This window comes from Capricornis sumatraensis, chromosome 8, assembly GCF_032405125.1.
Source record: "Capricornis sumatraensis isolate serow.1 chromosome 8, serow.2, whole genome shotgun sequence".
NCBI lineage: Eukaryota > Metazoa > Chordata > Mammalia > Artiodactyla > Bovidae > Capricornis > Capricornis sumatraensis.
Genome location: NC_091076.1, coordinates 55475172 through 55763529, shown reverse-complemented (window position 1 = coordinate 55763529; position 288358 = coordinate 55475172). Strand labels below are relative to the sequence as shown.

Below are 288358 nucleotides of genomic sequence, written 5' to 3'. Positions count from 1 at the left end.
ATCTAGTGACAGGACTATTTGTAGAACATTCTTTACTCATTAATCCATTCATCCATCAAACAATTATTGAGTTTTCCCAACAATACAAGAGACAACTCTACATGTGACATCACCAACTGAAACCAGATTGATTATATTCTTAGTAGCCAAAGATGGAGAAGCTGTATACAGTCAGCAAAAACAAGACTGGGAGCTGACTGTGGCTCAGATCATGAGCTCTTTATTGCAAAATTCATGCTTAAATTGAAGAAAGTAGAGAAAATTACTAGATCACTCAGGTATGACCTAAATAAAATCACTTATGATTTTACAGTGGAGGTGACAAATAGATTCAAGGGATTAGATCTGGTAGACAAAGTGCCTGAAGAATTATGGATAGAAGTCTGTAACATTCTACAGGAAGCAGTGACCAAAACCATCCCAGACAAAAAGAAATGTAAGAAGGCAAAGCGGTTGTCTGAGGAGGTCTTACAAATAGCTGAGAAAAGAAGAGACATGAAAGGCAAGGGGAAAAGGAAAAGATAAATCCAACTGAAAGCAGAGTTCCAGAGAATAGCAGGGAGAGATAAGAGAGCCTTCTTAATGCAATGCAAAGAAATAGAGGAAAATAATAGAATGGGAAAGACTAGAGATCTCTTAAAGAAAATTGGAGATAACAAGGGGATATTTCACTCAAAGATGGGCTCAATAAGGACAGAAATGGTAATGGACCTAAGAGAAGCAGAAAAGATTAAGAAGATATGGAAAGAATACACAGAAGAACTGTACAAAAAAGATCTTCAGGACCCAGATAACCATGATGGTGTTGTCACTCACCTAGACCCAGACACCCTGGAGTGTGAAGTCAAGTGGGATTTAGGAAGCATTACTATGAAAAAAGCTAGTGGAGGTGATGGAATTCCAGCTGAGCTAGTTCAAATCCTAAAAGATGATGCTGTGAAAGTGATGCACTCAATATGCCAGCAAATTTGGAAAACTCAGCAGTGGCCACAGGACTGGAAGAGGTCAGTTTTCATTCCAATCTCAAAGAAGAGCAATGCCAAAGAAGGTTCAAACTACTGTACAGTTGCGCTCATTTCACAAGCTAGCAAGGTAATGCTCAAAATCCTTCAAGCTAGGCTTCAACAGTGTGTGAACCAAAAATTTCCAGATGTACAAGGTGGATTTAGGAAAGGCTAAGGAACCAGAGTTCAAATTGCCAATATCTGTTGGATCATAGAAAAAACAAGGGAATTCCAGAAAAATATCTACTTCTACTTCATTGACTATGCTAAACCCTTTGACTGTGTGGATCACAACAAACTGAAAATTCTTAAAGAGATGGGAATATCTTACCTGCCTCCTGAGAAACCTGTATACAGGTCAAGAAGCAACAGTTAGAACTGGAAATGAAACAATGGACTGGTTCCAAATTGGGAAAGCAGTATGTCAAAGCTGTATATTGTCACCCTGCTTATTTAACTTGTATACAGATGTATACAGAGTATACCATGTGAAATGGCAGGCTGGATGAATCACAAGCTGGAAACAAGTTTGCCAAGAGAAGTATCAATAACCTCAGATATGCAGATGATGCCACTCTAATGTCAGAAAGTGAAGTGAAACTAAAGAGCTTCTTGATGAGAGTGAAAGAGGAGAGTGAAAAGGCTGACTAAAACTCAACATTCAAATATCTTGGCATTTGGTTCCATCACTTCATGGCAAATAGAAGGGGGAAAAGTGGAAGTAGTGACAGATTTTACTTTCTTGCACTCCAAAATCACTGCAGATGGTGACTGCATCCATAAAATTAAAGACTCTCGCTCCTTGGAAGAAAAGCTATGACAAACCTAGACAACATATTAAAAAGTAGAGACATCACTTTGCCAACAAAGGTCTGTATAGTCACAGCTACGGTTTTCCCAGCAGTCATGTACAGATGTGAGAACTGGGCCATAAACAAAGCTGACTGATGAAGAATTGATGCTTTTGAATGCGGTGCTGGAGAAGACTCTTGAGAGTTCCTTGGACTGCAAGGAGATCAACCAGTTGATCCTAAAGGGAAATCAACCCTGAATACTCATTGGAAGGACTGATGCTGAAGCTGAAACTCCAATACTTTGGCCACCTGATGTGAAGAACTGACTCATTTGAAAAGATCCTGATGGTGAGGAAGATTGAGGGCAGGTGGAGAAAGGGAAAAGAGAGGATGAGATGGTTGGATGGCATCACCAATTCAGTGGACATGAGTTTGAGCAAACTCTGGGAGATGTTGAAGGACAGGGAAGCCTGGTATGCTGCAGTCCATGGGGTCACAAAGAGTCGGACATGACTTAGCAACTGAACAAAAACTACCTCTTTGTCAGGAATGGAGATAGGTGCTGGGGAGATATATATCTCAAAGGAGTTCACAGTTTAGATGAGAAGGACATATGTGCAAACAAATTGATGTAATATGATGTCATAAAAATCCTATATGGGAGCAGGGGACACAAGGAAAATCACAAAAGAATGCCTGATAACTTCTTAAGGTGAATAAAGGAATATAACCATCTTTCTTATTGGTAAATTCCCCATCCAAGGATTCAGCCAGCTGCAAGTATAAATTTAAAACACATAAAACTGGAGCCGATTATACAGAGTGAAGTAAGCCAGAAAGAAAAACACCAATACAGTATACTAACACATATATATGGAATTTAGAAAGATGGCAATGACGACCCTGTATGCAAGACAGGAAAAAAGTCACAGCTGTGTATAATGGACTTTTGGACTCAGAGGGAGAGGGAGAGGGAGAGGGAGAGGGTGGGATGATTTGGGAGAATGGCATTCTATCATGTATACTATCATGTAAGAATTGAACTGCCAGTCTATGTCTGATGCAGGATACAGCATGCTTGGGGCTGGTGCATGGGGATGACCCACAGAGATGTTATGGGGAGGGAGGTGGGAGGGGGGTTCATGTTTGGGAACACATGTAAGAATTAAAGATTTTAAAATTAAAAAAAAACAAAAACAAAAAAACAAACAAAAAAAACACATATACAAATTTTGCAGAAGCCTATGGGATTTGAAAGTCCTCAGATCTTGGTATTCAAGGAGGGTCCTGGAACCAATCCCCTGCAGGTGCTTAGGGACAACTGTGTATTTATTGGGAAAAAAATCATATATAAGTGAACTTGGGCAGTTCTAATCCCTGCCCTTCAAGGATCAGCCATACATAAAAGTAAAATAGAAAAGTTAAACTAGGTGAATGGAAGCTCAACTAGTAGTTGTGGTATAGGGTTGTATAGCAAATTCTAGGCAAGGAGAAGATGTTGAGTGAAGCCATGAAAATTCTAAACAGCAGTGTATGTATGTGAGCTGAATATAATTTAGTGGAGTTGGCTGGAGTACGGGATATGCAATGGGGAATAGTACATGGTAGGCAGGGACTGATCATAGAAGGCCTCGTATGCCATCCTTAGGCATAAACATTTTGATCTATAGGCAATGGAGCACTGTTGAAGAGAAGGAAGAAGCAGATGAGTCATGTACCATCTTACAAAATGCAGGTCACCATGACCGACCGTTCATCCAAAAACAAACAGCTACAACATCCACAGGCCAACTCTTAGTAGGGGTCTCAAGTAGGAGATGAACTACTTTAAAAAAATACAAACCATCCATTCATCTGTTTCTTCTCTGAGCAGACATTTATTGTACACCTACCATGTGTGAAGCACTAGGGATACAGAAAGATTTCTCAACCTTGGCATTGTTGACATTTTGGCCACACGGGACATTTGTGTAGTTGAGGGGGTGGTGGCTGTCCTGTGCATTGTAGGAAGTTTACCAGCATCTTTGGCCTCTGCTAGATGTCCGCCCCCCCCCCACCCCCCGCACCAGCCCAGCCCAACTTGTGACAATCAAAAATTGCCACTGAATGAGAACCACTGGGATCCAAGGACAAATAAGGCATCCAATCCAACAAAGAGGAGTATCATAAATGAGATACAAGCTGTTATGAGGGCTTATATAGAAGGGAAACAATTTAGAGTAAGCAGGGAAGTCTTCACAGGAGTGAAGAGGCTTCTGTCTTGGACCTTAATGAGGTCTGGATGCTTGAACTCTAAAGACAGAAGTTCAGAACACCCCTCAGCTCCGTAGTCCCATCTAAGGTACTCTTTCTGCATAGGTCATCTGTGTATTTTTATGTTCAGTTGTGTCTGACTCTTTGCAACCCCATGGACTATAGCCTGCCAGGCTTCTCTGGCCATGGAATTCTCCATGCAAGGATACTGGAGTGGGTTGTCATTCCCTTCTCCAGGGGATCTTCCTAACCCAAGGATCGAACCCCAGTCTCCCTCATTGCAGGCAGATTCTTTACCATCTAAGCCACCAGGGAAGCCCATTGACAAATTTGGACCTTGCTTATTGGACCAATCACCACTGTACAGACTGACTGTACAGACTGTTGACGCTGAAGGTGGTATGTCAAAAGTGCTCTTCTCTTGTGCTTTCCACTAGATTTTAACTATTCTCAGCAATTTTCCCCTCCTGGTTGGTTTAAAGGTATGTCCGCTTAATATCCAGGTCCCACTTTTGTTGGTTAATACTTGAACTGTACAGATCATTGCATATTATGAGCATGCCCTTGACTCTTCCACCTTAGGCATCATTCAGGTGCCCGTAGAATTGTGCACATCACCCTGCTTCTACCTGTCTCTACCAGCTACATGTAAGGCAGAATAAAGGGGGAAAGTCTGACATTTCCTCACCACACAGGTTTCTTGTACAGCTAAACCTCCTGTCTCAGTCAGTTCAATTGCACAGTGATTTCCAACTCATTGCAACCCCCTGGACTGCAGCATGCCTGTAGTTCATCAGCAACCCCTGGAGCTTGCTCAAACTCATGTTCATTGAGTTGGTGATGCCATCCAACCATCTAATCTTCTGTCATCCCCTTCTCCTCCTGCCCTCAATCTTTCCCAGCATCAGGATTGTTTCCAATGAGTCAGTTCTTTGAATCAGGTGGCCAAAGTATTGGAGTTTCAGCTTCAGCATCAGTCCTTCCAAAGAACACCCAGGACTGATCTCCTTTAGGGTGGACTGGTTGGATCTCCTTGCAGTTCAAGGGATTCTCAAGAGTCTTCTCCAACACCACAGTTCAAAAACATCTGTTCTTCGGTGCTCAGGTTTCTTTATAGTCCAAATCTCACATCCATTATAGACTACTGGAAAAACCGTAGCTTTGATAAGATGAACCTTTGTTGGTAAAGTTATGTCTCTGCTTTTTAATATGCTCTCTAGTTTGGTCATAACTTTTCTTCCAAGGATCAAGCGTCTTTTAATTTCATGGCTAGAGTCACCATCTGCAGTGACTTTGGAGCTGAAGAAAATAAAGTCTGTCACTGTTTCCATTGTTCCCCCATCTATTTGCCATGAAGTAATGGGATTGGATGCCATGATTTTAGTTTTCTGAATATTGAGTTTTAAGCCAACTTTTTCCACTCTCCTCTTTTGCTTTCATCAAGAGGCTTTTTAGTTCTTTACTTTCTGCCATAAGGGTGGTGTCATCTGCATATCTGAGGTTATTGATATTTCTCCTGGCAACCTTGATTCCAGCTTGTGCTTCATCCAGCCCAGCATTTCACATGATGTACTCTGCATATAGGTTAAATAATCAGGGTGACAATATACAGCCTTGATGTACTCCTTTTCCGGTTTGGAACCAGTCTGTTGTTCCATGTCCAGTTCTAATTGTTGATTCTTGACCTGCATACAGATTTCTCAGGAGGCAGATTAGGTGGTCTGGTGTTCCCATCTCTTTAAAAATTTTCCATAGTTTGTTGTGATCCATACAGTCAAAGGTTTTGGCATAGTCAATAAAGCAGAAATAGATGTTTTTCTGGAACTCTCTTGGTATTTTGATGATCCAGTGGATGTTGGCAATTTGATCTCTGGTTCCTCTGCCTTTTCTAAATCCAGCTTGAACATCTGGAAGTTCACGGGCCACATTCTGTTGAAGCGTGGCTTGGAGAATTTTGAGCATTACTTTGCCAGAGTGTTAGATGAGTGACATGAGTGCAATTGTGTGCTACTTTGAATATTCTTTGGCCTTGCCTTTCTCTGGGATTGTAATGAAAACTAACCTTTTCCAGTCCTGTGGCCACTGCTGAGTTTTCCAAATTTGTTGGCATATTGAGTGCAGCACTTTCACATCATCATTTTTTGGATTTGAAATAGCTCCACTGGAATTCCATCCCCTCCACTAGCTTTGTTCATAGTGATGTCTTGTCTCTTGTCTCTGGTTCTCTTAATCTCTGATCTGTCTGAATCTGTGATGAGTGATCCTACTCCTGTCTGTATCTGCATTGGTAGTTCATCGATTTAGTTCAGCGAGGAAGCTGGAAGAGTTCAGTGTTTTCCAATCTAGTCATTAGCAGAGGCCTATCAATAAAGCTGGTATTTCAATCTCTGATTTTCCTTGTGTACATTCTTTAACACTTAGAAGAGTAAGAGGTTCTCAAAAATATACAAGCAACTTATGCAGCTCAATTCCAGAAAAATAAACGACCCAATCAAAAAATGGGCCAAAGAACTAAATAGACATTTCTCCAAAGAAGACATACAGATGGCTAACAAACACATGAAAAGATGCTCAACATCACTCATTATCAGAGAAATGCAAATCAAAACCACAATGAGGTACCACTTCACACCAGTCAGAATGGCTGCGATCCAAAAATCTGCAAGCAATAAATGCTGGAGAGGGTGTGGAGAAAAGGGAACCCTCCTACACTGTTGGTGGGAATGCAAACTAGTACAGCCACTATGGAGAACAGTGTGGAGATTCCTTAAAAAATTGCAAATAGAACTACCTTATGACCCAGCAATCCCACTGCTGGGTATACACACCGAGGAAACCAGAATTGAAAGAGACACATGTACCCCAATGTTCATCGCAGCACTGTTTATAATAGCCAGGACATGGAAACAACCTAGATGTCCATCAGCAGATGAATGGATAAGAAAGCTTTGGTACATGTACACAATGGAGTATTACTCAGCCGTTAAAAAGAATTCATTTGAATCAGTTCTGATGAGATGGATGAAACTGGAGCCGATTATACAGAGTGAAGTAAGCCAGAAAGAAAACACCAATACAGTATACTAACACATATATATGGAATTTAGAAAGATGGCAATGACGACCCTGTATGCAAGACAGGAAAAAAGACACAGCTGTGTATAACGGACTTTTGGACTCAGAGAGAGAGGGAGAGGGCGGGATGATTTGGGAGAATGGCATTCTATCATGTATACTATCATGTAAGAATTGAATCGCCAGTCTATGTCTGACGCAGGATACAGCATGCTTGGGGCTGGTGCATGGGGATCACCCACAGAGATGTTATGGGGAGGGAGGTGGGAGGGGGTTTCATGTTTGGGAACACATGTAAGAATTAAAGATTTTAAAATTTAATAAAAAAAAAAAAAAAAAAAAAAAGAAGAGTAAGAGGTGAAAGGAATGAGCTGCTTCACACTGCAGTTGTGTTCTGATTGCATTTCCATAGACAACCTAATGTCCGTGGAAGCAACGGGGGGGACAAGAGAGGCTCCAGATTCCTGACTCTCACTGTGTTCCTTTGACCTGAAATTAAAGTGAAAGTGAAAGCTGCTCAGTCGTGTCCAACTCTTTGTGACCCCATGAACTATTCTCCCCCTGGAGAAGTCCATGGAATTCTCCAGGCCAGAATACTATAGTAGGTAGCCTTTCCCTTCTCCAGGGGATCTTCCCAACCCAGAGATTGAACTGGGGTCTGCTGCATTGCAGGTGGATTCTTTACAGCTGAGCTATCAGGAAGCCCTGGAATAGTTCAGCTCTTTTCTTCCTATCTATCTATCTGTCTACCATCTCTCTGCCCATCTCCTGAGGAAGATTTAACTAGGAATAAACAAATAAGAATTTTACTAGTTAAAAAGTTTCAGAAGTGCTGATGTGATGGTTTGCTCATATTGCCCCAACTTCTCATTTTTGTCATTAGAACTAATCCTCTAAAAGCCACCTTGCTGGTTCAGACCCAGCTCTGCCCCTTCTTAATGCTGTGACTTGGGGCACTTTGTGCAGCCTCTCTGTGCCTCACTGCTCGTCTCTCAAATGAGGATTACAGTGCCAGCCTTGCAGGGCTGCTGTTAGGGCTGAACATGGGCAAGCATGTCAGCACTGAGAAGGGCCCTAGGGCACCAGGGGAGCCACGAGGCGGGGAGCACTGACGCGACACCGGCTCCCAAGCATAGTGAGTCCTCCTTTCCCCTCAGATTCCTCCTCTGCCAGCTGCTTCTGCCTGCATTTCTCTAACTGAGATAATTTTAAAATCCTTCATCTCCAAGGTCAATGTTTTTTCTTTTTCTCCTGAGAATACTGTTGTCTTAGTTCTGGCCTGTCATACAAGCCTTGGTGGGATTAATAAGGCCCTTTCCCGAGCTCAGGTCTTGGTTAAGGTGACAACAGGGGCCCAGGAACAGAAGACCAGATTTCCAAAGCCGAATTTTTATTTCTCCAATTTCTTCAAATGATATTTTCAAATCCCTTAGTTTCTAAACCAATATAAGTTTTCACTTTTCCCCTCCGATGCCTCCCTGAGTCATTCCTGCCACCAAATTGCAGGTGTCTCTCAGTTACCACTTCTTTCCGTGGGTTTCGTTACCTCTCCAGTGGGGTTGTAGTGCCTCGTTCAGTCTCTCATCACCTTCCTTTTGGACTGAGGTCCCCACTAGGGTCTCGCAAGGTCTCTTCAATTCCTTCCCATCCTCCTCCATGATGAGAACCCACTAGGGTCTCTCAAGATATCGTCAATTCCATCCCGTCCTCCTCCACGATGAGAACCCACTAGGGGTTAGCAAGGTCTCTTCAATTCCATCTCATCCTCCTCCATGATGAGGATCACTGACAGGCTTGTGTGGCAGGTTGTTCCCTCAAACTGTGCTCAAGGATCTTATACCCTAAACTTGTTTGCTTGGTTTAAAATCCTGTAATTTGGATTTTGTCTATTTGATTTCCTCATCTATCTTTTTGATCCCCTCACACGTGGTCCTTTGATCTAATGCTCTTGGAGCTCTGTCCTCTCCTCACCCCACCTCCTCAATCTCTGCTTCTTCATCTTCCTCATAGATGCAGTGTTTTCTAAGCTCACTTTTACCCAGCCACCTAGGATTCATGCTGGTCTCAGACTGAAACGCCTTCCTCAAAACATACCCCATGTGCGTGTGTGTGTTTAGTCATGTCCAAATTTTTGCAACATTATGGACTGTAGCCTCCCAGGCTCCTCTGTCCATGGGAGTTTTCAGGCAAGAATACTGAAGCAGGTTGCTATTTCCTTCTCCAAAATATATCCAACCTACCTTTTAATATCCAGGTCCTAACACCAGCCATCTATATAGTTTGTGTGAGAGCAAAGTGCAAGTTGCTCAGTTGTGTCCGACTGTTTGTGACCCCATGGACTACACAGTCCATGGACTTCTCCAGGCCAGAACACTGGAGCGGGTAACTGTTCCCTTCTCCAGGGGATCTTCCCGATCCAGGAATCGAACCAGGGTTTCCTGCATTGCAGGCAGATTCTTTACCAACTGAGCTATCAGGGAAGCCCTGTTTGTGTGAGTGCTCCAGACTAAATTCCTGTTTCTTTTGTGAGTGCCTCTTGGTACTCAAACTTTTCTGACTATTTTGCGCATTTATATAATGGCTAAGTACATGCTGTTTGCTGTCAGATCTAATTGCGGGTTTGAAATCTCGCTCAACCAATTACTATCTCAGTGGGCTAACTTCTCTTGGTGTCAGTTTCCTCCTTGAACAGGCTCTTCTGGGACAGTGACATAAGACACAAAATTGGGTCAACACTGCTTGGGTTGGAAGCCTGGCTTTATCCCACACTAGCTGGGTCTCCTGGGAAGTTAGTTAATCTCTCTAAACCTGAGTATCTTCATCTGTAAGATGACCATGCTTTTAGTAAATACTTAGGAGAGTAATTGTGAGGATGAAACAACATAATCCATACACAATGTTTAGCAAATTCCTGGAAATAGGATTAACAACAAGAGCTAACTGATCTTGGGAAGAGTGATTCTCCCCTTCTCCAGGTATTTCCTTCCTTGCAGAAGGAGCTAAGTTGTTATAAAAGCCCTAATGCCTTTCCTCAGAGAAGGCAATGGCAACCCACTCCAGTACTGTTGCCTGGAAAATCCCATGGATGGAGGAGCCTGGTAGGCTGCAGGCCACAGTATCGCTAGGAGTTGGACACGACTGAGCGACTTCACTTTCACTTTTCACTTTCATGCATTGGAGAAGGAAATGGCAACCCACTCCAGTGTTCTTGCCTGGAGAATCCCAGGGACAGGGGAGCCTGGTGGGCTGCCATCTATGGGGTTGCACAGAGTCAGACACAACTGAAGTGACTTAGCAGCAGCAATGCCTTTCTTCCCTTTTACTTAGTGCAATGTAAAGAAGACAAGTAGAGGAGAGTAACTGACTTGACTGGTAAATTCAGGAAGAACAAATTGATCATTCTTGGCTCCTCCATTCCTTTTTCTTGAGAGTGAGTGACCACATGAGGAATCTTCCTTTTCTGTTGCTTCATGACAGATGTTCTGTAGAAGACTGCCTCTGCATTAGGAGGTCTGCCCTGACACAGGGCACCTGTGTGAGTTTTTTCACTTCTGGGCTATAGTATTGGAAAATCCATTCATCTGAAAATATATGCTCTATCAGTAATAAAAATGATATGTTTGGGACCTTTGTCTTTTTTTCCATTCAGAATTCAGACAAAGAGAGAATATGCCTATCGGACTCAACAGCACTGAAGTCTTTTGATTTTGGAGATGATTAAAGTAAATGTGCATAAAAGCACACAACACAGAACCTAACCAAAAATAGGTGGTTTTGAATTAGAATTCTTTGACTTAAACAACTCTCTGGCCAACTTACATAGACTAGGCAACTATTGGAAGGCCACGGGACTGCTCAAATAATAAAAAGAAAAGCTGATGAATAACACTCAGAGGACAGGAGATAAAGAAGCTCTCACAAGAACTGGTGGGGAATTCTTGGGGCACTTCCATCCAGGGTATCAGCTCAAACTACTTTCTTGTCACTCTGCTCAAAATTCAAATTCTAGGGAGAGAGTCTTTGATTCCCTTGGCTGAGGTCACAGAGTCACCCCTTACCAGATGAAACCAAGGTCACCTGGGAGCCTCCTCAGACGGTGACCAAAGAGGGAAACGTGGCCCCTCTCTGTTTTGTCACACAATGCTGGATTGCAAAACTGAACAAATATACTAATAACTATCCTCTACCATCAAGCTGGTGATGGACAGGGAGGCCTGGCGTGCTGCAGTCCATGGGGTCGCAAAGGGTTGGACAAGACTGAGCAACTGAACTGAACTGAACCATCAATAAAAATGAGTGTAATTATTCTCATCATAAATTCCACAACTAGATTTAAAGCATCTTAGAAAGAAATAGGGCTTCCAGGTGGCACTAGTGGTAAATAACCCATCTGCCAATGCAGGTTTGACATAAGAGACTCAGGCTTGATCCCTGGGGTGGGAAGACCCCCTGGAGGAGGGCACAGCAACCCACTCCAGTATTCTAGCCTAGAGAATCCCGTGGACAGAGGAGCCTGTTGGGCTGTGGTCCGTAGGGTCTCAAAGTGTCAGACACGACTGAAGTGACGAGAAATAACTATGTCTTATGCTTTCCCCCCATATTTTATAGCATTGAACATATTTTCTTTCTATTCTTACTTCCAGGAACACAGTTTGATCCCCTTAACAGATAAGTATCCCCTTATCTTATTCCTGATGCCATGTTATCCTTGTCCTAAACCATCTTGCATCTCATCTCTAGGCAGGTCATTTTGAAGTATAGTATGTCCGAGTACCTTGGGGCAGTTAGTGAACAGGTATTGATTGATTAATTATGAGGATGATTGTCATTGTTAATTATACTGAATATTTTCTTATGTCAATTTTGAGGGAAATCAATTCTGAATACTCATTGGAAAAACTGATGCTGAAGCTGAAGTTCCAGTATTTTGGTCATCTGATGCAAACAGCCAACTCATTGGAAAAGTCTCTGATCTGGAAAGATTGATGGCAGAGGAGAAGAGGGCATCAGAGGATGAGACACATGGCTGGCATCACTGAGGCAATAGACACGAACTTGGTGAGGGACAGGGAGGCCTGGTATGCTGCAGCCCCTGGAGTCGCAAATAGTCAGACATGACTGGGCAACTGAACAACTACAACGACAACATTATACTGAAAGGCAGCAGAGTGAATTAGCCTTTGTTTAGAAGGCAGGACACAATGGAGATGTGAGCCATTACTTGTTACTGTAATTCAAGAATATGGATTGATGGTCAAGCAAGAGAGAGAGGGTACTATATAGTCCGAGACTGAGATAGACCCAGCAAGAGACTAGAAGAGACCCAGTTCAGTTTAGTTCAGTTCAGTCGCTCAGTCGTGTCCAACTCTTTGCGACCCCATGAATCGCAGCACGCCAGGACTCCCTGTCCATCACCAACTCCCGGAGTTCACTCAGACTCACGTCCATCGAGTCGGTGATGCCATCCAGCCATCTCATCCTCTGTCGTCCCCTTCTCCTCCTGCCCCAGATCCCTCCCAGCATCAGAGTCTTTTCCAATGAGTTAACTCTTCGCATGAGGTGGCTGAAGTACTGGAGTTTCAGCTTTAGCATCATTCCTTCCAAAGAAATCCCAGGGCTGATCTCCTTCAGAATGGACTGGTTGGCTCTCCTTGCAGTCCAAGGGACTCTCAAGAGTCTTCTCCAACACCACAGTTCAAAAGTATCAATTCTTCAGTCCTCAGCTTTCTTCACAGTCCAACTCTCACATCCATACATGACCACGGGAAAAACTATAGCCTTGATTAGACAGACCTTAGTCGGCAAAGTAGTGTCTCTGCTTTTGAATATACTATCTAGGTTGGTCATAACTTTTCTTCCAAGAAGTAAGCATCTTTTAATTTCATGGCTGCAATCACAATCTGCAGTGATTTGGGAGCCCAAAAAAATAAAGTCTGACACTGTTTCCACTGTTTCCCCATCTATTTTCCATGAAGTGATGGGACCAGATGCCATGATCTCCTCTTTCACTTTCATCAAGAGGCTTTTTAGTTGCTCTTCACTTTCTGCCATAAGGGTGGTGTCATCTGCATATCTGAAGTTATTGATATTTCTCCCAGCAATCTTGATTCCATCTTGTGTTTCTTCCAGTCCAGCGTTTCTCATGATGTACTCTGCATATAAGTTAAATAAGCAGGGTGATAATATACAGCCTTGATGGACTCCTTTTCCTATTTGGAACCAGTCTGATGTTCCATGTCCAGTTCTAACTGTTGCTTCCTGACCTGCATACAGATTTCTCAAGAGGCAGGTTAGGTGGTCTGGTATTCCCATCTCTTTCAGAATTTTCCACAGTTTATTGTGATCCACACAGTCAAAGGCTTTAGCATAGTCAATAAAGCAGAAATAGATGTTTTTCTGGAACTCTCTTGCTTTTTCCATGGTCCAGTGGATGTTGGCAATTTGATCTCTGGTTCCTCTGCCTTTTCTAAAATCGGCTTGAACATCAGGGAGTTCATGGTTCACGTATTGCTGAAGCCTGGCTTGGAGAATTTTGAGCATTACTTTACTAGTATGTGAGATGAGTGCAATTGTGCGGTAGTTTGAGCATTCTTTGGCATTGCCTTTCTTTGGGATTGGAATGAAAACTGACCTTTTCCAGACCCAGACAAGGGTGAAAAGTGAGATAGATGTACTTTAACAGGAGTCTTCCCATGACCCACGAACATCAAAGGGAAACAGTTGACACAGGTAAAAATTGCTGAGAGACTGCTACTTGGTATTTTGAAAAAGTAAGAAGGATCACCCACTGTCATAAGCATTTGAAATAATTTCTTCTGGGAAACACAGCTATGACTATCGTTTCTTGTGAAGAGTGTCTTTCTCTAGCAGCAGCAGCAGCAGCATGAAGTCCACTGGAAATATAGACTCTCAAGCCTCGCCCCACTTATGACTCCAACTCTGCCTTTGTGACTCCCACGTGGCTCATGTGCACTTACAGTTGAGAACTGCCTGAGGATATCCAAAGATCAGGAAGGGAAAATCAGAAGCCTTGAGTGCTGACATTCCCTTTCCCCTTTCTGGCATGTGACTCTAGAAATGGCTTCTTCTGAGTCTCAGCTTCCCCATATGTATAGTGGGAATGACACATCCCACTCTTTGTTTTCAGGACTTGTTGGGCAGAACCAATAAAATCTGAATATAAAGATATTTTGAAAACTGCAAAGGACCCCCAAAAGTAAGCTTTTCCATTACTTAGCACATGAGGCTGGGGAAGAAACACTGATGCTTCCCCTGGCTATCACTCGTGGGTCGAATTTAGCTTTTGCAGTCTTTATTTCTAGCCCTGAGTAAACTTCACCCTGTGTGAAGGAGATGTGAACAAGTCAGCAGATGATGCATTTGTTTTTGAACACATTAATTTCTTTATCAGCTCTATTTATTCTCCGAGAGCATCACTGTATTACATTAATGCCTCAAATTGTTAACAATACCAGCTGGCACTGCAGACATCACTTATCCTTATAGTGCAAAAGCTCAGAGGGTAGAATAGAAATTGCCAGTCAAAGCCCAATGCTGGATCTCCTTCTTGGTAGGCTTTTAATCTTCCCTTGGGAACAGATCTACCATTCTCCGCTATGTTTCCAAAGCCTTTGATTAATGATATCAATTGGCATCTCTGCCATTTTTTTTCCCTCTGATAGCTTTTGAGGTTTGAGGGAGCAGAGACTGTTCACAGCTTCTTTTTTATTTCTGTCTCCTTGGGGTTTAGCACATAGTAGGAATGCAAGAAATATCTAGGTTATGTGAGTGGTGGAGGAAAATAAAAAAGTCTACCAATTTGTCTTTATTCATTGATTTACTCTCAGTATCAATGGGATTTTTATATAAGCTTGATGGTTTAGACCAGACCCTGTGCTCCTGTGGCTCACACAGTAAAGAATTTGCCTACAGTGCAGGAGACTTGGGTTCAATCCCTGGCTTGGAAAGATCTCCTAGAGAAGGGAATGCAGCCCACACCAGTATTCTTGCGTGGAGAATTCCCTGGCAGGCTATGGTCCATGGGATCACAAAGAATTGGACATGACTGAGTGGCTAACACTGTGCTCCCCTAACACCCTTTCAAAAGGCTTATCACACATGTACCTTTTTACTTTTATTTTCAAGTTTAATGTATTTTGGGGCTGTGCTGTGCAGCATGTGGGATCTTAGTTCCCCAACCAGGGATCGAACCCATACCCCCTGAACTAGAAGAGCAGTCTTAACCAGTGGACTGCCAGGAAAGTCCCTCATAAGTGTGTACCTCTTGGACAAGTATCTTTCCTGATAGCTTATGTCTTCCCTGGTGGCTCAGACGGTAAGGCATCTGCCTACAATGCAGGAGACCTGGGTTCGATTCCTGGGTTGGGAAGATCCCCTGGAGGAGGAAATGGCAACAGACTCCGGTACTCTTGCTTGGAAAATCCCATGGATGGAGGAGCCTGGTGGGCTACAGACCATGGGGTCACAAAGAGTCAGACAAGACTGAACGACTTCACTTTCACTTTTTCACTTTCACTATGTGACCTCTGACAGCAAGTATTGTCTCTCCTATCCTCCCCATATCCTCAGGGCTCAGAACAATATCTGTCAAATAGTAGATCTGCAACAAAATATCTATGGAATTAAAGTGAGTGATTTGACATAGATGCTAATTTTTGGCATAAAAAGAGGATTCCCACTTTTCATGATCCTTTTTACAATCAGCTTATTTCAACAGTGCATGTTCCCCAGTTGGAAATTTGGGCAATTACTCCCCAGTTTAGGAAGTTTCCCTCTCAGTTCTTTTTCTCTAGTGGCCAATTACCTGGAGAGAAGGAAAGTAATATTTATTAAATGCCTACTTTCAACAACATGTAATGATAAGTGGTATTATCTCTACTGACAAAAATAATGCTCAGAGGGTAAGTGGTATGACCAAGGTTATAGAGCTAAATTTGCAGTCAGTCTTGTAACGAATCACGTTGCCTACATAGAACTGCCTCAAGGCAGCAGCTTTGCCTGAATAGGGGCTACAGGTCTCATCAATGTTTGAGAAGAGAGATATTCTGAATTTAATTCCTTGTATAGATTTATTTTCAGAACCACTTCAATAACTCAGCCTTCACTCTTCCACATTAAGCTTTCTCCTTCCAGCTGGGACCTGTAACTTGACCATGGACTTGTTCTATCTTTTTCAGATCTAAGGCAGTGATGGTCAGCCTGCCTCTTATAGATGCTTGTTGGTGATCCTTTCTTCCAGTGATAGGAATGGGGTTTAGGTCCAGAGTAAGCTCTGATGTAAATGTGTTTGGATTTTTAAGACCTACATCTTCCTCTCTCCCAGATAAATGATCTGTCTTTCATTTCTACTTACACCAGGTCTATTCAAGTCACATAGCTCATAAAGTCTCTATAAAAAGGAAAAATGATCAGTAATATAATTATTGCTTAGCTGTAGACCCATTCATAAGCATTATCATATTCTTAACACACATTCACATATATCCTCATAACACATATATTCTTGTAATTGCATTTTGCTTAATATATTACTTACTATTTTAATTGATTTTTTTGAAGTATCCTTTTAAGATTCATTCACCAAATAACAGTTGGCCTTCAAACAACAAGGTTTGAACTGCATAGATCCACTTGAATGTGAATTTTTTTCAACAGTAATTACTACGCTACTACACACCTGCAGTTGGATGACTTCTTGGCTGGCCAACTGTGGATACAGAGAATTGACTCTAGGTATATGCAGATTTTTGACTGCATGGAGGGTTGGCACCCCAACCTGCTACATTGTTCAAGGGTCAACTGAACAGTTGTCCCTTGATATCCACAAGGGATTGATTCCAGGAGACCATGTGGGCACCCAAATCCATTCAAGTTCCTTATACAAAATGGCATGCTATTGCACATGAACTATGCACTTACTCTTATAAATCTGATGAGATTTTTAGATTTAAATTAATTTATAGATTACTTATAATACCTAATACAATGTAAATGCTATGTAAATAGTTGTAAATACAATGAAAATGCTTTGTAAATAGTTATCAGTATGAAGCAAATTGAACTTTTACTTTGTGGAACTTTCTAGAACTTTTTATTCCAAATATTTTTAATCAATGGCTTTTTGAATCATGAATGTGGACCCAACAAATATAGAGGGAGAGCTGACTGTGCTTACCTGACTGTGTGGATGCCTGCCTTACCTCAGGTACTTTGCTAGGTGAGAATGCCAAAAGGAGACATCATAAGCCCTGGCATCAGGTGTAGTTTATTCCTAAAAAACATGTCCATGTCTACCTGGCAGACTCAAGAAAGGCTTTCTGGAGGAGGAGACCTTGATGGAGACTGGATAGAGGAGAAGAATGAACACATCTAGAAGCAGACGAGTGGTAGCTGAGAAAAGGATGTGTTATAGTAAGGTCAGGATGCTGAAGGACAAATATAAAAACGATCAACTTTTTCAGGTCTAATAAATTCTGTCCATGCATTATTGTTTACTGCATTAACAACCACACACACACACACACACACACACACACACAAGGAATTTTAAAGGAAAGTAAAGCAGCTGCTAAAAATGTTCAAGGCCAAACTTTTGCTCTGAGCACATTCAAATAGGTTTTTCCTGCCCTTGTGTTGTCATTTTGGTAGAAAAAACCCTACATTTCAGTTGCCAGGAAAGAGTCATTGGGTTGAGCAAAGAGAGAAGCGCTTCATGGGGTCCTTTCAAATCTTGACTGAGACAATTGGGACAATCTGGTCACTGAGAATGAAGTGACAGCTATGACAAACGACCCGTTAGTTAATGGCAGTACCCTCTGCAACCAAGCCACAGGGTGCTCTAGAAAGATGTGTGTGTTTTCCAGTCCCCATGCATTTTTTTTTTTTCTCTTGGGAAAGAGAAGCAATTTCATATAGCTGAACGGACTTGGGTTAAAGTTACATTGAGGGTTCTAGTTTACTCTAGATGGATAGTTTTGTTTAAATGTTGGCATGTCATATGACTCATTAACCATATTGTATAACCTAGAGAGCATCTAGTCTAAACTTCTCTTTTTAGATGGGGAAAACGTGGCCCAGAGAAGTCAAGTAATTTTCACAAAGACACACAGGAGATTGGTGCCAGATCTGTGTTAATCCAGTGCAGACTTTGTAATGTGCTGTGTTTCGTTGCTCAGTCGTGTCCGACTCTGCTATTCCATGGACTGCAGCCTGCCAGGTTCCTCTGTCCATGGGGATTCTCCAGGCAAGAATAATGGAGTGGGTTGCCATACCCTTCTCCAGGGGATCTTCCCAACCCAGGGATCGAACCTAGGTGTCCTGCATTGCAGGGAGAGACTTTACGATCTGAGCCACCAGGGAATCTTTATTACAAAGACTTTATAATACTATTCAGTTGAATTCAGTCACTCAGTCATGTCCAGCTCTTTTCAACCCCATGGAATGCAGCACGCCAGGCTTCCCTGTCCATCACCAACTCCCAGAGTTTGCTCAAACTCATGACCATTGAGTTGGTGATGCCATCCAGCCATCTCATCCTCTGTCGTCCCCTTCTCCTCCCACCTTCAACCTTTCCCAGCATCAGGGTCTTTTCTAATCAGTCAGTTCTTTGCATCAGGTGGCCAAAGTATTGGAATTTCAGCTTTAGCATCAGTCCTTCCAATGAATATTCAGGACTGATTTCCTTTAAGATTGACTGGCTGGATCTCCTTGCAGTCCAAGGGACTCCCAAGAGTCTTCTCCAACACCAAACACAGTTCAAAAGCATCAGTTCTTCAGTGCTCAGTTTTCTTTATAGTCCAACTCTCACATCCATACAGGACTACTAGAAAAACCATAGCTTTGGCAAGATGGACATTTGTTGGCAAAATACTGTCTCTGCTTTTTAGTATGCTGTCTAGGTTTGGGAATAACACCACCTGACTTGCCTCTTGAGAAACCCATAAGCAACATTTAGAACTGGACATGGAACAACAGACTGGTTCCAAATAGGAAAAGGAGAACGTCAAGGCTGTATATTGTCACCCTGCTTATTTAACTTCTATGCAGAGAATATCATGAGAAACGCTGGGCTGGAAGAAGCACAAGCTGGAATCAAGATTGCTGGGATAAATATAAATAACCTCAGATATGCAGATGACACCACACTTATGGCAGAAAGTGAAGAGGAACTAAAAAGTCTCTTGATGAAAGTGAAAGAGGAGAGTGAAAAAGTTGGCTTAAAGCTCAACATTCAGAAAACGAAGATCATGACATCCGGTCCCATCACTTCATGGGAAATAGATGGGAAACAGTGGAAACAGTGTCAGACTTTATTTTTTGGGGCTCCAAAATCACTGCAGATGGTGACTGCAGCCATGAAATTAAAAGACGCTTACTCCTTGGAAGGAAAGTTATGATCAACCTAGACAGCATATTAAAAAGCAGAGACATTACCTTGCCAACAAAGGTTCGTGTAGTCAGTTCAGTTCAGTTCAGTCGCTCAGTTGTGTCTGACTCTTTGCAACCCCATGAATCGCAGTACGCCAGGCCTCCCTGTCCACCACCATCTCCCGGAGTTTACTCAGACTCATGTCCATCGAGTCCGTGTTGCCATCCAGCCATCTTATCCTCGGTCATCCCCTTCTCCTCCTGCCCCCAATCCCTCCCAGCATCAGAGTCTTTTCCAATGAGTCAACTCTTCACATGAGGTGGCCAAAGTACTGGAGTTTCAGCTTTAGCATCATTCCTTCCAAAGAAATCCCAGGGCTGATCTCCTTCAGAATGGACTGGTTGGATCTCCTTGCAGTCCAAGGGACTCTCAAGAGTCTTCTCCAACACCACAGTTCAAAAGCATCAATTCTTCGGCGCTCAGCCTTCTTCACAGTCCGACTCTCACATCCATACATGACCACAGGAAAAACCATAGCCTTGACTAGACGGAACTTAGTCAGCAAAGTAATGTCTCTGTTTTGAATATACTATCTAGGTTGGTCATAACTTTTCTTCCAAGAAGTAAGCGTCTTTTAATTTCATGGCTGCAGTCACCATCTGCAGTGATTTTGGAGCCCCCCCAAATAAAGTCTGACACTGTTTCCACTGTTTTGCCATCTATTTCCCGTGAAGTGATGGGACCAGATGCCATGATCTTCGTTTTCTGAATGTTGAGCTTAAGGCCAACTTTTTCTCTCTCCTCTTTCACTTTCATCAAGAGGCTTTTTAGTTGCTCTTCACTTTCTGCCATAAGGGTGGTGTCATCTGCATATCTGAGGTTATTGATATTTATCCCGGCAATCTTGATTCCAGCTTGTGTAGTCAAGGCTATGTTTTTTCCAGTAATCATGTATGGATGTGAGAGTTGGGCTGTGAAGAAAGCTGAGTGCCAAAGTATTGATGCTTTTGAACTGTGGTGTTGGAGAAGACTTTTGAGAGTCCCTTGAACTGCAAGGAGATCCAACCAGTCCATCCTAAAGGAGATCAGTCCTGGGTATTCTTTGGAAAGACTGATGCTAAAGATGAAACTCCAATACTTTGGTCACCTCATGTGAAGAGCTGACTCATTGGAAAAGACTCTGTTGCTGGGAGGGACTGGGGACAGGAGGAGAAGGGAATGACAGAGGATGAGATGGCTGGATGGCATCATCAACTTGATGGACATGAGTTTGGGTGAACTCTGGGAGTTGGTGGACAGAGAGGCCTGGAGTGCTGTGATCCATGGGGTCACAAAGAGTCAGACGCGACTGAGAGACTGAACTGAACTGAACTGGGTTGGTCACAGGTTTTCTTCCAAGGAGCAAGCATGTTTTAATTTCACAGCTGCCATCACCATCTGCAGTGACTTTGGAGCCCAAGCAAATAGTCTCTCACTGTTTCCATTGTTTCCCCATCTATTTGCCAAGGAGTGATGGGACCGGATGCCATGTTCTTAGCCTTTAAGCCTTTCACTTTTATCAAGAGGCTCTTCAGTTCCTCTTCACTTTCTACCATAAGGGTGGGGTCATCTGCATATCTGAGATTATTGATATTTCTCCTGGAAAATGTAATAATAATAACATTAGTTAATTATTTCAATAAAAAGTGTTTATTGAATTGTTACAGTGTTGCTGAAGTCAGATTCAGCTGTTTGCTGCTTGAAAGCCAATACCTGAGAGATAAGTGTTGACTGGAAAAGAAAGGTTGCTTTATTCAGAAGGCTGGCAATCTGGAGAGAAGGTGGACTCATGTCAAAAGCCAACTCCAAAGATTCTGCTTGGCCATGAAAGTTTTTAAAGGGACAGTCATTCTAGGAGGGAATCAGTGTTCATTATCTTTCACTGTGTGGAGATTTTCTTCTGATTGGGTGGTGGTGAGGTACCAGGGCCGTGTTCCAGGAACTGCACACTTAGCTTGGAGTTACCATTTTGTACCTCAGTGCCAGCCTTAGTTCCTGCTGAAGAACTCAAAGATATCGCTGTTCTGTTCCCTGAGGAGGAACCAGGGCCCTGCCCAATTCTGCACTATTGTTTCTTGACTGTCCCTCCCTTGTTTCTGCATTCCCTCCCTTCCCTGGTAAATAGCTGCTTGAATTTACCATTTGAAACTCAGGGAATGAAGTCTATTTCTTACAAACAAGAAATGGGGGGACATGGAAAGAATTTGTACCCAGGAGGGCCTCACAGGGCCCTCTCCATTTTTGGTGTGCTAAGTGCTTTGTTAGGATTATTTTTGCCGTAGATTATTTTCAGTGGAGAGGCAGTATTCAGTTACAAAGTTCCAGTGCTCACTGCTATTGGGTGTGGGGCTTGTTGCATAGCCCCGCTAAGCCTCACTTCTCTATCTATAAAATGGAGGAGATAAGACTCCTTGTTGCAGGGAAATCATGAAGATTAAATGAGATAATGCACGTAAAGCTCAGTACAGCATCTGGCACACTTAATACCCAGGTTGCTAGGATTTAATCCTTCTGGGCTTTCTATCTGAGCAAAGATCAGTGCTCTGTAATTCTTCTGTCTGTATGCCCTAAAGATAATCATGAAAGGTTTCTTTCTTTGAGTGCTTTCATTCTCTCTGCATGTGTGTGTGCGTGCTAAGTCACTTCAGTCGTGTCTGACTCTTTGTGACCCCATGGACTGCAGTCCACCAGGCTCCTCTGTCCATGGGATTTTCCAGGCAAGGATACTGGAGTGGGTTGCCCTACCCTCCTCCAGGGGATCTTCTCGACCCAGGAATCAAGCCAGCCTCTCTTATGTCTCTTGCATTGTCAGGTGAGCTTTTTACCACCAGGGTCACCTGGGAAGCCCTTCATTCTCTTCAGGTCCCCTTGCAACAGGGAATTGACATGTCTGGAGGGCTAGAGCTTGTCTCCCTCACAGTCATCTCCTTTCTCTAGATCCTTCTTTCCCTCCTTCAGGTTCTTGGCCGCCTCCCCTGGAGGGAATTAAAATATGTTTTTATTAGAGCCTCATAACTTTGGGAGGGAGCTTCATCAATGGTGTGCCTGCATCTCCTGCTCCATTCAGAGTGGAACATGGACCAGCCTTCAGATGGCATGTCATCCATTTCTGAGCCCAGTCAGGTTTAGTTTGGCTCACAAGTTCTGGGACTTGTAATAATCTTTGGCATTCTAAGAATGGATTCTATAGAGCCCTGGAGTTAAAAAAAGAACAAAAAAAAAGCCAATATAATCAGCAACACAGCACATCAGCCCTTTGGACAAGATCCATGGGAAGAGCTGTTCAGCACATATGTGGCTGTCCACGTTCATAAGAGCATAATAGAGTTCTCTTGGTTCCTTCTGAAGCTTGATCACTTCTAAAGTAATGAGTCATCTTCTGCACAAGGTTTTTGCTGATGCACAAACCTCTCTGCTCTTCTTCTGCAAACCATCCTACGACTGAGTACACAATCCACTTTTGTGCACAACTAGTTGGCGGGCAAGTTGGTTATTCAACATACTTATGAAGGCAATGCATTCTGGAGGGAAGCTTCAGCAGAGGTCTGGAAAAGATTTGCAAAATACTCTGTCTGCACAAGACAGCTCTAGCCAACAGTGCATTTCTTAGCTCCACAGCCTCTGAGGCTCATTGGAGTGATTACCTTTTGTGGTTTCTTTGTCCCTTTTGATTTGAGGAATCAGCCATTTCTATTTTGGATATGGAGAATCTTGTCTTGCTCTTTGTCACTTGTGAAAATAAAGATGCAGCTTTGAAGTGGGGCCAGAGGAATGAATGGAGAACTTTTTGTGCGGGGAGGACTCACATGAAAGTATACCCATTTGTCATTTAACGTTCGTGGCAACTGGCCCTCAGGGAGGTTAATTGGTTGGCAGGAGCTCACAAGGAACTTTTAAATTTCTCCCTAGGTTTGTTGGCCTCCAAAGACCATGCATACAACATAGATAAAATGATTTTGTCATTTTACTACCTCTTCTCCAGGTCGTTTTTTTTTTTTTTAAGTTCATTTTTTTAATCCTGAAATTCAACTCCTCGCACTTGTGTGTTCTTTTGACCTAAACATCATGTGTCCTTAGGATCTGGGGCACTGCATATTTTTCCCATATGGATTCCAATACTTATTTCCTTTGGAGAAGGAAATGGCAACCCACTCCAGTGTTCTTGCTGGGAAAATCCCATGGACAGAAGAGCCTGGTGGGCCACAGTCCATGGGATCGCAGAGTCGGACACAACTGAGCGTGCACGCACTTATTTCCTTGCGTACTTATTCTTTTATAATACTACATGTACGAAACCACCCAAGTTTCTTCTAATTTGACTAGTGTTAGAAGTATTAATATATAGTCCAGCTATTAATTCTTAAAGCCTCTTTTCTTTTTATGTTAGCTTGAAATACAGCTAGTGCTTTTCTTTCCATATACTGTTTTTAATCCTAAAACTTCATGGCATTCAGTATTTAAAGTTATTTATTCCAAACTACTTGGTTAATTCATATTTTTATTCAAAAATTCATTTGTTTTCATGTCAGCCAGAATTTGAGAGATACTTGTAGACAAGCAATTTTATAATGGCAGCAGGATCTCTGTTTAATAGGAAATTTGTGATATGAAGTCGGCCTACATCACTTTTCAGTTTGAGAAGCTGCAAATGGTTGCCTATGGCTGGGACCCAGGTTTTAAGCGTGGAGCCAGCAGACCACAAAGCAGCCTGGACTCATCCTGAAAGTGATGGTGTATCATAGGACATTTAACCCCTAAGTATGGTTTCTGTGTGGATTTTAAAAATAGATATCCTGTATAATATCAAGAAATTTTCTATTTTGAGATTCGCTATGAAATTCTTAAATCATAAAATGGAGATGACTTCTGTTAAATGCTTTTTCTGCACTGAGAGGACAATATGATAATTAGCCTTTATTTTGTTAATGTAGTGAGTTAATTGTTCCATTTTTTGACAGTTGTGAAATCAGTCTTGCTTTCCTGGACTAGATGTTTCTTGGTTAAAATGCATTAACCTTTTCAACATTGCTGGAGTTTGTTTGCTAACATATTGTTTATACCTCTTGCATCTTCATGACTGAAATCATCTTGTAATTTTCACTTCCTGTAATGTTCTTGTCAGAATTTTGCATAAAGATTTTGCTGATCTCATAAGCAAGTTTGAGAGTATCCCTTTTTATTCTCTGAAACAGTTTGTGTATAGTTAGCTATGTCTTCCATAAATGTTCTAGAATACATTGGTGAAACTATTTGGTACTGGGTTTTCTTTGTGGAGAGTTTAAGATTATAGATTCAATTTATTTGATGTTATAAGATGATTCAGATATTCTATTTTTTCTTGTGTTAGTTTTACAAATTGTATTTTTAAATGAAATTGCTTTCTGCTTCTATCAAACTTTAAAATTTAATGACCTAAAATTGCTTAGAGTATTCTCTTGCTATCTTTTAACATCTATAAGATCTTTAATAATTTTCCTTTTTTGTTACCTAATGTTGGTTCTTTTTCTTTTTCTCTTTTTTCTTGATTATCCTTACTAATTATTATTTTCATTAAGCTTACCAGAAGTTTCTTTGGTCTTTGTTGATTTCTCTCTATTGTAAATTTGTTCTCTTTCCTTAACTTCTGTTTCTACTATTTTTCTTCTTTATTCCATTTTTTTTGCTTGTAATTTGCTTTTCTATTGCTAAATTGTTGAGATGACTACTTAATTCACCACTTTTTAGTCCTTCTTCTTTTAGAACGCATACAGTAAAAGTAGTAACTTCCTGTAAGATGTATACTTCAAGTGTTTTTGTACAGTTTCTTTTACCTTTTAGATCTTTCATTGAAAACATAATTTAAAATTTTGATTTTTCCTCCTTTGAATAATGTATTATTTAGAAAGCTATTTCTTAGTTTTCAAACACATGGAAATTTTTAATTTTGGGGTCCTTGATTCTTAGCTTAATTAAGTACTGTATTTAAAAATATATTCTGTATGCTTTTAGTCCTTTGACATTGGTTGAGACTTGTTTTTTGCTTTTGATCAAGGATATAGTTAAGTTTTATAATTATTTCATATGTGTTTGGGAAAAATGTGTATGCTACAATTATTAAGTAGAATATTCATACATGGCAATTAGGTTACATTCACCAATGTGTTGTTCAGATTGTCTTTATCTTCATTGACTGTTTTTTTTATTACTACATATACTGTTACTGAAAGAAGTATGATAAAACCTTCACTAAGATGCTGGATTAGTCTATTTCTCCTCTTCCATCAGTTATTGTTTTGTGTATTTTGGCCTATGTTCCTTGGTACATATAAATGTATAATTGCCATATCTACCTGAGAAACCTGTATGTGAATCAAGAGCAACAGTTAGAGCTTTACATGGAACAACTGGCTGGTTTAGAATTGGGAAAGGAGTATGAAAAAGCTGTATATTGTCACCTTGTTTATTTGACTTGTATGCAGAGTATACCATGTGAAATGCTGGGCTGGATGAATCACAAGCTGGAATCAAGATTGCTGGGAGAAATATCAATGATCTCAGATATGCAGATGATACCCCTCCAGTGGCAGAAAGCGAAGAGTCTCTTGATGAAAGTGAAAAAGGAGAGTAAAAAAGCTGGCTTAAAACTCAACATTCATAAAACAAAGATCATCACATCCAGTCTCATCATTTCATGGCAAGGAGAAGGGGAAACAGATTTTACTTTCTGGGCTCCAAAATCACTGTAGACAGTGACTGTAGCCATGCAATTAATACACTTGCTCCTTGGAAGAAAAGCTATGGCAAACCTAGACAGTGTATTAAAAAGCAAAAACATCACTTTGCTGACAAAGGTCTATCTAGTCAAGGCTATGATTTTTCCAGTAGTCATTATGGGTGTGAGAGTTGGAGCATAAAGAAAACTGAGCACTGAAGAATTGATGCCTTTGAACTGTGGTGTTGGAGAAGACTCTTGAGAGTCCCTTGGACAGCAAGGGGATCAAACCAGTCAATCCTAAAGGAAATCAACCCTGAATATTCACTGGAAGGACTGACACTGAAGCTGAAGCTCCAATAATTGGCCACCTGATGTGAAGAGTTGACTTGTTGGAAAAGACCCTGATGCTAGGAGAGATTGATGGCAAAAGGAGAATAGGGCAGCAGAGGTTGAGATGGACAGAAAGCATCACTGACTCAATGAACAAAAATCTGAGCAAACTCTGGGAGACAGTGAAGGACAGGGAATCCTGGTGTGCTGCAGCCCATGGGGTCTCAAAGAGTCAGACACAATTTAGTGACTGAACAACAACATCTAGTAAATAAAAGATCTTTAAATTATAGAATATATATTTTTTCCTTTATAATACTTTGACAAAATGCATTTTTCTGATATTAATTTAGCAATACTAGCTTTTTCCAGTTATTCTTTGCATAGTATATCTTTTTCATACTTTTACTTTTATATACTTTTATAATATCTCTATATTTTAGATTATTCTTGTGAGTAGTTGATAGCTGAACTTTGTTTTGTTATAAAGCCTGGGATCTTTGTCTTTAATTGGAAAGTTAGGTCCAATTTATGCACAATTTATTACTGATATATTTGGTTTGGATCTCTCATTTCACTGTTAGCCTTCTGTTTTTGTCAACCAATCTGCACTCCTATATTTCTCGTTTCTTGTCAGAAGACAAGAATATAAAAGAATTTGTAATGTTTGAATTTTTTCATCATTTCATTTCCCTCTTCAATTTGCTTGATGGTTATACTTTTATTAGTGTTTTGGTGATGTCTTATTTAATTTGGGCTGTATATTAAAAAAAAAAACTGGGTGGCTCATCAAAAACAGAAATATATTTCTCATGTTTCTGGAAGCTAGAGGTCCAAGATCATGGTGCCAGCATACTTGGGTTCTAATGAGAGTCCTCTTCTGGGTCACAGATGGCAAGTTTCTCCTTGCATCCTTACATGGTGGAAAGAGGGAGGAAACAAGCTCTCCTCTGACTCTTAGAAAAGCACTGGCCTCATTCATGATGGCTTCTTAGCTTACCATTCCAGAAACTATTTAATTAAATTAGCTTAAAATGAAATTGCCCTCTCTCTGTGCTGCCTAAAGGAACCAAAGAGCGGAATCAGATCCAAGCTTGCGCAGTGGGTTTTAAGGTAAATGGAACATTCTCCAGTACCTGGGAAAGATAGTGGCAAAAAGAATTATGAGAGCCCTCCAGAGAGAAGGTGAAATTTAAGAAGGAAAAATTCAGAACCACTGCTCTAAGTTCTCATTTCATATTTCTCAGAATATAATTTACTTTCAGGTTTTGCATAAATTTTTTGTATCTAGCAACAACTATATTCTAAAAGATGTGGCCAGTAAAAGCATGAAGATTTTCAAATCTGTTAAATACCTTGATAGATCTGGACAATCAAAGAGGGGAGAAAAATGAATAACTACAGGAAAGGATAAGAATTTGGCATTTTGTGTGGCAATCATAGATGGAGGAGGTGAAAGGAGACAAAAGGAAGGTTAACACAGACAGATGCCGGCAGAGGAGAGGCTGTGAGCTCAGCAGGGCCGCACCTCACCTGCCCTTCCACCCCCCGCAATCTTCAGTGAGATCGAATGAATTCAGCCTTTTTAGTAGAAAGCAAAACATGGCTTATTCTGGGTAGCTGACATGGTATAGGGTGGAGTCTTGGAATAGAAACCTAGAAAGGGGTTTGGTTTGGACTTCTGTAGGCTGTATGGGGTGTCCATCATGACTCAAGGCTACAACTAAAGCTTCTCTCTCCCATCCAGAGTCTTTTCCTGGGACACTCCCCTCAGTGTAAACCTGGGCCCTGTGAGAACAGAGGCTGTCTTTCCACACCATATTACCATTCCCACGTCAGTCACAGAGAGGTGTTATAGCTTAAGATGACAGCACAGTGAGCCAGGAGTCCACGAATCTGTGTTCTAAGACTGTGTCTCATATGGTTGTAGGGGTGCTGCCTTACCTTCTTTATCTCTAAAATGGATTTACAATAGATTAGGGGTTTGTGATTGTCCTCTGAGGAATCTTTTGTTAAAATGAAGTCTTAAATGGAAGCAGGCACGCACAAAGTAAAATGAACTCTAGTTGAAGTGGAAGGCTGGGTAGGGTGAGACTCTTACCCACGTATTCCTCACCCATGACCCTTAAGAAGGCTCAGTAGAATAACCTGTGGAATTTATGTTTCTTTAATTTCTAGCTATTTCCTTATACAGAGAAGAATGAATACCACCTTTCAGTCATTTAAAAATAACAGTACTTTAAGAAAAGCTTACTTTCCCCCTTATTGAGGTGGGAGGTGGAGAGTGGAAAGAAAGCTCACATTTATGGAGGTCTTATTAAGTGCCAGACACACTAAGCACTCTCCTCAACCTTCCAATGGGTATTTTGGAGTTTATGACAGTGGAGGGACCTCTGAAACTCAAAGACGAATATTTGGCTCACGGTAACATGTCTAGAATATGGCAGGGCTGCATTCCAAGTTCATAACTTTTTGACCTGACCATTAGACATGAAGGTGATGTGTAAGTAATGGGCCCCTCAGCAAATGAAACACAGGTTCGGGTGCAGAAAAATGCCATAGGCTATTTTCTACAATGGATTTGTATACATACACATATACACATATATATGGGCTTCCCAGGTGGTGCAGTGGTAAAGAATCTCCCTGCAGGAAGCACAAGAGACACACGTTCAATCCCTGGGTCAGGAAGATCCCCTAGAGGAGGAAATGGCAACCACTCTAGGTTTCTTGCCTGGAAAATTCCATGGACAGAGGAGCTTAGTGAGCTACAGTCCATGGGGCCACAAAGAGTCAGACATCATTGAGTGACTAAGTCCACACACACACATGTTGCGTGCTTGCCTTCAGGTTTAAACTAATTTTTTCCTTCTTATTTAGTGTGATACGGGAGCATCTAATGAGATGCCTCAGCCCAAGGATGCACGTTCTTTTAATTCTTGGTTTAAACTTTTCCTTACTTGGTTATCTACACTCACAGCCTTAGCCTAGAAGGTTGGCAAGCTGTTAATTAGGCCTTTTATTTCCCCTTAGTGCTCTAGGGTTCAATATGTGGCATTCTCCCATTTCTGAATCACTAATATGACTTCTCACCTTTTCCCAAGAGTTTTAGGGAAAACAGCCCTGGTGGTTAGAATCTTTGCCATGAATTAAACATGTCAGATGTCAAAAAATTTCCTGAGGGAAGGAAAAACTGTATGTGGCTTTTGACTTTATTATCATTATATTAGTGGCTCTTTTTGGTTTTGAGGCAAAGTGAAACAAGTGGCTAGACAGACTGCCAAATCTATAGTAATAACAATAGCAATAATATTGCTAGCAAAACACCATTCAGTAAGTGCCATAGTTCATTTTATGTGTCAGCTTGACTGGATCACAGAGTAGTCAGATATTTGTTTAGACATTATTTCTGGGCATGTCTGTGGTGGTATTTCTGGGTATGATTAACACTTGAATTGGTAGACTGAGTAAAACAGATTGACCTTTACAACGTGGGTTGGCTCATCCGATCCACTGAAGACCTGAATAGTATAAAAGGTTGATAAGAATTCCCTCTCTTTACCAGTTTTCTAGCCTATTCATGGGTTTTCCTCTTGCACTCGGAGTGGAACTTGGCTCTCTTTGGTTCTCAGGCCTTTGGACTCACACTGGATCGATATTTATGGCTCTCCTGAATGTCTAGACTGCAAATGGCGGGACTTCTCAGCCTCCATAATTACATAAAGTCAATCCCTTATTATATGATATGTAATAAATTTTGTTTATTATATAATATTATATGATTTATAAATGTATATTAATAATGTCACATAATTTAATATATAACACTGGTGCTGTTTCTCTGGAGAACCCTGACTAACGCAGTAAGTGATTACTGTGTAGCAGGCACAGCAGTAAAGCGGTGCACATAGCATCTCATTTAATATGATCCTCTACATCCTAATGAATTTAGTATTTTGTTATTTCTGTTCCACAGATGAGGTTTAGAGGAGAAAAGTAACTCTGCCAAGGCCATAGAGCTTAAGTGTGGGGACATTCACACATCCGCAAGTCATGTGATTTTGAGTAGGTCAATGAGTTTATTTGTACTTATGTGTTAAATGGAGATGATAATGCCTACCTTGAGGGATTGAGGTGATAGGTGTGACTTACTTGGATAGGGTAGAAAGGGTGGCACAAAATCAGAAACAGTAGCTTTTGCAGTTTTATTACTTATTGTGCTACAAAGTTCAGAGGATTTACAGCTTGTGAAATAGATGTAATTTCTCCAATGTAATATATCAGTAACATCTGAATTTAATCATTTATTCATCTCCATTAAGCTCCAATGATATTTCATGTTATCCTGGGGAAAAATGTGATTACCGTGACATTTAAAATTCTGTGCAACCCAGGAAAAGGGAAGAGGCACACTCCTGGAAACAGGAGGAAATCCTGGTTAGACTGCCATGAGACTCCAGGGTGCTGTGCTTCAGGAAGCTGAACATCTGCAAAGGTCATCAGGAGGTGCTCTGTTTCCCAAAAGGTGTTTGGTATTTACTTTCACTCAAGCATGTTCCTTCTGCTCTGATAACCATTGTCATCTTCCATTACAATAAAAGATGTCAGAGGCATTTTTACAGGCATATGGCATTAATTTAGTTTTCCCTCTGTGGTCATAAGAGAGTTTGCAAAAATGAAAACAAGCAAAAACAAACCCCCACTCAGCCATTCATCAATTCATATTTATGGGACAATGATCATGAGCCACACGATGTGGGTAGGGGGGCAGGAAATGGGGTCTCCATTTCAGAATCCGTGGCAGGCTCACGCTCTTCACTGCTGGCTCTGGGCCTGCTTCATCCTCAGTTTCCTCTTTGGTCTTTCGGAAATGGGTCAGAGGACCATGCAGATTTCCTTGGGAAATATTTATAATGATCTCAGCCACATTCTCGTTTCCTCACAGCACTGGTGGGAGTTCTAACTGCACTTTATGGTTGCCAGAGCCTGTTCATGTTCCTCTGATTCTTGCCCCAATCAGCGAGGTCGACTGGTTGAGGCTGATTATTTTTGTCATGTGAGTGAGGAAATTGAAGCTCAGTGTTGTTGAGAGACTTGGTCAGGGTCTCAGACAGAGAAAGGGCCATACTGTGAAACTCCTTCCCCTCTTGTTCCTTGCCCATCTATCCTTCACACCTTGGAGAGCCTTGAGAAATATCTGATTACGCCATTGCCTTGCTTATAACCTTTCCATTCATCACCCTTATTCTTAGAATAATGTCCACATTTCTTAGCATGCTTACAGGGTCTTTTGCTATCTGGCCCTGCTCACCTCTCTAAACTTCCCCCAGGCTGTTCTCACCACCTACTCCCCAGACTATGCTCTGGCTGTTCTGAATCGCACTGTATCATCCTCCTTCTCACCTCTCTGCCATCTCACCCCTCTACTCCTACTGGGAGGCCCTCTCTACTTACTATTTAAATCTCTATTTAGGCATAACTTCCTCCAAGAAGTTCTCCCTGATCTCTCTCTCTCTTTTAAATTAATTCATTTCTGTTTGGCTGCTCTGAGTGTTCGTTGCTGCATGGAGGGTTCTTCTAGTTGCAGTGAACAAGGGCTACTCTTGGCTGTGGTGGGCGGGCTTCTCACTGCAGTGGCTTCTCTGTGTGGAGCATGGGCTCTGGTGCACGGGCTCCAGGAGCTGCACTCAGGGGCTCAGTTGCCTTGCAGCACGTGGAATTGTTCCAGACCAGGGATCAAACCCGTGTCCCCTGCATTGGCAGGTGGATGCTTAACCCCTGGACTACCAGAGAGGTCTTCTCCCTGATCTCTTACACTAGGTTAGCTGCCTCTCCTCTGAGCCACTGCCACACTCTCAGGTGGGTCTATCGGACTGTCTCTCTCCCCCTGGGCAGTAAGTGTGCGCATGAGGACCATGTGCATCTCGTTGATGGGCAGCACTGGTGTACCTAGAAGGCTGGCAGGAATCATCCATCAAGGAGTGAGTCCGTTTATGCCTTCTGATGAAATTTCTTAGATAGCAGATCTTTTCTTTCACACAGATCAGGAGTGCTTGGCTGACTCCTTATGCTGGTTATCCTCCACCTGCTCTCTTAGCCTCGGAAAGAAGAGGAGCCCTCAGCTCTTCTGCTGCGTGTTTTGAACTGATTTCATCCCAGCAGTGGGAAGTAACCACAGGAGAAGGGAGCATGGGAGGAAAGCAAGGTAAGGACAGTCCTTTCTGCCCCCTTCTTGCTTTGACACCATGTTCTGAGAGCAGCTGCATCCCTCCAGCAAGGAACCTTCTCCTCCGTCATCCAGTGCCCAGTCCATGAAACCTTACATCTTCCTCTACCTCTTAGCCCTAGAAGTAGAAATGGTTTCTAACTACTGTTAGTTTCTGGGTGTTTCACCATCAACTGCTTCCTCCCTGAACCCTCACATGTCTCTATAAGTAACATCTTCATTTGGACCACTTGTGGTGGTTTCTATTTCCTGCCACGTTTCTGACAAATTACTCTACTTGGTACAGGTAAGATTAGGATTTTCAAATTCTCTGGAATGGTTTCTAGCAACTTTAGATTCTTGGAGGTAATTCTTAAGACAGCTCCAGATTGCTGCCTTATTGTACAGATGTAGATAAGAATTTCCAGAAGGCTAGAAATATCATTTCCTCCCTCTGCTTACTTTTCAGTGATTCATCTATGAGCATCACCAGGTGTGATATATCTCAGAAATCATATTGTTCTAAGAAGATTTGGTATCTATATATCTATTCAATTCAGTGTTAAGGAAAATCTCTCACCCCTGCTTAAGAATGGTTCTTCAATACACAAAAAATTCCTTCTAGTTCATTTTTACTTCCTATCATTTGACCTCCCCCATGGTTCCTTGTGAAGGCCACATACACACTCATGTGAAATAAGTTGTAGATGTCATGAGGTTAGGCATCAGGGTTCCCCTTTAAGATCTTGTAATCTTATAACAGTTTTAATAGACCAAAAGTTGTATTCTCCTAATGGAATATAGGGACAGATTAATTGCCCACATAAGTGGAGGTTCATTTCTGGGCTCTTGACTGTGTTCCATTGATCTATGTGTCTGTTTTTGTGCCAGTACCTTACTGTTTTGGTTATAGTAGCTCTGTAGTAGAATTTAAAATCAGGAAGCATGATACCTCTAGCTTCATTCATTTTTCCCCCCAAGATTGTTTGGCTATTCTGGGTCTTTTGTATTTCCATATGAATTTTAGAGATATTTGTCCTAGTTCTATGAAAAATACCTTTGGTATTTTGATAAGGATTGCATTGAATCTGTAGGTTGCCTGGGTGTAGTATGGTCGTTTTAACAACATTAATTCTTTTAATCCATGAACATGGTATATCTTGTCATCTCTTTGTGTCATTTTCAGTTTCTTTCATTAGTGTCTTAATAGTTTTCTGAGTACAGGTCTTTTGCCTCCTTGGTTAGATTTATTCCTAGGTAGTTAATTCTTTTTGATGCAATTGTAAATGGTATTTTCCCTTAACTTCTCTTTCTGATATTTCATTGTTAGTGTATAAAAATGCCACAAGACTGGTAAAGGTCAGTTTTCATTTCAATCACAAAGAAGGTCAATGCCAATGAGTGTTTAAACTCCCCTACAATTGCACTCATTTCACAAGCTAGCAAGTTATGCTCAAAATCCGTCAGGCTAGGCTTCAACGGCATGTGAAACAAGAGCTTCTGATACATCAGCTGAATTTATAAAGGGCAGAGGAATCAAAGATCAAATTGTCAACATCCACTGGATCATAGAAAAAGCAATTGAATTCTAGAAAAAAAATCTACTTCTGCTTCATTTACAACACTAAAACTTTGGACTGTGTGGATCACAACTGGAAAATTCTTAAATAAGTGGGAATACCAGAACACCTTTACTGTCTCCGAAAAGATGTGTACGAAGGTTGAGAAGCAACAATTAGAACCAAATGTGAAACAACGGACTGGTTCAAAATTGAGAAAGGCATATGTCAAAGATGTATATTGTCACCCTGCTTATTTCACTTATGTGCAGAGTACATCATGTGAAATTCTGGGCTGGATGAATCACACACAAGCTGGAATCAAGATTGCCAGGAGAGATATCAACAACCTCAGATATGCAGATGATAGCATTCTAATGGCAGAAAGCAAAGAGGAACTAAAGAGCCTCTTGATGAGGGTGAAAGAGGAAAGTGAAAAAGCTGGTTTAAAACTCAACATTCAAAAAATGAAGATCATGGCACACAGTCCCATCACTTCAAAGGCAAATGGGGAAAAACCAGAAATAGTGGCGGATTTTATTTTCTTGGGCTCCAAAAACACTGCAGATGGTGACTACAGCCATAAAATTAAAAGACACTTGGCTCCATAAGCTTTCATCTTGGGGGCTTGTCCGGGATCTTCAGGACAAGATGGAGAGGACAAGTCTTCAGGACAGTCTTGAGGCTACTGTAAAAATAAGACTGAAAACCAGAAGCAGGAGGCTTAAGTCCAAATCCTGAGAACACCAGAGAACTCCTGACTCCAGGGAACATTAATTGACAGAAGCTCATCAAATGCCTCCATACCTACACTGAAACCAAGCCCCACCCAAGGGCCAACAAGTTCCAGAGCAAGATATACCATGCAATTTCTCCAGCAACACAGGAACACAGCCCTGAGCTTCAATATACAGGCTGCCCAAAGTCACTCCAAGCCCACTGACATCTCATAACGCATTACTGGACACTTCATTACACTTCAGAGATAAGAAATCCAGCTCCAGCCACCAGAACACCAACACAAGCTTCCCTAACCAGGAAACCTTGACAAGCCACCTGTACAACACCATCCACAGTGAGGAAACGCCACAATAAAGAGAACTCCACAAACTGCCAGAATACAGAAAGGCCACCCCAAACACAGAAATATAAACAAGATGAAGGGACAGAGGTATACCCAGCAGGTAAAGGAACAGGATAAATGCCCACCAAATCAAACAAAAGAGGAAGAGATAGGGAATCTACCTGAGAAAGAATTCCGAATATTGATAGTGAAAATGATGCAAAATCTTGAAGTCAAAATGGAATCACAGATAAATAGCCTGGAGACAAGGATTGAGAAGATGCAAGAAAGGTTTAACAAGGACCTAGAAGAAATAAAAAAGAGTCAATATATGATGAATACTGCAATAAATGAGATCAAAAACACTCTGGAGGGAACAAATAGTAGAATAACGGAGGCAGAAGATAGGATTAGTGAGGTAGAAGACAATAGTAGAAATAAAAGAATCAGAGAGGAAAAAAGAAAAAGGAATTAAAAGACATGAGGACAATCTCAGAGATCTCTGGGACAATGTTAAACGCCCCAACATTCTAATCATAGGAGTCCCAGAAGAAGAAGACATAAAGAAAGACCATAGGAAAATACTTGAGGAGATAATAGTTGAAAACTTCCCTAAAATGGGGAAGGAAATCATCACCCACATCCAAGAAACCTACAGAGTCCCAAATAAGATAAACTCAAGGTAAAACATCCCAAGACACATATTAATCAAATTAACAAAGATCAAACACAAAGAAGAAACATTAAAAGCAGCAAGGGAAAAACAACAAATAACACACAAGAGGATTCCCATAAGGATAACAGCTGATCTTTCAATAGAAACTCTTCAGGCCAGGAAGGAATGGCAGGACATACTTAGAGTGATGAAAGAAAATAACCTACAGCCCAGATTACTGTACCCAGCAAGGATCTCATTCAAATATGAAGGAGAAATCAAAAGCTTTACAGACAAGCAAAAGCTGAGAGAATTCAGCACCACCAAACCAGATTTCCAACAAGTGCTAAAGGATCTTCTTTAGGCAGGAAACAGAAAAAAGGTATATAAGCTTGAACCCAAAACAATAAAGGAAATGGCAATGGGGTCATACTTATCAATAATTACCTTAAATGTAAATGGGTTGAATGCCCCAACCAAAAGACAAAGACTGGCTGAATAGATACAAAAAGAAGACCCCTATATATGTTGTCCACAAGAGACCCACTTGAAAACAGGGGATACATACAGACTGAAAGTGAAGGGCTGGAAAAAGATATTCCACACAAACAGAGACCAAAAGAAAGCAGGAGTAGCAATACTTATATCAGATAAAATAGACTTTAAAACAAAGGCTGTGTAAAGAGACAAAGAAGGACACTACATAATGATCAAAGGATCAATCCAAGAAGAAGATATAACAATCATAAATATATATGCACCCAACACAGGAACACTGCAATATGTAAGACAAATGCTAACAAGTATGAAAGGGGAAATTAACAATAACATAATAATAGTGGGAGACTCGAATACCCCACTCACACCTATGGATAGATCAACTAAACAGAAAATTAACAAGGAAACACAAACTTTAAATGATACAATAGACCAGTCAGATCTAATTTATATCTATAGGACATTTCACCCCAAAACTATGAATTTCACCTTTTTCTCAAGTGCACACGGAACCTTCTTCAGGATAGATCACATCCTCAGCCATAAATCTAGCCTTGGTAAATTAAAAAAAAATTGAAATCATTCCAAGCATCTTTTCTGACCACAATGGAGTAAGATTAGATCTCAATTACAGGAGAAAAACTATTAAAAATTCCAACATATGGAGGCTGAACAACACGCTGCTGAATAACCAACAAATCACAGAAGAAATCAAAAAAGAAATCAAAATATACATAGAAATGAGTGAAAATGAAAACACAACAACCCCAAACCTGTGGGACACTGTACTCAAGAAACAATAAAAAAGTCAAATAAATAACCTAATTCTACACCTAAAGCAACTAGAAAAGGAAGAAATGAAGAACCCCAGGGTTAGTAGAAGGAAAGAAATCTTAAAAATTAGGGCAGAAATAAATGCAAAAGAAACAAAAGAAACCATAGCAAAAATCAACAAAGCCAAAAGCTGGTTTTTTGAAAAGATAAATAAAATTGACAAACCATTAGTCAGACTCATCACAAAACAAAGGGAGAAAAATCAAATCAATAAAATTAGAAATGAAAATGGAGAGATCACAACAGACAACACAGAAATACAAAGGATCATAAGAGACTACTATCAGCAATTACATGCTGATAAAATGTAACTGAACTGAATGAACTGAATGAACTGAATCAGGAAGAAATGGAAAATCTTAACAGACCCATCACAAGCACGGACATTGAAACTGTAATCAGAAATCTTCCAGCAAACAAAAGCCAGGTCCAGATGGCTTCAAAGCTGAATTCTACCAAAAATTTAGAGAAGAGCTAACACCTATCCTACTCAAACTCTTCCAGAAAATTGCAGAGAAAGGTAAACTTCCAAACTCATTCTATGAGGTCACCATAACCCTAATACCAAAACCTGCAAAAGATGCCACACAAAAAAAGAAAACTACAGGCCAATATCACTGATGAACATAGATACAAAAATCCTTAACAAAATTCTAGCAATCAGAATCCAACAACACATTTAAAAGATCATACATCATGACCAAGTGGGCTTTATCCCAGGGATGCAAGGATTCTTCAATATCTGCAAATCAATCAATGTAATACACCACATTAACAAATTGAAAAATAAAAGCCATAAGATCATCTCAATAGATGCAGAGAAAGCCTTTGACAAAATGCAACATCCATTTATGATAAAAACTCTCCAGAAAGCAGGAATAGAAGGAACATACCTCAACATAATAAAAGCTATATATGACAATCCCACAGCAAACATTATCCTCAGTGGTGAAAAATTGAAAGCATTTCCCCTAAAGTCAGGAACAAGACAAGAGTACCCACTTTCACCACTACTATTCAACATAGTTCTGGAAGTTTTGGCCACAGCAATCAGAGTAAAAAAGAAATAAAAGGAATCCAAACCGGAAAAGAAGTAAAACTCTCACCATTTGCAGATGACATGATCCTCTACACAGAAAACCCTAAAGATTCCACCAGAAAATTAGCTAATCAATGAAAATAGTAAAGTTGCAGGATATAAAATCAACACACAGAAATCCCTTGCATTCCTATACACTAATAATGGGAAGATAGAAAGAGAAATTAAGGAAATAATTCCATTCACCATTGCAACGAAAAGAATAAAATACTTAGGAATATATCTACCTAAAGAAACTAAAGACCTATATATAGAAAACTATAAAACACTGGTGAAAGAAATCAAAGAGGACACTAATAGATGGAGAAATATACTGTATTCATAGACCGGAAGAATCAATATAGCAAAAATGAATATACTACCCAAAGCAATCTATAGATTCAATGCAATCCCTATCAAGCTACCAATGGTATTTTTCACAGAGCAAGAACAAATAATTTCACAATTTGTATGGAAATACAAAAAACCTCGAATAGCCAAAGCAATCTTGAGAAAGAAGAATGGAACTGGAAGAATCAATCTGCCTGACTTCAGGCTCTACTACAAAGCCATAGTCATCAAGACCGTATGGCACTGGCACAAAGACAGAAATATAGATCAATGGAACAAAATAGAAAGCCCAGAGATAAATCCATGCACCTATGGACATCTTATTTTTGACAAAGGAGGCAAGAATATACAATGGAGAAAAGACAATCTCTTTAACAAGTGGTGCTGGGAAAACTGGTCAACCACTTGTAGAAGAATGAAACTAGAACACTTTCTAACACCATACACAAAAATAAACTCAAAATGGATTAAAGATCTAAATGTAAGACCAGAAACTATAAAACTCTTAGAGGAGAACATAAGCAAAACACTCTCTGACATAAATCACAGCAGGATCCTCTATGACCCACCTCCCAGAATATTGGAAATAAAAGCAAAAATAAACAAATGGGACCTAATTAAAATTAAAAGCTTCTGCACAACAAAGGAAACTATAAGCAAGGTGAAAAGACAGCCCTCTGAATGGGAGAAAATAATAGCAAATGAAGCAACTGACAAAGACTTAATCTCAAAAATATACAAGCAACTCCACAGCTCTATTCCAGAAAAAATAAATGACCCAATCAAAAAATGGGCCAAAGGCTTAAACAGACATTTCTCCAAAGAAGACATACAGATGGCTAACAAACACATAAAAAGATGCCCAACATCACTCATTATCAGAGAAATGCAAATCAAAACCACAATGAGGTACCATTTCACGCCAGTCAGAATGGCTGCTATTCAAAAATCTACAAGCAATAAATGCTGGAGAGGGTGTGGAGAAAAGGGAACCCTCTTATACTGTTGGTGGGAATGCAAACTAGTACAAACACTATGGAGAACAGTGTGGAGATTCGTTTAAAAACTGGAAATAGAACTGCCATATGACCCAGCAATCCTATTACTGGGCATACACACCGAGGAAACCAGAATTGAAAGAGACACATGTACCCCAATGTTCATCACAGCACTGTTTATAATAGCCAGGACATGGAAGCAACCTAGATGTCCATTAGCAGATGAATGGATAAGAAAGCTGTGGTACATATACACAATGGAGTATTACTCAGCCATTAAAAAGAATGCATTTGAATCAGTTCTAATGAGGTGGATGAAACTGGAGCCTATTTTACAGAGTGAAGTAAGCCAGAAAGAAAAACACCAATACAGTATACTAACGCATATATATGGAATTTAAAAAGATGGTAACAATAACCCTGTATGCAAGACAGCAAAAGAGACACAGATGTATAGAAGTCTTTTGGGCTCTGTGGGAGAGGGCGAGGGTGGGATGATCTGGGAGAATGGCATTGAAACATGTATAATATCATATGTATAACAAATCGCTAGTCCAAGTTTGATGCATGATACAGGATGCTTAGAGCTGGTGCAGTGGGATAACCCAGAGGGATGGGATGGGGAGGGAGGAGGAGGAGGGTTCACGATGGGGAACACGTGTGCACCTGTTGCGGATTCTTGTTGATGTATGGCAAAACCAATACAATATTGTAAAGTAATTAGCCTCCAATTAAAATAACCAAATTTATATTTAAAAAAAAGATACTTGTTCTTTGGAAGAAAAGCTATAGCAAACATAGATAGCTAATTAAAAAGCAGAGACATCACTTTGCTGACAAAGTTCCATAGAGTCAAGGCTATGGTTTTTACCAGTAGTTGTGTATAGATGTGAGATTTGCACCATAAAGAAGGTTGAGTGTGGAAGAACTGATGCTGTGGAACTGTGGTGCTGGAGAAGACTCTTAAGGGTCCTTTGGACTACATGAAGATCAAACCAGTCAATCTGAAAGGAAAAGCGAAAGTGAAACTCGCTCAGTCGTGTCCGACTCTTTGCAATCCCATGGGCTATATAGTCCATGGAAGTCTCCAGGCAGAATACTGGAGTAGGTAGCCTTTCCCTTCTCCAGGGGATCTTCCCAACCCAAGGATTGAACCCAGGTCTCCCACATGGCAGGCAGATTCTTTACTAGCTGAGGCATAAGGGAAGCCCAAGAATACTGGAGTGGGTAGCCTATCCCTTCTCCAGTGGATCTTCCCAACCCAGGAATCAAACCGGGGTCTCCTGCAATGCAGGCAGATTCTTTATCAACTATCAACTATCAGCTATCAGGGAATCAACCCTGAATATTCACTGAAGGACTAATGCTGAAGCTCCAATACTTTGGCCACCTGATGTGAGGAGTCCACTCATTGGAAAATACCTTAATGCTGAGAAAGACTGAAGGAGAAGGGGGTGCCAGAGAACTGGATGATTGGATGGCATCATTGAGTCAATGGATATGAGTTTGAGCACACTCAGGGAGATAGTGAAGGACAGGGAAGCCTGGTGTGCTGCAGTCCATGGAGTTGCAAAGAGTTTGAAATGATTTAGTGACTGAACAGCACAAAACAACAACAGCAAAAGATGCAACATATTTCAGTTCAGTTCAGTTCAGTTCAGTTCAGTCGCTCAGTCGTGTCTGACTCTTTGCGACCCCAGGAATCGCAGCACACCAGGCCTCCCTGTTCATCACCATCTCCCAGAGTTCACTCAGACTCACGTCCATCGAGTCAGTGATGCCATCCAGCCTTCTCATCCTCTGTCGTCCCCTTCTCCTCCTGCCCCCAATCCCTTCCAGCATCACAGTCTTTCCCAATGAGTCAACTCTTCGCATGAGGTGGCCAAAGTACTGGAGCTTCAGCTTTAGCATCATTCCTTCCAAAGAAACCCCAGGGTTGATCTCCTTCAGAATGGACTGGTTGGATCTCCTTGCAGTCCACGGGACCCTCAAGAGTCTTCTCCAACACCACAGTTCAAAAGCATCAATTCTTTGGCGCTCAGCCTTCTTCACAGTCCAACTCTCACATCCATACGTGACCACAGGAAAAACCATAGCCTTGACTAGATGGGCCTTAGTTGGCAAAGTAATATCTCTGCTTTTGAATATGCTATCTAGGTTGGTCATAACTTTTCTTCCAAGGAGTAAGTGTCTTTTAATTTCATGGCTGCAATCACCATCTGCAGTAATTTGGGAACCCCCCAAAATAAAGTCTGACACTGTTTCCACTGTTTCCCCATCTGTTTCCCATGAAGTGATGGGACCAGATGCCATGATCTTCGTTTTCTGAATGTTGAGATTTAAGCCAACCTTTTCTCTCTCCTCTTTCACTTTCATCAAGAGTCTTTTTAGCTCCTCTTCACTTTCTGCCATAAGGGTGGTGTCATCTGCATATCTGTGGTGATTGATATTTCTCCCGGCAATCTTGATTCCAACTTGTGTTTCTTCCAGTCCAGCATTTCTCATGATGTACTCTGCATAGAAGTTAAATAAGCAGGGTGACAATATACAGCCTTGACGGACTCCTTTTCCTATTTGGAACCAGTCTGTTGTTCCATGTCCAGTTCTAACTGTTGCTTCCTGACCTGCATACAGATTTCTCTAGAGGCAGGTCAGGTGGTCTGGTATTCCCATCTCTTTTCGAATTTTCCACAGTTTATTGTGATCCACACAGTCAAAGGCTTTGGCATAGTCAATAAAGCAGAAATAGATGTTTTTCTGGAACTCTCTTGCTTTTTCCGTGATCTAGCGGATGTTGGACATATTTCTATATATTAATTTTCCATCTGCAAGTTTACCAAATTAATTGATGAGTTCTAATAGTTTTTTTGTCGTGTCTTTATGATTTTCTAAAGTATCTTGTCATCTGCAAAGAATGACTATTTTACTTTCTCCTTCCCAACATATATTCTTGTTATTTCTTTTTCTTGTCTGACTGCTGTGGCTAGAACTTCCAGTGAAAGTGAAAGTGAAGTGAAGTTGCTCAGTCGTGTCTGACTCTTCACGACTCCATGGACTGCAGCCTACCAGATTCCTCCATCCATGGGATTTTCCAGGCAAGAGGACTGGAGTGGGTTGCCATTGCCTTCTCCAAGAACTTCCAATACTATGTTAAATAAAAGTGGAGAGACTGGTCCTCCTAGTCTTGTTTCTAATCATAGAGGAAATGCTTTCAGCTTTTCACCGTTGAGTCTGATGTTACCTGTGGGCTTGTCATTATTACGTTTAGGTACATTCCATCTATATCTACTTTGCTGAGAGTTCTTATCATAAATGGATGTTGAATTTTGTTAAAAGTTTTTCTGAATATATTGAGATGATTGTATGGCTTTTAGAGTTAAAATCATCACATTATTTATTGATAGAATGATTTATTCTCAGTTCCTTTTATTATTTATTTAAAAATGTTGATTATAGTTGATTTACAATACTGTGTTAGTTTTAGCTGTACAGTGAATTCATTCAGTTATACACATCAGTTCAGTTCAGTTGCTCAGTCATGTCCGACTCTTTGTGACCCCATGAACCGCAGCATGCCAGGCCTCCCTGTCCATCACCAACTCCCAGAGTTCACCCAAACCATGTCCATTGAGTCGGTGATGCCATCCAACCATCTCATCCTCTGTCGTCACCTTCTCCTCCTGCCCTCAGTCCTTCCCAGCATCAGGGTCTTTTTCAGTGAGTCAGCTCCTCACATCAGGTGGCCAAAGTATTGGAGTTTCAGCTTTAACATCAGTCCTCCCAGTGAATATTCAGGACTGATTTCCTTTAGGATCACATGTTATACACATACATATATTCAATCTTTATCAATTTTTTTTCACATATCACATATCACAGAATATTGAGTGGAGTTTCCTGTTCTATGTTGTAGATACTTGTTGGTTATCTATTTTTTATACAGTAGTGTGTGTTTGTTAATTCCAAGCTCCTTATTTAACCCTTCCCCTGACAACATTTCTCCTTTGGTAACTATATACAGTCAGCAAAAACAAGACTGGGAGCTGACTGTAGCCCAGATCATGAACTCCTTATTGCCAAATTCAGACGTAAATTGAAGAAAGTAGGGAAAACGACTAGGCCATTCAGGTATGACCTAAATCCAATCCCTTATGATTATACAGTGGAAGTGAGAAAAATAGATTCAAGGGATTAGATCGGATAGACAGAGTGCCTGAAGAATTATGAATGGAGGTTCATGACAATGTACAGGAGTCTGGGATCAAGACCATACCCAAGAAAAAGGAATGCAAAAAGGCAAAATGGTTGTCTGAGGAGGGCTTACAAATAGCAGAGAAAAGAAGAGAAGTGAAATGCAAAGGAGAAAAGGAAAGATATACCCATTTGAATGCAGAGTTCAAAGAATAGCACGGAGAGATAAGAAAGCCTTCCTCAGTGATTAATGCAAAGAAATAGGGGAAAACAGTAGAATGGGAAAGACTGGAGATCTACTCAAGAAAATCAGAGATACCAAGGGAACTTTTCATGCAAAGATAGGCACAATAAAGGACAGAAATGGTATGGACCTAACAGAAGCAGAAGATATTAAGAAGAGGTGGCAAGAATATACAGAACTATACAAAAAAGATCTTCATGACCCAGATAACCACAATGGTGTGATCACTCACCTAGAGCCAGACATCCTGGAATGTGAAGTCAAGTGGGCTTTAGCAAGCATCACTGCAAACAAAGCTAGTGGAGGTGATGGAATTCCAGTGGAGCTATTTCAAATCCTAAAAGATGATGCTGTGAAAGTGCTGTACTCAATATGCCAGCAAATTTGGAAAACTCAGCAGTGGCCACAGGACTGGAAAAGGTCAGTATTCGTTCCAATCCCAAACAAAGACAATGCCACATGAATGTTCAAACTACTGCAAAACTGCACTCATCTCACACGCTAGCAAAGTAATGCTCAAAGTCCTTCAAGCCAGGCTTCAACAGTATGTGAACCATGACGTTCCAGATGTTCACGCTGGATTTAGAAAAGACAGAGGAACTAGAGATCAAATTGCCAACATCTGTTGGATTATCAAAAAAAGCAAGAGAGTTCCAGAAAAACATTTACTTCTGCTTTATTGACTATGCCAAAGCCTTTCTTAAAGAATGGGACCACCTGACCATCTGACCTGCCTCCTGAAAAATCTGTATGCAGGTCAAGAAACTACAGTTAGAACTAGACGTGGAACAACAGACTAATTCCAAATCAGGAAAGGAATACATTAAGGCTGTATACTGTCACCCTGCTTATTTAACTTATATGCAGAGTACAGCATGAGAAAATCTGGACTGTATGAAGCACGAGCTGGAATCAAGATTGCCAGGAGAAATATCAATAACCTCAGATATGCAGATGACACCACCCTTAGGGCAGAAAGTGAAGAAGAACTAAAGAGACTCTTGATGAAAGTGAAAGAGGAGAGTGGAAAAAGTTGGCTTAAAACTCAGCATTCAAAAAACTAAGATCATGGCACCTGGTCCCACCACTTCATGGCAAATAGATGGGGAAGAAATGGAAACAGTGACAGACTTTATTTTTTGGTCTCCAAAATCACTGCAGATGTTGACTGTAGCAATGAAATTAAAGGACACATGCTCCTTGGAAGAAAAGTTATGACCAACCCAGACAGCATATTGAAAAGCAGACACCTTACTTTGCCAACAAAGGTCTGTCTAGTCAAAGCTATGGTTTTTCCAGTAGTCATGTATGGATGTGAAATTTGGACTATAAAGAAAGCTGAGCACCAAAGAATTGATGGTTTTGAACTGTGGTGTTGGAGAAGACTCTTGAGAGTCCCTTGGACAGCAAGGAGATCCAACCAGTCCATCCTAAAATCAGTCCTGAATATTCATTGGAAGGACTGATGCTGAAGCTGAAACTCCAATACTTTGGCCATCTGATGCAAAGAACTGACTCATTTGAAAAGTTCCTGATGCTGGGAAAGATTGAAGGCAGGAGCAGGAGGTGAAGACAGAAGATGACTGGTTGGTTGGCATCATCGACTCAATGGACATGAATTTGAGTAAGCTCTGGGAGCTGGTGATGGATAGAGAAGCCTGGTGTGCTGCTGTCCATGGGGTTGCAGGGAGTCAGACACAACTGAGCAACTGAATTGAATTATAATTTTGTTTTCATTATCTGTAAGTCTGTTTCTGTTTTGTAAATAAGTTCATTTGTAATACTTAAAAAAAATTAGATTCCACGTATAAGTGTATTGTATGATGTCTTTTTTTGTTTCGTCTGACTTACCTCACCTAGTGTGATAGTCTCTATGTCCATCCATGTTGTTATCAATGGCTTTATTTTGTTCTTTTTTATGGCTGAGTAGTATTCCATTGTATACATATACCACACTTTATTTATTCATTCTTCTGTTGATGGACATTTAGGTTGCTTCCATCTCTTGTTTACTGTGAACAGAGATGCAGTGAACATGGTTTTTTCTGGGTATATGCCCTGGAGTGGTATTGCTGGATCTATAGCTCTATTTTTAGTTTTTTAAAGAAAACTGTTCCATATAATGGCTCTACCCACTTATAGTCCCCTGAGCACTGTAGGAGGAGTCCCTTTTCTCTACACCCTCTCCAGCATGTATTTTTGTAGACCTTTTTGATGATAGCCATTCTGATTTGTGTGATGTGGTCATTGTGCTAACAGTTTTAATTTGCACTTTTCTGATAATTAGTGATGGTGAGCATATTTTCGCATGCTTTTTGGCCATCTGTATGTCTTCTTTGAAGAAATGTGTGTTTATATCTGCTGCCCATTTTTTGATTAGGTTGTTTGTTTCTTTGATATTGAGTTTTATGAGCTTTTTCTATATATTGAAATTAATCTCTTATCAGTCATGTAATTTGCAAATATTTTCTCCCATTCTGTGTGCTGTCTTTTATTTTTTTATGGTGTCCTTTACCATGCAGAGGATTTTAAGTTTAATTAGGTTTCACTTGTTTAGTTTTGCTTTTATTTTCATTACTTGAGAATGTAGATTTCTTAAACATAACATTGCTTTTTTTTTTTTTTTTTACTGTTTTTATCATGCTTTTTAATTTTTGCTATTTTAATTACTGTGTGTCTTGGTATGGTCCTTTTTGAGTTGATCCTATTTGGTACTCTCTGTGGTTTTTGGACCAGGATGTCTGTTTCCTTTCCCAGGTTAGGGAAGCTTTCAGCTATTAAGTCTCCAAATATGTTCTCTGCCCCCTGCAGTCTCCCTTCTCCTTTTGGGACCCCTGTACTGTGACTGTTAGTATGGTCAATGTTGGTCTCTTAAATCATCTTCATTTCTTTTTATTCTTTTTCCTTTTTCTGTTCCACTTCAGTGACTTCCTGTGGCTCAGACGGTAAAGTGTCTATCTGCAATGCAGGAGACCTGAGTTCAATCCCTGGGTCAGGAAAATCCCCTGGAAAAGGAAATGGCAACCCACTCCAGTACCCTTGCCTGGAAAATCCCATGGATGGAGGAGACTGGTGGGCTACAGTCCATTGGGTGGAAAGAGTTGGACACGACTGAGTGACTTCACTTTTCAGTGACTTCCATTACTGTATCTTCCAGCTCACTCATCTGTTCCTCTGTATCATCTAATCTACTGTCTGTTGCTTCTAGTGGATTTTTTCATTGCAATTATTGTATTCTTTATCTCTGATTATTATTTATATTTTCTAACTCTTTGTTAAAAAATTCTATCATCTCACTCTGTTCATCCAAACTTCTTGTGAGTTACTTTGAATATCTTCATGATCATTACCTTGATTACTTTATCAGGTAGATTGCCTAACTCCAGTTCACTTAGTTCTTGTTCTATGGTTTTATCTTGTTCCTTCATTTACATATTTCTCTGTTGCTTCTGGTTGCTTAATTTGTTATTTTTATATCTATTTACTTGAGAAGTTGATTGCATTTCCCAACTTTGGAGAAATGGTCTTTTGTAGGAGACATCATATGCATCCCACTCTGGTCACCAGAGCTATATGCTCTAAGGGTGCATTTTGTGGGGGCTGTATGGGTCCTTCTGTTGTGATGGGCTGACTACTCTGCGTGGTCTAGTAGGTGTGGCTGGTCCCCAGTCTGGTTGCTTGCTAGGACCTGCCTTGTGTGAAAGCTTCTGGCCACTGATGGGTGGGATTGGGCCTCAAGCTGCTGACTTTAGGTCCCAGGGAGCCCTGGGGCTAGTGATGGCCCTCTGGTGCACAGAATCCTGTTATGAAGTGGGTGCTTGTGGGGCTAGGGGTCCTGGACCTAGTGTTGACCTGATAGTGAGTGGGACCAGTTCCTGACATGGCTAGCTGTGGAGTCTGGGGTGTCCTAAAACTAGTGTGCATCTGCTGGTAAGTGGGGATGGACTCTGGAGTGACTAAGGATTCCAATGTGTCTCAAACTGCTGGTAGGTGGGGCTGGGGCCAAAGGGGTCTTGGGGCTAGTGGTGGCTTGGTGTTGGGTGGGTTGCGTCCCATCCGTCAGGATGTGGGGACGTGGTGGCCCTGGGACTGGTGTCCACCTGCTGGTGGGTGAGGCCAAATCCTGGGATGAACTCCTGCCCTGTGGCAGGTGGAACCAGGCCCTGGGTCTAGGGCTGCAGGACTCAAGGGCCCCAGAGTAGGTGTTTTCAGCCCCAGTGGGCAGAGCTGGGGCCTAGGGGTTTCTAGGTCTGGGGCCTACCTGTCAGTGGGTGAGGCTGGTCCGAGGGCTACTGCCAGCCAACTGCTGGGCAGAGACAGTCCCAGAGTCTCTTGCTGCAGGCATGGGGGGTTCAGGGCACAGTGAGAGAGCACAGGTGTCTGGGCCCTCTGGTCAACAAGGCCAGATCTGGGGCAGCCATGGGCTCAGGGAGTGTTAAGACAGCAGGAGTGCTGGTTGGTGGGGTTGTATCATTTGTCCAGCTAGTTGCTTGGCCTGAGGTGTCCCAACACTGGTGCCAACAGTCTAGTGGGAGAGTCTGGGTCTCAGAGTTAATAAGCTAGAGGGAGGATTCCAAAATGGCAATCACCAACACCAGTGTCCATGTGGTAGAACAGGTTCTCCAAAATGATTTCCACCACTGTCTATGTCCCAGGGTGAACTTTGGTTGCCTTCTGCCTCTTGGGAGGCTCTCCAGGATAAGCAGGTGAGTCTGACCTATGCTCCTTTCAAATTACTGCTCCTGCCCTGGGTCCTGGAGTATGTGAGACTTTGTGTCGAGTAAAGCCTCTGACTCTCACAATGCTCTAGGTCACCCGTAGGCATCAAAGCTGACTGGTGCAGTATCCCTGAGCTGAGGAGCCCAATGTGGGACTTCAGCCCCTTGCTTCTTAGGGGGAATCTCTGCAACTATAATCATCCTCTCATCTGTGGCTTGCCCAACAGGGGTATGGTCTTGACTACTCCTCATCTCCACCCCTCTTTCCCGTCTTGTTGTGTTTCCTTCTTTATATCTTCAGTTGTAGGTCTTTCCTGCAAGTCTTCTAGTTTTTCCTCATCAATAAACTGCTACATATATAGTTCTAATTTTGATGTGTCTGTGGGAGGAAGTGAGCTGTCTTCCTATACTGCCATCTCAGCCACTCTCCAGGGTATGGTCTTTGAAATGGTGATGCTATCTTGGGTTATCTGGGTGTTGGAGAAGACTTCTGAGAGTCCCTTGGACAGCAAGGAGATCCAACCAGTCAATCCTAAAGGAAATCAGTCCTGAATATTCGTTGGAAGAACTGATGCTGAAACTGCAATACTTTGGCCACCTGATGTAAAGAACTGAATCATTGGAAGGATCATTGACCCTGATGCTGGGAAAGATTGAAGGCGGGAGGAGAAGGGGACAACAGAGGATGAGAAGGTTGGACGGCATCACTAACTTGATGGACATGAGTTTGAGCAAGCTCTAGGAATTGGTGATGGGCAGGGAAGTTTGGTGTGCTGTAGTCCATGGGGTCACAAAGAGTCAGACACAACTGAGTGACTGAACTGAACTGAACTGAATCTACTCAAACCACCTGAGTCCTTAAAAGCAGAGAATTTTTCTTGGCTGGGTCAGATAGAGATGTGATGTGAATGGCTTTGAGAGTGCAGCAAGGGGACCATGAGCCAAAGAAGGAAAGAGTGTTCTTAGTTCACTAACTGACTTCCATCAGTAACTGAATGAGCAAGAAAGTGGGTTCCTTTCTAGAGCTTCCAGAAAGGAATGCAACCTGCTAACAGCTTGGATATAGCCTGCTAAGACCCATTTTAGGCCTCTGATCTATGGAATGGTGAGATGATAATAAATTTGTATTGTTTAATCTACAAAGTTTGTGGTAATTTGCTACAGCAGCAATAAAAAAATGAACACCACGCATGCTCAAGCACTCTTGCTTCCAGGTATTTCCCCTGGAGGAGTGAACACATGTTTATACAAAAGCCAGCACACAAATTTTATGTTATGTGGCATTTTAAAAAGCAAAATTGAAAAACAAACACTAAGACATGAATGTTTATAACTGCTCAATTCATAATCACCAAAACCTGGAAACAACCCTACGTGTTTCAGTAGGTGAATGGAGGAACAAGCTGGGGTCCACCCATGTAATGGAATACTCCTCAGTAACAAAAATGAACAAACTTGGTACACCCAGAGACCTGGATGCGTCTCAGAGGCATGCTGAGTGAAAGAAGCCAGTCTCAGGAGTTTACACACCCTATATATTCTCAAAAAGACAAAACTGTAGTTATGGAGAATAGAACAGTGATTGGCAGAATTTGGGGATGGGACTGAGTATGTCATACAAGGAGGGTAGAAGGGAGCTTGTGGGGTGATAAAACTGTTCTATTTCTTCATTAAGGTGGTGGTCAAATGTGTCTATGCATGCTGCATTTAAAATTCATAGAATTTTTACACCCCCTAAGAAATTCAGTTTTCTGTACGATTATTTTAAAAATATTAAAGCAAAATTATAATAACCCAACAATAATAAAACAGAAACAGAGACAAACCAGACACAACTTTCTGCTCTGTGGTCTGGGAATTTCAAGTCCTAGGGAATGTTCTATGAATACAATTGGGGGTGGAGACCCATCACTTTTCTTTCTTCTCGCCCTGGCAGGCCAGCTACATTGATCTCACATGTTCTGGAGACTCGCCCAGATCTTTTCTTCTCCCTGAAAAAAGGAGGGGCTGGCTTACACAAGCTCTACAGCCCTTCAGAACAGATACCTGGGACCCTTGCTGTAGGTGCAGAGTGACCCACCACTCTGGCTGGCCAAGGGCTGAGAGGGCTCCTGACATGTGGGATCTCTACTTTTAAAACCAGGAAAGTCCCAGGGAAATTGTGAATATGATTACAGTTGGTAACCGTAACATGGCTTGAGAAATTCACATAACTTATCTGAGCCTCAATTTTCTCATATGCAAAGCAGAAAGAATGCTTGCCCTGACTGCTTCACTTGGTTATCATGAGATACAAACTTTAAATGGTAAATTCTGTAAAAATGTGAGTTGTGGCATTATTGTTGACATTTTAAATAAATAAACAGGATTTAGGGGCAGTCTTTAAATGTGCAAAATGGGGAAGTGTTATCAGAGGAAGTCACGCAACTGGAGAGTAGGTGTGTGCATATCTGATTGTAAGCTTTGTTGAGGTTGCAGTTTCAATTTTGTGACTGTAAGAATATATGCACAAGACTGTAACTATTGTTTTCCGCAGCCTGCTTCTTGGGAAGTTTTAGTTACCTGGACTCCAAGATAGTCTAGGGAAATGATTCTTAACCTTGGATACACACTGTAATCACGAGGATCTTTAACGCACAGGTACCTGGGTCCAACTCCCAGAGATTAGTTTTAATTGGCCTGGAGTCTGACTAAGCCTCATGATTTTAAAAATCTCTCCAGATGGTTTTACCTGAACATCCCCTTTGGGTGACTTTCCTAATCATCATCCAAATGACCCCTGGGAGGCTTGTTCTTACTGCTACCCCCGATGGTGGTCTGTCTAGTGAGCTCACATCACAAGGAAAGAGGCTGCAGTGTGCCTCCAGGAGAGCTGACTTCTGATCTCAATAGAACAAGAACTCACTTCTACAGAGAATGACCAACAATGATATCAGGCACTCAGGTAGCTATTACTGTGATGCTTGAAAAGGCTTCTTTCATTGGAAAGATGGTTGACTAGAGGGACTCTAAGATTTTTGTGCTTCCTATTATTGTTGTTCAGTCACTAAGTTGTGTCCGACTCTTTGCAACTTCATGGACTACAGCATTGTAGGCTTCTCTATCTACTATCTCCTGGAGTTTGCTCAAACTCATGTCCTTTGAGTCAGTGATGCTATTCTACCGGCACATTCTCTGTCGCCCCCTTCTCCTCACACCTTCAACTTTTGTTAGCATCTTTTTCAAGGTCTTTTGCAGGTCTTTTCCAAGGAGTCAGTTCTTCCCATCAGGTGCCCAAAGTATTGGAGTTTCAGCTTCAACATCAGTCCTTCCAATGAACATTCAGGACTGATTTCCTTTAGGATGGACTGGTTTGATCTCCTTGCAGTCCAAGGGACTCTCATGAGTCTTCTCCAACACCACAGTTCAAAACCATCAATTTTTCTGCTCTCAGCTTTGTTTATAGTCCAACTCTCACATCCATACATGACTACTGGAAAAAACCATACCTTTGACTAGACAGACCTTTGCCAGCAATTTGTCTGCTTTTTAATATGCTGTCTAGTTTGGTCATAGCTTTTCTTTCAAGGAGAAAGCATCTTTTAATTTCATGGCTGCAGTCACTATCTGCTCCAAAAAAAATAAAGTCTGTCATCTATTTGCCATGAAGTGATGGGACCAGATGCCATGATCTTAGTTTTTTGAATGTTGAGTTTTAAGCCAACTTTTTCACTCTCCTCTTTCACTTTCGTCAAGAGGCTCTTCAGTTCTTCTTTGCTTTCTGCCATAAGGGTGGTGCCGTCTCTGAATCTAAGGTTATTGATATTTCTCCCGGCTATCTTGATTTCAGCTTGTGCTTCATCCAGCCCAGCATTTCTTTTGCATGGTGTTCTCTGCATATAAGTTAAATCAGCAGGGTGACAATATACAGCCTTGATGTGCTCCTTTCCCAATTTGGAACCAGTCTGTTGTTCCACGTGTAGTTCTAACTGTTGCTTCTTGACCTGCATACAGATTTCTCAGGAGGTTGGTGAGGTGGTCTAGTATTCCCATCTCTTTAAGAATGTTCCAGTTTTTTATGATCCACGCAGTCAAAAGCTTTTGGCTTTCCAGCATCAAGGTCTTTCCTAATGAGTCAGCTTCACATCAGGTGGCCAAAGTATTGCAGCTTCAGTTTCAGCATCAGTCCTTCCAATGTTCAGGGTTGATTTCCTTTATGATTGACTGGCTTGATCTCCTTGCAGTCCAAGGGACTCTCTAGAGTCTTCTCCAACACCACAGTTCAAAAGCATAAATTCTTCGGTGTTTAGCCTTCTTTATGATGCATTTCTCACATCTGTACATGACTACTGGAAAAACCATAGCTTTGGCTAGACGGACTTTGTCAGCAAAGTAATGTCTCTGTTTTATAATAACTGTCTAGGTTTTCATAGCTTTTCTTCCAAGGAGCAACCATCTTTTAACTTCATGGCCGCAGTCACTGTTCAGTGATTTTGGAGTCCAAGAAAATAAAATCTGTCACGGTTTCCATTATTTGCCATGAAGTGATTGGACTGGATGTCATCATATTAGTTTTTTGAATGTTGAATTTTAAGCCAGCTTTTTCACTCTCCTTTTTCACTCTCATCAAGAGGCTGTTTAGTTCTTCTTTGCTTTTTGCATGAGGGTGGTGTCATCTGCATATCTGAGGTTGTTGATATTTCTCCTGGCAATCTTGATTCTAGCTTGAGCTTCATCCAACTTGGCATTTCATGTGATGTACTGTGCTGTAAGTTAAATAAGCAGGGTGACAATATGTAGCCTTCAGTTCAGTTCAGTTCAGTTCAGTTGCTCAGTTGTGTCCAACTCTTTGTGACCCCATGAATTGCAGCACACCAGGCCTCCCTGTCCATCACCAACTCCCGGAGTTCACTCAGACTCACGTCCATCAAGTCCGTGATGCCATCCAGCCATCTCATCCTCGGTCGTCCCCTTCTCCTCCTGCCCCCAATCCCTCCCAGCATCACAGTCTTTCCCAATGAATCAATTCTTCGCATGAGGTGGCCAAAGTACTGGAGTTTCAGCTTTAGCATCATTCCTTCCAAAGAAATCCCAGGGTTGATCTCCTTCAGAATGGACTGGTTGGATCTCCTTGCAGTCCAAGGGACTCTCAAGAGTCTTCTCCAACACCACAGTTCAAAAGCATCAATTCTTCGGCGCTCAGCCTTCTTCACAGTCCGACTCTCACATCCATACATGACCACAGGAAAAACCATAGCCTTGACTAGATGGACCTTAGTCGGCAAAGTAATGTCTCTGCTTTTGAATATACTATCTAGGTTGGTTATAACTTTTCTTCCAAGGAGTAAGCGTCTTTTAATTTCATGGCTGCAGTGACCATCTGCAGTGATTAATGTACCCCTTTCCCAAGTTTGAGCCAATTTGTTGTTTTATGTCCAGTTCTACCTGTTGTTTCTTGACCGCCATACATGTTTCTCAGGAGGCAGGTATGGTGGTCTGATATTCCCATCTCTGTGCTTCCTGAGAAGACATTATTCAGAGGCTCACCTAGTTCAGGGCAGAGCCCATCACCAGCCACTGTGTCCAAAGGAGGAATACTTCAGACTTGGCTCTAAGTGTAAAGAATTAATGTGAAAAACCTAATAACACATCAACTTTGCTAAAATCCCCTGCTATTTTAACGGCTTAAATGTTTTCAGTGGGGAGAAAACAGGTCCAGGATCTTTGAAAAAGGCAAGATATAGACGGAAAACTTGGGTAACCTGCAGGATGTTTTCTCAATGATATTGTTCAGGAATATTTAAATTGCCATCCATAATAGCGATGAAAGCCTCAGTCTTTATGTTACCATCCAACTAGAGAGTGAAAAAGGGAATATCACATCTGTGACAATCTTATTTTTGTATCAAGAGAAAAATTCTGAATAAGAGTTAAAGGCAATGAATCTGGCCACACAAGAGGTGTAAAGAATATTAAATGCAATTGCCGGAAGCCAGTGTGAGGAATCCCGCCCGCGACAAGGTCATGAGGAAGGAAGCTGACATACTCAAGGCATGATCAGACTTCAGGGACCCGCAACCCCCCCCCCCCCCCGAAATTCCTAACCATGTACCCCAACAAAAAATCTGCCGGCTTTTGTGCTCTGCTTTTCCACTTTTCTGATATTCTCTGGAAAAAAGACAATTCAGGGCTTTAGTCTTCTGCATTTGAAAGGGATGTTTCAGTTAAACCCCCTCTGATTGCTCTCTAGCTTGCCTAACAGGTTCCCCAGACCTCTTACAGCTTGTGAATTGCTTACAGCCCCCCAACCTCGAGAGGCACAAAGCTTAAAAGCATCTTAAAGATACAGAGCCTTTTCTAAAGAGTTAAAAATCATACTGGTGATGGGTTTTCACTGTTGAGTCAATGACTGTTGCCAGGCCTCCATATTCTTTATCTTTTAACACCTGAAGGATATTAATCAATGTAATTGGGATATAGGAAAAAGAATATAGTAGTTTTAATGTTAGCAACACTAGACTTTTGAGTTAATTACTTTTCCTTTGTTATAAATCACTGTACTCCTTTCACTTGTTATAAACTGCTGTATCTTTGCTATGTAACAATGTAACTTTATTTAGTGCTTTCTGAGATTGGCACCAGACTTTGGGAAGATCAACACAAATAAGTCTTCTAGTTAACAAACCCTTATCAGAAAAAAGGCTGTAAAATGCTAATTGGCCCTTCTTAGCCAGAAGATGATGTAAATCACCTAAGACTTGTGTGTGCAATTAGGTATGCAGAGAGAGAAGCCTGGTTTTGATAAGAGTCTGGACTGCTAACGCTGCACACCTTTGTGTTACCCATTGATCCCCATGTTTAATCAAAAATATAAAAAGCCTTCTGAACAATAAAGGATGGGACCAGTTTCTCAGACTAGTCTCTCGGCCTGGTTTCTTGGGAATCTGGCTCCCCCCATGTCTCTTTCTCTCTCCTTTTCTCCCTTTCCCTCCCTCTGCTCTTTACTCTAATTTCAGGCTGAATTCCCATCTGGGGTGCGGAGGCTTGCCAAGTCTACTTACTTGCCCTGGCTGTTAACAGTGTGGAGATTCCTTAAAAAATTGCAAATAGAACTACCTTATGACCCAGCAATCCCACTGCTGGGCATACACACCGAGGAAACCAGAATTGAAAGAGACACATGTACCCCAATGTTCATCACAGCACTGTTTATAATAGCCAGGACATGGAAGCAACCTAGATGTCCATCAGCAGATGAATGGATAAGAAAGCTGTGGTACATATACACAATGGAGTATTTCTCAGCCGTTAAAAAGAATACATTTGAATCAGTTCTGATGAGATGGATGAAACTGGAGCCGATTATACAGAGTGAAGTAAGCCAGAAAGAAAAACACCAATACAGTATACTAACACATATATATGGAATTTAGAAGGATGGCAATGACGACTCTGTATGCACGACAGCAAAAAAGACACAGATGTGTATAACGGACTTTTGGACTCAGAGGGAGAGGGAGAGGGTGGGATGATTTGGGAATGGCATTGTAACATGTATACTATCGTGTAAGAATCGAATCGCCAGTCTATGTCTGACGCAGGATACAGCATGCTTGGGGCTGGTGCACGGTGATGACCCAGAGAGATGTTATGGGGAGGGAGGTGAGAGGGGGGTTCAAGTTTGGGAATGCATGTACACCCGTGGTGGATTCATGTCAATGTATGGCAAAACCAATACAATATTGTAAAGCAAAATAAAGTAAAAATAAAAATTAAAAAAAAAAAAAAAAGACCCGTGGGAAAGGGAGCCTAAGGCGAGGCACCCTTAGATATTCAAGCAAGCGCCAGTGGCCCAACATAGATGGTGCAAATTCCTTGTCTGGAATTTTATTGGTCTTCCGTGTAATCCAAGTTATTCAGCCCTCTTCCTCGACTTGATTTTCCTACTACACTGTTGTTTCTTAATCTAATCTTATATCAATCAATAAATAAGTCTTTCCTCGCCAATGCCGTCCACGCGTCGAATTCCCTGGATCCACTGGGGCTGGACCCCGGCATGCAATATTTAATGCAAATATTCTTTTTTCCACAATAATCAACTTAAGTGTTAAGAATACAGACGAGGCCTCATTCATACCCACAGCCCAATCATTCCTCTTTTCAGCCCTAATGTTATAGCATTAAAAACTTTTACCAGAGTGTACACAGAGTTCTAAAGCAAAACTCTCCTAGGAAATAACAAGGAAACAAAAACTATCATCAGCTCACATATATTTTTTTCCATAAAATTTATTTTTATGGAAAATTTTTCCATGTAAAATTTTTTTCTTATAAATTTACCACTTATTTTTTCTTATAAATTCCTTACCATAGAGAATTTTTAAAATGTAGAAAAATATAACAAATAAAATAAATACTATTGATAATTTCATCTAATATTTTTTTCAAGCTCTTCTATAGTATTTATATATAAAATACAGTTGATATCATACTGTAAACAGACACTTGTTTTCTTTTATTTCCACAGTGTTATAGTGTGCTATTTTCCCTGGGCCTTTAAATATTATTAAGTATTTACCATCATGTTAGATATATATTACTCAGATATTCTCCTGGTTTGAGGCCTATCAGTTTAGTTCAGTTCAGTCGCTCAGTTGTGTCTGACTCTTTGCGACCTCATGAATTGCAGCACGCCAGGCCTCCCTGTCCATCACCAACTCCCTGAGTTCACTCAGACTCACGTCCATCGAGTCAGTGATGCCATCCAGCCATCTCATCCTCTGTCATCCCCTTCTCCTCCTGCCCCCAATCCCTCCCAGAACAGAGTTTTTTCCAATGAGTCAACTCTTTGCATGAGGTGGCCAAAGTACTGGAGTTTCAGCTTTAGCATCATTCCTTCCAAAGAACACCCAGGGCAGATATCCTTTAGAATGGACTGGTTGGATCTCCTCGCAGTCCAAGGGACTCTCAAGAGTCTTCTCCAACACCACAGTTCAAAAGCATCAATTCTTTGGTGCTTAGCTTTCTTCACAGCCCAACGCTCACATCCATACATGACCACTGGAAAAACCATAGCCTTGACTAGATGGACCTTTGTTGGCAAAGTAATGTCTCTGCTTTTGAATATGCTATCTAGGTTGGTCATAACTTTCCTTCCAAGCAGTAAGCGTCTTTTAATTTCATGGCTGCAATCACCATCTGTGGTGATTTGGGCACCCCAAAATAAAGTCTGACACTGTTTTCACTGTTTCCCCATCTATTTCCCATGAAGCAATAGGACCAGATGCCATGATCTTAGTTTTCTGAATGTTGAGCTTTAAGCCAACTTTTTCACTCTCCTCTTTCACTTTCATCAAGAGGCTCTTTAGTTCCTCTTCACTTTCTGCCATAAGGTTGGTGTCATCTGCATATCTATTATTGTACAATTTCATTTATTTATTTATTAGCCACTCTGGGTCTTTGTTGCTGAGCAGGCTTTCTTTACCTGCAGAGGGCGGGGGCTACTCTTCATTGTGATGTGAGGGCTTCTTCTTGAGGTGGCTTCTCTTGTGATGGAGCACGGGCTCTAGTGTGTGTGGGCTTCAGTAGTTGAGGCCCATGGGCTTCGCTGCACTGCAGCATGTGGAATCCTCCCAGACCAGGAGTCAAACCCATGTATCCTGCATTGGCAGGCAGATTCTTAACCACTGGACCACAAGGGAAGTCCAAGGCCTATAGAGGACTTTTTTATTTTAAATAGTGCTTCAGAAATCCTTTTCAATATATTTTCTTAAAAGCTAAAGTTGTAGTCACTTGTGAGGATAAACTTCCCAGGTGGCTCTAGTGGTAAAGAACCCACTTGCCAAGGCAGGAAACATAAGAGACACGGGTTCACATCATATGACCCAGCAATCCCACTAGACATATAGCCTGAGGAAACCAACATTGAAAAAGACACATGTATCTCAATGTTCACTCCAGGACTATATACAATAGCTAGAACATGGAAGCAACCTAGATGTCCATTGATAGGTGAATGGATAAAGAAGCTGTGGTACCCATATACAGTGGAGTATTACTCAGTCATATAAAGGAACACATTGGAGTCAGTTCTAATGATGTGGATGAACCTAGAGCCTATTATACAGAGTGAAGTGAGTCAGAAAGAGAAAAACAAATATATACTAACAAATATACATGGAATCTAGAAAGATGGTACTGATGAAATTATTTGCTGGGCAGCAATGGAGACACAGTTATGGACATGGGGGCAGGGGGTGGGAGGAGAAGCAAGGAGAAGGTGGACTATATGGAGGGAGTAACATGGAAACTTACATTACCATGTGGAAAACAGACAGCCAATAGGTTTTGCTGTATGACTCAGGAAACTCAAACCAGCGCGTTGTAACAACCTAGAGAGGTAGGATGGGGAAGGAGGTGGGAGGGAGGCTCAAGAGGAGGGGGCATATGTATTCCTATGGCTGATTCATGTTAATGTTTGGCAGAAACCCATATAATTCTGTACAACAATTATCTTTCAATTAAATAAATTAATAAATTTTATAAAGAGAGAAGCCCAGGTTCGATTCCTGGGTTGGGAAGATGCCCTGGAGGAGGACATGGCAACCCACTCCAGCACTGTTGCCTGGAGAATCCCATGGACAGTGGAGCCTAGCAAGCTATGGTCCATAGAGTTACAAAGAGTCAGACACAACTAACGTGACTTAGCATGCACGCATGTGAGAATAAATTCACAGTACTAGAACTATAGGTCAAAAAGTTTAAATATTTTTAAGGTTTTTGATAGGTGTTCCAAGACTGCTTTCCAGAAAGTTTATAGTGATTTATCAATGCCCGCAAAATATCTTAGGCTATGGATGCAACCAACATAGAGTATTATTGTGTTTTTAAAATGTTTTGTTTTTTTAAATCATATGTTAGGTAACTCATCAATAATTCTAGGGAAACCTCATATCACAGAAGGGGGAAGCTTGTTTCTAATTTCTTTGAAATTGGCAGGAAAAGGCACTGGTATGGGTTATTGAAGGAATTTGCATTGTTTACAGACTTAAGGATTGACTTCACAACAGATAGATAATACAGTTAATCTGTCCTAGTTTAGGCATTCAATTCCTGTCAATGGAGGGACATGAATTGCTTGCTCTCTTCCAAGTATTTTCTGTTAGGATTTTTAGGAATAGCCTTTAAAGTACCTTTGATTGAATTAAATGCTATTTTAGAAAGGCCATTCTGTTTTGATTTGTTAAGACATTTCATCTTTAACTCAATTTTAAGGTTACTGAGTCAGGAAAAAGGAAATTTGACCCTCTGTCCCATATTCCTTCAGCTCTAAGACACACATCTTTCAAATTTAAATGTGTTTGAACTCGGGACATGTAACAGACACGGTCAGCGCTCTCAGATCCCACCACCCTCGTGAACATGAGCTCTGTGTGCTCTTACTCCCAACATTTGGCCCCGCTTCTCTTTGCTATAGGGCTGTGGAGCCCACCTTGTCTACACAGAGGTTGAAGGACCTAGAAATTCACATCTTCCTGCCAGGCTTCCTATGCTTAACCAATGACAGTGGGGTGGGGGGAGCCTCAGCTTGGACAACGGACATGGGTAGAACTTACACTGTCTCCAGAGCTCCCTTGTGGGACTGACCCAAAATGCCATCCCCTCTGCATGCCCTCTGATGGATGGGCTTTGCTTGACATCATACCCCTATGTGGGCTTTTCCCTCCTCCCTTTGCGTTAGTCCTCATTTTCTATTTCCTATCTTTTCCCTCCTAATTCAAAAATTTTCTCACCTCAGGGAACTGAACACACTACAAGGTGTGTCTTACAACCCATGATATCTTGCACGTGCTGTTGGCCAGGAAAGCAGGTGGACTCACCCCTGTGCCACCAGTGCTGCCAAAGGCAACCAACACAATTGCCTTTGCCCATGCATGCATGATTTTGGCCGTTTTTCTTGAGATGTGAATGGACTGTTACTCCTTTACTTTTCAGGAGATAAAGTATTTAAGGACTGTTTGAGGAAGGAATATAAATCCTGATTAGTCTAAAAGCTCTTCTATTAAACCCTTTTGAAAAGATCAAAAAAGTACCAGCATCAAACTTCAGAACAGATGTTAAAGCCCAGGAAGAAACCCCTAGGGATGGTAGTAGAACATTCCTTTAAGAAAAGCTTCACTTTGATGGCAGATAGGATGTTATTATGAAAAATGTGGATGAAAACTGTGGATTTAAAAGAGAGATTCAGAAGAGTCCCACTCTGAATATATAGAAGTTTTAGGAAAATCAAAATTTACTTGTATTTAATTTTCCTTTATACATACACATGATAAACACTATGTTAAAATAGCTCTTAGATATAATTAAAAAGCGTAAGACAAAATTCAAACTACCATGTCATAGTTTAGATTCTTTTTATCATTTTTGGTTTTACATAAAATAGTGGTGTGTCTTATAATTGATGGCTTTAAAAAAAATCTTGTTTCTTTGGCTTTATAGTCATTTATTTATTGTTGGTTGTGCTGGGTCTTCGTTGCTGCATGTGGGCTGCTTGTTGTGGTGGTTTCTCTTGTTGTGAATCTCAGGCTGCACATGTGCAGGCTCAGCAGCTGTGGCAGACTGGCTTGGTTGCCTTATGGTTCGTGGAATCCTCCCACACCAGGGATTGAACCCATGTCCCCTGCATTGGCAGGCAGATTCTTAATCACTGGACCACCAGGGAAGAGTGATGAGTCTTAAATTTGGTGAAATACTTGGTTGGCCAAAAAGTTTGTTTGGGTTTTCCATAACATTTTATAGAAAAACTTGAACGAATTTTTTGGCCAACCCAATAGTAATGATGTCCATGGGGTTGAAAAGAGTTGGACATGACTGAGTGACTGAACTGAACTGAACTAAATACTAATCAAGTATATGCTACTCAGAGACAGAAAGAATATAATCAATGAACAGTCTTAGCAACGTTTGAAAACCCAAGATAACTTCATAGACTTTTCACCTTATATGAGTCATATTAAGGGTTATATTTGTGAGTGATGGGCCACTATTTCATCATATTCTTAAAATTCTGTAGACTTTAGTCTATTAAATATTTATTCTTCTAAAGTGTGTATATGTGTGTACATATACACAAATAAATGTATGTTTATACATTTATACATTGTATATATATATACTTGTATATATATAAAATGTATATACATATGTTTATACATTACTCAGAGAAGTAATCAATGCATTTAATTTTGTGCCAGCTTTTTATTTTTTAATGGTGATCACAGAACTATACTGGCTTCCCTAATGTCTCAGTGGGTAAAGAATCTGCCTGCAATGCAGGAGACAAAGGAGACCTGAATTCAATCCCTGGGTTGGGAAGATCCCCTGGAGAAGGGAATGGCAACCCACTCCAGAATTCTGGCCTGGAAAATCCCATGGAAAGAAGAACCTTATGGTCTACAGGATGTAGAATCATAGAGTCAGACACGACTGAGCAACTAATACACACAGAGACCTATATATAACCCATGTGATCACTACACAAAAATGAAAAGCTGGTATTAGATTAAAGGTGTGGATTACTGCCCTCAATGATAAAGTTCAGTTCAGTTGCTCAGTCGTGTCTGACTCTTTGTGACCCCGTGAATTGCAGCATGCCAGGCCCCCGTGTCCATCACCACCTCCTGGAGTTCACTCAGACTCACGTCCATCGAGTCAGTGATGCCATCCAGCCATCTCATCCTCTGTTGTCTCCTTCTCCTCCTGCCCTCAATCCCTCCCAGCACAGAGTTTTTTCCCAATGAGTCAACTCTTTGCATGAGGTGGCCAAAATACTGGAGTTTCAGCTTTAGCATCATTCCTTCCAAAGAATACCCAGGGCAGATCTCCTTCAGAATGGACTGGTTGGATCTCCCTGCAGTCCAAGGGACTCTCAAGAGTCTTCTCCAACACCACAGTTCAAAAGCATCAATTCTTCGGTGCTCAGCTTTCTTCACAGTCCAACTCTCACATCCATACATGACCACAGGAAAAACCACAGCCTTGATTAGACAGATGTTTGTTGGCAAAGTAATGTCTCTGCTTTTGAATATGCTATCTAGGTTGGTCATAACTTTTCTTCCAAGGAGTAAGTGTCTTTTAATTTCATGGCTGCAATCACCATCTGCAGTGATTTGGGAGCCCAAAAAATAAAGTCTGACACTGTTTCCACTGTTTCCCCATCTATTTCCCATGAAGTGATGGGACCAGATGCCATGATCTTCATTTTCTGAATGTTGAGCTTTAAGTCAACTTTTTCACTCTCCTCTTTCACTTTCATCAAGAGGCTTTTTAGCTCCTCTTCACTTTCTGCCGTAAAGGTGGTGTCATCTGCATATCTGAGGTTATTGATATTTCTCCCGGCAATCTTGATTCCAGCTTGTGCTTCTTCCAGCCCAGCGTTTCTCATGATGTACTCTGCATAGAAGTTAAATAAGCAGGGTGACAATATACAGCCTTGATGTACTCCTCTTCCTATTTGGAACCAGTCTGTTGTTCCATGTCCAGTTCTAACTGTTGCTTCCTGACCTGCATATAGGTTTCTCAAGAGGCAGGTCAGGTGGTCTGGTATTCCCATCTCTCTCAGAATTTTCCACAGTTTATTGTGATCCACACAGTCAAAGGCTTTGGCATAGTCAATAAAGCAGAAATAGATGTTTCTCTGGAACTCTCTTGCTTTTTCGATGATCCAGCGGATGTTGGCAATTTGATCTCTGGTTCCTCTGCCTTTTGTCAATAAAGCTTGCACATCTGGAAGTTCACAGTTCATGTACTGCTGAAGCCTGGCTTGGAGAATTTTGAGCATTACTTTACTAGCGTGTGAGATGAGTGCAATTGTGTGGTAGTTTGAGCATTCTTTAGCATTGCCTTTCTCTGGGATTGGAATGAAAACTGACCTTTTCCAGTCCTGTGGCCACTGGTGAGTTTTCCAAATTTGCTGGCATATTGAGTGCAGCACTTTCACAGCATCATCTTTCAGGATTTGAAATAGCTCCACTGGAATTCCATCACCTCCACTAGCTTTGTTCGTAGTGATGCTTTCTAAGGCCCACTTGACTTCACATTCCAGGATGTCTGGCTCTAGGTGAGTGATCACACCATCGTGATTATCTGGGTTGTGAATCTCTGTTTTTACAGTTCTCCTGTGTATTCTTGCCACCTCTTAATATCTTTTGCTTCTGTTAGGTCCATACCATTTCTGTCCTTTATCGAGCCCATCTTTGCATGAAATGTTTTCTTGGTATCTCTAATTTCCTTGAAGAGATCTCTAGTCTTTCCCATTCTGCTGTTTTCGTCTATTTCTTCGCACCGATAGCTGAGGAAGGCTTTCTTACCTCTTCTTCCTATTCTTTGGAACTCTGCATTCAGAGGCTTATATCTTTCCTTTACTCATATGCTTTTCACTTCTCTTCTGTTCACAGTTATTTGTAAGGTCTCCCCAGACAGCCATTTTGCTAAATGATAAAACTACTCAGCATATAGAAATATTAATAGGATCTGCCCATAAACATCTTTTCATTTTCCATTTCAGAGAAATGCCTCACTTGAACTGTCTATATGCCAAGGTACCTTTATATCCACCCAATTTGTTTTGTCTTCCTGTTTTCTCACCCCGTAGTTTGCTGATGAATGATGAATTTCTTTATTGTGAAACAGCACACACAAGCAATTCCAATAGGCTTAGTTATATATGGGATAATTTCTGCACCTTCAGAGTACCGTGGTAATATATAACTCCTTTGTGCCAAATCAATTCTTCAGCAACATGATTAATTAACTGGTAAGAACAGAAGTTTAACACTGTTGCATTGAAAAGCACAGTTATTTTGCTTATGGGCTTTACCTACCCTTCCATACCAAAGTCATCCTGTTGTGTTTTTTCAAAATCTTGGAAAAAAGTCAAGGTTTTTTGCAGGACTTTGCAGGACTTTTGTATGTATGCAAAAATCAACAAAGTGTGTGTATATGCTTAACAATACTTCTGTAATTACAGTTAGTTTTATGGTCAAACGCTGCCTTCTTCAGCAAAATCCATCACATCATTTCAAGTTTAGTAGAACTAGTTGGTGTCGATGTGCTAAACTCCCATCTCATTTTCTTTTTCATTCACTTTGTTTTTCCCTGCCAGACACAGGAACCAGTGAAAGAGCTTTTGAAAGCAGTAATTCACTTTACAATGTATTCTGTAAACACTCACTGAACATCACTGTGCCATGTCCAATGAGAGGGATGAAGAATAACAATGGACCCTTAAAGGACTCAGAATCTGTAGGAGAGACACATGCTTCCCTTTCGTGCCAAAAATAATTGCAAACACAGTGTGATAGAGGATTTAGTAAGAGGTTTGCAGTGATGGGGGGTGATATAGGATTTTACAGCACATCTCCACTCAGCTAACCCTCTCAGCCTCCGGGTTCTAGGTAAAAACACCCTCCTGCCACAAGGACAAGTAAGAAACAACAGGCTGAGCCACCTTTCTGTCTTCCCAACCCCCCCAGCTCTCCCTAAAGTGTTCTCCTCTCTGGGATGCTGGGTGGGACAGCTGCGGTGAGAGACTAGTTAGCTTTAACGAGAGCTTGTTACCACGTTCAGAGGAAACACAAAAGAGCACATAGGGTCAGCCTTGAAGTCTCAGAAACCCAGCTCGCTAGGCAGAAATAAACTAGTGAATGACTGTAGTGTTCCAATGGCTACCTGGACAAGCAGGTCAGCAACTCCTCTGGTGGTGGAAGTTCTTTCTTCAATGCCCTCGAGTGGCGAGAGGGGCTGGACAGGTGTGAACAAATGCAGAGGTGGTGCCTGCTAGTGGTGGGAGAGGGACGGAGCACGTCAGCATCTTCAGAGAAGAGCTGGGCCGAGTGGTGTCTAAAGAAGGAGGAATCTGCTGAGCAAACGAGGCGGGAGTTCCCTATACAGTCTGTCTGAATGACTGTGGGGCCTGAGAAATGAGGCTGGAGAAAAAGAGAAAGGGCAGATAATGGAAGGTGCTGAGGACTGAAGACCAGCAAGGGAGCAACAGAGTCAAATGTGTGTTTCAGGAAAAGAATTCTGACCGAAATGTGGTGGGGAGGTTGATGCAGACAGGTGTGGTAGAGAGGAAGAAAGACATATTGTCTCTGTGGCCATTATCCAGGTAATAAAGAGGAAAGCCAAACTAATTGGCAGTGTTGGCATGGATCAAAGAAAGGAGAACATATTAACAAACGTTAATATGTACAGTACACGTCTTTTTCTTTACCTGAAAGTCACCAAGCAAGTCAGCTCTTACCTGAGAGTGAGGAGGCAGACAGGCCAGCTCAGTTGAGTTACTCAGTTGTTGTTCAGTTGCTCAGTCGTGTTTGACTCTTTGCAACACTATGGACTGCAGCTCACCAGGCTTCCCTGTCCTTCACCATCTCTGGAACTTGCTCAAATTCATGCTCATTGAGTTGGTGATGCCATCTAACCATCTCATCCTCTGTCATCCCCTTCTCCTTCCTTCAATCTTTCCCAGCATCAGGGTCTTTCCCAATGAATATTCAGGATTAATTTCCTTTAGGATGGACTGGTTTGATCTCCTTGCAGTCCAAGGGACTCTCAAGAGTCTTCTCCAACATCACAGTTCAAAAGCACTAATTCTTTGGTGCTCAGCTTTCTTTATACTCCAACTCTCACATCCATACATGCCTACAGGAAAAACCATAGCTTTGACTAGATGGACCTTTGTCGGCAAAGTAATGTCTCTGCTTTTTACTGTGCTGTCTAGGTTGGTCATAGCTTTTCTTCCAAGGAACAAGAGCCTTTTAATTTCATGGCTACAGTCATCATCTGCAGTGATTTTGGAGTGCCAAAAAATAAAGTCTGTCACTGTTTCCATTGTTTCTCCAACTATTTGCCATGAAGCGATGGGACTGGATGCCATGATCTTTGTTTTTTGAATGCTGAGTTTTAAGCCAGTTTTTTTACTCTCCTCTTTCACTTTCATCTAGAGGCTCTTTAGTGCCATAAGGATAGTGTCATCTGAGGTTACTGATATTTCTCCCAGCAATTTTGATACCAGTTAGTGCTTCATCCAGCCTGGCATTTTGCATGATGTATTCTGCAGATAAGTTAAATAAGCAGGATGACAATATACAGCCTTGAAGTACTCCTTTCCCAATTTGGAACCAGTCTGATGTTCCATGTCCAGTTCTAACTGTTGACCTGCATACAGGTTTTTCAGGAGGCAGGAGAGATGGCCTCATATTCCCATCTCTTGAAGAATTTTCCACAGTTTGTTGTGATCCACACAGTCAAAGGTTTTAGCATAGTCAATGAAGCAGATGTTTTTCTGGAACTCTCTTTCTTTTTCTATGATCCGGCAGATTTTGGCAATGTGATCTCTGGTTCCTCTGTCTTTTCTAAATCCAGCTTGAACATCTGAAAGTTCTTGGTTCAGGTACTGCTGAAGCCTTGCTAGGAATATGTTGAGCATTACTTTGCTAGCCTGAGATGAGTGAAATTTGTGGTAGTTTGAATATTCTTTGGCATTGCCTTTCTTTGGGATTGGAATGAAAAACTGATCTTTTCCAGTCCTATTGCCACGGGCGAGTTTTCCAGATTTGCTACATATTGTGTGCAGCTGATGTTGAAGCTGAAGCTCCAATACTTTGGCCACCTGATGCAAAGAGCTGACTCAGTGGAAAAGACCCTGACGCTGGGAAAGATTGAGGGTGGGAGGAGAAGGGGATGACAGAGGATGAGATGGTTGGATGGCATCACTGACTCAATGGACATGAGTTCGAGTAAGCTCCAGAGTTTGTGATGGACAGGGAGGCCTGGCGTGCTGCAGTCCATGGGGTGCAGAGTTGGACATGACTGAGTGACTGAACTGAACTGAGTGCAGCACTTTAACAGCATCATCTTTTAAGATTTGAAAGAGCTCAGCTGGAATTCCATCACCTACATTAGCTTTGTTTGTAGTGATGCTTCCTAAGGCCCACTTGACTTCTTCGCACTCCAGGAGTCTGGCTCTCTGTGAGTGATCACACCATCGTGGTTATCTAGAGGTTTTCCTCTGGAGGAAGGGAACATTACGAGCAGGGTATAAGTGATCTCAACTGATACTATTCTCAGCCCACCTTGTAGTTCCCTCCATTCTTCAGTCATTACTAAACTCTGAGAGACTTACTAAGTGCCAGGGCACTCTGGGTTTGGATGGTGTGATGTCATTGTCCAAATTGGGTTTCACTGAGAGGCTTCAAAGGAAAAAAATCCTCATTAAATGGATGAAATGGAAAAAAAAAAATCTTTTAGGTCTGGTGGGGGTGTGGGAGGGTCTTCCCATTTCTGTGATCCTTTGGGGTTCATGGAAATCCATTTGGTCTTTCAGTTTGAATCACACTGGGCTGGAGGAAGCTCACTGATGTTGTCCAAGGCTCTATCTGCCTGTACACAGCTTGCAATTACTTCCATCCTGGGGCACAATGAGGAATGGGTTTCCTCTGCTCAACACTAACATATATCACCAGGTTTTACTGCTCCCGGGAAAGTGGTCCAGGAGGTGGGACCCAGCCCATTTCTCTGAGCCCCTCCAACAGTTTTGTTATTTGTCCTCTCCCACAGCCAGGGGAATTATAACTAGAGTGGGAGTAGGAAAACCTTACTCTTTTGCATCACACATGCTTTCAAATCTTTGTTCTAAATCATGAATCCTTTCTAGTTCCCTAAGGAGTCAGACTTTTGAAACTCAAAAGAGCAAGTGTTCCTCTGCTTTCTGATGTCACATACCTTTCTCGAGGCAATGACATTAAATGGCCTAGAAATTCAGCTATGGAATAAATAAGGGGAATAAAGAAAATAAATGGAAAAAGCTTTGGTTAATTTCAGTTGAATGTTCTTTGCATGAAATATAAATCACATAAGAGTTAAGACTAGATCTGGTTTGAATTGAATTCTAGGCCTTTGCAGTGTTTGGCATCTGTAGCAGTAAGTAATTGTATAAGTGAGTAAATGAATACAAGGGCATGAGAGTTAAAGTGGGAAATAAGTCTTACTTATGGACAGCTCATTACACATTCAATTTGGCAAGGATGCATTGAACACCTACTGTGTTCAGGCACTGTGTTAGCTCCTCCTCCATGGTGCTAGACCTTTCCTACAATGGTGAATGAGGCAGATAAATCCCTGCCATCATGGAACACACTCTCATTCTTATTCTCTTTATTAAGAAAGATAATAAACAAATATATCATTACAAATTGATAAATAATGTAAAAGAAATAAACAGGGTAAAATGACAGAAAATATTTTGGTGATGGGGGAACAGGAATGAGGAGGGGGTCAGAACTATTAATCTGATTGCACTGTTCCTCAGACCACCCCTGTACCCTGACAGTGAAATTCAAACAAAATTAACAAAAGAAGTATTAGTTAAATGTAATAAGTCATATGAAGAAAGCAAACACAGAATTGCATTTAATATTCACATAACCATCATGCAGGTCCAGTGATATTATATGTGGTTAGCTGTGGTTAAAACATCTTGGGATTTTATTTCTAAAGTTAATTTTCATGGGTGTATTCTACTTAAAGTTCTTTTCATCCTCTCAAAATTTACATGCTATGTAAGTTGTTTTCATTAGGTTAGCTCCTCTTGTTCTGTATATTGTAAAAATTCAAGTGTGTTGACTTTTGAAAGAGTTGTATTTTATTTAGCAAAGAAAATAAAATGTCCATTTACCCCAGAAAAAGGATAATATTTTCTAATTTTGCAAACGCTTTATGAAAGTACTATTTGACTCCTTATTTTTATAGCTGCTTAGCATTTATTATTGGAGAGGCCCTTCATACAGTATGATCCTTTCATTTCTAGTCAAGGGGTGTTAATATTATTTTGGAATTATTCAAATTTGAGAGTGATAAAGGGCCTCTCTTCAGGGGTTCTTACTAACCAGATCCCTAACTTCTTACTCCTTTAAGGAAAAATAAAATGTTTCTGAGAAAAAAGGAAGGAAAGGGAAAAGGTTTCAGACTATGAGCTTCTTGATTTGGGAATCAGAACTATCCAGTGTGGGGTCTTCAAGCCCTTGTGTCTTGTCTGGCGTCTCGCAGGTGCTCAGGAAGTAGCTATTGAGTTGAATGGTTTCCGGACCATCAGAGGATGACTATTCCCTCACAGACAGGGAAACCAGGGCTCAAAGTGCGTTTGTATTGTGCTTTGTACTTTACCAAGGCCTCTCACCCAAGTTAGCTCATTTAAAAGTTGGTTCTCACCATCATTATACATAAAGTAGGAAAGACCAATACTTGCAAGTAAAAAGATGACAGTAATGATGTGCTTGACATACAGTGAATTGGTCACTGCTAGACTCCCCCCCACATTAAGTGAGTCAGTCAGCCTCTGCTGCCAAGGGACAGCCAAAACCCAGTGATGGAGAAATTCAGGTCCTTATACAATGATGGAAAGAAGATTACTTTTCTAAGGACAAAAACAATCAGAAATGTTATTGGCAATCTTTGGACTAAAAAAAAGTGTCCTATAACACATAGAAGAAAAGCTCTCACACATTAGTGCTGGCAGTCCTTTTTTTACACAGGAAAACTTGTGTATATCAAAATTAAAGTGAACATGACTTTGATGTAGTGATTTACTTTTAAAAATTAATTAGTTTTAATTTTTGGCTGTGCTGGGTCTTTGTTGCTGTACATGGTCTCCCTAGTTGCAGCAAGGGGGACAACACTTCGTTGTGGTGTGGGGCTTCTCACTGCGGTGGTTTCTCTTGCTGGGGAGCATGGGCTCAATAAAGGCGGTGTGCGGGCTTAGTGGCCCTGAGGCATGCGGAATCTTCTCGGACCTGGGATTGAACTCGTGTCCCCTGCACTGACAGATTGCTAACTACTGGGCCACCAGGAAAGCCTGCGATTTACTTTTAAGGGTGTATTCTCACTATAGACATACTGGCACAAGAGTGCACAGATATGTGAGGAAAAGGATTTAATGAATATGAGAATGTTCACTGGGGCATTGTTAGTAACAAAAGACTTTTAAAAATACTTTTATGTACTGTATGCCAATTAGATTTCAAAAAAACTGGAGAAAAAAACAATCATGGAGGACATAACACATGCATAAATTCTAAGGACAAGGAGAATAAAAAACAGCCCCCCCCCCAGAACTCACAAACTATCAAAAGAGAACAATAAATAAATCCTGTACAACACAATAAACACTAGCATAAAATCAAACACAAGGACAATAAGGATCATAAAGGAAAATCGACTATACTTCAATAAAATTAAAAAATTTTAAGAAATGGAGCATAAAGGAAATTTTTAACCTGGCTCAGAGGGAAGTGGGGGGGTGGTTCATGGACAGAGTAGATTGTATTTTATAGTACATATGACCTTTTAATAAATTCTGATGTCTATGTCTTGAAATGATAAAATTAAGAGCAATTATATTATCTAGATCAGTACAGTATCAGAATACAACTTAAATTAACCTAAGAGTTCATCAATAGATTGTTGGCTACAGAAATTAGGAGTTATCTGGGTAGTGATATTTTATAGAGCCATTTGAAATATAACATTAATCTGTGTATGTATCACCGTGAAAATAACTACAATATATTAATTCAAAGATACTTAACAGTATAACTTCCTTTTAGTAAAAATACCCATTGAAGTATCAGTGATGGCTACCTCGAGAAAGTGAGATTTTTTTAACTTCATTCAATTCCCTACTTCTTGATTTTTTAAAAATGGAAATAGATTATTTTAAAAATCAAAATTAAAGAAAAGCTATTCAATTCTGACTACCTGGAAGCTTTCCACGTTTTAACCAGCAGTAAGTAGACCCCAGGAGTGGTTGGCCATTGCCCTACTGCCCCCCAGTGCCTAGTACCGTGCTTGGCATCGTGGTGGTGCTTGGTCAATAAGCCAGGTCACTCTTTAGTAAAGTGAGGTGGAAGCACGTAACAAAATTGGGCTTTTTTAATCCTAAAATCTGAGTCAGTCAGTCAAAGGAGAAGAATTTGAAAGATGGGCTATATAAATGTCAACTCACTCCAAATTAACTGGGGGGGCTCTACCTGTGTTGAATAAGGATTCTTAATGAGTCCCTGCCTTATGTTTCTTTGGGCGTCTCTTGGGGCATTTCTCTGTTGGTTTAGAGGTCACAGAGGCATATGGAGGAATGCTCAGGTCCAGGCAGAGAACCCTGAACCTCCTCAGCAATGGTCTCATAATAAGGAGTTCAGACTGATGGAACTCTTCCTGGAACATAGCTTCCATTTCCTCCTGGGGAATTCTGTCCTGATGGATCCTAACTACCAGAAAGCTCCTTATCGAACTGAGCTGGAATCTGTTTCTTTGTAACATTGACCCGTGGATCCCAGCTCTGCCCTCCAGTGTCACATACAATGGTTCTTAGTGGTGCAGTGGTTTACCAGAACAGGCCCTGGGAAATCTGCCTTGAGACCCAGCTTCCACTCTTGGGTGCTGTGTGGACCTTGAAGCAAAGACTAGCAATTCTCTCTAATTGTAAACTTCTTTACAAAATGGGGATGATCAGAGATAGTTTCTACCTCATGGGGCTGTTTTAAGAAGATAATGAAATAATATTTGCAAATTGCCATCACAAACATATGGCAATATGCTCAATAAGTAATATTAAATTTTATTTTTAGATATTATTTATTTTTTGGCTGTGTCCTGTGTGCCGTGTGGGATCTTAGTTCCCTGACCAGGGATCAAACCTGTGCCCTCTAAAGTGGGAGCTCAGAGTCTTAACCACTGGACTGCCAGGAAGTCCCTGATATTACAATTTTTATAGGCCTTTTCCATTAGATGTTCAATTAGGAGTCAGTGAGGAAAGTGCCACCAAATAGCAAAGTCAACATATGAGGCCTCCACCAGTGAAATGTGCCCTGAGAACCTTGATGCCAAGTGATTTGAGCGTCCCGTTTTCCTCACTAGAAACTAATTAGAAAAACACTCCCAAGAAGGGGAGGGACATTTCATACCATTAATTCGGCAACAACAAATACTCTGTACTTTCACGATTATAGATACTAACATATAAAAGTAACTTGGGGTGTTTGAGAACCTCACTCATCTCTAGGGGACGTAAGGCAAGAGCTCCCTCAGGGCCTTCTCTAAAAACATGTCTCCCTGCAGCTTCCCGATATTTAAAGAGCTGTCAGAGGAAACTCAGGTCTTCTGCAGCCATTCTGAAGCTTTTCTCAGGGCTAATGACTACCTATCACCCTGGATTTGACTTATGTTATCATTCAAGACAGAATTATAAACCCTACATTTATTCAGGGATGTGTGAGCACATGTACACATGTATTTATAGCATAGGTCTATATAACATACCATATTGAAGGATAGCAGACTCGGAGACTCAGGATCTAGGTCTAAGTTTGACTTACTGTGTGAACTCTCAAGAGCTCAGTTTACGCATCTACAAAATGGTTATAATCGATAATTCTGACAGTATATATCCTAAGGAGTTTTAGGTTTGCTGTTTTAATTGAGCTCCAAGCCTCCATCTTTTAAGTAAGACAGTATATTTAAAAAAAAGATCCATTACAAGTATTGAGATTCTACATAAGAACTCATTTGAAAAATGAGTCTTTTTCATCAAAAGATGTTTAATGATTCTTGCTGACTTTCCTCCTATTACCTAACAATATTAACAACACTGGGTAAGGATAAGTCCTTTTTTATTATTCAGTTGGTACTTAATGCCCAGAGCATTTAAAATGACTTCCTCCCAACTCCATTCCTTCCCCTACCCTCATTTCCCAGCTTCAGGTTTAAATCATTAAACGGAGAGAAAATCTTTAGCACTGCAAGTCAATGGCTCATTCCTTCCAGAAACTCTCCTTACAATAAAATGAAAATAAGATCAAAAGCATAATCAGTCTGGAGGCCGACAGATGTCTCTTTCGACACAGATTCTGGATGCCCCTCTATTCTCTGTTCATTGGCCCCTCTCAAACCCCTTCTCCGGCAAGCATAACCCAAGCTGGGCAAATCCCTGATGGGAGCCAGTCATTTGACTTTAGAAAAATGTGAGCTGTTGAAAAGAAGCCGTTTGTAACAGCATCACAAAGCCCTGCCTCTGCCAGTTGAGGGTGTGGGGGAACGGCTTATAAAGAAGTGTGGACCCATTAAACGTGGGAGCTAGGTTTAAATGCAGACATGCCCCCTGAGTCTCTGTGGCTCCTGGGCTGTGCAGTGGTGAAGCTCAGCTGTATCAACAGAGCCCCACGGCCCCGCGTGTCGGGTGACCTGCCTCTGCAGGGACAGCGGAATGTGGGGCAAAGGGGCCTGGGTGTGGAACTGGAAGACAATTGTGTGAGCCTCAGCTCCAGGAGAGGGGCTTTGTTTCTCCGAATGTTATTTTCCTAACTATAAAATACCCACTGGAGCTGCCTCACAAGCACATTGTATGCTTTACATAAGACAGGGTCTGAAAAGCATTTTGTAAATTAGAAAGCATCATCAAGATATAAGCTGTATCCAGTGGCTTGTGAGATAGTTGTCTAAATGTGATCCATAAGAACTCCCCAAAGCTTGCTTAAAGCTTCCTATGCTATGCATATAAAAGATTAGTGAATTATCAAATAAACGAAGTGTTTCACTATGTTCACATAATTTTTCAGTCTTAATTATAAAAACCACTGTCTGATATTCAATAAAGAACTAAATATAAAATTACAAAGATCTAATTACATATGAAAAATTATACATATTATAAAATCTAATTACATATGATTAAAAAATAGGGCTCGATTATTCTTAAAGAACTACTATAGTGGCAATCAATTTTGCAAATGTATACAGTTATATCCAAAAGTTTTACAAAAACAGCTTAAATCCAGAGTCTCCATTTCACAACTTCACTAACTAGTGTGTGTTTTACTCCTCGTTTCGATTTTGTATCTCAGAGTTATCTGCATAGATGGAGCCGCTGGAAGACCATGGAGCACAGCTTCCCACAGAAAATCATCAGTTCCTCTGGTCAGGAGGTTCTCTGGAACAATCCTCTTCATTCTCCTCTGAGCAGGACAAGTTCAGTGCGCTCATCACGGGGTGCATCCAGGACGTAGTCTGTGTTACGTGACTTGGGAAGAGGAACAAGAAGAGACACAATCACGACTGGAGAGACTACCCTTCTACCCACTACGCAAGCAGTGGTCCTGGGGACACTTCTTCCACCCTACTGCAGTCCCCTGAATTACAAAGCAGTTGGAACAGGATCCGGTAGTTTTTAAAAGTCTTTAGATACGTTTTCTAGGTTCAACAAAACCCATTTCTTTATTTTTGGTAAAACAAAAACAACAATAACAAAACAAGGCAGGAGAATGCATTACCTTCAACTACTCACTCTGCCTCACCCATCGGCAAGTCCTGTGACTGTCATGCTGTAACATTTCTGGAATCTTTTCCTTCTTCTTCTTTTCCAACACTACAGACTAGGGTCACTGAAACAGCTTGCTTCTCTGCCTCTGTTCTGGTTTTTTTAATTCATTCCCCACTCTAGACAAGAGATCTTTCTAAATGACAAACCATACACTGTTGCTCACCTGTTAAAAATTCAGTGCCAATTAATGCTTTCTGGATTAAATACACACTCCACAGTATGAAACACCTTGCTTTTTACCTGCCTCCACACTTTCTTCTCTGCTACAATACTCCTCCTTCCCATCTGGTTTATCCAGCTAACTCTAAATCTAAAGAATCAAATACCCCTCAAGATTCCTCCAATCTGTGCCAATGGCCTTATCGCTCACACAATATTACAAGTGACTATTCCTAGTCCTTCTCACTGCATGTGAGGGCAGGAACTGGGTTTCCCCACTTTGAATCTATGGGACCTAACATATTTTCATAACAAATAACTAGGCATTTCAGGGAAGAACACAAGCAGAGGTAAGCAAGAGTGTGCAAAGACACGGTGCATTTTCAGGGGGTGGTCAAACATCACTGCATGTGCCCCTACTGAGGGATGGTGTTTCTCAGAACTCGTATCCAATCCCAGCCTTCAGCTGGATGTCTCGCCTAAATCCTCTCTACCTGGAGAGATAGCTTTTGGAACAGGCTGACTTGCTCCTTCTCCTGAGATCCTCATTCGAGCCCTGGTTTACCCTGCTGCACCACCCATCCTGGATCCACTTCCTGTGTCCCATCCTACCCAGACTCAACCTCAGAGCAGCATCATGTCTTAGACCAAGTGCGCCCGAGGGCTGGCCCTTATGAAGATCAAATAAGACTGTGGATCTGAAAGAATCTCCTACTTCCTAAAATATCACAGAATAACATTTCCAAAGTGTCTAATAAGGCTTTTTAAATACACATTTTATGTATAGACCTTCTCCATCTTCAGCTGCAAAGAATATAATCAATCTGATTTCAGTATTGGCCATCTGGTGATGCCCATGTATAGAGTCATCTCTTACGTTGTTGGAAGAGGATGTTGGCTATGACCAGTGTAAAGCTCTGTATAGTCAGCAAAAGCTCTATACATTCAGTAAGCTCTATATAGTCTATAGAGAAGACTGTATACAGTCAGCAAAAATAAGAAGCTCTATACAGTCAGCAAAAACAAGACCTGGAGCTGACTGTAGCTCAGATCATGAACTTAGTATTGCAAAATTCAGACTTAAATTGAAGAAAGTAGGGAAAACGACTAGACCATTCAGGTGTGAGCAAATCAAATCCCTTATGATTATACAGTGGAAGTGACAAATAGATTCAAGGGACTTAAATCTGATAGACAGAGTGCCTGAAGAACTATAGACAGAGGTTCATAACACTGTACAGGCTGCGGTGATCAAAACTATCCCAAAGAAGAAATCCAAAGAGGCAAAATGGTTGTCTGAGGAGGCCTTACAAATAGCTGAGAAAAGAAGAGAAGCAAAAGACAAAGGAGAAAAGGGAAGATACATCCATCTGAAAGGAGAGTTCCAAAGAATAGCAAGGAGAGATAAGAAAGCCTTCCTCAGTGATCAGTGCAAGGAAATAGAGGAAAACAATAAAATGGGAAAGACTAGAGATCTCTTCAAGAAAATTACAGACACCAGGGGAATATTTCATGCAAAGATGGGCTCAATAAAGGACAGAAATGGTATGGACCTAACAGAAGCAGAAGATATTAAGAAGAGGTGGCAAGAATACACAGAAGAACTGTACAAAAAAGATCTTCATGACCCAGATAACCATGATGGTGTGATCACTCACCTAGAGCCAGACATCCTGGAGTGAGAAGTCAAGTGGGTCTTAGGAAGCATCACTATGAACAAAGCTAGTGGAGGTGATGGCATTCCAGTGGAGCTATTTCAAATCCTGAAAGATGATGCTGTGAAAGTGCTGCACTCAATATGCCAGCAGATTTGGAAAACTCAGCAGCGGCCACAAGACTGGAAAAGGTCAGTTTTCATTCCAGTCCCAAAGAAAGGCAATGCCAAAGAATGCTCAAACTACTGCACAATTGTACTCATCTCACATGCTAGCAAAGTAATGCTCAACATTCTCCAAGCCAGCCTTCAACAGTACAGAACCGAGAACTTCTAGCTGTTCAAGTTGGATTTAGAAAAGGCAGAGGAACCAGAGATCAAATTGCCAAAATCTGCTGGATCATAGAAAAAGCAAAAGAGTTCAGATAAACATCTACTTCTGCTTCACTGACTATACTAAACCCTTTGTGTAAATCACAACAAACTGTGGAAAATTCTTCAAGAGATGGACTACCAGAACACCTTACCTGCCTCCTGAGAAATCTGTATGCAGGTCAGGAAGCAACAGTTAGAACTGGACATGGAACAACAGACTGGTTCTAAATAGGAAAAGGAGTCCATCAAGGCTGTATATTGTCACCCTGTTTATTTAACTTCTATGCAGAGTACATCATGAGAAACGCTGGGCTGGAAGAAGCACAAGCTGGAATCAAGATTGCAGAGAGAAATATTAATAACCTCAGATACGCAAATGACACCACCCTTATGGCAGAAAGCAAACAGGCACTAAAGGGCCTCTTGATGAAAGTGAAAGAGGAGAGTGAGAAAGTTGGCTTAAAGCTCAACACTCAGAAAACTAAGATCATGGCATCCAGTCCTATCAGTTTGTGGCAAATAGATGGGGAAACAATGGAAACAGTGACAGACTTTACTTTCTTGGGCTCCAAAATCACTGCAGATGGTGACTGCAGCCATGAAATTAAAAGATGTTTGCTCCTTGGAAGAAAAGCTACGGCCAACCTAGACAGCATATTAAAAAGCAGAGACATTACTTTGCTGACAATTGTCTGTCTAGTCAAATCTATGGTTTTCCCAGTAGTCATGTATGGATGTGAGGGTTGGACCTGAAAGAAAGCTGAGCACTCAAGAATTAATGCTTTCAAACTGTGGTGCTGGAGAAGACTTGAGAGTCCCTTGGACTGCAAGGAGGTCAGAAGGGGATGACAGAGGATGAGATGGCTGGATGGCATCACCAAGTTGATGGACATGAGTTTCAGCAAGTTCTGGGAGTGGGTGATGGCCAGGGAGGCCTGGCGTGCTGTAGTCCACGGGGTCACAAAGAGTTAGGCACGACTGAGTGACTGAAGAGTTGTAATAATACTTAACCTACCGTGGCCTGTTAGCACACACGGGACAAGTGTGCCATTGAGCACAGTTTGGGCTTGACTGCAAACAGGCACTTACTATATTGGCTGTTGATGACAATAACTGAAATGATGGACTTAATACCAATGGTCAGGCTCACTGCCATTACTGGATTTGTTTTGTTTTCAATCCTTTACTCTAAATTCCATCCATATCCCCCAATACAAATTGTTCAATTCCTCTGTTTAGATATTGAAAATGCAGCTTTCTATGCAAGATCACTTATAGTTTCATGATAGACTAAAAGTACTTAAATTGTTTAAGAATAAGGTGGAAGTGGCAAGCAAGGCCAGATATTTTCATAGTTCTAAAACCTCAGAGTGTGGCTAAGTGACACAAAGAAATATTATTCTCTTGACAATAATCCATATTACTATGAACTCTTTAAAATGGTTTAGCACAGTTTCTTATTATGGAGGCTAAACCTACAAAGCATGTGATTTTGCACAGGTTAACTTCATTTCGAGGGTTTTTTAAAGCTGGAAAGCTGCCTAAATTGAAAGTGATTTTAAGGAATTACCAGTGAGTGTTAACACAGAGGGCTAGAATACTACTGCAAGGGGAAATGAGGACACACCATCCTGTGCAAAGTACCCGTTTAAAGCTGAAAGGAAAGTTTGATGGGATAGTTTTGCTAATTTTAATATCTTAGTGTATTTACTTTACTCTTTATCAGCACATTTGTAATAGGTTAGTCCAAAGATGAGACTTAATAAATTATTGTGAATCCTTCCTCCCCTACAATAATGCCTCCTAACTGGGGAGGCTGGAAAGGAAGAGAACCAGGCACAGTTACCCGAGGGGTGAGTGCAGGTGCAGGCTTTCTTAGATGACTTAAAAATACAGTATACTAACGCATATATATGGAATTTAGAAAGATGGTAACGATAACCCTGTATGCGAGACAGCAAAAGAGACATAGATGTATAGAACAGTCTTTGGACTCTGTGGGAGAGGGAGAGGGTGGGATGGTTTGGGAGAATGGCACTGAAACACGTATATTATCATATGTGAGACGAATCGCCAGTCCAGGTTCGATGTATGATACAGGGTGCTCAGGGCTGGTGCACTGGGATGACCCAGAGGGATGGTACGGGAAGAGAGGTGGGAGGGGGGTTCAGGATGGGTAACATGTGTACACCCGTGGTGGATTAATGTTGATGTATGGCAAAACCAATACAATATTGTAAAGTAATTAACCTCCAATTAAAATAAATAAATTTATATTAAAAAACAAATTCTCATGCTTGAAATATTATTGCTGCCCATATATGGACATTCCACTGAATTGATAACATAAAATAAGCAAAAGTAAAATGTTCAAGAAGATGTGGTTATAGACTCTGAACAATCAGTATTAGAAAGGTCCACCACCAGAAGGTCATCCTTGACAGTAAGCTGCATTAGGCACTTTATAGCAACAAATCAATATCTGATCTTTCTCCAAATACAAAATAATGCCATAAAACATTGATTCTCTTATGTTCACAATATACTTCTCTTCACAACTGGAAAACACATCCTTAGCACCAAACATGCAAACACAATAGAAAAATTAAAACTGAAGCCAAGAGGGTTAGTTTCTATGCTTCAAGTACATATTTCACACCTGGCTTTTTTGTAAAACCACCCAGAACCAATGCTTCTAAAATGCAAAAAGTGCCTGGCAAAAAGTAAGTATTCAATAAAGATCATGGCTGTTGTTGTTTGTTTGTTTTTTCTGCCTTTAAAAATTTTTTTTAATAATCAGGGCTTTCTGAATACTGTAAGAAAAACTTGGAATTCTTCCTGTGATGCTGGAATGGGACCATTTGTGTGTGTACCATTCAATTTTATGTCCTAGTGAGCATGGTGACTGAAGAGCTTTGACATAATCAGTATGATAAGATAATCCCAGATTTACAGGCTAGGCGAACATTCTATATTAGAAATATTTCCTCTCTGATTTGTGTGCTTGGTAATTGAGCTGAGAAGAGAGAGGATAAATCAGCCCTGTTGACTCTGTTTAATTAATAAAGACTCCATAGTTCACAAAGTGAGATGCTGCTATTTACTGTGAAAAATTTAGAGGTCTGGAAAATAAATGAGGCTGACTATGAAACACAAAAATCTTCCATTTGAACATAGAGTACCTCTGGCAACTCTTCCTGCATAGAGTGCCTCTGACCTGATTTGGGGAGCAATCAACAGCAGTTCAGATATATCTGAAAATCTAAAAAGCCTAATACTACTTGCCTCTGAATGACTGCCAAGTCTACTGTTGAAAACAAGAATATTTGAGCCAGGAAGATGACAGTGTTGTATGTTTCCTTTTGTAATATTAGTAATTTGAAAGACATATTTTAGAGCTTATTAAAAAAACCCCAAGAGAACATGCTTTATTTACTGGCAAAGAAATATAAGTGAATTATTTAACTCCCATTATAATTACCCTCCTTATGTTTCTTACCTCCTAGCATGCAAAATGCTTTCTTTCAAAATAAAAATTTAGGACAGCTTATTAAAAGTGGTTTAAAGATAAAAAAGTGCACTAGTTTTGTAGAAATTCATTTTTATAATAGTCTGTGATGATGAAAGAGGTTCTTTTGTTAATCTTTCATTGTAAATGATACTACTTATATGTCATTGTGAGTTTAACACGATCACATGCATTATTTTATCTATTTAAGATAAACCTGAAGAATAATAAGTCAAAATAATTATGATTTTTTATGAAGGGCAAAGTAATATTATATATACAATATTTGTATGAATCAGAAAATAAAAACAAATAAGTATGTTAATCCAAAATATTTCTGGCACCAGTATCTTGGAATCACTGAAAACTTAAGTAGTAATGAAAAATTTAAAAAGTTAATAAAAAATATTCCCAATTGAAAACAAATCAAAAGGCAGGAACAAAAAGTGAACCATGTCAATAAACACATAAAAAAGTCACCGAACCTTGGTGATGCAGCATGTAATCTTGTCAGACACTGTTTATGAGAATGACTACATATTAGTAATAGAAAGTATCCATTCTAAAACATGTTTAAGAGAAAACTGCAAGCAGTTTGTTCCCACTGATACACAGTATAAAGAGTTCCCTCTTACATAATTTTGGAAATATACCCCTAAAATCAAAATTGAATATTTCTCATTAATGAACTCTGTAAATATCACAGAATACTTTGGGAATTTTGCAAGTAGGCATTTGGAAATCCGGTGAGGCTCTGATCAAATATTAGCAGGATCCCAAATCTCTATGGTTCTGAAGACAAGTTTTATTTCTATTCTATATTTATGGCATTCTCTATAAAAAATACATAAGATATATTTTAAAATTAAAAAATCCAATTAATGAAAAGATCTTTAGGCCTATGTATTACATTACATACAAGAATCTAAAGCTACAGTAATATATTACTTATGCATAGTATTGGAAAAAATTACTATGCCACTAGACTTACAAAAAATGAATATTGAAAAGCCCTGAAAAAGTATTAAAAGTATGAATTATATTTTTTCAAGTAATACACACAGGCTTAGATTGCTGTCAATTATCGTATAGCCAAAAACATCCCAAGTCTAAAGCTGATACAATAAATTTTTCAGAAAGAGAAGCTGTTTTATGGTCTCAGATGACAGCTTTGGGTAACTTTCAAAAACTGATGCAGTTTTTGATGGTGATAGGAAAAAAATTTCAGAAGACCTCTAAGAACATGTCCAACTGACACTGGTACCTAGACACTGAACTATTAGATACTAATAAGCAATTTTATAGACTGTTATAGCTGGTGTATTTGTACGTTCTAACGTGCCCTTTGGCAGTGTCCCCCTAAGTTTATGTTCTCCGTCCCACACTGTAGAGTTGTCACCAGGAGGCAGCTCCCAGGCAGAGACTACATTTCTCAGCTCCGCCTACATCCTCATGTGAGCTAGTGTTACTTTGAAGGACTACAAGAGAGTATTTCAAGATGAGGCCATGACTATTACTTTCCCAGTAAATATATGTACAAATTTTTATAAGCCAAACAGCTTGTCTTTCTAAAATACAAAAAACAGGCAATAAATACATATTTTCGAGCTACTCTACATATGTCAGTAATTAAAAGACTTTGTCAGACTATAGATTAATGGAAACTAAATTTAATTAGAAGTAAGTCTGTAAGACCATTGCCAAAGTTTCCATATTAAATTATGACTTATGAGTAGAAGTAGATGAAACATAGAAGTTACTTTAATTTTTAATGTTATTATAATAAAATGGTAAGAATTATAATACAAGTTGCAAGGCTTTCATTTAATTTATCCAATAAAATAAGTTTAATAAATTTCTGACTGTATTTTTTAATTATGAAATTTCAAATCTTAAAAAAACTAAAATTATTTGAAATATATAGTTTCAACTAATTTCATACTAACCCTAATATTATTTTTCTACCAAAGTTAAGCTGACTACACTAAGAAATAAAGCTATAAATACACATATTATGTTAAAGAAGAACAGCATCACAAAACTGGAAACTTTGAGGGGTCCCATATGAGACCATCTCTACACTCTTGAGGTATTTTATCAGTGTTATGGAATCCATAATCCTAAGTGCAAAAGGTACTTGAGAGTGAGTGCTATAAAACAGAAACCTGCAATTATAGTGAAAAGTTATGGGATAAAAATCAAATATGCCTCCAGCCATTACCATTTTCTCATGAACTTTACATACTGATGGTTTCTAATGGTACCACCTTGGCTTTGTGAATAAACAGGCTTAACTGTTTTTTAGAATCATGTTTTATGCTTATATTTTATAAATATTATAGATACTGATTTATATATTTACATATTTATATTTTATATATGGGCTTCCCAGGTGGTGCTAGTGGTAAAGAACCTGCCTGGCAATGCAGGAGACATGAGTCATGGGTTTGATCCCTGGGTCAGGAAGATCCCCTAGAGGAGGGCATGGCAACCCACTTCAGTATTCTTGCCTGGAGAATCCCATGGACAGAGGAGCCAGGTGGGATATATATTTATATTGTAAAGGAGAGAGAGTTACATTTATTATCCTCATTTTAGATATGAAGAAGCTAAAATATATGAGAGGTGAAATACATTATCCCAGGTAATAAAACTAGTAAATGTTAGAGCCAGGATCTGGATCCAAATCTGACTCCTGAGAATTTTACCACTTGGTTATATTCCTTTCTGAGGCTCTGTTGTATGGGTTGGTTTCAACAACAATATATATGGAGGCTCTGGGATGGATTAAATGACATCACTTGGAAAGAGCTTTTTAGCTTTACAAGATGCAATGTATTGACTGATTGGAGAAGGAAATGGCAACCCACTCCAGGATTCTTGTCTGGAGAATTCCATGGACAGAAGAGCTTGATGGGCTACAGTCCATGGGGTCATGACTTGAGTGTAATTCATATGACTGATTAATTCAGTGATCACAGACTATATCTCTAAAGCATTTTAAAAGCATTTATCACAACATTCATAAAAACTTCATTCAGTATAAATAAAAATTATGTGTGATGCCTGCTTCCCAAGCAGACTTAAACTTTTCACATCATGTGGCAACTGAAGGAACTGAAGCTGAGAGAGTCCCAGTGCCCTGCCACACAGTAGTAGAGCAGACCATGCAGACCTGGTCTGAAATCGTGTATTGCCCAGACAGCAGGGGATGACGACAGAGGATGAGATGGCTGGATGGCATCACTCACTCAATGGACACGAGTTTAAGCAAGGTCCAGGAGATGGTGAAGGACAGGGAAGCCCGGCATGCTGCAGTCCATGGGGCCACAAAGAGTCGGACGTGACTGAGTGACTGAAAAACAGGCACTCGCTGGATTACTTGTATGTCCCAGGGAAACTTACTTAAACTTTGAGTCTCAGTTTCCCAATCTAGAAAACATAAGAACTGTCTTAACAGTGTTAATACATATAGAGAAAACATATAAATTCCCTAGTTTCATGCCTGACACATAATAGGTCCATCATAAGCATCACTCTTGCTTCTCCACTTCTGATTTTCTGTATTAGTTTTCTCTTGGTGCAGTAACACGTGGCCTCAAACACAGTGCTTAAAAAAATGCTAACTTACTGACTAATGGTTCTGTAGCTCAGAAGTCCAACATGGTTCTTCTTACTGAGCTCAAGTCAAGGTGTTGGCAAGGCTAAATTTCTTTCTGGAGGCTTTAGGACAGAATTCACCTCCTTTCCTTTCTAGCTTTTAAATGCCACCCACATTCCATGACCTGCAGCTTCCATCTTCAAAGTCAGCCACACAGTATATCTCTGGTTGTCATATCTTTTCCTTTGGGCTCATTCCTTTGGCCTCTCTTTTCCACTGTTGAGGACTCATGTGATTAGTTTGGTCACACATGGAAAATCCAGGATAACCTCCTTATTTTAAAGTCAGCTGATTAGCAACCTTAATTCCACCTACAGCTTTAAGGCCCCTTTGCCGTGGAACCTGATATACTCAAATATTCTGGGGATTAGCTCATTAATATTATTGGGGAGCTGTTATTCCACTTACCACATCCCGGTGCCCCATCAGCTACTTCTCTCACTGAAGACTGCGTCTTGAGGGAAGGGGCACTGGGTGTGTATCAATTCTTGCAATTTGCATGAAACTCAGCAAATACACAGCAAGAAAGATTATATGCTATATTGTGTTGGAGATTATTGGCTGAAGAAAAAGGAACTAGAGATCTCTGGAAAGTAATTTAAGGGAGAAACAACTGTTATGGAATGAATTGGGTCCTCCGCTCCTCCCAGCTCTATGTTGCAGCCCTAAACCCTAATGTGGGTCTGTTGGAGAATGTGGCCTTTGTGGAGATGATTAAGATTAAGTGAGATCATGGGGGTGAGACCCTGATCCAGTGAGATTAGTGTCCTCGTAAGAAAAGGAAGACACTCTAGACCTTTCTTTCCATGCACAGAGAAGAGGCCATGTGAGGGCACAGCGAGAAGGCAGTTGTCTACACCCAGAAGAGGGTCCTCGCAAGATGTGAATCCCGACGGCATCTTGATCTTGGGCTTCTAGCCTCCAGAACTGTGAGAAAGAAGTTCTGACCCAGTTTAAGCCACCCAGTCTGTGGTATTTTGTTATGCAAGCCCTAGCAGACTAATACAGTAACCAAATTTGGAAGGGAAAGTGACAAAAAAGTTAGTATTTATTGAGCAACTTAAATAAAGGGTCTTGGAGGCAGAGAAGATTACACATTTGGCTAAATGAAAGTATTTAATATAACCCTACAAATACCATAAATAATATAAAACAAATAAGGCTCATTCACTAATCAAGATATTCATGGTTAAATCAATACTGAATGAGAAAAGCACCTTGTAAGATGATAGATACAAAAAAATATGTAGGGTAAACTGTCCCTCTTGTACTTTTAAAATACACTCATATGTCCTCTGCACATAAAAAGTATTAAAAATATTTTAAGAATATATCTTAAATTCATAATAGCAATTGTCCCCAGGGATGGGATAAGACAGAGAATGGAGAACAAAGGGGATTTCAGTTTGATCTAAAATGTCCTATTTTTTAATTAAAAAATTCTAAAAGAAAATATAATAAAATGTTAGTGGGCACTGGATAATATTTTATTATTTTTCATACTTTCTGTATTTTTAGAATTTCCAAAATTAAAAACAATTAAACAAAATATAAATGAAGAAAAAAGTATAACCCTGGAAAGGTAATGAATTTCTAAAGTACTTCACACAATCTCTAAAGATTTTTTTTATATCTTTCTGATAAAAAGCTAAAAAAAAACCATGCTTCCTGCCTCAGTCATACCTGTCATTGGTTAAATGTGGGGGGCGGGGGGGGAAGCGCGGGGGAAAGTGTTTGAGGTTGTCTGTTTGGATCTGGATGTTTTATTCATTTCAGTGGGCTCTGGCATTCTGAGCAACCTTGGACAGCTGGCTGGCCTTCTGTCTGAATGACAGTTGCTCATCCCAGGCTTCATGCGGCTACGCCCCGTGTCGTATTTATAGAATGTCCAGTGCAGGCGTCTCAGGCTCCTGAGCACCGCCATCTCTCTGCTCCGGTCACACAGCTCTGCCTGGCTGGGGAGGGGTATGGGGTAGGTTTGGCTGTTGGTTTCTATTTGCAACTGTGCAAATGCTGTCATTTAAAACTCCTCCAATGGCAAAGAGCAGTAGAATAATGTAAGGGGAGCTAGGGGAAACCAACATCTGTTATGCCCTCACCTTGTGGCAGGTGAGTTATTTTGTTCAACTCTCAAACTGGATAAACTGCTATCTTTGTTTTCCGATGAGAAATGGGAGTACAGACAACTGAAATAATATCAATTACACCAAGTTTACACCAAAAAATGGTGGCATAAACATTAGATACTAGGTCTGGGAAATTCCCTGGTGGTCCAGGAATTAGGTTTGATTCCTGGTCGGGGAACTAAGATCCCACAAGCCACACATGCACCAAAACAAAAAAACAAAACCAGCTCTTTCTGATATGAAGGGCCATATTTTCCCCCCCAAAACTGCTTCCTTAAAGACAGTATTCACTCATTTGATAAATATTAATATTTATTTAGTCAGTACACCTACCAGGCACTGTACTAGTTACTGGATATTCTAAACCAGTTATCACATAGATGTGTACATCCAAACCTGGTTTCAATACCTTACAATTTACTCATAGCTAAGAAATGTTTGGAGACAAACCATTAAAAAGCTCCATATTCCCTTCCTCAAGTCCTCTGCTGGTTTCTTCATTACAGTTTTATTAAGAATGAAATGCTCAGGATTGAAGAGCCTACCCCATTGCTCCTTACTGATGCTGAAGTTAGGAGCATAGAAATTGCCCTAACAGTTCATCAAGCAAGACTTAAACTTTAGAGGTCTGTCTGTGGGTTTTTCTTAACTCATTCAAAATTAATCAAAGCAGCCAAATTAATGACGTCTTCAGAGGGAGGGCTCCTGACAGTATCTCCTAAAGTGGAGTTCAAATCATCTGCCAAGCAGCAAGGGAGAACAGACATAGAGAACAGAGTATGGACACGGGACGGGGGACAGACTGGGTAGAATGAATACAGAGAGTGTCATGGAAATAGATACACTACCGTCCGCAAAGTGGATAGCCAGTGGGAATTTGCTGTATGACCCAGGGGACTCAAACTGGGGCTCCGTGACAACCTAGAGGGGTGGGAGAGGGTGAGAGGGAGGTTCCAAAGGGAGGGGACATATGTATACCTATGGCTGCTTCATGCCAACGTGTGTGTGTGCTTAGTGTCTCAGTCGTGTGCGACTCCTTGCAAAACGAATACAATATTGTCAAGCAATTATCCTTTAGTTAAAAATAAATAAATTAAAAAAAATCATCTGCCAAGGATTTAGGAAAACTTAAAAGTAGTAGCTTTTTATTTCCAATCCAGAAAACATCCCTTGCTCTCCACCCTCCCTTCTCTAATTTCCCTAATTTCTAGTCACGTTAGAATTACTATATGCATTATTTTATAAATGAGATGATGAATGTAACTTAAGCCTTTAATTAATACAGCAGGCTGACAATGACAAATTTCATTCATATACAGGTTATGATCTACATTTTTTCCTGCCTGGAAACAACCTAATATGATATTCTACCCCAAGCTGGGCATCCCTGGTGGCTCAGATGGTAAAGAATCTGCCTGCAATGCAGGAGACCTGGGTTTGATCCCTGGGTTGGGAAGATCCTCTGGAGAAGGGAATGTCTACCCACTCCAGTACTCCTGCCTGGAGAATCTCATGGACAGAGGAGCCTGGTGGGCTACAGTCCACGAGGTCACAAAAAATTAGACATGACTGACCACCACTTTAACAACCCAAATTCAGACTATCATTTAGGGTAGCTAATGAACTCGGACTAGAAAGATATGAGAAAAACAGGCCCATTGGAAATCAGTTTTCCTTTGAAGTCATACAGGCAAAGCTCTTATGTACTGTACTTGTTTTGGGAGGAGGCATCACTGTTTAACTTTTCATTCCAAACTACAGTCTGCATTATTACTGCTTATCCCACAGAGTTCTATGTTGGCAACATGCTCTGGAAGACCAGAGACCACAAGATGTGGCACGTGTCCCACACGTCTCTTCCCCTGGCACCCACAGCAGACACTTCTGATGGGTCAAGACACACGTCAGTGACGTTGAATGTGGCCTCAGAATTCTTCATAAGCAACACTTGAGAAAGTGAGTTGAAATCTATTTGCCTTCCCTGCTGTAAGACAGAAACTTCTGTTTGATGCAGAAATCACAGACTGCTCAGGTTTTACTGATATGCAGTGGTAATGCTGGAAGTTAATATCTCCTATGTAATGGAGAACAGGTTTTATAATATGTGGAGTGCTAGCTCAGGTTTCAGGATCTGATATAAAGGTGTATCAGCAAAAAGGAACCATAAGTCAAGTATGAGTCACTTTTAAAAACCAATGATTATACCTACTTGAAAAAATCAGCAACAGTACAACTTAATCTTTCAAGCAAGAATATGATATTGAGATTTTTGTGTTGTTTGTACAGATGTATAGATTATATTATGATTTAATTATTAATATATTACACATACTACACTGTGAAACAGCACTGTCCTCTAGGACAGCTCCTTACCTTCTGGCATGGACACTCTTACATAGCTGCCTCCTAGACTGTACCGGGGTCTGTGTGAATAGTAGCACACGGCAGAAAGGAAGTCGCTCACTTCTGAGCTTGGTTATAGAACCCACTGCAGCTCTTGTTTTGGTGTTTCTCTTTCTCTCACTGTGTCTTTTGTTCCTTGCTCCGAGGAAGCCAGCTGCCATGTTTGTGCAGCCCTATGACCCTATCAATGGAGAGAGGTCCAGGTACGGTGAGGAACCGAAACCTCTCGTGTGAGCTTGGAACAAATATTCCAGCCCCACTAAGCTACTCTTCAATTCCCAGACCTTGCTAAGAGCTTGATTACAACTTCATGAGAAACCCAGACAGAGAGAGAATCAGAATGAGCTAGCAAAAGCACTTCTGGTTCTTGACCCTCTGAAACTTGGGTAAGAATATAAATGTTTACTGTTTAAGGCAGCAAAATTTGTGGGAATTTATTAAGCAGCAATAGAGAATTAATACATGAAATCAAGGCTATTGATCACAGTGAATCTCTATTTTTTTTCAACAGAAAAAAGAGTTCAATGAAAGCAATGTAGCAGCTATTCTAGTTTGTAATATTTAAGTTCATTTTTTACTATTAAACATAGATCTTATAATAATTTTGTTAAATTATAACATGCAAAGTATATGAACTTTTAAAGTGAAATGATGTCAAAAAACTACTGTAAATATGTAATAGTATATAACTACAAATGGAAGATAAGAAGTTGGGTGGTAAGATGGTCAGATTCACTAGATAGTTTCATTACAGCAACATCAAGATAACTGGCATTTTGTCATTGAATAGAAGAATGCGACAGCTCTTTCTCTAATGAGAAAATAAGAAAAATTTCCCTTGAATGCATTGACATATATAGCAAGTGAGTAAGCTCTGCCTATTGGCATATGCGAATACAAATATTTGTATATACACATATGCATATATAGAAGTTTGTTAATTCCGTGAAACGCTGGCTCTAACAATGCCAGCATTTTGACTGTACTTGTTTACACCAGGTAAAATGCTTTCTTCTCTTGTGTCAGAATGTAAGCAGATGACTGACTACAAAGTGTTAATGCATGTGCAATGGACGTGTGGGTGGATCGGAATATTCAGTGAGGACCGTCTTCATCTAGGTGTTCTCGGGCAGCACTGACAGTTATTCCTTCGCCCGAGGCTAGGCTTCCACCAGATGGAATCATTCAATTTCTGGGAAGACACTGACAGGTGTCAATCTCAGGGAAGAGACTGTATGTACACAGACTATCATCTACTTCAGTGTTCTGGAAAGGTGATTTCAGTCACTGTTCTTTCTAAGTAAAGGTGATAGAGGCAATGACCTGAGTTCATTACTTGCTATTCTTACCTCCAAACTATGATTCACATGGTAAATGAACTGCTGCTGCTGCTAAGTCGCTTCAGTCGTGTCTGACTCTGTGCGACCCCATAGATGGCAGCCCAGTAGGCTCCTCAGTCCTTGGGATTCTCCAGGCAAGAACACTGGAGTGGGCTGCCATTTCCTTCTCCAATGAATGAAAGTGAAAAGTGAACGTGAAGTCGCTCAGTCGTGTCTGAAACTTAGCGACCCCATGGACTGCAGCCCACCAGGCTGCTCCATCCATGGGATTTTCTAGGCAAGAGTACTGGAGTGGGGTGCCATTGCCTTCTCCGGGTAAATGAACTACTCCTACTCAAAAGGAACACAGTCTATCCAGGCTCAAAATTTTGGTTGGGAGAGTAGAAAGATGAAAAAATAAAAGTCTAAATAGTTTCAAGGAAGACATAAAGTCGATGCTTGCTTATTCGGACATTACTTATTTAGCAACCCATATGATGCAGCTAGGAGCTGAGATGAAACCCTCACGGAGATGGCAGTGAGGAGGGAGTGAAGAGGCCTAACACTTGACTCAAAGTGTATGCTCTGGGTCAGGTGTCATGATATGTTCTTTACATACGTAAACTCATTCATTCTGTGAGGAGTTCACTCTCTGAGGGTAATTGTCTTTCCATTTTATAAATGTAGACATTAAAGCACAAAGAGGTTAAGCACACAGGCCGAGGCTGTTCAGCAATTCTATGCAGCCACCAGCATTTGAACTCAACTTGCTGCAAATTCAAAGCCCATGCTCTTTTCCCTACACCAGAAGGCCTTTCTCAAACAAATGCACCAGCATTAGACCTTACACATTTGATTCGCATACAATCCCCTGGAGACTCACACTTCAGGACTGGTGATGGTTTAGTCACTAAGTTGTATCAGACTCTGGTGACTCCATGGATGGCAGCCCACCGGGATCCTCTGTCCATGAGATTATCCTGGCAAAAAACTGGAGTGGGTTGCCATCTCCTCCTCCAGGGGATCTTCCTGACCCAGGAATTGAACTCAGGTTTCCTGCATTGCAAGCGTGTTCTTTTATGCCATCAGGCACTCAAGGACTACTTACAAGCAATTCAAATTAGTCTGATTATTTGGCATCCTGTCTTCCTCAAATAAGAAACTCCTGGGGAAGATGGTAGTGTGTAGAGGATAAAAAAGGGGAATGGAGATAAGGAGATGGCCAGGCATGTTGAGAGCAGGGGGAGATGACAGCTCTGTCTCTATTCCAGCTTATACTGCTTAATATTCCCCTGCAGAACTGACTGAATTGTGTATAAGACAGATGTTCATAATGATTTTGTTCACTGGCCTTGGTATAAGAAGGTAGGCAAGCATGCAGTACTTTTAGAATAAGACCTCCATTAAGAATAGTTAAAGTAAAATAAATGTTGGTGCTGGATGGTAAGCACCCCATTCTTCCATGAGACAAGTATAGAAATCTAACTGAATCAAGATCTGTTTATAAATTTTTCTGGTCACATGTAAACACACCATGTTAAAATAAGGAGATGGAGAGGTGCCGCATGGGGGCGTGTTTTGGGGGGATGGCTTGGACTCAGACAACCCTGGATCTGTATCTTGACTCTGAAATTTTACTACTGCATGACCGTTTCTCCAGTGGTAATGGAGAGACAAGGATAGCCACCACTATGCTTTAAAAAATCTTATCTCTCTTGTGCTTTTGGTAGGAGTCAAGATTAAGGTCAAGGAGGAGAACTCCCTAAGGAATGTGTTTTTTTATGACTGGAGTGGACTATACAAATGCAGTGTCTCTCTCTATTTCTTCACAGAGACTGAGCTAGATCTCAAGGCAGTTAAAGGGCTTGCTTACCTCTCTTCCCTCCTCTCCTTGGATGCTATTCTCCTCCGTAGCAGAAGCCCAGCCCGAGGCTACTGTTCTAGCCCACAAAGGACAGTGGCTTAAACCTCTGGGTCCCAGGCGATGGGGCACACTCACTCTGACCCTCTCACATGTCTCTCTCCCCCTCATTTTCTTTGGTGGTAGGTGATGGTGCCGTTAGTATCCTTCCCTCACAGGGCACTGGGTAGGCTCTGACACAGCTGCGTGTCAGGATACTGACAGATGGCTAAGGCACAGCTGGGGTGAAGAAGTTCCCCACTGGGTCCAGACCCCTTTACTAACATTTTTCAAAGGCCTCTGAATTAAGAACCCTGGTTTACAGTGAAGGCTAATTCACCTTCCTTTGATGGAGCACTTCTTTGGGGGATCTTCTAGGAGACAGGCATGGCTGAGAGCAGGATGCAGCTCACCACCATCATATCATCCTATTAAGAGCTGAGCAATGCCCACTTTCCACATTGTTAGGAAGATTACATGATATAATGCATAAAAAAAAAACCAACACCTAACAGATGCCTGGTTGCTAAGCATCATCCCCCATCCCTACATTTATTCCCGTATGCATCACAAAATGAACATAAGAAAGAAAAGTGAAGTGAAACTTGCTCAGTCGTGTCCGACTCTTTGTGACCCCTTGGACATTCTCCAGGCCAGAATACCGGAGTGGGTAGCCTTTCCTTTCCCTTCTCCAGGGGATCTTCCCAACCCAGGAATCGAACACAGGTCTCCCGCATTGCAGGTGGATTCTCTACCAGCTGAGCCACCAGGGAAGCCCAAGAATACTGGAGTGGGTAGCCTATCCCTTCTCCATGGGATCTTTCCAATCCGGGTCAAACTGGGGTCTCTGGCATTGCAGGCAGATTCTTTACCAACTGACATAAATTTGAATGTGATTTTTCATTTTCTTGCCATCCCTATACAATAGTGATTCAAGTCTTTCAGGAATAAACATACTTAAAACAGCATATTGAAGCAAAATGTTCCTTCTGGAGGAGTTACGATTTGGGAAGTGACCCTAAACATAATCTGTACATGGAATTCCTGAGTTCTTTGCTCCCAAAGTCCCTTTCTCCTTCATGTGTTATAAGCTACACCTTTGCTTTGTTAATTACTTTTTGCTAGAGACCAAAAGACAAATAAATCAAGAAAATACTTTGCCAGCTTTACCCCTAGCTTTCCCTTAAATGTTTTTAAAATATGAAGCTTTTGAATTTTCAGTGTTTTAAATGTCATACAATTTTTCCTGCTCTTTTTTCCACCATGATGTTTTCTCCATATTGTAAATTAATGACGACTGTCTTATTAGGCATCTATTGTGTTCAAAATTTTACGGTAGGTGCTTAACTTTTAACAAGTCTACAAAGCACGTAAAATCCCCCGTATTTTTTGATGAGAAAACTGAGATGAAGAGAGATGTGGGAATCTATGTAAAATCACAGAAGTTAAAAATTCAAAATGTGGATATTGCTTAGAAAAATACTTGTACGTTTGAAAGAGCAGCAAGGACACATCTCTCTTTTCCTCGCCACGTGTACATCAAGGATCATTTGCTTAAAAAAGGCCATGTAAGAAAGTCTCTTGAGATCTGAAGAGTCAGTTGGGAGTCCCGTTTGTGTTCTCCTAACTCCAACTCTGACATGAGAAGAGTTACCCAGAGCACAGTGCCCAGCAGCTAGAAAACGCATTTCTGCCAAGACTTTAAAAGAAAGGTCTCTGTCAGTGACAGTCTAGTACAGCAGAAAGAATCCTGGTGGCAGAAGACTTGGATTCTCTTCTGGTTGGGTGATTTAGTTAGCTGTGGATTTTTGGGCAACTACTCTAGTACTTATTTTCTTCATCTATACATGAAGGATGTTCTGAGAATCCAGTGAGATGGGATCTGTTCTTATACTGTCTCTTTTATCTGTTCTGTTATATATTGAATGTTTTTCTTCCCTATTAAGTAAATTCCCTAATATCAGAGAAACAGTCTATACATTTCACTATAGTATGGAATATAGCCTGCCACACAGCAAATGCTCAAAGAATCTTCGCAGAATGAATGAACTGTGTATACTGTAAAGCATGAAAAATGTTGATTGTTATTAGTATTATTGTTAATAAGTTTTAAGACACAAAACAGATTTTTTCAACAGATATTAACTTTGCATAAATATTAATACTTTTAGCCAGAAATGAATTAAGGTAGTAACATTTAGGTTTAAATGACAGTCTTGTTCCAATTTTTTGATGTTTCCCTTGAATTAATTATTAGGTTTTTCCTCCCTAAATGATATTAACATTTAAATCACATGAGATGAAAATGGTAAACTTTCATTTCTTGATACTAATTTTTGTAACCTCCAAGAGGGCTTCTTGGTTTTACTGATTATTCTGCAACTTCCAGGTTCTCTCCAGATGTGAAGAAAACTGCTTCCTTGGTTGGGATGCTTGTACTTACTTGATGAAATACTTGATTCCATCTGCTGTGTAAGCTTCCTCCCACCCGTAAGGTAGACCTACAGTGAAAGGAAACCAAAAATACATTTAATAAGATGATAAAGATAACTTTATTTCCTGGGCACAGAATTCCCACCACTTTACAATCATTTGAGTATGTTTCTTGTACAAAATAATTGTCTAGAAAGGAGGAATTAAAACAATTCAGATGAGCTTTCATATTCAGCATCTTAGAACACAATAAATAAGTCTTCAGTTAACAATCTGCTTTAGTTGCATTAAATGGATTATGACTTGTCATTTACATGTGGTGAGCGTTTTTGTCAGCAGGATTCACGCCGAAACTTGTGGTGCAGCGGATGGTTTTTGCCTGGAGGTAGAAGGATGGACAAGATGGCCTCCGCTTATCTATTTGGGCTTAAAGTTTCTTTAATTGGCTCCCTTTACATTCTTTTGCTCAGTTCTACAGGGAACTGCTATATGAGTGCCAGATCAGCAGGGGTTTGCAAGTAGATCTTGCACAAGACAAAATACCTTATGAAGTTTGAAAGCTTAGCAAAGTGATTTACCTTGGATTGTGGTATTTTATTTCATTAATTAAGAATTTTGTGCACTAAACATAAATGGCCAAATAATTTGCTAAACTTAGCTTCCAGCTCTGTAGTGGGGTTGAGAATAATTAGTCAGATGTAAAAAAATGCAGATTGAAGTAAGCAAGCAATTATTTCACCATATTTCTGTAAATGAGTACATTTTTATCCTCATCATGCCAACAAAACAGGTTCAGGTTGAGGCAGCCCATTCTCTTATATTCCAGTTATGGGTAGGTTGGCCTTCCCAGGTGCCACCAGTGGTAAAGAATCTGCCTGCCAATATAAAAGGTCCAAGACACATTTGATCTCTTTCTGGGTCAGAAAGATCCCCAGGAGAAGGAAATGGCAACCCGCTCCAGTATTCTTGCCTAGAAAATTCCATGGACACAGGGGTTGCAAAGAGTTTACTGCTCATACATGGGTGGTACTCCTTTAGAAGACAGGGTTTCCATCTCTTGGCTCCACCCCTGAGTACTATTAAGGGTTGTAATTGGATCAGTCTTTGGTACTGACTTATCAAGTCTCCTTTGAAGTCTCCTCTGCCAAAGAACAGACTCATGGCACAGGTAGCTTACTTCTTTAGAAAGTAATTACGCTATAACAACAAACCATTGACTTCACTTTCAAAGTCTCAGCAAGCAGCAGAGCAAAAATCAGGAAGAGCAACTATGAATGAAATAAAACCTTACTCGATCACCATTTACTTTGCATTCTTTGAGAACAGCTCTAAGTATGCTGTTTTTATAACTAAGAAAAACACTTTTTATATTTACCTCCAATATTTTAACACAAGTTGTACAAAATAAGACCTTGGCCCAAAACTATAATTATTTCCTCTGCAGATTAACATAGGCCACCTAGGAGTTTCTCTTACTTCTTAATGAATAAATCTTTCTATTTTAAGCAGAAAAGAAGCATTTCTGGGGACTCATCATAAGCAAATGACTAGTTTCTTAAAAGCCCCTGAAGTGACACTGTATACATCTCTGCTAGTATTCATGGCCAGCACGCATTCAGTCAGGCCGTGATCAACCGCTGCTGCTGCTTCAGTTCGTATAGATTTATCTTCTTTACGCTTTCTGCATCTTTGTACAGATCACTTCATTCTTCACTGACAAGTCTCTCACTTGAAGGGAAGAATCTGATGACTATACACAAAAACCATGCTTTTATGACAAAAATGTTCAGAAATGCCAGGAATGCTAATCAATAAGGCAAAGACATGCTAAAAGTAGAAAGACATTCTAATGGGACCAAGATTTTTCTTTAAATGACTTGTCTGTCAAGTGCAGTTACAGTCATATTTCTAATCTTAATTCACAGGTCTTTTTTTTTTTAATGAGGAGAAAAAAATATGCATTTTTAAAGATAGTATCTTTTAATCCATAGGATCCTTTGAAATTTGAGATTGACATTGGGATACCACATCCCCATGCCATCTAAATAAAGTTTCTGTCTGATTATTTTCTTACAATTATTACCAGGACTATACCTTCACAACAGACTTATTAAAGGTACCAGTTTATATCTATATAAGTCAAAATGATTATCAATGACTGTAGCCATCAAGATATTCCTGTGAATTAAATAGTATTTTAGAATAAATTATCTGTTCTGAAAAAACAGTATTTCCTTTTAGGAAACAGGGTAGTTTCTTCTTTTTCATGCAGGTAATACAGTCTGAAAAAACAGCTTGGGGATTAACATGATAGTGGCTATATTTCAATAAGAGTTCATTGATGGAAAACACAATCACTGTCCATTTATAAACTAAAAACCACAATATACTGATAAACCAAATATCCTACTTTATAGAGAAAGGGCACTTTTGATTTCTACAAGCTTGTATAACTATGATAGATTCAATTTTCCCATAGTAAAGGTTTTCATCACTTCATAGTAAGTGATTTGGGTATAAATACAACATATTATCTAAATACTTTTTGATAATTGTTATATTAGTAATAGACTCAAGGCATTAAAATTTTTCTACCTTCTCCACATCTTTATACTTGCAAATACATAATGCTCTTATTTTCCTTTTCTTTTTATATTTGCTTTAAAACTGTTATGACAACTATTGTTTCTGACCGCAAGTATTTGTTTATGAACCCTCACATAACATTCTTTCCATCACAGATCATTTGTTCCAGTGGACTCTTCATGAGTACTTTGCCAAAGTAGGAGTTTCCTGCAAATTCAGCTTAGAATACTGGCTGTCACCTACACTGTGTATCCAAAACCAAACTCCGCACGCGTCCATACAAAATAGCTCCCTTCCATTTCCCCAGTCTACTTATGTATTAAAGTTCTCTTTGTCATATTTGGCCCATTCATTAAATATTTATTGATCATTTTTTGTAGTTGACTAATTTTATATGTTCAGCATTTTACTTGGTGTTCGACAGATAATGAATAACAAATAAACTTGGACCTTGGTCTTATGGAACATTAAAAAAGTAATCATAATTAAAGACATCATCAAAAATAAGAATAAGAACTAGGAAAAAAAAGTATTGAATACTCTGAAAGAGTAATTCATAGCACAGACAAAAATTAAACTCCTTAATACATAAATAACTTCTACAAATCAGTAAAAGAAAAGAAATGACAAATAGGAGTCTGTAGAACATTCAAGACATGAACATACTTAAAATATGAAAATAAGCTTAATTTCACTCTTCACAAGAAAAATACAAATTAAACTACTATGAGAGGCCATATTCATCATGTTAGTGAAGGGTAAAAAGTAGTTTAATAAGACATTGTGTTGAGGCTATGAAGAGGCAATATTCTCATATTGATGGGCATATAAATATGATCACATATGTAAGGGAGAACCTTGTCAAGATCCACCTAAACTTTAAATGCCAATAACAATAGTTCACAATAATGGAGTGGCATATATTGGACACTTGTTACACATGTACCGACTTTCTCACATCTCACAACAATTTTAATGGTCCTGTTATTACCCTCATTTTACAAATGAGGAAACAGGCATGGACAGCTTCCATCACCGGCCCAAGGTTACACAGCTGGCAGATAGTAGAGGCCAAAGTATTAACCACTTAGGTTGAAAAATGTTAGCTGCTCAGTCGTGTCTGATGCTTTGTGACCCCACGGACTATAGCCCATCAGATTCTTCTGTCCATGGGATTCTCCAGGCAAGAATATAGGAGTGGGTTGTCACTGTGAATTCACATAGTGAATCTAGGAGATCTTCCTGACCCAGGAATTGAAGACGAATCTCCCACACTGCAGGCAGATTCTTTACCATCTGAGCCACCAGGGAAACCCCTGAACTGGCTCCATATGATCCAGCAGTTCTTCTAAGAATTTATCTTACAGATAACCTTTATGTACAAGGTAATTAATTATAAAAATAAAAGATTGAAAATCTAAATAACCTCCTTGTGGGCTGATTAAAGACAACATGTCAGATACGGGGATACTGTCCAGCTGTGAGGAAGAACAAGAAAGTGTTTTATGCACAGTTTGGAGAAAGGGATGAAGGAGGAAGGAAGAATCTCTGGAATTGCTGGAGTCACCCGGGTAAGATGTGGGCAAGAACGCTCTAGGCTGCAGTGACAGCAAGTGCAAAGGCTCTGGGAGGGGGAAGGGCTTGGCACACCTGAGGGACTGAGGCAGCACTGGAAGGTGGTGAGCAAGGGCGAAGGGGAGTGACAGGAGAATGGGTGGGGAGACAGGGTTTGCAGGGCCTGTGAAAACTGTTTGAAAGTTTCTTAAAAGGGAAGCAGGAGACTTGCTGCTGCTTAAGATGAGGAAAGCTGCGAGAGAATGTTGCTCTGACCTTATACGGGGAGAGCCGCACAGCTCCGAGACTGGCTCCTCACTGAGCCGGCCCTCAGCTGACCTGGATTCCAAAGGGTGGTAAGCCCCCGTGAGAGAAGACGGGCCATGTGAACTCAATCTCTCTTGGCAGAGCACAGGATGAAGTGCTGCCATAAAAGTAGGCAAGAAGAAGACCGCTAAAGCTGTGATCAACCTGTAAAGCCTGCTTATCGGCTCGCAAGGGAGTTTGGTGTCCCCAGAGCCCTAGATGCAAGAGAGCCTGCTTTCTCTTATGAGGGAGACTGAGGGTGGGCAGGAGACCTCAGAGAGTCTCTGGGTGGTGCGGGTGCACACAGGACCCACACAGGTTCAAGGGTGCAGCAGGCGGATCATCCACGCCCTGGATCCTCCTCTGACACGAAGTAATAGTGGCTGCAGCTGGAGAAGCAAGGGCCACCATGGACAGGACTTTGTGTGACACAAGGCTGCTCATCTGTTCCTGGGGGTGGGGCAAGGAACTGTCACAGCCCCCGTCCCTCCCAGACTGCAGGAAACAGCCTTTGCCCTGGGGGTGGGGTGGGCAGAAAAGCTGATGTCTTCACCCTGCGCTGACACTAGTCGACGGAGAGGGGAGGGCAGGAGGCCGTCCACATCTGGAGTCCTGCACTGACCTCCACAAGGCGGGGGCAGGAGGCCCACCTGAGCACTTAGCAGCTTGCTAACAGGGCAGGAAGGCTGTGAATGCCCTGCCCCTGAGACTCGGGCATAGGGCCTGCCTAAAACCCTAAAAGACTGCAGTAGGAAAGCCAAGAGCCCCTCCCACAGCCCCTATTCCCCCCATCCACCACTCACCTGGCACCGAGCTGCCTGCTCTGGGGGAAGGCGAGAGAGCAGACAGGAAATATGTGCTGAGTTGGCAGCAGGTATCCTGAGGGCCCCCACCCCCAGCACCCCAGACCTCACTGAAGCACAAGAGGACAGCAGACAAGCACTGGAGGAATGAGAAGCCTGTGGCAAACTTAGCACAAGCCTAGAAACAAAATGCAAAACCAGCCTGCCTACAAATGAGGGTGAATAACCCTCCCCACACTAAAGGCCTGACAGAAAAGACAGACCCACATCTGAGTTTAAATAACACTTGCCTCAGTCCCTATAGTTTTGTACCTTCAGTGAATGACAATAAAAATTATGAGACACAGAAAAGCAAGAGGAAATAAAAAGATCCATTGCCAAAAGATAAAATCGCAAACAGAACCAGATCCAGAGACAATGCTGAGCTTTAAGATAACTACACACTAAAAGATCTAGGGAATATAGTGAATTATGGTTGTGTGACTGCAGGCTTGCTCATTACATGGGTATATTATGCAGAAGGTAGAGACTGAGCTTGTTGAGGCCCAGAGTCTTGTTAAATGATGGGATGGAAGGAGAGAGAACCAGGTGAGCTGAGGGACTGTGTAAGAATGATTGGAACAATGGGCCCCAGACTTTAAGCTGAATAAGAAGATGAGAGTAACAGTGGAAGCTGAAGGACAGAGAAAGCAGATCTCACTGAAGACGGTAAACCATGTTTTGAGCTGGAAAGCTGGGAGGCTGGAGTGGGAGAGTCAGGAGTCTGAACCACTGTCTGTTGGTGCCAAGGACTGTGGTGGGAATGGAAGACCACAGTAATCTGGGGAAAAACGGGCGTTGGACAAAATGAACTGGAAAGTAGGGGTGGTGGACTCACACAGATGATGGCAGGAGCTGGGATGGGGAAAAATGATGGAGAATGAGAATTCTAAAAATACAACAAAGACAATAGCATCAGTCTCAGAGAGCTCAAATAACCAAATCTATCTGAGAAAACTTTTGCTAGTGTAACTGTTATAAAAACTCAAACACATTTGACTTTTAGCATCTGATATCTTGAGAAAGGGCTTCCCAGATGGCACTAGTGGTAAAGAACCTGCCTGCCAATGAAGGAGATGTGAGACCTGGGTTCGGTCTCTGGGTCAGGAAGATTCCCTGCAGGAGGGCACGGCAACCCACTCCAGTGTTCTTGCCTGGAGAATCCCATGGCAGGCTACAGTCCATAGGGTTGCAAAGAGTTGGACATGATTGAAGTGACTTAGCATGCATGCACCATCTTGAGAAAAAGAGAAAGGAGAGGGCAAAAGGTTGGAGAAAGCTGGCTATGAGAAAAAGAGAAAGTCTCTAACTCACATTTAATGAAGCTTCACTAAAGAATGTAACATTCATCACATAGTGAAACTTTTTTTTTGCAGTCACAAAATCTGAATCTATATGTAATATTCCTCAACTATAAACTGAAAAACCAAGGGAAAGTAATAATCTTGTGGAGTCTGTATGACAGTAAGGATAGCAGTCATCTTGCCTAGCTGACAGGGTTATCATGAGGCTCTTATCAAAGAATATATAACTACGCAATGATATACAAAAGGAGACTGCTGTTACTCAGAGTAAGAAAAATAATAGCTCCGTCTTCATCTTTTATGGTTCTACAGACATAGAGTATTCTGGATGTTTAATACAGGAAAGGTGTTTATCTACAGGGGAAATCTCTACTAATATGCTGGGATATTTTTTTACAATCTTCTCTTAATACAGGAAATCATATCATCTCTATTTCACTCATGCTAACATTTAGTAAAAGAATAACAGAAACCAGTGGGACAATCTGACACTCACTGAGTGGTGTGATGATAAATGTATAACAATGAGCTTTTGGGGGCAGAAGGAGCCCTAATTTACAGTATTTACTGATTTCTGTGGTGTAAGCACTCCTACCAATGACTGATTTCAAGCTACTTATGTGATGTCAATGAACTATAGAGTTGGGAAGAAATGAGTAGCAGTATTCTACGATGTAGATTTCCCAGACATAAGAGACATAAATAACCTCAATGACAAAGATAAGAAAAAGAATTAGGAAGTGCTAAGTTTTGAGCATTTATGTTTCTTTTTTAAAAAATATTTAAATTGAAAATTTAATGTAATTTTTAATTGTTAACAATGGTTATGTTTCACAATTAGCTCACAAAATTCTTATAAGACGCTACTAGCCAGCTTCAGTTTAACCACTGTGGAAGAGATCTCTTATTTCCCTGGTCCTAATAGAAAATTCCAAAATTCAAGTAGAATAGATGGAAAATACTGTTTTGTCCAAAAGATGATTACATAAAATCAATGAGTCTCTAATAATGTGGAGAATCACTATCCTAACAATAAACTATGTATTTATCAAATGTTTTACAAATTTATAAAAATATTTAATAAATATTAACTCAGTTTAACAATCATTTGAGATAGGTGCTATTATTAACCTCATCCTACTGAGAAGAAACTGAAGGAATAAAGAGGTTTAAGAACTTGCCCCTTGTCATACTGTTAATAATGGTACAGTCACAATTTGAATCCAAGCAAAGTGGTGCTAGCCTATGCTTTTAACTATTGTCATACTGCTTCCATTTCCTTAACTTTTGTTAGCATTGCTAACAATCAATATTTTTAAATGGTCCCAAAGTATTTTGATTAATTTTTTGAAGAACTGAAAAAAAAACCCCCAAAACTCTCAACATCTCAAATTCTGCATTATCACCTAGAAAAATGCTCTTTTGAAAGAAACTGAAATAATTTATAGGCTTTAACACAAAGCAGTCTATTTTAGAGAAATTCTAATGTTAGATTTATAATTGCACAAGTTAATTTGTAGGTATGACTTGCAGTGCCAATTTTAAAAGAAGTACTAGCTAATTTTCCTATGAAAAAGGAATCTATTATACTGAGAGATGGTTGTAACCTATAAATAACCAAATAATATAGTATTTTAAGTATAAAAACCTTCTAAGGAAATAATTTATTAAAAAACTATATAGATTTCCTGAATTGTGCTTTAAACAGTCCTTAACAGACTGGCATAAACTCTATATTCACAGACAATTTTGGATTTGTGACTGATTTTTTACACATGGTCACATACATCGTCAGAAAGCGAAGAGGAACTAAAGAGCCAAAGCTATGGTTTTTCCAGTAGTTATGTACAAACATGAGAGCTGAACAAAGAAGGCTGAGCAGCAAAGAATTGATGCTTTTGAAATGTGATGCTGGAGAAGACTCTTGAGAGTCCCCTGGATAGCAAGCAGCTCAAATCAGTTAATCCTTTGGCCCTCTGATGTGAAGAGCTGACTCATTGGAAAAGACCCTGATTCTGGGAAAAATTGAGGACAGGAGGAGAAGTGTGGGTGACAGAGGATGAGATGGTTGGATGGCATCATCAACTCAATGGACATGAGTTTGAGAGCAAACTCCAGGAGACAGTGAAGGACAGGGTAGCCTGGTGTTGCTGCAGTCCATGGCGTCACAAAAAGTTGGACATGACTTAGTGACTGAATAGCAACAATACACATTATCATTTAACCAAACAAAAAAGCAAATGACTATATAATATAGGAAGATTTTATGTTTTTATATTTGTATGTCTCAAATTCAGGAGTTTAAATGTTAACATAATTAGACAAGTTTTTTTCCAATTAGAGGTTACTCATTGAGCAGGTTAAAAGCTATAATACATTAAAGGAACAAAATGGTAAAAATATTCCCAGAAGTTATCTGGTGTTTCATAGTCTTCTTTATCATATCACTCTTTCTGGGCAACTATTACCCTAATATCCACTTAGGAAGATGGAAAAAGCTAACATTTATTTTCTACATTTCTTTTCCCAACAGATGCAAAAGGCAGTTATTTTTACAGTTAAAACTAAGGGGTGATTTCCCTTAACTCTGATATGCACACATTCGAGAAGCCAGCTGAAATGTTCTTTCCTATGTAGCTAGCTTTCATCCCATGACCCAGACTGAAGGCAAGAATGCGGGATTTCGCTGGGTATTGTCTCTGGGCATTCAGACAATGCTGGGGGAATGATCTGGTTTAGGTTTGTTTGGCTTAAAATCAATAACATAGAGTAGACTTCATTTTGTGCACTAATAGGACTTGGCATAAAACATACTGAGACTTTCTTCACTAGAGATGTCTCTCTGCATCAGTCAGTCAGTCAGTTCAGTCACTCAGTCGTGTCCGACTCTTTGCGACCCCATGAATCGCAGCACACCAGACCTGCCTATCTATCACTAACTCCCGGAGATTACTCAAACTCATGTCCATCGAGTTGGTGATGCCATCCAGCCATCTCATCCTCTGTCGTCCCCTTCTTTTCCTGCCCCCAATCTCTCCCAGCATCAGAGTCTTTACCAATGAGTCAACTTTTTGCATCAGGTGGCCAAAGTATTGGAGTTTCAGCTTTAGCATCAGTCCTTCCAAAGAACACCCAGGACTGATCTCTTTTAGAATGGACTGGTTGGATGTCCTTGCAGTCCAAGGGACTTTCAAGAATCTTCTCCAACACCACAGTTCAAAAGCATCAATTCCTTGGCATTCAGCTTTCTTCACAGTCCAAATCTCACATCCATACATGACCACTGGAAAAACCATAGCCTTGACTAGACGGACCTTTGTTGGCAAAGAAATGTCTCTGCTTTTTAATATGCTATCTAGGTTGGTCATAATTTTCCTTCCAAGGAGTAAGCGTCTTTTAATGTCATGGCTGCAATCACCATAGGTAGTGATTTTGGAGCCCCCCAAATTACAGTCTGCCACTGTTTCCCCATCTATTTCCCATGAAGTGATGGGACCAGATGCCATGATCTTCGTTTTTTGAATGTTGAGCTTTAAGCCAACTTTTTTACTCTCCTCTTTCACTTCCATTAAAAAGCTTTTGAGTTCCTCTTCACTTTCTGCCATAAGGGTGGTGTCATCTGCATATCTGAGGTTACTGATATTTCTCCCGGCAATCTTGATTCCAGCTTGTGATTCTTCCAGCCCAGCGCTTCTCATGATGTACTCTGCATAGAAGTTTAATAAGCAGGGTGACAATATTCAGCCTTGACGTATTCCTTTTCCTATTTGGAACCAGTCTGTTGTTCCATGTCCAGTTCTATATGTTTGTTCCTGACCTGCATATAGGTTTCTCAAGAGGCAGGTCAGGTGGTTTGGTATTCCTATCTCTTTCAGAATTTTCCACAGTTTATTGTGATCTAATAGTCAAAGGCTTTGGCATAGTCAATAAAGCAGAAATAGATGTTTTTTGGAACTCTCTTGCTTTTTTGATGATCCAGCAGATGTTGGCAATTTGATCTCTGGTTCCTCTGCCTGTTCTAAAACCAGCTTGAACATCTGGAAGTTCACGGTTCACATATTGCTGAAGCCTGGCTTGGAGAATTTTGAGCATTACTTTAGCCTAAATGTGTGTGTGTGTTCCTAATTACTTTTAAGTGTACAAAGATAAACAGGATTTCTTTAAAGCACTGCCACTGTTACAATAATAAAGGTATTAAGAGGTCAGTGGCTGCTGAACATGAATTAATCCACATATTAGAAGGGAAAATGAACTGCATCTTCTTTCTTCTCCATTCAGCAAGACTGAATTCAGTAACTAAGTGTGGCAAAGCTGCTGTCAAGTATCTTGATTTCCTCTGGTTAATGACAACATATTATCAGCAATATGTTAGGCAGTCTGAACTGGACACTACTATTTGTTTGCAACTAAGAGTCAACTGACAGTAATAGGTAGACAAACTTGATGTAGGAAAATAGAAACAGAAAAAGGGAGAGGGAGAGAAAACATAAAAGGGTACTCCTTAAATTCAGGCACAGTAAACTTGGGCAGAAAAAGTGAGCTTAGAGACAGTGGACTGAAATTTCTAGATTCTGTCTCTCAATCTGATTTGGAATCTCATCAAACTCTCCCTGGTCAAAATCTCCTCATGCTTGTCCAGCAGGGTAATCTCCCGAACATTCTCAGCAGTACCTTGGGCTCTTTATCTACCTAGGGCCTTGGATCTCTTGGAAACTTCACTCAACAATTTTTCTACTCACATTTGTTTAGTGGCTACTATTCAAGGACTGGTAAATGGTGACCAGATTCAGAACAGCCCGGGCACTCAAGAAATACTGTTGACTGACTGCAGAAATTTGACACCTGTGAAGGCTGATGTTTCAGGGAACCCAGCACATATTTGAAATTTTATCATTGTTATTAAGGCCTTTGTACTCACCAGGAGATTTTCACACAAATATTTGCACAACTGTTACTTGTGGATTTTGACAACAGGATAGTAGAGGACCAACAGACATGCAATTTTAGAAACACTATCACAGAGCAGATGAAATTAAATCAAGATCATTTATGTTTCTACCCAGAGGGCAAATAATGGAACTCTAAGCATCACTAGTACCTAATCATGTAGCATTTTGCTTTTAACATCCTTGTTTTAAAATTTTTTAAAAATCATAAAAACAAAACCTCTTTTGGAGGTTTGCACGTGTGCGAGCATGTGTGTTAAATCTTTTGTCAGTTGTGTCCGACTCTTTGCGACGCTATGCCCGCCAGGCTCCTCTGTCCATGGGATTCTCCATGGCAAAAATACTGGAGTGGGCTGTCATGCCCTCCCTCCAGGGATCTTCCCAATCCAAGGAGCAAACCGCGTCTCTTATGTCTCTTGAACTGGCAGGCAAGTTCTTTACCACTAGTGCCACTTGGGAAGTCCCTCTTTTGGGTATTCACCTTTAAAGAGATGATATGGGGTGGGAGGTGGGAGGGGGATTCAGGATTGGGAGCTAGTATACACCCGTGGTGGATTCATGTCAATGTATGGCAAAACCAATACAGTAAAGTAAAATAAAGTAAAAATAAGATTTACAAAAAAAAAAAAAAAAAGATTTGCTTACATTTTTATCAAATATATTTTTAAAAAGATGCAAAGACAAGCAATAAAAACACTTTAGCAGAGCAAATAAAATTTTTAAGCAATAGCTTTCATGCAGTCAGATAAACTCAATACTGATTACATTAAAGAGTTATAAACTCAAATAAAAGAACTTTGCTTTTTCTCCTCTTTCTCCTCAAAGAATATTAGTGCTCACAGAATAGTTGACTACCACTTAAAAAAGTAAAATATCTGTAGTGTGGCATTTAAAATCTTTTCAAAACACATATCCACAGAAAGACATGCTTGAATCTTCACTGAAGCTTTGTTCATAATAGCCCCAAATGAAAAGAATTCAAATGCCCCATCAAGTGGTGACTGGATAAATTGTGGAATATCAATCAATCAACACTGCTGAACAACACTGATACAATTGATGCACACACCATAGATGAATCTCAAAAGCACTATACTAAGTGGAAGATGCCACATACTATTTATATGAAATTTTCAAAAAGGCAAAACTATAAGTGACAGAAGGCAGATCAGTGGCTGCCTGGCTCCAGGGCTAACGGACTGACCACACAGGGGCACATGAACAAGTTCTGAGGTGATGGAAAGGTTCTCTAATGTGATTATGATGGCATTACGTAATTATATATATTTATCAAAACTCAGTGAATTGCACACTTATTTTTATTATATATAAATTATTCCTTTATAATTAAAAATAACAGGGAACTCTCTAAAGACAGCAATATAAACAACCTCATTAAAAAACGCTTTTTAAATATAGCTTCAATCTTTTATTTTTTTATTTTCATGTCCTAGTAATCTTACTTATTGTCTAGTCTCCTACAAGTATTGATGTCTTCCTTTCTATGGTTCTTCAGATACTGTTCTTTCTACCTGGAAAGTTCACCACTGTGGAATATATTCACTCAATAACCACTTTTGAATGAACTTCAAAGACAACAGTCATATACCAGAGTGTCTTTGTCAGGATGTAGGCAATTCTCTGATTTAGGGCCTTTTTCATTTGGGAAGTATATCTAGAATTTTTTCTTTGATATGTAATTTACATACAATAAAATGCACAAGCCTTAAGTGTACATTCACTGATTTTTGACAAATGCTTACACCTGTGTAATCCAAAATACCATCAAACAGAATATTACCATCACCCCAGAAAGATACCATTCCTGATGATTTTTACCACCATTCCGCAGACTACCATAATTTTTAGAAACATTATGCTTTTTACTTTTAGAAATTCCAATTAGTTTAATAAAGGATTTCTATTTATCTGCTGATATATCTTATCTTTGCATTCATTGTGAATATATTTTCCTTTACTTCCTTGAACATAGTTTTAAAAAGCACTTTCTTATTCTTTTCCAGCATCTGGATCCTTTGGGAGTCTATCTCTGCTCTTTGTCCTTTTGGTTAAGAATGTCATACTTTCCTGTTTCTTTTTACATTGAGTAATTGTGTTTTATATTCTGGACATTATGAATGTTATATGGTAGAAACTCTGAATTTCACTATAATTACTCTGAAGAGTGTTGATATTTCCAGTTTTGCAGGAGATTTACTTGGTCAGACTCAAGCTATAGGCTCTATCTACCTCTTGGGCAATGACTGAAATCTCAGTTCAGTTTTCTATACCCCCTTGGCTGGGCTGTTGCAATCTCTTCTGAGCTTGGTTGGGGTCAGTCACAGAGCTGAGTGGAATTTATACACAGAATCTGGGGGCCTTGTATTTGGCTGTCTCCTCTCTAGACTTTTCTTCCCTCACTTTGCATCAGTAAAGTTCGCTTCAAACTTCATATTCTAGTTCTATGTCATAGAGACTCCAGGTTATCAAAAGTTTTACTGCTCCATGGGTCCTGTTAGGCCTTGGAGTAGAGCGAGGCAAGCAAGGTGTCCATGGTTCAAAATTTAAGAAGGTGCTCACCCTCAGGCTCATTCATGTAAGTGAAGAGTCAGTGCCCAAGAGTGAGTGCTCCCCTTAACAGGGTTCTTCTTGCCTCACTCTAGTCCCAGCCCTGGGTCCTGCCCTCAATCTGAAAGCGGAACAAACAAGAAACTTATCCCCGGTTCGTTCTTTCTTCCACTTTTTGACTATTGTCCAGAATCTGCCTGATTTTACTCTCTAGAGGCTTCAAGTGGTTGTTTTTCAGATTTTTCCCAGAGTTTATAATTGAGTTTTGAAAGACAGTTAGTCTGTCAGGAGATTATTCAGTCATACTGAAAGCAGAACTCTCAGAATCAAAGAATTTTTGAGTAGAAAGAAATTTTAGAAATTCTTGATTCACTTGTCTAATGCTATAAATTGGAGACTGATGCCAAAATAGGTTAAGAAGCTTTATCATAGAGTCAATTATATGGAAGGTCAGTAATTTAACTTCTGATCTAGACATCATCCAGTATGTTGCTCTGTAATAATGCAACTTATATGCAGAGCAAAAAAAGTTGCACTCAGACTTCTCTTTCAAATGTAAACAGTATATTAATTTTCAATTATTAGCTACTGCCTGCTTAACAGTTTTGCTGTTGTTATGGACTGAGTGTGTGTGTTCCTGCAAAATTCGTAATTTGAAGCCCCAATCCCCAGTGTGGCTGTGTATAGCGACAGGGGCATCTAAGAAAGTAATTAATGACAAATGGTGTCATAGAGGTGGGGCTTTGACCTGATAAAACTACTGTCTTATAAAAAGAGATTCTGACTCCTCTCTCCCTACTCACGTGTGAATAAAGAAGAGATCATGTGAGCACTCAGAAAGATGGTAGCTGCCTACAAGTCAAAAGAAGGGGCCTCAGAATAAAACCTACATTCCCAGTTCCTCGACCTTGGACTTTGTAGCCCCCGGAACTGTGACAAAACAGTTTCTGTTGTTACTCAGGCTGCAGTATTTGGTCATGGCAGCCTGAGTTAGCTAACACAGCTATAAAAACGGGTCTAAATTTTGCACACTGGTAAATCAGCTTACTTGACCGAAATTAGATTGACCACACTGACATAAATTCATACTCTTCTTTAAAAGAGGTTGAACTCATTTAAAAGTAAAATCTGCTAATCACTACAATAAAAATAAATTTCTTTTGAGTGCTAAACCCATCACTTTAGGTAAATCTTCTGTGAGATGGGAGAGCAAAAAGTGTTTCTAAGACAATTTATTCTATTGTTTTTCCTATCTTCTTTTTTAAATGCATCTATATCTATCTATTAAAATGAGTCAGAGTCTATTCTGTAAATGCCTTATAGAGTCATACTTTCTAAAACAGCATGTAAACAGGTGCCATGTAAAAAGTAAGGCCTGAACACATACTCCTTATTTGCATCTTTCAATCTAACAGCACTGAGTAAAGATCAATATCATAAGAAGCTAAGAAATATGAGAGTTATCTCTCATTTGACCAGTGATGATGATAATTTCTGATAATTCAGTATAAAAACACCTTCAATTATAAACAGTCGATTTTTATTTCTATATATTGATTTGGTTTGACTGATATAGACAACAATACCCAGTAAATCAGGTATCAATTCTGCAAGTCTCCCCTTAGCTTTATATCAACATATCCAGCTTTAGGCCCCCAAGTATTCCTTTCCCCTTCATTTAACTATACTAAATTACTGAACAAAAAGAAAAGCTGTTATATTTGGGGATCCTGATAACGAATGTCCTTCGGTTGGAGATTTGCCAAACAGTATGTTGGAATCTGGGGTTTTAGGACTGGAGCTTCAGCAAACCTTTCTAAAACTATGTATCTGTTTTAATTAATAACAGAAAAGAAGATGGATAACAAACTCAAGGAATTAAAAACTCTCAAATGTGAATGAAAAAAGGAGGGACTAGTGAAATCTCTCAAAGAGATTTTCTAATTAAGAAAATTTATTTTCCCACTTTCATTTACACTTTGATTTGAGATAATGATCTTTAATGATGTATTTTAATGATTGTTTGTAATACCTTTAACTAAAAATGTTAAGTATTTATAACAAAAATAAGTACTTCAAAAGTGTTTAAATGTTGCTTCTACTTTAGGCAATCTCTTCCTAATCTTAATATTTTAATTTCCTTAGAAAGTGATACACCAACACATACATCTAAATATGTGAATTTACAATCTAGAGAGAAATTTTTGACCAGCTCATGTTTTCATAAATTCAAAGTAGACAGAATTTAAATTAACTACCTTCTATTAATTATACAAGTAGCTTCATAGAGTTTAATTCTATTTTCATTTTTAAATAGAGTCTTTCACAAAAAAAAAAAGCCAAAATGTTCCAACCACTCTCAACATTTTGCTTTTCCTCAATACATGTCATGTTCTTTCAACTCCTCACTGCATTTGCACAAGCTATCAACTCTGCTTAAAATTACTAACATTTTCCTTTCTTTTCTGCCTTGTAAACTTCTGCTCATCAAGCTGGAACCAACCTGAGTGGTACTGCCTCTGCACCCTCCCCTAGTTTCCCTGGCAGAATTCATCTCTCCCTCTTCTGCGGTACTTCTGTGGTCTGTACTAGCTTCTGTCATAGCACTTATCACTCTTCCATGGCAAACATGAGTTCCTTGAGGGCACTGGCTATGTTTTAAATCTCTGTATCGCTTTCTAGTATACAGTATAGTCTTTGGTACATGGTAAGTGTTCAACAATATTTTGTTGAGTATTCACATCCCCAGAAGGAAGATTATCTTCAGATTTGTAAAAGCAAGACTGCCTGAAGGGATTCAGGAAAAAAGTGGCACATTAGTAGGAATGCTTTCAGGTGAAAGTGACAGACCACCCAACTACGGGGGCAAACAAACAGGAGTTACGCAGCCTAGAGTGTGCCCAATAATAGCATCAAGGTCTCAGTTTCTATATTTCTACTCCAGTGCAACCTTGTAGTTGCAAGGCCTCCAAAGCTATAGACATGTCTATATTGAAGACAGGAAGAAAGGAAAAAAAGTGGTCTGAGCTCCATCTGTCCTTATCTCATTAATCAAAAGCTTTACAAAAGTTCCTAAGCAGATTTTCGTTCATATGTCATTGGCCAGGAATGGGCTACCCTCAGAAGCAGGAGGTTCAAAAAGCAAGTACTTGGCTTTACAGTTTCTGCTGTGACACACCTGGTAGGACAATCAGTCTGCCATAGATGACAAAAACAAAAAACAACAAGAGAGTGGATTAAGGTTAGTTAAGATAGCAAGGTCTGTCAGACTGAGTGTGCCTGAGCCCTTGGGGACCTTAGGCTATCAGGGCAAATAGTTAATAAGCCATGTTGCAATATTTTCTCAAGACTGTGTTGCTTATAGTAGAATAAATAATGAGATATCTGTTTCAACCTTGTATCTCAAAGTTTTTTCAGTGCTTTTAAATTATGACAGTTTTTCTTTTATCTTCCAGTCACTACAATTCCCTTTTGGTTCCATTGCTGCCATTCAAAATTCCTCAGAGCCAAATCTTAAGTGTTTCATTCCTTGTAAATGCTTGCCTGATTTTAAAACAATTTCCCTCATTGTTCTTTTGAGCTACTGGCACTTTTTACCATTCATAAAATAGTTAATATCTTCAATTTAGCATTATGATAATTTGCATAGTTATTTTGTTCCCCTCCTTCCATATACTGCTAGCTCCTTGAGGGGACTGAGTCCTACTCAAACATATTTGGTTCCAAAAAATTTATTTTCTGAGTTGAATATTTAATTCATTTCCTTTCATTTGCTTAGTCAGACACTTAGTGTTGGTGGGAAGGAAAAACAAGGCCCCTTCTAGCCTATGGTGACATTAAAAAGAACAAAGAAAAAGTCCCATTATGGGTTGGAAATGTTCAAGTGCTAGAAAACAGCACCTCCTCTGAGTTGATGCAACGCAGGTATGGAGATTGGAAGGCTGGTGGCCTTGTGAAAATCATAAAATGGCACCTCTTCCCCTAGGAGATGTAGTGCTCTACCTCAAAATCCAGGCAGGCAAACACAGCAAGGATGGTATTTTAGCCCCCCGGAACCCCTCGATCTTTGCTGACTACACAAAATGCTCATGTTTTGTGGCAGACATACAGAGGGGCTTCAGCAGTTTCATTTTCGCTAATGTATCTATAAGTTTTATATGATTTCTCCAGGCTCTGTAGTGATGGGACACACAGGATAGTTCTGATTGTCCAAAGATCTTCTTCAGAATTGAGCCCAAGTTCGTCTTCTTGTTGTGCTTCTATCTGATAGCCCAAAGACTTAACTTCTGATGCTATATAATACTTACATCTCAAAGCACCATACATGTCTCTGGAAGGAAGCTACTTGGTCAGCAATACAAAACTAACAGAATGATGTGAAACTATTTACAGCTAGGGATCACAGACATTGTATTTATTAGACATCTGTGCATATGTACAAAAAAACAGTATTTAAAAATCCAATAAATAAAATCTACTTTAAGAATATAATTTATGGAGACTTGCCTGATGGTCTAGTGGTTAAGAATCTGCATTGCAATTCGGGGGATACAGGTTTGATTCCTGGTTGAGGAACTAAGATACCACAGGCCATGTAGCAACTAAGCCCATACGCTGCAACTACTAAAGCCCATGTACTCTGGAGCCACCTGCCATGACTAGAGTTTGTGCCACAGGCGAAGATTCTGCGTGACACGATGAAGATTCTGCATGTTGCAACCAAGACCTGATGCAGCCAACTAAATCAATAAATATTTATTAAAGTAAAACCTAATTTATAAATTCTGGGAGTCTTCATCTCTATTTCCCCCACTGGATCACTATCCTTTATTATACTCTATTTTACTACCTCCTCAGTTTAAGCACTTGCCATCCCACACTGTTCACAATTTGACTATTAAATATGGAATTTTAATTTGAAAATATTATTCCGTTCAGTTCAGTCTCTCAGTCGTGTCTGACTCTTTGTGACCCCATGAATCGCAGCACACCAGACCTGCCTGTCCATCACAAACTCCCGGAGATCACTCAAACTCATGTCCATCGAGTTGGTGATGCCATCCAGCCATCTCATCCTCTGTTGTCCCCTTTTCCTCCTGCCCCAATCCCTCCCAGCATCAGGGTCTTTTCCAATGAGTCAACTCTTTGCATCAGGTGGCCAAAGTACTGGAGTTTCAGCTTTAGCATCAGTCCTTCCAAAGAACACCCAGGACTGATCTCCTTTAGAATGGACTGGTTGGATCTCCTTGCAGTCCAAGGGACTCTCAAGAGTCTTCTCCAACACCACAGTTCAAAAGTATCAATTCTTCAGCGTTCAGCTTTCTTCACAGTCCAACTCTCACATCCATCCATGACCACTGGAAAAACCACAGCCTGACTAGACGGACCTTTGTTGACAAAGTAATGTCTCTGCTTTTGAATATGCTGTCTAGGTTGGTCAAAACTTTCCTTCCAAGGAATAAGCGTGTTTTAATTTCATGGCTGCAGTCACCATCTGCAGTGATTTTGGAGCCCCAGAAATAAAGTCTGACACTGTTTCCACTGTTTCTCCATCTATTTGCCATGAAGTGATGGGACCAGATGCCATGATCTTCGTTTTTGGAATGTTGAGCTTTACGCCAACTTTTTCACTGTCCTCTTTCACTTTCATCAAGAGGCTTTTTAGTTCCTCTTCACTTTCTGCCATAAGGGTGGTGTCATCTGCATATCTGAGGTTACTGGTATTTCTCCCAGCAATCTTGATTCCAGCTTGTGCTTCTTCCAGCCCAGCGTTTCTCATGATGTACTCTGCATAGAAGTTAAATAAGCAGGGTGACAATATACAGCCTTGATGGACTCCTTTTCCTATTTGGAACCAGTCTGTTGTTCTATGTCCAGTTCTAACTGTTGCTTCCTGACCTGCACATAGGTTTCTCAAGATGCAGGTCAGCTGGTCTGGTATTTCCATTTCTTTCATAATTTTCCACAGTTTATTGTGATCTACACAGTCAAAGGCTTTGGCATAGTCAATAAAGCAATTATTATTACTGATAATTAAATACTTGCAGCTAAATTTATAGAACAGTAGAAACTGATATTTAACATGTAGCAATATTAAAAACTATTATTCCTTGTGTCTTCTAAGTATTTTGAGTAAGGTTTGGAACTAACTGTAAAGAGAATTTAAGAAAATAAGAATTGAACCCTTATAATTTATATAATTTTCTACTTGAGAAGTATATTTTATTAACCTTAACTGAGGTTATATTTGACAATAAAAGTGAGGTAACAATGTTGGTTTAAATTAATACATAATTGTATTCTGAAAGTTACCAATATGATTATTATACGGTCTTCTCTGATGGCTCAGATGGTAACAGATCTGCCTGCAATGTGGGAGACCCACGTTTGATCCCTGGGTTGGAGAGATCCCCTGGAGAAGGAATGGCTCCAGTATTCTTGCCTGGTGAATTCAATGGACAGAGGAGCCTGGTGGGCTACAGTCCATGGGGTCATAAAGACACAACTGAGTGACTCATATTTTCATTTTTGTTTCATGATTATTATAGCAAAGAAACAAAGGCTGGGTGTAAAAACACAATATGCTTAGAAAAACACATATGGTTAGAAAGTTCAACACATTCACAGAGTCATTTTCCTTGTTTGAAGTATCTAAATATCAAAATCATGAAGGAAAAGGATTAAACTTTTATTGTAAGGTTCCATTTATCCAATGATAAGTTTGTGAATGCATTCTGGTAATCAACTTAGGCTGAGTTAAAGTTTACCTTTGTTTTGGCTACAGAAGAAGACTAACCATAGGTTAGTTAAGGTATCATATATATATGTGGATATATTATTTTATGCTTATATATTTTATTTTAAATCAAAACACATAAATAACACATCCAGTTGCCAGTCTTTATTAGGCTAGTCTTTTGTTTATTGATCACTGCTTTGATAGGGGTCTGTGTTGTTTTTATCATAGAAACCACACTCAAAATGCATCAGCTCTCATTTCCAGTTTCAGGTTCTTCAAAGTAGATTGAGGATTAAGAACAGTTATGAAGCAACTGAAGAGCAAAAGAATCCTTCTAGACTTTTATAATTTTCCTTCAATCTTTTACAAATGACTCTTACATCTGTGCTGTGTGCTCAGTCACTAAGTTGTAGACAACTCTCTGCGACCCCATGGACTGTAGGCTACCAGGTTTCTCTGTCCATAGGATTTTCCAGGCAAGATTACTGAGTGGGTTGCCATCTCCTCCTCCATGGGATCTTCCTGACCCAGGGATCAAACCTGTATCCCCTGCATTGGCAGAAAGATTCTTTATGCCACTGAGCTACCTGGTAAGCCCTTCTTACATCTAATCAATAACAATATTAATTCACCATTATCAAATCTCTAAAGTATTCAACTTAGTTTTTATAAAATCAACTTTTGATTTCTACATTCACATTTCATCAAATTACAAAAATTACAATTAATTTACAGTGGCAAGTACAATTGGCATTAATTGTTTTGGGAACAATCAACTCTGATATACATTTTAACTGGTAGCAGTTTAAGTTCATGGTAGTACTAGAGAGGGACCTATTAAGGTTGGTTAAGATAGTTTCTACATTGAAGAAAGTGGTTCTAAAAATATATATATATAAAATATGTTCTATTTAAAAATATATATTGTTTCTATATTTAGAACTATACTTACAATTCTATAAAGTGGTTCTGTAATAGATATATAAAAACATATATTATATATCATATACTATAAAATATGGGGTTTCCCAGGTGATGCTAGTGGTAAAGAATCTGCCTGCCAATGCAGGAGATGCAAAAGCTATGGCTTCAGTCCCTGGACTGGGAAGGCCCCTTATGGTAGGAAGGGGCAACCCACTTCAGTATTCTACCTGGAAAACTCCATGGACAGAGGAGCCTAGCAGGCTACAGTCCATGGGATCACGGAGTCAGAGATGACTGAGCTACTGAGCACAGCACTATATAATGTAAAAGAAATATATAAAACAGAAAAATATATACATTAATGATTATGCAGTCTTTTACAATTTGCTGAGAATAATTTTTAAAAATTTATCTACCAGGATAATTACCTCGAGTATATGCTTTTTTGGAAGCAACCTAAATGTTCATTGACAGAGGAATGGATAAAGAAGAAGTGGTACAACATATAAAATGAAATATTACTCAGCCATTAAAAGGAATGAAATAACGCCATTTGTAGCAACATGGATGAGAGTGTCATACTGAGTAAGTCAGACAGACAAGAAAAGATATGATATGATATCCCTTATATGGGGAATCTAAAAAAAATGAAACAAATGAACTTACTCACAAACAGAAAGAAACTCATAGACAAAGAAAAGGAACTTACAGTGGCTGGAGGGGAAGGGATAGTTAGGGAGTTTGGGATGGTCATATACATACAGATCAGTTCACTTGCTCAGTCGTGTCTGACTCTGCGACTCCACGGACTGCAGCACGCCAGGCTTCCCCGTCCATCATCAACTCCCAGAGCTTACTCAAACTCATGTCCATTGAGTCAGTGATGCCATCCAACCATCTCATTCTCTGTCGTTGCCTTCTCCTCCCACCTTTAATCTTTCCCAGCATTAGGGTCTTTATAAATGAGGCAGTTCTTCATATCAGGTGGCTCAAGTATTGGAGTTTCAGCATCAGTCATTCCAATGAATATTCAGGACTGATTTCCTTTAGGATGGACTGGTTGGATCTCCTTGCAGTCCAAGCGACTCTCAAGTCTTCTTCAAAAACACACTTCAAAAGCATCAATTCTTTGGCACTCAGCTTTCTTTATAGTCCAATTCTCACATCCATACATGACTACTGGAAAAACCATAGCTTTGACTAGACAGACCTTTGTTGGCAAAGTAATGTTTCTGCTTTTTAATATGCTGTCTAAGTTGGTCATAGCTTTTCTTCCAAGGAACAAGAGTCTTTTAATTTCATGGCTGCAATCACCATCTGCAGTGATTGTGGAGCCCCCCAAAATAAAGTCTGTCACTGTTTCCCCATCTATTTGCCATGAAGTGATGGGACCGGATGCCCTGATCTTAGTTTTCTGAAAGTTGAGTTTTAAGCCAACTTTTTCACTCTCATCAAGAGGCTCTTTAGTTCTTCTTCACTTTCTGCCATAAGGATGGTGCTATCTGTGAATCTGAGGTTATTGGTATTTCTCCCGGCAATCTTGATTCCAGCTTGTGCTTCATCCAGCCTGGCATTTCATATGGTGTACTCTGCATAGAAGTTAAATAAGTAGGGTGACAATATGCTGCCTTGAGGTACTCCTTTCCCGATTTGGAACCAGTCTGCTGTTCTATGTCCAGTTCTAATGGTTGCTTCCTGACCTGCATACAGATTTCATAGGAGGCAGGTCAGGTGGTCTGGTATTCCCATTTCTTGAAGAATTTTCCACAGTGTGTTGTGATCCACACTGTCAAGGCTTTGGCATAGTCAACAAAGTCGAAGCAGATGCTTTTCTGGAACTCTCTTGCTTTTTCAATGATCCAGCGGATGTTGGCAATTTGATCTCTGGTTCCTCTGCCTTTTCTAAATCCAGCTTGAACATCTGGAAGTTCATAGTTCATGTACTGTTGAAGCCTGACTTGGAGAATTTTGAGCATTACTTTACTAGTGTGTGAGATGAGTGCAATTGTGTGGTAGTTTGAGCATTCTTTGGCATTGCCTTTCTTTGGGATTGGAATGAAAACTGACCTTTTCCAGTCCTGTGGCCACTGGTGAGTTTTCCAAATTTGCTGGCATATTGAGTGCAGCACGTTCACAGCATCATCTTTTAGGACTTGTAATAGCTCCACTGGAATTCCATCACCTCCACTAGCTTTGTTCGTAGCGATGCTTCCTAAGGGCCACTTGATTTCGCATTCCACGATGTCTGGCTCTAGCTGAGTGATCACATCATTGTGATTACCTGGGTTGTGAAGATCTTTTTTGTATAGTTCTTCTGTGTATTCTTGCTACCTCTTCTTAATATCTTCAGATTCTGTTAGGTCCCTACTGTTTCTGTCTTTTATTGTGCCTATCTTTGCATGAAATATTCTCTTGGTATATCTAATTTTCTTGAAGAGATCTCTAGTCTTTCCCATTCTATTGTTTTCCTCTATTTTTTTGCATGATTACTGAGGAAGGCTTTCTTATCTCTCCTTGCTGTTCTTTGGAATTTTGCATTCAAATAGGTATATCTTTCCTTTTCTCCTTTGCTTTTTGCTTCTCTTCTTTTCACAGCTATTTGTAAGGCCTACTCAGATAACCATTTTGCCTTTTTGCATTTTTTTTTCTTGGGGATGGTCTTGATCCCTGCCTCCTCTACAATGTCATGAACCCCAGTGCATAGTTCTTCATGTACATATTGCTATATTTAAAATGGACAGCCAACAAGGATCTATTGTATAGAACATGGAACTCTGTTCAATGCTATGTGGCAGCCTGGATGGGAGGGGGATTTAGGGGAGAATGGATCTATGCATGCATATGGGTAAGTCCCTTCACTGCTCACCTGAAACTATCACAATGTTGTTAATTAGCTATATCCCAATATAAAATAAGAAGTTAAAAAATAGTATATGCTGTTAAAAGCTTTCAGTTTTTCCTGGTTTCCACAATACTATACACACACAGTCTTGTACCTAAATTTAGAAAATGAAAAATGTCATCTAAATTTTTAAAAGATCATTCCTTTTTAGTTCAGTTTCTTCTTTCTCTGTAGCCATGTAAATGTTCCTAGGGTTCAGTCTTGCATCCCCTTCTTTTCCCTACCATATTCTCATCCCAGGTGATCTTACCACTTTCATAGCTTTAAAAATTCTATACATGCTGGTGACTCTTACATTTATTTCTCCAGTCCAGCCTTTCTTCTTACCTTAGGCTAGTATAAGCAATTTCCCAATAATATTTCCACTACATGCTTCACAGGAAAATTACATACAATTTTTCTAAAATTAAGTTTTATTTTTCAAAAGCTGACCCGACTTAACTGTCCCCGTCTCACTAAATGAACCTATCCTAGTCTCCTTTCATTCCTTTGTGTAGGCAGCTCTTTGCCTCAGCCTAGAATGCTCTCTCCTTAGGTTGTTAAGACAGGTGACTCTTAGTTGTCTTTCAAGTTTCTACTTGAATCTTACCACAAAGACAGTCCACTCTTCCTTTCCCAGTTTCCTCCATGAGGGTAGGGATCACTTTGTTTCATTCATTCCTAGCAAAACGCCTGACACATCGTTGATCCTCAGAAATGTTTGCTGAAGAAATAAATGATACTATGTTTGTATTAAGCTTCCCTGGTGGCTCAGATGGTAAAGTGTCTGTCTACAATGTGGGAGACCCGGGTTCAATCCCTGGGTCGGGAAGATCCCCTGAGAAGGAAATGGCAACCCACTCCAGTACTATTGCCTGGAAAATCCCATGGACAGAGGAGCCTGGTAGGCTACAGTCCATGGGGTCGCAGAGAGTCGGACACGACTGAGCGAATTCACTTTCACTTTCACTTTGTATTCTTTAGGACGTTTACCATAATTTGTAAGTATATAATTAAACTTTAAAAACTATCCAATTGCTCTCTACATGGTTCCAGTAAGGCTATGTCTCCCGTCCCCACTCAACATACAGTGTGGGTTCTCAATCAGAATTTGGTGAAGGAAAGGAAAGGATGGGAAAGAAGGAAAAGGAGTGGAGATGCGATTAAGGGAGAGAATAGAGCCTGAAGGAGAATGCTGCACAGCGGCGCTCTGGGCCTATGCTGAGAGTCAGACACAGGCTCTGGTCACTCAATTCATCACCCAGTTGTTCTGCCCACATAAATGTATATGTCTATACCTAGATGAGCCAGTATTTCATTGGTAATACAGATGTTTGATATTATTTAGATATAGCTGCAACTATCATTCTATTCCATTAGTACAGCCAATTTGGATAGACCTACATTTCTTTGCTATGCATAATATTTAAAATCTGCTGTGCTATTTAGTCAAGACTGGAGTGTTGGGAAGCCTTGACCACGTGATGCATGTGCAATCAATTTATCTGGTTTCCTAGCAGTAATATTATAGCACAATGGCTGTTATTTCACAACTAGCCTTTTTTATACTAAGGGCTGAGCCAAGAGGAAAGGCTATATATAGCTGAAATCTGCCAATGTCACTTCACATAGGACAGAACTGAATAGGCATTTCCAGGGTGTAAATGCTCATTTAGAAAAATGAAATTATAATAGTAGATTGCAATAACAAAAATTCTTTGAAGAGAACAGGTTAAAAAATATTTGTTCAGTACAAATAAAGGTCACAAATTCTGCCTACTAAGAATTTCAAGGTTACACCAGACTAAGAAATAAGAAAATTCTTTATGTATATAAAAAAGGATATTATTTTAAAAAAATTTGGGAGAATGGCACTGTAACATGTATACTATCATGTAAGAAACGAATCGCCAGTCTATGTTCTATACAGGATACAGGAGGCTTGGGGCTGGTGCACAGGGATGATCCAGAGAGTTGATATGGGGTGGGAGGTGGGAGGGGGGTTCAGGATTGGGAACTCATGTACACCCGTGGTGGATTCATGTCAATGTATGGCAAAACCAATACAGTATTGTAAAGCAAAATAAAGTAAAAATAAAAATAAAAAAAAGAAATAAAAAAAAAATTTAAGGAGTGTATCTTTAAATATCTCCCAAGAAATTTCCTCCTAGAAAGATTCTTAATTATACCTAACTTATTAGCTCATCTGGAATATAAATAGCACTATGTACTTTTTCTTTATTAACAAAGGTTTTGATTAAAAAGAAACCTTCCACAGATAGTGTCTCTACATAGCTGACTCATATTTTATTATTGTGGTAGGTGCACAGAGAGGGACTACACTAGTTTTATACAGGAAATACTACAGAGATTTGAAATCTAGGTCACATAACAGAGCACTGCTATGACAAGATCATAAAAGCTCAGTGTTTTGTCAACTTCCACTCAAGTAAATCATGTTTAAACAAAAGTTGACTAAATAGAAAAGAGCATACTTGCTGGCCTGTGCATTCCAATAGACTGGCTTGCATTCATGGTTTTCTGAATGTGATATTATGGCAAACAACCTCTGTGCTGCCACTTAGGCACAATGGCCTTTGGAAACAATAAAATACCACAAACTGCATTGACAATAAAATATTTCAGTTATACTCTCAAATGCAAACATTCCAAAGTAATGTTTTGAGTACACTTATCAGGTCTTTGGGAAATAGCAATATCTCCTTTAGGCATTAAAAAAATATGTTTATAAATGTGTATGTTTCAGTAAGGGATTCCCTTGTGGCTCAGCTGGTAAAGAATCCACCTACAATGCGAGAGAGCTGGGTTCGATCCCTGGGTTGGGAAGATTCCCCTGGAGAAGGGAATGGTTGGCTACTTACTCCAGTATTCTTGCCTGGGAAATCTCACAGACAGAGGAGCCTGGTGTGCTACAGTCCATGGGGTCACAAAGAGTTGAACACAACTGCCTGACTAACATATACACACACAACGAAACACACAAAAGAACTAGGAAATTGACAGCTATGCTGGATTAAGAACATCGACGATTTTTGTTATTCAGATCTCTAGGCAGTCATATTACAAATTGATATATTTTTCTTATTTTTGGATTAGGAAAAAGAACTAGATGATTTAAGAAGTATGTTTAATATATTGCATTTATATTTTTAAAAAGCACCAATCTGTTTCCTAAGGAAGTCTTTGAAGGTTGATTTACTGCAAGATACTTAGAAAAACCTGCAGCAGCCTGTTTCCTTAAGTTAGTCAATTCACCACCATCTCAAGCAACAAAACAATAGCATTTTGTTGTTTATAAAAACTTTACAACCCATAGCATAGTAACACATTTCACAGAACTTGTCAGTAACCTTATCAATAAAGACAGATCCACTTTTGGATAACAACGTACCTTACGTTACTAGAACATAGAAAAGAGTAAGATCGATAAAAACCTTGCTCACAAAGAAAGAACATTACAGACACTTCAACTATTTTATTCTGAGTCCTAAGCAGGAGAGTAATTGAAAGGGTGCCCAAACACTCAAAATCAAGGTTGGTTCTGGAAATATGACTGTAACTGTCACACCCAAATGACCCACTGAATTTGACTGGGAGAACTAGGGGCTTAGTTTTGTTTTCAATCATGAAGTCCTGAGACAGGTGTTACATCTATTATATCTGTGTTCTTCTGCCTTGATGCTATTTGACCAATTATTTTAATAAAGGGCTAACATGACCATTTTTCTTAACCTCCCCTTTCTTTAAAGATAACCTTGAAATAATTTCAAATACTTTCCTGAAGTAAACAAAAGAAAAAACTGTTTTCCCTTGAAGTCTCTATTACTTAAATAGTCCACATTTAACCTAGTCTTAGAAACATTTCTGTCACAACAGTCTCCACATAACACAACTGTGATGTGGTGCCCAAAGGGACATATTACTGTTAACGGCCCATCCAGTCATTTGATTACCACTGTATGGTAAATGGCTTCAGAATAATAACTTTGATACAGACAATCAAATGCTTTAATTAGTTTATTATCCTTTTTTATTTCAGAGCAGAGTCAGGCCATATTTGACTTTAACATGGGGGTGCAGTGAAACTTTAAGGCCGTTGTAGACAACTATAATCCTCAACTGGTTTCCTCAGTTTCTCATATTAGCTTAGTATCCAGAAGAGGTGGCTCCCAACCTAGATTTTATTTGGAAACAGTATTTGCACCTTAAAACTAAGGACAAAAGTACAAAACATCAGAAAGTGATGAAAAGTCTTGCAATGAGTGCCAGTGGAGGGGGAAAATGCAACAAGTAAGTCTGGAAAGAAAGGTGGAAAGAGTATGGGATCAACTCTGTTTTATATGGCAGGTATCAGGACAAATTGGCTTATAAAGGAATTATTTGTTCCTGTACTTTATAGGTGAAGAGATTGAGGTGCAGACTGGTTATGAAACTCATCAAGATCATGTTGCTGAAAAGAGGCAGAGATGGGATTTGAACCCAAGTAATCTGATTCTCAAGCTCCTGCTTTTAGCTACTATATTCCTCCTTTTATATAAGAAACAACACAAAAGTGTTAGAAGTTTTAAAAAGCTGAATAAAAGACTGAAAGTGAAACTGTAAACAATGATGGCCTCTTGGTGGTGGATTATGAGCAATTTCTCCTGCTTATTCAGTCTTTCCATATCTTTTCAAAACAACAAAAGTAAAAGTTCAACACATTTTTATGTCAGCAGACAATAACATAAAAATATTGCTGTCCTAACTAACATTTTCCCTTTGATCTTAGCACTTTGTAATGTAAAAAACTGCACATGCTAAACTGACACTTTGTTGACAGCGAACAGAGCACACTACATCCCTCACTAGAAAGTCACAGAAACCTGGGCACAGGTGGGAATGTGTTTAAATTATGTAACTTCTACCAAATGTTGTAGGATCAGTATAGATTAATTTCAATTTCCTATACCTTTTCCCCTTAATCCAACATCTTTTTAACTACAGAGTTACATAATTGATATTTACAAAATGACCAAGAGGTCCTTAGAGATGCTGAAATGCCTTATGAATCACAGAGGAAAGATTAAACTGACATTCAAGACAGTGTTGGTGTAAAATGTATTCCTGCCCTCACCAATCTAGTGAGGCTTCTCTCTTAAAGGTCACAAATGCTTACCATCATAGCCAATCTATTTTTCACATGTTCCCCTCCTGTTATCAGCATTTAGAACTGTTAAACACTCCCTTCTTGAAACTCTCTTTTCCCGGAGCTTTCTTTAAGTCCTGCCTGACTGCCCCATCTGGACCCTCTCCTGAGCTTGTCACAGAAGGGCTTTTCCTTCTTCTATTACATCCTTTTGCTGCAACCTTAGGGCTTCAACGATCAGGAAGACAATCAATTATTCCTTACATAGCATCTCCGATCATGACCTGTTCTCCCATCTCCCTCTCGATGCCTACTACCATTTCTAATGTCTCATACAGAACTGGTCTTACTTCTTTCCCAATTTGTCTTTCCTTCCGAGTTCCTTGTGACTTTTAATGGTTCTACCAACCTCCAATAATCCAGGTGTGAAAATTCATGTTGGTTTTACTTTACTTTCTTATTTCTCTCTTCAACTGCTGTTTAGTTCTACACAGGGTGCCTCTAGGATTCTATTCATTTATTTACTTAACACATATTGAATAACCGCTGTAGTAGATTCAGGGGCTACAGTGGTGAACAACACGAGAGAGGACCCTATCTTCCTGAAGTGCATGTGCTGAGGGGCAGACACAATTTCAGATGGCAAAGCAGTGCTACTAAAAAAACATGGGTAGAGATGGATTGTGAGTGATTGGTAGTGATGATGGGGGCTAGCATTTTAAGAGTGGCCAGGAAAAGCCTCTTTCAAAAGAAGGCATGAGAGCACGGACCTGAACAAAATGAAGGAGTAAGTCTTGTGAAGATCTAAATGGAGAGGATTCTCGGAGTTGGAAAAGCCAGTGCAAAGGCACTGGCATAGAAATGAGCTTGGCATGTCTGAAGAACTATAAAAAGACCAAAGAGACTCATGTAACATAAGCAGAAGAAGGGTAGTAGACAGCTAGTCAGGGCCAGAGATGAAGGGTCTTGTAAACCATGGTAAGGTGTTTGGATCTTATTCTAAGTGTGATGGGAAGTCATTGGAGAGTTCTGACTTGGAGAGTGATGTGGCATGATTTATGTATTAAAGACCAGGAGAGAACAGACTGCAGAGGAAAAATAATACATTGCTTATTAAATTAAAAAAAAATTAACCATGTTCTTAGGCAATACACATGCCCCTGAACATTTATCAATTCATCTTTGTTTTTTTTTTTAAAAAAAGGCTTCAATATAACAGATATGTAATTTCCTAATTCATATAATAACATTATGAGTTGCAATACTTTCACTTCTTTAGTTTAGATTAAAAATTACCATGCTTCTGATATGGACAGTAAAAGCAATGAAGTATATATATTTTGTTCATTTTATATTTACATGTTATACAAATGAAAACAAAACCTTGAAGCATTTGTCATCAGCAATGTCCAACAAAGCAATTAAGAATTAATTAATGAGAGTATGTATAAAGGATTCACAAATTCTTAGTAATGAGGTACAATGTACCAGGCCTTCAATGTACCAAACAGGAATGAATAATGTTAAAATTATGTTTCTACTAGAAGTCTACAAAGAGGGAAGCTGACAATAAAGTGAATAAAAGATAAAGGCATTCCCATTATTGTCAGGTTATAAAAGGCTTGTACTTTTATGTGATGTGAAGATAGAAAATGGAGACATAACAAATGAGTCCATTATGTCAGTATCATTTGAAATCAGACAGTTAAGCTTTTGGCATTTATCAACACTGAAGAGGACGCATATTAAATTAAACATGTCAATTATACCTCAAAAAAAAAAAAACAAACCAAAAACTAAATACAACTCTGTAGACTGAGAAGGAAAAAAGAATTATAGAATTATTTGTATTCATGTTAGGCTTTACAGATTCCTTTTATGAACAAAGAGCAATTCACTCATCTCTGGACTCTCAGTACTCATTTGCTTTCCTGTACCCAAATGAGTGTCATGATCACCTTTTCATTCCAAAAATCTAGGAAGGAAAACGACCACAGTAAGGAGGGATAATGACTTTTCTTCTTTCTCACTGGATTTATAGGTGAGGTATGTTACCAAGGAATATTCATCAGTCACTGAGCATCAGCTATGTGTCAAGCACTGGGATCGGTACCGGGAAAGTGACGTGCAAATGAGACATCGCCCTGGGAGGAGGAAGAGCTGTTTCTCCCAGGAAGATTCACGACACCACCTCTAATGTAGCAGCTGTGTGCTTCTAGAGGCTCTTGTCTTCATTACAGTTGTAAAGGGGCATCCTTCAGTTCCCCTCGAACTTCCTTCGATTGGATAGAAAAGAGTTAAAGAAATAGGGGAGACAGAAAAGAGTCACCCCATGAGGAGTCTGAAAGTTGATTCAAAACTCTACAAATGTAACCTGTATCTCTTACTTTAATAGACGGAAATATTTTTATTCCAGAGAAAATTCCAGCATTGCAGCTTTGACAGTCATTTTCCCAACTAGGAAGGTAGAAGCAAATGGCACTAGTATATGATATTAATGTTCTATTGCTGTTAAACTGCTGCATACTTGGCAACTTAGAATAATATATATAATTTTAATCTCACAGTTTCTGCAGGTTGGGAATCTGAGTGAGGCTTAGCTGAGTCCTCTGCTTTGGGTCTGGTAAGACTGTGGTCTCATCTGAGGCTTAACTGGGAAGGCTTTGGTATCATTAACAGAATTCAGTTCCTTGTGGTTATAGGATTGAACCAGGTCGGTAGGTGCCCAGTATGCTACTGGAGAAGAGTGGAGAAATAACTCCAGAAAGAATGAAGAGACGGAGTAAAGGTGAAAACAACTCCCAGTTGTGGATGTCACTCATGTTGGAAGTAAAGTCTGATGCTGTAAAGAGCAATACTGCATTGGAACCTGGAATGTTAGCTCCATGAATCAAGGTAAATTGGAAGTGGTCAAACAGGAGATGGCAAGAATGAACATCGACAGTTTAGGAATCCGTGAACTAAAATGGACTGGAATGGGGGAATTTAACTCAGATGACCATTATACCTACTACTGTGGGCAAGAATCCCATAGAAGAAATGGAGTAGCCCTCACAGTCAACGAGAGTCCAAAATCCAGTACTCATTTTGGGGGTGATCTCAAAAATGACAGAAATGATCTCTGTTCGTCACCAAGGCAAATAATTCAATATCACAGTACTCTAAGTCTATGCCCTAAGCACTAATGCCAAAGAAGCTGAAGTTGAATGGTTCTGTGAAGACCTACAAGACCTTCTAAAACTAACACCAAAAAAAGATGTCCTTTTCATGATAGGGGACTGGAACGCAAACGCAGGAAGTCAAGAGATACCTGGAGTAAGAGGCAAGTTTGGCCTTGGAGTACAAAATGAAGTAGGGCAAAGGCTAACAGAGTTTTGCCAAGAGAACACACTGGTCATAGCAAACACCCTCTTCCAACAACATAAGTCATGACTCTACACATGGACATCACCAGATGGTCAGCACCAAAATCAGAATGATAGTATTTTTTGCAGCCGAAGATGGAGAAGCTCTATACAGTCAGCAAAAACAAGACCGAGAGCTGACTGTGGCTCAGGTCATGAACTCCTTATTGCCAAATTCAGACATAAAATGAAGAAAGTAGGGAAAACCACTAGACCTTTCAGGTATGACCTAAATCAAATCCCTTAGGATTACACAGTGTGGAAGTGATAAACAGATGCAACAGATTACATCTGGTAGACATAGTGCCTGAAGAACTATGGATGGAGGTTCATGACACTGTACAGGAGGCAGGGATCAAGACCATCCCCAAGAAAAAGAAATGAAAAATTGTCTAAGGAGGCCTTACAAATAGCAGAGAAGACAAGAGACGCTAAAGGCAAAGGAGAAAAGGAAAGATACACCCATCTGAATGCAGAGTTCCACAATAGCAAGGAGAGATAAGAAAGCCTTCCTCAGTGATCAATGCAAAGAAATAGAGGAAAACAATAGAATGGGAAAGACTAGAGATCTCATCAAGAAAATTAGAGATACCAAGGGAACATTTTGTGCAAAGATGGGCACAATAAAGGACAAAAATGGTATAGACCTAACAGAAGTAGAAGAAATTAAGAGGTGGCAAGAATACATAGAAATACACACAAAAATATTTTAATGATCTGGATAACCATGATGGTGTGATCACTCACCTGGAGTCAGACATCCTGGAATGCGAAGTCAGGTGCACCTTAGGAAGCATCACTACAAACAAAGCTAGTGGAGGTGATGGAATTCCAGCTGAGCTATTTCAAGTCCTAAAAGATGATGCTGTGAAAGTCCTAAAACTTGATGCACCCAATATGCCAGCAAATTTGGAAAACTCAGCAGCGGCCACAGGACTGGAAAAGGTCAGTTTTCATTCCAATCCCAAAGAAAGTAAATGCCAAAGGATGTTCAAAATACTGTATAATTGTACTTATTTCACACACTAGATAAGCAACGCTCAAAATTCTCCAAGTGAGGCTTCAACAGTACATGAACCAAGAACTTCCAGATGTTTAAGCTGGATTTAGAAAAGGCACAGGAACCAGAGATCAAATTGCCAACATACATTGGATCATAGAAAAAGCAAGAGAGTTCCAGAAAAACATCTACTTCTGCTTTATTGACTACACCAAAGCCTTTGATTGTGTGGATCACAACAAATGGTGGAAAATTCTTCAAGAGATGGGAATACCAGAACATCTTACCTGCCACCTGAGAAATCTGTATGCAGGTCAAGAAGCAACAGTTAGAATGGGTCATGGAACAATGGATTGGTTCCAAACTGGGAAAGAGTATGCCAAGGCTGTATATTGTCACCCTGCTTATTTAACTTATATGCAGAGTACATCATGTGAAATGCTGCGATGGATGAAGCACAAGCTGGAGTCAAGATTGCCAGGAGAAATATCGATAACCTCAGATATGCAGATGCTACCAACTTTATGGCAGAAACGAAGAGGAATTAAACAGCCTTGATGAAAGTGAAAGGAGAGTGGAAAACCTGGCTCAAAATTCAATATTCAAAACACAAAAATCATGGCATCTGGTCCCATCACCCCACCTAGGTTCTACAGGTACAAGAGAGAAGAAGTGATTCTGGGGCTCCTCACGTTTCACCTGCTTCTCGAACATCCTCAATGTGAGCAGACCCAGCCTCTGTTCTCAATGCCCGATACACATTTACTCAATGAATATTTGTGGAAAGAACTATCTGACATCTATGTGCATATACAATGGATATTTGTGTTTGTTAGATTCATGCATATGAATGGGAATTAATTTCCATAAGAGATCCTAGAAATGAAACTAAAGGGTCCAGGAACATGTACATTTTAGGTTCCTAGAGACACAGACATCTGCTCTCCAAAATTGTGTGAGTGTGCTGGTTTTCACGGGTACTCACTAACACTGAAGACTGAGTGAGGGACACTGCTAATAACAGCCCTCTGCTGAACAGAAGTGGGGCCTCATTAGTTTAAGCTCATACCAAAGTAAGTGATATTGAAACATATATAGTAAATATATTCATTAAACAGATACTATCATAATGAAATACGACTATTTCATGATCACCTACCATGTGCCAGGTACTGTTTTAGGCATTACCTAAATTGCAGTGAACAAGATATCCAAGATCCCTGTTCTCAGGGCATCTCATATTTTAATGGAGGAGACAGAAAGTTAAAAAGAAAATAGAAAAACAGTCTGCTGTCCTAAGGACAGAATAAAATAGGGGAGTGTAACAGAGCTTGGAGGGAGACAGAAGGCTCAAATTAAATGGGTAGTTAGGAAAGACCTTTTTGAGAAGCAGACAATCAGCTGAGGACTGACGATGCAATGAGCTGGATATCCCTCTGTTCAGATGTCTTCTTTGTCTTGTTTAAATATACAAGACCCCCTCCTATCTCAGGCCTTTGCAATTGCTGTCTGGAACACTCTTGCACCAGATATCTATATGGCTTACTTCTCCCTCACAGTGGTGAAATGTCTGTCAAAGTCTTGCAGAGAACTAGTTATACCAATCCATGGGCAATTTCAGTATTTCTATTTTCTATACAAGGTTAGCAAGACCTCCCTTTCCACATACAATGCTGTGTAAAATCTGAGTGCCCTTGAAGCTACTGCTGCTGCTGCTGCTGGTAAGTCGCTTCAGTCGTGTCCGACTCTGTGGGACCCCATAGACGGCAGCCCAACAGGCTCCCCCGTCCCTGGGATTCTCCAGGCAAGAACACTGGAGTGGGTTGCCATTTCTTTTTCCAATGCATGAAAGTGAAAAGTGAAAGGGAAGTCGGTCAGTCGTGTCTGACTCTTTGCGACCCCATGGACTGCAGCCCACCAAGCTACTAGTTAGACATAAATTTCTTTATTATTTCAAGCTTTATATCCATGAAAAAAACTGAGTTGAAGTTTGGTTTCCTATTCAAATTTTACTGTTGAATTAAAGAGTGAAATGTTACTTTTGAATTGTTTTCAGAGGTTTTGGCACATTGTTTTTACACGTTCTCAGTGACTTAATAATGATAAATTACATAAATCTATATCAATAGAAATCTTTCACCACCTTCCAAGGTTTCCAGCTTCCCCTCACCTAAAAATAGAGGGAAGAAGAGAACAGTTGATCATATCAGAGTAGGCTGCTTCTTTTACATAATGACAATGAATGATGAAGATTATAATGACAATGATAATAATGGTGATGTATACTGAGTACCTACCAGATATGAGCCACTTTATAAACATTAACTTTAATCAGCTAGTTAATTCAGTTACATTTTCTGCAATCCTCCCAACAACCTCATGAGCTGATGACATCTCCATTTTCATAGGTGAAGAAATTCAGACTCAGAGAGCGTACAGAACCCCTTTTGGGACTTCTCTGCACAAATATTAGGTCGTAAAGCTGGAATCTGAATTCAAGATATGATCTCCTCAGTATACTATTCTGCCTTATACTAGGAAAAATGAATCCAATGAATCTACAAAGATAGCATTTAGGGTGCAAACAACTAATTTCTAAGTAAAAGCTAATTTCACAATGTTATTTCATTTTATCCTGTAATAAATGAGCTATGATGCTCATCTTTCCATTTTATAAATGGAGCAAAAGTGAAGTTGAGGAATTTACCTAAGATCTTGTCCAAGAAGTAGGCATCTCACGTCAAGTGCTGTATCTACGTTGAGTTTAAGTTTCTTTAGCATTTGGGGGTTATTATAAAAGAAATGAGAAGCACCAGTAGTATTGTATAGTCCCAAACTCTAATCACTTTAATTAGTAAACTTGGTTGGATGAGTTTAGAAGGTCGCAAATTTGTGAAAAATATTATTAAAGATTTTAAGTTTTTTTCTTAGGTACATTTATTATTCCCTCTTTATACAATATTTTCTAAACGGTTCCAAAGAGAGCTTTTAATTTTTACTCTGAGGTTTCCATGGTGCTTAAACATTTATTGTACTTAAGGATGCTTTAATTTTAGAAGTAACAAATGTTTGCTCTAAAAAACAAACAAACAAACAAACGATATAGATGTTTTTAATTAAAAGAAAAAGAAAATAGATGCTCTCCCATTCTGACCTGAGAAAATAACTATATCAACGAGTCAGGTATTCTTCTATGCATGACTGAAAATTATTAAAGCTTCCTGAATCAATGTAATCTGTTGCTTTATTCTGAATATTTGTTACATCATGAAAATTGGTCAATGATTCTAATTAAAATTTAAAAAATGGACTCTAAAACATAATCTCATATTTACAAAGTGCTTTATATTTAAAGGGCTTCCCTGGTGGCTCAGATAGTAAAGAATTTGCCTGCAAAGCAGGAGATCTGAGTTGGATCCCTGGGTTGGGAAGATCCCCTGGAGAAGGGAATGCCAACTCACTCTAGTATTCTTGCCTGGAGGATCCCATGGACAGAGGAGCCTGGTGGGCTACAGTCTATGGGGTTGCAAAGAGTCCAACATGACTCAGCCACTAACACCAACACACTTCTTATATTTTAAAAAGTGCTTCTGTACTAGTACATTTAATATTTGAAATAACCTTATGAAGACTGTATCCCAATTTAGAGACAGAAAGCCAAGACTCCAAGAGGTCATCATAATTTTATCTTACTTAGGACGATACTGGATATAGGGTACCTTGCTATTTTATATACTCTCAAGAGAAAAAAAATCCACCAGGTAATTGTGATGTAATGACTTAACTACACCCCTGTGAGACTCATAGGACTTAATATTAGTAGAAGACCTAGGTTAGGGTTCTGGCATTGTACTTTCCAAGTATGTGGCTTAAGAAAATTATTTCAGTTCTCTGAGCCTTACTCTTTTCATATCTTTTAAAGTAGAAATAACAATGACTATCTCAAAGGGTTGTATGAGGACATAGGGATGTAAAATAGTTCTTTTAAACTGTAAAACTGATAGAATTTAAAAAACCTTCTATATCTTTGGTATTATTATTTTAAAATATTTTATCTGTAACAGTAATATTAATAGTCTGTTGTTGAAGGAAGGAACTTCTGGATCTAAAATGAACTATTTTATCATATTAAATAATTATTAAAGCTGTAACTGCACACAACTGCTACTGCTGCTGTCTTTCCTGAGATGAGCTGTTAATACTTTGTCCTCATATGAACTCTGGAGAACATCTATCCCATTAATCTGAAAGAACGCATTCAGTTTGAATGAGGACATTTTCAGGCCTTGAGGGAAAATATTTTTTTCTGCCATCATCTACATTTTGTTTGTCCAGTTATAGGATAGAAATATGAACTACACTTTAGACATTCTGTTATTATAGTCAGGTCTAACTGTGCCAGGAATTACAGACCTTCATTTCTTGGAAGAGAGCTAATTCTCTACACTCTACCATCTATGTCTTCTGTAATTTATGAACTATTCCTCTATTTTTTCTGCTTTTGTATGGGAAATCATTTTAAGTTATAGTCTGTTCACCATGTTAATGCTGAGGTATACAGACATTTACTTAATTAAATCCTATATATTGTGCATTCTGTTATCCCCTTGACAACTTATTCCTGTCTTGTGGGAGAAATTAGGTCTTGCTTGTCTGGTCTTCCCTGGTGGCTCAGATCATAAAGAATCTGCCTGCAATACAAGAGACTCAGGTTTGATCCCTGGGTCAGGAAGTTCGCCTGGAGAAGGGAACAGCTACCTACTTCAGTATTCTTGTCTGGAGAATTTCATGGACGGAAGAGACTGGCGGGCTACAGTCTAGCCATGCTTTTATGTCTACATCTGCTGGTAGTATATGTGATTAAAGTATATTTCTGAAATACTGTCCTGGAAATGATTGTCTATGAAGACAAATACCATGTGGAAGCTCTGGGATTGATTTACTGAATATCTGTTCATGTATGCTGAATACAGGAAACAGAGTGGCATCCTGATTTTTAAGACTAACAAACTATACTATGTTTCTTTCCTATGTACCAAACAAGAATAGTTGATAGTTACTACAGATTCAAGAAGATCCCGTGAAGATAGAAATGACAACCCACTCCAGTATTCTTGTCTGGGAAATCCCATGGACAGAGGAGCTGGCGGGCTAGAGTCCAAGGGGCTGCAAAGAGTTGGACATGACTTGGCGAGTAAACAATAACAACAACTATGGATTTGGTATTACTAAATTATCTCAGGACTTCAATTCTCAGAAATTTATTTAACAAAAAGGGCAAATACCCAACAGTTCATTAATGTGCAGAAGGAGCAGTAGGGAAACATGAGATAGTTTAAGATCCAAAGTAATGACAGGCAACTGCTTTGGGCTTGTGAACTTTTGGTTACTTATTGACCCAATATCCAACAAATATCAAGTTTAAACATTAATATCAAATTTCAAATGTTCCAAAAAATTATACACACTGACCAACTTCTCTTTTTAAAAGTGAATATTTGTTTCTTGGCCCATGGTACTGCCATCACCTATGTCAATGTGTAATAGCCAACTAGCCTTCCTGCTTTCTTCACTCTTGGTTACGCTTACAGTCCAGTTTCAAACAACTGCCTGGGTGATTTTTTTTTCAAATGTAGACCAGAAAATGTTATTCCTTCCTGCTTAAAACCATTAATGGCTCCTATGATACTCAAAATAACATCCAAACTCCTTTTATGGTGTTCAAAGTCCCATATGATCTGGCTTCTTTCTGCATCTCCACCCTTACCTCCTGGCTACTCTTAGGCTTTCTCATATATATCAGATACCCCAGGATTTTTTTTTTTTTTAAATTATTTCTCTCAAATACGTCAAGATTGCTCTTACCTCAAGGCTTTTGTACTTAGTCTAAAAAGCTCTTCCCATACAGGTTTCCTGTTGGCTGGATCTCAGTTCAAATATCATCTCTTCAAAAAGAGCAGCATCACCACATACTCACATTTCCTTACACAACTGGCTTATTATATGCCTAACAGTCATCACTATCTGAAATTGTCATGTACTTATTTGCTAACTTGTTTGTCCATCTCTGCCCTTACAGTTTCTTTAAACAGTTTGAGAGCAAGGACTTTGTTTATGTTGCTATCAAAGGCCTAGGTCAGGGTCGTGCCCATTGAAGATACCCAATAAATAGTTAATGAAAGAATGAAGTAAAAAAGTCTAAGTGAATCTAAATGATTACCTTCTCTTAAATGATCTATTTTTCTCTCACCTTATTTTTGGAAGTTGTACTAGGAAAAAAATTACTTATTTTTCTTGAGGCTAATAATAATTTGCCTTCTTAAAACAAAACTGAATAACTCAAGCATAGTTGATTTTCCAGAAATCACTCAAGATTAAATTTGATATATTCTCTTAATGGAACATTATAGCAGCAACCTACTTTCTTCACTCTGCAACAATACAAGAGAATATGTAAGTTTACCATATTCCTTGAACGGTAAAACACCATGAATATTTACAGTGGTTATTATCTGATTCTGAATAACCAAGTCATTAGAGAATAGGTCAGCCTTAAAAAAAAAAGTGAAACTGTCTCTGAAATGGCATCAGAATCATGTAACCTATTTGCTATACATAAAACATTTCCCTCAATTCTAGGAGAAGAAAGATATATTAATAGTATGATTATTTTAGGTGGAAGTAAATACCGTAATGCTCATTCTAAAAAGTATGGCTGATCTTCACCAAATAAGGTGTATATATATATACATCACTTTTCCTTTGATAAATTCTTGTTGGTTAATAAAAAATATGTTTTGAAGGAAATAAGGAAAGCAAAGATGAGAGTTTGAGACCCAGAATAAGTAGAATGAGAAGATGAAGATGTTATATCAAGTGTGAGTTTTAGATTTAAAAGAAAAATCATGAAGGGTTTTAAATATTATAGTACCACATTTCCCTTTTTCTCAAAAAGCCTTTTCCCATGTCTAAATAACTTCTAGTTAGCATCAGAATATAAAGACAAAAAGCAGCCATTACTGACATTCTAATTTTAAAAGTCAGAATACTGCTAATTTCAGACAGAAATACCTAAATCGAGTCAGGAGTCTTACATAAACAAATATGTGTTGTTAGATGGTCATTGCTTGTTGGGGAAAATTCATCCTTATTTTCAATGGGTTGAGTAAAAACTATGTAATTATTCAACAGTTGAACATCCATATTTCTGCTGTTATAAGAAATCCCATGATGAAAGTACTTGTATACACATTTTTATGCACATCACTCATTATTTTCTTTGCAAAAATACCAACAGGTGGAATTATTGGGTTAAATTATATGATCATTAAAACATTTTTGTTTATCTTCAAAAAATTTTTTCAAATAGACATTTTAAAAGGTCTTAATATATACTACAAAACTGACTCCCAAAATGTTATGTGAAGTTATATTCCCATCTATAGTGGATGAGAATATTTACTTTCAACTTCAACTGGTAGCAGGCCCAGGTGGCTCCTAAATTGAAAAGATTAAAAAAAAAAGCCTAATATGTGAGTGACTTGAAAAAAGAAGTGTATTTTCTACAGAAATGTTCCTGTACCTTGCTTCATTTTCTCTGGCATCGCTTGGGTTCTCAGGGGTGTTTGTACCTTTGCTCTATCTGCCCATATTAATCTTATTGGTCTCAGAAGCCTAAGACTCCAGTTATGATTATAGCTTTACCTTCTGTTTTTTGGTGCAGGGAGGCATTCATTTCTTGGTTTTTATCTTTTGAACACACACAATTTTAAGCATCATTTCTAAGTGTAGGAACAGAAAGGGGAGGTTTTCGAATGAGACTACCCTACCATCTTGAATCTCAACAGCTATCTCTTATTTTCTTGACAGTGGACTTTTTCATAATCAAATATTTATATGTATACATATACATACTATTCAACTGTTTATGGGGTTCTCAAGGCAAGAATGATGAAGTGGTTTGTTGTTCCCTTCTCCAGTGGAGCACATTTTGTCAGAACTCTCCACCATGATTTGTCCATCTTGGGTGGCTCTACACAGTGTGCTTCATAGTTTCATTGAGTCAGACAAAGCTGTGGCTCATGTGATAAGTTTGATTAGCTTTCTGTGATTGTGGTTTTCATTCTGTCTGCCTTCTGATGGAGAAGGATTAAGAGGTTTATGGAAGCTTTCTGATGGGAGAGACTGACTGTGGGAGAAACAGATCAAATTGCCAACATCCATCAGATCATTGAAAAAGCAAGAGTTCCAGAAAAACATCTATTTCTGCTTTATTGATTATGCCAAAGCCTTTGACTATGTGTATCACAACAAAGAGCGGAAAATTCTTCAAGAGATGGGAATACCAGAACACCTGACCTGCCTCCTGAGAAATCTGTATGCAGGTCAGAAGCAACAGTTAGAACTGGACATGGAACAACAGGCTGGTTCCAAATAGGAAAAGGAGTACGTCAAGGCTGTATATTGTCACCCTGCTTATTTAACTTCTATGCAGAGTACATCATGAGAAATGCTGGGCTGAATGAAGCACAAGCTGGAATCAAGATTGTTGGGAGAAATATCAATAACCTCAGATATGCAGATGACATCACCTTTATGGCAGAAAATGAAGAACTAAAGAGCTTCTTGATGAAAGTGAAAGAGGAGAGTGAAAAAATTGGCTTAAAGCTCAACATTCAGAAAACAAAGATCATGGCATCCGGTCCCATCACTTCATGGCAAATAGACGGGGAAACAATGGAAACAGTGACAGACTTTATTTTCTTGGGTTTCAAAATCACTGCAGATGGTGACTGCAGCCATGAAATTAGAAGACACTTGCTCCTTGGAAGAAAAGCTATGATGAACCTAGACAGCATATTAAAAAGCAGAGACATTACTTTACCAACAAAAGTCCATCTAGTCAAAGCTATGGTTTTTCCAGTATTATGTATGGATGTGACAGTTGGACTATAAAGAAAGCTGAGCACTGAAGAACTGATGCTTTTGAACAGTGTTTTTGGAGAAGACTCTTGAGAATCCCTTGGACTGCAAGGAGATCAAACCAGTCCATCCTAAAGGAAATCAGTCCTGAACATTCATTGGAAGGAGTGATGCTGAAACTCTAATACTTTGGCCACCTGATGCGAAGAACTGACTCACTGGAAAAGACCCCGATGCTGGGAAAGACTGCAGGCAGGAGGAGAAGGGGACAACAGAGGATGAGATGGTTGGATGGCATCACCGACTTGATGGACATGAGTTTGAGTAAACTCCAGGAGTTGGTGATGGACAGTGAGGTCTGGAGTCCATGGGGTCACAAAGAGTCAGACACGACTGAGTGACTAAACTGAACTGATACATATACATATTTGTTTACAAGAACTTGAATGAACTGAATGAACGAGTGTCTCTTTATAAAAGTCTTGAATGTACAGAGCTCTTTACTCAGAATTGGTTTTTGCCCTGTTCAAGAAGGTGTGGACCCTTGGCTGCTCTGACACGTGACCGAGCTGTTGAAGCTGTGAGCTAAGCTCGGGCTGGAGGCTGGCCCGTGTGCACTTGCACTGCGGGTACGAGGACAATGCAGCAGTCTGAGGCGAGTGAGTCACGAGCCAGGACCAGAGACGGCTGTGCAGAGCACTGTGGCCGGTGGGGTCAGGTTCCCTTTACATTTATTTCTTTACATACATCTCTTGTGTGACCCAGAGTGTGTCAGGTCTAACATGTACCTAGGCTGCCTAACGGACCAAGCCCCACTGACCTTCTGCTTGACCCGGAATCCACATAGACCCTGAGGATTTCACCAAATGACACTGACTCACCAAAATATTAGAGTGAAAACAGTCTGTCTACCTCTAGCTAGTCTCTGTATTCACTACCCCTTCAGATTAGCATGCATTAAGGAGTGTCCTCCGGCCAGGGTTCCCTCCAGTTACTCCCAAAATTGCAACTGTTATTCAGCAGAGAGGGTAACAAGACAGACCTTCGTTCTTCTCTTCTCTGTAGTTCTAGTTGTCCTATACTGACAAGCTTTTGGGATTTGCCTGTACCTGCTAGTGCTTTTGAAGATTCCCCCGTTTTTACATTCCGTTTACCATTTCCATGGGAAGGAAGGTAGAAGCCTGTGCTTATGCTGTTGCTTTACCAGGAAGTCAACAACTTCTCTTTTTATAAAAGACCTTCTATTGGATACCCAGCCAGATACTGCTTTAATGTGCATTTTTCTTAACTAGAACTGCCTCTTCCTGCTTTTGTTATAAAATTTTGCTAACCTAAATGTCAATCAAACAAAGATTACACTTTAAAAGATGTAGTTATTTCAAATAAAGACTACACTAAAGCATCACAGCACTGATCATGTAGATATTGACGGAGATCAATGTAAAGACCTCCAGGTGTTCCAGTACTGACTGAAAATGTTTATTAGGTCTTCATGCTGTTTCACTGAAGGTGAACAGAACAGAGCCGACCTAAGTTTCCTTATAGTTAGCAATAAACAACTGAAAGATAAGATGCCGGTTCAGACATGTAACCGCAGTTTCCTGTGATGATTACATTCTAACTGAAAATCAATAATAACTTTAAATGTCATATATTAAGCAAAGCTCTCATTTATCACATTTTCAAATGCATCCAAGTTGAATGAAGCTTTAGAAAATTACTTAATTACCATAAAGTATTAATTATTTAAATTAATTACTTTAAATAATAATGTACCAGTGGTACATTATTAATAATGTAAGTGGTACCAGTGGCAGTAACACCAATTTATGGAACATCTTATACTATCAGGTCCTTGACATGTATCTTGTGTAATCCTTCGATCCTGCCCCTTGAGACATTATGATCTCTGCCTTTCACATGAGGAAACAGGCGAGAGCTTAGGTAACTTGCCTTCTGAGGTTAGCTGACCGACTTGACAGGCTCTCTGAGGCACCTCAAGGATACACCGAGATTCTGAGGTGCACTGTTTATGTGGATTCCAAGTGCTACTGAACTCTTGGCTGCCTCTATGATGCACAGACTTCTCCACTGCTAGAGGTATTTTTTGGAGAGATGGATGGCCATGTTTGCAATGCTCTAGAAAGCATTGGTGTTCCCTGTAATTCTACATCAGGGGTTCTTAAGTTGGGATTCATAAACACTCTGATAATGGATGAAAAAATGTGTTCAATTGCACATTTCTGGGAAGAGGACTTTCATCAAATTTCAGTGGCATACAAGATCCAAAAATGGTTTGGAACTGTCCTCTAGACCTCCCTTAGAGACTGCTTTTAAAGTTATAAGACCTAAGAAATCTTAACTTAATTTCTAAGGAAATTCCATAGTATAACTTCCTGGAGTGTACTTAACAAGAAAGTGGAGATAATTACCCAAATGGAAACTTCAAACTGTAACTTGAAATAATCAGATAGCCAGGTCAAAGGAAATGAAGTGGAGGAGCTGAATTATCTACCTCCTGATAGTGATTTTCTCCTTCGCATTACAGATAGAAAAAGCTACCGCTTAAAGAGAAAGAAAAATGAGCTGAGTTTATCTGAATTATCACACTTAAAAGATACGTTATATGTAATTACAAAAGTGCTGGGAAATATGCAAACATTAGCAACTGTATTTCTAAATAAGAAGACAACATAGAAACTATTTACTAGTTTTAAACAGCTGAGTAGGTATAATTCTATTAACAGATAAAAAGTGTAGATGTAATTCTTTACTTTTCATCCAAAGAAGTGCTGAACTTCAAAAAATTTCTTTGAATAATCATGTTTGACAAATATAAAGGTTAATGGTAGCAAGCTATTAAAATGAATGGTTGTAATGTCCACAGGGCTATGTCTGTGCAGGTGTTTCTCTGCTGTTGCCACCCTCACTTAAAAATGTCTGACATAAAATTCTGATCATACACATAATACACTAGTAGTGGTTATTTTCATCCCCCCTAAAAACACAGAATTTCTCCACATAAAGAGTTCTTATAGGGTTTCTGAAATACGTTTAATTAAAAAAAATGTAGTAGTTTAATCAAAATTATAAAAAAACGCTCACTACAAAAATTTAGCAGATACTCTTAGAAGCATGGATTCTAATCCTCTATAGCATTGTTTTAAAGTCAAATGTTACTTTGAAGGAAGAGTCTTGAATATTACCTAATTACTAAATCGAAGTCCTGGCTAGTAGATGACTTACTACATTAATATTTGGTTTACTTACTATTTTAATACTTGATTAAAACAGACTTTTTCTTTTGTAAATTTTTGTAATTCTTTAGTATATTAACATAGACTTTTGCTACGTGTGTGTGTGTATCTGGTCCCTAGCATAGAGATTACGAGTACAAAGTAGAGGAACAGTGGAATGTAAAAGGCCAATACAAAGACAACTGGCAGACAGACTGAAACCAAGGAAAGAGACAGAGAACAAACAATAAACAGGAAGTTCAAATATATGTTGGGGAAAAAAGTGCCTGGAGATAGGAAGAGGGAAGGATGGCAATGTCCAATACTGAGGCTTTCCCCAAGGATCTCCCTGTCAGCGGGGAGGTCACGAGAGCAATGGAGGCATCCAGCGACAGAACATGCAGCTCCTTGAGAGAGTGTTCCCTCAGCTCTGAAGAGCAGGGAACTGCTTCAGCTCTTCTGCAGCCCTGTAACTAATTACCCTGCTGACTGCCCCAGGGTTTGCTCCCAATTTTCTCTGGTTGTGATCCGGGGGTTTTTCATAGTTACATTTAATGTTTCAGCAGCTTTGTCATTCATCTTCATTGTGTTCTAGGGTCTTTTGCTCAGTTGGGCCTTACCTTCAATCTTATTCCATCTGTTCTATACTATTAAAAAAATCCCTCAAGGTTGATTCCACCCTTCCAGGTCTCCAGTGCTGCTGTAGATTTATTTTTGTAATTTATTATACCATTTCAAAGAGACTTTAAATGGAAGTAGAGGTAAAAAAAAAAAAGTGTTACTCATCTATCTTCTGCTGGAAGTCATTTTGAGTACTTAAAATAAAACAAATATTCTCCTCCTACAACTGGTTGCATTAAACCTTTTAAGGTTTTTATCAAAGAGCTATCAATTTCACCATAGGCAAACCAATACATTTCACAAGAGTAAAGGACCAAATGTGAAATTTTCTTCTTTTGTTTAGCTAAATAAGTGATTTTTAAAAGAGTGAAAACGTATAGAAAACTTACAATCCATATCAAGTATGGCACGGACAGATTTAACAAGTTCCTTAGACTCAAGTGCCAGTGTTGCTGGGATGTTGTGTCCATTCTTTCCCAATGGTGTGAGGGATGTCTGGGAAGCTAGGAGAGCTCTTCTTTCACTATGGGGGCAAGAAAATAAAGCTGAACTTATTACATAATGAAGAATATCTATCTTTGCTAAAGCTGAATTCTTATTAGTTATAAAATTGAACAAAATTTCTGATTTCTGAGAACGCTGTATTCTTTTTTATTTTTTAATATAAATTTATTTATTTTAATTGAAGGTTAATTACTTTACAATATTGTATTGGTTTTGCCATACATCAACATGAATCCACCACAGGTATAACGTGTTCCCCATCCTAAACTCCCCTCCCTCCTCCCTCCCCGTCCATCCCTCTGGGCTGTATTCTTATAGTCATAAACTGAAATGATGTTCATAAAATAATATTTGTTTTCAACTCTTCAATACATAATAAATAGGGATATTTAAAATATTAGGTTGACCTTATGTATAAGGAGAAGGAATAGAAGGACAGCTCCTTCTAAATCATTGTTTGGCTTACATGATGTAGCCTTTTATTAAGTCTTGTAGACATTTAAATTAAACACTTAAACATAAATTCATTAAACAGACATTTACTACTCCCTTGACTTACTGGAAAAGACCCTGATGCTGGGAGGGACTGGGGGCAGGAGAAGAAGGGGACAACAGAGGATGAGATGGCTGGATGGCATCACCGACTCTGGGATGCCATGATGTCGTGAACTCCGGGAGCTGTGATGGACAGGGAGGCCTGGCGTGCTATGACTTATGGGGTCACAAAGAGTTGGACACGACTGAGCGACTGAGCTGAACTGAACTGAACTAGTAATATTAAATATAAATTCTACTACTAAATTTGCTACTGATATTATCTCTTAAATTATCTCTTCCGTTTGCTGTCCCTAAATCTAAAACAGCCTAGAACATTTATACCACTATTAAAAAATGCAAATTTCACCTGAAATGCATGCATTCTGATACAATTAAAATGCAAGGTTTTATTTTTAACATTATGTTAAAACTTTTACTTGAAAAGAGACAATTTTAAACTGACGACAAAGGCATCATTACTTATAATCCATCTTCCTAGGCAAGACAGCATTAATTCACAAGGAAAAACTAAAGCATTAATTCTCAAATTCAAATACAGAGCCTTTCTGTGTAGAATACCAAGGCCAATATCCACTACAGAAGATACAGTGTATTAAATAGACTGAGCCAAATTTTACCCCTGTTTAACTTTTCAAGCTTAAAAAGCTGCTTAAGGTTTTTTTTTTTTAATTGATATAAAGTTGATTTACAATACTGAATAACTTCCAAGTGTAAAGCAAAGTGATTCAGTTATATATATATTAATGTTGCTTTTTAAAGTTACCTTTGTTCCATGAATCTGCAAGAGCAGACTCTGGCTTTTAAAAGGTCATTTTTAATACCAAAACTTTTGAATTATTATTCAAGGCCACAATGAAACCTTGGGTGGTAGAAGTCGGGGTCATGTCTAAACCATAAAAGGAGAATTAATTGCTGAATATTTTAACATCTTTACTGAAAATAACCATCATGTAATTCACATAATTATCTTATATCATAAGCAGCATGTTGCTATTGTTGTTGTTTGGTCACTAAGTTGTGTCCACCTCTTTTGTGACCCCATGGACTGTAGCCTGTCAGGCTCCTCTGTCCACAGGATCCTCAGGCAAGAATACTGGAGCGGGTTGCTATTTTCTTCTCCAGGGGATCTTCCTGACCCAGGGATTGAACTCGAGTCTTCTGCATTGGCAGGTGGATTCTTTAAAGCTGAGCCACCTGGGAAGCCCCATAAGCAGCACCATAAGCAGTGAAATCCAATGACAACAGATAACAACAAAAACATCAGATTTCACTTGAAGAAATATTATAGTAAAATCAGTTAAAAGGTATACCACCATAGGCGATTTTCTAAATTCAAAAATGCTATGTGGAAACCTAAAATACAATGAATCATCTTTATTTACTGAACCGCTACTTTAACAGTGAAGGGTGGAGTTTTCCTATGTTTCTTCAAGCACATATTGCTAGAAGTAGAAGTATATTGCTACTAGCATCCTTTATAGAAGGGAAAAATTGCTTTGACTATCTCAAGGCTATAAGAGATTTTTAGCATTTTAGCCACAAGTATCAGATGAAAGCACTTCAATTTTCTTACCTTAAATTTGACAAAGGTGCAGAATTATCAGAAAATACATCTTGAATAGCCTAGAGACAAACAAAACAGTAAAGGCAATATGTAAATTTGATAGCTTTTTAAAATGTTTTTTCTTGTTTAAATAATATTTATCTTACATATTATTAGAAAGGTATTTTTGTTATATGTAGAAAAACCAGTTACATTAACATACAATTCTCAGAATTATAATACATAGACCTATTTCTGTAAGGGGATTTATCAACTAATGTTTACTTAGTATCAAAAGTTTTAAGAAAGTTTTCATTAAAACATAGCATATATTAAGGATCATATAACTCTATCTCAATCATTTCTCTTAATCTGTATGTAGTTAGTCTTTTCATTATCTAAGCAATTTAAAATCTTGAGAGTCCCTTGGACTGCAAGGAGATCAAACCAGTCAATTCTAAAGGAAATCAGTCCTGAATATTCATTAGAAGGACTGATGCTGAAGCTGAAACTCCAATACTTTGGCCACTTGATGTGAAGAACTGACTCACTGGAAAAGACCCTGATGCTGGGAAAGACTGAAGGTAGGAGGAGAAGGGGACAACAGAGGATGAGATGGTTGGATGACATCATCGACTCAATGGACATGAGTTTGAGTAAGCTCCAGAAGTTGGTTATGGACAGGGAGGCCTGGTGTGCAGCTGTCCTTGGGGTCACAAAGAGTCAGACACGACTGAGTGACTGAAGTGAACTGAAGTCAGCATTGCTATTTTGAGCCCAGGGAAGGTTTCACTAGCCAACAAACACCATGACATTTATCTATATGTCAGTTGTCTACACATTTCTTAAAAATGGACATAAAGTGATGTAACAGGAAAATTTACCTCTACAAAATGGAGAAGCTTTTCAGTGGATGCCTCAAAAGTTTTCCGAGCCATTTCTGATTTTCGCAATTGGCAGTCCAGTACTGTGATTCTCTTTCTTAACTCCTGAACACTTTCCTGGAGAGAAATATCAAAAGGGATTTTCTCTTATTGTATATATCTTTTGATTTGGAGGGGGACTTAACTAATTGCAATATTTTTAAAAGTTAAACTGCACAGGGATGCTGCAAATTTTATAATATAAGCTACATATAACTTTACTGACAAAGCTTAACATTGTACCAGCTGTCAGGGTTCCAATTCAGTTTCTTCAGAGCAAGCATTGAAGCAAATTTGAAGTTGAAGGAAACTACATTGATAAATGGCACACTAGAAAAGTATAAAATTGATTATATATTACTCCTTCCACACAGGGGGGAGTAAGTACTACTTTATTAGTCTTTTTGTAAAAAGAAAATATTAATAATAAATATAAATATTAATAATAAAGCAGGAAAAGCATATGAATCAATTGCTTTCAGATTTTGGGCAACAGGCAGTGAAAGATCAGGATTCTGGAGAGATTAAAAACACAAAAGTTAAGCTCCATGACTGGCCTTTTGTCTAAAGTCTGCAAAACATGGCATAGGGAAAGAGGGTCTAAAAAGAAGATAGGGTTTTACTGACCTGAGGAAATAAAAATTGAAATTTAGAGATGGCTAAACCTGTGGGGCATAGTAGAAGAGAAGAGGAAGCTACACAAAATAAAAGCTGCGAAACTACACCTAAGTATCTCTTGGTCTTCAGCAGGATTCGAAGCTCTGCATAGGCACAGCCAGGCATTAAAAGGCTGGCCCACTATGGTGGAATATAAGCTAAACAGAGGTTCTGAAGTTTACATTTGGCTGTAAGTCATTGGTGTTTGACCAATTAGAGAAGAGAAGTTTAACTGAACACCCTGGGTCCTCAATTGAGACCACAGTAAGACCACACCTTAGGAATAGAGCTATGCTAACCCTAAAGGGGCTTTCCACGTGGGGCTAGGGTTGAGGAATCTGCCTGCCAATACAAGAGGTACAAGAGACGCGGGTTTGATCCCTGGGTTGGAAGATCCCCTGGAGTAGGGAATGGCAACCCACTACAGTATCCTTGCCTGGAAAATTCATGGACAGAGGACCCCGGCAGGCCACAGTCCATGGGGCTGCAAAGAGTTGGATATGACTGAGCATACACATAACTCTATTGACTGCTACAGTAAAATCATTTTAGTTAGCTTATGGTGGCTTTTTCTGGACAACATGGCTTACCAGATGCTGACAGAAACCCCTGTTAGTGTGGCACAATCCAACATGCTGAAGATACACATACATATTTAATATAGCATAACTGAATTCGAAGCTGAGCTGGCGGAGAAGTAAAAGAATGCTGTGAACAGTAAAGGAATTTCATGAAGACGTGCAACAGCATTGCTGCCTGAATCCACTCAAGTGAGAGTACAGCAGAGCACAACTTTATTTCAGGGTATTTGCTGATGATTGGCGGCCTCTAGTTTGGGGTTTCATCAGGCACAAACAGGAGAACTTTAATGGGTAAATTAGGGAGAAACAAACCTCTTGATTTTGGCTCTGGTGAAAGGTAGACCTCAGTGCATCACTCACACAGGTTAGAGATCAGGACTTATATTACTTATGTGGTCTGTACATTCATAAGCTGAAAATATAGTTTAAAGTAGTCCCTGACTGGTAAAAGCAAACACAAACTTTCTTTAGTGGGTTAATTTCTAAATTTAGATATCAAAAATTGCTATATTGAATGTATCAAAAGATCATGGCCTCAGTAAATAAGCTACTATGGATAAAAAGTCAGCTGAAGGAGACAAATTATACGATCAGACCTACAGAGAAGGCAGATACTGAAGTGACTGAATACAGAATATAGTTAGACTTGGACTATAAAGAAAGCTGAGCGCAGAAGAATTGATACTTTTGAACTGTGTTGTTGGAGAAGACTCTTGAGAATCCCTTGGACAGCAAGGAGATCCAACCACTCCATCCTAAAGGAAATCAATCCTGGATGTTCATTGGAAGGACTGATGTTGAAGCTGAAACTCCAATATTTTGGTCACCTGATGCGAAGAGCTGACTCATTTGAAAAGACCCTGATGTTCAGAAAGACTGAAGGCAGGAGGAGAAGGGGACGACAGATGAGATGGTTGGATGGCATCACCGACTCAATAGACACGAGTTTCGGTAAACTCCGGTTTTGGTGATAGACAGGGAGGCCTGGAGTGCTGCAGTCCATGGGGTCACAAAGAATCAGACATGACTGAGCGACTGGACTGAACTGATTGTTCAATATGTTTTAAAAACTAAGAAAGAATTTAAAGCATAATAAAGAGACAAGATACTATCAAAATAGATCCAGATGAAGTAAAAAAATCAAACTTAGAAATAAAAATGCAGCACTTACTTAGGCAGCACATATACTAAAATTGGAACAATACAGAGATTAGCATGGCCCCTGCATAAGAATGATACATGAATTTATGAAGCATTCCATATTTTTCACTCTTTGACATAAATCACAGCAAGATCACCTTTGACTCACCTCCTAGAGTAATGGAAATAAAAACAAAAATAAACAAATGGGACCTAATTAAACTTAAAAGCTTTTGCATAGCAAAGGAAATAATAAATAAGATTAAAAGACAAGCCTCAGAATGGGAAAATAATTGCAAACAAAGCTACTGACAAAGGATTAATCTCCAAAATATACAAGCAGCTCATACAGCTCAATATCAGAAAAATAAACAACCCAATCAAAAAACTGACAAGAGGCCTAAACAGACATTTCTCCAAAGAAGACATACAGATGGCCAATAAATACATGAAAAGATGCTCAACACTGCACATTATTAGAGAAATGCAAAACAAAAATACAATATCACTTCACACCAGTCAGAATCATCGTCAGTTCAGTTGCTCAGTCGTGTCTGACTCTTTGTGACCCCATGGACCATAGCATGCCAGGCCTCCCTGTCCATCACCAACTCCCAGTGCTTACTCAAACTCATGTTGGTGATGACATCCAACCATCTCATTCTCTGTCGTCCCCTTCTCCTCCTGCCCTCCATCTTTCCCAGCATCAGGGTCTTTTCAAAAGAGTCAGCTCTTCACATCAGATGGCCAAAGTATTACAGCTGCAGCTTTAGCATCACTCCTTCCAGTGAATATTCAGGACTGATTTCCTTTAGGGTGGACTGGTTGCATCTCCTTGCAGTCCAAGGGATTCTCAAGAGTCTTCTCCAACACCACAGTTCAAAAGCATCAATTCTTTGGCTCTCAGCTTTCTGTATAGTTCAACTCTCACATCCATACACGACTACTGGAAAAACCATAGCTTTGACTGGACAGACCTTTGTTGGCAAATGTCTCTGCTTTTTAATATGCTGTCTAGGTTGGTCATAGCTTTTCTTCCAAGGAGCAAGCAGTGTCTTTTAATCAGAATAGCCATCAACAAAAAAATTACAAACAATAAATACTGGAAGTGATGTGGAGAAAAGAGAACCTTATTGCACTGTTGGTGGGAATTTAAATTGATACGGCCACTATGGAGAATAGTATGGAGATTTAACAAACTAGGAATAAAATTACCATACGACCCACCAATCTCACTACTGAGCATAAATCCTGAGAAAACTACAGTTCAAAAAGACACATGCACCAACGTTAACTGCAGCACTATTGACAATAGCCAGGACATGGAAGCAACCTAGATGTCCATCAACAGAAAAATGGGTAAAGAAGTTGTATGTATGTATATATATAAATATATGTACATGTATATAGACATATACAATGGAATATTACTCGGCCATAAAAAGGAATGAATTTGAGTCAGCTGTAGTGAGACTGATGAACCTAGAGCCTGTTATACAGTTTGAAGTCACAAAAAGAAAAACAAATATCGTATATTAATGCATGTATGTGGAATCTAGAAAAATGGTACTGAAGATGTTTAGAGAGGAGAAATGGAGGTAAACGTAGGGGACGGCCTGGTGGACACAGCAGGGGAAGGAGTGGGCAGGGCGAGCCGAGCGCGCAGCACTGACTCGCGTGCACTGTCAGGTGTGAAGCGGATAAGCAGCAGGACGCTGCTGGGCAGCACAGGGAGCAAGCCTGGTGCTCTGCAATGACCTACAGGGGTGGAACGGTGGGGGAAGGAGGCTTAGGAGGGAAGGACCACAGGTATAACTGCAACCGATTTGTGCTAACGTACGGCAGAGACCACCACAGCATTGTAAAGCAAGTATCCTTCAACTTACAAAAAGGCAGTAATAATCAGAAACTCAGCTAATGTGTTTACTATCCAACACATTAAGATAAGTTGAAAAGAGAACAGGTGAACTAGAAGAGAGAGGTAAATAAACTTCTTATGATAGAGCAGAAAAATAAAAATGGAAAATATGAAAAGAGAAGAGGTAAGGAAAAAATAACCAGAAGATCTAGCATATATCCAATATAAATTAGATAGGAGAGACAAGAAATAATGAAAGAGAAATAGGTCAGGATAACAGCTTAAGGTTTTGCAGAAACAGTGAAAGACACTGTTACTCAGATCAGGAAGCTCATTCCTTGAATCGCAAGCATATAATTAAAGATAGCTCAATACATGGCTGACCATAGTCAAACTTCTGACCACTTAAGATAAAACCACCTAAAAAGAAACAACACACTGCAAACAAATAACAGACTGAAATCTGCTATCACAAGCATGGAACAAAAACATTAAAGAAACTCAGTGCCAGTTTAACATCTGAAATGCTACACTTCAAGAACAAGAGTTAATAAATATGTTTCTAAACAAACAAAAATAAATTTCATTACAACAGAGCCTATCTTTGAAAGATGAATTTCTAAATGCTGTACTTCAGGAAAAAAGAAAGCAATTCAAGCAAGTTCTGAAATGCAAGAATGTTGAACAAAGAAAATGATAAACTTGGAGGTCTATCTAAACAAAGATTCACAGCACAAAAGAAATTGTAATAATATCTAAATTATGATGTTAAAAGTCAAGAAATAACTAAAATACTTACAAAATATTAAATAGCAAGACTATTGGATTTGTAGTAAAGTTATTACAGTATTTACAAGTAGAATGATAGTGATTACTTTTATAATTTAAGTTAAAATAGAACACTAACATTGCTATTACAAGATAATCATTAAAATTCGAAACCAAGCGTCTTAACTTCGAAACCAGCATGAAAGTGAAAGTTGCTTAGTTGTGTCCAACTCTTGAGACTCCATGGACCACAGCCTGCCAGGCTCCTCTGTCCATGGAATTCTAAAGGCCAGAATATTGGCATGGGTAGCCATTCCCTTCGCCAGGGGATCGTCCCAACCCAGGGATCGAACCCTGGTCTCCCACATTGCAGGCGGATTCTTTATCATCTGAGCCACCTGCAAGTGAAAGCAGCATAGTAAAATAAATTAAATGGGAGTGGGGGAACATAGGAAAACTCTGACCCAGTCCAAACAAAAGGGGCGAGAGGGAGGTAAGAAATGACAAACAACTAGAAAACATGGGACAAATAAAATGCAGAAGATAAAAGGGCAGAAGTTAAGCCAAGTGCATTAGTGAATAAGAAGGTAAATGGAAAGATCTTTCCCATTAAAGGTCAAAAATTAGTAAAATGGGAAAAAAACCTAATTACCGGTTGTTTACCTGTTGTTTATATTTTATTTTACAATTAAAATATAAGGACAGGGACTTCCCTGGTGGTCCAATGGTTAAAATCAGCCTCGCAGTGCAGGAGGTGCAGGTTTGATCCCTTGGAGAACTAAGATCCCATATACTATGCGGTAACTAAGCCCATGCTCCACAACGAAAAGCCTGTATGCTGCAATTACTGAAGCCCCTGTGCCGAAACTACTGAGCCTGTGTGCCCCAACTACAGAGTGCATGCACCACAATGAAAGCTTCTGCATGACACAACTAGGACCTGATGCAGCCAATCTAATAAATGGATCATATAAGGACTAATAGAGTTTTTGCCAAGAGAACACACTGGTCATAACAAACACCCTCTTCCAACAACGCAAGAGAAGACTCTACAGATGGATATCACTGGATGGTCAATATTGAAATCAGACTGATTATATTCTTTGCAGCCAAAGATGGAGAAGCTCTATACAGTCAACAAAAACAAGACCAGGAGCTGACTGTGGCTCAGATCATGAACTCCTTAGTCAAATTCAGGCTTAAATTGAAGAAAGTAGGGAAAACCACTAGAACTTTCAAGTATGACCTAAATCAAATCCTTTACGATTATACTGTGGAAGTGAGAAATAGATTCAAGGGATTATATCTGATAGACAGGGTGCCTGAAGAACTATGGATGGAGGTTCATGACATTGTACAGGAGACAGGGATCAAGATCATCCTAGGAAAAAGAAATGAAAAAAAGCAAAATGGTTATTTGAGGTGGCCTTGCAAATAGCTGTGAAAAGAAGAGAAGCCAAAAGCGAAGGAGAAAAGGAAAGATATAGGCATCTGAATGCAGACTTCCAGAGAACAGCAAGGAGAGATAAGAAAGCCTTCCTCAGCCATCAATGCAAAGAAACAGAGGTAAACAATACAATGGGAAAGACTAGAGATCTCTTCAAGAAATTAGAGATACCAAGGGAATATTTCATGCAAAGCTGGGCTCAATGAAGGACAGAAATGGTATGGACTGAACAGAAGCAGAAGATATTAAGAAGAGGTGGCAAGAATACCCAGAAGAAGTGTACAAAAAAGATCTTCACAACCCACATAATCACAATGGTGTGATCACTCACCTAGAGCCAGACATCCTGGAATGTGAAGTCAAGCGGGCCTTAGAAAGCATCACTACGAATAAAGCTAGTGGAGGTGATAGAATTCCAGTTAAGCTATTTCAAATCCTAAAAGATGATGCTATGAAAGTGGTGCATTTAATATGCCAGCAAATTTGGAAAACTCAGCAGTGGCCACCAGACTGGAAAAGGTCAGTTCTCATTACAATTCCAAAGAAAGGGAATGCCAAAGAATGTTCAAACTATCCACAATTGCACTCATCTCACATGCTAGCAAAGTAATGCTCAAAATTCTCCAAGTCAGGCTTCAACAGTATGTGAACTGTGAACTTCCAGATGTTCAAGCTGGATTTAGAAAAGGCAGAGGAAACAGAGAACAAATTGCCAACATCCGTTGGATCATCGAGAAACCAAGAGAGTTCCAGAAAAACATCTGCTCCTGCTTCATTGACTATACTGAAGTCTTTGTGTAGATCACAACAAACTGTGGAAAATTCTTAAAGAAATGTGTATACCAGACCACCTGACCTGCCTCCTGAGAAATCTGTATGCAGGTCCAGAAGCAACAGTTAGAAATGGACATGGAATGACAGACTGGTTCTAAATCAGGAAAGGAGTACATCAAGCCTGTATATTGTCACCCTGCTTATTTAACTTATATGTGGAGTACATCATGAGAAACGCTGGGCTGGATGAAGCACAGGTGGAATCAAGATTGCCGGGAGAAATATCAATAATGTCAGATATGCAGATGACACCACCCTTGATGAAAGGGTGCCTCTTGATGAAAGTGAAGGAGGAGAGTGAAAAAGTTGGCTGAAAGCTCAACATTCAGAAAACGAAGATCATGGCATCTGGTCCCATCACTTCATGGCAAATACATGGGGAAACAGTGGAAATAGCGGCTGACTTTATTTTTCTGGGCTCCAAAATCACTGCAGATGGTGATTACAGCCATGAAATTAAAAGACGCTTACTCCTTGGAAGGAAAGTTATGACCAACCTAGACAGCATATTAAAAATGACCACCTGATGAGAAGAGCTGATTCATTTGAAAAGACCCTGATGCTGGGAAAGATTGAGGGCAGGAGGAGAAGGGGACGACAGAGGATAAGATGGTTGGATGGCATCACCGACTCACTGCATATGGGTTTGAGTGGATTCCGGGAGTTGGTGATGGACAGGGAGGCCTGGCATGCTGCAGTTCATGGGGTCGCACAGAGTCGGACACGAGTGAGCAACTAAACTGAACTGAACTCATAATCTGAGTCTAAAATACACATAAAAGATCAAAGGATTATGTAGCCACCACACATGTAAAGAAAAAGAACTAGACAGGGTCATCAGATCAAGATTTAGAGTAAAAGAGGCTTTTGAATTGAAAGGGACCGGGATAGTTTATCATTCATTTAGAAAAAGAAAGAAAGAATGGAATGGACCCCTATCTCATACAATGACATAAAACCATGACAGAAGGATCAAATTTTAAAAACTTTTAGAGACAAATATAAAAACAGTTTTGAGAATGGAGGGACTTCTAGAAAGACACATGGAGGAAAAGACCGATTAATTGGATTATATGAAAATAACTGGTTCATTTCACCTTAGGGTGCAAAGGCAAGGATAAATTCAGGAGAAGATTTTTACAACATGAAAAATAAGAAACATTTCACATAGAAACACAAATGCCTAATAAAAGCATAAATATTAGCTCAACTGGCTATCTAGGACAAGAGGCAAAGCCCTGGTTTACTGCATTTGGTGGTGTAAATAATCTTACCATGGCTCATTTCAAGCTAACCACCTGATGTCATTGAACACAGAGTTAAGATAAGTTTAAATACTTTCAAACACAATCGGCATTGCCTAATTGTAATTAGTAAAGCTGATCATACAATCATCACTCAACCTACCAATTCCACTCTAGTATGAACAAAAGAGAACTGCTACACATGTGGAATAGGATATATATACAAAACTTTTTAGCAACATTGTTCATAAAAGAAGAAAACTGAAACAGTTGTACTGTCTATCAAATACAGTATGGACAAATACACTGTAGTATATCCACTCAATGGAATACAAAAAAGCAATGAAAAGACATGAACTAGCTATAAACTTCAAATAAATAAATCTCAAATACAACATTTTGAGTGAAAAAAACACAAGTCGGAATAATAAAAGTAGTATGTTTTCTACTCATATGAAGTTGACAAACAGGTAAAATTCAACAATACGTTGTTAAGGGATATGTGCATGCATGCTTAAGTGCTCAGTCATGTCCAACTCTTTGTAACCCCATGGACTGTGTTCCACCCGGCTCCTCTGTCCTTGGGATTCCCCAGGCAAGAATACTGGAGTAGGTAGCCATTCTCTTCTGCTGGGGACCTTCCTGACCCAGGGATCAAACCCAGGTCTCCTGCATTGTGGGTGGATTCCTTATTGTCTGAGCCACCAGTGAAGACTAAGGGATATATATACACGGGTAGTAAAATAATCAAGAAAATGGTTAAGATTAAATCTAGGAAAGTGGTTTTATGGGATGAAACTGGAAAGGGACATTGTGGGTCGTCAAATATATTAGTAAATTTTTATTTCTTAAGCTGAAGGAAAAAATAAATAAAAAGGGAGCTAAGTAAGCACAGAGATAATAAAAGGGAAAACTTGTAAGAAAAATATTTATTGTTATAAAAATAATGTTTTAAAAATGAATATCTGAATTCTGTAATATTTTGGCCAGTATCTCTTCAAGCAATCTCAAACAATTAAAAAAAAGTTTCCTTCTCTTTCTCCACTGGTATTGGGGTTGGAAAATGTTGAGATGTTCATCTCTAACATCTCTTGGAAAAAAAAAAAAAGATTACTTTCAGACATGGGCTAATGGCTTAGTTTAGGATTTTGTTCTCTTAACAAAATTTTGTTCCTCGGAATGGCATGAGACACCATTATGCTAAAAAAGAGAACTGAATTAATTATATTACCACAAAACTTAGGACAAAAATGTTCTTCAGCTAGGAGCTGAAATAGAGAATAGCAAATAACCTATGCTTTAAAAAATTGAATAATTTCATATGAATTCCTTAAATGTTATATTATTTAAAAAGAAAGTATTTTTAAAGACTTGATTATCCCTCAAAAAATAAATCAAGTTATTATTTAAAAAGTACTTTTAATATTTTGATAATCCCACCAATATTTTCAGAATCATGCTAAGTTACTCACATGAAATAAGCATGTATCTCTGATTTCAGAACATAAACCTAGGTCAAGAATAATAAATATATGCAACATTCCTTAGTATTTCTGCCATCTAAAGTATTGCTCCCCCTTGGCCTTATGGTATTATCAATGGGTGACAGGAACATCAGACTTCTTCTGGAACTCATTTAAATGGCAAATGTGAAAAATGTATCTCTTAGATAATCAAAGAAAATTTCAGATTTTCTTCTGTATCTTGCTTTTCTAAAACTAGTTTCATTTCCACTTGGTATATTTAAAGTATTTAACTCTTATGTTTAAATAACTAAATGTAAAATTTTCAAATTTGTTTTATGTTCTTTTGAAAGATGACTGGATTAGAGACATAAATACTATTATGGTTAGAAATAAATTCTAGGATGTTATAAAATATCTATTTCAATTTATTTAATTTTCTACTTTATTTTAGTGAAAAAAAGTATATATGTCTATTACAGTTTTTAAAGACCATTCAATGAATATAGTATATATAATGTTTTACAAAATCACATAATAAAAAAATTCACATGAAAAGAAAGGTCACATTGTCTTCTGAAAAGCATTCAGTATTTTGCTACTGAAATTGAAGACTGCTTAACTCAAACTCAAGTTTCTTTCTCTTAATTAACTTAGGCCTCTGGCAAAAAATTATTTAACTTTCACACTTCCTCAAGTGCTCTAAACAAAGAGTAAAACAGAATTAAAAGACAAATTAGCAAGTTTAGGGAAAAAGGAGGAAACCAATGTAATGGGATTTAATGCTTGAGTTGTACAATGTTGACCAGTGACCCAAATAAATTTGGGGCACATACTTTTCCATCCCAAAGCTATCTGGATAAAGGGAGGCTCATAACCTTCACATTACCCCCACCATGACACATCATCCTACCACTGAATAACAGAAGACAAACACTGACCTAGTTTAGAAGTGCAGACGAAAAAAAAAATGAAAACAGGATACATAGCTATGGCAAGGAAACCATGGTAACCAGAAGAGAGAACTGTTTTGCTTACTTTATTTTGGTCAGAATAATCAGCAAGCTGAACCTTCAGCTCTGCAATCTCAGCCTCTAACAGACGGATCACTTCCTCGTAATCCATTTCTATTCCCTGTGCCTGTCTCTGTGCAGCTTCGGCAAGATGAAGCCGACTTCGCAGGGCTCTTGTTTCTTCGACCACAGCTTTGGCTTCCTAAATAGTAAAAAATAATAATGTCATTGAAGAAAAGAATGTAAAAATAGTAGCGGTTTAAACAAAATATTTTCTTCCTTCTAGAAATTATAATTCAAAAAATGAATCAATATACTTATATTTTTCACATCTCAATTTGAAAACTAATATTCATGTTATTTAATTAAGGTCATGCGTGACCTTACTTTTCCTTGATTTCTTGGATAACTTTCAGTATGGACTCTCCAACTTCACAGATTTAGGAGAGACTTTTGAAAATAAGAGAAGCAGAAGAAAATTGAAAGTGCAAAATAGAATAAGAATTGGCTCAAAAGATAAAAAGAGCAGACTTCTACAAAAGTCAAGCAGGTGGTAGGGCTCATGTTCTATGAAGGTTTTTGCAGCTTCATCAGATCCTGCTGAGAGATTTATAGTGTTAAGGGCTTCTCGGTGGTCCAAGCCCCAGGAGCGAAATCTTATTCCTAGACATCAGTCTAAGAGCTATCTCCCCATTTTGATTTAAGCCAAAAGGCAGAATTCAGTAGCAAAATATACAGCCATTTCTATAGGATGCAATGCTCACCACATTTAGAACAACACTGAGGGAAAGGCATTACTAAAAACCATTTTATACATAATCAACAGAGGCTCAGAGAGGTAACATAACATATGCAAGGGCAGATGCCAGTGCCAGAATTTAAACCCAGCTTTACCTGACTCCAACATCAATGCTCTTCTCACCATTTTACTCCACCACTAGATGACAAAAACAAAAACAAAACTATACACTCATTGTATTTTTCACCTTAGGAAGTGGATGGTGTGGCCCAAAGCATTTGCACTCTCAAAAATGTGCCTTGGTGCTGGCTCAATAACAGTTCCCAGGACACCAATATAATTTAATATTGCACTTGCTATAATGTAAACCATTTCTTTCTTTTTTTTTTATTTGATGCAGAAATTGTTTTTCTCTGCAATGGAACTTTCTGCTCCAATTGCCGTGGCTAATATTCAGCCGTGGCTAATATTCAACTATGGCTATTTTAATTTTCTGGAAGCTTTTACAGGACACTTGCTTTTGTTTGAGCCTAGGGGAGGGTTAGAAATATTTTTACTACAGGACATATTTTAAGGGTCAATTTTTCATTCACACATTCAGTAACTATTAAGTACTTACTGTGTGTCAGTTTCTGTCTCAGGTACTGAAGATGGAGCACCTAACACAATACAAAGTCCTCCTTTTGTCCCCTGATATTTATAATCTAGTTTGAGGAGATGGCAAACTAGAGATAGTCAATGAAGAGCTCACTTAGAAGACTTTTAATCAGAGAACAGCAGAAAGGATGGAGCCATGCAGATTTCTGAGAGAAGGAGCTTTCTGGGCAGAGAGAACAGTTTGTGCAAAGGAACTGAGATAGCATTGTGCATCCACAGCATTCTGCATCTTCAGAGAACAGCAAGGAACCCAGGGCGGCCAAAGTAGACAGGAGGAGAGGACAGGAAGAAGGGAGTGCGGGACGTGGGGGTAAAGTGCTCACAGGTCTCTGGGCAGGGATGGTGCTGGCATGGAGTGGCAGATCTCGAGAGCTTTTGTAGGCCATTGTAAGGACTTTAGTTTTACTCACAGCCAGAGGGAAAGCAACCGGAGAGTGCTGAGCAGAGACACGGTAAAAGGACACCTATCTAACTAACACATCAGCCAGTTCATCCCAGGCAATCAAGGGTTATCAGTGTCACCAGTGGATCAACCTCACAGAAGACTGCATGAGTGGGAGGCAACGGCCTAGTGTGTGTCAGTAGGGCTCTAAATATTTTGGATCGATCACCTCAAATAATCTCCCCAGTGCTGTGAGAGCTATGTCCATTTTTACCCTCATTTAATAGACAGGAAACTGGAAAGTTAAGTAGTTTGCTCAGAATCACAAACTTAGTAAGTGACAGAGCTGGGATTTGAACCCAGGCCGTCTAGTTACAAAGTCCACGGTCTTGGCTATAGAATATGCTAAAAAACCAAATATCTTGTAGATGACAACATCATTGGTGCCCAGCCCTGCATGAGCTTAGGATGTGGCCATTACAACACACTCAAACACATTTGAGGCTGCTACACCGTTCCCCATTTTCCATTCAATCAGGCTAGGAAAAAAATAATATTGTCACTGAAGAGAAAGGGAGGGGCAGAGAATTCACCATAGCAGCAATGAAGAATAACTAATTCGATGATTTGTCTCCTTCACATTTGCTTCATGCAGCCTTTATTCCTCTATAAAAACAGCACTTTTATTTTTGTTCAAAGAACGCTAGTTAATTAAATGAAGAATCTGAATGGAATTTATATAGCCATTATAGTGCACTGATGGTTAATACGGTGTGGAATGCAGTGGGGTGGTAAGAGATGCAGAGGTTTTGATGCTGAATAAATTCATGCCATTTCTTTTGTAATTGTATAACTGTCAGGCTGGTAAATGTGACCCCTTAGCAAAGTTCTAGCCCAATTCCCACTGAATGGCTGTTTAAAAGATTAGTGCATTGAAATGACGACTCTTAGAGGAAGCAGTAAAGAAAAGATAGCAGCAGTGTGCCACATTTAGCAATACAGGATCACATAAATCCATTTTTTCTTTTCCTCCTGGGCTGTTTTCTAATAACTGTAAAGCCTCCTATGTCAGTAATAATTGAGCCAGAATTTCCCTAGTACCTCACCATGAGCCTGAAATCCAATCAGGCGAAATGTGGCAGCCAGTTCACTGATTTACTCTGTGTTAGGTACAGATTAATTCAGTTTAAAAGTTAGGAAACGTTGGATCATAAAATAGCAAGGGAATTCCAAACAAGCATCTACTTCTTCTTCACTGACTATACTAAAGCCTTTGACTGTGTGGATCATAACAATCTGTGGAAAATTCTTAAAGAAATGGGAACACCAGACCACCTTACTTGTCTCCTGAGAAACCTGTATGCAGGGCAAGAAGCAACAGTTAGAAAAAGACATGGAATAATGGACTGGCTCAAAATTGGGAAAGGTATACATCAAGGCCATATATTGTTACCCCGCTTACTTAACTTATATGGAGAGTACATTATGAGAAATGCCAGGCTGAAAGACTCACAAGCTGGAATCAAGATTGCTGGGAGAAATATCAACAACCTCGGATATGCAAGTGATACCACTCTAATGGCAGAAAGCAAAGAGGAACTAAAGAGTCTCTTGATGAATGCGAAAGAGGAGAGTGAAAAAGCTGGCTTAAAACTCAGCATTCAAAAAACTTAAGATCCTGGCACCTGGTCCCATCACTTCATGGCAAATAGATGTGGAAAAAGTAGAAACTGACAAGTTTGACTTTCTTTGGCTCCAAGATCACTGTGGGTGGTGAGTACAGCCACAAAATTAAAAGACGCTTGTTCCTTGGAAGAAAAGCTATAACAAACCTAGACAGTGTATGAAAAAGCAGAGACATCACTTTGCCAACAAATGACCATATAGTCAAAGCTATGGTTTTTCCAGTAGTCATGTACAGATGTGAGAGCTGGACCATAAAGAAGGCTGAGCGCCAAAGAATTGATGCACTCGAACTGTGGTGCTGGAGAAGACTGTTCAGAGTCCCTTGGTCAGCAAGGAGATCAAATCTGTCAATCCTAAAAGAAATCAACTGTGAATATTCATTGGAAAGACTGATGCTGAAGCTGAAGCTTCAATACTTTAGCCACCTGATGCAAAGAGCCAACTCACTGGAAAAGATCCTGATGCTTGGAAAGACTAAGGGCAGTAGAAGAGGGTGACAGAGGATGAGATGGTTGGATGGCATCATGGACTCAAAGGACATGAGTTTGAGCAAATTCTGGGAGATGGTGAAGGACAGGGAAGCCTGTTGTGCTGCTGTCCAAAGGGTCACAAAGAGTCAGATAGAACTTAGCAACTGAACAACAAAGATGTAATAGCAAATCAGAAAAATCAACAAAAGTATTACACATTTTAATATTAAGCAGTACAAAGAAATGCACTAAAAGGGAATCCTAAATTATGAAGGCGTATCTCTGACTTAACATTTTTTTTAGTGACATTGAGAAAATGACTTCAACTTACACTGTCTGGTTGTTAAATCAGGATTTCCCACCTTAGAATTTCACAATGAACCTTCAGGGAAGAACAGACCAAATTCTTTGAAAATATACTTCACACTAATGAAAATCTTTGTAGGCTACAAGAACTTTGCTACGTGATTGTGTTGAGACAAAGGGCTGCATAAACTCAGACAAAGGGCAGCATAAGCTCAAAGGACAAAATATCATGTTTTTCCATATACGGCACTTTTCTCCCTTTAAGGCACTGTTGTTGCTCAGTCACTAAGCAGTGTCCGACTCTTTGTGATCCCATGGACTGAGCATACCAGGCTTCCCTGTCCATCACCAACTCTTGGAGTTTACCTAAACTCATGTCCATTGAGTCTGTGATGCCATCCAAACATCTCATCCCCTGTTGCCTGCTTCTTCTCCTGCCCTCAGTCATTTCCAGTATCAGGGTCTTTTCCAGTGAGTCAGCTCTTTGTATCAGGTGGATAAAGTACTGGAGTTTCAGCTTGAGTGCTTCCAATGAATATTATGTTGATTTCCTTTAGGATTGACTGTTTTTATCTCCTTGCTGTCCAAGGAACTCTCGAGTCTTCTCCAGTACCATGAGTTGACAGGCTACTTTATGGTCCAACTCTCACATCTGTACATGACTACTAGAAAAACTATAGCTTTGGCTAGAGACCTTTGTTGGCAAAGTGATGTCTCTGCTTTTTCATATGGAGGCTATGTTTGCCATAGCTTTTCTTCCAAGGAATAAACATCTTTTAATTCTGTCGCTGGAGTCACTGTCCACAGTGATTTTGGAGCCCAAGAAAATAAAATCTGCCACTGTTTCATGAACATATTGAATAAAAAATATGGGCATTAGATATACTTTAGAATCTTAGATACGATTTTTTTTTTTCTTTCATTTTCTGGCTCTGTAATTCTCCAAGACTCAGGTTTTTCATTTGTATAAGGATAAATAACAGCATCCACTTTATAAGCTCAAAACAACTCTCACAATAAGGGTTAAAGAACTACAGCTCTTGGTACACTTTATCCCTGTTCCTCTTCATTGTTTTCAAATAGACACATAATCACCAGTGTGAGGAGAGAGCTAGACTGGATGAAATGACTGAGGCACTCAAGTAGTTCTGTGGAAGTAAAACGTGCACATGTCTTTTTTAACGTTAGCAACAGTTATGTAAAACCTTCCCTTCTCTAGTTGTGAGTTTTAACGGCTCCCCAAAGTAGAAGGAAAAAGCACTAACTGCAGTTGCTCATTTGTAATTAGGTAGCACATCCACATCACTAAACTGAGAAGTTCTGTAATTTTTAAGCTAATCAGTAAATCTTTCACAATGTCAGCTGCTGACAGGAGAAAAAAGAGGCCTCCAAGAGATATATGTTTTAGTGTACTGTAACTTATGCTACCAAGCCAAAAGAATACTTCTCTTATCAGCTTCCTACATCCACTCATTGGAAAACCCTTCTTGGTCTTGGTCCCATTACAGCCTGTGAAAAAGACTAAGGGTTACTGCAGGAAGGGGGATGTTGAAGGAAAAATATTTAAAAGCAAGCTATATTTAGTTTCCTTAAGTATTGATTTTATTAAAATATGCTTAATGTTCCTCTCAAGGGATGGTATCAAATAATTTGCTAGTGGTTCATAAGTGGAATCTACAACTCATCCCTTTACCACGACATTCTTGGAGGAGAAAATGAATTCACAGAACTTTATGTAAGTCTCCGACATGTGTTCTTTCCTTTCATTTTGCCTTCTCTGGGTGTACATCCATCCCTCTCTTCCGCCTCCATACCTAACCAGTTATCAGGCACTGTGAATTCTTCACTGGTGATGTGTCTGCACCATTCCTTAATATCCATTCTTACCATCAAACTATTATTCATGTCTTTAACATCTCACACATAGGTGCATACTGCATACTCTGTTCTTCACTATAATGTACTCTGCATACTTCTGAAGGATCAATTTTCCTGAAATATTGCCTAGGAAACAAACCTAGATAAAATGCTGTAAGTACATGGTACATGATAAATATATTCTCAATCTCTATACTTCAAGGTTCTCCACTATTTGTTCCAAATCAGTCTTTCCAGTTTTAGTACACTGACTCTCTTATGGATTAACATATCCAAGTGGGTTCACTTATCAATTTCCCAGACTAAACTCTCTCACCTCCAAAATACTTTTGAGCACAATATTCCTTCCACTAGGTGAATATATATTTTCCTCTTTTTTTCCTTCATCTAGCTGCCATCTGTTCTTCAAAATCTACTTTAGATTTTCTCTCTTCTCCTCTTTCCAGACCACTTAAGCTTAAAATGGTCTTGGCTGTGGATCGGGTTCTTCTCTAGCTGCAGCAGAGCGGGCTGCTCCCCAGGTGTGGTGCACGGGTTCTCCTCGTGCAGTGGGCGCTCTCGGTGCGGAGCACGGGCTCTAGGGCGTGCAGGCCTCAGAAGCTGTACTACGTGGGCTCAGTAGTTGTGGCTCCCAGGCCTCACTGCTCCACGGCATGTGAAAACTTCCTGGAGCAGGGATCAAACCCGTATCTGCTGCATTGGCAGGCAGACTCTTTACCTCTGAGTCACCAGGGAAGTCCTCCCGTCCTTTTATCCTTAATAATATCTGTGGTCTATAATTACTCCATAGGCTACTTGGCATTTCCTACTGCTCTGTTAAACTGTCTTGAAAATAATATTTTACTCTCAAACTTTCTAACGTCAAAAGATCTTGACTGACGAAAGTAGAGCACAAGTTGTCTGAGAGTAAAACCCCTATTTAATATTAATAGGTCCTCCATTCAACATAAATATGACATGTAACTGAGTCGACAAATAGTGAAAAAGACTTTTTTGTTTTTCATATATAATTGCCTTATAGAATTTTGTTAGGTATAAAGCTTTCATATGAAGGTTTCAATTTTACAGCAATATTAGTAGAATTGTGTTTCATTTAAATAATTACAATAACAACCATAAGTCATGCTATGAAAAATAGCACATAATGAAAAGCAAATCATTTCATCACGCTCTCTTTATACATGAATTCAAACAAATATAGTATTTATCAAGTAAATGAAATTCTACTAAACCATGTGGAATGAATACCAAGGTCAAAAAAGGACAGAGAGCTACAATTTTATTGTTTGGTTTCTCATTAAATAGATTTAAAAATTATGTATACCAAGTTTATATTTCCCTAAAATTTATAATTTTCCATCATAAGTTAATATAATGAATATATACTCTCAAGGACTATATAATCTTGAAAGTCCTGTCCAATCATACCCAAATCCTTGATTCCATGATTCATGTGGTGACACTCCTTTGTAAGTGTGAAAAATGATAGATATTTGTAAGCCCAACAAATTCTTTAGTTTGTATGAAAAAGAAAAATCCTCACTTTGCAAAGGAAGACTTGGTTAAACTTTCTGGAGAAAAAGCAGGTCAATCAAATTATAATTAGCTCTAATTAAACCTCCCAAGAGCTGTCAACTTCTTTACCTGCAGCTGCCTCATCTTCCAAAAGCTGCAAAATTGAATTCTGCCTCTGAACATCAAAGAAAATCAAAGAAACAATGTTTAATCTCTGTTTATAAACAGAAGTCCCTAATCAAAGACAGACACACAAGTACATCTATCTAATAAATTTTACCCTGTGAACTCTGCTCACAATGTAAATATTAGTTAAAACCTTGTTTTGACAATATACTTAACCCTGAACATGTATTTTCTGGTTTAGTGAGATTTGACATAAAAGAAAACTATTTTCCTATTTCTCCAGTCCTGGTTACAAGTGTACCAAAAGAAGATAGTATTGGAAACTTCTTTAATAATCAGAATTTAAATCCTGTTCAGTGACACCTAGTATCACTCAGAGGCTACTTTTCCAGTTGTCAAATATTTAAAATTCATCTGAAGTTTGGGGTTTAAGAACAGAAATAAATTAACCTTTAGAGAATTCAGTTAGGATCAAAATTTTATTAAATTTTGTTTGTTTTGATGGAACCTGACCAAGAATTTCAAATTTGAATCTAGCTATAATAAGGTCTGGGATTCCTTGGTAGCTCGGCTGGTAAAAAATCCACCTGCAATGCAGGAGACCGTGGTTCAATTCCTGGGTCAGGAAGATCCCCTGGAGAAGGGATAGGCTGCCCACTCTAGTATTCATAGGCTTCCCTGGTGGCTCAGATGGTAAAGAATCTGCCTGCAATGCAGGAGACCTGAGTTAGATCCCTGGGTTGGGAAGATTTGCTGGAGGAGGGGATGGCAACCCAATCTAGTATTCTTGCTTGGAGAATCCCCATGGATAAAGGAACCTAGCAAGGCTACAGTCCTAGGGGTCACAAAGAGTCAGATACCACTGAGTGACTAAGCATAGCACAGCCCATAATAAAATCTAGATAATAAACAAGATTCTTAAATTCATTAAGAAGAAAAAAGTCAGTGAGAACTGATAAGCAAATACTGAAAAAACAACAACAGTAAGACGGAAAAACAGAAAACAAACGAACAAATAAGATGGGAAATGGCCTAAGAATTTAAGGTATATATAAAATATAAAAATTGGTACTAGCCAAAGAAGAGTCAGATGAAACATTCATCCACCCAATATTTATTGACAAAGCTACTGGAAAAATTAAATTGCCTCAAACTGACCCCTAGATTATATGAGAATTTAATTTATGGTAGTAGAAAGTGAAAGTATTAGTTGCTCAGTCGTGTCCGACTCTTTGTGACTCAATGGACTGTAACTCGCCTGGCTTCTCTGTCCATGGGATTTTCCAGGCAAGAATACTGGATTGGGTTGCCATTTCCTTCTCTAGGGGATCTTCCTGACCCAGGGATCAAACCTGAGTCTCCTGCATCACAGGCAGATTCTTTACCATCTGAGCCACCAGGGATGCCCAATGGTAGTGGAGATACCACATAAAAATAAATGGTGTGACAAAAAGCTATTTGGAAAAGAAAGTATAAAGTGTAGCTTCTCATCTCATACCCTATACAACACAGAATAATTTCTTATTCTGTGAGCTAAACAAAGACAGAAATAGGAAGAAAACTAGGCAAATAGGTATCCAAAATTGCTAGGAATAAAATTTTTAAGTAGTCACATATGGATGTGAGAGTTGGACTATAAGGAAAGCTGAGCACCAAAGAATTGATGCTTTTGAACTGTGGTGTTGGAGAAGACTCTTGAGAGTCCCTTGGACTGCAAGGAGATCCACCCAGTCTATCCTAAAGGAGATCAGTCCTGGACGTTCATTGGAAGCACTGATGTTGAAGCTGAAACTCCAATACGTTGGCCACCTGATGTGAAGAGCTGACTCATTGGAAAAGACCCTGATGCTGGGAAATCTTGAGGGCAGGAGGAGAAGGGGACGACAGAGGATAAGATGGTTGGATGGCATCACCGACTCAACAGACATGGGTTTGGGTGGACTCCGAGAGTTAATGATGGACAGGGAGGCCGGGTGTGCTGTGGTCCATGGAGTCACAAAGAGTCGGACACAACTGAGCAACTGAACTGAACTGAAAATTTTTTAAAGTTAAAAGAAAATGGAGAACTCACAAAGAAACAGAGACTTGACAACACATAACCACCTATGTTTAAAAACTTTAAAAAAATTAGAAAGACAATTTGTATATAGAGGAAAACAAGTGAAATGAGATTGAGAGTTAAAATGTTTTAATTCATAATATAAGTGAATGCCTATTTTCTAGTTTTATCAAAAATAATTTTCTAGTTTTAGCCACAGATTTGATAGAAGTAAGATTAACAACTACAATGTAGAGATCTTATAAAATGATGTGGGAAAAGTGGGAAAGTTATTAAGAACAGAAGTGAAGAAGAAAAAGCAAGAGTAGGAAAGGAATGCAAATGAAATATAAGGTGCATATATGGTCACAAGAAATGTATCAGGAAACCAGCTGCCTTGGATATGAAGAACTGTGATGCAATTCATAATTTAATTTGAAATCCATGGTCATAGAAAATCTTTGGTATATCTAACATGGATGACAATGAATCAAAGTACACAAACATTTTCAAATAGGGTGATTTATTTATGTAGGGTTAGGCAGGACTAGAGAACTCTTACTTTTAATTCTAAAATAGTTTGTGAATAAATCATTTAACACAGTGTCATGAGTCCCATAACAAAGTAACAGTAACAAAAGTGTTTCTCATGTTAAACTGCCAAGAAAGGAGTTTTATGGTATCAACTGCCTTATCACTACTTCCTCCTTGAGTAAAATTTACTAGTTTGTCAGCCAAGTTAACATATATTGCTCTCACTTTGTGTTAAGAAACATAAAATGTTTGGCATCTGCCTAAATGTTTGAAATATGCCCTGGAAAGGTGCTCTCTTAGCAACTGACTTATGGAATGTTACAGATTTATAATTGCTTGTTTTTGGTTAAATAAGGAAAATTATAGGCAGCATACCTACTTTGGTGTACAATCACGCCGCTGACAACTCACCACCTCTAGGGCACTTATTCTGAAGGGCTTTCTAGAAAGTGATGATTTTGCTTTGTTTTTTCATTTTTTCTTACTAGATTGAGGGCTCCTTGAAGATTATGTCTAGCTTTCACACTGCATTCACACAAAATAAGAATTAAATAAAAGCTTAAACATTTCCCTCGCCAAGTGACCCTTATAAGTTACTGCAGGCATGTGTGAAAAAACTGAGGAAAGAATGGTAAATGCGGTCCCTGAATAGCTAGAAAAAAAGTGGCTCATGGTACAGAAACCAGAATCCTAACACCAGTTCTGATTAAGCCAACTGATACAGAAAATACTGTAATCAAACTGAACTGAAAGGTTTCTATGAACAAGAGCATTTCCCTCCCAAATTTCTCTTAACACTGAAAATTCTGGGAGTCTGTTTAATTTAACACAATTAAAAGGATTCTACAGTATCTATACGGTAGTAAAATTTCTATCAGACTTCTTAAAATAGCAAGAACTTTCCTACATTATAAAGAAACAACTAACTGGTTATTTGGAATATACACGTTTGTTTAAAGCTTGTTTAAAATGCTATACTCACCTTCAGTGAATCACTAGCTATGGGTGCTGTCTGGAAACAGTAATGCCAACTGGGCTGTTTTTGTGTTCTTTTTCCAAGCATGCAGTCTTTAACTTAGGCAGTTTCTTGGGCAAACTCTGACATTGGACACAGGTCATTTTTTGATTCTCATTAAGGGAATTAGGAAAACAACAGAATGGGAAAGACTACAGACCTCTTGAAGAAAATCAGAGATACCAAGGGGACATTTCATGTAAAGATGGGCTCGATAAAGGACAGAAATGGTATTGACTTAACAGAAGCAGAAGATATTAAGAAGAGATGGCAAGAATACACAGAAGAACTGTACAAAAAAGATCTTCACGACCCAGATAATCACGATGGTGTGATCCCTCACCTAGAGCCAGACATCCCGGAATGTGAAGTCAAGTGGGCCTTAGACAGCATCACTATGAACAAAGCTAGTGGAGGTGACTGAATTCCAGTTGAGCTATTTCAAATCCTGAAAGATGATGCTGTGAAAGTGCTGAACTCAATATGCCAGCAAATTTGGAAAACTCAGCAGTGGCCACAGGACTGGAAAAGGTCAGTTTTCATTCCAAAACCAAAGAAAGCCAATGCCAAAGAATGCTCAAACTACTGCACAATTGAACTCATCTCACATGCTAGTAAAGTAATGCTCAAAATTATCCAAGCCAGGCTTCAACAATACGGGAACTGTGAACTTCCAGATGTTCAAGCTGGTTTTAGGAAAGGCAGAGAAGCCAGAGATCAAATTGCCAACATCCCCTACATCATGGAAAAAGCAAGAGAGTTCCAGAAAAACATCTATTTCTGCTTTATTGACTATGCCAAAGCCTTTGACTGTGTGGATCACAATAAACTGTGGGAAATTCTGAGAGAGATGGGAATACCAGACCTCTTGAGAAATATCTGCCTCTTGAGAAATCTGTATGCAGGGCAGGAAGCAACAGTTAGAACTGGACATGGAACAACAGACTGGTTCCAAATAGGAAAAGGAGTATGTCAAGGCTGTATATTGTCACCCTGCTTATTTAACTTATATGCAGAGTACATCATGAGAAATGCGGGCTGGAAGAAGCACAAGCTGGAATCAAGATTGGCGGGAGAAATATCAATAACCTCAGATATGCAGGTGACACCACCCTTATGGCAGAAAGTGAAGAAGAACTAAAGAGCCTCTTAATGAAAGTGAAAGAGTGAAAAAGTTGGCTTAAAGCTCAACATTCAAAAAATAAAGATCATGGCATCTGGTCCCATCACTTCATTGGAAATAGATTGGGAAATAGTGGAAACAGTGTCAGACTTTAGTGTTTGGGCTCCAAAATCACTGCAGATGGTGACTGCAGCCATGAAATTAAAAGACGCTTACTCCTTGGAAGGAAAGTTATGACCAACCTAGACAGCATATCAAAAAGCAGAGATATTACTTTGCTAACAAAGGTCCGTCTAGTCAAGGCTATAGTTCTTCCAGTGGGCATATTTGGATGTGAGAGTTGGACTATAAAGAAGGCTGAGCACCAAAGAATTGATGCTTTTGAACTATGGTGTTGGAGAAGACTCTTGAGAGTCCCTTGGACTACAAGGAGATTTAACCAGTCCATCCTAATGGAGATCAGTCCTGGGTATTCATTGGATGGACTGATGCTGAGGTTGAAACTCCAATACTTTGGCCACCTCCTGTGAAGAGCTGACTCATTGGAAAAGACCCTGATGCTGGGAGGGATTGGGGGCAGGAGGAGGAGGGGACGACAGAGGATGAGACGGCTGGATGGTATCACCGACTCGATGCACATGAGTCTGAGTGAACTCCGGGAGTTGGTGATGGACAGGGAGCCCTGGCTTGCTGTGATTTATAGGGTCACAAAGAGTAGACACGACTGAGTGAACTGAACTGAAGGGAATTAAAGTTGAAAAATCAATCCAAAGTTTATTTGATATGTTTTTCCACTCAGATTGCTATCATTATCAGTTCAGTCACTCAGTCGTGTCTGCCTCTTTGTGACAGCATGGACTGCAGCCTACCCAGCTTCCATGTCCATCACCAGCTCCTGGAGCTTGCTAAAACTCATGTCCATCGAGTCTCTGGTACCATCCAGCCATCTCATCCTCAGTTGTCCCCTTCTCCTCCTGCCCTCAATCTTTCCCAGCATCAGGGTCTTTTCCAACGAGTCAGTTCTTCGCATCAGATGGCCAAAGTATTGGAGCTTCAGCTTCAACATCAGTCCGTCCAATGAGTATTCAGGACTGATTTCCTTTAGGATTGACTGGTGGATCTCGTTGCAGTCCAAGGGACTCTCAAGAGTCTTCTCCAACATCACAGTTCAAAAGCATCAATTTTTCAAGTGCTCAGCTTTCTTTATAGTCCAACTCTTACATCCGTACATGACTACAGGAAAAACCATAGCTTTGACAAGATGGACCTTTGTTGGCAAAATAATGTCTCTGCTTTTTAATATGCTGTCTAGGTTGGTCATAGCTTTTCTTCCAAGGAGCAGGTGTTATTTAATTTCATGGCTGCAGTCACTATCTGCAGTGATTTTGGAACCCAAGAAAAGAAAGTCTGTCACTGTTTCCGTTGTTTCCCCATCTATTTGCCATGAAGTAATGGGACCAGATGCAATGATCTTAAGTTTTTTGAATGTTGAGTTTTAAGCTAGCTTTTCTGTTCTCCTCTTTCACTTTCATCAAGAGGCTCTTAGTTCCTCTTTGCTTTCTGCCATTAGGGTGGTGTCATCTACATATTTGAGGTTATTGCTATTTTTCCCAGAATTCTTGACTCCAGCTTATGCTTCATCCAGCCTGGCATTTTGCATGATGTACTCTGCTTATAAGTTACATAAGCAGGGTGACAATATACAGCCTTGATGTACTCCTTTTCCTATTTGGAACCAGTCTGTTGTTCCATGTCCAGTTCTTAACCTGCATACAGATTTCTTAGGAGGCAGGTCAGAATTTCAGAATTCTGACTCAGGCAGGTCAAAACTCTTTCAGAATTTTCCAGTTTGTTGTGATCTACAGACCCAAAGGTTTTAGCGTAGCCAATAAAGCAGTAGATAGTTTTCTGGTACTCTCTCGCTTTTTTATGATCCAATGGATGTTGGCCATTTGATCTCTGGTTCCTCTGCCTTTTCTAAATCCAGCCTGAACATCTGGAAGTTCACAGTTCACATACATTTGAAGCCTAGCTTGGAGAATTTTGAGCATTATTTTGCTAGGGTGTGAGATGAGTGCTATTGTGTGGTAGTTTGAACATTCTTTTGCATTGCCCTTCTTTGAGATTGGAATGAAAACTGACCTTTTACAGTCCCTGGCCACTGCTTAATTTTCCAAATTTGCTGGCATACTGTGTGCAGCACTTTCATAGCATCATCTTCTGTGATTTGAAATAGCTCAGCTGGAGTTCCATCACTTCCATTACCTTTGTTTGTAGTCATGCCTCCTAAGACCCACTTGATTTCGCATTCCATGATGTCTGGCTCTAGGTGAGTGATCACACCATCCTGGTTATCTGGACTACTATTGTAGGAGATTTATAATTTCTTTTCTCAAAGAGGATGCTTTTTGCTTGTTTTGTTTATTTGCTTATTAAAAATCACTTTAAGGTCATTGCAGATTACATATAGTTGTAAGAAATACAACAGAGAGGTTTCCTGTACTTTTCACTCAGTCTTGTCCAATGGTGATATCTTGCATTAAAATAGTAGAACATCACTGTCAGGAAATTTCACTGATACAATTCAACCTTGATCAGATTTCACCAGTTTTATATACATTCAGGAATAAAAGGAAACAACTGATAAATACCTAAAACAACCTATATGGGACCCAGACGAATGATGTTGAGTGAAAAAAGCCAATCCTCAACAGTTACACACTATATGATAACATTTATGTAACATGCTTGGGAAGACGAAGTTACAGAGAACTGATCAGTGGTTGCTAGGTGTTAAGAGATGGGGTGTGGACGGAGGTGGCTGAGACTATACAAGAGTAGCAGGAGGGATCCTTGCTAGAAAATACAGGTTGACATTCTGAGGTTACAAGTGACCATTTGAAATGGGAATACAGGAACATTTTATTACAGTCCCCTTTCAGAACAGAAAAAAACTGACAAATATATGTAGTTTACTTCTTTTTTCCCTCTAAAGATGAGATTGACATCTTGGAATATCTGCTAGTTTCATATGGAACTACTGGAAAAAGTTCAGATCATTGGAGAAGAATAAATAGGGTATAAGAACTCACATCAATTCTAAAGGTGAGAGGCTTTACTGTTTCTTTAATAAATGTACAAAATTAACAAATCTCCGCAAGTATGAAAATGTGAATATTCTTTAGTAATCACATATTGTTGTTCCTTGAAGAGATATATTTCATTTGTTCTTAAAGTTTCCTTTGCTGCTTAATCCATAAAGCAAGATAGCTCAGATGCCAGCTGTTCCAACTGTATCTAAGGTCATGTTCAACTGTCCACAGAGAATCCTGTGCCGATCTAACCTCAGGTTTCAGCCTCAGGACTTCACACCCTCCTCAAATGTTCCACCCAATCTTTGCACAGGTGAGGTCAACTACAACCAGGCTTATCTGAACTTGGAGAAGTTGCCAAATGAACAATTTCCTCTGTTTCTTTAGGGCAAGGACTGGTTTAGACAAGCTAAATATTTTGGCTTTGTACTGTTCACCAATTCATTGCTGCCTCAGGTCATAACAGTATGCTGAAAGAAACTTTAAAAACAACTTTGTGTGAGACCAAGTTTTAGAAAGCTCTTGATCAAAAGAAGTTGCTAGAAAAATGGCCCATGCCTGTTAAAAGTTGTTAGAACTTGAAGAAAAAATAACAAGCAGTACACATAATTTCATGGGAAATTGTGTTCATGATTTTAAACGGTAAGGTTGAATTATTCTATAAGGCATGAAAACTCGTAAAATATACTTAGATTTTGGAGAATACTATGAACAGTTCTTTACAAAACAGTATTCTGGTAGCCATCCCTGGTTGAAAAAAAATACAAAGGACCTGATTCTTCCATTAGAAAAGGAGGCTTTCGCAGCTTGTTCTTCCATTTTTTATTTCTCTCTTCCCCTGCTCACCCTTTCCCCCATTCTACCTGTCTTCCTGTCTTCAGTTCTTCAATGCTTTCTTCTTGGGCTACTACACTAAATGAAGCTAAACTCATTTCTATAATTTAAATAGCTATTGTACCTTAGAAAGGGAAGATTCTGCTTTTAGAATCAGGTCTCACAATAATTCAAGCAAAAGTTTTAAGTAAGCATAGGTTATCAAACTGTTTTATTTCCCTTTGGAACTCACTGGAAACCAGAATTGTAAAATAAATTGAAAATCAATCTACTGGTGTTTTTAACAATTAGATTACTTATATATTTAAAGGTTGCATATTGTGAAATTATTAGTACTGTACTGGTTTCATGTTAAGATCTTCTAAAGCATACTTAAAAGAGGGGAAGAAACTTTGCCAAATTTCATACAATTCAAATTTCTGGTTTTTAAAAGTTTTTTTTAAGAAAAGAGTTAATAAAAATTACATTCTATTTATAATTTTTAAAGACATGCTAATTGTAAAAAAAGAAATAAATCCTTAGAAAAGTGGAGTAGTATTTTCTAAAACACAGAAACTCTTTCATTAACAGTAAGTCAGAAATCCCCTTAAACAGAATAACATTTCACATACATAGGAGAAGATAAATGGTATACAAGGTCAATTAAATTAAAAAAAAATTGAAAGTTTTAGGATTGCTTTTGGGTCATATATATTTATTGCAAGTGCTTGTTTCTGAAATGAATAGTTGTCTCAGTATGTACACATGTGTTTGCATACACAGACACACATATATAATATTTTTAAAATTGTTTTTGCTAAAACTAGAGAATATACATTAATCTATACTATGAATTAAAACATTTTAATTCTCAATCTCATTTCTCCTGTTTTGTTAATTGCATTATTGCAGACTCTCAATCACCAAATTACAAAGCCTTGATTGCTTTTCCTGATTATTACTGCACATGCTATCCCTGTTACGTCTGGATGACTTGACCCTCATGGTATCTCTCACACAGATGCCCCTGGTATACTTGATATAACTCTATGCCTACTATCCAATTAAATCCTCCTCTGCTTTTTATTTGGGCATGTACCTCTCAAGTTTTAAGGTACATTACAGATCACCCAAGGACTTGTTAAATGCAGATTGTTTCAGTAGGTCTGGGGCAAGACTTGAGACTCTGGATTTCTAAGTTTCAGGTGTTCTGACCCTGCTGGTTCTTGACTACTCTTTGAATAGCAGGGATGCAGAATTATGGATCTGCTCTGTCCAGTGGGGTAGTCACTGCCTATATTTGGCTATTGAGCCCTTGAGATATAGCTGAGTTGACTGAAGGACTGAACTTTTCATTTAATTTTCATCAGTTTGCATTTAAGTTTAAAAGCTTAATAAGCATAAAATACTTTTCCATTACCCCAAAATTTACTATTTTGGTAGCTATTTACTATTTTATATAGCACTTTTTTCATTGTATCATTTAAGACATTAGTGTTGAATTGTGCCTGTGTCAGGCAAGTGAAGCTGTTAAGCTGTATACATAAACAACTAATCTGGTCACTGTCAATTAATTAATTAAAATTTTTTTTTTATACAATAAGTGTTCTTATCTATTTTATGTAGACAGCATGAGTTACAGTAATACTTGTATAAATCATGATGGGTAATTAAATGAAAATACTTATTATTAGACTATAGTTAAATTATTTATACTTAAAGAAGTTGGTATGGAGAAAGTTTTTTTAAAATGAAGACATACTGATGAAGAATAGGATGAATTAGCTAGTAATGCAAAAAAAAGAAAACTAGAGGAAAATATTTTGAAAATTTTATGATGAATGCAATTGCAATTTACAAAGCTGTTTGTTGTATAAAGTTTTTTTAACCATATGAAAAGTGAGCAATTGAGAGATTTCTTTGTGTGATGGGCTTGTTAAACAGTTTTCTCTTTAATTTCCCTGGTGGTCCAGTGGTTAAGAATCTGCCAGTCAATGCAGGGATTACAGGTTGGATCCCAGGTATGGGAAGACCCCACATGCCTGGGAGTAACTAAGCCCAGGAGCCACAGCCAGTGAGTCTGCTCTAGAGCCTGCCAGTTGCAGCGACAGAGCCTGGGCGCCTTAGAGCCTGTGCTCCACAACAAGAGGAGAGACGGCAATGAGAACCCGCGAGGAAGGGACAAGCAGCAGCCCCTGCTCCTGCAACCAGAGGACGCCTGAGCATTGCAATGAAGACCCAGAGCAGCCGAAAATTAAAATAAATAAATAAATAAAAGATTTCTCCTAACAGTTAAGTAAGAACTAATGAAGTTAGTCAACATGAAATCAGAAGCAAACGTTCTACATTTGTTAATTTTGACCAGCTTGGTTGGCTTTTTTGCGTAAAAGAATAAACCATTTCTAAACCAATATTTTAATTTTGGTATTGATAGAAGAAATATTTTATAAAAATAAAAGATCTTCAACTATTTCACACAGGTTCACAGAATACAAGACATTTCTAACAATATCAATGATCAAATGATTTAAAATTTGAAAAACTGCAAGTACTTTACTTCAGCTTTAGATGAGCCACATGATAATGAGATAACATTAAATGCATACTTCAGGCAGGTATTGTCTCTTTTTCTTTTTTGGCTGCTCTATACAGCTTGCAGGATCTTCTCAGAACAGGGATCAAACTTGAGTCCCCACAGTGAAAACACAAGTCTTACCCACTGGATCACCAGGGAATTCCCAACGGAGGTATTGTCTTAAAGGACTTCCAAATTTACATAAGGTTGTCAATCTACAGCCTAAAAAATTCAGACTTATGGCCTAGACATTTTAACTTTTACATGTATCACATGAGACTTTCAGTTGGATAATGAAGAAAAGTTTGAAAAAAAAATTTTTTTTATTGTAATAGAAGGTGCTCCAGCTATGTTGAATCAAAATTTGATTTGTTGGCATTTTCAAACAACAGACTGTTTTCTTCATTGTTTCATGCCATTGCAGGATTTATTTTAAAAATTTTTGTCTCAGTTCTTGAAGCTGATCATATGAAAACCACCATGGACACAGCTGTTAACCTTGTTTAATGTATATGTGCAAATTTGATGGCTAGTCACTAGTTTAAAAGAGTGATTTTAAAGATCCTGTGCTCTTTGCTAATGCTACTTGGTTGAGTTGTGAAAGAGCTTAATGAAGACTTACTGTGTTTTTAACTTCAGTTGAAGATTTTCTTAAAAGAAATGATTGGTTGCCTAATACTTAACAAGAAAAGACAAAAAAATGGAAGTGTGATTTACATTTTATTATCAATATCACATTGTACATAAATTTGAAGCTCCAAGCAACGAGAAAGCTTATTTGTGAAGCTAGACAAGTGTAAGAATTTATACTATACTGAAAATTTTCAAATGCATAAGTCAGTAAGAATGATTTACCTATTATCTAACACAAATCATTACGTAGATTTTATTACTCATAATATGTAGATTGAGCTCAAAAACCTTAAAAATTTTGACATCTGCTTAGCTGATATTGATAAATTTACAGTTGTTTTCAGTATATGCAATACTCCTTTGAAACTGATGGTAACCAGAATTAGTGACATACTTAACTTGAAAAGATGTCGTTTTGAAGGGATTTTGCTTTAAAGACTGAATCTTCTAAAAGCATGAAAAAATTTTGCCAATAGGGACATAAATATTAAAAGAAAAAGATTTTTGGCATTCATTTCAGTTACGACAAACTTTTTAACTTTATTTGGAACATTTGGGTATATGAATCTACTTTTTAACTATAAATGCTGTTAAACAAAATCACAGCAGTTATTTCCAATGAAAATCTAGTGCACGCATTAAGATACACTTTAAGTGTAAAGTAACACTGGACTTCAAAAATACAGTATGAGAAAAGAATGTAAAAATGTCTAATGAATTTTTAATACTTTTCATGTTCAAATGACCATATTTTATATATATTAGACTAAAAATTTATCTAAGACAATTTTACTTGTTTCTTTTCATGCTTTTAAAAAATGTGGTTACTAGAAAACTGACAAGACATAGTTGGTTTCCAATATATTTCTATTAGAAAGTGCAGGTCTAGACTTTTATAAAAGCCTCTTATCTGATACTCAATTATTTCCAAATCTGCTGTTAGTTAACTTTCTTAAAGTATAGATAGTCTTCATTCACCATTCTTCATCCATCCATTCACCAGATATTTACTGAATACCTACTCTAGGTCAGTGATGGTTATAAGGTAAATTAGAGAACACGTGAAAGACAGCTGCCCTCCTCAGGAAGCTTACCCTCTAGTTGGTGGATACAGATAAAGGATACAAGTTTAACAAGCAAGTAATACACAAGAAAGCAATCAGAAATGCCAAAACCTTATCCACCCATAGTGAGAGCTGGAGCGTTAGTGGGGTAATGGTGCAAGGAGGTAGAGGGGCTGGAGAACAAGGAGGGTAGGTGGGGGAAAGTAGTCAGGGATGGGGTTACTGAGGAAAAGGGGTGTGGAGTTGGGGTAGGATGGCAGACCAGGGAGGGCAGGCTTTGCAGGATTTGGGCTTTCACTCTGAGATGGAAAGTTATACAGGTTCTAACAAGTTTTAAAAGCCTATTTCTGGCTGCTGTGTTCAGATTAGACTGTATGGGGGTGGGGCAAGGGTAAAAGCTGGGTGATCTGGTAGGAAGTTATAGTTTCAACAGACAAGAGACGATGATGGCTTAGACTAGTGATGGAAGTGATAAAAAGTGGCAAAACTGCAGTTTTTAAACAGGAGGGCCAACAAGTTAGATGTAGAGTGTGAAGGAAAGAGGAGTCACATTATAGATGGAACAAGTTGATCTTTCTTCTCTTGTCAAATACCTTTAATGGCAATCCATTGTCTAAAATCTTAGACTGGTATTCAAGTGCATGCCTGCTTTGGTCCCAACACAAAAACTCCCCGACAGCCCTCAGATGTTATTTCCTAATGCTTTCATCTGTTCATGTTATCCTTATGTCCCCAAGCCTTTAATAATGACAAGGGGATGATGATGAACTAATACAAATACAAATTATTATTATTATTTTTTAGGAATTTATTATATTCCTGGTAGTTTTAGGCTCTTAAACTCTCAAGTCCTATGAACAGATTATAAACAGATGTTAGCATCACATATTAGATACAAAAACATTAAGAGATAATAGTTAAATTAGCATACAGAGTCAGCTGATTTTGACGCTCAAGGTAAGACTTTTTCTTTCATACCATGATTTTCAGGTTGCACTCTCTGCTTGGAGTGCTCTCCCCTTCACATGTATGCTCTAGTTCATGGGTCACCTTTTCTCTACAAAGTCTCTTTATTCTCTCAGTCAAAATTAGGTTTTATTCCTCTAATAAAATTGTTAAAACAAACAATTTTCACCTATTTCTCTGCACCTAATATTTCTTTTATTATTAATAATAATGACTATAATAGTTAATATTTATTAAATAATTACTATGTGCTATTATATATATATACACACACACATGATATCATATTACCTTACTTTATTAATTATGCTTGATATTCCAAAACTTTAAAGTTCTAAGCATTCTGAAGGAAAAAAAAATTTAATTAAATGGAGGAAAAAACCCACCTTCTAATTTATTTTATATGTAAAATTTAAGAAAGAATATTTGTAAATGGGATTCCCTGGTGGCTCAGATGACAAAGAATTCACCTGCAAGGTGGGAGAACCCAGGTTTGATCCCTGGGTAGGGAAGATACCCTGGAGAAGGGAATGGCTACCCACTCCAGTGTTCTTGCCTGGAGACTTCCATGGAAAGAGGAGCCTGGCAAACTATAGTCCATGGGATAGCAAAGACTTGAACATGACTGAGTGATCAACACTTCACTTTTCACTTATAAATGTCCACTTGCAGGATCATGGAAAAAGCAAGAGAGTTCCAGAAAAACATCTATTTCTGCTTTATTGACTATGCCAAAGCCTTCGACTGTGTGGATCATAATACTGTGGAAAATTCTTCAAGAGATGGGGATACCAGACTACCTGACCTGCCTCTAGAGAAATCTGTATGCAGGTCAGGAAGCAACAGTTAGAACTGGACATGGAACAACAGACTGGTTCCAAATAGGAAAAGGAGTACGTCAAGGCTGTATATTGTCACCCTGCTTACTTAACTTCTATGCAGAGTACATCATGAGAAACGCTGGGCTGGAAGAAGCACAAGCTAGAATCAAGATTGCCGGGAGAAATATCAATCACCTCAGATATGCAGATGACACCACCCTTATGGCAGAAAGTGAAGAGGAACTAAAAAGCCTCTTGATGAAAGTGAAAGTGGAGAGTGAAAAAGTTGGCTTAAAGCTCAACATTCAGAAAACGAAGATCATGGCATCTGGTCCCATCACTTCATGGGAAATAGATGGGGAAACAGTGGAAACAGCATCATACTTTATTTTTTGGGGCTCCAAAATCACTGCAGATGGTGACTGCAGTCATGAAATTAAAAGACGCTTACTCCTTGGAAGAAAAGTTATGACCAACCTAGACAGCATGTTGAAAAGCTGAGACATTACTTTGTCAACAAAGGTCCGTCTAGCCAAGGCTATGGTTTTTCCACTGGTCATGTATGGATGTGAGAGTTGGACTGTGAAGAAAGCTGAACACTGCAGAACTGATGCTTTTGAAAGACTCTTGAAAGTCCCTTGGACTGCAAGGAGATCCAACCAGTCCATTCTGAAGGAGATCAGCCCTGGGATTTCTTTGGGAGGAATGATGCTAAAGCTGAAACTCCTGTACTTTGGCCACCTCATGTGAAGAGTTGACTCATTGGAAAAGACTCTGATGCTGGGAGGGATTGGGGGCAGGAGAAGCGGACGACCAAGGATGAGATGCCTGGATGGCATCACTGACTTGATGGACATGAGTCTGAGTGAACTCTGGGAGTTGGTGATGGATGGGGAGGCCTGACGTGCTACGATTCATGGGGTCGCAAAGAGTCAGACACGACTGAGCGACTGAACTGAACTGAACTGAACTGCAGGATGCAAAGATACACTAAAATGTAAAAAGGCCTGGCCATATAAACTGATGCAGATATAGCACCAAACTACAAAAAAGCTTAATAAAATGGAGGTCTAAAAGTTTTTGGTCAAAAAATAGAGGACTTTTACAGACTTTGTATTTGGAAATAACTTCAAGTGTACACAAGACCTGCAAGAGTAGGAACAGTACAAAGAACATCTTTACATTCTTTGCCCAGATTTACCTAATTCAAGTCACTTTTTTGCCAATATGTTCATGAGTGAGAAATAAAGTATTCTTGCAAGCCACTGACATTTTGAGGTTGCTGCTACCAAGATTTTGCAGACTCTCAGTCTCTCACATATATACATTTGTATATACACACATATGTAAATATGTACACACATATTCTAACTACTCAAGGGTTCTTTATCCCTACTCAGTATTTCTTAAGTAAAAGGATTTCTCTTACATAACCATAGTACAGCTATCAGATTTAAGAAATTCAACATTGAGCCAATACTATTATCTAATCTGTCATCCATATTCCAATTTTGTCAACTGACTCAATAACATCCTTTGTAGTGTTTTCCTCATTCCAGTGCAGGATCGAGTCTAGGGTCAGGTGTTTTATTTAGTTTCATGTCTCTTTACCCTCTTTTAATCTGGAACCTCCCCCCACCCTTCTTCCCTCCCGTCATCCTTTCTTCATTTTTCTTTCTTCCGTCTCTCTCTCTCTCTCTCTCCCCCTCCCTCCCTCCCTCTTTACCTTGTCCTTTCCTTTCTTTCTTTGGTTCTTCTTTCTTTTCATTCTTTTATTTTTTAAGGCATTCACATTTCTCAAGAATATAACACCTATACACACACAGACACATACACACACAGATACATACACCTTTAAAAATAAATAAAACTGTTCTCATTTGGGGCTTGACTGATACTTCCTCATGGCCAGGTTCAGGTTTATACATTCTCAGCTGTAATACCACATAAGTGATGCTGTGTCCTCTCAAGGTTTCACACTTGAAGTCACACATATCCATCTGTTCTTCAGTGGTGATATCCATTTTTTGTACCAGTTTAGGAGTTGTCTGATTTTACTACCATATAATTACTATTTTCCTCTTGCAATTAATAAGCAGTTTAGAGACAGCCACTTTACAGCCACATAAATATGTGAATATTCTGCTTGTCATAAAAAAATTCCCCCTAGATTAAGCATTTTATGATTCTAGTCTGATCCAGTCATTACTGAAACATGCAAAATGCTGACTTCCCAAATCCGGCAGCTACTCTTGATAACTGTTGTTACCAGTCAGCACGCAACAGTCTTTAATGAGCAAGAGCTCTCAGATCTCTCCATTAATTAATTCACTTCTTTACTAATGGTATGGACTCATGAATCACTTTTTTTCAATGTTTGTTAGTTCATTAGTATATTTAATTATTTTGGTGCTCAACTACTTTCAGACTGGTCAGTGGAGGGTGCATCAAGCTAGTTCCTTATGACACGCTCCCATCACTTTGGTGATTTCCTTATTTTCTGGCATAAGACATTTCAAGCTCATTTTGTACTTACCCACCCTCAGTCTTGAAATCAGTTATTTCTCCAAGAAGCCTGGATTCTTATTAGTGGGGAATAGTTTCTAGGCACTTAGATATGCTAGGTTCTCACTGCTAGTGGGATATGTGATTCTTGGCTCTTCCAGCTGTTAGAGCTTGGAATATATATGGGCACATATATATTCATATTCACATAGATACATATATTTTAGAAATAATGCGTTCACAATGATACTTTCAAATATAGTCCATCCAAAGGATTCTTTCTTGACTTCCTAAAACTTTGTATGTCTTTTTTTTTCACTGAGATTCTGGCTCTCAACAACAATCAAAACATTTTGATTTTGTAATATAGGAGACCTATATTATATCTTGGGCTTCCCAGGTGGCGCTAGTGGTAAAGAACTGGCCTGCCAATGCAGGAGACATAAGTCATGGGTTTGATCCCTGGATTGGAAAGATTTCCTGGAGGAGAGCAGGGCAACCCACTCCAGTATTCTTGCCTGCAGAACCCCAAGGACAGAGGAGCCAAGTGAGTTACAGTCCATAGGGGTCGCAAAGAGTCAGACTCTAAAGAGATTGAGCATGCATGCATTATTACATCTTAAAATTGTTTAAATTGTTTCAGAATGGCTTTGGCCATACCTCAGAAACAAGACAACAATGCATGCTATTCAATTTTTCTCATACTATAAAATGTTTGGGATTTGTTTTCAATCCTTTTCTAACTCTATTGCAACCTGTCAAACACTGAACATAAATACCATGTTGGTAAATTACTTGAACTGATTCTTTAATTTTTCTTTAGTATAGTTATTTTTTAAAAAAATAAAGGATAATACTATACATACCTTTTGTATTTTTTTTTTTTTTTTACTTTGACAGGATCTCCTGGAAATTACTCTGTGCTACTGAGTTAAGATTGCTTTCAGTAGCAGAGTGCTCCACTGCATGTATGGACCGTAGTTAATTCAATCATCTACACTGAAGATTAAGGCAGTTTCTAATATTTTCTAATTACATATAATACCACAAAAAAATACTGTGCCTAGGTATTTCAATATTATTAGAGGTATGTCTTTGGGGTAAATTCCTAGAAGTGAGGTTGCCAGGCTGAATGGTAAATGTACACATCAATTTATTAGAAAAGCCAAATTCTCCTTTGCAGCTATGTGCTGTTTTGCACTACCACTAGCATGTATGAAAACGCCTGTTTCAAAACAGCCTCATCAACAATGCACTGTCAAGCATTTGAATTTTTGTTAATGGAAGAAAAGTTGTATTGTCGTATTTTTTAAAAGTAGCTTTGTTGAGGCAGAATTTACATATAGTAAAATTTACTCATTTTAGATATACAGCTTGATAGCAACATAGATAGCATATTCAAAAGCAGATACATTACTTTGCCGACTAAGGTCCGTCTAGTCAAGGATATGGTTTTTCCAGTAGTCATGTATGGATGTGAGAGTTGGACTGTGAAGAAGGCTGAGCGCCGAAGAATTGATGCTTTTGAACTGTGGTGTTGGAGAAGACTCTTGAGAGTCCCTTGGACTGCAAGGAGATCCAACCAGTCCATTCTGAAGGAGATCAACCCTGGGATTTCTTTGGAAGGAATGATACTAAAGCTGAAGCTCCAGTACTTTGGCCACCTCATGCGAAGAGTTGACTCATTGGAAAAGACTGATGCTGGGAGGGACTGGGGGCAGGAGGAGAAGGGGACGACAGAGGATGAGATGGCTGGATGGCATCACTGACTCGATGGACATGAGTCTGAGTGAACTCTGGGAGGTGGTGATGGACAGGGAGGCCTGGTGTGCTGCGATTCATGGGGTTGCAAAGAGTCGGATACGACTGAGCGACTGAACTGAACTGAGCTGAACCTTGCTTAACCCAACATCACAAAAGTTTCTTTTGAATTTAAATTTTAGTTTATGTTTAGATCTATAATCCATTCGGAATTAGTGAGGAGAAGGGGACGACAGAGGATGAGATGGCTGGATGGCATCATGGACTCTATGGACATGAGTCTGAGTGAACTCCGGGAGTTGGTGATGGACAGGGAGGCCTGGCATGCTGCAATTCATAGGGTTGCAGAGTCGGACATGACTGAAAGACTGAACTTAACTTTGAATATGATATGAAGTAGGGGTTGAGATTAGATTTTTCTCACACAAATATTCCCTTGTTCTAGCATCATGTATTGTAATAAGCAGTGAAAGTAAAAAGTCACTCAGTCAAGTCCGACTCGAGTGACACCATGGACTATACAGTCCATGGAATTCTCCAGGCCAGAATACTAGAGTGGGTAGCTGTTCTCTTCTCCAGGGGATCTTCCCAACCCAGGGATCGAACCCAGGTCTCCCACAGTGCAGGTGGATTCTTTACTGACTGAGCCACCAGGGAAGCCCTGATGATAAGCAGTGCTTCCTCATTGAAGTGTCTGTGAACATTTTCAAACATCAAGCGACCCTAAGTGGGGGTCAGTTTCCACTGGTATTAAATTGTTGCTAGCTCCAAGCTTGGAGAAGGCAATGGCACCCCACTCTAGTACTCTTGCCTGGAAAATCCCATGGATGGAGCAGCCTGGAAGGCTGCAGTCCATGGGGTCGCTGAGGGTCAGACATGACTGAGCGACTTCACTTTCACGGACTGGAGAAGGGAATGGCAACCCACTTCAGTGTTCTTGCCTGGAGAATCCCAGGGACGGGGGAGCCTGGTGGGCTGCCGTCTATGGGGTCGCACAGAGTCGGACACGACTGAAGCGATTTAGCAGCAGCAGCTCCAAGCTTAAAACCAGGATCAAGAAATCTAGTTCACATAGTTCCCTTCTTTGCAGAGGAGCAGGTGTCTATGTTCATGTTCCAATTCCTTTGGTAATTCCTTAAAATCTGTGTAACAAAACCAGTTTTAGAGCTGTTTTCTGTTAGAGAACATTCTCTGTATCTTGCTCAGTACTAGAAGCTGGAAGTCCTATCTCAACATAGATTTAATTGACATTTCTCTTGTGGGAAAGACTGAAAATCTTTTTATATGTTTCATATGACCTTTAATAACTTTTTCAGTGAATGGTCTGTTCATGTCTTTTACCCATTTTTCTATGTAATTTTTGGTTTCATCTAGACTACTAAAACTTCTCCTTATAATTTGTGTATGTGGTCCAGTAACTGAGTTCTGCATATTAATTTTATTTCTTGCTAGCTTGTGAATTTCCAAACGAGTTATTTTTATCATTGATTCTGTAGGGTTTTCAAGATTTCTATTATGTCACTGTTTTATTTATTTTTTTCCAATTCATATGTCCCTGGTTGTTTTTTCAGTTTGCAGCTTTTTAACTGCATTCTTTCTTTTTGTGATACTTTTGTCAGGTTTAGACATCAAATGTTATACTTCCTCCCAGGAAAGAATTTGGAATTTTTCTTTGTTTCTTTCTCTTTCTGCTTTTTTAAAATACCTGAACCCATTTATGTAGTTCTGGGATTAACTGCCAAAGTTTTGGTTAAATTCCCCTGTGAAACTATTTTGGCCTGGTCCTTTCCTGTAGGGTGGCTTCTTGGTAACTTTATTTCTTCTATGGTTAAGCTTCTACCTCTACTGAGGCCAGTTTTGGTAAACTATATTTCCCTAAGAAAACCCATTTAAGTTATCCCATTTATATTAGATTACTGTTGTGTTCAGTCTCAATTCTGTCATATTGCCTTCTGTTGAAATTGTTGTATATATTTACTGCATTTTGACATTTTTCCTTTTTTAAAAAAAGGATTTCTTTTGGTAACTGGAAGATCCATATTTTCATTCCACAAAATCCCGAAATTTGCTCAGTCTTTACCTAATCTTTTTATTGTCTGCTGTCAGTTTGAAGTGATATTCACTGACTATTATACTTACACTACAGAATGATCTTATTCTGTTTTCCCCTTTTTTTCCTCCCTCATCTTCTCATTAAAAACAAAAAATTGCAAAGCTGCATCTTTCTTTTGGGGCTTGGCTATACAGTAACATATAGGAAATGCTCATTGTTTGGAAATTCTTGCCAAAGTTATCCCAGACATTTTTTGGCTGGGGAAAACTCACCTCTCCCAGATTCTTCAGGAATACTACATGCATATATTATTCCCTGAATATCAGCACATTTGTAACTGTTGAGTTGATATCTAAAAGTCAACTTGGTGGGATACAACATTCTTGATTTACACATTCTTTTCTTTAGTTTCATGAAGATATCGCCCCACAAATGCCTTACTTTTGTATGCTGCGTCAGGAAGGCTGATGTTGGTCTCACTCTATCACCTTTGTACGTTATCTGACCCTCTCATTTGGAGGAACCATGTATTTCTCCTCTGTCTTTAAAGCCTGCTAGGATGTACCCTAAACTGACTTTTCCCCACCACCCAATAATAGTTCCAGGCTCTGTCTTTATAGCCTGCTAGGATGTACCCTAAACCGACCTTTCCCTACCACCCAATAATAGTTCCAGGTCATCTTTTACATCTGAAAGTGTTCTTGGATTAAAGTTCAAAATATTAGTGCTGTTCAGTTGTTTTGATTTACTTCCTCATGAAAATCCTTTACTTACTTCATTCTTATTTTTCTGGTTTTCTTTGATGCCTTTTCATTTGATTATATTCTTCCTTGGGAAACCTGTAATATAGTTTCCATTTCTAGCATCACTTTGTCATTTTCTTCTCTTTCTTTCCTAGGTTTTTTCAACTCTCATTTCATTTATCCCTGTTTTTTGTCATTTTCTAAGTCTTTGTTTTTAATTCCTTATTTTGAGTTATTCTGTGTTACATTTTTAAGGTTGAATTGTTTTGGGGTATTTTCATCAGGAAAAAAGCTTTAATTCATATTGTCTGATATTTACAGTTGTTTTGTAATGACAGGGACAGATTTCCCACCACCCCCCCCCACCCCCCGCCCCCAATTCCTTTTTGTTTAACAGGAAGAGTTCTTAGTTCTACAGCACCCTCTTCTGTGCAATTTCTTTTTATGGATCATGTTGTTGATGGTCATGATGGAGGGTAGATAGAGGAGGCTTGGTATGTCTTGTTTCTCTTTCATTTCTGCAAGACCCTTAATTTCCCCCTCTTATTTCCTTTTCTCTCGTTATTTCTTAGCCTCCAAGGGATACCACCCCTTCTCTATTTATTTGATTCTTTTCTCCAAACAATGATTCTAGAATGCTGCTGCTTCTGGTTGCACATACTTCCTCAAGTTCTGAGAACCATCAAATCCTGGTCACTGTTTAGTATTTTGTCATTAATAGTTAAATTTTTCTCTTTTTGGAGGTGATCTTACTTGCAGTACTTTGTCTAATTACTCTGTTCTCCCTACTCTTTTCAGAGTTTTTAAGCCTCCCCTGCTCTCAAGTTTCAGTGGCAGGCAAGTTGCAACAGTTTGTTGGAATTTTAAACTCTATTTATACGGGCCTTGAAGGTTCTGGTGCTCTCTATCCAATAGCCATATTTAAGGTATAGGTCCTGGGAATTCTCTGGCAGTCCAGGGGTTAGGACTCAGTGCTTTTACTGCCATGGGCCCAGTTTCAATTCCCAGTCAAGGAACTAAGATCCCAGAAGCCATGCATGATATATCCAAAAAAAAAAAAAAAAAAAAGGTGTAGGTTTCTGTATGGTTTTATGTGCTCTGTAAATTTTATGTTTTCTGGGAGGATAATATTGGGGAGATTCAAAATCAGGTGACTGCCACTGATCTATAGCAATGTCCTCTTAACTTTCTACTCTATTAACCTTTTATTTGTTACTTGTATCTCTATTTCATGATATCATTGCATTTGTTTTGCTGTAAGTTACTTAAGATTCTTTGGAGAATGATAAAGAGTGAAAATAAATTTTTACTTTTTATTACTAAAAAAAAATTTAAAAATGTTCTGCCTTGGAAGTTTTTTTCCCCCCCTTGATTTGCTTTTACTTTTAATAAAATAAATATGAGTAACAGAAGAAAAGAAAAAGGAAAAATAGAAGAGAAAGAAAAAAGAGTAGAAAAGCAATGAGACTGATTGTTTCAGCCCATAGATGCCCACCTCTGAACGCAGCAGTGCACTATGCTATGCTTATATATCGGTAGGCTCTCAGATATTATACACAGCAATGCATTGCAATTATACCTCATTTGTCTACACACACATATCCACAAGACACATATAAACAATATATGCACTTACTTGTTTCACATTCTGGAGTTCTTCTGTCAATTGCTTCCTCTGCCTTTCCGATTCAAATAATTTTTCCTATATTAAAAAGCCACTGAATTAACAACTTGTTAAGAAGGTATCAATGAGCATGATTTTCAGGGCTTTGTTTCAAGGCTTACAAATTCCTCAAACATCCAGTTTCTAGAATCTGGAAATGCAGCTCCCAGTCAATTTTCTGCCTTATACATGCCATTTAAAAGTAATTAGCTCTTTACAGTATAATTGGGATGTAAACATATTTTCTGTTACTATAATTAGTCACATTTTTTTCCTGTGCCAGGGGCTGTGGGATCTTCATTTCCTGACCAGAAACTGAATTCAGGCTATGGTAGTGAAAGCCTGGACTCCTAACTACTAGGCCACCAGGAAACTCCTTACTAGCCACTTTTTAAAAAACCTAAAAATCTGAGGTCCAAAATAAGTCAATCAGGATCAAAATGTATAAATGTCAACTAAATGCTAGGTAATAGCTATCACTGTCAAAGAGTTTGCAAATTGAGGAGCATGACTATTATAACTTAGAAGTCTCTCTTACCGTACATATGAAAGAGGACTATGAAACAGAGTTGACCATAATGTTCCCAATTTAGCTAATTTTTGTAAGATTATCCATAAAAATGAACATATAACTAGTGTAATCAAACAATGAAATAATGAATATTAAATATTTAATAAATATTAATATGTATTTAATAAATATTAAAATCTTTGAACTTAAAATTAAGGATATTGAGAATAACACCCTAAAACATTCAATTTTGTTATGTCATAAATAAATCCACATTTTATTGATCAAATCAGAGATACTATAAGTACTTTAAGAGCCATTTTACTTATAAACCTGAGCAGAGGAATTGCTAGATTATAATGAGTGGTAAACATTCATGGCAAAATTGGAATGTTTACAAGAAGCAATCTACTTTCTGCTATACTTGAGCTCATTCTTGTCTAAGAGATGAAATGAAGGTACTTGAAGATGAATATAATATAGCAATCTAACGAATCTGTCACAGAACAGGAGCCAAGAAACTTCTGGCTCCTGGGCTTTTATGCTCTGGTAAGTCACCTTCACTCTTTGTGTCCTAGTTTTTTGCATCTGTAAATGGAAAATATATCTATTTTCATTCAACTTTGCAAAGCAGTAGCAATGTGAACTCTGCAGAAAGGTTTTAAGTTAAATAAAGCCCATGGAACCTTTAAAAATCATTCTTGCAGAATAAAAATTAGCCATTGGCATCAAATTTTCTTGGTTCCATTTTTATTTGTAACTCAAATCAGACATGATAAACAGAGATCACAGGATAATGGGAAGTGATGACATCTACACATTCTGTGAAATCCATATAACAACCTCTGCTTTTTGTGTAGATGTGTGTATAATACAAGCAGAAAAACTCAAAGTACAAAGATTATCTCTAGCAAAACATTTATTGCTGTGTAGTTTTTTCTGTATTTAAGCAACTGGCTCTCAGCTAATAGACAGGTTTTCAGGTGAAGGAAATTATATAGAATATGTTTTACCTGTGATTTCAGGTTTTGTCACAGTAGGATATGTTCAGTCACATCTCGTAAATTTTAAATACAAATACTGATTTACTCAATAGTTCCTCCAGAAAGCTTTGCTTAAATGTTAAATTAATATATATTTAAATTAAAATTCTAATTATTGCCACTGATACTCCAGTAAAAAACAAAAATGTATCACTAAGTTTAACAATGATAAACATTGGGGCTTTTGTGGTAGCTCAGACAGTAAATTTAATCTGCCTGCAATGCAGAAGACCCAGGTTTGATCCCTGGGTCAGGAAGATCCTTTGGAGTAGGGAATGGCAACCTCCTTGGTTCTTGCCTGAAGAATTTCACAGACAGAGGAGCTTGGCAAGCTACAGTCAGAAAGAATTAGACATGATCAAGAATTAAGATGAAAAATATAAATTTAGCTTTAATAATTGACAGCAGTTTTTTCTTATTCTCTTAAAAAACATCTGCAGTGTTGGTTATACTGGTAAGATAGCATTTTTATATAATTTACTCTGTGTAAGTCATTGAATCTTATGGTTCATCAGAATTTTCTGAGGCTCTCAGATCTTTTACATTTCATCATAGGGAACTGGTTAAATAATCTAGAACAGAATCTTTGGAGGATAGGAGAGGCATTGAAAAGAATTAGGTAAATTCGTATATATTAACCTGAAACGTTATCCAAGATATAATGCTAATAACAAAGAGAAAAAAAGAAGGCAAGTTGTAAAAAAGTGTATAATATATGAAACAATTCTGTGGAAGTTAAAGAAGCAAATATACACATTTTTTTAGCATATGCTTGGGTACACAGAGAAAGTCTCACGTAAATAAGATATGTTAAACAATAGCTTCCTCTAGAGGTCAGAATTTAAAAACTAAGGTAGCAAGGAAATTTCTTTCTTTTTTAAATTTGGTATAAAGATTTTACCTCAATAAAAATGAAACAAATACTAGAATTTCACTTATTTAAGAAACTAATTGAAAATAATTTGGGGCTTCCCTGGTGGCTCAGTGGTAAGAATCTGCCTGCCAATGCTGGAGACTCAGGCTTTCGAAACGTGACCTAGGAAAAGTCCTACATGCCATGGAGAAACAAAGCCTGTGCACAGGTTCAACTGCTCTAGAACCTGGGCACCACAACTGCTGGGCCCATGTGCCACAGCTACTGAATCCTGCACGCGCTGGAGCCCGCGCTCTGCAACAGTCCAAGTTACCACACGAAAGGCCGTGTACCACAACTAGAGAGTCACCCCCGCTCTCTGCAACTAGAGGAGAGTCTGTGCAGCAATGCAGACTCAGCACAGCCAAAAATAAACACAGAAAAAAAATATAAATATATTCCTATGATGAATTAATGGAAAACAAGTAGTTACACTGCTTTTCTTGAAGACCTGAAAAATTTAATGGCTTTCCATAAAAATTAATATACAAATTTAATATTCTAAACACAAAATTAAAACATATATAGAGAAAGAGAATCTTACAGTATATTTGGGAAATATATTGTGTTTTTTATTTCCTTTAAATCTCAATCCATTAATTTCAAATTATGTTAGCAAAACAAGATGTCCCTGAAGCATTCCCATGAACATAAGAGAAAATGTATTTTCCAGTGAACATCTGAGGATCTAAAATTGTCATGGCTTGCTTCATTGGCTCTTCATCCTTCCCATCAGTGTGAGAAAAAAAGGGGTTAGAAGTAGTCAGATTAGAAGGTATGATTACAAACCACACTGTTCACAACGAAGCTGTGAAATATAAATAATGAGTATGTGAGCTAAAAAATTTACTCTCTAAAGGTCAGCTGAGGAAATCACTGACTGTGAAATATAAATAATGAGTATATGAGCTAAAAAATTTACTCTCTAAAGGTCAGCTAAGGAAATAAATATTAATTTGATATTAATATTCTATACTAAGCTATTTGATATTGATATTCTTAAAAAAAAACAAAAACTAAGTCTCGATACTCCAGGATTCAACACAAGATAATTTTCTTTCTTTTCTTTATACAAAAGAAAATATAAGGAAGCTAAATTGGAGATTACCTTAAGTGTATTCACTTCTTCCAAGGCGTTATTTCTTTCATGCTTAAGCTTTTCCATTTCATGTGTTTCTAAGGAATCACTTGTCTCCTGAGAAATAAGATAAGAAGGAAGAGTTAGAACAGAACATGGAACAATGGACTGGTTCAAAATTGGGAAAGAAGTATGTCAAGGTTGTATTTCGCCACACTGCTTATTTAACATATATGCAGAACACATGGTGAAAATGCCAGGCTGGATGAATCACAAGTTGGACTCAAGACTCTCCGGAGAAGTATCAATAACCTCAGACATGCGGATGTTACCACCCTAATGACAAATAGCAAAGAGGAACTAAAAGCCTCTTAATGAGGGTGAGAGACGAGAGTGAAAAGCTGGCTTAAAACTCAATATTCTAAAAATGAAAATCATGGCCTCTGGTCCCATCAGTTCAGTTGCTCAGTAGTGTCCGACTCTTTGTGTCCCCATGAACTGCAGCATGCCAAGCCTCCCTATCCATCATCAACTCCTGGAGTCCATTCAAACCCATGACCATCGAGTTGGTGACGCCATCCAACCATCTCTTCCTCTGTCGTCCGCTTCTCCTCCCGCCCTCAATTCTTCCCAGCATCAGGGTCTTTTCAAATGAGACAGCTCTTCTCATCAGGTGGCCAAAGTATTGGAGTTTCAGCTTCAACATCAGTCCCTCCAATGAACACCCAGGACTGATCTCCATTAGGATTGACTGGGTAGATCTCCTTGCAGTCCAAGGGACTCTCAAGAGTCTTCTCCAAAAATAGTGTTCAAAAGCATCAATTCTTCGGCACTCAGCCTTCTTTATAGTCCAACTCTCACATCCATACATGACCACTGGTAAAACCATAGCCTTGACTAGATGGACCTTTGTTGACAAGGTAATGTCTCTGCTTTTGAATATGCTGTCTAGGTTGGTCATAACTTTTCTTCCAAGGAGTAAGCATCTTTGAATTTCATGGCTGCAGTCACCATCTGCAGTGATTCTGGAGTCCAGGAAAATAAAGTCAGCCACTGTATCCACTGTTTCCGCATCTATTTCCCATGAAGTGATGGGACCGGATGCCATGATCTTAGTTTTCTGAATGTTGAGCCAACTTTTTCACTCTCCACTTTCACTTTCATCAAGAGGCTTTTTAGTTCTTCACTTTCTGCCATAAGGGTGGTGTCATCTGCATATCTGAGGTTATTGATATTTCTCCCGGCAGTCTTGTTCCAGCTTGTACTTCTTCCAGCCCAGTGTTTCTCATGATGTACTCTGCATATACATTAAATAAGCAGGGTGACAATATACAGTCTTGATGTACTCCTTTTCCTATTTGGCACCAGTCTGTTGTTCCATGTCAGTTCTAACTGTTGCTTCTTGACCTGCATACAGATTTCTCAGGAGGCAGGTCAGGTGGTCTGGTATTCCCATCTCTTTCAGAATTTTCCACAGTTTATTGTGATCCACACAGTCAAAGGCTTTGGCATAGTCAATAAAGCAGAAATAGATGTTTCTCTTGTTTTTTCGATGATCCAGTGGATGTTGGCAATTTGATCTCTGGTTCCTCTGCCTTTTCTAAAACCAGGTTGAACATCTAGAAGTTCACAGTTCATGTGTTGCGGAAGCCTGGCTTGGAGAATTTTAAGCATTACTTTACTAGCGTGTGAGGTGAGTGCAATTGTGCAGTAGTTTGAGCATTTTTTTGGCATTACCTTTCTTTGGGATTGGAATAAAAACTGACCTTTTCCAGTCTTGTGGCCACTGCTGAGTTTTCCAAATTTGCTGGTCCCATCACTTCATGGCAAATAGATGAGGAAAAAGTAGAAATGGTTACAGATTTTACTTTCTTGGGCTCTAAAATCACTGCAGATGGTGACTGAAGCCATGAAATTATTAAAAGACACTTGCTCCTTGAAAGAAAAGCTATGACAAACCTACACAGCATATTACAAAGCAGAGACATCATTTTGATGACAAAAGTCGGGTCTAGTTAAAGCTATTGTTTTTCCAGTAGTCATGTACAGATGTGAGAGTTGGACCATAAAGAAGGCTGAGGGCCAAAAAATTGATGCTTTCAAACTGTGGTATTGGAGAAGACTCTTGAGAGTCCCTTGGACAGTAAGGAGATCGAACCAGTTAATCCTAAAGGAAATAAGTCTTGAATATTCATTGGAAGGACTGATGCTGAAGCTGAAGTTCCACACTTTGGCCACCTGATGCAAACAGCCGACTCACTGGAAAAGACCTTGATGCTGGGAAAGATTGAGAGCAAGAGGAGAAGGGGGTGACAGAGGATGAGATGGATGGATGGCATCACGGACTCATGGACACGAGTTTAAACAAACTCTGGGAGACAGTGAAGGACTGGGAAGCTTGGTGTGATGCAGTTCGTGGGGCCACAAAGAGTTGGACATGACTCAACAACTGAACAACAGCAACAAAGCAATCACAGGGGAGAAACTGTCAATATTAAGATACGAGAGAAAAGTTATACATTAGATACTAATATGAGAGCTAAAATCCTCTTTTGATGAATCTTAGGCTTTTGCATTACAATAACAAGATTCAGTTTCTTAGTTTGGAGTTGTTTCATTAAATAAAAGAGAATATTAAATAATCTGGGGTAACAATTCATTTAAGCTTAACCTTATAGTTTTGCTACTAATACAGAATTTAGATATTTATGAGGTGTACACACTCTGTATGCATTACTGTCATCTTTAAAATTCTTATTCTAACAATTTTCCCTTAAAATCCAAATTTTAAGGCTGCATTTATAATGTATGTGTTTATAAATGCTTTCAATATGTATGTGTTTATATATATAAAACATATACACACAATGGAGTATTAGCCATAAAAATGAATAAAATAAGGCCATTTGCAGCTACGTGTTTGGACATAGAGAACATTATACTTGGTGAGATAAGCTAGACAGATGAAAGGCAATACTATATGATATTACTTACATGTGAAATCTAAAAGATAATACAAATGAATGTATATATAAAGCAGAAACAGACTCACAGCAATAGAAAACAAACCTATGGTCACTGGAAGGGAAAGAGAAGAAGAGAGGGCCAAATTAGGCATATGGGATAACAGATATAAATGACTAGATAAACAGTAAGAATATACTGTGTAGCACCGAGAGTTGAATGACTATGTTGTACACCTGAAACTAACATAATATGGTATATCAACTACACTTCAATTAAAAAAAAAGACTTTATGAGTTATCAACATAAACTATTCCCTAAAGATATCCACTCCAAGTACGTAACCATAGCTAACAAAATACTGGACATTATCAACCAAGATAGTTTACATGAACCCAGTAAAGTACATTAATTGATTATGTGACTTGTTTTAACTAAACAAAACATATCAGCCAAAGTGCTTAAAAAGATTCCTGCACAGAAACTGTGTCTTGAGGATAATACTAATAATTCATGCACAGGTGAATAAAAACAACAACTACGAAACAGAGATGACATTTTCTCTTCTAGTTTGATCTCTAATAATTACAAGGTAAACAAAAAAACAATGGCAATTTTATCAGAGATAAAAATCCAAGTCTAATTACATCCCTTTTCTACGTGGAAGTCAGAACTAAAAATAAAGTATAAAAAATACAATTTAAAGGACTGAATAGAGAAATTGACTGCTATCTAAAGATGAGATTTAAAAGCAGGGCCCTTCAGAGAGGAGAGGTGAATGCCAAGTAGGAAAAAATAATACAAATAGTTAATAATATCAACCACTGACTGGGAATTTTGTGCAGATACACTACTAAGGACTATATATTTTCAATATTAAATTCTTACCATTATCTTTAAATCCTTGTCTCCATTTCACAGATGAGGCAAAGGGCTCAAAAGTTTACCAACATGCCTAGAGTATTTTCACAGCCAAAAAGCAGCTATTCCAAGATTCCCACAGAGTTCAGATTTTTACTAACTGTTCAAAATAAATCATGCTGGTATGGAAATGATAAACTCAGATTTGCTTTCCAAATCCTAGGATATCACAAGTAGAAGTCATCCCTTAAGTTTTGGCAGAAATATTTTTCCTAAAATCACTGCTTCCTTGTTGCCCTGACACATTTGCTTTTGTGTATTTACGGTCATTATCCATAATATATATGATCTCATATTCTTCTGTCTTTGCTATTCTATTTCATTCTTAAATTGTTTAGATTACTTCTGAATACAGTCTCAAATGTAGCAATATTCCCAAAGTGTGTTCCAAAAGATACTAGTTTTGCATAAAACCGTAACAGGGTGATGGTGATGGTGGCAGTGGTCCTTGCAGGTCAGCTAAGTTAGAGAAATATAAGATTTAGAAAAGTTACCTTTCTTCCCTGCAGGTCTTCTAGTAGCTCTGATATGCTAATAAGCATTTTGAATATCCCAAATTGGAACATAACGACTTGTTTTCCTCAAGTTTTCTGACCATATTACACACACAACCCTCCTTTATTTTGTAGCATCTCATGGGACTAATGTCTACCGAGAACATTCTGGGAAACACTACTCAACATTCAGATTTGCTTATTCTATCTCGTTATCTTAAGAAGAAAAATTCTTCTTAAGAAGAACTTAAGAGTTTAAATAAGAATGCAGATAACAGAGTTATAAAAATTTACTAAGATAAATTATGGATTGGGTTTTTAGGCATATAGTCATCATTTTTGAGTTTAAAATGAACATAAATCATGAATGAAAGAATCCATGGTATTATTTTGGGAGGCAAAACACTACACTAACATTCAGAGAACAAACTATGATTTACAAAATGTTTTAAACTCTATTGTTATTTTAGGGCTAAGCAGCAAAAACTGGCCATAGATATTATTTGTGAATTCTTTGAAAAGCCCCTTCGTGGTCAGTGACTTTTCAAATATGCTTCAACTAAGGAGATCAGCCCTGGGATTTCTTTGGAAGGAGTGATGCTGAAGCTGAAACTCCAGTACTTCGGCCACCTCATGCGAAGAGTTGACTCATTGGAAAAGACTTTGATGCTGGGAGGGATTGGGGGCAGGAAGAGAAGGGGATGACAGGATGAGATGGCTGGATGGCATCACTGACTCGATGGATGTGAATCTGAGTGAACTCTGGGAGTTGGTGATGGACAGGGAGGCCTGGCGTGCTGCGATTCATGGGGTCACAAAGAGTCGGACACGACTGAGCGATTGAACTGAACTGAATGAGATAAACTGTTGCTATTTAACATCAATGATTCCAGACAGATACCTATTTTCTAATCTACCTCCAGCTCTTGACCTTTATCCTCTTGACCTTCTTACATCTCTTTCTTACTTGGTTCTCATGATATCATTTTCAACCATTGGGCCCCCTGACCTCTGTGATACTTGGTAAATAACATTATAAATCACTTCTATTCTGCTTTCTCAAGTCTGCAATGCAGTATCATAAGACCCTACAGAAAGTCACTGCACTGTGCTCAGAGGGCCTCACCTCAGTTCTCCCTTCACTATTGCTCCATCATCATCGTTTTTAAGTTATTTGACTTGTGCCAATTCTGGAGAGCCACTATTGCACTGGCCACATTCACAACCTCAGTTCTTCTTAAACAGAACAACAACCACTGTTTCAGTCTAATTTTATTGATAAAGCCTTCCATTATGAACCAGTCCATCCAATTACCTCCTTTCCTTAAAATTTCTGTGTATTCCCTTATTTTCCCCTGCCTAATCCTTTTATTTCTTATAATCTGGTTTACATATCTTTCTTCCCTCCTCATATTTTAATAATAATTACTTGTAGTGTTACCAAACAACTTACTATGAGAAAAAATATGCCCCTCACCAACTTTTGTTAACCACTTTCTTACACATAGTATTGCTCAAGCCATTTGTCCTTGAAACCTTCTCTTCCCTAGGTTTTTGAAACTCTACTGTCTCATCTACCTGCAAGATATTTAGGCTGTTTCTAATGACTTCATTTCATTTCTATTTCTTAAATGGAGAAAAGTTCCCCAAAGTTTGTCCTTTTCTGCCGCCTTCTCTACAAGCTGTCCCTGAGTGATAACATGCACTGCCATGCTATTACAACTATCACCCTCCACATAATTTGCAAATCCCTCTCCTGATGTATAGTTCCTTATTGCCTTTCAGTTATTTATACCAGTCAGCACCATGAACTTTTTCCAAAACACAGCCCATCATCTTCTCTACTTTTCTCTTCTTATTCCTTCTTCCTACTAAAAAACCAGTATATCGTTTAGGTGAGGTGAAGTTGCTCAGTCATGTCCGACTTTGCAACGCCATGGACTGTAGCCTACCAGGCTCCTCCGTCCATGGGATTTTCTAGGCAAGAGTACTGGAGTGGGTTGCCATTTCCTTCTCCAGAGGATCTTCCGCACCCAGGGATCAAACCCAAGTCTCCCGCAGTGTAGGCAGACACGTTACCGTCTGAGCCACCAGGGAAAATCTAGTATATCATTAATCACCCTAATAAAAAACTCTGGGGTTACCTTTAACTCATTCTCCTTTGCTTTGACATTCAAAAGCATGCCTCATTGACGGCATACTTGTTTTGGTCAATGTGTTAGATATGTCTCTCTGTTCCTTTCTCGTTCTTCTCACCTTTCTTTATTCATCCATATCTGCAGTCTTTCTTTGGTCTCCTGTCTAGACTACCAAACACCACTTTAACCCCTTCCAAGATAAACAACACTATTTAGGATTCAGTCAGTTCAGTTCAGTTCAGTCGCTCAGTCGTGTCTGACTATTTGCGACCCCATGAATTGCAGCACGCCAGGCTTCCCTGTCCATCACCATTTCCCGGAGTTCACTCAGACTCACGTCCATCAGGTCAGTGATGCCATCCAGCCATCTCATCCTCTGTCGTCCCCTTCTCCTCCTGCCCCCAATCCCTCCCAGCATCAGAGTCTTTTCCAATGAGTCAGCTCTTTGCATAAGGTGGCCAAACTACTGGAGTTTCAGTTTCAGCATCATTCCTTCCAAAGAAATCCCAAGGTTGATCTCCTTCAGAATGGACTGGTTGGATCTCCTTGCAATCCAAGGGACTCTCAAGAGTCTTCTCCAACACCACAGTTCAAAAGCATCAATTCTTCGGCTCTCAGCTTTCTTCACAGTCCAACTCTCACATCCATACATGACCACTGGAAAAACCACAGCCTTGACTAGATGGACCTTTGTTGGCAAAGTAATGTCCCTGCTTTTGAATATGCTATCTAGGTTGGTCATAACTTTTCTTCCAAGGAGTAAGTGTCTTTTAATTTCATGGCTGCAATCACCATCTGCAGTGATTTTGGAGCCTAAAAAATAAAAAGTCTGACACTGTTTCCACTGTTTCCCCATCTATTTAAGATTACTATTTCTAAAATATCACTTTGATTATATCGGTATTCTCCCTAATAGTTACTAACTTAACTACAGGTACAATCAGTCAATTCAGTTGCTCAGTCATGTCTGACCTGTTGTGACCCCATGGACTGCAGCACGCCAGGCCTCCCTGTCCATCACCAACTCCTGGAGTTTACCCAAACTCATGTCCATTGAGTCAGTGATGCCATCCAACCATCTCATCCTCTGTCGTCCCCTTCTCCTCCTGCCCCCAATCAGCTTCAGCATCTAGTCAGTGTCGACGTTTAATATTTATTCTTCCTTTCTTCTCTGACCTGCATGTACTCAACTATCTTTTTTAAAAAGTAGATTACTCTCTGCTTACTATCACATTATACACATTTATTTTTTCATGCTAATACTCATCACTCTGATCACCTCTTGAGCAGATAAAATCCTATATGACTCAAAACTCACTGAAGGGAATTCCCTGGCAGTCCAGTGGTTAGGACTCCATGCTTCCACGACAGCGGACCTGAGTTTGATCCCCTGTCCAGCATGTCATGTGGCATAGCCAAGAAAACACCAAAACAAAAAACGAAAACTCACTCAAATGCCACCTCCGTTACAACTTTTCCCTGAGTGCTCTAAGTTGTATTATTACTATGGCCTTATCACAATGCATTTTTAAACTTTATTTGTATATGTAAATTTTCTTACATTATATCCTAAATTCCTTGAGGGACAGGCTTGAGTTTTATCTACCTTATAACATGTGCTGGAGCAACTAGCAATGCCACACATATTGCAGCTGTTTAATATACATGTAATCTTTTATGGATGAGTATGTAGTGAAGTGAGTATAAAGTATTTACTGCTACACACAGTGAGAAATATCATTTATATCATGACCCAAGTATCAGTTAAACATTATCACTTTTGTTATATACAGTTCACATTAATATTTTCCATTCTATTCTATTTCCCTTGTTAAAATACAATCACATAACTGACTGAGCAAGGACCCCAGTTGTGATTTTAATATAATCTATTTATGATATGTGATTACTGTGGTAAACCCATCATATCATCATGGACCATCATCTGCTGATGCTAAGTTTAGAATACTGCTAAATGGAGGCTCCAATCTTGCCTTTTCTAGATGTAATCTCATGCCAGTAGCAGGTGGAACACTGTGTGAATTTTTAATATAGCAGTGATGACTAGAATCACAGCAAGATAATTATATTTTTGGTTCTAAATGCCATATTATTACAAAAGCAAAAAGTTTTCTGTCCACTAAACAAAAGCAGGACTTACACTGACTCAGCAATTCCTTCTTAAGACAGCATTTCAAGAAATCTTATGAGTCAGACAGAATGACCACTATATGAAGCTAGTTACAGAAGAGTACATATTGTATGATTCTATTTATTACTGTATCCATTATGCTTCAGTAAAAATATTTTTAAAAAATAAAGGAAAATATAAGCCAAAAAATCAGAGAAACATATGGGTAAAAAACAAGCATTCTTAACAGATGGATTACAAAATCTGATTCTCTTCTTTAAGATGACATGGTTGAAGGGGTGAGCACACTGGAATTTCCCCATCTTCACAGAATGTCAGTAGTCCGACCTCAGATCAACTGATATACTATTTCATATGAGGCACTATAGTGTTAACTAAAACAAAAAACAAAATAGAACAAAAAAACTTGGGCTAATACTGCTAAGTCACTTCAGTCGTGTCCGACTCTGTGTGACCCCACAGACGGCAGCCCATCAGGCTCCCCCGTCCCTGAGATTCTTCAGGCAAGAACACTGGAGTGGGTTGCCATTTCCTTCTCCAATGCATGAAAGTGAAAAGTCAAAGTGAAGTTGCTCAGTCGTGTCCGACCCTCAGCGACCCCATGGACTGCAGCCTTCCAGGCTCCTCCGTCCATGGGATTTTCCAGGCAAGAGTACTGGAGTGGGTAGCCATTGCCGTCTCCGGGCTAATACTAAAAATATTTTTAGAATGTTTCTGGTAAGCTGCTTATCAGAAAAAATCACAAGCAGTGATTTTTAACAGTATTTTCAAATGCTGGTGCATAAATCATTAGTAAATTATAAGACCTAATATTTACTGGACTGGAATTGAGTATTAAATAAGAATACAAGGATATAAAAAAGGCTAAGTAATGCTTTGAGATTTTTGTTTCAGTTACATATGTGAGTGTGGTGAAGTAAAAATGGATTCTTATCGTGGATTTGTGGATTCAGGTGAAAAAAAAAGGAAAGCCAACATTTAATGGGGACTCTTCTGTGTGTTGACAAGTAGAATATTACAGAAAAATTCTTGTACACTGATATAATGACTCTTGCACAATATTTGATCTGAAGCTACACAACAGGAAAGTATTGGCATGTAGGCCTTGTACAATTACCATCAGAACTTTGCGTTTACTATCAAAATGCCCAATACTGAATACATTCTTATTGGCTCTAAAATCATATTGGTATTGATAAAAAGGAAGTCAATTACTAATTTGGAGACCAAGTATTTCTTTGCAGTTGCTAAGGAAGCTCTGCATGCTCATTCCCTACTTGGCTTATGTAAGCCCCCCAACCACCTTTGCCTTTTCTTATCAAAATGGGTATGGTAACTTCTAATACTGTTTGGTAATTAGAAAACAATGTTCTGCTGTCACATTAAGTAGGTAAGAACATAACACCTAGATGAGAGGAAGAAAACTGTGCTCTGACTGCTTCAGTCTTCCTACTCTAAAGGCTACACAATCAGTTTTGCTAAATCAGTGCCTCAATTCAGGGAGAACTGGGTGATTTCCTGAGTTCCCAAACCACCAGGTCTTTGGGAACTCTCATTCACAGCAATGGGAGTGCTCATTCATCACTGGTGAGAACGCAAAACAGTACAGCCATTTTGGAAGACAGTTGGCAGTTTCTTGCAAAATTAAACATCTTTTTAACATACAGTCCATCCATTAAGTTTCTTGGTATTTATGCAAAGAAGTCGAAAAATTATGTCCATACAAAAACGTGCACATGGACATTTACAGAGGTTTTATTCATAACTATCCAAACTTGGAGCAACTGAGATGTTCTTCAGTAGGTAAAAAGAAAAGAAAAAAAAAGAAGCTGCTCAGTCGTGTCCGGCTCTTTGCAACCCCATGGACTGTAGCCTACCAGGCTCCTCTGTCCATGGGATTTTCCAGGCAAGAATACTGGAGTGGGTTGCCATTTCCTTCTCCAGGGCATCTTCCCCACCCAGGGACTGAAACTGGGTTTCCCGCATTGTAGGCAGACGCTTTACTGTCTGAGCCAGCAGGCAAGTCCTCAGTAGGTAAAGGGATAAACAACCATCTAGATAAGAGATATGAAAAGACGTGGAGAAACCTTAAATGCTTATTATTGCCTGAAAGAAGCCAATCTGAAAAGGCTATATGCTGTATGATTCTAAGTATATGACATTCTTGAAAGACAGTAAAAGGATCAGTGGTTGTGATGGATTTGGATGGGGGGGGGTAAGGCTGTGGAGACATGACAGGCAGTACACAGAGAATCGTTTATGTAATAAAAATATTCTGTATGATACCAGAATGATTGATGTATGTCTCTATACATTTGTCCTAACCTAACACAGAATGTATACACCAAGAGTAAACCATTATGTAAACTACAAACTTTCGGTGATTATGCTGTGTCAATATAGGCTCATCAATTATAACAAATGTGTCACTCTGAAGGAGGAGGTCAACAACAGACAAGGTTAAGTATGTGTAGAGGTGGGGGTATTTAGGAAATCTCTGTATGTTCCCCTTAATTTTGCAGTGAACCCAAACCTGCTCTAAAATAAACACTCTTAAAAAAACCCCCACTGTTTATAATGGCAAAAAAGTGTGAGGTATCTGGAAATAAATCTAACAGAGATTAATAAGGCTCATATTGGAAAAAAGTACCTCAAGTGTATTATTATATGCCATTGAGAAGATACAGATGAATAAGAGGACAAAACATGTTCACAGATAGATTTAAACTTATAAAGATGTTGATTTTCCCCAAAATAATCTATAAGTTCAAAGTAGCAAGATTGTGACTAAAATTTGTATGGATAAGATAGCCAAAGTAATATCTGAAAAGAACAAGGTGGGAAAATATATCAAGACTTATGAAGCCAAGTCAATCAGTAGAATAAAGAGTCTAGAAAGGCCCAGGTATATATGGAAATCTTATAAATGACAGAACTAGACTGCAAATAATCCTTCCAATCCATTGAAATATGAATTTACACTTAAAATACTACCTTTAAAAATTTTATCAAAATTCATATGTAAAACTTAAAATTTTTGGCGGGGAGGCGGTCCTAAGATGGCAGAGGAATAGGACAGGGAGACCACTTTCTCCCCCGCAAATTCATCAAAAGAACATTTAAACACAGTCAATTCCACAAAACAACTTCTGAATGCTGGCAGAGGACATCAGGTACCCAGAAAGGCAGCCCATTGTCTTTGAAAGGAGGTAGGAAAAAATATAAAAGACAAAAAGAGAGACAAAAGAGGTAGGGATAGAGCTCCATCCTGGGAAGGGAGTCTTATAAAGAGAGAAGTTTCCAAACACCAGGAAACACTCTCACTGCCGAGTCTGTGGTGAGCCTTGGAACCACAGATGGCAACATAATCAGGAGGAAAAATAAATAAATAATTAAAACCCACAGATTACGAGTCCAACGGTAACTCCCCCAGTGGAGAGGCAGCGCAGACGCCTGCACCCACCACTAGCACGCGGGGGCTGGGCAGGGAGGTGCGGGCTGCATTGCTTAGAGTATGGACCGGGCCTGAATGCCCCGAGGGGAATCTGAGGGCACTTACTTGGGCTAGCAAACCAGACTGTGGGATAGCTACCACACGAACCTAAGACACCACCAGGACCGCTCATAGAACAAAGGACTGACTAGAGCTACGCGAAAAGCCCTAACTTAAGACACTGTCAGGCCTGCTTACAGAACAAAGGACTAAACAGAGCTAGCCGGCTGCAGATCATCCCCCTCCAGTGACAGGCAGCCAGAGCCGGAAGGGGGCAATTGCAGCCCCAGAGAGACATTATCTGCCAAACTGCAAGCAGGCTTCTTTGCAGAAGTCTTAACTAAGTCTTAACAAAGACTTCTTGGGGTTTTGGACAGTCAACATCCGCCTAAGAAGGTGCACTGGTTGTACACCCAGAAAACCAACTGGCAGGGATGGGGGAAGCGATAAGTTGCAGTGACCATGCTCGCCAAACGCCTCATCACCTGAGCTGCTCAGACCTGGGAAGGGAACAAAACACAGGGCCAACGGAGTCTGCGCCTCTGAGGACTACCGGAGTGCCTGAACCTGAGCGGCTTAGACCTGGGAGGTGCATGCAGCCCAGGGCCAGCCTTGGACGGTTCTCAGTGGAGCAACCTAGAGCCTGAGCAGTGTGGGGAGGGAGGGCACATGCGCCGTGAGCAGGAGCAGGCCCAGTGTGGCTGAGACACTGTGAGCACATGCCAGTGTTATTTGTTTGCAGCGTCCCTGCCTCCCCACAGTGCAACTGAACAAGTGAGCCTAAAAAAGTGTCCACCACCGTGCCCTTGTGTCAGGGTGGAAATCAGACACTGAAGAGACCAGCAAATAGAAGAAGCTAAAACAGAGGGAACCATCTTGGAAGTGACAGGTGCAACAGATTAAAACCCTGTAGTTAGCACCGACTACATAGGAAGGGGCCTATAGATCTTGAGAAATATAAGCCAGACCAAGGAACTAGCTGAAAATGAACTGACCCCACACTGCCCACAACGACACCAGAGAAAGTTCCAGATATATTTTTACTACTTTTACTATCATCCTTTTTTTTAATTAAAAAAAATTAAGTCCTCTATTACTCCTTTAATTTTCATTTTTATAACCTACTATTAATTTGCAAAAAAAGAGACCCTATTTTTTAAAGCAAACATCATATATATATATATATTTTTATAATTTTTGTGACTTTTCTTTTTTTTTTTCTTTTCTTTAATATTGTATTTTTGAAAATCTAACCTCTACTCTAGATTTTTAATCTTTGCTTTTTGGTATTTGTTATCAATTTTGTACCTTTAAGAACCCAATCTTCAGTACCCATTTTTACTTGGGAGCAAGATTACTGGCTTGACTGCTCTCTCCCCCTTTGGACTCTCCTTTTTCTCCACCAGGTTGCCTCTATCTCCTCCCTCCCTCTTCTCTTCTCTACCCAACTCTCTGAATCTCTTTGTGTGTTCCTGACGGTGGAGAATACTTAGGGAACTGATTACTGGCTGGATCTGTCTCTCTCCTTTTGATTCCCTCCTTTATCCTCCTGGCCACCTCTGTCTCCTTCCTCCCTCTTCTCTTCTCTGTATAACTCCGTGATCATCTCTGAGCAGTCCAGACTGTGGAGCACACAGAAGGAAGTGATTACTGGCTACCTTGCTCTCTCCTCTTTTGATTCCACCTCATCTCATTTGGGTCACCTCTAACTCCCTCCTCCCTCTTCTCTTCTCCATGTAACTCTCTGAACCTCTCTGGGTGTCCCTCACTGTGGAGAAAATTCATCTTTAACCTAGATGTTTTATCAAAAGTGCTGTATAGATGGAGAAGTCTTGAGACTACTGTAAAAATAAGACTGAAAACCAAAAGCAGGAGGCTTAAGTCCAAATCCTGAGAACACCAGAGAACTCCTAACTCCAGGGAACATTAATCAACAGGATCTCATCAAACACCTCCATAACTACATTGAAACCAAGCCCCACCCAAGGGTCAACAAGTTCCAGAGCAAGACATACCATGCAAATTCTCCAGCAACACAGGAACGCAGCCCTGAGCTTCAATATACAGGCTGCCCAAAGTCACTCCAAACCCATTGACATCTCATAACTCATTACTGGACACTTCACTGCACTTCAGTGAGAAGAAATCCAGCTCCACCCACCAGAACACTGACACAAGCTTCCCTAACCAGGAAACATTGACAAGCCACCCGTACAATACCACCCACAATGAGGAAACTCCACAAACTGTCAGAATACAGAAAGGCCACCCCAAACACAGCAATATAAACAGGATGAAGAGACAGAGGAATACCCAGCAGGTAAAGGAACAGGATGAAAGCCCACTAAACCAAACAAAAGAGGAAGAGATAGGGAATCTACCTGATAAAGAATTCCAAATAATGATAGTGAAAATAATGCAAAATCTTGAAATCAAAATGGAATCACAGATAAATAGCCTGGAGACAAGGATTGAGAAGATGCAAGAAACCTTTAACAAGGACCTAGAAGAAATAAAAGAGTCAGTATATAATGAATACTGCAATAAATGAGATCAAAAACACTCTGGAGGGAACAAATAGTAGAATAACGGAGGCAGAAGATAGGATTAGTGAAGTAGAAGATAGAATGGTAGAAATAATCAGAGAGGAAAAAAGAAAAACGAATTAAAAGAAATGAGGACAATCTCAGAGACCTGTGGGACAATGTTAAATGCCCCAACATTCTAATCATAGGAGTCCCAGAAGAAGAAGACATAAAGAAAGACCATGAGAAAATACTTGAGGAGATGACAGTTGAAAACTTTCCTAAAATGGGGAAGGAAATCATCATCCAAGTCCAAGAAATCCAGAGTCCCAAACAGGAATAAACATAAGGCGAAACCCCCAAGACACATATTAATCAAATTAACAAAGATCAAACACAAAGAAGAAACATTAAAAGCAGCAAGGGAAAAACAACAAATAACACACAAGGGGATTCCCATAAGGATAACAGCTGATCTTTCAATAGAAACGCTTCAGGCCAGGAAGGAATGGCAGGACATACATAAAGTGATAAAAGAAAATAACCTACAGCCCAGATTACTGTACCCAGAAAGGATCTCATTCAAATACAAAGGAGAAATCAAAAGCTTTACAGACAAGCAAAAGCTGAGAGAATTCAGCACCACCAAACCAGCTCTCCAACAAATGCTAAAGTATCTTCTCTAGACAGGAAACACAAAAAGGGTGTAAAAACTTGAATGCAAAACAATAAAGGAAATGGCAACGGGATCATACTTATCAATAATTACCTTAAACGTAAATGGGTTGAATGCCCCAACCAAAAGACAGACTGGCTGAATGGATACAAAAAACAAGACCCCTATATATGTTATCTACAAGAGACCCACCTCAAAACAGGGGACACATACAGACTGAGAGTGAAGGGCTGGAAAAAGATATTCCACACAAATAGAGACCAAAAGAAAGCAGGGGTAGCAATATTCATATCAGATAAAATAGACTTTAAAACAAAGGCTGTGTAAAGAGACAAAGAAGGACACTACATAATGATCAAAGGATCAATCCAAGAAGAAGATATAACAATTATAAATATATATGCCCGAACATAGGAGCACCACAATATGTAAGACAAATGCTAACAAGTATGAAAGGGAAAATTAACAATAGCACAATAATAGTGGGAGACTTTAATACCCCACTCACACCTATGGATAGATCAACTAAACAGAAAATTAACAAGGAAACACAAACTTTAAATGATACAATAGACAAGTTAGACCTAATTGATATCTATAGGACATTTCACCCCAAAACTATGAATTTCACCTTTTTCTCAAGCACACTCAGAACCTTCTCCAGGACAGATCACATCCTGGGCCATAAATCTAGCCTTGGTAAATTCAAAAAAACTGAAATCATTCCAAGCATCTTTTCTGACCACAATGAAGTAAGATTAGATCTCAATTACAGGAGAAAAACTATTAAAAATTCCAACATATGGAGGCTGAACAACACGCTGCTGAATAACAAATAAATCACAGAAGAAATCAAAAAAGAAATAAAAATATACATAGAAATGAATGAAAATGAAAACATAACAACCCAAAACCTGTGGGACACTGCAAAAGCAGTGCTAAGGGAAGGTTCATAGCAATACAGCCATACCTCAAGAAACAAGAAAAAAGTCAAATAAATAGCCTAATTCTACACCTAAAGCAACTAGAAAAGGAAGAAATGGAGAACTCCAGAGTTAGTAGAAAGAAAGAAATCGTAAAAATTAGGGCAGAAATAAATGCTAAACAAACAAAAGAGACCATAGCAAAAATCAACAAAGCCAAAAGCTGGTTCTTTAAAAGGATAAATAAAATTGACAAACCATTAGCCAGACTCATCAAGAAGCAAAGAGAGAAAAATCAAATCAATAAAATTAAAAATGAAAATGGAGAGATCACAACAGACAACACAGAAATACAAAGGATCATAAGAGACTACTATCAGCAGTTGTATGCCAATAAAATGGACAACGTGGAAGAAATGGACAAATTCTTAGAAAAGTGCAACTTTCCAAAACTGAACCAGGAAGAAAGAGAAATTCTTAACAGACCCATCACAAGCACGGAAATTGAAACTGCAATCAGAAATCTTCCAGGAAACAAAAGCCCAGGTCCAGATGGCTTCACAGCTGAATTCTACCAAAAATTTAGAGAAGAGCTAACAACTATCCTACTCAAACTCTTCCAGAAAATTGCAGAGGAAGGTAAACTTCCAAACTCATTCTATGAGGCCACCATCACTCTAACACCAAAACTGGACAAAAATGCCACAAAAAAAGAAAACTACAGGCCAATATCACTGATGAACATAGATGCAAAAATCCTTAACAAAATTCTACCAATCAGAATCCAACAACACATTAAAAAGATCATACACCATGACCAAGTGGGCTTTATCCCAGGGATGCAAGGATTCTTCAATATCCACAAATCAATGTAATTTACCACATTAACAAATTGAAAAATAAAAGCCATATGATTATCTCAATAGATGCAGAGAAAGCCTTTGATAAAATTCAAGATCCATTTATGATGAAAACTCTTCAGAAAGCAGGAATAGAACCTCAACATAATAAAAGCTATATATGACAATCCCACAGCAAACATCCTCAATGGTGAAAAACTGAAAGCATTTCCCCTAAAGTCAGGAACAAGACAAGGGCGCCCACTTTCACCACTACCATTCAACATAGTTCTGGAAGTTTTGGCCACAGCAATCAGAGCAGAAAAAGAAATAAAAGGAATCCAAACTGGAAGAGAAGAAGTAAAACCCTCACTGTTTGCAGATGACATGATCCTCTACATAGAAAACCCTAAAGACTCCACCAGAAAATTACTAGAGCTAATCAATGAATATAGTAAAGTTTCAGGATATAAAAACAACACACAGAAATCCCTTGCATTCCTAACACTAATAATGAGAAAATAGAAAGAGAAATTAAGGAAACAATTCCATTCACCATTGCAACGAAAAGAATAAAATACTTAGGAATATATCTATCTAAGGAAACTAAAGACCTATATACAGAAGACTACAAAACACTGGTGAAAGAAATCAAAGAGGATTCTAATAGATGGAGAAATATACCATGTTCATGGATTGGAAGAATCAATATACTGAGTATACTACCCAAAGCAATCAATATAATGAGTATATTACCCAAAGCAATCTATAGATTCAATGCAATCCCTATCAAGCTACCAACGGTATTTTTCACAGAGCTAGAACAAATAATTTCACAATTTGTATGGAAATACAAAAAACCTCGAATAGCCAAAGCAATCTTGAGAAAGAAGAATGGAACTGGAGAAATCAACCTGCCTGACTTCAGGCTCTACTACAAAGCCACAGTCATCAAGACAGTATGGTACTGGCACAAAGACAGAAATATAGATCAATGGAACAAAATAGAAAGCCCAGAGATAAATCCACACACATATGGACACCTTATTTTTGACAAAGGAGGCAGAATATACAATGGAGAAAATACAACCTCTTTAACAAGTGGTGCTGGGAAAACTGGTCAACCACTTGTAAAAGAATGAAACTAGAAGAAATTCTAACACCACACACAAAAATAAACTCAAAATGGATTAAAGATCTAAATGTAAGACCAGAAACTATAAAACTCCTAGAGGAGAACATAGGCAAAACACTCTCTGACATAAATCACAGCAGGATCCTCTATGACCCACCTCCCAGAATATTGGAACTAAAAGCAAAAATAAACAAATGGGACCTAATTAAAATTAAAAGCTTCTGTACAACAAAGGAAAGTATAAGCAAGGTGAAAAGACAGACTTCAGAATGGGAGAAAATGAAGCAACTGACAAAGCACTAATCTCAAAAATACACAAGCAAATTTTGCAGCTCAATTCCAGAAAAATAAACGGCCCAGTGAAAAAATGGGCCACAGAACTAAACATACATTTCTCCAAAGAAGATATACAAACAGCTAACAAACACATGAAAAGATGCTCAACATCACTCATTATCAGAGAAATGCAAATCAAAACCACAATGAGGTACCATTTCACACCAGTCAGAATGGCAGCAATCCAAAAGTCTACATGCAATAAATGCGGGAGAGGGTGTGGAGAAAAGGGAACCCTCCTACACTGTTGGTCGGAATGCAAACTAGTACAGCCACTATGGAGAACAGTGTGGAGATTTCTTAAAAAACTGGAAATAGAACTGCCTTATGACCCAGCAATTCCAGTGCTGGGCATATACACTGAGGAAACCAAAACTGAAAGAGACACATGTACCCAAATGTTCATCGCAGCACTATTTATAATAGCCAGGACATGGAACTAACCTAGATGTCCATCAGCAGATGAATGGATAAGAAAGCTGTGGTACATATACACAATGGAGTATTACTCAGCCATTAAAAAGAATACACTTGAATCTGTTCTAATGAGGTGGATTAAACTGGAGCCTATTATACAGAATGAAGTAAGCCAGAAAGAAAAACACCAATACAGTACAGTAACGCATATATATGGAATTTAGAAAGATGGTAACTGCCAGGAGCCAGCGTGAGGAATTCCACCCGTGACAAGGTCATGCGGCAGAGCTCTGATGGCAAGGCTAATCAGACCTCACGTTATCCCCCTGTTATTTCCTGAGCATGTCCCCCCCAAAATAAGAATCTGCCTGCCTTTCCACTCTTCTGATATTCTCTGGAAAAAGTCAAATCAGGGCTTTAGTCTTCTGCATTTGAAAGGGATGTTTCAGTTAAACCCCTCTGATAGCTCTCTAGGTTGCCTAACAGTTTCCCCCGGACCTCTTACAGCTTGTGAATTGCTTATAGCCCCCCAGCTGCAAGAGGCTCAAAGCTTAAAAGTATCTTAAAGATACAGAGCCTTTTTTAGAGAGTTAAAAATCATATTGGTGATGGGTTTTCACTGTTGACTCAATGATTGCTGCCAAGCCTCCATATTCTTTATCTTTTAGGCACCTGGGAGGATGTTAATCAATGTAAATGGGATATGAAAAGGATATATAATAGTTTTGATGTTAACAACACTAGACTTTTGAGTTAATTACTTTTCTTTTGTTATAATCACTGTACTCCTTTTACTTGTTATAAATTGCTGTATCTTTGCTATGTAAGAATGTAACTTTATTTAGTGCTTTCTGAGAGTGGCACCAGACTTTGGGAAGAACACCACAAATAAGTCTTCTAGTTAACAAACCCTTATCAGAAAAAAGGCTGTAAAATGTTAATTGGCCCTTTTGACTGGAAGATGATGTAAATCACCTAAGACTAGTATGCAGAGAGAAAAGCCTGGTTTTGATAAGAGTCAGTCTGGGCTGCTAACACTGCATAACTTTGTATTACCCATTGATCTTTATATATAATCAAAAGTATAAAAAGCCTTGAAGGACAATAGAGGGGGGCCAGTAATTGGAAGGACTGGTTTCCCCCGTGTCTTCTCTTTACTCTAATTTCAGGCTGAATTCCCATCTGGGGCGTGGAGGCTTGCCACGTCTACTTACTTGTCCCGGCTTCTAAGATCCGTAAGAGAGAGAGCCCAAGGCGGGGCACTCTCCGATATTCAAACGGACGCTGGTGGCCTAATGTAGATGGTGCAAGCTCCTTGTCTGGAACTTTATTGGCTTTCCACGTAAACCAAGTTATTCAGCATCTTTTCTCCACTTAATTTTCCTACTACACTATTTCTTCCTAATCTAATCTTATATTAATAAATAAATAAGTTTTTTCCTCGCCTACTCCGTCTCCCCTTCGAATCACCCTGGATCCACCAGGGCTGGACCCCGGCAGGTAACGATAACCCCGTATGCAAGACAGCAAAAGAGACACAGATGTATAGAACAGTCTTTTGGACTCTGTGGGAGAGGGGGAGGGTAGGATGATTTGGGAGAATGGTATTGAAACATGTATAATGTCATATATGAAATGAATCGCCAGTCCAGGTTGAATGCATGATACAGGATGCTTGGGGCTGGTTCACTGGGATGATCCTGAGGAATGGTATGGGGAGGGAGGTGGGAGGGGGGTTCAGGATGGGGAACACATGTACACCCGTGGTGGATTCATGTTGATATATGGCAAAACCAATACAATATTATAAAGTAATTAGCCTCTAATTAAAATAAATAAATTTATATTAAAAAGGGGAAAATAAAATACTTAAGGAAATTAAAATATTCATAATGAAAAAAATAAAACGAATTTTTTGACTGTGTATCAATAGTATAATGATTAACCAATTCAGAAGAAAACCTTAATATGTAAGAGTTTATGAACATAGTGAGTTAAAACAAATATATTTTAATTTATTTAAATTTGGTGGTAACAAAATGATAGGATAACTAAGGAAAAATTTTTAACCTTGATATTGCAACATATTGGGGTAACATTCTAGGGCAATATGGAAGAGAAATAAGAGTTAAAAGAGACAGGAAAGATGATAAAATTCTGAGAATAATACTTTGCATCTACAAACCACAAAATCTCAGTCCAGTCCTCCCCTGACTCCAGTCTTTGGCAACCACAAATCTGTTCTCTATGCCCATGAGTCTGTTTCTACTTTGTAGATAGGTTCATTTGCATCATATTTTAGATTCTATTAATACATAAAAGTGATCCCATATGGCATTTGTCTTTCTCTTTCTGAATTACTTCACTTGGTATGATAACCTCTAAGTGCATCCATGTTGCTGCAAACAGCATTACTTGCATTTTTGATGGCTGAGTAGTATTCCACTGTATATATGTACTACATCTTCTTTTCCATTCATGTTGATGGTCAATTATGTTGTTTCTGTGTCTTGGCCATCGTAAATAGTGCTGCTATGAAGGTACATATATTGTTTGGCTAATATGTCTAACAGCAGGATTGCTGGATCATATGGTAATTCTATTTTCAGTTTTCTGAGGAACTTCCATACTGTTTTCCATAGTGGTTACACCAACTTACATTCCCACCAAAGTGTAGGAGTTCCCTTTTCTCCACACCCTCTCTGCACTGCTGCTAAGTCGCTTCAGTCGTGTCTGACTCTGTGCGACCCCACAGACGGCAGCCCACCAGGCTCCACCGTCCCTGGGATTCTCCAGGCAAGAACACTGGAATGGGTTGCCGTTTCCTTCTCCAATGAATGAAAGTGAAAAGTGAAAGGGGAGTCGCTCAGTCTTGTCCGACTCTTAGCGACCCCATGGACTGTAGTCCACCAGGCTCCTCCATCCATGGGACTTTCTAGGCAAGAGTACTGGAGTGGGTTGCCATTGCCTTATCCACCACACCCTCTCTAGCATTTGTTATTATAGACTTTTTAATGATGGCTGTTCTGACTGGTGTGAGGTGTAGTAGTTTGAGTTGTATTTCTCTAATAATTGATGATGTTGAACATCTTGTCATGTGCCTATTGGCCAACTGTATGTCTTTGCAGAAACGTCTATTCGGGTCTTTTGTCCATTTTCAATTGGATTATCTGTTTGTTTTTGTTGAGTTGTATGAGCTATTTCTATGTTTTGGAAATTAAGCCCTTGTTGGTTGGAATGTTTGTAAATATTTTCCCCCATTTCATAGATTGTCTCTTTGTTTATGGGTTTACTTTGGTGTGCAAAAGCTTGTAAGCTTGATTAGGTCCTATTTGTTTATTTTTGTTTTTATTTCTACTGCCTTGGGAAGCTGACTTAAAAAAACACTGGTACAAATTACGTCAAAACATACTTTGCCAATGTTCTCTTCTAGGAGTTCCACAGTGTCTTGTCATATATTTAAGTCTTTTTTCCTATCATATTCTATCTTTCTTTGTCAAAGATTAATTGACCATAGTTATATGGGTTTATTTCTGGGCTCTCTATTCTGTTCCATTGATCTTTTAGCTGTTTTTGTGCCAATATATGCTGTTTTGATTATTTTATCTATCTGGGAGGTTATGCCTCCTGTTTTGTTCTTTTCCCTCAGAATTGGTTGGCAATTCTGGATATCATGGCAATTTGATAGTTTCAGACATATTTTAGGATTTTTTTTTCCCAGTCCTGTGAAAAATGTCATGGGTAATTTGATGGGGATCAGGTAAATCCGTACATTGCTTTGAGCAGTATGACCATTTTAATAATATTAATTCTTCCAGTCCAAGAGCATATAATATCTTTCCATTTTTTTGAATCCTCTTCAATTACCTTTAGTTATATAAGTTTTTTACCTCCTCATTCAGGTTCATTTCTAAGCATCATTTTTTTTGGTGTGGTTTTAAAAGTTATTGCTTTTTTACATTCCCTTTCTGATATTTCATTGTTAGTGTAAAGAAATACAACCTATTTCTAAATGCTAATCTTGTACCCTGTTGCCTTGCTGAATTCATTTATCAGATCTAGTAGTTTTTGTGGGGAGTCTGTAGGGTTTTCTATATATACTATCTTTTCATCTGCAAATAATGAGAACTTTATCTCTTTCCTTCTAATCTGGATATCTTTTATCTGATTGGTGTGCTAGGACTTCTAATACTATGTAGAAAAGAAGTGGTGAGAATTGCCATCCTTGTCCTAGGTTTTAGTGATAAGGCCTTCAGCTTTTTACCACCGAATATTCTATTGGCTGTGGGTTTGTCACAGCTTTTATTACATTGAGATATGTTTCTTCTACATCCAATTTGGTAAGGGTTTTTATCATGAATGCATTCTGAATTTTGTCAGATGCTTTTCTCGATCTGCTGAGATGATCATGTGGTTTTTTACTTCTTTTCTTGATGTGGTATATCACACTGATTGATTTGGCACATTGAACCATCCTTGTGAACTTGGAATGAATTCCACTTGGTCATGGTATATGGTCTTTTTTATGTAGTGTTGGATTCAGCTTGGTATATTTTGCTGAGAGGTTATCCATCTACATTTATCAAAGATATTGGCCTATAATTTTCTTTTTGGTGGTAATTTTGTCTGGTTTTCATATCAGGGTAATGACTTCATAAAATGCCTTTGGGAGTGTTCCTTTGAAAGAGTTTCAGCAGGATTGATAAAAGTTCTTTGTATGTCTGGTAGAATTCACCTGTGAAGCCATCTGCTCCTGGACTTTTGTTTGTAGGGAGGCTTTTTTTTTTTTTAATTACCCATTCTATCTCCCTTCTAGTGATCAGTTCGTTCAAAGCAATCTTGAGAAAAATAATTACAAAGTTGGAAGTTTCACAGTCCAAAACATGAATTTACACTATAAAGCTACAGTAATCAAAATAGTTTGATACTGACACAAAAACAGATACATAGGTCAATGGAACAGAATCAAGAGCCCAGAAATAAACCCACACTTATAGAGTCAATTAATTTACAACATAAGAGGCAAGAATACACAATGGAGAAGAGAGTCTTTTTAATATGTGGTGCTGGTAAATTGGACAGCTACATGCAAAAGAATGAACTGGACTGTTTTTTTACACCATATACAAAATGAAACACAAAGTGAATTTAAGACTTAAAAACTGTAAGACCTGAAACTATAAATCTCCTAGAAGGAAACATAGACAGTATACTCTTTGACATCAGCCTTATCATTTTTTTTTTTTTTTGGGGGTATCTCTCTTCAAGCAAGGGCAACGAAAGCAAAAATAAACAAATGGGAATACATCAAACTAAAAAGCTTTTCTACAGCAAATGAAAACACCAATGAAATGATATATACAATAAGAGGGTTGATATTAAAAATACAAAAAGAACTCATACAATACATTATCAAAGAACAAAAATCTCAATTAAAAATGGACAGGGGATGTGAACAGACATTTTCCAAAGAAGATATATTGACAGCTATCAGGAACTTGAAAAGGTGCTAAACACTACTAATCATCAAGGAAATGTAAATTAAAACCACACTGAGATACCACCTCACACATATCATATGCTTATTTTCAAAAAGACAATAAACAACAAGTGTTGGTAAGGATGTAAAGTAAAGGAAAACTCTCACACTGTCAGTGGGACTGTAAATTGTTGCAACCACTTTGGAAATCAGTATGGAGCTTCCTCAAAAAACTGAAACAAGGACTTCCCTAGTGGTCCAATGGTTGGGAGTCTGCCTGCCAATTCAGGGGACACAGGTTCAATCCCCATTACAAGAAGATTCTTTATGCCACAGGGCAACTAAGCCCATGCACTGTAACTACTGAGCCTGAAATCTAGAGCGCAAAGCTTGCATGCTCTGGAGCCTGGGAGCCACAACTACTGAACTGCATGCACTGCGACTACAGAAGCCTGGGTGTTCCAGCACTGGGATCTGTAATAGGAGAAGCCACCACAATGAGACGCTTGGTACTGCAACCAGAGTAGGCCCTGCTCACCACAATTAGAGAAAGCCTGCACACAGCCACAAAGACCCAGCACAGCCAAAATAAATAAACAATTTTTAAACACTGAAAAGAGAACTACCATACAACCCAGTAATTCTGCTTCTGGGTATTTATTTGAAGAAAAATTAAACACTACTTGAAAAAGATAGATGTACCCCTATTATGTTGCAGTACTATTTTAAAAAGCCAAGATATGGAAACAATGTAAGTGTTCTGTCAATGGATGAACAAATAAAGATGTGGTACATGTATATAAACATATATATAAACACACACACATGCATATAATGTTTTATATATATATTGTTACTCAGCCATGAAAAGAAGAAATCTTGCTATTTATGGCAACATGGATGAACATGAAGGGTATTACGCTAAGTGAAATAACTCAGAAAAAACCAAATACCATATGACCTCATTTACATGTTGAACCTAAAAAAGAAACAAACAAAAGGAACAAAATAAAACAGAAACTGACTATACATGCAGAAAGCAAACAGGTGGCTGCCAGAGGGGAGACAGGTGGGGATGGATGTGAAATAGGTGAAGGGGATTAAGACATACAAAGTTCCAAATATATTAAATAAATAAGTCACAGGGACGTAATGTATACATAGAGAATACAGTCAATAACACTGTAACAACATTTACTGTGATGGGTAGTAACTGGTTTTATTGTTGCTATCATTTCATAATGTATAAAACTCATTCTCTATATTATACAGCTGAAACTAATATAATAATATAGTTTAATTATAACTTTAAAAAATTATGTTTATAATAATTGAAAACCAAACCAACCAACCAACTACTACACAATTAGACTAAGGTAGCTTTAAAGCAAGAAACATTGTAAAGATGAAGAGATTCAACAACCTGTCAGAATATGACAATTCTAAAATAAAAATAATAATAAAGATTCATGATACGCAAAGCAAAAATTAGAGCCAAATGGAGGAAATCTTAAAACACCTCTCTCTCAGTAACAGACAATACAATAAAAGGCAACAACAAAAACAACAATAAGTAATGAAAGAGAAAATTTTAAAAGAAAATAGAAAATTGAACCACATGATATGAACTTTGACCTGACACATAGAAAGCACTGCACCCAACAACTGTAAAACATACGTGCTTTTTACACAATAGAAAACATTCCATAAAATTGACTATATACTGGGTATATGGTCAAAGGATTAATACCACATAGAATATGTCTAAATTAAATATGTCTATGAATACGTCTCTGAATATGGCCCTCTAAATTAAACTACAAAGCAGTAACCAAAAGGAAACTATAGTATATCACTAGAAAATGTTTAAAACAGTTTGAAATAAGAGTCAGACATATCCACAACAGAAAAATTGTGTATTGTTGAGTGATTATTAAAATATTACCCATAAAAACTTATGGATACGGGATTTTCCTATTGGTCCAGTGGTTAAAAATCTGTCTACCAATGCAGGGGACAGGGGTTCAAGCCCCAGTCTCAGAAGATCCCACATGCCATGGGGCAAATAAGCCCGTGTGCACAACTATTGAGCCCTTATGCTGCAGCTCCTGAAGCCAATACACCTAGGGGCGGCGCTCTGTAATGAGAAGCCCACGCACCCCAACAAAGAGTAGCCCTGCTCACTGCAGCTAGGGAAAGCCCATGCTCAGCAACAAAGGCCCACCACAGTCAAACATTTAAAGATTAAAAAAAAAACCACAAAAAAACCTTGTGGGTGTGAGTACTATGTAAAAATTGTGTTGGGAGTTCCCTGGTGGTCTAGTGGTTAGGATTCATTGCTTTCACTGCAGAGGCCTGGGTTTGATTCTTAATTTGGGAACTGAGATCCCATAAGCTGTGTGACAGAACCAAAAAAAAAAAAAAATTGTGCAGTACACCTATAAAATAAAAAGCAGTATCATCACAAATAAGGATTAAAAATCTGAAAAAAATCTATGTTAATGTTTTATAAATTTTAATATCTTGATGAACGGAAATTTTTTCTAGGAAAATGTGCATCAATAACATTACCCAAGAAAGGAACAAACATTTGAATAAAGCCACCTTAGAAGACATTCTATAGGAAACATCCCCTCTCCTGAAAGATCTAGGCCCCAATCACTTGGCATATGAAACATTTTCAAGCCTTTAAGGAACAGGTAAAGTTTCTATTATTTAAATTTCTTCAGAGGAACTGGAATGACCCATGAACAGCTGACCCATGAACAATGTGAGGGGTTAGGGACAATGATCCTTCACATAGTGGAAAATCTGAGTATGACTTTACAGTAGGCCCTCCACATTTGTGGTTTTGCACCCAACAACTTAACCAACCTTGGATTATGTAGTACTATAGTATATAATACTGAAAAAAACCCTGTGATTCACTGGACCTGTACAGTACAAACCTACGTAGTTCAACGGCCAACTGTAAAACTTGCTCATTAAGTAAGATAACGCTAGCTTCTTTTCAAAAATTAAAAATGTTAAATGGCTCAAATACCATGGAAATTAGGTTCTTGCTCAGTTTTGTAGCTCTTATTCAACAGTATTCAGAAAAAGTAAAAAACTGTGAAAGAGACAAAAGTAATTAACTTCAAATGTCTACCTAGAAAGCTTAAGATAAATCACTGAAAAATAACTGGAATGAGGGAGTTCAATAAAGTGGCATCACACAAAATAGCCATTCAAAAATCAATTTTTATTAATCAATTAGAAAATATAATGGTAAAAAAAGTCCCAGTTTCAATAGCATCAAAATCTATAGTGTACCTATTCGACTTAACTTAACTTAAATATTCAAGACCGCTATGAAGCAAGTTATAATTTCCTCTTTCCAAAACATCAAGAAAGATCTAAATGAATGGAGAAATAAACCATTTCACTTCTCTCAAACCATCCTCTAGATTCAATAAAATCCCAATTAAAAACAGAAAGTCCCAACTGAATTTTCATTACCATAGCACAATGATTCTAAAGATCATGTAGTCAGATAAAAATCAAGAAGCTAGCAAAAGAAGGAAAGACTTGACCTAACAGATAACAATCAACCTAGATTTATTAAGCTAGAGGAATTAAGATAATACTGTACTGTCAGAAAGAAACAGATCAATGGAACAGAGTGATTTGTCTAGAAATATCTGGGTATTCATGTGAAATTTAGGACATATTAAAATGTATATTTTAAATTAGTTGCAAAAGTGGAAAAGGATAGTTACTGAATAAATGATAATGGAATAAGGGCAAGTGGTTATTCATTTGAGGTCCAACCTCATGCATAAGCAAAAATTATTTATAAAGAGTATGCTACATATATACATATATATATATACTATAAAATGAAAAGATCTTCCTTAATAATATACCAAAATAAAATATCCATAAAGGAAAGGACTGACAGATTTGACAATATTAATATCAAAGTTTTATAGAACAAATGACTTATGAAGTTAACAGACTTTACAACTTCTTTTTAGATAAAGCACAAAAATAGCAAAACAGATCTATGTTGTTAGAGGACCAAAGAGTAGCTTGCTATCTTGACTTGGGGTGGGGAGGGTTAGCACTAGAAAACTAGAAAGGAACACGAGGGTAGAGATGTCAGGGTCCCAATAGTTTCTTTAATCCTGGGTGTCTTGATGTGGCTGCTCATTACACAAGGATGGTTCAGACTGTAATATTTTAGAGTTAACACTTAAGATATAAGTACTTTTCTGTAGTAAACTTAAAGATGGGAGTATCATAATGGAATAGTGAGAGAGGAGGATAAAGGAGATCAAGACAAAATTTCACTTTTGATTTTAAATTATCTGTATTTCATATATCTACCCAGGAAGCATGTTTAATCTCTATAACTTATTTTCTAAAAAATAAGGAAGCATATGTATATGACACATAACACTTAAGACATGCTGTGCTGTGCTCAGTTATTCAGTCATGTCCGACTCTTTGTGCCGCCATGGACTGTAGCCCATCAGGCTCCTCTGTCCATGGGGATTCTCCAGGCCAGAACACTGGAGTGAACTGCCATGCCCTTCTCCACGGAATCTTCTCAATCTAGGGATCAAACCCAGGTCTCCTGCATTGCAGGAGGATTCTTTACTGTCTGAGTCACCAGGGAAGCCCAAGAATACTAGAGTGGGTAGCCTATCCCTTCTCAAGGGGATGTTCCCAACCTAGGAATCGAACTTGGGTCTCCTGCATTACAGGCGGATTCTTTACCAGCTGAGCTAACAGGGAAGCCCATTTAAGACATGACTTAAGTGCAATTAAGACACCTCTATAGGGCACACTCTACCTGTGAATTTAATATGCTGGAAATTTCATGTGCACCAACATTGGCTTCATCCAATTGCAAGCAAAACAAGTTTCTGGCAATGTGGACAAAATCTAAAACAGAACACATTTCAGTAAGAATACAGTACTTAACCTTATCTAAGTCAACTTTACCTTTCTCTACATGAAGTTAAAGCTATGTGTTATAATAAGAGTTAAAATTTAACTTACTTAAATAGGCTTAATAATAATAACAATAGTAGTAGAAGTAATAATAATAATAGCACTGAATGTTTCCATAACTGCCTCAAATGCTAGGAATGGCACTTTGTAATTTCATCTCCAGAATTTTCTGAGATACGCCCTCTAATCCTCTCCATTTTACAATTTGGGGCTAAGATAAGTTAACTTGGCAAATAAGTAGCAAAGCAAGATTCCATTTAAGGTCTGACTGAAAGTCATATGCTCTTGATTGTTATATAACACTGCCTATTGCCCACCTAGCAAACTATCTATAAGTTTCCTGAGACATGGAATGTGACATGTTCATCTATCTTCAATTTTTTTAAAAAAAATTTGGCTATTATATATTTAGTTTCCAATGATCTTTTTAACTGTTTCTATTTTACAATATCCTTCTCTTATTTCATGGACAGCTTAGTTTTTTTTTTTTTATCGTTTCTAATATATGGTTTATCTGAAGTTCTCTTTGCTCTTGCAATATTCCTTTTTTTCTGAGTTCCTCTTTTTCTATTTATCTGACACTTTGGGGCTTTACATTTATGTTGAAGGATTTCTCCAAATGTCTGATAACTCCTGGTTTTAAGTTCACATTCAAGAAAAATTAGGCACTAAATCATTGATTGGAAATTTTGTGTGCCTAACTCTCTTTGTCAACTAGTGGGTTTCATTACAGAGCAATCAGGTAGCCAACTATTTTGAGGTCTTGTTCAGTTTCTTTGGAGAAACTCCTACAACTGCTTACCCATAAAGTATAAATATGGTTGCAAATATCACTGAGCAATCTGAGTGTGTGTTGTGAGTGATAATTCACCATATATACCCCTAAATTCCCTAGCTGCTGGCAACTATAGGTCTAGAATCAATCTGGTGTGATTTCTCAAGAGGATAGACTTATTTTCCTCTGCAAGGATAAGGGAGTGGTAGTTGCTGGATTGCTTGAGAGAGGGCAGGGAAAAGCATACCTAATTGCTCCTTACACAGATTCCTAACACCTCTGTTCTAAATGCCCTGCCTACACCCAGCCTTAAGTACCTGATGCCCTCAGTTTCTAAACCTTTCCAGGAATTGGCTTGCTCTCTGCTGTGATTCTATCTTTTCAAACTCTTGGGCTTTATATGCCTCTGCTCACTAATTCATTTACTGTTCTCATTTACTTTCTGTCCTTATTCACTGTGGTCATACATGTATTTCTATTTCTTGTTCTCATTATTTTGTGATGATTTTCAAAAGGAGAGGGGATCAAATGTATCTTTTTTATCACTTCAAAACCCCAAATTTCTTTCTTTAGCAATACTGAGGCTTTTAGAATGATACAATGTTGCATCTACTCTATAAAAAAATAATTAAATTCTTAATGTTACCAAGGATACAAAAAACAGTTACATTCAAACATTACTAGTAGCAGAACAAATATGTGTGTAAAATGTCTCTGAAAAACAATTCATTAATACATTTGAAAAGTCTAAGCCACTTGTGGGAATTTATCCTAAGAGAAAGAAGAAAAAAGCTATATTAAACATAGAATTATTTATATTATCAGTTAATGAAAAAACATCAAAATTTCCAATAGTGCAAAGTCTAAGATATTAATTATTATATATTGGTTGAAAACATTTATGCAACAAATTAAAAACAGAACATAACATGATAGAATAAAATTTTAAAGCTGAAGGATTCTAAGAAAGTTCTCCTTTCTGCTGACTCAGTTAGGCCAATAATTCTGAGTTTTTAGAATACTGTTTAAGGCGTTATGTACATGTTCAGTTACATCAGTTGTGTCTGACTCTTTGTGACCCCATGGACTGTATATAGCTCTCCAGGCTTCTCTGTCTATGAGATTCTCTAGGCAAGAATACTGGAGTGGGTTGCCAGGCCCTCCTCCAGGGGATCTTCATGACGCAAAGATCAAACCCACGTCTCCTGCTTTGCGGGTGGATTATTTGCCGCTGAGCCACCAACGAAGTCCCACCATTTAAGGAACTTGACATATTAATAGAAGTGGCTTTTGTTTTTCTTTCTTTCCTTCTAAAGAAGAGGCACTCTTAATAAATGTGCGCCACAACAACTCTTTGACCAAGTTTCTGTGATGATGCAACATGATGAACCTAACGTTACCTCCAAAAGACACCATCCCCTTTGGGTCTACTTGCATTTGCTGTCTCAGGGCTTGGTGTTGTTCTTTTGTAGGCTGAATTCCAAGATAATTTAGAGCCTGGAATGGAAATAATGTATGTGAAGCAATTTTTCTAATCTCCAAAGAATAAAACTTCATTACACATTATTTTACAACCCAGTGAAAAGAATCAATATCAGGAACAGTGACCATGATCAAAAAAAGTCTAATAATTATTAATGGATTAATTTTCCATAAAAAACTAGCTTCTTGATCTTTTACCACCTCATTTTTTCCCCCAAGGAAAGTTATCATTCTAGTGAGTGTCAAATTTATAAGCATATCCCTAGAACCAAATTCAAACTATTTCTTAGTTTCTAAAAATCTGTGACAAGGAAGAAGAAAAACGCAAGGAAATCCTAATAAATCTGACAGTGTCAACTTTTGTTTGATATCTTGTAATTGAGACCAAAACTAAGGTTGCCAAGAATTGGGTCGAATACAAAATATTCTAATTTTTGGTTTGTTTATGGGCAAGCTTACACAGATAATAAACTAAAAAGCATTCTCTGGAACCCACTTTTCTCTACTGGCCTATTTTTAGTACCCATCAGTTCAGTTCAGTTCAGTTCAGTCGCTCAGTTGTGTCCAACTCTTTACGACCCCATGAATCGCAGCACACCAGGCCTCCCTGTCCATCACCATCTCCCGGAGTTCACTCAGACTCACATCCATCGACTCCGTGATGCCATCCAGCCATCTCATCCTCTGTCGTCCCCTTCTTCTCCTGCCCCCAATCCCTCCCAGCATCAGAGTCTTTCCCAAGGAGTCAACTCTTTGCATGAGGTGGCCAAAGTACTGGAATTTCAGCTTTAGCATCATTCCTTCCAAAGAAATCCCAGGGCTGATTTCCTTCAGAATGGACTGGTTGGATCTCCTTGCAGTCCAAGGGACTCTCAAGAGTCTTCTCCAACACCACAGTTCAAAAGCATCAAGTCTTCGGTGCTCAGCTTTCTTCACAGTTCAACTCTCACATCCATACATGACCACTGGTAGTACCCATAGCTGGTTAAAATTTCAGAGACTGATAATTGTATTACTATTTCAATGTTCAGTGTCTCCTTGTTCTTTAGTAACAGAACAACAATTTCTAGCTAAAAACATCATCATTTAGCTAAAAGATATTTCCCAGCCTCTTTTTCAGCTTGATGAGGCCATACGACCATGTACTAGTTAAGGAGATGGAAGGCAAACTTGCAGGGAACTTCCAGCAAGTCTTTCAAAAGTAGGGGTAGGTGCTTCTTATCCCTTTTCCTTCTCTCTTTTGTCTTAATTAAAAGAAAGAAGGAAAAAAAAAGAATGAAGGAAGGAAAACAAAGGGGGTAAGAAAGAAAAGATTGCTAGAATTGAAGTAGTTATCTTGGTTCATGAGCTACCTCAATAAAGATGGTAGAGCAGAAAGATACTTAAAGCATGAGGCGCCTCAATGCCAGCCCTGGATTACCTTCTTTCAGGTTTTTTTTTTTGGTTTAAAATAAACAAAACTCTAATGGAAATCACTCTTGGTTTATATTCAAAGGTTATATATAGCAAAACATAACTGTAAACTAATGCATAAAATCTAACAAGATGACCTATTATTAGATTCTGGCAAGAACATCAAAACTAAAATGTAGGTAAAAGTTAATACTAGTGATTGCTCTTTATATATTGCTTCCTCCTTTTAAATCTGCTTAGTCATCCATCACTTCATTTACCAAGCATTTATTTAGTGCTTACTATTTGTTATGCACTAAACTAGGCAAAGGGACATACAAACAAGATATAGCCACTACCTACCATCATCTCTATGGTGAAAATAACATATAAATAAATGTAATCAGTGGGTACAGGGTATGTGTGCTTATTTGCTCAGTCATGTCTGACTCTTTGCGAACCCATGGACTGCAGCCCGCCAGACTCCCACAGCAAATAAACTGGTCAACATATAGATGGCTAGGCATAGCAAGAAAAGGACACAAGAGGCAGGGAAAACATCAGGAGATTTCTTCAAAAGTGATTCTAGATCTTAAGTCAGCATCATCTGCCTGCCCTGTCTACACAGTCATAGCCTTGCATACAGGATAATGATGCTTAACTTTTGATAGTCTTCCCCTTTAATCATAAAAAATATTCTAAAGACAGCAAAAAGGGGGGGGGAAAGGAAAGGCAATGATATAAAGAACACCTATTTACCTGCTGTCAAATAGACACTCATTGATATCTGCCGATTTAAGAAAGAAACATCATATGCTTGGCTGAAAGCTTTCTCCATTGTTTCTCAGCAGGAACCAGTACCTTAAAGCTAAGGTATCCTTCCTGTCCAGGATTTGAGGCCACTACATTTATTCCCTAATAACACGCACTCTGGTATATTTATGATTTCACACAGTATAAGATAAAGGATAGCCTTACAAATTATTTTTATCTTTTACCTCAGTGTTATAGTTTAATATTGAACATACTGACAAAAATTAAAGTGTGATAACAGCAAATGTTATTAAGAACACAGAAGAATAAAAGTGCTTATATACTAGTATTGTGCATCAACTGGTACAACCAGTTTGGAGAACAATTTTACAGTATCTAAGAAAGTTAACAGTATATATATCCTATGATGAGGAGACATGTAAAATGTCATTATAAAAAACAGACTGGAGTAATTCTAAAAAGTCCACCAATCAGACAAGGGATAATAATAATACATTAATCCAGTTGGACACCATTTAAATTTTTAAAAAGTGAACTATTTGTTGTTATCACACTTTAATTTTTGTCAGTATGTTGATTATGGAATAGTATGTTGTTTGTTCATTTGTATTCTCCTAACTATTGATACAAGTAAGATTCCTTTATATATTTAATAGCAATGTTTTTGACATAACTTATTTAGAAGTACATTTTAAATTTTCATATATAACAATTTAGGAAGTATTTTCTTTTTTTTTTTTTAGTGAGTCCTAATTTGGTTGCATTCTCTGAACTGTAAAAACCCAAAATGTCCTGAGACATTGCCAAATGTCCCCTGAGGCAAAACACCTGCATCCCTGACCTTAAGAACCACTGCTCCAGAGACAAACACTATTTGTCAACTGGTATATCAGTTTTCCTGACTCCTCTTATGAATATAGAATCTATATATTTAGAAAAATAAATAATGTATCTTTTTGCCAAAATTAAACTACATACAGTGCTTTCTATTCTATGTCATCGTGTCCAACTCTTTGCAACCCCATGGACTATAGCACGCCGGGCCTCCCAGACCTCACCATCTCCTGAACTTTACCCAAGTTCATGTCCATTGCATCAGTGATGCCATCCAGCCATCTCATCCTCTGACGCCCTCTTCTTCTGCCCTCAGTTTTTTCCAGCATCAGGGACTTTTCAATGTGTCGGTTGTTCGCATTAGATGACCAAAATACTGGAGTTTCAGCTTCAGCATTAGTCCCTCCAACAAGTACTCAGGGTTTATTTCCCTTAAAATTTCCCCCCAAATTGACTGGTTTGATCTCCTTGCTGTCCAATGGACTTTTAGGAGTCCTCTCCAGCACCACAGTTAAAAGGCATCAATTCTTTGGTGTTCTGCCTTCTTTATGGTCCAGCTCTCACAACCGTACATGACCACTCAGAAGACCACTGCCTTGATGATATGGACCTATGTCAGATGAGTAATGTCTTACTTTTCAACATCCTGTCTAGGTTTGTCATAGTTTTCCTGCTAAGAAGCAACATCTTCTGATTTCATGGCTACAGTCACCATCTGCAGTGATTTTATAACCCAAGAGGAAATCTGTCACTACTTCCACATTTTCCCCTTCTCTTTGCCATGAATTAATGGGGCTGGATGCCATGATCAGTTTTTTTTTTTCTTTTTTTAGTATTTAGTCTTAAGCTGGTTCTTTCACTCTCTTCCTTCACCCTCATCAAGAGGTTCCTTAGCTCCTCTTTGCTTTCTGCCATTAGAGAGGTATCGTCTGCATATCTGAGGTTTATGTTTCTCCCACCTATCTTGATTCCAGCTTGTAACTCATGCAGCCTGGCATTTCTCATGATGTACTCAGGTATAGGTTAAATAAATAGGGTGACAGTAGACAACACTGCTGTACTCCTTTCTCAATCTTGAACCAATAAGTCTGGTATTCCCATCTCTTTAAAAGCTTTCCAGTTTGTTATGATCCACACAGTCAAAGGCTTTAGCATAGTCAATGAAACAGAGGTAAGATGTTTTTCTGGAATTCCCTTGCTTTCTCTATGATCCAGTGAATGTTGGCAATCTGATTTCTGGTTCCTCTGCCTTTTTTAAACCCAGCTTGGACACCTGGAAGTTCTTGGCTCACAAAATGCTGAAGCCTAGCACACAAGATTTTAAGCATGACCTTACTAGCATGGAAGATGAGTGCAACTGTCTAATGGTTAGCACATTCTTTAGTACTACCCTTCTTGGGAATTGGGATAAGGATTGACCTTTTCCAGTCCTGTGGCTACTGCTGGGTCTTCCAGATTTGTTGACATATTGAGTGTAACACCTTGATGACATCATACTTTAGGGTTCTGAATTGTTCTACTGGAATTCCATCACATCCACCAGCTTTATTAAGAGCAGTGATTCCAAAGGCCCACTTGACTTCACTCTCCATAATGTCTGGCTCTGGGTAACTGACCACATGACTGAAGCAATCTGGTTCATTAAGCTCTTTTTTATATAGTTCTTCCGTGTATTATTACCATCTCTTCTTGATCTCTTCAGTGTCTACTAGGTCTCTACCATTTCTGTCCTTTATAGTGCCCATCTTTGGGCAAAGTGTTGTCTTGATATTTCTAATTTTCCTGAAGAGATCTCCAGTCTTTCCCCTTATTTATTTATTTTTTCTAGTTTTATGTACTGTTCATTTAATAAGGCCTTCTTGTCTCTCCGTAGTATTCTTTGGAACTCTTTGTTTAGTTGGATATACTTTTCCCTTTTCACTTTTTGTCTTTCTTCAGCTATTTGTAAAGCCTCCCCAGATAACTGCTTTGACTTCTTGCTTTTCTTTACCTTTGAGATGGTTTTGTTTGCTGCCTCCTGTACAATATTACATATCTCTGTCCATAGTTCAGAATTATTAAAATACTAGATAGAAAATAACAAATCATGTTGTTTCCACACCTTATTCAAGATTCCACACTGAATCCAGTCACTGAGCAGCTCTAGCTGCATGCAACAAATTCTGACAAATTCTCTTCTCATTTTTATTCTGTTACAAACGTTTTCTAATTTTCCTTGTTATGGCTTCTTAGAAACACTCATCATTTAAAAGTGGACATTTAATTTCCAAATGCATGAGATTTTTAAAGTACCTTTGATATTAATTTCTCATTACATGCTTTCTTCTCTGCAATCACCCTCTGTTTCTTCAGTTTTTCAACTTTACTGAGACTTTCAATGGCTAAGTCAAAGATCTCTCTTGGTAAATGTCATATTGCACTTAAAAATATGTGGGTTATTTTCAAATACCTTTTGATGTTGATTTCTAATATAATTCACACTCTGTATGATATCAATACATTTAGACCATGACATTTTTGCACCTTGTTTTATATCCCTGGGTATGTTAAAGTGTCTCCTCTCTATAAGAATTTGAATAGAATTCATATCCTGCCATTGTGTGGAAATATAATAAATCTTAATTATGCTGAATTGGTTCATAGTGCTTTTCAGGTCTACTATATCATCTACTTTTCTGTCTATTCATTCTATTAATTTTTGAGAGTTTGACACTGAAACTCCAACTATTAATAAAAGTTCTAGTTTATCTACTTAAAAGTAATTGTAGTATATATTGGAATGATACGTAACTTTGTTCTGCATTTTCCAATTCTCCTGTAAATGTGTTATCATACTTTTATTATTTAAATAACAAAAAAGAAAGAAAAATAAAAAATAAATTAGAAACTCAATGGTTATGTGAGGTTAGGAGGTGACTGAAAAGAAAGTGAATTAGAGAAACAATGCCTCACTAAAGTCAAATAGTGGGTAATTATGAGCATGTAAGCTGGGAAGAGGCTAATCAGATTTAAAGTGTTATAAGTATATGAGTACCTTTTATTTCTGAAAAAAAGGTAAAGATTCTGATTAACTTAAGACTAAGTTCAAGATGAATGTTAAAATTTTAAGGTAACCAATAAGATTACCAAGAAAAGACTTAATTTCTAAACATGATGCAGAAGAATAAAAATAAAACGCAAAAATCACTGACCAAAAAATCAAACATAATCAAACCAAAAAAATATAGTAAAGATGGGGGGGAAAAGAAGGGATTAAAAAAAGAACAAAGAAAAATTTAAAATTAAGACAGGATAAAGAAGTAAAAATGCATTATAATAAGACTAAGTATAAGGTATATGGAACAATGGGAACACTTCCATAAGACTGGTAGGAATGAAAATCTGTACAATTACTTTAGGAAAAAAATATACCAATTGAACAATTAGTTTCTGAGCACATACTATGAGCCAAATGCTTTTCTAGGAGATGAGGAAACAGAAGGAAAATTTTAACAGTATCTTAAGCAAAGCTGAAAGTAAACACTTTGATCTTGTTAATATTTTAGCAATCAACTTGTGAAAAGCATATAAGTGATACTCAGCATTTGGAATAGCATTACCTATTGAGGAAAGAGGTATATATGATCAAGAAGAAAGGCACAGGCAATGTCAAAGATTCTCATTCTTACCTGGGTGGTGGGTACATGTGTATTTGTTTTATTATTCTTTAAACTTTAGACATAAAAGTCAATCATTCTTGCATATAGTTAATATTTTCATATAAAGAAATAAAAACAATTTTATAAAAATAATGCAAATAAAATATCCATCATAGAAGGTACTCAATCCACAGTGGTTCTTTTTATATTAAGCAATAATAATAATACTGAAAAATGCAATTAACTACAGTGTAAATTGTTCCTGAGCTAAACAGTTACAGATGAAAGTTTTGTTGAAAGTAAAATTTACTCTGGAAGAACACAGCATGTTGGTGAGAGAGGTAAGCTCATAAATTTACACTGGAAGAAATTTGATGGGAGATGAAGATGGCAGAGTAGGAGGACATGGAGCTCACCTCTTTCCACAAGCACATAAAAAATACATTGATATATGGAACAATTCTCAAGGAAAAATAACCGGAAACTGGTATAAGGACCTTCATACAACTGATACTGAAAGAAAGATATGGCTAACTGTGCAGGATAGGAAGAGAAGTGAAGGGGTTGGGACCTATGCCTGTGGTTGGGAAATTAGAGCAAAAGAGAGATCACATGGATGGACATTCATCCTGGGAGTGAGTGGGCTGAACCACAGACTGGGTGTCCCAGTCCCGGTCTGGGGAGACACAAGCCCCCATGGGTACTGGGAGAACGGCGAGAATAGAGAGAAAGGCTGGGGAAGCCTAGAGTTCACTCAAGAGGAGTGGGCAGGCACTAGCGCAGGGTGGAGAGAGGCCTGCCCTAGCAGCTGCTGCCTCGCTGTGCTCCTCAGTCCAAGCAGAGAGAACACCCAGTCCCACTCACTCTACGTCACAGCATGTACTGGACCTACGGCACCCAGGACCTGGGAAAAGACTTGGCTTAGGGATGCAGAGGTGACCTGGGGGTGCAGGCTGTAGCCCAGGTAGGCAGTGGCAGTTTGCTCAGGAAGCACCCCAGAAACAGCCCACATTTAGCATGGGGGCAGACTTCCTGCACCTGCCTCACTAAGTATACCGGCTTGAGCTGAGCAAACACCCCAGCTAGGCTCACTCTAAGCCACAGGACAGCACTAGATCTGTGGGGACCACAACCAGGGAAAGGGGCGAACATGGGTTGCATCTGAGCAGAGGTGCTGTTGTCTGCAGAGGCAGACTTAGACCTCCTTTAATATACAGCCCCATTTGCTGCAGGACTTCCCCCATTTGGGGCAAAGGCCCCAGTGCAAGGAGAAGTAAAAATACATACTAAGGGAAACAGAGCCAGTTCTAGCCTGACCTTCAGGGATTCTGCTTTGGCAACTTGGGAGCAAATCCTGCCCCTGACAGGGTGGTGACATTCAGTGAGCAGAGAAGTCCCATCTCATACCCTGTGCAGGCTCTAGCTCCTCCATCACCAGCCACACCCTCTACCAGAGTGACAGGTGTCAGCACACCCTGAGGAAAGATGTGATAAGCACCCATATCAAACCCAGCCCTCCCACAAAAGGCGCTGGGCACATGCAGTCTGCATAGGGATGCTCTCACATCCCTCAAGACCACAACAGGTACATCTTTCATCTAAATTGACAAAGACAGAGAAAATTAAAATGAAAGACAGAGGAACTACTCTCAAATGAAAGAGTAAGAGAAAAATCCCTGAAGAAAGTAATAATGAAACAAATAATTTTCCAGATAAAGACTTTAAAACATTGCTAACTGAATTAGGGAAAATAATTCATCTAAACACAGATCATTTGAACAAGGAACTAGAAAATATAAAAAACATACAGTTGAAAACATAATTAATTAAATATCTGAAATTTAAAAACAAAAAAAAAAACTCTAGAAGAAATGGATGCAAACTAAATGATATCGAAAAATGCATTTGTGATCTGGAAGATAAAATAATGGAAATCATCCAATCAAAATAGCAGTTAGAAAGATAAATTTTAAAAAGTAATATATGACATCTTTGGGATAACATTAAGTATGCCAATATTCACATTATAGGGTTTCCTATAATGTGAGAAGAGAAGCAAGAGGAAAAAGGTATCAAAAGTATATGTGATTAAGTTGTGGCTGTAAGATTTCCCAAACTGAAGGAAGGAAACACTATCTGGGCAGAGGCAGCATAGAGGTTCATTAAAAAGATGAACCCAAACATACCTATGGTAAGATATGCCATAATTAAAATGGTAAAAGTTAAAGAGACAGTTCTAAAAGCAGCAAGAAAAAAACAAAGAGTCATATACAAGGGAATATCCATAAGGCTAACAGTTGATGTTTTTCTAGAAACTTTGCCGGTAAGAAGGGAGTAGCATGTATATTCAAAATGTGGAGACTATCCAGCCATATTGTCATGTAGAAAAGGAGAGATGATTTCTCAGACAAGCAAAAACTGAATGAATTCAGTAATACCTGATCTACCCTTAAAAAAAAAAGTGCTGAAGGATCTTTTCTAAGATGCTTCTAAGGACGTAAGCATATATAAGAAAGGATAAAGCCCATTAGAAAAGATAGATATATAATAGGGATCACAGTTTACTTAAATAACTTAAATAAGCCAATATGTGGATTAAAAGATAAAAAACTATAAAAGCAACTCTATTGTAGATAGTTAAGGGATGAACATTAACATGTAAAATCTGAGATCAAAACCAAAATATGGGGGAGGAGAGAAAAAATGTAGGTCTTCTAGAACACATTTGAATTTAAATGCCTTTCAGTTTAAATTAAGTAGATATAACTTTGGGTCAACATACATGAACCCCATGGTAACCACAGAGCAAAAACTTAAAAAGATACACAAAAAATAAATATAAAATAAATCAAGCAAATTACTAAAGAAAATCATCAAACCACAATGGGAAAAGCAAAAAAAGAAGAAATAAACAGAGAAGAAACACAAAAATGACAGAAAAATAAGTAATAAGATGGCAGTACGTAATTTCAGTTCAGTTCAGTAACTCAGTTGTGTCCGACTCTTTGCAACTGCAGGGACTGCACCACTCTAGGCTTCCCTATCCATCACCAACTCCTGGAGTCTATCAACAATTACTGTAAATGTCAAGAGAATAAACAGTCCAATCAAAAGACATAGGATGGCAGATTGGATAAAAATACAAAATCTTCAATACACTGTCTAGAAAAGAATCACTTCAGGGTTAAAGACACATACAGACTGAAAGCTAGGGGATAGAAAATAGCTATTCCATGCAAAATGAAAATGAGAAGAAAGTGGTAACAGTATGTATATCAGACAAAACAGACTTTAAAAGAAAGGTTATTACAAAAGACAAAGAAGAACATTGTTAAGTCGCTCACTCAGTCATGTCCGACTCTTTTGTGACCCCATGGACTGTAGCCCACCAGGCTCCTCCGTCCATGGGATTCTCCAGGCAAGAATACTGGAGTGGGTTGCCATTTCCTTCTGCAGGGGATCTTCCCAACCCAGAGATCAAACCCAGGTCTCCCGCACTGCAGGCAGATGCTTTGACCTCTGGGCCACCAGGGAAGCCCTATGTAATAATAAACGGATCAATATTAGAAGATATTACACTCATTAACATATGCACCTAATAAAGGGTGGCTGTCAAGGAGGCCTAACAAATAGCTGTGAAAAGAAGAGAAGTGAAAAGCAAAGGAGAAAAGGAAAGATATAGGCATCTGAATGTAGAGTTCCAAAGAATAGCAAGGAGAGATAAGAAAGCCTTCCTCAGCGATCAATACAAAGAAATAGAGGAAAACAACAGAAATGGAAAGACTAGAGATCACTTCAAGAAAATTAGAGATCCCAAGGGAACATTTCATGCAAACATGGGCTCGATAAAGGACAGAAATGGTATGGACCTAACAGAAGCAGAAGATATTAAGAAGAGATGGCAAGAATACACAGAAGAACTGTACAAAAAAGATCTTTACAACCCAGATAATCACGATGGTGTGATCACTCACTTAGAGCCAGACATCCTGGAATGTGAAGTCAAGTGGGCCTCAGAAAGCATCACTACGAACACAGCTAGTGGAGGTGATGGAATTCCAGTTGAGCTATTTCAAATCCTGAAAGATGATGCTGTGAAAGTGCTGCACTCAATATGCCAGCACATTTGGAAAACTCAGCAGTGGCCACAGGACTGGAAAAGGTCAGTTTTCATTCCAATCCCAAAGAAAGGCAATGCCAAAGAATGCTCAAACTACCGCACAATTGCACTCATCTCATACACTAGTAAAGTAATGCTCAAAATTCTCCAAGCAAGGCTTCAGCAATACGTGAACCGTGAACTTCCAGATGTTCAAGCTGGTTTTAGAAAAGGCAGAGGAACCAGAGATCAAATTGCCAACATCCGCTGGATCATGGAAAAAGCAAGATAGTTCCAGAAAAACATCTATTTCTGCCTTATTGACTATGCCAAAGCCTTTGACTGTGTGGATCACAATAAACTGTGGAAAATTCTGAAAGAGATAGGAATACCAGACCACCTGACCTGCCTCTTGAGAAACCTATATGCAGGTCAGAAAGCAACAGTTAGAACTGGACATAGAACAACAGACTGGTTCCAAATAGGAAAAGGAGTATGTCAAGGCTGTATACTGTCACCCTGCTTATTTAACTTCTATGCAGAGTACATCATGAGAAACACTGGGCTGGAAGAAGCACAAAGTGGAATCAAGATTGCTGGGAGAAATATCCATAACTTCAGATATGCAGACGACACCACTCTTATGGCAGAAAGTGAAGAGGAACTAAAAAGCCTCTTGATGAAAGTGAAAATGGAGAGCGAAAAAGTTGGCTTAAAGCTCAACATTCAGAAAATGAAGATCATGGCATCTGGTCCCATCAATTCATGGGAAATAGATGGGAAAATAGTGGAAACAGTGTCAGACTTTTTTTCGGGGGCTCCAAAATCACTGCAGATGGTGACTTCAGCCATGAAATTAAAAGATGCTTAGTCTTTGGAAGAAAAGTTATGACCAACCTAGATAGCATATTCAAAAGCAGAGACATTACTTTGCCAACAAAGGTCCGTCTAGTTAAGGCTATGGTTTTTCCAGTGATCATGTACGGATGTGAGAGTTGGACTATGAAGAAAGTTGAGTGCCAAAGAATTGATGCTTTTGAACTGTGCTGTTGAAGAAGACTCTTGAGAGTCCCCTGGACTGCAAGGAGATCCAACCAGTCCATTCTGAAGGAGATCAGCCCTGGGATTTCTTTGAAGGGAATAATGCTGAAGCTGAAACTCCAGTACTTTGGCCACCTCATGGGAAGAGTTGACTCATTGGAAAAGATTCTGATGCTGGGAGGGATTGGGGGCAGGAGAAGAAGGGGATGACAGAGGATGAGATGCCTGGATGGCATCACCGACTCTATGGACATGAGTTTGGGTGAATTCTGGGAGTTGGTGATGGACAGGGAGGCCTGGCGTGCTGCGATTCATGGGGTTGCAAAGAGTTGGACACGGCTGAGCGACTGAACTGAACTGAACTGAAATAACGGGAGGACTTAAATATATAAAGCAAATATTAACAGAGACAAATGAAGAACATGAAAATAGTACAGTAACAGTGAACTTTAACATCCTGCTGACATTAATGGACAAATTGTCCAAACAGAAAATCAATAAGGTCCTAATGACACAACAGAGTTGGATTTAATTGATACCTACAGGACACTTCATTCCCTCCAAAGGAAGCATATGCATTCTTTGCAAGTATGCATGAAATATTCTCTATGATAGATCACATACTCAACAGAAAGCAAATCTAAAATATTACATCAAGAATCTTTTCTGACCACAATGGTCTTAAACTAGGAATCAACCACAGAAAGAAAAATACAAAAAGAATAAAGACATGGAGACTAAACAACATGGTATTAAAATGAGTCGATGAAATCAAAGAGAAATTAGAAAATACCTCAGGATAAATAAAAGTGAAAATATAACTTCATAAAATATTTGAGATGTTTAAAAGAAAAATAAAAACAAAACCAAAAACAGTTCTAAGAGGGAAGGTCACAGTGATACAGGTCTTTCTCAAGAAACAAACAATGTAACTTACCACCCACAAGAATTAGCAAAAGAACAAACAAAGCCAAAGCCAGAAGAAGGAAGGAAATAATAAACATCACAGAGGAAATAAAATAGAGATAAAAAAAGACAATAGGAAAGAATAAAATCAAGAGGTGATTTTTTGAAAAGTGAGTGAAGTGAAGTGAAGTGAAGTTGCTCAGTCGTGTCCGACTCTTTGAGACCCCGTGGACTGTAGCCTACCAGGCTTCTCCATCCATGGGATTCTCCAGGCAAGAGTACTGGAGTGGGTTGCCATTTCCTTCTCCAGCGGAATCTTCCCAACCCAGGGACTGAACCCAGGTCTCCGGCATTGGAGGCAGACGCTTTAACCTCTGAGCCACCAGGGAATTGACAAATGTGTATCTTGGCTCACCAAGAAGAAAAGAGAGGACCCAAATAAACAAATTAAGAAATGAAACAGGTGAGATAATAACTGACACCACAGAAATACAAAAAATCATGAAAATACTATAAACAGTTATATGCCAATAAATTGGACACCCTAGAAGAAACAGACAAATTTCTAGAAACATATAACCTGCTGAGTCAAGAAGACAACAGACAATTTGAACAATCACTAGAAGTAAAATGGAATCTGTAATAAAAATAATAGAATCTGCAAAACAAAAGTCTAGGACCAACCAAACAGCTTCTCTGGGGAATTCTACCAAACATATAAAGAATTTATATCTATCCTTCTCGAGCTATTTCAAAAAATTTGAAGAGGAGGGAGCACTCCCAAATTCATTCTACAAGGCCACCATTACTGTGATATCAAAACCAGACAAAGATGCCACAAAAAAATTAATTATGTGCCAATATCATCAATGAATACATATGCAAAATCCTCAAAACATATTAGCAAACCAAATCCAATAATAAATAATAAATAAATAAATAAACAAACACCGTGATTAAGTTGGATTCATTCCAGGGGCACAAAGATGATTCAATGTATGCAAATCAATCAATGGGATATACCATATTAGCAACAGGAAAGATAAAAATTACATGATCACCTCAAAAGACGCAGAAAAAGCACATGACAAAATACAACATCCATTCATGATGAAAACTTGCATTAAAGTGGATATAGAAAGAACACATCTGAACATAGTAAAGGCCATTTGCGACAAACACAAACCCAAGATAATACTAACTGATGAAAAGCTAAATTATTTCATGCTAAATTCAGGAACATGACAAGAATGCCCATTGTAACCACTTCTTCTTAAATATTAGAAGTTCTAACCACAGCAATAAGACAAGAAAGAGAAATGAAAGGTATCCAAATTGAAAGTGAAAACATAAAATTGTCACTGTTTGCAGATGACATCTGAGAGTCATCTATTCTATAGAGAGAAAACCCTAAAGTCTCTACAGAAAACTTTTAGAACTAATAAATGATTTAAACAAGGTAGTAGGAAACAAGATTAATACACAAAATTATGTTGTGGTCTACAAATTAATGATGAAATATCAGAAAGAGAAAGACAGCCTTTTAAAAGCCATATCAGAAAGAATAAAATACCTAGGAATAATCTTACAGTGAAAGAAGTATACTCTGAAAACTAATAAAACAACAATGAAGGAAATTGAAGTTGATATAAAGTGGAATAAGAGATCTACAGATTTAATTCAATCGCTATGAAAAAAATATTAGGACATTTTCACTGTATTAGAATAAACAATCATAAAATTCATGTAGAAACAGGAAATGTAATTAACCTCCAATTAAAATAAATAAATTTATATTAAAAATAAATAAATAAAACAAAACAAACAAAAAAAGAAACAGGAAAGACCCCAAATGGCCAAATCATCTATATCAAAGGAGCTAAGAACATACAATGGAGAAAAGATCATCTCTTAACAAGTGGTTCTGGAAAAACTGAAGTCACGTGTAAAATTATGAGATTAGAACATTCTGTCACACCATATACAAAAATAAACTCAAAATGGTTTAAAGACATAATGTAAGAACAGAAACCATAAAACTCCTAGAGGAGAACATAGGCTGAATACTCTTTGACATAAATTATAGGAATATTTTTTTGAATCGGTCTCCTAAAGCAAAAGAAATAAAAGCAAAAATAAACAAACGCAACCTAATTAAACTTAAAAGCTTTTGTCTAACAAAGGAAACCATAAACAAAATGAAAAGACAACCTACGGAATGGGAAAAAATATTTGTAAACTACGCAAAAGACAAGGGATTAATATTCTAAACATATAAAAAGTTCATAAACTCAATATTGAAAAAAAACCAGACAATTCAATAAAAAAATGGACAGAACACAGAACCTGAATAACCATTTCTCCAAAGAAGACATACAAATAGCTAATAGGCACACGAAGGATGCTCAACAATACTAATTACAAGAAAAATGCAAATCAAAACAATAAAGAGATAATCAGTTCACTCTTGTCAGAATGACTACGATTGAAAAAGCCTACAAATAATGAATGTTGCAAGGATATGGACAAAAGGGAACCCTTTTACACTGTTAAAAGCAGGGTAAACAGGTGCTGAAACTTTGGAAAACAGTAAATAGCTTTCTCAAAAAACTGAAATTAGAACTACCACATATGATTCAGCAATTCTACTCCTGGGTATTTATTGGGAAAAAAATGAAAACACTAATTCAAAAAGATACATTCACCCTAATGTTCAGAACAGCACTATTTATAACAGCTATGTCATGTAAGCAACCCAAGTGCCTCTCAACAGATGACTGGATTAAGAAGATGGGTTTGTGCTTGTGTTTGTGTGAGTGTATATATAATGGAATACTACTCAGCCATAAAAAATGAAATTCTGCCATTTGCAGCAACATGGATGGACCTAGAGAATATGCTTAGTGAAATAAGTCAGACAAAGACAAGAATTATATATCACATGTGGAATCTAAAACACAATACAAACATATATACAAAACAGACTCAAAGGTATAGAAAACAAATTTTTGATTATCAAAGAGGAAAGGAAAGGGGGGAATTAGGGACAAATCTCAGGTATGGGATTAATAGATATAAGCTACTATATATAAAAGAGATGAACAGCAAAGATTTACTGTATAGCACAAGGAATTATAGAAATTTTATAATAACTATAATGGAGTATAATCTGCAAAAATTCTGAATTACTATGTGAGATACCTGAAGCTAATATAATACTATAAATCAACTATACTTCAATTATACAAATAAATTGTAGGTAATGTATCTTTGATTAAAAACAGGTTCCAATAATTTCTTGAATAACTAATGTCATCTTTAAACTGTAAATAAAAATGCAAATTTGTCAGACACATAAATGTCCTTAACTTTTTCTGATATCCAAAAAATGATGAATTTTAAAACTGTCACTCTTTAATATATTCGTTACGTACTTCCCAACCTAATACAAAGAACACCTCATTAACTATATTCAGACATTGGAAACCATTGCTCACTACAGATTTCTTCAAATGTTACAGAAATGGCAAGAGTAAAGTAAACATCAGTGAAATGGCATCTGTAACCCAAAGCATCTTTCTCAGGTACAAAAAATATAGATAGCAAGGAGAGGCAATAAATTTTGACCTTCAAGCCAACTAAAAAGTATATCCCTATTTCTATGTTTAACCATACCTACTTATAAGTTTAACAATGGGATCAAATGAGACACATAGTATTAGTTCAGTGTTAGAAATTACTTTCCAGTATATCCTGATATAAAACTGTCTCCCTAGATTACTAAAACATGAAGGAGTTCATGAAGACAATGCCCCAGAAATATACATTTCACAGGCAATTTCCCTCATCAAATTCTAACTTTTCTGGCTTTCTTAAAAATTGTACCACCTCCCAACTTTTTGTTAACCTGTTCTGTTAAGAAAAATGATGGATAAGGAAGAAAATAAGATAACTGGGACTTGTTTCTTAAAATAAATTGCAACCCAGAAAAAAAAAATTGTACTGTTTTTGCTAATGACTTAATAACCACACAACCAGTCAACACCTTTTCCTTGTGAAATATTTTATATTACCAATTTCCTAGATACTTTATGTAAATACTTATAGGAAACAGAGTAAAAAGATAGAATTTTATTACATTTTAAACACTTGAACACATTTATCAGTAAATAGGAAATATGCTAAAAAATGTAATGGACAATAAATCTGTCTACAAAGTAGCAACTAAAATAGAAGGATCTATTTCAAATTAAACTGATACAGATATTACTACATTAATATGCAATTATTCAAAAAGGTAAGAGTAACTTAGAAAACATGGGTGGGTAGAAACTAAAATGGATTTTAGAAAAAATATTTATTGCATGAAATTTAGTTTCAAACTCTGAAAACAAAGACTGCTCTACTAAATATAGTCGCTGAAAATATCTGGAATAAAAGCAGGGAGGCTGAATTTACACAGAATGTAGGTTTCCTTGGCTATAAAACTAATTTTATTTTGCTACAAAAATAATCAATTTGCTTAGGCTAAAAGGAGGACTAAAAGTGGAATACTGAATCAATATGCAAGCAACTCAGAATCAATACAAATTTAGATGATTTTTGAATCTTTAAGAAAATTAATCATTTTTTTAAAGTATGTGCCAGAAAAATTTAACTAGTTTAATTCAAGGAATAAACACTGCCAGGTAAAGTCATTAGCTGAATAACTTTCTCCTTGTCCAGAGGAATGATTAATATTAAACCTCGGATATTCCAAAATGTATATAACAGCAATATCATTAAAAAAACAGTAGTTATTTATTTTTAGATATTAATAGATGTGGTTTTAAACCTCTAATATTCTATTTTTTGATGATTTTAATGTTACTGATGGTAAAACTTGCCATTATCCAGAACTTACATTTTAGCCACAAAAAGAAAGTAAAACACAGAAAAAGATACTCAGGATTTCGAAGACACAAGGGAGACATATCAAGTATCTAATTAATGAGAAAATTTTATAGAGCACAAATCAGATTTGTGTGGTGGTACAGATTTAAGTAGTAGTACAAAGAGATTGCAAGCGTTCACTCGATGATAAAACACAGATTTCAGGGTGCTGTAAAGTGATGTTCATTGCTACAGATGTGCAAAAATGGCAATTTTGGCCTAAACTATAAACGTTAGCAAGAAGCTGGACAAAGGAGTTGGAAGTGAGTCAGAATTTGAACAATGAGTAAGATTCAAACTAGTGTTGATAAGGGTATTATTAGAGGACCATGCAAAGGTCTGAATATGTGCATGAATGGTAACGCGTAATTACTCTGCGGCTGCTGCTGCTAAGTTGCTTCAGTCGTGTCTGACTCTGTGCGACCATTTTTATACTCTTCCTAAATGTAAAAAATCATTATCCACGAAAGCAAAGTAGAGGCTGTGAACCTTTAGCACTATATCTATTTTCATATTTAAAAAACAAATGAACAACCAAAAAACTTTCTTATATTTTGCTGTCAGCTCCCAGGTAACCTGAGAGGAAAAGTTTTAAAATCTTTTTCTGCTTATAATTTTTCTTTTTTAATCATCTTGTTTCTTTTATAAATAGAAATTTTCAATATACAGTTATCCTCCATATGATATTTTGGGTACATTGCTACCATTTTCTTTTTATCTAGTAGGTTTATATTTTGTTGTTTAGGATTTAGCTTCCCTTCACTTTTTCAAAAATTGAATAATGGGGTATTACTTCCTTGTACTTATTGCCATTACAGGTTTGAAGTCTAATTAACTGCAAATGGATAACTCAAGAAACTAATGGCTCCGATCCTTCATCCTCACAAAGAATGACAATACTTCCTTGCTATAGTTTCACGGAAGAAAAATGAAAAAATTTCAAGTATTTACCATTTCTAGTTTCTCTACCTTAACGCGAACAGATGGATTTAGGGAAATCTTCTTTCCTTGTGACCCATAGTTATCAGTCCAAGCAGGGGCAATATCTAAGAGACAACAGGGTACAGATTAATTGGAGATTTAATTGGAATAGAACTTTTCATTTGACAGGAGGTGTTCTTGGCTCCTGCTGTTCAGAAAGAATTCTGGCTAATCAGTTGGCAGCTTTCATTCTTGTTTTCATTATTTTTTATTCTTTAAATCTAAAATGTATCATCTAGACCAACTTCACTTAAGCCTTAAAAGACATGGTCTAAAAAGAGTAGCCAATTATGCATTAAGTCCCACAGAAATATTAATTTAAAATACAAACATACATCCCACCACTTACCCTGTCATCATAATGCCTTAATTGCAAAATGAAAAGTCTTTTTTTCTTCCAACCTTAGTAAAATTATATTAGAAATTCAAAAAGGTCATAATTTCTCTTTGGCAGAAGTAGTTTGCTATATGAGGTCTGAAGGTACTATGGAAAAACTCACAAATGCAAACAGTTTCAAGGTTGCACATAAAGTATGATTAGTCTGAGAACTTCTTGAACTGAAAATCCTATTTCTTATCTTACAGAAGGGTTATATTTTGAGGAGCATAAATGATTCTCAAGAGTTGAGGGTCACATACCTCTCACCCATTCTCTAACGCCTTCTCAGTATACCCTGACTATTTAGACAAGCTGTATCCTTGCTTTATAAGTAAAAACCAGGTGTCCCGAGTGACTCGAATTTGAAAAATTATTTGCCTTAATATGCCAAATTTTCTCAGATTTCTGCAATTCATGTCAATCCTTGTATCTAAATTGTCACCATTCTAAATACACTTTTAAATGGTATTTTACTAGTTCTACATAGAAACAAGAGGAAGAGAAAAAACTTTTTAAAATGTCACATTTTTATGCAGTGTTTTAATTTTTTTTTTAATTTCTCAGAGCATCTGTCTCTAAGTACAAAATGATTTGCATTCTCTCTCCTAAGAACATAAGAAGTGCATATGAAAATAAATAGTCTTCCTCTAAACCTTTAACACTTCCTTAACATTCTATGTAAAATCTTGAATATAACTTATAGGTGTCAAGATCATAAAAAAAAAAAAAAACACGGTTACTGACTTTTAACTTTAAATGGAATTCAAAGGTTGAGAAAGACTGATTTTAGTATAATAGAATTTTTACAAATTTGACAAAGGCAACAAAGATGTCTTTTTACTGTGATACCTAATTGTTGGCCAAGGGCTAAAAATAAATTACAAATACATTCTTTTTCCTCTTAAGAGAAATTTTTGCCAAACTTGAAGTGTAGCATAAAAGGTCAGCATGGAGTAAAGTAGTATGGAAACCCAAGTAGGAGATAAATCAAACTTTATTTTTCATTTGCAGGGGGTGGACATGTGAGTCTTGACAATGACTTTTTAGCCTGGTCCCTGACCTGCCATCAATCTACACTAACACAAGGTGGACCCAAGCTAACTTAATCATGAACTCAGATCAAGACTAACCCTGAATATGAATTACTCAATTCAAGCATGCGTGGAAGGGTGTAGAGGAGACAAAGAGAGGGCAGGACAGGGACACATACCAAGGCATGTGTTTTTACTTATGTTTTCCTCAGTTCAGTCAGTTCAGTTCAGTCGATCAGTCGTGTCCGACTCTTTGCAACCCCATGAATTGCAGCACACCAGGCCTCCCTGTCCATCACCAACTCCCAGAGTTCACTCAAACTCATGTCCATCGAGTCGGTGATGCCATCCAGCCATCTCATCCTCTGTCGTCCCCTTCTCCTCCTGCCCCCAATCCCTCCCAGCATCAGAGTCTTTTCCAGTGAGTCAACTCTTTGCATGAGGTGGCCAAAGTATTGGAGTTTCAGCTTTAGCATCATTCCTTCCAAAGAACACCCAGGGCTGATCTCCTTTAGAATGGACTGATTGAATCTCCTTGCAGTCCAAGGGACTCTCAAGAGTCTTCTCCAACACCACAGTTCAAAAGCATCAATTCTTCGGTGCTCAGCTTTCTTCACAGTCCAACTCTCACATTCATACATGACTAATGGATAAACTATAGCCTTGACTAGATGGACCTTTGTTGTCAAAGTAATGTGTCTGTTTTTGAATATGCTATATAGGTTGGTCATAACTTTCCTACATCCAGGCATAAACATTCCCTATGTGCAACAGTGGATATAAGAGAAAAGTAGTGCAAGAGTTGGACAAGACTTAGCAACTAAACCACCATGCTTACTTTTAGGTAGGAAGTCTTTAGGTACATAAGGGCATTAATCAACAATAACCACAGTGACACAGGTATTATTATTTCCAACTAAAAATGATGAGACCAAGACCCCAAAAGGTAAAGAAACTAGCACAAGATCATACTGCAAGTAGGTGACCATGTAGGATTCTCATCTCTTATGACTTCTTAAACTAATTGTTTAAATGTGTCAATATCTTTCATCATCAGTCTTCTCATCCGTAAAGGAGGAATAAAACAGATCACAGGAACTGTAATGGTAAAATTAAAAACCATAGAAAACTACTATGAAAACTATGCTTGCGTGTGTGCTAAGTCGCTTCAGTCGTGTCTGACTCTTTGTTACCCCCATGGACTATTACCCGCCAGGCTCCTCTGTCCATGGGGATTTTCCAAGGAAGAATACTGGAGTGAGTCACCGTGCCCTCCTCCAGGGGATCTTCCCAACCTAGGAATCAAATCCATATCCCTTAGTCTATCTGCATTTGCAGGTGGGTACTTAACTACTACTGCCACCTGGGAAGCCCATGTAAACCATAAAGTACTGTTAATGGTCATACATACATACAAAGATTAAACAGGAGATTAGTGTAAAATTATACTAACCTCTCAGTGGCTTACCAAAATCTCTCTTCTAGCCAAGCATCTCCTAAATCTTTACCTTGAGCCAAAACTTTAGGAGGATCTAGGCATAAATCATGCATTCATGCATGCTGTAATTCATGGTAGGTTGATCCGGAAAGCACCCATCACAGACAGTTTGCCTCAACTTCCAGAGTCCCTCTCAGTTTCAGCCTTGAGCGCCTTGTTTACTCATGTGGTGGGTGGGTGCGGTGGGGGGTGGGGGGTGAGAATTTTCAAACTGTGGCTTATTTCTCTTGGATCTTCTCTTCCTTTTCTTCTTTTTAGAAGAAAGGAAATAAATGTTTTATGAGTACAAAAATCAATGCCATTTGGTTAATACTATGAACCTTCCCATGGATGTTTTTCTCATCACTAGCTTGTTTTCAGTTATAAAAGCCTTACTGCAGGAGACTTAAGGCTTCTGCTGTGGTAAAGTTAAAGTAATGGTTGTCTTTCTTCATGCAATAACTCTTTACTGACTTCCTCAGGAATGTCTTTAGTGTGGTTTTAGCTTCCTCATAATTCAGCTTATGGCAGTAGTAAACAGCTGTATTCTGAAATATGAAATTTATATAACAGAATAGTTTCTAAAGGCATACTCAAGTATAAAGTGGATTTAAAAAATTCTAACCAGTTTTACTGGCTTCCCTGGTAGCTCAGCTGGTAAAGAATCTGCCTGCAATGCAGGAGACACCAATTCAATTCCTAGGTTGGGAAGATACCTTGGAGAAGGGATAGGTTACCCATTCCAATATTCTTGGGCCTCCCTGGTGGATGAGATGGTAAAGAATCTGCCTGCAATATGGGAGGCCTGGGTTCAATCCCTAGGTTGGGAAGATCCCCTGGAGGAGGGCATGGCAACACACTCCAGTATTCTCAACTGGAGAACCCCATGGACAGAGGAGCCTGGCGGGCTACAGTCCATGGGGTCACAAAAGAGTCAGACATGACTGAACGACTAACTACATCCAGTTTTACACTTCAGAATGCTTTTGAGATGGGAACAGGGGTAGATTTGCTTCATTAAGTTTATTTTTGTTGAGATTATATTAACATTCATGTATTTTTAAGATTAATAAATACCAGCTGGCTGAAGAAGTTTAGATGTGACAGTTAAGGATATAATTTGGGAATTCATAAATAACTACTTTAAACAAGTCACAATGTATGTCAGCTACCTACAGAATTTAGAGCTGACTTTGGTTTTTTCCCCTCAGAAGTATCTTGTCTACTACATTCTTATAGAAGAAAATGGTTCATCCTAAAGTCAATTTCATTTCAACTCTAAAAAAATTTCCCATTCTAATTGTGTTTTAATATTTACATAGAGCTTACTCACTCAAATAGATTTTTCAGTAGATTATTTTTCTACAACAAAATCAAGCATCATTTCTTATAGTCACTGATGTAAATTTACCCCAGTTCATTCATTACTGTAGGATCTCCTTGCTCTAACTCGAGTTGCCTCCTAGGATCACTTGACATGTAGCTCATCCTTAATTTTTTGCTTTTGATGATGGTGCCTCATTCACTTAGGATGATCGCTTATCTTCATCCATCCATTGACGTTTATCACTTCTTTCAAGATATAGAAGACGTCTGACTTTTGCCAAGAAATTTTTCCCTATTGATTTCTGTATCTTGTTCAGTCACTCAGTCACGTCTGACTCTTTGTGGCCCACCTGGCTCCTCTGTCCATGGAATTTTCCAGACAAAAATACTGGAGCAGGTTGTCATTTCCTAGTTAAGGGGATCTTCTCGATCGAGGATCATACCCTCATCTCTTGTGTCTCCTGCCCTGGCAGGTGGATTCTTTACCATAAACACCACCTGGGTATTTTGTGACAAATCAGACACAATGTACTAGCTTCAGGGGTAGAGAGGGAGGATGTAAAATTGAATTGAAAGACAGAAGCTTTCACTTCTGCTCTAAAAAATACGTCCTGGAATATTATCTGAGCTATATTCTAAACTTCAGTTTCTGTAAAATTAATAATAGCAAAATGTACTAAGCATACTCTCTGTACCAACTACAAATTGTTTAGTATACACAATCTTGTTTAATACTCATAAGAACCCCGTGAGGAAACTGTTTCAATATAAGCTAATTCAGCTAATAAGTTGGGAACAGAGATCTGAATCTCTAAGTTTGCATTCAGGGCCTGGTAATTAACCATTGTATTTTCCCTGTATCACACTCAGGTCACTTACGACTACTTTTCTTAATCCACTTTGTTCATGTCTTCACATGTCTTGTGCAAGTATGTCATTCATCAATAAGATAGTATAAGTGTGTGTGTGTGCCATGTGTGCTAGGTCGCTTCAGTTATGTCCGACTCTTTGAGACCCTATGGACTGTAGCCTGCCAGGCTCCTCATCCATGGGATTCTTCAGGCAAGACAGTGTATTTCTACTTATTGATTTCTGGCTGTGCTGGGTCTTCCTTGCTGCACACAGGCTTTCTGTAGTTGCGGTGAGCACGGTCTACTCTCTGGTTGTGGTGCACAGGCTTCTTTCTCATTGTGTGGCTTCTCTTGTTGCAGAGCACAAGCTCTAGGGTGCATGGGCTCCAGCAGTCATGGAATGTGGGCTTGCTAGTTGTGGCTCGTGGGCTCTGGAGTGTGGGCTCAGTAGCTGTGGCACACAGGCTGAGTTGCCCTGTGGCATGTGGATCTTCCCGGACCAGGGATTGAACCTGTGTCTCCTGCATTGGCAGGTGAACCACTGGAGCACAAGAGAAGTCTGACAGTATACTTCCTAAAGTACTGAACTACTCACCGCCTGCTCTAGTCAACCCAGAACATGGCAAATAGTCAAGTGGTTATCCAATAAAATAATCACACATACACATAAACAAACATACACATACACAATGCTTTCCAATCTGAATAATGAAGGTTTTTAATCTCATATTTTAGTTGACAATATACTATTAAGTATCTCATGAGAAATATTCTAGCTCCTTTATAATTCTTACTGAACCATGATGTACACGACATACTCAGTAAACCTTACTGAATAAATAAATGGCTAAAAGACACGTTAAGTAGTTCAACTATTTTCAAAATTAAAAACAAGTGGCATAAATGCCTCCGTACCACTGCTTGCTTCTTTCATCTATCTTCTTTTTCTCACATGGGTTCCCAATTTAAAATAAAAACAATATATCAAGGGAAAGGAAATTAATTATGTAAAGGAAATAATACTAAATAAGTTTCTAAAGGCCAACAAATCCCACTAAGTAAAAAGGCATATAATTGATGGTTAAAAATTGTTCCTAATGCACTGGTAAATACTGCTCCAAGTCAGGGAAATGACTATGGAATCCACTATAAATTCCTGTTGAGCATAGGAGCTATGTGCTATGGCCTGAATGTTGGGTCCTCCCAAAATTTCTATGCTGAAATCCTAACCCCCAAGATCATGGTATTAGAAACTCGGGCCATAGGGAGGTGCTTAGAGCATGAAGGTAAAGCCCTCATGAATGGAATTAGTGTTCTTATAAAAGAGACCCCACAGTGCCCCCTAGACTTTTCTACCATTTGAAGACACAATGAGAATTGCAACCACAAGAAGGCTTTCTCTCAGACCATGCTGGCACCATGACCCTGGACTTCTAGCCTCTAAAACTGTGAGAAATAAATGTCTGTTGTTTATAAGTTATCCAGTCTGTGGTATTTTGCTAAAGTAACCCAGACTATGACACTATAAAATTCTTACTAACTCTTATTTTGCAGTTTTAATCTATACAATGATACCAAAAATTAAAACATATAAGTAACAATTTTCTTAATAGACATAAAATTAACTCTTCTTTTCTACACAATTTTTAATAAGGATAGTTTTTTTCTTTATTTTCTCATTTAATTTTTGGAGAAAATTTAAGGGGAAGATTGTGTTCTTGAGCCTAGAAACACTTTATTGATTGATAAAAATCTTTTTTATGGGTAACTCACACAATTAATCCTTTATTGTTTAAAAACATCAAAAAGTCATTTCATGAAAATTAAGAACCAGTAATACTGAATCCATAATACTCAAATGTTTTCCAATTTATATCTATATAATCTCTTCCAAGGAAAATAAAACATATTTCTTTTCTTAAGCCATGCTCCCTTCTATAATTTCTCTGAAAGCTGCATTTAATATACCTCACCAGGATTTCACTAAAAGGGCAAGGAAACCTCATCTTGATTTAAAGAAGAGTTTTCATTATGTGGTTTTAACAGTCCATTGATTATTACAGCTTCATAGATACTATTATGATAATTTATCTTTTAAAATTACAACCCTTTGCTCAGGAAAATTTTCAATAAAACTCATAATCTAACAGAGACCACTGCATGATAGATTATTTTTACTCTTTTATTCAATGAAGAAAAAAGAAATAATGCACTCTTCTTTAAAGTCTATTGCCACATTATACACTCCTCATTGAGAGAGTAATTGAAAAAAATAACAGGAAAAAGGAATTAAATGTGCATTTACCTGTATTAGACATATCTGTAGGGCTGTTGTCTGAAGAAGTAATTGGAATCTGTTCCGTTTTCTTGTATCCAGTTTTTATCTAAGAAAGAAAATGAGGAATATGAAATGTCATTTTCTAAAGTAGGTCAAAGACCAGACTAGGAGTTCATGTTAACATAAAAAGAATGATTAATGAGATTAAAGCAATAGTCCCGAAAATATGAAACCTTTAAAATTTTGGTATATTCACCTTCAAACAAAGCAATTCAGAATTAAAGCAACAACTGCTTTTAGCTCTACCATAACCAAGGACAACAAAATATAAGGCTATGTACCATGTTTCTGAAAAGGTATTATAACCCCAAAAGAAAAAGTATAAGAGCTAAGAGAAAATCTTAAACTCTATATCTGATTAGCATGGACCCAAAATTGAAGATACCTAAGATGAATTTTATCCTACTGACTAAAAGCCTACTTGAGTTTCAAGTTTGTTTTATAGAGTACATGCTCTATTCTATAATTCATTATTAACTACACTGTAACGATTAGTAATTACAGTCATCCCTTTGTATCTGCCAGTTCTGCATCTGCAGATTCAATCAAAAGCAAATTGAAACTATTTTTAAAAAATTCCAGAAAGTTCCAAAAAGCAAAACTTGAATTTGCAGCACCAGCAACTATTTACATAGAATTTACACTATATTAGCTATTACGAGTAATCTAGAGATGATATAAAGTATATGGGGAGGGTATGCATAGATTATATGCAAATACAACACCATTGTATAAAAGAAACTTTAGCATCCTTGGATTCGGGTATCTGCTGTGGGGGCTGTGGGAGGAGGTTGTCCTGGATATCTACAGACATCAAAGGATGACTGTAATTATATTGATTTCCATGTAGAAACACCCCCTTTTGTGTGATTCACTGGAAGAGACCCTGATGCTGGGAAAGATTGAAGGCAGGCGGAGAAGTGGGTGACAGAAGATGAGATGGTTGGATGGCATTGCCAACTCAATGGACATGAGTTTGAGCAAACTCTAAGAGACAGTGAAGGACAGAGAAGCCTGATATGCTGCAGTCCATGGGGTCGCAAAGAGTCAGACATGCCTTAGCGACTGAACAACAACAAAGGTGAATTATATTCCAGCCTATGCATGTGAGGGAACAATATCCACCTACACAGTGTAGAAAAGAGCTGAGGAACAGAAAGGAAGATTGTTCACCTTCAGTCAAGCAGAAAATAGAAAAAAAATAATGAATGGAATAATATGAGAGACTATCTGAAAATAAATATAACATTTCATATCACAGTTTTGAGTGATATCTAAGCATATCTTTGTGATGCCATTTCTGATTATGACTTTCTTGACATAGGATACATTCACCTGAAAAATTATTAATAGCACAGCATAAAAATCTTAAACAAAAAAGATCTTTCAAGGACACAGCAATTGGTTAACAAAACTATATTATCAGAATTATAGTTCTATTATGTATACATCAAACATAAAGATACACAGGAGTTTATGGACAATGTAAACAAACAGAGAAATACAAGATTACCTGATTCCTCCTAAAAGAAGGTAAAATGGCATCTGTAGATCTGGGAGTGGATGAGGTCTTTGGAATTAGTATTTCAGGAGAAGAAATAAGGCTAAATTTTGAGGCTTGAGGTCCATATTCTCCTGTAGCTTGTAAAAGGGATGAACAAGATGGATTTTCTAAATGGCTGCTGTCAGATTTCTGTCTTATGAATGCTATCTCCCAAGCAGATTCTGACCTAGCATTAAAAGAAATCACTTTATGGATACAGTACAATTGAGTTCTAAGATGACATTTCAAATATTAGCAAAAAAGACTTGTTTTGGGTCTAAAGTAAGTACTAAGACAACTTAAATTTCTATTTTTAGGGAGACATGCTACATGATTCATTCTATCTTATGGCTAGAATAGTTACCTCAGCTTGGCTCTGGTAATTACGCTTTTTGCTTCTTCAAATGATACACCAATCATGGACTCCCTGTTTACTGAGACAAGTTGATCTCCTGGTTTCAAACGTCCATCCTAATAAAAATAGTAATATTTGTAAAGAAACTGATTAAGGTGTTTCTTAAAAACATTACTGACCCAATTTTAAAAATTTAAATTAATTTACTTTAATTGGAGACTAATTACTTTACGATATTGTGGTGTTTTTTGCTATACAATGACATGAATCAGCCAGGTGTACATGTGTCTCCAGGTCCTGAACCCTCTTCCCACCTCCCTCCCCATCCGATCCTTCTGGGTTGTCCCAGTGCACCAGCTTTGAGTGCCCTGCTTCATGCATCAAGCTTGCACTGGTCATCTATTTCACATATAGTAATACACATGTTTCAATGCTATTCTCTCAAATCATCCCACCCTTGCCTTCTCCCACAGAGTACAAAAGTCTGTTCTCTATACCTGTGGTCTTTTGCTGTCTCGCATATGGGGTTGTCGTTACCATCTTTCTAAATTCCATATATATGCATTAATATATTGTATTGGTGTTTTTCTTTCTGACTTACATCACTCTGTATAATAGACTCCAGTTTCATCCACTTTATTAGACCTGAGTCAAATGTGTTCTTTTTAAAAGATGAGTAATATTCCATTGTGTATATGTACCACAGCTTTCTTCCCCATTTGTCTACCAATGGACATCTAGGCTGCTTCCATGTCCTAGCTATTGTAAACAGTGCTGCAATGAAAACTGGGGTACACGTGTCTCTTTCAATTCTGGTTTCCTCGGTGTATATGCCCAGCATTGGGATTGCTGGGTTGATTGGCAGTTCTATTTTAAGCTTTTTAAGGAATCTCCACACTGTTCTCCATAGTGGCTGTACTAGTTTGCATTCCCACCAACAGTGTAAGTAAGAGGGTTCCCTTTTCTCCATACCCTCTCCAGCATTTATTGTTTGTAGACTTTTTGATGGCAGCCATTCTGACCAGCATGAAATGGTACTTCATTGTGATTTACATTTCTCTGATAATGAGTGATATTGAGCATCTTTTCATGCGTTTCTTAGCCATCTGTATGTCTTCTTTGGAAAATGTCTGTTTAGTTTTTTGGCCCATTTTCTGATTGGGTCACTTATTTTTCTGGTATTGAGCTGCTTGTATGTTTTTCAGATTAAGTAACTGTCCACTGCTTCATTTGCTATTATTTTCTCCCATTCTGAAGGCTGTCTTTTCACCTTGCTTATAGTTTCCTTCATTGTGCAAAGCTTTTAAGTTTAATTAGATCTGATAGATAGAATGTCTGATGAACTATGGACGGAGGCTCATGACATTGTACAGGAGACAGGGAACAAGATCATCCCCATGGAAAAGAAATGCAAAAAAGCAAAATGGCTGTCTGGGGAGGCCTTACAAATAGCTGTGAAAAGAAGAGAAGTGAAAAGCAAAGGAGAAAAGGAAAGATATAAGCATCTGAATGCAGAGTTCCAAAGAATAGCAAGGAGAGATAAGAAAGCTTTCCTCAGCGATCAATGCAAAGAAATAGAGGAAAACAACAGAAAGGGAAAGACTAGAGATCACTTCAAGAAAATCAGAGATCCCAAGGGAACATTTCATGCAAAGATGGGCTCAATAAAGGACAAAAATGGTATGGACCTAACAGAAGCAGAAGATACTAAGAAGAGATGGCAAAAATACACAGAAGAACTGTATAAAAAAAGATCTTCACGACCAAGATAATCATGATGGTGTGATCACTCACCTAGAGCCAGACATCCTGGAATGTGAAGTCAAGTGGGCCTTAGAAAGCATCCCTCAAAAAAAGATAGTGGAGGTGATGGAATTCCAGTTGAGGTCTGTCAAATCCTGAAAGATGATGCTGTGAAAGTGCTGCACTCAATATGCCAGCAAATTTGGAAATCTCAGCAGTGGCCACAGGACTGGAAAAGGTCAGTTTTCATTCCAGTCCCAAAGAAAGGCAATGCCAAAGAATGCTCAAACTACCGCAAAATTGTACTCATCTCACATGCTTAAAATTCTCCAAGCCAGGCTTCAGCAATACGTGAACGTGAACTTCCAGATGTTCAAGCTGGTTTTAGAAAAGGCAGAGGAACCAGAGATCAAATTGCTAACATCCACTGAATCATGGACAAAGCAAGAGAGTTCCAGAAAAAACATCTATTTCTGCTTTATTGACTAAGCCAAAGCCTTTGACTGTGTGAATCACAATAAACTGTGGAAAATTCTGAGAGAGATGGAAACACGAGACCACCTGACCTGCCTCTTGAGAAACCTATATGCAGGTTAGGAAGCAACAGTTAGAACTGGACATAGAACAACAGACTGGTTCCGAATAGGAAAAGGAGTATGTCAAGGCTGTATACTGTCACCCTGCTTATTTAACTTACATGCAGAGTATATCATGAGAAACACTGGGCTGGAAGAAGCACAAATTGGAATCAAGATTGCCAGGAGAAATATCAATCACCTCAGATATGCAGATGACACCACCCTTATGGCAGAAAGTGAAGAGGAACTAAAAAGCCTCTTGATGAAAGTGAAAGAGGAGACTGAAAAAGTTGGCTTAAAGCTCAACATTCAGAAAACTAAGATCATGGCATCTGGTCCCATCACTTCATGGCAAATAATGGGGAAACAGTGGCAACAGTGTCAGACTTTATTTTTTGGGGCTCCAAAATCACTGCAGATGGTGACTGCAGCCATGAAATTAAAAGATGCTTAGTCCTTAGAAGGAAAGTTATGACCAACCTAGACAGCAAATTCAAAAGCAGAGAATTACTTTGCCAACAAAGGTCCATCTAGTCAAGGCTATTGTTTTTCCAGTAGTCATGTATGGATGTGAGAGTTGTACTGTGAAGAAAGCTGAGTGCCAAAGAATTGATGCTTTTGAACTGTGGTGTTGGAGAAGACTCTTGAGAGTCCCTTGGACTGCAAGGAGATCCAACCAGTCCATCCTGAAGGAGATTAGTCGTGGGTGTTCTTCAGAAGGATTGATGCTAAAGTTGAAACTCCAATACTTTGGCCACCTCATGCGAAGAGTTCACTCATTGGAAAAGACTCTGATGCTGGGAGGGATTGGGGGCAGGAGGAGAACGGGACAACAGAGGATGAGATGGCTGGATGGGATCACCGACTCAGACATGAGTTTGGGTGAACTCCGAGAGTTTGTGATGGACAGGGAGGTCTGGCGTGCTGCAATTCATGGGGTCGCAAAGAGTAGGACACAACTGAGAGACTGAACTGAACTGAGGTCCCATTAGTTTATTTTTGCTTTTATCTTCACTACTCTGGGAGGTGGGTCATAGAGGATCTTGCTGTGATTTATGTCAGAGAGTGCTCTGCCTATGTTTTCTTCTAGGAGTTTTATAGTTTCTTATGTTACATTTAGATCTTTAATCCATTTTGAGTTTATTTTTGTGTATGGTGTTAGAAAGTGTTCCAGTTTCATTCTTTTACAGGTGGATGACCAGTTTTCCCTAGATAGCATATTAAAAAGCAGAAACATTACTTTGCCAACAAAGGTCCGTCTAGTCAAGGCCATGGTTTTTCCAGTAGCCATGTATGGATGTGAGAGTTGGACTGTTAAGAAAGCTGGGTGCTGAAGAATTGATGCTTTTGAACTGTGGTGTTGGAGAAGACTCTTGAGAGTCTTGGACTGCAAGGAGATCCAACCAGTCCATCCTGAAGGAGATCAACCCTGGGATTTCTTTGGAAGGAATGATGCTAAAGCTGAAACTCCAATACTTTGGCCACCTCATGCGAAGAGTTGACTCATTGGAAAAGACTCTGATGCTAGGAGGGATTGGGGGCAGGAGAAGAAGGGGACAACAGAGGATGAGATGGCATCACTGACTCAATGGACGTGAGTTTGAGTGAACTCTGGGAGTTGGTGATGGACAGGGAGGCCTGGTGTGCTGCAGTTCATGGGGTCGCAAAGAGTTGAACAGGACTGAGTGACTGAACTGAACTGACCAGTTTTCCCAGCACCACTTGTTAAAGACATTGTCTTTTCTCCATTGTATATTTTTGCTTCCTTTGTCGAAGATAAGCTGTCCATAGCGGTGTGGATTTATCTCTGGGCTTTCTATTTTGTTCCATTGATCTGTATTTCTGTCTTAGTGCCAGTACCATACTGTCTTGATGACTGTAGCTTTGTAGTATAGTCTGAAGTCAGGCAGGTTGATTCCTTCATGTTCATTTTTCTTTCTCAAGATTGCTTTGGCTATTCAAGGTTTTATGTGTTTCCATACAAATTGTGAAATTATTTGTTCTAGTTCCGTGAAATATACCATTGGTAGCTTGATGGGGATTGCATTGAATCCATAGATTGCTTTGGGAAGTATACTCATTTTCACTATATTGATTCTTCCAATCCATGAACATGGTATATTTCTCCATCTATTTGTGTCATCTTTGACTTCTTTCATCAGTGTTTTATAGTTTTCTATACATAGGTCTTTTGTTTCTTTAGGTAAATTTATTCCTAAGTATTTTATTCTTTTCATCTTAATGGTGAATGGGATTGTTTCCTTAATTTCTCTTTTTTCTCATTGTTAGTGTTTAGGAATGCAAGGGATCTGTGTATTAATTTGATACAATTAAAGCAAAGCACAGTATTAGTAAAGAATGACTTAAAGAAAAGAGTAAAAAGAAAAAAAAGAGTCCCAATAGTAAAAAGTTTTCATTAAAGTCTGGTTTGGTAATATACATGTTTTCCTGTTAGCTCAGTTTGTAAAGAATCCACCTGTAATGCAGGAGACCCCGCTACAATTTCTGGGTCAGGAAGATCCCCTGGAGAAGGGAAAGGCTACCCATTCCAGTAATCTTGGGCTGCCCTTGTGGCTCAGCTCGTAAAGAATCACCCTGCAATGCAGGAGAGCTGGGTTCAATTCCTGGGTTGGGAAGATTCTCTGGAGAAGGGAAATTCTACCCACTCCATTAGTCTGGCCTGGAGAATTCCATGGACTGTATATTCCATGGGGTCACAAAGAGTCAGACACAGCTAAGTGACTTTCACTCTTCTAATATACATGAATGAAATGGAAATGTTCATGTATTCCTAGAATAAACTTTCATGTTAAGGTATCCTGAAGATATGAAGACACAGCCTGGTATACTAGGAAAAGAAACCTGTTTTAAAAGGTCAGTTGTATGAGACAAACACAGGTCTGTCTGTGATAAACTAGGCTAAATAATTCTAGGATATTTCAGAATATAAGACTCAGTCAGTTTATTTTCTGAGCATTCCTGTATCTTTTAACCCATCAAACATTAAGAGTTACTTCACAGTTAGAATTTTTAAAAATTCAGCCAATGATCTTAACTATATTGATTCTACCCACATTTATGTTCATGGTCAAACATCATCTTTTTTGGATCTGCTGTCCCTCCTGTGACTGACATAGGACCAGTTGGTTATACAAGGAGTTCTACTGACATCCTAGTAATAACAACCAATCTTAACTGGCTGCCTGGCATTGTCTTTTCCAGGGCCTATCTCTGCCAACAACTATACACGTGTGTGCTCAGTCATATCTGACTCTTGAAACCCCATGGACTGTAGCCCACCAGGCTCCTCTGTTCAAGAATACTGGAGTGGGTTGCTACTTCCTCCTCCAGGGGATCTTCCTGATTGAGGGACTGAACCTGCATCTCCTGCATCTCCTGCTTTGACAGGTAGTTTCTTTACCAATAAGCAACCTGGAAAGTCCCCCTGCCTAAAACTAGCCTAACTGTTTAAGACAAAGCATAAATGTTACAAGATTTACTGTATACATTAGGTAAGTTTTCTTCATTTTCATTTGTCTTTTAATTCAAACCAGAAAATGAAAAATGAACTCTTTTCATTTTCATTTCATAAGATGCTTCTCAGTCATTAGTACAAATACAGAAACCATTATTTCTACAACTAGGGAAAAGTTTTTAAAGTTAAAAAGCATTTTTACCCTTGAGGGTATTTAAGTAAATTCCACAAATTCAAGGAAACAGTTTTTAAAAAGTCTTATCATCTAAGCTATATCCTTGGATAACTAACCTTTGATTTGAACTGCATTATATATAACAATGGTGATTTATGGTTACTTTACTGTTGAGTTGGAGAAGGAAATGGCAACCCACTCCAGTACTCTTCCCTGGAAAATCCCATGGATGGAGGAGCATTGTAGGCTACAGTCCATGGGGTTGCAAAGAGGCGGACACGACTGAGCGACTTCACTTCACTACTGTTGAGTAATGATATTTTTTTTAACGTATTTATTATTATCTCTTACATTGAACACTGAGTATACAGGAAGGCAAATAAATATAAACATGTTCTTTCTAATACTGTGTAATAAAATATATGATAATCTAAATGAATAACGACCCTATGACCATTCTGAAATATAAATATAAAACCACAAAGTCAATTTGATTTAAAATATATAGTATTTGAAAACTAATTTGGATTTTATAAGCATGTGATTAAATATAACTAGTAAAGTTTGAGACCACACAATTGCTATATTCACAAGAGATTTTTTTCCCCCTCCTTCCATTTGACCAATGTATGGGAACTAAAACACAATAGTAAAGCTGGAAAAGGCTAAGCAGCATGGAGAAAGTATCTACCATATGGATCTTACATGTTCAGTAAAATGAAGGTGCTGATTTTGTAATATTTTATAAAACCAAGTCTGGTGACAGACTTTGGTAGCATATGCATTTAAGTCAACTATATTCAGACTATACTTAGAAACTTACATACAAGAACTTGCAATTTAATATGCTAAATATTAGTCTGAGGATGTCATTTCCTTGAGGTTAAAGTGAAATGGTAACAAACAAAGAAACAAAACAACCTTTTTGCCACAGGCAAAAAGATAAGGCTAGTAAAAGTTACCAAAGAATAAACAAAATTCTGGAGAGCACTTAATTCTGAAAAGGAGGGTAGAAAATGTAATGGAGTGGGAAGAAAACACATAGGAAGACTTAATAGTAATATTTTCTACTTAAGCCAAACAGTGAAGTCTAAGTGGATTCATAAGTTCATTTCACTATTATGCTTTATAAGTTAGATATCTGCTCCAATATCTTTTTGTATGTGTAAAATATTACATTATTAAAAAGAAGAGAAAATTTCCATCCCATTAAAATAACTAGACTAATGCACATTTAGGGCTTCCCTGGTGGCTCAGCTGGTAAAGAATCCGCCTGCAATAAGGGAGACCCCAGTTCAATTCTGGTCGGGAAGATCCCCTGGAGAAGGGAACAGCTACCCACTCCAGTATTCTGGTCTGGAGAATTCCAAGGACTGCATAGTCCTTGGGATTGCAAAGAGTTGGACACGACTGAGTGACTTTCACTTCATGACATTTAAGCTCAACAATGTTTCTAACCAGATGAATTTTATTTTGGTTCTATATTCCAAAATTTGCATTGGAAGTAGGGTAAAATAGTGATTTTTTAAAAATCTAGCTTAAAAATAAATAAATGTCTGCTAAGTCCAACTCTATCCCATTTGGAATCTGCAAAAAATTCTGGCTTAGAATCAGCTTAAAAAGGTAGATTATAACTGAAATTTAATGACTACACTACTATTAACTTATATCCCAAAGCCTGGCAATAACTTAGGGAAAGAAAGGGAACAGTGAAGGAAGCTCTGCTCCACTGAAGCAAAGCATTTAAAGGACTCTGACAAGGGGAAAAGAGTTCTTTTAGAATTGGGGTGGTGGACAGTAAATATTTGGTTATTTTTGTTTTAGTCTATACTCTTAGTATTAACAGTTCCTGGCTTTTATTAAACTTCCTTGAAAAGGGAAAATTCCATGATGATGACTATAAGCCAGATGGCAACTCCACTGTCTGTTATTTGGGCAGGAGCCTTCAGAGGCAGTGGACTGGTGAGGAGAAAAGAGAACGAGGCATGGAGACCAGATATATCTGAATTCGAATTTGAGCTCCACAGATTGTTAGCTAAGATGTTCATAAACAATGAGAGAAGGTGAAGGAAGGGGATGCAGGGGGTGCACAATCTCATCCACAAGGAACAAAGAACTAAATTCTAAATCGCCAGAGACAGTTCCTCTCTCTGTGTATTTTATAGAAACCACAGCTGGTTGTCAGCATTATGGAGAAAAGGCCTTCAGAAGACAGAAGTGGGCAACAGGGTTGAGGTGACCTACCTTCTCCCACAATCTCTTCTCTGGCCACACGGTATTGGCCATAAAGAGAAAAAAGCTCTCAGAAAGGCAATTTAACACATCTTATATTAATATTAAGGTATACCAGTGTACTGAAGTAGTATTTTCCAGGGAGACAAGAGTCAGAGAAGAGAGGAAGAAAGTCTCTGACTGTGGCTTCTGGTGTTTATATATATTTTTCTTTCTAAAAAGTACTTGCAGCAGTTTTTTTTTTTTTTCCTTTTGCTTCCAAGAATAAGATCTTAGCTGATCATGTGAATTTCTGAACCGGTTTAAAAGTCAGAACCTGCAAACTAAAACAAAGCTATTTCTGTAAAAGCCTGGCATTCAAAGCCCATGAATTCTGCCCCAGCTTGATTAATGTGTCTGAGAAGATAGTGACTTCAGGGATTTGCCAAGGCCTCTTCCGCACTGTCTAGATTCTGATTCAGCACTTACTGAGCAACTACACAACATGACAGGCAAGGTGCCAAGCACTTTCACACACCCAGCTTCAGTCTGAATTCTTTCACGTTGACATTTATAAAGATGTTGAAATAATAATGTATTCTTGAATACTTCTGTTAAAAACTGTCAACACTGTCCATTTCATATTATAACGACCACTACACAGTTTTCTAAACAATGTCTATTACCAGAGCATCAGAAACTATCCACACAGCCTGACTCTAACTCAGTATTCCTCACTACAAAGATTGCTCCTGAGAGCTTTTAGATTCTTTTCCCATAATTTCCATAAGTGTCAATGGAGGTGTCCTCTCACAATACTAGTTATTAACGTGAATGCAGGCAATTTATTTAATCTCCATGAGACTCATTTTCTTAGCTGCGATGTGGGGAATAAATACCTATTGCACAAGGTTGCTGTGATCATTAAATAACGTATATAAAATTCTAACACATTGTAGGTGTTACGGAGAGGTAAATCAGAATCCCATATCTGTTGAAGGCAATTTTCACAGTGATAGCAAATTTAATCCTCCCCGTCCTCAAATTAAGAACCCCTTATGATTGGACTGACGGGAAAAGTTGAAACTCGTGAATTTCCCAAACCTAGAACAACAAACTAGATGCAACCTACTTTTTCTAGCCTCATATCCACTTTCCCTTCTGAGCATATAAATTCTTCATCCTATTCTGAGAAAATGTTCTTCAAACCTGCCACGGTCTTCCAAACTTTAACGTGCTTATACATATTAATTCTTGTCTAGAATGCCACCACTCACCTTGACACTTCTGTCTGATGAACTCTCATTTAAACTTCACTGCCAAATTCAAACATTATCTCTGCTGTAGGTTTTCTCCAGCTCCCAAGATTTACTTTACTGTCCCCTTCTCTTTGCTCCAAAAGCACTTTCACTTATCTATATTACTGTACTTACTCCATATTGTCCTTATTTGTTTGCATATCTTTTTCTTCCCCATTAGACTATATTACTTCAGCAACTCCAAAATTAGCAGTACACATTCTTTCAACTGACCAGAACTATGGCCTTTTCATGGTTATTTCCCTGAGCATGGTGCCAAGTATACAACAGGTCCACAATAAATGAGAAAGGCCCAGGAAGCACTGAAGAAATTAAGGCGGCTCTAACACAAATAACAGCGGCAAAGGACAAAAGTGTGTGACAGTGTAATGTGAATCTTCTTGGCTGCTACTGCTTTAGCTCTCACCAAAGGACTGGTTTCTTTGTCCCTTGTCATCTAGAGACCTTTGTCCTACCTATCCAAAAAGCCTTCGTCCCAGCTCCAGAGACACACTCAGCAAATCCTGAAAATAGATTTCTTTTCAAAGTTAGATATGTCCAGCTATAATCCTTTGTGAGCAATGACTACTAGCATTCATTAATATGATCTTCATCTTAATCTGTAAGATTGGACCAAAAAAAAAAATCCTGAATATATCACATCTCAGTTCAGTTCAGTTCAGTCGCTCAGTCATGTCCGACTCTTTGTGACCCCAGGAATCGCAGCACACCAGGCTTCCTTATCCATTACCAACTCCCGGGGTTCACTCAGACTCACGTCCATCGAGAGTCAGTGATAGTATCCAGCCATCTCATCCTCTGTCATCCCCTTCTACTCCTGCCCCCAATTCCTCCCAGCACCAGAGTCTTTTCCAATGAGTCAACCCTTCGCATGAGGTGGCCAAAGTACTGGAGTTTCAGCTTCAGCATTATTCCATCCAAAGAAATCCCAGGGCTGATCTCCTTCAGAATGGACTGGTTGGATCTCCTTGCAGTCCAAGGAACTCTCAAGAGTATTCTCCAACACGACAGTTCAAAAGCATAAATTCTTCGGTGCTCAGCTTTCTTTGCAGTCCAACTCTCACATCCATACATGACCACTGGAAAAACAATAGACGGACCTTTGTTGGCAAAGTAATGTCTCTGCTTTTCAGTATGCTGTCTAGGTTGGTCATAACTTTTCTTCCAAGGAGTAAGCGTCTTTTAATTTCATGGCTGCAATCACCATCTGCAGTAATTTTGGAGCCCCTCAAAAATAAAGTCTGACACTGTTTCCACTGTTTCCCCAACTATTTGCCATGAAATGATGGGACCAGATACCATGATCTTCGTTTTCTGAATGTTGAGCTTTAAGTCAACTTTTTCACTCTCTACTTTCACTTTCAAGAGGCTTTTTAGTTCTGCACTTTCTGCCATAAGGGAGGTGTCATCTGCATATCTGAGGTGATTTAGATTTCTCCTGGCAATTTTGATTCCAGCTTGTGCTTCTTCCAGTCCAGCATTTCTCATGATGTACTCTTCATAGAAGTTAAATAAGCAGGGTGACAATATATAGCCTTGACGTACTCCTTCTCCTATTTGGAACCAGTCTGTTGTTCCATGTCCAGTTCTAACTGTTGCTTCCTGACCTGCATACAGATTTCTCAAGAGGCAGGTCAGGTGGTCTGGTATTCCTATCTCTTTCAGAATTTTCCACAGTTTATTGTGATCCACACAGTCAAAGGCTTTGGCATAGTCAATAAAGCAGAAATAGATGTTTTTCTGGAACTCTCTTGCTTTTTCCATGATCCAGCAGATGTTGGCAATTTGATCTCTGGTTCCTCTGCCTTTTCTAAAACCAGCTTGAACATCTGGAAGTTCACGTTCACATATTGCTGAAGCCTGGCTTGGAGAATTTTAAGCATTACTTTAGTAGCGTGTGAGATGAGTGCAATTGTGCGGTAGTTTGAGCATTCTTTGGCATTGCCTTTCTTTGGGACTGGAATGAAAACTGACCTTTTCCAGTCCTGTGGCCACTGCTGAGATTTCCAAATTTGCTGGCATATTGAGTGTAGCACTTTCACGGCATCATCTTTCAGGATTTGACAGACCTCAACTGGAATTCCATCACCTCCACTAGCTTTTTTTGAGGGATGCTTTCTAAGGCCCACTTGACTTCACATTCCAGGATGTCTGGCTCTAGGTGAGTGATCACACCATCGTGATTATTGTTCGTGAAGATCTTTTCTGTATAGTTCTTCTGTGTATTCTTGCCATCTCTTCTTAATATCTTCTGCTTCTGTTAGGTCCATACCATTTCTGTCCTTGATCAAGCCCATCTTTGCATGAAATGTTCCCTTGGTATCTCTAATTTTCTTGAAGCGATCTCTAGTCTTTCCCATTCTGTTCTTTTCCTCTATTTCTTTGCATTGATCGCTGAGGAAGGCTTTCTTATCTCTCCTTGCTATTCTTTGGAACTCTGCATTCAGATGCTTATATCTTTCCTTTTCTCCTTTGCTTTTTGCTTCTCTTCTTATCACAGCTATTTGTAAGACCTCCCCAGACAGCCATTTTGCTTTTTTGCAATTTTTTTCCATGGGGATGATCTTGATCCCTGTCTCCTGTACAATGTCATGAACCTCCATCCATAGTTCATCAGGCACTCTATCTATCAGATCTAGGCCCTTAAATCTATTTCTCACTTCCACTGTATAATGACAAGGGATTTGATTTAGGTCATACCTGAATGGTCTAGTGGTTTTCCCTACTTTCTTCAGTTTAAGTCTGAATTTGGCAATAAGGAGTTCATGATCTGAGCCACAGTCAGCTCCTGGTCTTGTTTTTGTTGATTGTATAGAGCTTCTCCATCTTTGGCTGCAAAGAATATAATCAATCTGATTTCAGTGTTGACCATCTGGTGATGTCCATGTGTAGAGTCTTCTCTTGTGTTGTTGGAAGAGGGTGTTTGCTATGACCAGTGCATTCTCTTGGCAAAACTCTATTAGTCTTTGCCCTGCTTCATTCCGCATTCCAAGGCCAAATTTGCCTGTTATTCCAGGTGTTTCTTGACTTCCTACTTTTGCATTCGAGTCCCCTATAATGAAAAGAACATCTTTTTTGGGTGTCAGTTCTAAAAGGTCTTATAGGTCTTCATAGAACCGTTCAACTTCAGCTTCTTCAGCATTACTGGTTGGGGCATAGACTTGGATTACTGTGATATTGAATGGTTTGCCTTGGAAATGAACAGAGATCATTCTGTCATTTTTGAGATTGCATCCAAGTACTGCATTTTGGACTCTTTAGTTGACCATGATGGCTACTCCATTTCTTCTGAGGGATTCCTGCCTGCAGTAGTAGATATAATGGTCATCTGAGTTAAATTCACCCATTCCAGTCCATTTCACTTTGCTGATTCCTAGAATGTTGATGTACACTCTTGCCATCTCCTGTTTGACCACTTCCAATTTGCCTTGATTCATGGACCTGACATTCCAGGTTCCTATGCAATATTGCTCTTTACAGCATCGGATCTTGCTTCTATCACCAGTCACATTCACAACTGGCTATTTTTTTTTGCCTTGGCTCCATCCATTCATTCTTTCTGGAGTTATTTCTCCACTGATCTCCAGTAGCACTTTGGGCACCTACTGACCTGGGGAGTTCCTATTTCAGTATCCTATCATTTATCATATCTAAGATCCATAATACTGATTATGAAATATACCATTATTTTATGTAGTGCTGAATAATATACTGCCAGTTACACCATGACATTTACTGTAAGAGGCATTTCAATTTCAGAGATGCTAGAGAGAAAATAGATACATACAGACATATGTACACACACAAACCCCTATGTGTGTGTACAGAACTTCCCAGGTGGTACTAGTGGTAAAGAATGCGCTTGCCAATACAGGAGACATAAAAGATATGAGGTTGATTCCTGGATTGGGAAGATCCCCTGGAGCGGGGCATGGCAACCCATTCTAGTATTCGTGCCTGTGTCTTCATGGACAGAAGAGCGTGGCAGGCTGCAGTCCATGTGGTCACAAAGAGTCAGACATGACTGAAGCAACTTAGCAAGCACACATGTGCATGTACATACACACGTAATTACTTATCTATAAATTTGTTTTATAAATATTGGTGTGTATCCATATGCATACAGTCATTTCTCAGTGTTGGATACCAAAATCCATGGATGCTCAAGTCCCTACATGAAATGCTATTATAGTTGCATGAAATCTATGCACACCCTCCCTGTATACTTTAAATCATCTCTAGATTACTTATCATACTTAATACAATGCAAATGCTATGTAAATAATTGCTTTATGGCAAATTCACATTTATTTTTTGGAATTTTCTGGAATTTGTTTTTTCGAATGTTTTCAATTTGTGGTTGGTTGAGCCTATAGTTTTGGAACCTAAGGATATGGAGGGCTGACTGTACATGTCTGTGTGTACCCTAGAATCAGGTAAATAAAATAAATCTGGTTTGAAGAAAAATGTCTGATTCCTGCCTGTTCTCCTTACAGTATTAGCAGAGAAAGAAGAAAAAAAAGTATTGTTCAGGAATTAGACACAAAGAGCTAGGAAGAAAAGGCACTTTGGTGTGGACCCCAGATGGTGGCAGTCAAATGGTAAACAGTAATTCTCAGCAACATGACTAAAGAATTACTCATTTGTTAGTTATTAATTTAGTAATTAATATGTGTCAGGTACCATGCTTTTGAACTGTGGTGTTGGAGAAGACTCTTGAGAGTCCCTTGGACTGCAAGGAGATCCAACTAGTCCATTCCAAAGGAGATCAGTCCTGGTGTTCTTTGGAAGGACTGATGCTAAAGCTGAAACTCCAATCCTTTGGCCACCTCATGCAAAGAGTTGACTCACTGGAGAAGAGTCTGATGCTGGGAGGGATTGGGGTCAGGAGGAGAACAGGACGACAGAGGATGAGATGGCTGGATGGCATCACCGACTCGATGGATGTGAGTTTGAGTGAACTCTGGAGTTGGTGATGGACAGGGAAGCCTGGTGTGCTACAATTCATGGGGTCGCAAACAGTCAGACATGACTAAGCGACTGAATTGAACTGATGATAACTTAAACAAAAGTGATGGCAATGAAGACCAAGAAGACTGATGGATTCAAGAACTGTTTAGAAACAGTCAACAGTAAGTACTAATGAATTAGATATGGGTGTTAAGGGAGAGGAAGTAGTTACGATGAGATCTGCTTCTTTGACTTTGTGCAACTGGAAGGTGTCATTCACAGAAACTGGGAACACTGGTAGAAGGTCTATTTGGGGAGAAATGGGTAGATGAAGGTATGACATGACTATCATAAATCCTGCCTCAGACAAGTTGCACGTGAAATGCCTTGAAGAGATCCAAGTGGAAATGTGGATCAGACAATCGGATATGTGTGTATGAAGGTCAAAGGAATGTCCCACTCCCCAAAATTTCTAAGACTGAACACTGAGGACTCCAAACTGATACGGAATTGGCTGGTGGAGAGAAAAGAGCCTTGGAGTTCCCACATTTAATCCTTCCCTTAACTCAGTACCTAGTATAGTTGTTCCCAACCTATAGGCTACCTCTAGCTCTTAGAGCTAGGAGAATCAAGAATCTTCTTTCCTACTTGAAGCAGCAAAAACATTTCAAGATGTTTCAAGTCTGAACTCTGAATACATTTTTTAAAAGAAACATGACCATTTTGGTTACTGAACCAGTATTCTATCTCTTATCTTCCAAGAGGAAAAATATTTTTAAGTGTGTATGAGGGGGAATAAGCTTGAGATTAGCTATGTTATTACCTCTGAAACAATATAATGTTAAAATTACAGCAAGTAAAAGCACTCATATGCATTTAAAAAATATTAACAGTTGCTCAGTGTACCAACTTAATAAAGATAACCTATGAGTCTGTTTACTATTCTGTGAATATACATGCAGAAATTTTGTGCAAATTAGAAGTTTTAACAAGCCTAACACAGTATTTGTTGTTGCTGTTGTTTAGTCGCTCAGTTATATCTGACTCTTTGCGACACCACAGACTGTAGTCCACCAGGCTCCTTTGTCCATGGGACTTTTTGGGCAAGAACACAGTATTTAGAACAAAGTAAATTCTATTATTCATTTAAAATATTTTATATAAAATTGAATTAATTTGTCTTTTCAGAGCAAAAGATGTATGTACTTCTCCATTTTGAGGAAGTACATAAAAGCAACTGTAAGCATTAAAAACTCACTTCTCTTCTCTGTCTACACTCTTCTCTATATTGGCAGTTTATTCTCTTGGGCACAACCAAGTACTGCAAAAATACATTAATAACCCAATGCTGCTCTCTAGTGGTAAATATAGAATATACTTTATTACATGGTTTTGCTTTCTAATGCCCGTTCAAACAACGGAATTCTCAGAAAATCAGCAAGAGAAAATGTATATTACAGACATAATTTCTTATTCAGTGATTGCTGACAGGAGACCAGTCACTCAGCACCTAGTCACTACTACTACTTTATGTACAAATATTTTTCATGGGGGAAAAAAAGCACAAATTGATGTATGTTTTAAAAGTAAATTCTTATCACTTGGTAGGTACCATAAGCTATTGCATTACTTCAAGTATAGTCTAAGAAATAGCTTAGCCATACCAAATACACACATCCTTTAGCTTTAAAACTAAAGTAATATATCTCAATTCTTAAAAGAAAAATTTTGTCTTTTGTTTGAATTTGTTTAAATTTAGCATTTAAGTATGCTCTTATTTAGTTAATAAATTAAATTCAGTAGCCCAAAATTATATCATTATAATATCCTATTTTATGTTTGTATGCTCAGTTGCTCAGTCGTGTCTGATTGATGCTTTGCGATCCCATGGACTGTAGTCTGCCAGGCTCCTCTGTCCATGGGATTCTCCAGGCAAGAATACTAGAGTGGGTTGCAATTTCCTACTCCAGAGACAATATCCTATACTTATTATATAACACTTACAGCTTGGTAAGTGTATTAGGAAGACACCGTATTATCTCCACAAGCCTGAGAAAATTTAAATCTATTGCTTTGAAAATTTTGGTTAAGTTGATTTTTTTTCCTAACTTGGAAAAAAATCCACTTGAATAAACAAACTGCTTGCTAAACAGTGTTCGGGATAGGACTAGGGGTAAGGGTAGGACTATTTATTCAACAAAAATAACTAGAATAAGAACAACAATATAAACAAACTTTGTAAGAAGATCCTTTCTCATGTTAAATAGCTTGATATTAATAGAATATTTTATTAAATTCTTTATATACTACATCTCTCCAAAAAGGATTGGAGGAAATTTTCAACAAAAGAAATATAGAATCACGTTAGCAAAACAGAAATAACATGAAATTCAAGAGAAATGAGCATGAAAATATAATAACCAATTTGTTAACTAAATGCTTCAAATATGAATCTGAGCTTCCTAGCAACAAAAGCAAAGAATTCATGATTTACGCATTTCTTACAGTGATGAGAAGAGTAAGGCTTTCTCATTCCTAAATAAGATATTTTCTAGCCTTAATTCTAAATCTAATTTCTCATATGGACAATTAGTAAGTGATAACAAACTTATCAAGAATTACTGTAAATTCACAAATCAATAGATTTTATTTGCTTAGTTTTGTTTTGCATTTAAGAGAGGCCAATTGAACACAGTTTAACTGATCTAACTTAACCCAAACTCAGAGCAGTGACTAGAGAACATGTCTTCAGATATGATTTCTCTCAGCAGACTTACGATAAAAGTTGAACAGCATATAATTAAAAATATATAACCCTTAGTTAGAGCTTAAAATCTGCTTTTTCATATTTAATTCATTTCTATTTCTTATGCATTTGTTAGGTTAAAGTTCCTTGAGTGTAAAGGTCTACTTCCACTCTCTTTGTGTCTTTCACTGAGAAATGGTCATAGCGGACATTCAGTTAACAAAAAATTTACTGATGATGAAACAAACCTCATCACTAGTGGTTTTGTCTTTTAGGTGAAGGGTTATTTTATCTTCATTTTTACCTTATAACAGTCTCCTCCAGGAATGATTTCCTGAATATATACCAATGGACCTTCATTCCGGTTAATTCCTCCTAGGATCTTCAGACCAAGGCCTGTTTTCTTGGTAACTGTAATCATCTGAAAGGCAGGATCCCTAAGATAAAGTAAATTAGTATGCATAAATTAGCCTAGAGATAGTGGTCCACCAGGGAGACCCTGCCCAGAGATGGGTACCTACTTTTTCTTTAAACTATTTGTTAAATTCTTAGACCTAGATAATTCAAAATACTCAGGACATACTAGCAATGACATTATTAAAAGTATGATCATACAAAGGCAATCAAATGAATTTTCTTAGCCCTAATTCTAATTTTTCTGTAAAACAAATTTAATTTTTCTGTAAACCAAACAAATTTTTGGTAAACCAAACAATAAGAGAAATTACAGCCATAATGCTTATTTCTTTGGAGTAGAAGAACACTTTAAAAATATTTAAACAAATAAAGATTTATTAAAGGTAACTGCAGAGACTTGCTTTTAACTGACTTTTTACTACACTTTAGGATTCCAAAACGAAACACTTTAATGAATCGGGTAAGTGAATTTTAAAAGACACGCTTGTGGCCATTTTAAGCAAAATAAATATAACCTTTATTTGAATCTCAAAAAAAAACCCCTCAGTTTATCCTTTAAGAGTATTTTTCTTGTACAAAGCACATGCTCCAGCTGTGATTTCTGCTGGACATAAAAGTGATGCTATTAGGAAGGAAGGAACTGTTAAAAAGAATTCTGCAAAATGTACACCCTCCCCCTACCCCAAGCTGTGTTTCTGAATAGTGGTCAGAACAGATTTTACTGGTCCAAGAGAATTTGAGTAAAGTATGAAATGAAGCTCAGGGCTTACTTATGGTGTAGTGGGTACTGTGCTAAGCAATATTCACACATTATGTTATTCATTTAATATTTATAAAATCCCTAATATTATTACCCTCATTTTTCTAAAAGAACCCAAATCTGGGCAGGTTGACTTGGTGGCCTAAAGTTACAAAGCTGGAGAACAGCAATGTGAGCCTGGTCTATCTCGCTCCAGAGCCAAATTATGGTCTAAGTAAGGTCTAAGATCTAAGAGCACCTCAACCTCGATGTTGCACTGGTACATTAAAGCCATTGTTGAATACAAGACTTCTAGCTGTCTTCAAACGTGCCATCACAGAAACCACTGTTAAAGAGTTAGGTCATATTTTACATAAGGTTACAGCTTTAAAAAAATTTTTATATTTAACTTCTGCCATAGAAATTCAAGCTGTATCTTCATGAGAAGTTGTATTCAAAAGTTAAATCATAAAAAAGTATAATGAAAGAAATTAAAACTTTAAAAGTCCGTTATGATTGTATTACACTGAATTCAACTCTAGGGTAAGAAGGCCTATGTGGTTACTAGGGTAATAGTCAGTTAGCTAGGAAAAAAGGCAGAAAATGTTCTATTGTCAGATTTCAAAATCTTTCTTGAAGGGAGATTAGGCTGCAAGGAGATAAAGAGATGAAGCCTAGAAGCGGGGGAGATGAAGGAGAAAGGGGACAAAGGTCTCATTAGGCACCTCCAACAATCTCTTAAACTGTCTAAATGTAAATTCCTCTCAATGGGGGTACACACGATCTCCAGGACACATTACTATTTCAGTAAAGTATTCCTCCTTTTCTAACCCCAGCACAGAGTATCTATGATGAACACAGCAGTGTATTTACTTGCTAGGCCCTTATTTTAAAATTCCCTCACTGTGGGACTTCCTTAGTAGTCCAGTGGTCAAGACTCTGGGTTCCCATTAAACGGGCCTGGGTTTGATCCCTGGTCAGGGAACTAAATCCCACATGATGCAACTAAAACCCAGTATAGCCAAACAAATAACTAAATAAAATTTTTTTAAAAAGTCTCTCCTTGTTAAGAATTTACTTAATTTTTTTGCAATTAAAAATAGTTCTGCTGCTCAAATTTAATCATAGTAAGAGAATCTACAAGCTAAATCCAGGCAGAAATACTACTTTTTACCTAATCAGATCAATGTAAATTTAGAACTTTGAAAATATATGACAAGGCTTTAGGAAAGAGGTGCTCTTGCATATTGTTGGTGGTAATAAAAAATGGTACAACCTCTGAAATGGGGATTTAGTAATCTCTAATTTACCCTCTAGGCTTTCCTGGTGGCTCAGTAGTAAAGAATCCACATGCTAGTGCAGGAGACATGGGTTTGATCCCTGGGTCAGGAAGATCCCCTGGAGAAGGAAATGGCAACTCACTCCAGAATTCTTGTCTGGGAAATCCCATAGACAGAGGACCCTGCGTCCATGAGGTGGCAAAGGAGTCAGATACAACTTAGCAGCTAAACAACAACAAGAACAACAATTTACCCTCTAATCTAACAAACTCATTTTTAGGAAGCTTTCCCAAAGATAATTTGGTGACAAATATAAAATGACTTGTATACTAGGTTAGTTATTTGGCATAATTCGTGATCACCAAAAATTGCAAATAATTCAAATGTCCATCAATAAGGTACTGAATAAATAAACTATGACATTGATATATTAAGAACAGAATACTATACAGTTACAACAAGGTACAAGGAAGAACTTTATAAACTGATATGAAGTGACCATCAGGACATAACTTTAGTTTACAAAAGGCCTGGTCAAAACATCATATATACAGGACCTCCCTGGTGACTCAGGGCTTCCCTGATGGCTCAATTGGTAAAGAATCCACCTGCAATGCAGGAGACTCTGGTTTGATTCCTGGGTCGGGAAGATCTGCTGGAGAAGGGATAGGCTACACACTCCAGTATTCTTAGGCTTCCCTTGTGGCTCAGCTGGTAAAGAATCCACCTGCATTGCAGGAGACCTGGGTTTGGTCCCTGAGTTGGGAAGACCCCCTGAAGAAGGGAAAGGCTACCCACTCCAGTATTCTGGCCTGGAGAATTCCATGGACTGTATAGTCCATGGGGTAGCAAAGAGTCAGACAGGACAGAAGGACTTTGACTTTCACTATCCTGGTGACTCAGTGGCAAAGAATCCATTGCCAATGCAGGAGACACAGGTTAATCCCAGGTCCAGGAGGATCCTACAAGCCACAGAGCAACTAAGCTTGTGCACCACAACCATCCAGCCTGTGCTCTACAAGAGAAGCCCGCCACAGTGAGAAGCCCACGCACCACAACTAGAGAGCAGCCCCAGTTCTCTGCAGCTGAAGAAAAGCCCAAGCAGCAACGAGGACCAAGCACAGCCAAAAATAAATAAATAAAATTATTTCCAAAAAAAACCCCCCAAAATACCACTATATATAATATACTACATTTTTGTCAAGAATGCACTGGCAAGTGGAGCCTGGGATACTGGGTGTTTTAGAACATCTTGCCTTTGTAATATATTTCTTTCTCATTAGCTTTATTTTGTCTTAAGAAGTTGAATAAAACTCTGTGCTGCCACAGAGCAAAGCTGTTCAGTACCAGTGCATGGAGCACTGTGGACAGAATTCTTCATCAACACAGCTGGGCCTGGCTTATGTCCCTAGGAGACTGGAGCTTCCCAGTGCTCCCAGGATGAGGCATCAGAGAAAGATACATTGAGTTTAACTGACCTGACACCATTCTCTAGGAAAGACCTTAAAACTTGAGTCAACACTGGTGTACACTCGTTTACTACGTAAGCAAGAGTAGAAGAATATCTTATGTCCAGTAGAACTTTATACAGAATAAACAATTGTTTTGAGAAAAAATATAATTATATACACACATATATATGACATGCATATATATTCACATGGATATGTATTTCCTCATTCAAAAAGAATTAACAAAAAAGATGGTATTTATAGGAGAAAGAGGGCACAGAAAGAAGGATAAGACTGAAAGAAGGCCTTCACTGAGTATACTTTGTTCTGTGTGTGTCACATGTTTACAGAATGGCCACCAATTCTTCCAATCTCTGTCTGGATGCCCCCAGAATGTGGCTTTACTGTTCCTTCCATTAAAAAGTAAAGTCTGTAACTCTAGACCTTGAATTCGGACTTGTTGCCTACATTGTTTCAGTCAATGGTGCATAAGCAAATGTGAGGAAAACAGACATTTGAAAACCACTTGTGCTTGCTGCTGGGAACCACTCTGTACCACGTGAGAAAGCCTGAGCTCGCTGCCTGGAGGAGGGGAGACCAGGCTGAAAGAGACCTCAGCCAGCCAACCTTGAAAACAAGGCCCCAGAACACATCAGTGAGGCCATCCTACAGGATTCGGTGCAAACTGGAGCTGTCCACAGAATCATGATCAAGAATAAATGCTTGCTTGTTTTAAGGTATTAGAGTTTGTTTGTTACTCAGCAAATGTTAAATTTACATTATGTTATAGTTATACTGGAATTATAAAATATTTTACATATTTAAAAAATCAGACCAAATGTTTAAAAATCCAGCCCCTTAAATAATTCTAAAAGAGAAGGCAGGATTTACCCTATACCTTGATTTACAATGAAAGGTAATCACTGATCAACCTTTTTATTACCACTATCTTACACCACAGGTAGTTAGCTGTATGAAACTTTCCCCCAACATTCATTAATATTCTATATATTTTAAACTATGATACTTCAAACATATTAAATTTAATTTAGAAATTACTTTTCAAGCAGACTGGATGATGCTACAGAAGATGTATTTTTATTCATGGTTTCACCACAACTGTAGCCTTGGATTTAACAGCTGCGTAAATGAAGATCTTGATGAAGAGTCTATAAATTCTTCTTTTTCCTAAGATTGGAGAGTAGAAAATAAATTGTCATATCTTAGAATAGTCAAATTTGATTTCAGCTTTGCATAAAAACATTATATATACTTTGCATGTAAACAATATGTGCCTGTGTATAGATGATAGATATTTATATAGTTTATATATTTTAGGCTATGGCATTTTAGTCATATCTGATAATATCTTAAGAACTGTAGAGACAGTTCTATAGATAGACAGCTAGATGGAGTTACAGGACTATATCTATATCATTATATAAAAATCTGCATTTTCTAGCAGAAGTGAAGAACACAGTTTTAAGTATTAGGTAATTATTGTAGCTTCTACCATTACTAAGCTTAAAAACCACATAATAATAAAAGACTGAGCAGAACGTCTCTTGTGAGCACAAAGCTAAAAATTTTATAGTCAGATCATCTGCAAAATAATTATACAATACACTCTGAAAAAAATAATATTGTCTCACCTAACTATCTTGAGGGACTTCCTGCAGGTCCTACATTACTCTGACTCATGTTACTCCAAGAACTTCTTAAATGCTTTCCTATAAAAAGAAAAAAAATACTATTCTTAATGTCTTATATACAGCTCCACTTGAAAATTACAGAGAATAGCACAGTTTCATTTAATTGAAAAAAACTGTATTTAAACAGAGATTTACCACTTCTGCATATGAAATACACATGAAGTATAAAAACGTGAAGTTGAAAAAGACATCAGGATCATTTAGCACAACCCTCTTATTAAAGAAATGAGTAGTTAGATTCAGTGGAGAAGGAAATGGCAACCCACTCCAGTATTCTTGCCTAGAGAATCCTGTGGATAGAGGAGCCTGATGGGCTGCTGTCCATAGGGTCGCACAGAGTCGGACACGACTGATGTGACTTAGCAGCAGCAGCAGGATTCAGAGATTGCGTTCTTTCCCTGTGCAAATGAGAAATAGTCAATTGTTTTAGCAGCTAGAACTCAGACTTCAGAGACCACAGCATGGAACTTGATATCAGACAAGCCTGGGTTCCAATCTGAGCTTCTAGGCTCCTTCAAGTGTCAGTTTCTTTATAGGTACAGTAGGTAGTAGTGATGGTTTTCATGTCAAAATGTACCAAACTGTCTCAGTAGAAATATGTGCTATCTGTTATAAATCAAAAATACCTTAGTAAAGTTAAATTTAAAAAAAATCTGATTTCAGTTAAGAACGTCAGCATGACTTTGGCAGGTGTCTTCTTTCCCTCTAAGCGCCCACAATACAAGAGTAAAGGGTTACAAACAGTATGAACTCATAATGTTAAAGAAAAAAATGAAAGAAAAGCCATGAGATGAAAAATTTCAATTAATTTCTGGAAGACAAAAAAAAAATAGACAGTAGGATGATAATTGGTAAAAAGAGGACTGAGGAAGCTGAAAGCTAGGGAAAGGCTTTGTAACACTTTTAAGTTTGCACACACATAAAGAAAATGGTAATATCTATAGGGTGTACTGGGGTAAACAGAGGTGGCATTTACACCTCTAAGAAGCCCAAGGGCAACCACTAACTCAGCACCACCATATCTCACTCATGGCAAAATTCTGACCTCAAAAACAGCCAGAGCTGTAGATCAACCTATCTTGCAGTATCCCACAGAGGCTGAGGACTCAGGACCCATAGCTCTAAGCAGAGAGAAACTGAGGTAGAGAATTAAAATCTCTTCTCCAACTATTTATGTGAAAGAAACCCTAGATTCTTCCACCAATAAATTAAACAGATTCTGAAGAAGCACCAACTACCTTCTGAGATCCTAACACAGAGTTGTATCACTGGCCTGGATGTTAAAAACCTGCTTCAACTTTCACAGCCCCTGTGGTAGCAAGCAACAGAAACTGTGGGAGCATGCGCATCAACCGCAGCAGGAAAGGGAAGCCACCAAGCAACACTGCTGTCAGCAGCAAGAGCCCAGTGACCAGGAAGCAGGAAGTTTACTCAGTATCCCACGGAGGAAGGAGGGGGAACTTGAGGGAAGAGCTTAAAATCCTAGGCCTTGACAGAGCAATGACCCAAGTCAAGCAGTCTTGTGGACTGCTGCATCAGTCCACAAGACTAAGACAGCTGTATCAGAGGGTTCAATTCTAAAAGCAAGTTTTTATAAATACATTGGAGACTGCTTTATTAATACATGTTTGGAGAAGATTCCCAACCCTTCAGTGATGAAGTTTTGATATTACAATATTAGCAACTACCATTTGGCATCATGCATCACACACTATGCTAAGTATTTCAAATGTATTTATCTTATTTAATACCATGGAAAATACATTAGATTTAAGTAAAAAAAAAAAAAAAGCAGAGTTCAAATGGCAATACTGCTATATGGTAGCCATACAGTCTTAGAAAGTTACCTAACTTCCTGGCATCGCTTTATATTAAGGTAAGGACAGTAACACCTAGCTCAAAGGGTTGCCAGGAGGATTAAGGGACAGGTGAAAAACAGCACTTTTCAGTGTTACCAAAGCAAGTAAGATCTGGTAGTGATTTGTCTTAACAGGGCACTGGGTCCCTGGATCATGGATATCCAAGCATAATGGATGTGTCATTGTTAAATTTTATAACAGATTCCATATAGTGTCACTTAAACTTTTTACCACTTTAAAGTATTAAAACGAAATTTCAGTTTTTAAATTATTTCATTCACCTAACATACCTGACATTGTCTTAAGTGCTGGAGGTAAAAAAAAAAAAAAAAAAAAAAAAAGTGAAGAGTCTATCACTAGAGATAAACAAATGAACAGACATCAGGAGGGTGCTGAGTGCCCTGACAGTGATATGCACTGGGTGCTGGGGACTTGGAGGAGTCATCACGCAACATCAATACAGCCAGACATGCTACTAGAGCATTTTATCCTCTGAGCAGCACCAGAAGATGGGTAATATGCACCCATTTTACATTAAAAAAAAAAAAAATCAGTTAATGGAGAAACTATGTGACTTGTCTATGACCACAATGCTAAATAGCTATAAAGGAGAATTTGAATCCAGTTCTACCTGGCTTCAAATGCAAGCTTTTTTCACTATAGCATGCTGGAAAATTAATTAATGTGGAAAAATGTCATCCTCCAACAAAGGAGGAAAAGAGTTTTAGTTAATGCAGTAATATGCTGTTTCTCTTTTATGAAAATGATGTTGCTGCTGCTGCTGCTGCTAAGTCGCCTCAGTCATGTCCGACTCTTGTGCGACCCCATAGACGGCAACCCACCAAGCTCCCCCATCCCTGGGATTCTCCAGGCAAGAACACTGGAGTGGGTTGCCACTTCCTTCTCCAGTGCATGAAAGTGAAAAGTGAAAGGGAAGTCGCTCAGTCGTGCCCGACTCTTCGTGATCCCATGGACTGCAGCCTACCAGGCTCCTCCATCCATGGGATTTTCCAGGCAAGAGTACTGGAGTGGGGTGCCATTGCCTTCTCCCGAAAATGATGTTAGCTTGGTACAAAAGTAATTGTGGTTTTGGACTGTGAATTTCAAATCATTATAACTAGGTTCAAACACATATTTATTAATCAAAACAGGAACCATTACAATCAACCAATTTTTGCCAATGAGAAACAAGTTTGTTTATCCCTGTAGTTTACAAATTCATGCTGTGGGATTCAATAAACTCTTGGAAAGCATTTTCTGCATCCTGCTGGTTGTGGAAACATTTTGCCTGCAAAACACTCAGATGCTTGAAGAAGTGGTGATCAGTTGGCAAGAGGTTAGGTGAATATGGTAGATGAGGCCAAATTTTATAATCCAATTCATTCAACTTTTGAAGTGTTGATTGTGCAATGTGTGGTTGGGTGGTGTTGTGCAGAATTGGGCCCTTTCTATTGATCAAGGCTGCTGCAGGCCTTGCAGTTTTGGTGCATTTCATCAATTTGCTGAGCATACATCTCAGATGTAATGGTTTCATGGGAATTCAGAAAGCTGTAGTGAATCAGACAGGCAGCAGACCAACGAACTGTGGCCCTGACCTTTGTTTGGTGCAAGTCTGGTTTTGGGAAGTGCTTTAGAGCTTCTCGGTCCATCCACTGAGCTGGTCACTGCTGGTTGTTGTACACTATTCACTTTTCATTACACGTCACAATCCCATTGGAAAATGGTTCATTGTTGTTGCACAGAGAAAAGGAAGATGACAGTTCAAAACGACAAGGTTTTTGATTTGTAGTCAGCTCTCTGAGGCACCTACTTAGCGAATTTTTTCACCTTTCCAATTTGCCTCAAATGGATTTGCTTCAACAATGACCTTAGACTGGTCGATGTTGAGTTCTTTGGCAATTTCTTGTGTAGCTGTAAGAGGACCAGCTTCAATGATGACTATCAGTTGCTCACTGCCAACTTTCAATGGCCAGCCACTACGCTCTTCGTCTTCAAAGTTCTTGTCTTCTTTGCCAAACTTCTTGAACCACCACTGCCCTGTACTTCTGTTAGCAGTTCCTGGGCCAAATGTATTGTTGATGTTGTGAGTTGGAGCTGCTGTCTTATGATACATTTATAAAACTGAATAAGAAAACTGCTCATATTTCCTTTTGTCTAACATCATTTCCATAGTCTAAAATAAATATAAAATAAATAGCAAGAAATTAAGTCACTAGCAAAAAAAAAATAAAGTAAGAAATGTGTATTAAAATGATGTGTAACATAACCACATTTACCTAAGAATGTATTACAATTTGTTGTTGTCCAGTAGCTCAGTCATGTCTGACTCTTTGTAACCCCATGAACTAGAGTATACCGGGCTTCCCTATCCTTCACCATCTCCCGGAGTTTGCTCAAACTCATGTCCTCTGAGTCGATGATCCCATCCAACCATTTCCTCCTCTGTCGCCCCCTCCTCCTCCTGCCCTCAATCTTTCCTAGCATCAGGGGTTTTTTTTTTTTTTTTCCAACGAGTTGGCGCTTCGCATCAGATTCCAAAGTATTGGAGCTTTAGCTTCAGCATCAGTCCTTCCAATGAATATTCAGGATAGATTTCCTTTAGGATTGACTGGTTTGATCTCCTTGCTGTCCAAGGGACTCTCAAGAGTCTTCTCCAACACCAAAATACAAAAGCATAAATTCTTCAGCACTCAGCCTTCTTTATGATCCAACTCTCACATTTCGTGGATGGACCTCTAGATGGACCTCTAGATGGACCTCTAGATGGACCTCTAGATGGGCCTCTGTTGGCAAAGTGATGTCTCTACTTTTTCATATGCTGTCTAGGTTTGTCAGAGAAAAGAAAAACTTTTCTTCCAAGGAGGAAACGTCTTTTAATTTCAAGGCTGCAGTCACCATCCACAGTGATTTTGGAGCCTAAGAAAATAAAGTCTGTCACAGTTTTTATTTTTTCCTGTCTGTTTGCCATGAAGTGATGGTACCAGATGCCATGATTTTTGTTTTTTGAATGTTGAGTTTTAAGTCATCTTTTTCACTCTCCTCTTTCACTTTCATCAAGAGGCTCTTTAGTTCCTCTTCGTTTCCTGCCATTAGAGTGGTATTATCTGCATATATGAGCTTATTGATATTTCTCCCAGCAATCTTGATTCCAGCTTGTGCTTCATGTATTCCAGTATCAAATGACAAATTTCAACAATGAAAAAACTGCAATTACGTTTGCACCAACCTAAATTAAACTTCATTACAATAATGAAATTGATTTAATCTTATCTATCCAAAAAGCAGGCTTTTTTTGGTTTTGTTTTGTTTTTGCCTCCACATAAAAGGTATCCATTGTCATATTCTTAAAAATCATAAAATGCCTTTTCTTTCCCTCCTGTTCCATCCTTAATACAAGCAAGCAGGCCTTCAATTAACAGGGGTTCGTTTAATATTACATCTCCACCCCAGCACCTCAACTTCACAGCATTAATGAATGACACAGAAAGAAAACACTATTCTTTCAATAATATTTTGGAAGAAAATATTGTTTTCCTTGTTTGGTGACTCATAACCGAAGACGGTTAGGTCAGCAAAAACAGAGAAAGTGGAATGCTGGGGAAAAATAGAAGATGGATCTATTTTAGAAAACAAATTAGTTTTACTTTGATATATAACTCCCACAACTGCATTAAAAGTTTTATTTCATATAATTAAAAATCTCATCAGATAAAAATCTGCCTCCCATGCCTATCTGAATAACAGATTTAATCATTTATATTCTCACAGATGTGACATTCAGTACTTGCTAAAACTAGTTTTTACTAGACCAAAAATAAAGAAAACAAGTGGCAAAGGGATAAATACATCTAACAGATATTATGGTAAATGTTAATTGATTAAATTATCATAATGAAATATTTTTATTTTTAAAATTTAAATAAGTTAATACATTGCAGTGGGGAAATATGTGTGTGTGTGTGTGTGTGTGCGCGTGTGTGTATGTATGTTTAATCTCAGTTGTGTCTCTTTGCAGCCCCATGGATTGTAACCTACCAGTCTCCTCTGCCGAAGGAATTATCCAGGCCTTATGTATCTAAATATATGGGCCTCCCAGGTGGCACTAGTGGTAAAGAACTCACCTGCCAAAGGAGGAGACGTAAGATGTGGATTTAGTCCCCTGGTCAAGAAGATCCCCTGGAGGAGGGCATGGTAACCCATTCCAGTATTCTTGCCTGGAGAATCCCATGGACAGTGGAGCCCAGTTGGCTATAGTCCATGAGGTCGCAAAGAGCTGGTCATGACTGAAGCGACTCAGCACGCACACATGCATGTATATATCCATCCTATTCACCCCCACACCATTTCTAAACATTAGGTATCTAATATTTCAGTTTCTTATGAATCCTTTTAGTTCTTTTAAATACAATAAACAAGGGTGAATAAATATTCTGAATCCTTAACTTTTGTTTTGACACAGAAAGTAGTTAAAATTAGGCACAAAACATCCGGCTGTTCAGGCTGTACACTGTAAAATCCCAGAGCGTATAGGTCATACAGACTCTTGATGTGGACAGTCCCTGTCAAGTGTGTGTTAGCCTTGCATACTATATGCACTACTATACAACCTGTTTATTTTAACTTAATATATAACTTGGAATTCTTTTCATATATTTTACATGGCATATTAATTCTATTTTATGTATGACTGTATTTATTTATTCCCTTTTGATAGGTATTTAGATTGCTTGAAATTTTTGCTGTTATAAACATGCTATAATAAAATCTTTATATATAGGTCATATTACACCTGTACAAATATATTTGTAAGATAAATTTAGAAAAATCAGTTTATACACCTGCTAATCCGACAGAAAATGCCAAACTACCCTATATCAGAGTTGCACTAATTACCACTACATCAACAGCAGTTGCCTGTTACTGCAAATTCTCACCAATATGATACACTATATATCTTGTATTTGACAGTCATATTGATGAAAATGGTTTCTTAATGTAGCCTGAGTGAGGCTGAGAATTTCTTTATGGTTTCAGAATTTTTTATCTAAACTGTGCATTCCTTTTGCCAGTTTTTTTATTCATTGTTACCTTTTCTTTGCCGAGTTTCTAGTTCTTAAATCCTAGGGAGATTATTCCTCTGTCTGCACTAAGAACTGCAAGCATATCTTCCTCCTTCCATTCTTCAGTTCAGCTCAGTCACTCAGTCACATGTGACTCTGCAACCCCATGGACTGCAGCATGCCAGGCTTATTCACACTCATGCCCATTGAGTCTGTGATGCCATCCAACCATCTCATCCTCGGTTATTCCCTTCTCCTCCCACTTTCAATCTTTCCCAGCACCAGAGTCTTTTCCAACGAGGCAACTCTTCACGTGAGGTGGCCAAAGTATTAGAGTTTCAGGCTCAGAATCAGTACTTCCAATGAATATTCAGGACTGATTTCCTTTAGGATGGACTGATTTGATCTCCTTGCAGTCCAAGGGACTCTCAAGAGTCTTCTCCAACACCACACTTCAAAAGCATCAATTCTTTGGTGCTCAGCTTTCTTTGGTGCTCCAACTCTCACATCCATACTTGACCACTGGAAATACAGACTAGACAGACCTTTGTTGGCAAAGTAACATCTCTGCTTTTTAACATGCTATCTAGGTTGGTCATAGCTTTTCCTCCAAGGAGCAAGTGTCTTTTAATTTCATGGCTGCAATCACCATCTGCAGTGATTTTGGAGCCCCCCAAAATAAAGTCTGTCACTGTTTCTACTGTTTCCCCATCTATTTCCCATGAAGTGATGGGACTGGATGCCATGATCTTCGATTTCTGAATGTTGAGCTTTAAGCCAACTTTTTCACTCTCCTCTTTCACTTTCATCAAGAGGCTCTTTAGTTCTTCTTCGCTTTCTGCCATTTGGGTGGTGTCATCCATATATCTGAGGTTATTTCATTCGTAGTTACAGATTTTTTTGTTGTTGTTTAGGCAAAAGTTTGTGGCTAAATTTATCTTTTCTTTTATGGTTTTAGATTTAAGTCAAATGTAAGTCCTCCCCCACTCCAAAGTCACAAAAAACTCTCACATTTTCTTTCAGTACTTTTATAGTTTCATTCTAAAATCTTTCACCCATTTGGAATCCATCTAGTTCACAGAATAAGAGATAGATCCAATTTTTCTTTCCCCCAAAGATCACTCAGTTGTCTCAACCACATTTATTAAATAAACTATTGTTTCCCCAATGATTTGCGATGCAACCTTTATAATACATCAAATCTCATAAGCATTTAGTTCTACTACTGACTTTTTATTCTGGCCCATTTGTTAGTCTACATATTCACATACCATGCTATTTTATTTTAATGATGGAGATTATATTTTTATGTCTGGTAAGACCAATCCCTCCTTATTGCTCTTTTTCAATCAAGCCTCCCTGGCTACTTTTAGTGATTTTTATACATTAACATCTAAGTCTCCTTATCCTTTTTTTTTAAATGCTAATTGTTGGGGAATCACGTTAGGGGTAAAGAACCCACCTGCCAATGCAGGAGACATTAAGAGATGTGGGTTCGATCCCTCAATTGGGAAGATCCCCTGGAGGAGGGCATGGCAACACACTCCAGTAATCTTGCCTGCAGAATCCCATGGACAGAGGAGCCTGGTGAATTACAGTCTACAGGGTCACAAAGAGTTGGACATGACTGAACAACTTAGCATATACTCACGCATGTTAAATTCATAAACTGACTGAAGAAGTATTTTGATGTTGAATTTTCCTGTCAAAAAACTTGGTATACACTTCCTTTTGTTCAAGTCTTCTTTTGTGACCTTCTGCAGTGTTTTAAACTTATCTTCATATGTGTGCTGCTAAGTCGCTTTAGTCATATCTGACTTGTTGTGGCACTAGGGACCCAACATAGCCTGCTAGGCTCCTCTTTCCAGAGGATTCTCCAGGCAAGAATACTGGAGTAGATTGCCATGCCTTCCTCCACGGGATCTTCCCAACCCAAGAATCACCTTATATCTCTGACGTCTCCTGCACTGGCGTGCGTGCACGCTAAGTCATTTCAGCTGTGTCCTACTCTCTGTGACCACATGGACTGTCCACCAGGCTCCTCTGTCCATGGGATTCTCGAGGCAAACACTGGAATGAACCAGCGATTGAACCCATGTCTCTTAAGTCTCCTGCACTGACAGGCAGGTTCTTTACCACTAGCATCACCTGGGAAGCCAATTCTTCACCATTGTTGCCATCTGGGAAGCATATTTCTGATTTATTTAATTCTTAGTCATTTTTGGTATTCATTTAACGCCTTTTAAAACATCTATTACTTTGTAAAAGTTAAAAACTGGTTTTGGAATGCCTAGAAAAGTACCTCTTAGAAAACAATTTATTTCACCCCAAATTCTACCACATGATTTAATGTCTTTATTTTATTTTTAACATTTGGCTTCTCCTCACAGCTTGTCCAGAAACTGAACCCTCACCCACGGCAGTGAAAGAATGGAGTCCTAACCACTGGACAACTAGGAAATTCCCAAGTGTCTTTTTGCTAATAAACCAGTTAAAAGAATAACAGGCACAATTAATATGTTAGATTTTAGTTGGAAACTATGTAACTGCAATATGCGGATTTATATCCAAGTGCACCTTATTTAGCACTTCAATATATATACACATACAACTTATAGACAACTAATTAATTAGAAGTCTTGCATTGTTGTATGGCAGAAACCAATACAATATTGTAAAGGAATCATTCTCCAATTAAAAAAAAAAAAGAATATACTCAAAAAAAAAAGTATAGCATGGTACTATAATAAAAAAAAGACTGATTTATCATTAAAAAGACTAAAATAACACTTCTAGAATAGACTCATAGGAGCTTTATGAGCAAGAACCTAATTCCCCCACCTCGATAAATTTTTATACCTACTTCAAATTTCTTAACAAGCAATATTGCCAAAGAACCCTAAAGTCTTTTAATTGTTCCCCTAAACTGAAAAGATAACCAAAAGGAAAGAGACAAAGGACAAGATGTAGTAACAGTAGAGGAAAGATTTATTAGCTTAATACTGAATCCAAATCCAAACAGTCTCTTCCCTCTCTCCTCTTTTTACCATCATCATCATTATTTTAAAAAGCACTTGAGAGGGCTTCCCTGGTGGTCCAGTGGTTAAGAATCCACCTGCCAATGCAAAAGACATAGGTGTAATCCCTGATCCAAGAAGATCTCACGTGCTGAGGGGCAACGAAACCTGTGCACCAGAACTACTGCAGCCCTTGCAACCTAGAGCCTGCACTGGGCAATAAGAGATAGCACCACATTGAGAAGCCTGAACGCCTCGACTAAAGTAGCCCTCACTGGCCGTAACTACAGAAAGCCCACACATAGCAATGAAGACCCAATGTAGCCGTAAGTAAATAAATAAAATAAAACCACAAAAATAAATAAGTAAATAATTTAAAAGCACATGAGGAAGGTGCTTCATCAGAAGCTACTGAGGTGATCTACATTTAAACATCTTTGAAGACTCACCAGATTCTTTCAATCAAGTGACCGAGGATCTTTAGTTGATTATTTAGTGTGAGAGTTTATGCTTATGTTTTTAGAGTCAGAGTAAAGAAAAAAAGGAGATGAAGGAGGCTTTTTCTTAGGAAAGAGCACTCACTGTTAGCCTTTCCAAGGGCATCAATTGTTCTTTCAGGTTCACACACTACATTAAGTAACCAGATTCCAGACAGACATACAGGGCATTTCTTGATTTTATGTTCAACTAAGAAGACTGCAGAGTACATCATGAGAAACACTGGGCTGGAAGAAGCACAAGCTGGAATCAAGACAGCCGGGAGAAATATCAATAACCTCAGATATGCAAATGACACCACCCTTATGGCAGAAAGTGAGGAGGAACTAAAAACCCTCTTGATGAAAGTGAAAGAGGAGAGTGAAAAAGTTGGCTTAAAGCTCAACATTCAGAAAACGAAGATCATGGCATCTGGTCCCATCACTTCATGGCAAATAGATGGGGAAACAGGGGAAACAGTGGAAACGGTGTCAGACTTTATTTTTGGGGCTCCAAAATCACTGCAGATGGTGACTGCAGCCATGAAATTAAAAGACGTTTGCTCCTTGGAAGGAAAGTTATGACCAAACTAGATAGCATATTCAAAAGCAGAGACATTAGTTTGCTGACTAAGGTCCATCTAGTCAAGGCTATGGTTTTGCCTGTGGTCATGAATGGATGTGAGAGTTGGAGCACCAAAGAAAGCTGAGCACCAAAGAATTGATGCTTTTGAACTGTGGTGTTGGAGAAGACTCTTGAGAGTCCCTTGGACTGTGAGGAGATCCAACCACTTCATTCTAAAGGAGATCAGTCCTGGGTGTTCTTTGGAAGGATTGATGCTAAAGCTGAAACTCCAGTACTTTGGCCACCTCATGCAAAGAGCTGACTGATTGGAAAAGACTCTGATGATGGGAGGGATTGGGGGCATGAGGAGAAGGGGACGACAGAGGATGAAATGGCTGGATGGCATCACTAACTCGATGCACATGAGTTTGGGTGAACTCCAGGAGTTGGTGATAGACTGGGAGGCCTGGCGTGCTGCGATTCATGGGGTTTTAAAGAGTTGGACACGACTGAGCGACTGAACTGAACTGAACTGTTAAAGATTTGGCTGAGGTCAGAAACATTTAAGAAAGTTAGGTAAGTGTGGCTTTTAGTACTTGTAAAATATACCTCAAAAGCAAAAATTTAGCACATTTAAAGAACAATTATGAAAAATAAGGAAAAAATGGATTAGGAAAAGTGAGAAAGAAGAAACACCTTAATGAGGGCATTTGGGGAAACAGGATATAAGTAATGGTAGGAAATCCAGAGTTTATCTATGAAAGCAAGACACAGTCTCTTTAAAAGTCTACAGATGGCAAGTGGTGATCCAGGAAGCATGCAAAAATATAATAGCTCATGAATATCATCATAGACTAGTTAATAATGATAAAACATCAGAAACCACCTAAAAATGTAAAAACTTATAATTGGTTAAATAATTTAGAATATACCCACATACAAGAATACTACATAATCATCAAAAATGATCATGCAGATCCATTCCTTCCAGTTTGTTGACTTGGAAAGAATTTCCCAATACACTATTAGGTGAAAAACAATAGCTGTGTAAAAACAGAATGGACAGAATAATTTCATCATTTAAAATCACACTGATGGCAAAATATAACTAAAATGTAAATAATAATAACTGATAAGTTTATTTTTAAAGTCAGCTATTTTTAAGTTTCTTCTTTAAATTATAAATATATATTTTGCTGTATTATTTTGATAATAAAGAAAAAATACTTTAAAAATTAGTTATTAGGTCTAGTGTCTAGTATTCAAGATAGGTTCCTTCTAGCTATCTCTCTTTAAAGTCATTTTCCTTTTAAGTCATTCTTTTATTTACATTTGTTAAAATACCAGCAAATTTTAAAGCTGAAAGAGAAAATAACATAGATCTGGTGTTTGCTAAAGAAAATTTGCTATATTCTTTAAATAATCTTATGATTACTGCGTTGTAAGCAACTTGGCAAGTAGTAAAAATAAATACAAATAAATATGGGCTTTCCCAGTGGCACTAGTGGTAAAGAATCCGCCTGCCAATGCGGGAGATTCAGGTTCAATCCCTGGGTCAGGAAGATCTCCTAAAGGAGGAAATGGCAACCCACTCTGGTAATCTTTGCCATGGGCAGAGGAGCCTCACGGGCTACAGTCCATTGGGTCACAAAGATTTGGACATGACTCAGCACACACACACACAAATAAATAAAACATATCTTTTTCTGCTATAATTTCAAAAGAAATGACTAGTCAAAGAGACTCATAATACCAACAGTCTGAAATTAACAGTCTCTTTAAAAAGAAATGTGGAATTCTTCTTGCCACTGATTCTGTTTAGAAATGCAGTGCATTGGAGAAAGACTGGACTAAAAGTTAAAACATACTAGTTTAAGTTCTATTCTGCTGCCTAGGAGCATGTGACTTTGAGCAGCCACCTACCTACTCTGCCCCCTAGTTTCTTCATATATAGAATAACAAGATCATTTATACCTTTAAAGGTTATTTTTTTGACCCTACAAAACCCACTCCAGCATTCTTTCCCTGGAAATTTCCACAGACAGAGGAGTCCAGTGAGCTACGGTTGAGGAGGCCACAAAGAGTCGGACACAAGTGAGCACACATAATTCACTCTACTAATGTTAAAAATGTAAACATTCCTTGTTGTAAAGTTAGACCTATAGATTCAGCATTATGTGTCATCACACACACACCCACAAAGAAATAATAGCATTTAGAAATTGTGACAATTCTTTGTACAACTGACAGCAGAAATTCTTTGAGACAGCATTAGCTATTTATATAATCCTAGGGTTGTTTAACTTATATGCAGGGTACATCATGTGAAATACTGGTCTGGATGAATCACAAGCTGGAATCAAGATTGCTGGCAGATGGTAAAGATCTCATTTAAAATTTATGGAGAATTCAAAAGCTTTACAGACAATCAGAAGTTAAGAGAATTCAGCACCACCAAATCAGTCTTGCAACAAACACTAAAGGGACTTACACAGCCAGGAAACACAAGAGAAAGGAAAGACCTACAAAAACAAACCCAAAACAACCAAGAAAATGCCAGTAGGAACATATGTATCAATAATTACCTCAAATGTAAATGGATTAAATGCACCAACCAAAAAATACAGATTGACTGAATGGATAAAAAAATAAGACCCATGCATATGCTGCTTACAGGAGACCCACTTCAGACCTAAAGACACATACAGATTGAAAGTAAAAGGATGGAAAAAGATATTCCATGTGAATGGAAACCAAAAGAAAGCTGAGTGGCAATCCTTATTTCAGATAAAATAGACTTTAAAGAATATTAGAAGAGACAAAGAAGGACACTACATAACGATCAAGGGATCAATCCACAAAGAAGACGTAACAACTGTAAATATTTATGCACCCATAAGTGTACCTCAATACCTAAGGCAAGCAGTAACAGGCATAAGAGGGGAAATGGACAGCAACAGAGTAACAGTAGGGGACTTTAACACCCCACTTATACCAATGGACAGATCATCAAAACAGTAAATCAATAAGGAAATATAAACCTTAAATGAAATATTAGACCAAATGAACCTAACTGATATCTTCAGGACTTTCCATCCAAATGCAGGAGAATACACTTTCTTCTTGAGTGCACACGGAACATTTTCCAGGATAGACCACATCTTGGGCCAAAAATCAAACCTCAGTAAATTTAAGAAAATTGAAATTGTATCAGGTATCTTCTCTGATCACAATGCTATGAGACTAGATATCAACTACAGGGGAAAAAAACCTGCAAAAAACGCAAACTCAAGGAGATTAAACAATACATTACTAAATAATGAAGAAGATAACTGAAGAAGTAAGAAAAGAAACCAAAAGATTCTTAGAAACAAATGACAATGAAAACATGATGACCCCAACCCTATGAGATTCAGCAAAAGCAGTTCTAAGAGGGAAATTTATAGCAATACAATCATACCTCAAGAAACAAGAAAAGCATCGAATAGACAACCTAACTCTACAACTAAAGCAGGTGGAGAAAGAAGAACAAAAACACCCCAAAGACAGCAGAAGGAAAGAAATCATAGATGAGAGCAGAAATATATGAAAAAGAAATGAAATTCAATAGCAAAGGTTAATAAACATAAAAGCTGGTTCTTTGAGAAGACAAACAAAACTGACAAACCACTAGCCAGATTCATCAGGGAAAAAAGGGAAAAAAGTCAAATCAACAAATTAGAAATGAAAAAGGAGACGACACAAGAGATAACACAGAAATCACAGGATCATGAGAGAACATTATGAGCAACCATATGCTAATAAAATGGA

The 288358-nt window shown here is 38.6% G+C and overlaps 1 protein-coding gene and 1 non-coding gene across 3 annotated transcripts; one reads left to right on the top strand and one right to left on the bottom strand.

The window, feature by feature from the left end:
• Positions 1–74963: 74963 nt before the first annotated feature.
• On the bottom strand, positions 74964–272965 carry STXBP4 (syntaxin binding protein 4). Of its 2 annotated transcripts, XM_068978559.1 has the most exons (17): positions 272919–272965; positions 268277–268409; positions 250785–250891; positions 250391–250607; positions 248845–248923; positions 241446–241540; positions 222797–222893; positions 220461–220552; positions 204262–204272; positions 191162–191240; positions 187560–187625; positions 156454–156630; positions 145385–145501; positions 144531–144580; positions 142285–142418; positions 94927–94984; positions 74964–75078 (listed from the first exon to the last, which is right to left on the bottom strand). In XM_068978559.1, the coding sequence occupies exons 1-17, from the start codon at positions 272963–272965 to the stop codon at positions 74964–74966; spliced, it is 1674 nt and encodes a 557-aa protein (XP_068834660.1). The 2 variants fall into 2 exon arrangements, with proteins under 2 accessions (XP_068834660.1, XP_068834659.1); XM_068978558.1 differs by lacking the exon at positions 204262–204272 and having other exon boundaries at positions 191162–191248; positions 220452–220552.
• LOC138084834 (U6 spliceosomal RNA) lies at positions 147825–147928 on the top strand. The gene has a single exon (XR_011145242.1). It is a non-coding gene; the product is annotated as a U6 spliceosomal RNA (small nuclear RNA).
• Positions 272966–288358: the final 15393 nt, after the last annotated feature.

Coding starts and splice junctions, on each gene's coding strand:
- STXBP4 (XM_068978558.1), bottom strand. CDS start 272,965: ATGAATAAAAATACATCTTCTGTAGCATCATCCAGTCTGCTTGAAAA. Junction 187,626..191,161: donor AAGAAGTGAATACACTTAAG/GTAATCTCCAAT, acceptor TTTTTAATATAG/GAAAAATTATTTGAATCGGA. Junction 145,502..156,453: donor ATTATTCTGACCAAAATAAA/GTAAGCAAAACA, acceptor ATTTCTCTCCAG/GAAAGTGTTCAGGAGTTAAG.